Source organism: Ipomoea nil, unplaced genomic scaffold, assembly GCF_001879475.1.
Source record: "Ipomoea nil cultivar Tokyo-kokei standard unplaced genomic scaffold, Asagao_1.1 scaffold1936, whole genome shotgun sequence".
NCBI classification, from domain to species: domain Eukaryota; kingdom Viridiplantae; phylum Streptophyta; class Magnoliopsida; order Solanales; family Convolvulaceae; genus Ipomoea; species Ipomoea nil.
The window spans coordinates 2,497,103-2,785,460 of NW_017618364.1; the positions used below are offsets into that span (position 1 = coordinate 2,497,103).

A 288,358-nucleotide genomic window follows, 5' to 3' on the forward strand; every position below is an offset into this window, starting at 1 on the left:
AAAAAAAAAACCTCAAAATTTTTCTTTTATATCGAAGTATGTCAAAGAAGTCATTATTATTATTTTTTGGTTAGAAACTTCATTACCAACGTGCCAAGGATATAATGACCCTGTTTGGTAAAATGGCTGTTCTGTTAGCTGATTGGGTTAATTAGAGGGTATAATTAGTTGATCACATTAATTAGCTGATTGTAGAAATGTGTTTGGTAAATTAGCTGTTAGCTGATAGCTGTTTGGTATCATTTCTTTTCTCAAAAAGCTAATTGAAAAAGTTGCTTTGAGCAGTTTTTTGAATTTTAGCATTTTGGAGTTACAAAAAGCTAATTAACCAAACACTTCAATTGATTTTTTTAACCAAATCAAACAATTAATAGTGGTCAAAAAGTCAAAATTGACCTATAGGCTGATTATTTTACCAAACCATGGCCAATATAATGTCGCATAAGTTTTTTAATTTCAATTCTGTTAGTAATTTTTGACATAACAGTGTATATCAGAAAATGATGTTGAAAAAATCATCACCATGTAAGAATTTAAATGATATCTTTTGTTTATTCAATTTTTAAAATCATTTACAACATATTAAGTTTTTTTTTTTATTTTTTATGAGTACTATTGACTCTAAAAATTATGATGGCTTTGAAGATCCAAAAAAAATGTGCTTGTAAGTTCTAAGAAATAAGATTTTATCCTTTGGATTCAACTCTATTTCTAAGAAAAAAAATTCCATTGAAATTGTTATAAATTGTGCACAACCAAGTAGTGACTGCTTGCACTATTTGAATCAACTTGTGGGAATAGTTGATTTTGATTTTTCATTAGAAAGAACTCTGCGTTGTTCTATCATCCTAAGTTAAGTACGTGGTTTAATGTCGTGTCGCTGTCAATAATTTGATCCCACAATCTATAAATCTAGATCTTGACCTCCTAATGCTGTATCAGTTTTGGTGGAAAAAAATGATGCATTATTATTATAGAATAATATAAGATCATTTTCTATAATATGTTAACCGACTGTGAAATATTATCTCAAAATGCAAGCCAAATGACAGCAGTTAGTGACTAAAACTTGTCAACTTCTTCAAATTGGGCGATTCATATGCCTTATTACAAACAAAATGATGGATAGCAACCAACTCCAATCAGCTATTATTTACTCCCAAATCCATTATTCTTGCATTAAAAAAAAATGGCCTGGCATAGATGTTTGTTTGAATGCTTGTACTCCTCTAACTATATTTAAATAACAAATTTGTAAAAAATCATCTAGGCGCACCTAGATTGAAAAGAAGAAGGAGAAATAAGCCTTCTATGCAGTAAGTTGACTAGGCAGCTAACTCGGTTGTTATTTATTTTAATTTTGATTGCTTTGTTTATATGTGTTATGGTTAAAGTATTATATATTTTTATATGTGTTTAGAATACTATGTGCTATTGGACATCTATATTTAATTTTACGGGAGGAATACTTGTTACAATAGTTATGCTGTGCAACCGAATGCACCATGCGCATGGTGCATACGATGTAAAACGACGTCGTTTTGACTAAAAATGCGCGTTCCACTTAAAAAAAAATTCAGGTTCGATTCTCGGCAATAGTATTATTGTGGATATATAGTTATGAATTTCTGGATATATAGTTATGAATTTGTGGATATATAGTTATGAATTTATGGATATTTAGTTCATTCATTGTGGCTATTTAGTTCATTCATTGTAGATATTTACTTCATTCATTCACTGTGGATATTTAGTTCATTCATTGTGGATTTTTACTTCATTCATTCACTGTGGATATATAGTTATGAATTTATGGAGATAAAAATATGCTATTGCCGAAAATCGAACCTGATTTCTTCTTTAAGTGGGACGCGCGTTTTTTAACCAAAACGACTTCATTTTGAATCGAATGCACCATGCGCATGGTGCATTCGGTTGCACAACATAATTTGCGTACTTGTTATACCAAAAAAAAAGTTCTTTTTAGTTGTGCACCTAGGCCCATCTAGGTGGCTTAGTGCAAATTATACCGTGGATGAGGAATAAATGTTCATTTTTAATATACTGAAAATACATTATTTGTATATTGAAAATTCATTATTTAAAGTAGTATACTAAATAATGTACTTTCAGTACTCAAATAATGTACATTCAAAAAGTAAATCTTTAATGTATTAAATGTACTTTTAATATATATTTAAAATGTATCTTATGTTAGTGATCCACCTTACAAGTTGGATCATGAGCCATAGTGTGTGTATATATATATATATATATATATATATATATATATATATATATATATATTATCGTACATACTAAGCATTTGATCCTCAACTATAGCTTCTCTAATATTTCTTTTTTTTTTTGCGATTGTTTACGGTATTTTTTAATAAAAAAGTACTATCTACGTATAATTTCTTAAACTGAAATTTACTTTGATTGAAGTATATACACTGAAAAACTTTCACAAAAATACATACATATTACATTACATGCATAATATAACTATAATTTCAATTAAAAAAATTACACGTATAGAAATTAATTTGCATTGAAAATATAAGAAATCAATTTAATTTGCATAATATAACTATAATTTGCATTGCGTGTGATTTCTTAATATACTACATAATATAACTATAATTTGCATTGCTAAGCATAAATTAATATATTGCGTGTAATTTCTTAAATTGAAATTATAGTTATATTATGCGTGCAATATGTATGTATTTTTGTGAAAGTTTTTCAGTGTATAAACTTTGATAAAGGAAAACTCCAGTTTAGGAAATTACACGCAAATATTTTTTTTTTATTATTTAAAAATACAACAAACAACCACCAAAGAGATAAAAAGCGCAAAATAGAGAAGCTATAGTTAAAGATCAAATGCTTAGTAGGATAATAATAATAATAATAATAATAATAATAATAATAATAATAATAATAATAATAATAATAATAATAATAATAATAATAAAAAATAAATAAATAAAAAAATAGTAATAGTAATAGCAATAGCAATAACAATAGCAATAGTAATGAATTTGGAACTTATTCGAGTTCGATTACTTAATTACTATGTCTAAAATAGTTCAATGACCTATTTGTACATTTTTTTTCTTATTTTAATAGTGATTAATTTAAAGGGTATCACAGTAAATTTATACGTGAATTAATTATCTACGATAGTTCGTTAGGGAAATAATGCATGATTTTATGGAGAAGTATTTATGATAGTCTAGGATTCTTCTAACCTTAGTCTCCCAAGCTAGCTAGTCTTCTTCTTGGATAGTCTCCCAATGCTAGCTAGTCTCCTTCTTGGTTAGTCTCCCAATGCGATTTAGCTAGTCTCCCATATGGCTTCCATAGTCTCTTAAGCAAGTTAAAAATGCTTCACTTGAGATTCAAACTTAAGATTATTTGGCATAACTCACACACGTATCTTCCAACTCCTCTAACATGGCTCTTGGTAACTTATCCGCATCATAATTGTGTTAAGCTATAATCCCGCTTAACTTCTTCAAATAAATTATGATCTTCCAGACTTGTACATGGGTTGCATGATATGGGTGCACCATACTCTGTAGACTCAAACTGACTCAAATAGAATAAAATTGGGGACTACTTGATTTTTCAAAAATACATTCGGCTCATCAAAATTTACAATTTATTCCTAACAATTTCCCCCTTTTTGATGATGCCGAAACTTATACCCAAGTCATTTTGGCTTTGTCAATTTTGAAAAATAATTTCTTTTAATTGCTTTTATTTCGACTAGCCAATTGACGGGTTTAACAAAAATTGAGACTTAGAGATTTTTAATTGGACAGTCCTAAACGTGTACATGAGACTTTGATCGTGGGGTTTGCATTATTCTTTTTAGCTTGAATTTTTCTTCCCCCAAAATTTTATATATTCTCATTTTATACGTGTTACAAATTAACTCTAGGTCCAAATTAAAATCTTGTGACATACTAAGCACAAAATAATAAAATAAATAAGGCACACTAGATAATTTTGGTACCAATTTTTGTCATGTATTTTCAACCCATTTTAGCTTAGCATAGATAACGTATCAAAAGATATACACCAAAAAATTTGTCAAACAAATTTTACCTCCCTCTTAACTTGGCATTGATGTGAGCCCTTAATTTCTTGAAGTCCTTCTCGAGGCCCTTGTGTTGAAATGGTGCTGCAACTTGTCCGGTTACGTAGTTACCGTAAGCTTCTCTTATGTTATCTCCCTTCAACACGCCTGCTTCATGCCAAAATATGCACTCATCGAATGTACGGCCATCGCTCATTTGCTCACTCCGATGTCCGAACTCGGTTTAAAGCTCTTGCAATTTTTGTATCCTTGTGGCAATCGGCTTCGGCGTTGGTGCATTTGGTGTGGGTGGCAACACATCATGAGGGGTTGAGCTTGAGCTAGGGCAAGTACCTCTAAGATAATCAATCATGCTCCCACTTCGACTTCTTGGAGTATGTCGAATAAGTTCCACCAAAGGTCCTCTTGGTTGTGGAGCTCTTGGTTGTGTTGCATATGCATATGCTTGTGGTACAAAATGACTTGCCAATCCTTCCCCCTTTTCGGCAGCATTAACAAACTTTTGAAAGCTTTCCGAGGAAGAATTTTGTTTATCCCGAACACCTTCGAGAAGATCCATATTCATGTGAGTTTGTTGTAGGAGTCCCTTCATTTGTTGCTCCAATAGCTTGAGCCTTGAGATAGTTTCGGACCCCAACTTTCCCATTTCAACAAACAATTTCATTACTTCATTCTTCAACTCCTCCTTTGCCATATCAATCTCATTTTTCAATAGGCCTTGCCTATTGAACAATTGCAAAGCGCGGTCAACCATGTCTTTATTATAGCCATCAAGCTTGTTGTCCATGGCATCCATCTTGGTGTTTAACCCTCATGTGGACTCTTGAAGAATTACCTTGACATCTCCAACAATCTCATCCCGTAAGGATTGAACATTGAACAATGTTTCGGCTTGCATTGGGGGTGTTGGATTCGGCAATGTGTGAGTAAAATCATCTTGAGGAGTAGTAAGCATTGTCTCGGCAAGATTTGGTTCGGTCTCCTCGTTGTTGTAACAAAGCATCAAGGTGGTACGATTCCTTGGGTGATCTTGATCATAAAACTCACAAGTAGTTGGCAAGCTAGGCAAATTACGTGCTTCATCCAAATTTAAAGAAATTTAATGGCTTGGTGCACTCACATTGTCTTGAATTGATCCCGTAATCTCCGTTGCGGGATGAGGAAAGCAAAATTCACCGATTATGGTGATACGCTAGGCGGCCGGCCAGCGCCTAGCGCCTAGGCGGGGATTAATCGGTGGCTAGGCGGGATTTTTGCAACATTGCTTGGGTATGGTGGGTACGGTGAGATTTTTGGGTTCGGTTGTATTTGGTCGAAAGAGATAGTTGTGGTTAGTGACAAGTTTGGCTTTGGATAGAGTCACATTTTTGGTTCTCAAAATTTCTCCAATTGCAAAACCATAACCAACTTCTTGTTGGAACCAACCATCAATCAACGGTTTTGCCTTCTTCAAAGATTCACACAATCTCCCAAATACAAATGCACCCCAATCAACACAAACATTATTCAAGATAATATCCATTATCAACAATTTCTCCCCCGACAACTTGTCACGGCAATGGTACCTAGACTCAACACACTTGTGTACAATATCCAATAGGAGTCCTTAGTCCTTTTTGAGGTCCTTTTTGCTGCCGTTTATCATAGGAGCTAGCGGTGCGTTTGCATCGCGTACCTCGGCCCAAGTAGCGTTGATATCAGAAACATGATTTTCTACCTGAAAATTTGTTTCAACAAGATTAAATACCCTCCGAAAATCATCGATTTTTATTTCTATTTCAACTCCTTTGACCATAGAAATAATTGAATTATTTTCGACTCTAGCATGCTCATATAACTCGATCACCTCATCCCTATAGAAACCAACATATCTAAAGGTGCAAAAATTTAACAACCCACAAGATTCAAGAGAGTTGATAATTTTTACCTCTAAAGTTTTGTCCTCCACTTGTTTGTTGAAATCGGTGATGTCGAGTATCATCCCGCTAAGCACACGGTTAGATCTCCTTGTCCCTCCAGTGGTGATTGTCTCCACCTCCATTTGATCAACATCCATTGAGTAGAACTTGGGTTGAGAAATTTTGGTGAGAATTTGGGTTTTTCGGCGGTGAAGTCCGAAATGGGTGAGGGGTTTGGGTATTTGGGTTTAGAGAGTGTTTGGGTGTGATTTTAGGTTTGGGTGATGGATTTTTATGTGTAGAAGAATTTCGTGTAGATGACTTTGGATGGGTGTAGAAGCATTGGAAGATTGTAGCTTCTCTTAGTTCGAAATTTCCGGCCGTCGAGAGGAAGAAGAAGAAGAAGAATTTTGTTCTTTTTGTGTCTCCTCTTCTACCCGTTAGAATTGAGGAAAAAAGGTGTGAAATTACTTCTTTGCCCTCTAGTGGATGGAGTGAGAGTATTGATCTCTTTGAGGATAAATTCGACCTTCCACATGATTTAAATTTGCCAGCTCAGATTTAAATACTCCATTTGTGAGTACATGGCGCCAAAAATTGTGCTTCAAATAACCGCCAACCTAGAGCAAATCAGATAAAAAAAAATCTCGAAAATAATCTGTTAGAGCAATAAATATATTCCAGATAAATATTATCATCTCGATTTCATATTTCAATAAAGCTGATATATTTTCTGAAAAGTCTGATAAATTTTTTTTACTGACAGATGTATACCTAATATTCTGAAAATGCTTCAAGTTCCAAACAAAATTAAAACAATTGACTTTCTACAACTTTGGGTCTGACCTTTTTGACATTTGAGTCTCTTAAATTAGGTAAGCAATCAACAGAACATATAACTTTATATATTGAAACCCATATATAGGGATGACAACGGGGCGGGGCGGGGGCGGGGAGTACACTCCCCGTCCCCGTCCCCGAAACCCCGTACTCCCCGCCCCCGCCCCCGAAACCCCAACCCCGTCCCCGTCCCCGTCCCCATCCCCGGCGGGGAATTGAAAGTACTCCCCATCCCTGTCCCCGCGGGGAATTAGGCGGGGGCGGGGATTCCCCATCCCCGTTCAACTCTTAGTAAAAAATTTAAATTATTATAATTTTTAATTTTAAAAACTAAACCTAAGTATTAATTTTAAAAATAATATATATATATATATATATAATATAATATAATATAATATAATGACACTGTAGTACTATACATTACTGCCGTTATACATTACTGCCGTATATATATATATATATATATATATATATGTAATGTATAAAATGTAATGACACTGTTGTTATACATTACTGCCGTATTTATATATATATATATATATATATATATATATATATATATATATATATATATATTATTTATTTATTTATAAAAATTATTCAGGGACGGGGCGGGGCGGGGAGGGGTATCCCCGTCCCCGGCGGGAAATTGCATGCAATCCCCGTCCCCGTCCTCGTTCCCCGAAAATTTTCACAATCCCCGTCCCCGTCGGGGACGGGGCAAATTGCCATCCCTATCCATATATTATGTAAATTTCTAAATTCCCCCTAAATAGATGCTTTAACTACAAAATTAACCCAAAAGAGATTTGTTCCCCCTTAATTGTATACTAAGTTCGAGTTAAATTAATTGAACATACTTAGTAGATAAATCACATAAATTAATTATTCTAAAACGTGACAAATAAATAGATACACATTTCACATAATTAAATTACAAAACACATGTACCCAAATTTCGTAAGATAAAATTTTAACACATTTAGGCACATATAAATTTTACGAAAACATGTACACAACTAAACACATATCACACGTACTCAAATATAACATATGTTTAAAACACGTAGGTCACATAAGTAACACATTACATGCATAGTGCGAACACATTTCTAAATTAAGAGTTTAGAAAAGCTTAGCTCATTTCGATCATTCCCATTTCATGCCTTAGAGTTGCAAAACGAGATTCACACAACGGCTTTGTGAGAATGTCGGCAATTTGATTCTCCGTGGGAATATGATCAATTTTCAAATCTTTCTTTTCGACGTGGTCTCGGATAAAATGGTGTCGAACGTCGATATGCTTGGTTCGCGAATGAAGCACCGGATTTTGGGTTATGGCAATTGCACTAGTGTTATCGCTTAAAATGCTAACGTTTTCGCACTTAATCCCATAGTCCAATAATTGTTGCTTCATCCACAACAACTCCCAGCTGCAATATATTCGGCTTCGGCAGTGCTCGTAGCTATAGAGTTTTGCTTTTTGCTGAACCAAGAGACCAATCTTCCCCCTAAGAACTGGCATGTCCCTGAGGTACTTTTTCGGTCTATTTTACAACCTGCAAAATCTGCATCTGAGAAACCAGTTAGTGTAAAATCTCCTTCTTTGGGATACCATAATCCCACATTGATTGTTCCTTTGAGATATCAAATTATCTTCTTGGTTGCAATCAGATGACTTTCTTTGGGCTTTGATTGGAATCTTGCGCATACGCCAACCGAGTAGGATGTGTCCGGTCTGCTTGCGGTTAAGTATAGCAATGATCCAATCATCCCTCGATACATCGTTTGGTCGACATCTTTTCCTTCATCATCTTTATCCAATTTTTGAGATGTACTCATGGGAATTTTGACTGAAGATTTTCCATCTACGCCAAATTTCTTGATAAGATCTCTTGTGTACTTGGCTTGATTTATGAAAATTCATTTTTCAAGTTGCTTGACTTGCAGTCCCAAAAAGTAATTTAATTCTCCCATCATACTCATCTCGAACCTGTTCTGCATGAGCTTAGAAAATTTCTCACATAAAGATTTATCAGTACTTCCAAAAATTATATCGTCAACATAAATTTGTACTAATAAAATGTGATTATTTTCTTGAATTCTAAAGTGGGTTTTATCGACTAAACCTTTGGTGAATCCACAACTAATTAAGAACATTGACAGGGTGACGTACCAAGCTCGCGGAGCTTGTTTTAACCCATACAATGCCTTCTTTAATTTGTAGACTTGATCACCAATGTCTTTTACCTCAAAACCAGGTGGTTGTTCGACGTAAACTTCTTCTTCAAGTAAGCCATTAAGAAATGCGCTATTTACGTCCATTTGATATACAATGAAATTTTTGTGCGCTACATATGCTAGGAATATTCAGATTGCTTCGAGTCGTGCGACGGGGGCGAATGTCTCATCAAAATCAATGCCTTCTTCTTGTGAGTACCCATTCACAACTAATCTTGCTTTATTCCTAACAATGACGCCGTCTTCATTTGCTTTGTTCCTAAAGACCCAGTTAGTGCCAATTACATTTTGGTGCGTTGGTCTTGGAACAAGTTTCTATACGTCGTTGCGCTTGAATTGATCTAGTTCCTCTTGCATGGCATCTGATAGGCATATTTTACACTCATATTTTAGGTACATCTTTATAATAATTTTGCATTAATTATTTACTATTATATATTAATTATTCCATTTTAGTATTTATTTAATTAATTAGGTTTTATAATAGTATTTAATTAATAATTTAAATTTAGAGTCCATTTAGTTTATAATCCAATTCTAGGGTAATTATTTAAGTATTATTTTTGTTTAGCCCAATCATTTAACATAAAGACAAAACAAAATAATAAAACATAAAAACTTCTTTTCTTTCTTTCGTACAGAGCTTGGGATAAAGCAACAAATTGACCTCCTCAAAATGCAGCGCAACTTGGATGGCAAATCAGCGGATGACTCGGGCGTGATGCGCAAAAGGAGGAAATGAGTGGCAGAGATTCATTTGAATTTATTTTAAGAATAGTATAAATAGTAGAAGTTTTTCTATTGTAAAATGTTCATTCTTCCCCTCTCGAATATTCTTTAAGGTTGTTATCAATGTCCATTCGTGGCTAATTTCTAGTTGGTTTAGTGAATTGAAGCCCCGGAGTTCATTACGCTGTAAGGTTATTTATTTAATTTTATTATATAATTTTTATGCATTTGGGTATTAAATGTTCTTCTAAGTTATTTGAATAGTTGTATCATTGAATTGCTAGGGAGGCCTACTAGTTATTTACTTGATATAATTATTTGCTATATTAGATAATGTTGTGCTACAAACTATTCTAATATTTAGTAGCAACTGGGTTAATTATTGACGGCTTAGTGATAATTGGACTCAGGAAGAATATTTTCCTAAATTAAATGCAACCGCTTGTGCTTGTGTTATTTAGTTTGTCGGTTTTCCTAGTTCCTATTGCTGCTATTAAATTAAATCTATAGCGCTTGTCTTAGGTTATTTAGTAGTTAGGGGTAATTAAACCGCTTGTGCTTTATTTACCTACAACTAAGGAAAAACAGAAATGAAATAATTTCACGACAAATATTCAATTGCATATTAATTACTTTATTAATCAATGATCAGTGTTGAATTCCGGTGGTGGATCTTTACTAACCAAGGTTTCTTATTATAAGTGTTTTCGATATATCATTTTCATTGCTTTATTCGTTCAATTAAATTTCTTGTTTATTTAAATTCTCTTTTATTTTATCTTTATTCTCGATATATTCCAAACCCCCTACCTTTAATTTGAGCACAAAAGTTAAACTAGTTACTCCTCGTGGGATCGATCCTTACTCCCGCTACTACGTTTGTAAGGTTTTAATTTGGGAGCCTACGACAGCTCGCCAAATTTTGGCGCCGTTGCCGGGGAGATTTTCTAGCTTATTTTGTGTTTGTTTATTTATTTAATTATTTATTTTGTTATTTGTTTATTTGTTTTTCAATTTGTCCCAAACGAAAATAAAAATAATAATTTTCTTTTCTTTCATTACTTTTACATAATTGCAAATCAAAATATATTTTCTTTTTGTTTATGCCTATAACTCGATCTGCTAATCAAGAACTCTTGCCGTACTATCCGGAAATTGAAAGAACTATACGCAGGTGGAAGAAACAAGCTTTGAGAAAATTGGAGTTTAGTGATCTGGCTACCGATTCTACCGATTCTACCAATTCTGATTTAGAAGAGGAGCCCATGGCTCAAAATCGGACTTTAAAAGAGCTTGGAGCTCCAAATTTGGATCAGCAACCTTTATGCATTACTTTTCCCGCTCTGGATGCTAATATACAATTTGAACTAAAATCTGGGTTAATTCATCTTTTGCCTTCTTTTCATAGACTTGCACGTGAAGATCCGCACAAACACTTAAAGGAATTTCATGTGGTGTGTTCGAGTATGAAACCCACAGGGGTTACTGAAGAACAAATCAAGTTGAGAGCCTTTCCCTTTTCGTTGAAAGATTCAGCGAAGGATTGGCTATACTATCTACCTTCTGGGAGCATCACCACATGGAATAACTTAAAGACATCATTCCTTGAAAAATATTTCCCAGCTTCAAGGGCGGCCAACATTAGGAAAGAAATCTGTGGTATAAGGCAAAACAATGGAGAGTCCCTGTATGAATATTGGGAGCGTTTCAAGAAACTATGTGCAAGCTGCCCACACCATCAAATTAGTGATCAATTACTCATTCAATACTTTTATGAAGGACTTTTTCCAATGGATAGAAGCATGATTGATGTCGCAAGCGGTGGTGCTTTAGTTGACAAGACACCGGACGCTGCAAGAACTCTAATTGCAAACATGGCTGCAAATTCTCAACAGTTTGGCAATAGACTTGTCCAACCGTCTAAGCAAGTGAGTGAGGTAAATATTTCTGCTCTTGAACAACAAATTACTGGTTTAACTACTCTTGTTCGTCAATTAGCAGTAGGCAATATGCAAACTGTAAAAGCATGTGGAATTTGCTCGGTAGTTGGGCACCAAACTGATGCCTGCCCAACTCTTCAAGAAGAACCTATTGAACAAGTCAACATGGCTGGAGGTTTTCCTGGACAACCTCAAGGTAAGTATGATCCATTTTCTAATAAATATAATCCTAGATGGAGGGATCACCCGAACCTTAACTATGGGAACTCACAAGGGAACCAGTTTGTTCCGAATCGTTCTAACTTTCAAACGTATAGACAACAATTTCCTTCCAGCCACCAACCAGCCCAAAGCTCTAGCTCAGGTATGAATCTAGAATATATTGTTAAATCTCTTGCTACTAACACTTTGCAGTTTCAACAAGAAACACAACTATTCCAACAAGAGACAAGGGCTAGTATTCAAGAAACAAAGGCTAGTATTCAAAACTTAGAAAGGCAAGTGGGCCAACTAGCAACTACGGTAAGTCGGTTGGAAGCACAGAGTTCTGGCAAATTACCCTCTCAAACGATCGTTAATCCTAAAGAGAATGTAAGTGCAATTACTGTGAGAAGTATGTCGCTGGAAAAGAACGTCGATATAAACAAGGGAGTATGTGCAGGTATCATTGTCAATAATAAAGAGACGTCCCAAGGTATGCTTTCTTATTTTTCTGATTATGAACCAGTACCCCCATTCCCTCAAGCTCTTTTAGAACCAATAAGAGGAAACTCAAATAATGATTTATATGAGACATTTCGTGAATGTGAGGCTAATAAACCATTTTTAGATTCTATGAAAAAGGTACCTCGCTATGCAAACTTTCTTAAAGAGTTATGCACTTTGAAAAAGAAACCAAATAAAGGAGTTGAAGAAGTGAAAGTGCAAGAGAATGTCTCTATGGCTAGTCAAGGCAATCTTCCTGAAAAGTGCAAAGACCCAGGTATGTTTACTATTCCGTGCATGATAAGTGGTGTTAAACTTGAAAATGCTATGTTAGATTTAGGAGCTTCTATTAATGTTATGCCATATCCTGTGTATGCTTCTTTAAATTTTGGACCCCTGAATAAATCTAGTATAGTAATTCAATTGGCTGATGGATCTACTACATATCCTAGGGGTGTGGTTGAGGATTTGCTTGTTAAAGTTAATAACTTGGTTTTTCCTTCTGATTTTTATGTCCTTGATATGGAAAATAATAATCAAATTTCTCATATTTTGTTAGGAAGACCATTTTTAAAAACCGCAAAAACGAAAATTGATATTCATAGTGGCATGCTTACAATGGAGTCTAATGGTAAATTTGTGAACTTTAATATTTATGATACCATGAAATCTCCTAGTGATGATAATTTTGCAATTTTTGTTGATTCCTTGAAACTTGTTAAATTTAATGCAATTGCTTCTATTGAAAATAAAGAAGAACCAAATAATAAATCATCTTTGAGTCCTAATCTGCATGAAGGGGCTGTTTCTTTGAATACTCATAATCATCGAAGGTACTCAAAAAGACGATGGAAATTTAAAGATATATCATAAGTCGAGCCAACGACGATAAACAAAGGCGCTGCTTGGGAGGCAACCTAAGGTGTGTTTGTTCCATTTTTATTTTATTTTATTTTATTTTATTCCCTATTCTCATTCAATAACCATTTTTCTGCATGTTTTTATTCAACATTGGGGACAATGTTGATAATAAGTGTGGGGGAGGAGATTTAGTTTTATTATTTGTTTACTTAATTTAGTTTTATTGTTTGTTTGCTTATGTCAAACAAATTTTTATTATTATTTGTTTTCTTATTTCATAATTTTTAAAAAATATTTTATTAATATTTTATGCAAAATAAGTATTATTTTGAAAAATAATATTTTTTTTCTTTCTTGGAATGCATAACATGATTGAATAAATAGTTTGGCAAGTTGTGATTAGTTTGTTAGCATCTCTTGTTTGATATGTAGTGGCTATATTAAGTAAGCAATAAACCTGTGAGTGTTTTGAGCCACTGACTGACACTTCGGTCTTATTTTCTTTCTTTTGTGTGATTTCTTCCATAATTTTGTTTCTCTAGAACTTGCCTTGATTCTCTTTTAAAGCTAATTAGACCATGCATGATTCAAATGTGATTAAGGCCATTATTTGACTTTGAGCCTCACTAGCCAAATAACCGGTTTGTCCTATGATTTATTTCCCTTTGTTAACCACTTTGAGCTTTATGGCCATTCCTTTCTTTATTTTGGACCACATTACAAGCCTTTTATATCTAAAATAATGCCTTCACCCAGCTGAATAACTAGTGGAGCAAATTTTGGATTATTTTTGTAATCTACGTGAGGTTGGGAAGGATAAGTGTGGGGGAGATCACTTACTCTTATTAATATGATTGAGAGTGAGGTGAGTTGTATCTTCGTTGCCAATATGTCGTTGGTCTTCTATGAAAAAAGAAAAGAGGAAGCAGTTCACGATTCAAAAAAAAAAAAGCATGAAAAATTGAAAAAAATGAAATGGAAAAATGAAGAATATACGTTTGAAAAAGAAGAATATTGCTGAAAATTTATGAGAAAATGAAAAAGAATCAGCAATTGATTTTGAGTTGAAGTTACTTCTAAATAAATGAAGTAAGGGGAAATTCTGGTAATACTGAGGAAGCATTCTGTACCTCAATGGGATGTGTTTTTTTGATTGGAAATTGAGGGTGTTGGATTACTTGTATTTATTTGTTCCTTTAGTTTGAAGCTTTTGTTTAAGCTAATTTCCTAAAAATTCCCTACCTTAACCCTAGCCCCATTACAACGTGTGAAAAGTCCTTATGATTTGTGTCATGCATGACTCTTGTAGTGGTGATTGAGAAGATATGCAAGCCTATGGTAAATCAATTTTATAGGAATGAACTTGAGTGAAATTTATACCCATCAAACACTTGAGTGATGAGTGATATTCCTGTGAGGGCTTACTTACTTAGTTTTCTCCATTTTCAAACAGGGTGCTAACTTATTAATTGCAGGGTGCTTCAGATTGTTGTTCATGATATGTTATGAGTTTTGGGAATTTCATTTCTATTTACTTCGCAAATAATATTTTTGCTTGGGGACAAGCAAACGTTTTAGTGTGGGGGAATTTGATAGGCATATTTTACACTCATATTTTAGGTACATCTTTATAATAATTTTGCATTAATTATTTACTATTATATATTAATTATTCCATTTTAGTATTTATTTAATTAATTAGGTTTTATAATAGTATTTAATTAATAATTTAAATTTAGAGTCCATTTAGTTTATAATCCAATTCTAGGGTAATTATTTAAGTATTATTTTTGTTTAGCCCAATCATTTAACATAAAGACAAAAAATAATAATAAAACATAAAAACTTCTTTTCTTTCTTTCGTACAGAGCTTGGGATAAAGCAACAAATTGACCTCCTCAAAATGCAGCGCAACTTGGATGGCAAATCAGCGGATGACTCGGGCGTGATGCGCAAAAGGAGGAAATGGGTGGCAGAGATTCATTTGAATTTATTTTAAGAATAGTATAAATAGTAGAAGTTTTTCTATTGTAAAATGTTCATTCTTCCCCTCTCGAATATTCTTTAAGGTTGTTATCAATGTCCATTCGTGGCTAATTTCTAGTTGGTTTAGTGAATTGAAGCCCCGGAGTTCATTACGCTGTAAGGTTATTTATTTAATTTTATTATATAATTTTTATGCATTTGGGTATTAAATGTTCTTCTAAGTTATTTGAATAGTTGTATCATTGAATTGCTAGGGAGGCCTACTAGTTATTTACTTGATATAATTATTTGCTATATTAGATAATGTTGTGCTACAAATTATTCTAATATTTAGTAGCAACTGGGTTAATTATTGACGGCTTAGTGATAATTGGACTCAGGAAGAATATTTTCCTAAATTAAATGCAACCGCTTGTGCTTGTGTTATTTAGTTTGTCGGTTTTCCTAGTTCCTATTGCTGCTATTAAATTAAATCTATAGCGCTTGTCTTAGGTTATTTAGTAGTTAGGGGTAATTAAACCGCTTGTGCTTTATTTACCTACAACTAAGGAAAAACAGAAATGAAATAATTTCACGACAAATATTCAATTGCATATTAATTACTTTATTAATCAATGATCAGTGTTGAATTCCGGTGGTGGATCTTTACTAACCAAGGTTTCTTATTATAAGTGTTTTCGATATATCATTTTCATTGCTTTATTCGTTCAATTAAATTTCTTGTTTATTTAAATTCTCTTTTATTTTATCTTTATTCTCGATATATTCCAAACCCCCTACCTTTAATTTGAGCACAAAAGTTAAACTAGTTACTCCTCGTGGGATCGATCCTTACTCCCGCTACTACGTTTGTAAGGTTTTAATTTGGGAGCCTACGACAGCTCGCCAGCATCTATCCAACTTGGATCGGCTAAGGCTTCGTCAATTTCTTTTGGCTCCAGTTGTGATAGAAAGCATGAGAACATTGCATCCCTTGTTGATACATCTTGTTGTTGGTTCCTAGTAGATGATCGTGTCTTTACTCCGTCCCTCGGATTTCCAATGACTAAGTCATGTGTGTGACTTCTTAGCCATTTTCGATTCGGTTGGAAACTTGTTGGATTCTCAGAGTTTCCTTCTTGTTGGAATATCACTTGATGTGATTCCATTTGTTGCGAATTGTTGACGGGTGCTTCTTCGGGTTCATCTACTGGGATTTCTTCCACTTGAATTCCGGGTGCAATTTCGGTTGTAGGTGTGAGTGATATTTCGGGTGTCACATTGGATATTGTCTCAATTTGGTGAGTGCCCATATCACTTGATTCTTCTACATCCTGCAACACATTATCTTCGAAAATGTCATTAGAATTATTTAAATCACGATTACCTCCATTTTCTTTGCCATTTTTGTCGTGATTTTCGTCGAACACAACGTGAATGGATTCTTCTACAACCATGGTTGATTTGTTGAAGATTCTATACGCCTTGCTGGTAGACGAATATCCCAAGAATGTTCCTTCGTCCGCTCACTCGTCAAAAGTCTTTAATTGAGACTTTCCATTAACAAGTACAAAACATTTACAACCAAATGTATGAAAATAGGTGAGATTGGGTTTTCTCCCTTTCCATAATTCATATGGTGTTTTGTTATAAGACTTGTGGATTAGACTGCGATTTTGAGTATAGCACGCCGTGTTGATTGCTTCTGCTCAAAATCTTTTTGGTAGTCCGGCGGCTGATATCATGACTCGTGCGGCTTCCTTAAGTGTTCGATTTCTTCTTTCAGCTACGCCATTTTGTTGCGGCGTTCGTGCAGCAGATAATTGATGTAATATTCCTTGTGAGTTGCAGTACGATTGAATCACTCTGTTCACGAACTCTGTTCCTCGATCGGTTCGTATTGTTGCAATCTTCATGTCTTTTTCGACTTGTAGTAGCTTCAATAGCTCTGGCAACTTTGATAGAACTTCATCCTTTTTCTTGATGAATATTGTCCATATGTACCTGGAAAAATCATCGACAATAACCAAAGTATATTTCTTACTACTTATAGTTACTGGGTCTACTGGACCAAATAAATCCATGTGCAGACTGCAGTAGACTTAAGGGTCTTGATGTTGACTCTTGAGCTTTGGCTTTGAATGATGTTTTGATTTGTTTTCCTTTCTGGCATGCGTCACATATTTGATCTTTCTTGAACACAATATTGGGTAGTCCTTCGACTAGCTTATTTCTGGCAAGCTTGTTGATGATTTTGAAATTCAAATAATTTAGCCTTCTGTGTCATTCCCAACTAGCTTCATTCGAATTGTTTGCCATCAAGCATACAGAATCTTTTGTTGTACTCCAATCTACAACGTACATATTTTTCTTTCTTGATCCGGCGAGTACGACTTCATTCGTAGATTCGTCCTTGACTTGACATTTGCCTTTGTAAAATTCTACGAGATATCCTTTGTCGCAAAATTGACTTGTACTAAACAAGTTGAATTTTAATCCTTCGACATAAGATACGTCATCAATTCGTAGACCATTTTTCACAATTGCGCCGGTTCCTTTTGTCATTCCATATTGATCGTTTCCACCGAAAACTACTTTTGGTTCTTCGATACTTTTGAACTCAACTAGACTAGCTTTATTGCCGGTCATATCTCGAGAGCATCCGCTATCGAAATACCAAACTTCCTGCAAGAAAGATTAATTACTTTTAGGTACCCATACTTGTTTGGGTCCTTTAGTGTTAGTAATTTTTGGCATCCAAATCCACCTAGATCCCACTGATCCAAGAGTAGGTGATTTGAAGCCATTAAAGACTCTATAATCATAACGCACTTGCGAATAATGCTTTGGTGCGAGTTGGGAAGCAGATAGTTGCTTGATCCTATGAAAAAGAGCAAATCTGGACTTGGTCCATGGTTTGTCTTCAAGCGACCAATCTTGTTCTGAGGGATATAATCTCCTAGCCCCAATTCTCGGAATTCTTCCCATATTCCTATGAGGTTTTATTGCACTAGACTCATTGGCTCTCTTTTGAGATACAAATTTTTGCCTTTTAAAATTTTGTTGCCTATCCGAGATATTAATTTTTGGATTCGGCCTTGCAACATTTTTCTGGGCATTTATTTGATTACCAACTCCTTGTCTCATTGTGCTATACTGACTTTTCACAAATTTTACCACTGGAACTTTATTAATTAAAGTAGTAGTAGAATTAGTTAGTTTCTCAGGGGTTTGAGAACATGATGGATCGTAGCCTAGTCCGGCTTTATCTCCAGCGGGTTTCTGCATGTTTACCATTTTATCCATTATTTTGGATGAATTTGCAAATGATGTGATTACTTCCCGAAGGTTATGTTCTCGAACCTCTCTAGCTTTACACTCTTCTTGAAGTCGAACATTTTCGGCTTTCAAGTTACTCATTTCGTTTAGAGCATTTTGCAATTTTTGTGTCATTTCTTTTTTTTCAAGGATTAACGTATTATTGCGCTCTTTGATTTGAGTATGAGTGGCCATGACCTTTTGACAATCTTCTATAAGACTTTGAAATGATTCTTGAGTCTGGAAAGAAGTGTCAACTGAACTAAAGGAACTAAAAGAGCTAGAAGATACCTCTTCGTCAGTTTCACGCGCCATTAAGCATTCCTCATGTTCGGATGTTTTGCCTACTAGGCATAGTAGCGCCGTATCTTCTTGTGATGAATCACTCTCGTCGCTAGATGATTCTTCGGATTCACTTGCTTCTAGCGGATCGCTTATTAGTGCCTTCCGTTTGCCCTTTTTGAATTTCTTCTCTTTGGATTTGTATTCCACATGTGGAGAAGTATTCGAATTTTTGTCCGCCTTGGGGTGTGGACATTCGGCCATAAAATGTCCAGGCTTTCTACAATTGTAACACACATTTGTGTTATCTTCGACCGGTTCCCTTCTTGATCTTCTATTCTCTCGAAAAGAATTTCCTTGTGGTGATCCTTTGTTCTTTCGCATGAACTTCTTGAATTTCCTAACAAATAAGAAAAACTGTTCGTCAGATAAAAAATCATTATTTACTACTGACCTTGATGAGGATGGTTATTCGGCCATTAGTGCGGATGTTCGTTCATCACGTTCTTCTTCGACTCGTGTCTTCATTTCGAACTCATACGCCTTAAGATCACTAAAGAGTTTATCCGTAGATAATGTCCTTAGATCTCTATGATCGCGCATTGCGGTCACCTTCATATCCCAATTTGTAGGTAGTCCGCGTAACACTTTGAGCGATATTTCTTTCTGGGTAATTGTCTTTCCTAGATCCGTGATTTCTCCAACGATTTTGATCAATCGAGCTTCCATGTCGGTGATGCTTTCGTTCGGTAGCATTTTGAAATCTTCGAACCTCTTCATGGCGGTTAGTTTGTTATCCTTTTCTTGTTCATCGCCTTCACCGATACCGATAAGTGTATCCCATATTTCTTTTGCTGTTGTGCACTTTCGAATCTTTGGGAATATGGTGTCATCTACGGCCTTGAACAAAATATCTTTGGCAATGTTGTCCAAATTATTTCGTCCTCTATCTTCACTGGTCCACTCCATTTTTGGCTTTGGAACATATTTTGGAGCATTTGGAGTTAGTGCGGTGACAGTGTTAACTTCCATGATTTGGATAGGACCATTTGTGATGACTTCCCACATTTCGTCATTTCAAGCAGATAAGTGCACCTGCATTCGAATTTTCCAATCATCAAATTTGTTAAGTGAGAAAAGCAGATTTTGAGCGAGAACCATATCTCTCTTCATCTTGAAGATCTTGAGATCTATCTAGCAGTCAGAATCGACTCAAATAGACAACCGCTCCGATACCACTTGTTGGTCCCGAAAGGGTGGTGAGAAGTCTAGAGGGTGGTGAATAGACTTCTCTAACTTTTCAAACTTTATTCGAAAACACACAAGACAAATAACACTTTGGTAATTTCAACTCTAAGTAACAAGCATCAACAAGATAAACAACTTAGAGTGTGCAGCGGAATAGGTAGCGGTAAAGTGTTATGCTTATAAGTGTGGTGCTCAAAGAGAGATTCTAAACATGCAACACGTTAGAAACACTTGATATGGTTCAAGGATGATGTACGTAAAGTTTGGCTTGCATGCAAACGTGGGAACTATTAAACACAGACAGATAAAGATATGCGATAAATCATAATCGGGTTAGTTCACAGTTATAATAAGCATGCACGAAATATATGAGCAGTAAGTAAAGAGAGAGAGAGAGATTTATAGTGGTTCAGAGGTGGTGTAATCCTCCTAGTCCACTCTTCTCCTTTCACTCCAAGGAGGAAATTCACTATTCTTTGATCACCCAGATACAATAGTGAATAAGTGTCCACCGACACTTCTCCGAGTGCTTCGCACAAAGCTACACTCCACCAAGGTTTTTCGCAAGCTCATCTTGTTACTCGACCTTCCCGAGTACTTCGCACCAAGCTGTACTCCTACACCACGAGAACTACGCACAAAGCTACGCTCTCACAGGGTTTTCACAAGCTCCCCTTGTTACTCTGCCCTTTATACCGAGTGCTACGCACAAAGCTACACTCAACCAGGGTTTTTCACTCTCTCTAGTTACTCCGCCCTCTTTCTACACTCTGTAGAGAATATTACAAAGAGATAAAATTTTTCTCACTTAGACTTGAATTCTATCTTATATAACTCAATATATTGCTTCTTGGCTGATTTGAATATTGCTTGCTTTTCTCTTGCTTGTATATCTTTTAATCGATCAGCCGTATTCAAATCGTAGAATTCGTGTTTGTCTTCAAGTCTGCTTGGGCAATTTATAGCCAATGAAAGCTATTTGCCCGTTGATCAACTTTCGATCTCGATCGTCCATTTTGAATTGTAGTTGACCAAATAGTATTGTCAACTTGATCTGAAATATTAGGTAGAAGTCTTTTCGCCTTTTGTCAGATGATTTGAATAATTTGCCCGTTGCCGTGTCTTGAATTTTGTAGCCTCCAAGATATGAATAAGTTCGGAGCGGCAAGCTTGATTTTTCTTGTCCTTCATAAATGCTCTGACATGTCAAGTTGATCAAATAATTTATCTGCTGATTCTTGATTGAGTATGAAACAATTTCTCCGTGAATCAGCCTCCTTCGAGCGTCTCTGGTTCCACCGTAAAAAGTTGATGTTCAGATGAAAATATATCAGTTATTTTCTCCTTCATGATCTCTGTAGAATGATATATTGGAACCTCTGTAAAAACTTCATTGTTGTTCATGGTGAGATGCTCTGTTTCGATTTTGCACTTGGTCCACCATACTTGGTGTGTTTCTTCATCAGTGCATGACTTTTGTGAGACTTGTGCATTTGACTTGGTTAGTCTCCATTTTACTTAGTCTCCAACTTAGCTAGTCTCCCAAGCTAGCTAGTCTCCGTCTCCCAAGCTAGCTAGTTTCCTTCTTGGTTAGTCTCCCAATGCTAGATAGTCTCCTTCTTGGTTAGTCTCCCAATGCGATTTAGCTAGTCTCCTATACGGTGGTAGTCTCCTTCTTGGTTAGTCTCCCAATGCGATTTAGCTAGTCTCCTATACGGTCCTTCTTGGTTAGTCTCCCAATGCGATTTAGCTAGTCTCCTATACGGTACTGGTTAGTCTCCCTCCCGTACGGTACTGGTTAGTCTCCCATACGGCTTCCATAGTCTCTCAAGCAAGTTAAAAATACTTCACTTTAGATTCAAACTTAGGATCATTTGGCATAGCTCACACGTGTATCTTCCAACTCCTCTAGCATAGCTCTTGGTGACTTATTCGCATCATAATTGTGTTAAGCTATAATCCCGCTTAACTTCTTCAAATAAATTATGATCTTCCAGACTTGTACATGGGTTGCATGATATGGATGCACCATACTCTGTAGACTCAAACTGACTCAAATAGAATAAAATTGGGGACTACTTGATTTTTCAAAAATACATTCGGCTCATCAAAATTTACAATTTATTCCTAACAAGTACATTATTTTATATAATGTACATTCGATACAAAAATAATGTACTTTTAATATATTAAAAATGTACATTCTTTTATGGTCCATACAACACTATGTGGAACATGGTCATCACAATAATTTACCATTTTCTTGCATTATAGACATGAATTCTATGTATTGGACCAGGGCTCACAGTGCACTGTGAACCCTAGTCCACGATATAACGATTGGAAAATTCTTAGATAGAGCAATTGGACTTTATTAAAAATCTTAATTTTATGAAAACAAAGTATTTAGTAGTTTATAAGAAATGCAAAATTATATATTGATTTTTAATTATTTTAAAATTAAAATAATAACAATGGTTAACAAATAAAAAATTTGTTACATTTTATAATTTTGAAACTTAAAATTAAATTTATGATCAAAATTAAATAACATAAGCATCTGCATTCAAAAAAAAATAACATAAGCATCTAAAGTAGTATAAGCAAAAATGATATATTTAAATAACATAAAAAAAAAATGTACCGTTCGTGATTTGATTAGTTGGCGTATTAAATGGTATATCCTCGATGCGAATTATTCGATTTTGAATGTTGTTATCAATAACGGTGTCAACCTCCTTAGACAAAATAGTTGTTTTGGTTGTAAATTTTCATTTTCTGAAATGAGTATTTAAAAATGTGTAAGAAATAGAAAGGTAGATAATGATAACAAAAGTGTATCAATCTTAAACAACAATCGGTAAAAAAAAAAAAAAAAAAAAAAACAGTTAAGAAATTTGAACTTGTTATTTCTAAATTATAACACAAAAAAAAAAAAGAAAGAAAAGAACTATACTATTTATTTAATACAAATATATAGTATGCTACATAATTTAATTGGTATTTAATTATAAAATTGTATTAAGAATACCAAATAAAAAAAACATTAGGTGAATTATTTGTTTACAATTCATTGCAAAATTGGATGTAATAAAAAAAATACACATACACACACACCTCTCTCTCTCTCTCTCCCTATATATATATCTATATATCTATATATATATATATATATATATATATATATATATATATATATATATATATATATGAGCTGCAAAAAACTAATAATAATTGAAAGCCCAACATTTTTGAACAAAATATATTAATAATTAAGAGCCCAAAGTTAATAATAGTTGAGACCCCAAATGCCTGAAAGTCCAAGTATATATTTTTCGAAAATCAACAAACCAAAGTATATTAAATTTCCAGAATGTCCAAACGGGCAGTACAAGAAATAGAACGAGGAATACAATCAACATAATCATTCTCCCTTCCCCTAAATCATCAGCAATTATACTGTGGACCGCGTTGCACATGCACCACGGTAAAAAATAACATCATTTTTTTGAGTAAAGAAATAGCGCGCCGTTACAGTTAATGGAGCGCGCATACTGGTGTCTTAATTACCAACAAAAACTACAGTACTGTATCTAAATTGACACTGTCTCACGTATTATTTTTGTATTATCAAGTGAAACTACAATTGAAATGAAATGAAACTGTAGTTGTGTTGAAATGAAATGCAGCGTATACAAAATGAAACTGAACAACAATTTCATATATTTGAGTGTATATTACCCAGCGAAATTGTAGTTATATTGAAATGAAATTGCAGGGTATATAAAATGAAATTGAATAACATTTCACAATTTTGAGTGTATATTATGCAATGAAGCTATAGTTATATCGAAATGATCATGTAGTTGTGTTTTAATGAAACTATAGTGTATACAAAATAAAATTAAATAACATTTTCACATATTTGAGTGTATAAATATCGAATGAAACTGTAGTTATATCGAAATAAAACTGTAGTTGTGTTGAACCGAAACTGCAGTGTATACAAAATGAAATTGAATAACATAGTTACTTTTTGCGGAACGGCGCGGAACAATGTGAAACGAGTACTGTTTCTTTTCATTAAACAAAACAACTTCGTTTTGAAGTTCGCTGCATAATCAATTATGTACCGCGGTGCACAATATAATTTGCCGTGAATCATCTAAAGACTTCTTAGCAATTACGTGGGCTAACATATTTGCATCCCGTTTAACAAAATTTAAGGAAACCCAAATCAATTGTTCTAACAAAAAACGAATGTCCTAAATAAGTAAACTAAAAGGCGTATTATCCGACCTCCACAAACCGCGATTGTTACTAGTTGCGCGTTTCGACCACCACACGACAATGACGTCGTTTTTTTAAAAACGCGCATCCCACTTTAAAAAAAAAATTCAGTTTCGATTCCCCTCAACAGCATTATGTTGTTCATTCATTCTGGAATTTTAGTTCATAGATTCTGGATTTTTAGTTCATCGATTCTGGATTTTTAGTTCATCGATTCTTGAATTTTAGTTCATCGATTTTGAAATTTTAATTCATCGATTCTTGAATTTTAGTTCATTCATTTTGAAATTTTAGTTCATAGATTCTGGATATATAATTTAAATTATGCACAATATAATGTTGTTGCTGGAATCGAAACTGATTTTTTTTTTTTTTTTTTTTTGAAATGAGATCCGTATGCACCATACATAATACATACGGATGCACATCATAATTTGCCCGACTCCACCCCTTTCGCTTTAACCAACTCAATGCCTCTCGAACCCTACGACTTTTGCTTCACGAACGGAAAATAAACCATAAACTGTGTGCATACCAACCCCCATCACGATACCACCATCATCCCGCACAACGACCCACACTAATTAACCCCATTCGTTTGTTTACAAAATCCATAGCAGTATCCATGGATGGGGCCAAAGGGGGGCAGGGGTCAGCTGACCCCCTCACCCCACCCCCATCTCATATATAATTCTTGTATGTATATATGTATATATAGTATATGTTTGAGTATTAATATAAAAAAACCATTGAATGTTAATAAGAAATGAGTTAGATTTGTTGGTAGAGCATGTGTTTGGTTATAATAATAAAGTTTAGGGGTTCAAATCCTTTGGTGTTAATATAGTTTTACAGTTTTTTTGGCTCTTTCCATATGGCTTCAACATAGTCATGTTTTATTTATTTTTTTTTTTGAATGCTACTGACTCTATTACAATGTAGTATCTGTTCATATAGTCACGTTTTAATAGTTTTTTTTTTTAATATTTAACACACACACATATGTATATATATAACATTATTTTATATTAATAATGAGATGTTTAATTTAATTATAATGAGTTTTTTAATCAAATTATTTTATCAAATTAATTATGTTTCATATTTTGTTATGAACATTTTTATAAAGTTTCGATGTGTTTTATTTTTCGCCCATATCCAATAATATTTAGACCTATATTTCTGAGGTAATTTATTATTTTTAAATATCTCCGTCCCTTGCAGCATCCACATTAATTTTCCAGTAGCCATGCATGGGAGGACTCCACCGAATATTAGGGACAACAAGGGCGGGCAGCCGGGCACGTGACGTACCATTTCAGCTTGGGCAGCACACGAGTTCCGAACATATTGCAAAGATTGAGCCCAATGGTTATATTGTGCACCAAGGTCCAAAGTGCACTGTGGACCCTGGTGTCAATCGACTCCACATAATCCAAAAGTCCAAGTATATATATATATATATATATATATATATATATAAATTTGACATTGAAGATCAGGCGAGAAGAATAAGAGGCTGCAAGATAGCAAGAAGACGAGTACCGGTGAAAGTTGATCGGAATTAAGGGAGCAATGAAGTTGAGAAATTGGGATTGAAGGAAGAAGAGAGCAATGAAGTTGAGAAATTAAGATTGAAGACTTCAGAAGGCATCCAAAAAATTCATAGAAAAATCTATGATCAACTTGATGGTAATACTCAGAGCATCTTTATTGACATTGCTTGTTTCTTTATTTGACTGAACAAAAATGATATTGTTCAAGATTTTGGTGTTCAATTTGAAACTGGAATAAGAACTTTGATAGAGAGATGCTTGTTAACAATACATAGAAGTGAAGCTCCAGATGCACCCTTCAGTGTGGGAGATGGCAATAGAAATTATTCGAAATGAATCCCCTCATGATCACTACAACTCTTATGCACACTACAACTCACTTTCCTCTTCTCTGATCGTTGCTCCATCATGGTATCAGAGCCACGGGCCAGTTATGCTGCTGTGGTAACCGGAGCTGGAGAGTCCAGTGAAGGAACGCCTGTCGCTCAACCTCCCGGCAACGGTTCTCCGGCGATTGATCCTCGGCGAAGTCAGAGCAACAGAGAAGACATAGACAACCCTCTGTACTTGAATAGCAACGAGAGTTCTAATGCCGTCCTTGTTAGCCCACCCCTTTCCGGCAGCGCAAACTACGTGACCTGGAGCATCTCAATGCGAGTCGCACTTGAGGTGAAGAATAAATGGGGAATCGTAGACGGAAGCATCCTAGCCCCAGACAGATCGCACAGCCAGTACGCAGCATGGAGGCGCTGCAATCTGATGATCTGTTCGTGGATTTGCAGATCAGTCCATCCATCCATGGTGCAGAGCATCGTCTACATGGATGACGCCAAAGAGGTGTGGAACGATCTGAGGAAGAGATTCGCTCAGCGAGATGCTCTCCGTATCTCCATTTTGCAAGGCGAGATTTATGCTTTGAAACAGGGAAGTTTCACAGTGAATGAGTATTACACCAAATGCAGAGCGCTTTGGGAGCAGATGAATGAGCTGAGACCTATCCCGATATGCAAATGTCTTCCACGAGGCTCCTGTGATCTCCTTGCCGAGATCAAAAGTGAACGGGAAGTTGATCGCATCATCAGATTCCTCCAAGGTCTGAATGACGAATTTAACTCTCTTAAATCTAACGTGTTAGTCCTTGATCCTTTGCCAGATATTCATAGAGTGTTTGTGATGGCCGAGAAATCTGAGAGGCAAATGAACCTTGTTCACATGACTGGCCTAGAGGTCAGCCATGCCAATGCAACGCAATCTGATCCGGTTCCTAGTGAAGAAACCATTGCTGCCGTTAACTACTCCAATGGCAGGAAGTACATGAACAACAATACACACACCAGGTCGAAATGTACGTATTGTGGTATGAATGGCCATATGGTTGAAAAGTGCTATAAGAAGCACGGCTATCCCCCGGTTGGGTGCCCGGTTTCAAGTCAAAAGCCAGGCAACAAATGGCAGCAGCTTCCACAAGCAACGATGGTAACTTCTCCCCTGAGCAAATCCAAAAACTAATTCCTATGTTGCAGAATCAAGCTGGACAGAGCCTTCCTTCTACCACTGCTGCCATAACACTCACACCTACCTTCAAGGAGGATTCTCACAATGAACGTAACTACTCAATTAATACTCATATTAATTCTGTTAGTTTGGAATCTTCTGCCTGGCTACTGGATTCGGGAGCTACTGACCACATAGCATGCTCCATAAATATGTTCAATGATTATCACTCAGTAAAAGGGGCAGTAGTAAATCTGCCAAATGGAAAGCATATTCCAGTACAACACATTGGGAATATAAGATTGAATGATGACTTATGGCTGAGAAATGTTTTGCATATTCCAGAATTTCAGTTCAATATTCTATCTGTTGCTAAGTTGCTTCGAGATTCATCTTATACTCTAGTCTTTACTGCTGATCAGTGCTCTGATACCATGATGGAGCAACGATCAGAGAAGAGGAAAGTGAGTTGTAGTGCGCATAAGGAAGAATGTGGAAAACTGTTATTGAAAAGCTTATCTCTGGAAAGGAAAGATACAGAATATAAGCAAAGGGAAAAAGGCGCCAAGGCCGTTACAATCGTTACAACAGAAAACGAAGGAGAAAAAGACTTGGCTACCCCTGTTGAATATCTATTAAAACAAAGTAGATTTATGAACCCAGATGATGTCTATGACGTGATAAAAGGCAAAAAGGTAAAATATTTCTTTTCTAATTAATTATTCATGTCAATTCATTTGTTTACTCAGTTTTGTATTTAAAAAATTATGATGTCTTATTTTTCTATAAAATGGTTATTTATTTATTTATTCAAAATTAGGATACAGGAGCAATTGAAGGGATGTATGTAGATTCTAATATGTTAAAGAATAAGTCTTTCAGTACTAAAGTACTCTCAAGAATGAAAAATTTACGAATCCTCAAATTGGATGATGTGCATCTCAAAGGATCTTTTAAGCATTTACCCAAGGAGCTTAGATGGTTTTGGTGGCAGAATTGTCCTTTGCAAAAGATACCTTCTGATTTTCACCATGAAAAACTTAAAGTGTTTCACTTGCAAGGTAGCAATATCAGAAGTGTTCAACTCAAAATGCAGGTTTGGATGTCAAATGCTTCTTTTAAAATTACATATTCCCTAGGAACTTAGACTATAACATTATAAAATTAAATGATTAAAACCCTTTTGTCTTGATTTCAACAGCATTTCAAAAGCTTGAGGATCTTAAACCTTGGTGATTGTGAACGACTTAAAGAAACACCGAATTTTACTGGGGCAGAAAATCTTGAGATACTGTCGTTTAAGTACTGTAAAAATTTGGTCGAGTTGCCCTCATCAATTGGATGCTTGGAGAGTCTTACTGAGTTAGATTTATCATTCTGCCAGAAGCTAAAGATGCTTCCGAATAGCATTTGCCAGTTGAAATCACTTAAATTTTTATATCTAAATGATTGCTCAAGCCTTGAAAAAATTCCTTGGGAGTTGGGAAAATTAGGGCAACTAAGGAAATTACTTGTTCACAATACTAGCATCTCACATTTACCAATTTCTTTGGGACATTTGAGGAATCTCAAGATCCTATATGTGGGACCACCAAAATCAAATCCTCAATATTTTGACAATATTTCTCATATTGATAGCTTTTTTCCACATACGGTTAGAGATTTACGTTCCTTGGAAGCTTTTTATATAACTTACCTCCAGAGCATTCCCTTCAGCCGCCTTTGCAGTTTTTCCAGATTGGAAATCCTTGAATTGGAGGAATGCCCTAATCTTAATGAACTTGTACAACTTCCTCCTAGTTTGCTCAAACTCTCTGCAAAAAACTTGTCCCTCATTGAGAAAAATAGATATATCAACTTTGAAAAGACTCAAGGAGCTGTATATTCCCAATTGCAAGAGTTTGATTGAGCTTCCAGGCCTGGAGAGTCTTAATTCCATACATAGACTTGACATAACAAATTGCAGTGCTTTGACTATTCCTTTGACTGAAAGCTGCTACCAGGTTAGTTCTTTCCTTCTGATCCATCTTGATTTCGATCTCTCTCAAATTTGGTGTTATTAGATGGTCATCATGCTCTTTATATTGTTTTATTTATTACATTATAATGCATGTAGGCATATTCAAAAGATGGTGATGTCGAGATTTGGCTTCAAATGGTCGGATCTTTTTTGTATTGCACTATACCATCACTATTGAGGCGTAAGTTCTTTGATATCATCCATGGGGGATTTGATCCTAATTACACTTGTGAAGCTCATATCATTGTCAGAAGCAGAACAACTGGTGCTTTGATTGTAAAGAAAGCCAAGCATGTAGATTGTAGGTGTTTAGAGCATCGCCACCCGTTAACACTTCACTTTAGATTGGAGGATGATATTGTGATCAACACGTCTGAAAGATTTCATTTTAGGGTCCGAATAAAGGTTGGGGAAGAAGTGGAGGTGTATGCAGTGTTCCAACCTTTGAAGATATTTAGCTTGTGTGTATTACATAGAAACATAGATGGTGAAGTGCGCTTCTTTCCATGCCCAAAGGGGTTCGTGGAATTTGTTGAACTAGCAATAGATGATGCCACAGAGAGAGACCATCCCTTGGCCTCTAAGGAAGAGGTTGGAAGTTCCAGGGAGAAAGGCCTCTAAGGTACGCTAACTGTTAGAAACATTTTAAGTGGTTATTTGTGGTCCAAATTAAATATTAGTAAGTCGATCTACTTCTAGATTTGAGTTCTTCAAAGTGAAACCAAGAAATCGATATATTATATGCTCAAAACATATAATGGGTAGATATTAAAGCATCAAAAGGTGCTTTGGGTTTAAGCACTTCTCGGCCATGAACTTCTAAGTGTATATCATCTAAGTGTCACCTTTGGACTTACTATTTTGGAATATGTAATGCTTGTCTTTGTCATTATAGGGGTACACGACTCCCCTAGAGATGACTCAAATTTTGCTGGGGGCTTTCAAGAAATACGAGGTGGAACGGCTCTATCAAAATGATACAACAGGTGTTATTGAGATGGAGGAGTCAGATCCAGTCTCTACTATAGTCGAAGAAGATATGGTTCACCCCCTTCAAAGTGATAGCACTGTTGGAGTTAGGAATTTAATGCGTAAACTAACTATAAAGGAGGTTGATGTTTCTTCTGACGACGATTCTGAGCCTCATTTACCTGCAAAGGTAATGATCTAAAGTATCTTTTATTTCAAGAATAAAACGCTATGTATGGTAGTATATTTATGTTAGTTCCATTTCTTATTTGAGGATTATATTGATAACTTGTATGGTACAAACTTTTTCATTTAAATTTGATAATTATTTCAACAGAAATCTTATAACAATGAGGGTAGGTTGCCGGAAAAGCCAGAAAGAATTGATAATCATGAAGTTCTGGAGTTATTTTTTACTCCAAAGAAATTTGAAGGGCTAATCGTGGTTAAGCTTGGAGAAGGCATTGAGGTTACAGGTACTGGGATGTACTCACTCAATCCGGGAGAAATGATACAAGATGATGTAAGTGTTTTTTTTCTTTGTTTTAATTTTTATTTAACCAGTTTTGTGTTAGACTGACTTAAGTGCATTGAGATGTATAAAACTGTGTTGTGTTGTTCTACCAATATGAAGCCAATTTTGAGGATTGGAAATTTGAGACAGTTAGCTGGGTACCTCAACAGGGTAACGGGGTTGATTGTGGAGCTTTTGTTATGCTCTTCATGGAAATGGCTGATCAACTAACAAAGCATACTGAATTCAACATTGATATGGAGAGGAGACGAATAGCGCTGGAACTTTTATATCATCCTAGGAATGCTAGACTGTCTTTGGTGTTGGAAAATTTATAAAGAGATTAATAATGTTCATGAATTCTATCCTTAAGTGGTTGTACTTCCTAACCACCATTTTGAACATCTTTAACTAGGTGATCCGGCTGCATGCATTAGCATAGCAAGTGGCAAAGCATTACGGCTACCTGTAAGAAAATAGTAAAGGGAATTGAACATACATTTTCTCATCTCTTAGCGTTTGCCTTAGCTTTTGGCAAGTTTTCTCATGTTATAAGTCTATTGCACTATAAACCCTGATCCAATACACAAAATTTAACTTTATAATATACAGAATTCATGTTTAAAATGTACAAAATTTATGTTCATAAATTCTGTACATTATAAAGCAGAAAATGATAAACATACCATCATTCAAAATGCAGAATGGTGTGCTCAACAAACTACTAAACACTCCAACTATAGAGCGATTTCCCAAGTTACAACAATTAATACCTTCTACTACTGGCCAAACACCTTATACTCAGATGACATGTAATGACTTCTTTTATGTGGGAGGTCATGAAATCAAACCTCAATGAAAGCGTTATGCTTCATTAGATTGAGGAAATATGTTTAAACATATACTAAATAGAGTCAGTAGCATTCAAAAAAAAATATCATCTACTACTAAATGACTTTTATCATTTACTGATAGGGCAGAATTTTCTACATGAAAAAATGTAAAGAAATCATCTATATAATTCTCATGGCAATGTATAACACCTAATATTTAGACAAAGGAGAAAATTAAGATTTGCATACTATAAAATGAAAATCTAATACTACTATTAGACTCATAATCTACATAAATATTTGATTATGATATATTAAAATGTATTAAAATTGGAATACAACACATCATTCATAAAATCAATTTTCATATATAAAACTAATCTCATTCTCCAATATTTAAAATTGCTATTTAAACACAAAATATTATTTAAAAAACTCGTAACATCAATAACTAATATATTATGTACAATTGAAATTTATACAAATACATATATACACACACACACACACACAAATAAATAAATAAATAAATAAATAAATAAATAAATATATATATATATATATATATATATATATATATATATATATATATATATATATATATATATATATATATATATAGATTTTGGATCCAGTGAGATCACCCCAATCAGTGAGATCATGAGAGCCTATCTCATTCATTGATAAAATTTCAATGGATGGATAGGATTAAAAGTAAACAACAATTAAATAAGGATAGATTTGAAAGACAAAGGATGAAAGAACAATTGTATTTTGGTTTTTAATTTTGGTTATATTTAAAATTGAATCTTTACCATAATATTAGGGACCCTATCAATGGTAATAACTAATTATATTTTGTACCTTTGTAATTTTAAATTATGGAGAATTTTACGGTGGTGTGTGTGGGGGTGTGGAATGGTGTGTGCGTTTTACTGGACTAAGAGTTGTTCACCATGGCGTGATGGTTTTTTTCAAGAAATTATGCGTTTGGTGTGTGTGTTTCGTGTTACGGGCGTGTGCATAACCTATACAAAAGAAAATAACTATACGATTATAATTTGGATTTCGACGTTTGAATTTCAAGTAAATAATCAGTGCATGGTAGCTATAGTATTGTGCTTGTTTTTTGTTTTTTGTTTTTTTTTAAATGTGGGGAATTTTATGGTGGTGTGTGCGTGGGTGTGGTATGGCGTGTGGGTTTTTCTGGACTAGGAGCTATTCCCCATGGCGTGCTAGTTATTTCCCCAATATTATGCGTTTGGTGTGTGCGTTATTTGTTACGGGCGTGTGCGTAATGTATCCAAAAGAAAACAACTATACGAATATAATTTGGGTTTCGCCATTTGAATTTCAAGTAGATAATCAATGCATAGTAGCTTTAGTATTGTGCTTGTCTTTTTTTTTTTTTTTTTTTTTTTTTAATTGTGGGGAAGTTTACGGTGGTGTGTGCGTGGGTGTGGAATGACGTATGCGTTTTTCTATAATAGGAGCTGTAACCATGGCGTGCTGTTTTTTTTTTTTTCATAAAATTATGCGTTTTGGCATGTGCGTTACGTGATACGGGCGTGTGCGTTTTGGTTTGTGCGTTACTGGTTTTGGGCGCGTGCGAAACGTATCTAAAAGAAAACAAAAATATTCGAATCTAAGTTGGGTATCGGCGTTTGAATTTCGAGTAGATAATTAGTGCGTAATAAATATAGTATTGTGCCTGTTGTGTGTGTGTGTTTTTTTTTTTTTTTTTTTTTTTTATATTGTGGAGAATTTTACGGTGGTGTGTGCGTGACTGTGGAATGGTGTGTGCAATTTTCTGCAACAGGAGGTGTACACCATGGCAAAATATAAAACGCACACACCATTCCACACCCACGCATACACCACCATAAAATTCACCATAATTTATATATATATATATATATATATATATATATATATATATATATATATATATATATATATATATATATATATATATATATATATATAGGTTCTGGTGCGGTTGGCAGCCACATGTGTGGTTGTGGGGTTAAATCTGAGCCATTGATTTTGCTTAAATCAAAGTCCAGGATTTCCAAAATAAAAAAAAAATGCGGTGACAATTTAGTAATTTTTGTATCTAAGTCAAATTTAAGGTGCATGAGTTTTGTGCTTAAGGTGCGTGGGTTTTGTGCTTAATGTGCGTGCATTTGTGCTTAAGGTGCGTGAGTTTTTGTGCTTAATATGAGTAGTTGTTAAAACATAAAGTGCGTGGATTTTGTGCTTAAGGTGCGTGATATTTGTGCTTAAAGTGCGTGAGTTTTGTGCTTAATGTGAGTAGTTGGTAAAACTTAAAGTGCGTGGATTTTGTGCTTATGGTGCGTAAGATTTGTGCTGAAGGTGTTTGAGTTTTGTGCTTGCGTGAGTTTGTGCTTAATGTGAGCCATTTTAAAATCTTAGGTGCGTGGATTTTGTGCTTAATGTGCTTTGTTCTGTGCTTAAGGTGCGTGGTTTATGGACTTAAGGTGAGTGATTTGTGTTCTTAAGGTGCGTGGTGATTTGTGTATTTAAAGTGTGATATTTTAATGCTTAAAGTGCGTCCAAACGCATAACCGCACGGGAAACCATTCCCGCACCTGAACCCTTCCATATATATAATGCATGCGGTTCAAATGCAGATGATGTGCTCAGGCATGAACGTGGAGTTAGATGAGAGCCATTAATCTTGCTAAGATCAAGGTCCAGGATTAACAAAGATTAAAGAAAACGCGATAGCAATATGACCTTTTTGCATCTAACTCAAATTTAAGATGTGTGGTTTTCCTTACATTTATATAAATTACTAGTATTTTTTATGCGCGATGCACAAAAAATAGGTGCCCAATATTAATACATTATATTAAAATTTTAAATTTATTTAGATTTTAGATATTTAAATTATTCTAAATAATAATAATAATGTAAATCATTTTTATAAATTTGATATTTATATTTTAGGTAATAATTAACATATAACTCAAATATATAATGTGTATATATTATTATTAATGAAGAAGATAAGAAAATATATGGTGGATGCATGTGCATGGTAACAATAGTGGAAAAGATAATGGAAGTTATAACGGTAGGGGTATGTTTGTCCAAAATATTTTAAAGTACAACCTTTTATAGCATAATGTACAAAAAAACTTAACGGAAAAAACGGACATAATTGAGGGGTATAACTTTCATTCATACTTATTATGATTTTAGATTAGATTAGATATGGTTCTGATCATTTTAAAAAAAAAAGGGTAGCATTTTCGTAATTATCATTAACTTTACTATGCAAAGTTGAACACTTAAATATGTAATCTTTAACAACTTGGTAAATTTTATAAAATCAATGAAAAAGCTAAATTTTAAATCTAAATTGTAAATGCTAGATGCTAAGCAGTAAAAAGTGAAACACTAAACAAAATAAAACAAAAAACGCAGTCATAAACTCAAAAATCGAAACCCTAAGTGCAATGTACTTTCGCATTTTTGCAAGTGCAATCTTTTATTACTAAATGTGTAAAATGTTAATACTAAATGTGTAAAATATTAGTACTAAATGTACAAACGTGGAAATTAAAATTATGAAAATTGCATATTTGGTGTTCAAGAATCAAGTTTGCATAGTAAAATTGATGATAATAACGAAAATACCACCACATATTTTTTAAAAAAATCAGATATGGTTCATCCAATTTTTCTAGATGTAAGGTTAAGATTTGTTTTTAGTTTTCTCTTAAAGACGTACTTGTTCTCATATGATCTAAATCTGGGCCGTTGATCTAATCTAGATCAACGGCTCAAATCAAGTAAATTTTTTTTTTTTAAATGCGCTTCCTGTCAACATGCATGCAAATGATCAACTGTCTCTGTCTCAAACTGATGCACCTTAAGATATAAAACTACGCACCTTAAGTTATAAAACAACGCAACGTAAGATATAAAACAACGCACCTTAAGTTTAAACTGATGCACCTAAACACTTAGGTTAGCACGCTTAAAACCTCAAGGCCCTAGCTACTGATAAAATGTGTCCATGTTTCCTTTCCAACATACTATTCTGGTATGGAGTATGGACACAAGAAGTTTGGTGTATTATTCCATTTTCTTGAAAGAATTCTGTCATAGCAAACTCTCCCCCAATATTTGTTTGGGTGCATTTTACCACCCTTTCAAATTTAGTAACAACCAAAGCACAGAAAGTCTGCACTAATTGTCTCACTTTATCATTACTTTTCATTACGCAACATAATGGCATGGCCTTCACCATCAGTGAATACTGTTCGGCAACAGGGAGCTTCGACGTCGATCCCGCAACTAGTCACCGACGATAGCAATCCGACTACCTCTATTACGATCACTCTGGCAACTTTCAATCATCTTGATCAAACCAGTCCATATTTCTTACATCCCAATAAAAATCCTGCAACAGAGCTTGTTTCCACCTTGCTTGATAATTCCAATTATCATCCCTGGGCGAGAGCCATGGAGATGGAACTACGGTAAAAAAAAAAACTTAGTTTTGTAAAAGGATCAATCTCTATGCCTAGTAAAGATGATCCTGGTATGTTCTATGGAAGCGATACAATGATATAATGCTTTCTTGGATCATTCGTTTAGTTTCTCCGGTTATTGGACGCAGTATTCTCTGGATAAACACCGCATGAGGAATTTGGCTGGATTTGAAGAAAATGTTTAGTAACAAGATGTTTTCAAAATTGCTGAAATTTAGGGGGAGATATATCAGACTAAACAAGATAACAGCTCTGATACCACATCAAGAAACTATATAGTTGCAAACAAAGATGAATGCATACATCAAAGAATGAAGAGAAATACTATTTTGTATTCAACGAGTGAAAAAAAATCCAAAAAACAACTTTGTTGCAGAAAGAGGAAATATATGCAGAGAAGAGAGGGGAGAATAGAAGTGCGCGTGAATCAACTATAATTTGTTACAAGCAGTTGAATTAATAGTAGTTAGATAGCCGAGTTGGCCTGGGCTGGCTTACACTGCCTCCTTCTTCTTCTGACAATATAGATGTCAATCCATGGCATTGGCTTACTGAAGCTGTTTTTATTGCACCTAATGGAATCCATAGGCCTATCATCATAGTAGTCCATTTTTTTAAAAAAATTAAGTTCAACTTGTTTTTCTAACAAGTATACATGGGTTGGGTTCTCGCTTGTTTCAACCTAGACCAACAAGAGCAGTGTAATTATATATAGACCTTAGAACTCTCATGTACTCATCATTATATTATACAACTGGCCATGAAACTTTCAAAAACACAGAAAAATCTCAATCATTACAACCAACTAACGAATTGAAACCAAAATAAATTAAAGCTTACAATTTTTAGCTGGAAGGGTGGCCTCAATTAAGAGTCAAGAATGAGCTTCAACTCTCATAGCCAAAAACTCGAAAATAAAAATGTTTTTAGCTAGAATGCCCCTGCAACCAGAAATGGAGACCAATGAGAAATCTAGTTGGTTATGTGATCATCCCCCAATTAAGCTATGACACCACAGTGAAAACCAAGTAAGCTGCAGTTAAGGTTAATTAGAAATATCGAGTGACAAGTATAACTAACAGGATAGGGGTGACGATATGATGAAGAAGAAAATCTAAAGAGTTTTATTACATGTACACTCAAATTCTACTCCTTAACTTTTATTCAAATGATAGATTATTTTCATCATATGTCTACCTAAAAAATTTGAGTATGAAAGTAGAATTTGAAAGTAAAACTTTAGAGTCCGTATAAAACCCTAGTGAAAGACCAGAACAGTGGTCAACAGCCAAGGAGTGATTGAGGTTCGGAAGGAAGAAAAGTCGGTCAGACCAAACAAGGTAACAGCTCTGATACCAATAAAGAAACTAAACAGTTGCAAACAAAGATGAATGTAGAAATCAAAGAATGAAGATAAATAATATTTTGTATTCAATGATTGAAAAAATCCAAAAAAACAACTTTGCTATACAAAGAGGAAATATATGCAAAAAAGATAGGGGAGAAAAGAGGTGCGCGGTAATCAACTATAATTTGTTACAAGCAGTTGAATTAACATAGTAGTTAGCTATCTGAGTTGGCTTGGGCTGGCTTGTATTGCCTTCTTCTTCTGACAGTATAGATGTCAATCCATGGCATTAGCTTACTGAAGTTGTCTTTGTTGCACCTAATGGAATCCACAAGCCTATCATCACAGTAGCCCTATTTTTTAAAGATTTTTATTTTGATTGAGGAAAAAATGTTGATCATCAGCTAGGACTTTATTTTGATTTACACAGCATTATATTGCACCAAACACGTAAATTCATTTATAAATTAAAGAAAATATTGAAGCAGGTAAATATGTAGTTTGCACTTAAGAGATAAATTATATTAAAAATATTTTATTATGCGACAAGTTAAACCGGCAAAATATTATATTATTAATAATTAAACTCGTAATTTATTAGTACAAAAATCATACTTCACATAATTTGTCACTTTTTCAAGGCAGCGTAACTTTACTTTTTGTACACATACATTAATGTTACATACTAAATTACCAATAAAATAGTGCACATTTAGCAATCTTACGTTGAAATGTTGGAGCAAATTCCTATGAATTTGGCCGTGTTTGGAAGGAACTTTCCTATGTTGACTTTAAAATGCCAAAGTAACCACTAAGGCACTAACTTGATTAGTCTTTTCCTTTATGCGTTTTTGTTCTTGGGTAGAGATTGTTTTCTCCTACTAACGATTTTTTACAGCATGGATAAGGGTCAAATATATCAATCAACTTTTATGAAAAAAACACAATTAAGCCATCAAACTTTTAAAAGCTACAAATAAACAATTGAACTAGAAAAAATGAATTAATCCTTTTTTATACACTATAACAGGTTAACAACAGATTATAGTTGATCGGAATGCCCACCAAATTTTTGAATGCTAACTCATCTATTTATTGCTATTTTGGATTATTATTGTTGTTATTGTTGCAGTGCTGTAATACGGTTCCCTAGATGAAGAAGAGCAAGGAAGACTAGAAATTCATGAAAGAAGTTTGATGTATTATTCCCTTTTACTAAAACAATTTCGTCATAGAAAACTCTCTCCCATTATTTGCTCTGATGCATTTTACAGCTTTATCAAATTGAGTAACAACCAAAGCACAGAAAGCATGCACTAACTGTCTCACTGCATCTTTAATTTTCATATGGTATCAGAGCTTCATTGCGCAACATAATGGCATGGCCTTCACCATTCGTTAACACTGTCTGGCAGCAGGGAGCTTTGACGTCGATCTGGCAACTAATCGTTAGCGATAGCAATCCGACTATCACCACTACAATCGCTCCGGTAGCTTTCAATCCTCTTGATCAAACCAGTCCATATTTCTTACATCCCAATGAAAGTATTGCAACAGAGCTTGTTTCCACCTTGCTTGATGATTCCAATTATCATCCCTAGACAAGAGCCATGGAGATGACACTACGGTAAAAAAAAAACTGAGTTTTGTAAATGGATCAATCTCTATGCCTAGTAAATATGATCTTAGGTATCTTCTATGGGAGCGATGCAATGATATGGTGCTTTCTTGGATCATTCGTTTAGTTTCTCCGACTATTGGACACAGTATTTTCTGGATAAACCCCACAGAAAGAGTTTGGCTGGATTTGAAGAAAAGGTTTAGTAAGCAAGATGTCTTCAGAATTGCTGAAATTCAAAAGGAGATATATCAGACCAAACAAGGTAACACCTCTGATACCATATCAAGAAAATGAGGGTCATAATAACATCTTTATTGTTCATATCCCCTAAAGAAGGCATGAAATTAGCCATCAATATTGCCATAAAAGTGACACTACCATGCTTCGAAAACTAGTCAAATGAACCTGACATAGGATTGTTCAAATCCAATGCCATTTTTATAGCAACTCCCAATACCATCCATGAAGCAGCATTAAGAGCGAAAAACTTGGATGTCAACTATAACTTTCTTCTACGGAATCCTCGGACTGTAACAATAGCCATTGCTAACGAGCATAATAAAGAAGTTGCTATATATATCAAGAAACTAAACAGTTGCAAACAAAGATGAATGCCGACATCAAAGAAGTAAGAGAAATAGTATTTTGTATTCAATGAGTGAAAAATCCAAAAAACAACTTTGCTGTACAAAGAGGAAATATATGCAGAGAAGAGAGATGACAAAAGAAGCGCGTGGGAAGCAACCATAGTTTATTACAAGAAGTTGAATTAACAGAGTAGTTAGCTAGCTGAGTTGGCTTTGGGCTGGCTTGTACTGCCTTCTTTTTTTAACACCCCCTCACAAGCCGGAGTGTACATGCAATTTTAACCCAACTTGGAGACAAAGCTATTGAAGGACTGAGGAGCATGAGGCTTAGTAAACACATCTATAAGTTGGTTGTCAGTGGTGACATGTAGAAGCCTTAACACTTTGTTCTGCAACTTCCCCCCCTCACATGATGGCAGTCGATTTCTATATGTTTGGTTCTCTCAAGAAATATTGGGTTTTTTGTTATTGCTATCGCACACTTGCTATAAGAAAACAACATAGCTGGAATGTCTACACCAACCTCTAAGACATTGAGTAGGTAGACTAACCATTGTATCTCACAGGCAGCAGTTGCAAGAGCTTTGTACTTAGCTTCAGAAGATGACCTTGAGACAGTTGCTTGCTTTTTAGACTTCCAGGAGATCACGGCCGTGTCTAGGAATATGCAAAACTTGTTATAGATTTCCTAGAGTATGGACATGCAGCCCAATCAGAATAAGTGAATCCTTTAAGTTGGAGATAAGACTTAGCTGAGAAAAATAGTCTTTGGCCTGGAGTTTCCTTAATATACCTTAACACTCTGTGAGAAGCTTGTAGATGTAAATCTGTAGGATTGTCAAGGTACTATGACAATTGTTGAGTGGCATAGTTGATGTTTGTCCTTGTAATAGTTAGATATAATAATTTGCCAATTAGCCTTCTGTATTGGATAACATCTTTCAGTGTAGTGCCATGTTCTTTGTTGAGTATGACAGATGGAACCATTGGTATTTTGGTAGGTTTACACTGCAAAAAACCTACACTATCAAGAAATTCCAAGGTATATTTTCTTTGATTCGTGTGAATTCCTTTAGAGTTTCTAGCAATCTCTAGCCCTAAGAAAAATTTAAGAGGACCCAAGTCTTTAATCTTGAAGAGAATGTGTAGATGAGTTTTAATATGTTGTATCTGTGTTTCATCAGGACTAGCCAATACAATGTCATCAACGTATACTAAGAGAGCAATGAATTGATTCCCTGTACCCCTAGTAAACAAGGAAGTGTCAAGACGTGCTTGTTTAAATCTCATGTTCAGTAGTTCTTCTGTGAACTTGGAATTCCATTGCCTACTAGCTTGCTTCAATCTATATAAGGATTTAATAAGCCTGCAAACTTGTCTAGTTTTTTGTGGAACGAAGCCCAGTGGTAATGTCATATAAACTTCCTCATGTAAATCCCCATATAGAAAAGCATTATTCACATCTAGCTGATGGAGATGCCACCCTTTAGCTGTTGCAACATCAAGTAACACTCGAATGGTAGTCATTTTAGCCATTGGACTAAAAGTATCCAAATAGTCCAACCCAGGAGTTTGAGTACACCCTTTTGCCACTAACCTGACTTTGTACATCTCAATCGAATCACCTACCTAGTATTTTATCTTGTATACCCACTTACAACCAATATGATATTTTAAGGATGGTAATTCAGTGAGCCCCCAAGTCTGATTTGCCTACAAAGCATCAATCTCAGCTGCTATAGCTTGTTTCCAACAATCATGTTGAATAGCCTCATTGTAAGATTTAGGCTCTTGGGGTTGCCATGATATTTACAACAAAAGCTAGATAACTAGATGATAATTTGTCATAGGACAAAACTGCAAATAGGCTATGAGGTGAAGTGTTAGGAATAAAGTGTAATAGTTTTGATGAGCCAAATTTGTATTTTTAGAACTCCCCTATTTTATTTTGAGTCTAGTTGTCTATTAGTCTAAGTCCCAAGTCAAGCCATAAGACCTACGTTATTCTTAGCAAAATATACTTATCCAGAATGTTACTATTTGAGAATTATTTACCTTGGAAAACACCAAGGGAACAAACGGTGAAGTGGATAAGGGACAAGGTTGCTAAAGTTAGAGGGTTTATAAGTTCAAAACTTAATCTCTATATTTTTTAGAAGGAGACAAAGCTAAGGTATGAAGGGGATGACGAAGGGACTGATAGAGGAAGCCCAAGAAGCAGACTCAGATTAATTTATGAATCAATCTAAAATGCTATTAAAGTCATTCTGGGAATAAAGATTAAATCCAGAAATATTAACCAATGAGTTAATATGGTGTAGTCATAAAAGTATGGGAGACATATGTCATGGGGCTTGTGTTTGAATTTCATTGGAAGCATATTTTTTGAAAGATGACACTTGTTGAGTGAGTGCATGCTACAATGTGGACACATATCTTGCTAAGTTGACTACAAGTTTGGAAGTTTGTGGACATGATAAGGAAGTTGCACGTGAATTCTTCTACGCATCGCATCTTCTTTCTCATTTAAATACTTTGCCATGTATCTCAAATCATTCTTAGCAGAAGAAAATTTCGGAGATACATTATTTCACTCAAGCAAGAATCAGCAGCAAATCTTTTAGAAGATTTCATCATTTTGAATATGTCAAGATAAGGAAATTATTTTTTGGAGAAGATTCAGCTGATGAGCCGACATATACGACTTTTGAAGATTTGTCAGGTGAGGATTTTCAAACTCACTGTAAGAAGCCCATCTCTTGCATTAAATCACCACAATGCAAGTTGGCAATAATGTGTAGCTGATCAAGATGAACGATCAAGATCAACTGATGCTACAACGATAATATAGCTTCTTCAGCTATATATACCAAGAAGACTTGAAGATACAAGCAGAGAGGACGAGGAAAATACATACAAAGAAAAAGAGCAAAGAGGCAATACACAAAGAGCAAAATTTCGAAAATATCTAGTCTGAGCTTTCACGAGATATTCTTCAAGTCATTAGAAGAGAAATTTGTTTTCTCTATTTCTTTTCTCTACTGTGTGTAGAAAGAGGGTTGAGTGTAGCTTTGTGCAAGACACTACCTTGTTGAGTGTAGCTTTGTGCGAGACACTCGTGGTTGCTGAGTGTAGCTGTGTGCGAGACGCTCGGTGGTGCTAAGTGTAGCTGGGTGCAAGACACTTAGTTGGTGTAGGAGTATAGCTTTGTGCAAGATACTCGGGAGTATAGCTTTGTGCGAGATACTCGGGATTGAGTGTAGCTGTGTGCAAAACACTCGGATCGGGAAGTGCTTGTGTAGCACTTGATTCACTATTTGTATCTGGGTGAACGCGATAGTGAATTTCCTCCTTGGAGTGAAAGGAGAAGAGTGGACTAGGAGGATTACACCACCTCTGAACCACTATAAATCGCCTCTCTCATTTACATACTGCTCTTATTTATCTTTGCATGCATACTAACCCATTTACTATTCATCTTATTTATTTATCTTATTGTTTGGGTTATGTGACCTTACAAGTACATGCAGACACTATTCCATTTGGATTCATTCATTGATTCACACGTGATATCACACACATATTGAGTGAACCATCTCTTTAAATATTCATTTGTTGTCTTGCATGTTGAATATTTGACTGAGCCATCTTATATTGTACGAAATTATTCATCTGGGTCTAGTAGCTTTCACGAATGCATGTGAGCATAAATTTGCATACTTATTATTTGAGCCATTACCAGCATATCCATCATATTGCATGTGATATATCTCTTTGATTTTACGTAACACTTGGTTGATATATTATTCCGCTGCACATCTAAATTACATATCTTGTTATTTAGAGTTGAAATTACCAAAGTGTGATTTAGTTGTGAAAAAGTTTAAAAAGTCTATTCACCCCCCCCCCCCACTCTAGACTTTTTACCACCCTATCGGGACCAACATGAAGTTCTTCTAGCAAGTCGTGATATGCTACTACATTCATAATCTTTTAAGTATGTAGGTGTAACCTTTTGTCTAACTGACCTCCTCACATGTTGGTGAGGTGACTACAATATTGTACTGGAGTCAGTTTGTTCCTGAGGCACCACAATGTGAGGGGGCTCCTCTTCCAACGTAGTCGTATATCCAGTAGGTAAAACAAGCTGAGAATCCTTTGATTTGTCAATTTCAACTTCATTATGCATAAATGGAAACAAATGCTCATAAAATACATCTCTAGACACAAGGAATTCTTTAGTGTGCATATCATAGAGTTTATAACCTTTTGTACCACTCGGATATCCAATGAAAATGCATTTCCTAGCTCTGGGAGAAAACTTGGTCTTATGCCCTCCATGCACTACGACATAGGCCAAACAACAAAAAAAAAAAAACATTAAGATGTTGGTACTGAGGAACCTTTCCAAATATGACTTGGTATGGTATTCTACTTTGGATGGCTGTAGAGGGGAGCCTGTTGATGAGATATACATCATGCAAGATACAATCACCCCAAAAACACCCAGGTAAGCAAGCTTGAAACCTCAAGGCCCTAGCTACTGATAGAATGTGTCCATGTTTCCTTTTCACCACACTATTCTGCTGTGGAGTATGGACACAAGAAGTTTGGTGTATTATTCCTTAGACTATTATCAACAGATACTTGCGCTTGGTAGCCACATGATCCAAAGAGTGTTGAGTTTCTAAGTTTGAATGAGCTAAGCAGTGCCTGGAAAAGCTCTTGACAGATGTTGAATTTAAGATTGTGCTTGAGGGGGGTTTGTAACACCCCCAAAATTTTGGCATAATTTAAGGCATTTTAAACTTAAGGAATACGATAAAGTCTAACATTAATATAAGAATAAAGCGGAAGCTAAACATAATAGTGGGGATGTTATGCCACATCTAAGCTAAGAACTTAGATGCACAGGCTACCAATCAACTAGTCATAATCCATAAATCACAACTGTATAACATAATGGCTGACATGCCGTCAAGCTAAAGTCTAATACTAACTAAAACTAAGAATCACAACTCCGTCTAGCGCGCTCTTGTATCTACAAGTCTGTACCTGAAAAACATATGGTGTAGCAACCGTTAGCGAAAATTGCTAAGTATCCCACTCAAACGCGTTGAGTACAATATATATAGATATAAGAAAATCATTTTGAGACTGGGAATACATAGATATAGTCTTAACAACTCTAGCTTTAAAATCAGGACATTGACTCATTGGAGGATACACTCACCAACGTAATCAAACTCATAACATACCATTAGAATTGACAGGATAAGACAACATTAAGACACAAGGACACAAACCATGACCACATTACACATTCCATGTTCCAACCTTATGCCAAGTTCCAACCTTATAACACCGCTCCATCCTTATATCAGTTCTAATCTGTACCTTCGAGACCACCCTATACACCAGTCTAACCTTATCCCTCCGGAGCCATGCTCGCCGCCTGCTTTTCCGCATGCTTTTCATAATCATAATCATAATTGCACCGCAGCGCAATAACATAAGCACACGCATTGCATCATCATGGGCACCGCAGTGCCATAACATAAGTACCGCAGTACATCATCATAAGCACCGCAGTGCATCATCCGCCAATCATTATGAGCACGCAGCTTAGTACCACCAATCTCATCACATTCATCACACATGGACATGAATCATAACATTTAAAGCTCAACAATGATATATTCAATGGATAAACAAGGAAAAGTACTCATACGTACAAGCTCACGACGACAAGTGACATCAAGATCATCATAAGACTCATAAGAAACATCATAGACTTTACTTTAATCCAACGAATGACAAAGTTGGACCACATACATGATTCAAGACTCGCAAATCCTATTACGGTACTTAGGACATCGTTCTAGACTTACAAAACATCAAAGAAGACACTTCGGTACTCGGGGATCGACCAAACGGACGCCACCGAACCACCGCGCACCACGTACCAGCGGGTGGTGCGGCGGGTGGACGACCACCCGCCAGAACAGTACCCCCGTACCAACGGGTGGTCAGGTGGGGGTTCGACCCCCCTACCGGCTACTCGCTGGTACATACACAATTGGCGAAATTTCCCCTTCGGGAATTAATCCAAAACACCCAAATTCAAGTCCAAACACCTCAAAACTCACATCAACAATAATAGGGACTTGAATACATGGAATAACTCATAGCATAACATTATTGAACCCTAAATACAAGCTTTAAACATGCATAAACACAAGAATATGCATATAATCACTAAAGAACATCAAGAACATCCAGAAATCACATTATAGCAAAGAAAATAGGTTTTGTAAGACATGGGTTACCTTTTAGCCTAATTAAACTTCCCACAACTCCTAAGATCCTTCTTCAAGGTCCTCCTCCACGTGATCTTTCCTAAGCTTGGTGATGGGGGAAAAGATCAAAACTCGGTAGCCTTCAGTGGTGGAAAAGATGAAGAACTCTCTTGGCTAGGTTTGAGGGGGAGAATTTCAAGTATGAGGGACTGAGAGATAGTGATAGCGTTCTAATGCTTTCCAATTTCTTTTAAATAGGTTTAGGATTCCTAATGCAAATCTGAAAAGTAAGCGGGCTCTCCTTATTTTATTTAAAAAGCCCAAGGTTGTATTTTAGATTAAAGGTCCACGGTCCAACATCATTAAGTCAAGGTCCAGCCCATGGATTATATCAATAAATTAAGGGATTTTGGCCAAATTAAATCCATTTAACTACTTTTAACGGGAATCATTAAACATAATGATGAGACAAATAAGAATTAATTAAACGATTGATTCGAGTTTGAGGATTAAATTTAGGGGGTGTTACAGGGTTTCTGTGGACGTTAATCGCTATATTTTGGCTTCCAAAGTTGGTTTTTCCACGAGAAGTTTAAGATTTTGGCTACCGGAGTTGGTTTTTCCACGAGAAGTTTAAGATAGAAAGGGTAAATGTAGATTCTAGGAAGGAAGCTGGAAAACTGAATATTTTAATGACTGAATTGGTAGCTTGTGGTAAGGTAGGTTATGAAGGTATGAAGGTTTTTTGATGGTCTTGAATTACTTGTATACTGGAAAGCTCAAAACTTGTGTCCCAAAAGTTTTGTTAAACAGTGAATAGGTTTGAAGACTATATACACGTTCATGTATTTACTGTGTTGAATGTACAGGAGAAAGGAGCTACTTATACAATACAAGCTAAGGTAGGAATTTAGCCACATAATTCAAACATTTAAATCTAAGGGCCTAGAGTGATTCTCTCACCCGCCACCTATTTCCTCTAATACTCCTCTCAAGCTGGAGCATAGATATCCAACATGTCCAACTTGTTACATATATATATATGAAAGCTGACTCCCACTTAGCCCTTTTGTGAAAACGTCAGCTAGCAGATCACCACTATGAATGTGCACAACATATATCAACCCTTGTTGTACTTTCTCTCAAATAAAATGACAATCAACCTCAATATGTTTGTTTGTGATATGTATAGTCGCATGATTGTCACACCATAACCTAATAGGTAACTTCACCACCACACGTACCTATTTTATAATATTATGCACCCAAATTATTTCACTAGTCACATGAGGCATAGCTCTATACTCGGGTTCTGAACTTGACCGAGCCACAACGTCTGCTTCTTACTCTTCTACGAGACTAAATTGCCTCCCACAATATCCTGTCATCGACCTCATGTTGCTAGGCGACCCAACCCAATTTGCATCGGAGAACGCCTCAACACTTGTGTGTCCATGATCAGCATAGAGGACTCCTTTCTCAGCGGTGGTTGAGGTAGAGGAAGTAGGTAGCTATGTAGGCAGCCACGATTTTGGTTATGTGGGTGGAGCTAACAGTGGATAATGCGGTGGAACCAGGTATGGTAGTGATGGTGTTGGAGGCTATGCTGTTGAGGGAGACCATGGTGCTGGGTACAAAAGTGGAGGCGATGAAAGAGGGTGAGTTGGTGGCCTAGTAGATATGGCCCGGGAGGAGAACATGGTGGTGGATATGGTGGTGGTGCTTTTGGTTGAGCACATGGTGGCGAATATGATGGAGGTGAAGGAGCAAGGGGAATATGACGCTCTTGATCTGGACAATGAGCTTCAGTTAGACCGAGGATTTTTTTTTTAATATTTTAATTAAATTATTTAAATTAAAAAATAGATTTTCTAAAGTTTAATTAATTTTTAAATTACAAAATATAAATTTTTATCAATTATCTAAGGTAACCTGTTAATTAATTTTATTGCATTAAAATGTGGAGTTAACACGTCTAATTTAAGTTTTTCTTAATTTAGGTGCTTAATTGCGTTTTGGGATTGACGGGTTCACACTAGGGGTGTATACGAATCGAATCGAGTCAAATATCTCATTATTCGATTCGAATTTGACTATATATTCGAATATTCGTATTCGTATTTGTTTAATATTCGAATCTCAAATTTGATTCGTATTCAATTCGACCAGTTTATTCGAATATATTCGATTCGACTCGAATATTCGAATTCGAATTCGAAATGGCTAACTTAATTTTTTACAAAATTTTCCAATAAATTAAGAAAAAATGTAATAAAAATTTATATTTAAATAGCGTAAAATATTATATTAATACACTAATCAAGAATCACATTAAAATAACAACAAAAAGTCAATCATCAAAGTCATGTATACCATTATCATTAACCTCCACATTAGCATCCAAGTCATATACATTATCCCCTTCAAGGCCTCCATCATTAACTTCATTAAAATCAACATAATTTATTTCATCATATTCTCTAACATAATCTCCTTGTTTTTGCTCATTTGAATTTGAAGATTGAATAACCAAGGAAGAATCTACTGCCCACAAATTCAATAATTTCTTTTTGAGTACTATAATAATATAAAATAAAAAATTTTCAAATTCAATTCACATAATCACAACTAGTAATTAGTTAAATAATAACAAAACATACTGTAACAATTACTAATTACTATCATATATATATATATATATATATATATATATATATATATATATATATATAACAAAACATACTGTAATTCCGTAATAGAGAAATAACAAATTAGATTTATATTTTTACAAATAATAATGTAGAGTGTTGTACTATTGTTACCATTGTTATCGGTCGTCGTCGTGCCCTTGCCGTCCATTACTGCCGGAACCGTCACAGATCTAGAATGTTGGCGTTGGAGCTTCTCTGGCGTTCCCTTCAACCAAACGCCCTGTTAGGGTTCATTTTTAGTTTTTTAATACAAAAATATAATATACTATAATATTATATTTATATATATATATATATATATATATATATATATATATATATATATATATTCCGATTCGTATTCGGATTCGAATAAATTTCGAATCAAAATAGGTATTCGGATTCGAATCAACATATTCGAATTCGAATCACGAATCGAATTAAAATTATTTGATTTGTATACACCCCAAGTTCACACAATGCAATTATAATAAAATTTTGAGGTGTACATTTGAAATAGTGAGTATCTAACCATCCCTAGCCCTAATAGGTTAGATTTTTGTTTTGTTTTTTTTTTTTTGATATACCCAGAATTTTCATCGTCGGACACAATGACTAATCCCCTATTTTTCTCTTTTATGTAAGGATCGAACCCTTTACTTTTGGTTAAGGCTGGATGAGTCCTTTCCACTCAGCCCTAATAGGTTATAAGTACGTATGGAGTAATAATTTAACGTAGAGGTCATTATCTAAAAAAAATTCATTGGTGTTTTGCCATCATATTCCTAGGTAGGAATTTTCGTATATGAAATTTGAAAAGTTTAAATCATCCATCACCTTTAACTTACTTTTTAAATCTTTAATTACTTTTAGTACACTAGACAACTTGGGCACCACTCGTTATGCCGTGGAACCGTGTCCACCTTGCAAGGTGGACATGATTCTATGTTCATAATTATTCACACGATTCTATGTTCATAATTATTGTATTATATGTTCTTAATTATAAAAGCTATATATTCATGATTTTTGAACTTTATATTCATAATTATTGAACTCTATATTCTCAATTACAGAACTCTATGTTCATAATTACTGAACTATATGTTTATAATTATAAAGCTATATATTCATAATTTTTGAATTTCATATTCACAATTATTGAATCTCTATATTCATAATTACAGAACTATATATTCATAATTATGTTCACAACTCTATATTCATAAATATAGAGCTATATGTTCATAATTTTTGAACTATATATTCATAATTATGAATAGTTTTGGAACCGGCATCACCCCCACTAATCTATTAACTAAGAAATTTCCTTTTGAGTTTGGCCATCTTTGACAGAAACATTCCTACCTTGACTTTAAAAAGATATAATTGGCTGATAAGTCGTATTCTAAACACCCCCAGGTAAAAAATTCTGCTGCACTATTGCAATTTCTGCTGCAAATTTCTTGTTCAAATTGCTGCTGTTGTCCTGTTCATATTGCTGCTCCACATTGACTTTATTATTCACAGATCTAAGAAAAAGTCAAAAGTCATAACATACTCAAAGCGGACGCTCAGAGTACGCATAATTTAAGAGTGAGATAATGTCCTCCTTTGAGGGCTTTAAATGTACCAAAAAAAAGTAGATTTTAAAATAAAAGTTGTATATTTTCAATTGCATAAGTTTGGTTGACCTTATTATTATTATTATTATTATTAAAAGTTACTTTGAGAAAAAAAAAATACCCACCACCCGTCCTTTGTAAGATTGCACAAGATATTTTAAGATTCGCAACCTAAATAGAGGGAATAAAAAAAGGTGTAGTTGGAATTTTAAAAGAAAAGAAAAGAAAAAAAATTCTGACACCGAGAGAACGAACCCGAGCCCGATGGATTCGCTCTCTGTCTCTTCTTCCCTGGCGACCGATGGAGGACCAGGATCTTCTCGAAAGAAGCACCAAGAAGACCAAACGAAACCGTGATTCGACCGGAATATCCATGCCACCGCCAACAGATGAATTCGTGCAAGAAACCCCAAACGCAGTAGGCGTCTCTACCCCAGATTCCTCTCAATGGAGAACTCCTGATGCAACTCCAAGTCAAGCTTGGGCAAGAAGAAATTCTGCAAGTCTCCCTGATAAAGAAGCCGTTTCCGATGACGACTCCATGGAAGCCGACGGAACATCCATCTTTCCGGTGATTAAAGTAACAAAGGAGGAAAAAGAGAGATTAAGACGCCCTTGGCGCCGCTCACTCATCATCAAAGTTCTTGGAAGAACGGTAGGGTACTCTTATCTACTGCAAAGGTTACAGCGTATGTGGAAGCCGGAATCTACTTTCGACCTAATTGCTCTGTCGCATGATTTTTACATAGCGAAATTCGAATCCCTAAGGGATTACGAAATAGCTAAGTATGAAGGTCCATGGGTAATTTTGGATCACTATCTGGTGGTTCAAGAATGGGAGCCTAATTTCATCCCGTCGCGGTGCGTCACCAAGAAACTCCTCGTGTGGATACGATTCCCGGATTTACCAATAGAATACTTCAAAGATGAGTTTCTTAGGAAGATCGGAAAAACAATAGGTCGTCCAGTCACTACCAGCCTGGCATCAAAAGGAAAATATGCGAGAGTATGCGTAGAAATTGACATTTCAAAACCCCTCCTGTCCAAGTTTGTTTTACATTTTGAAGAATGGCCCATAAAATATGAGGGAATACATCAAATCTGCTTCAAATGTGGGTTGTATGGTCACCGGCAGGAATTCTGTGGGGAGCAAGCATCCGAAGGTGGCAGCACTTCCGGGCAAAACGGAGCCCCTGCGGAGGTTGCCAAACCAGTAAGCAAGTCCACCGAGAAGTTCGGTTCTTGGATGTTAGTCACTCGCAAGGAACGCAGGGGTCGCTCCAGAAACAATCCACAAAATGCCACACATCCAGTAGGTGATAGACACCAAGCTGCCATTTCTGTCAACCAACCGAACGAAGGATTAGAGGACCAATCTCGCTTTGCCACCTTACAGAACCTGGGTGAAGACGAGCAAGCCAATAATGAACAGGACGGGGTTGCGGACCAGCATCAAACACCAGCAAATTTAGCAAGAATTAGAACTAATTACCGCAGCGGTCGGAGGCAATCAACTCACGGCACTTCGGATCCATTACAAACACAAAAGGGATCAAACAGATACCCAAATTATACCGCAGTTTTTCCCCCTAGAGAACAGGTTTTCCTCCACAATTCCCCATCAGCAATACCACGAGGAGGTCATAGAGGTGGAGCTAGAAGTCAGGGGGAAGGGGTGGCACTCCCAACCGCGCAGCTGCTGAAGATGAACACACAGTTGTAAGAGGTTCTAACTTCGGAAGGAACATCGTTGTGTCAATAGTTTACCATACCGACAATCCTGAAGCTCCATCTATGATGGAAACTGGTAATGTATTTAAGGATAAACCACCTGATTCCCAACCAGCTTTGGGAAACAATGCTGAACCACCTGACAAGCCTATGATGGCTACTGAGTGCCCTGCAGCCCCCAATGGGCTTGCCGAGAATGACCAAATGCGCGATTAAGCGCCTCACCCCCCTATTTTTATCCTTTTTTAATGAGTTGCTTAATTTGGAATTGTCATGGCGCGGCCTCTAAATCATTTAGGCGTACCCTTCTTCAATTTTGCTGTTTTTATAAACCTCCTATTGTTTGTTTGTTAGAACCGAAAGTTTCAGGAACCCATGCCACCACAATCAGCCCTAAACTCGGCTTTGACGATTGGATTAGAGTAGAAGCGGTAGGCTTCTCAGGTGGAATTTGGGTGTTTTGGAAAAGCCCTCTGCATATTAATATTGTTCGTACACACCCCCAGTACATCTCAATGCAGGTGAACGACACTCAGTCAGAGATGTGGCTCCTAACGGTAGTCTATGGCAGCCCTAGCCACTATCTGCGTAGAAGACTATTTGCTGAACTAACCCATAATTCTTTTAGCCCCCAAACCCCCTGGCTAATTGCAGGTGATTTCAACTCAGTAACCTGCCAACAGGAGGTTAGTAATGCAGGTAATTTTGCTTTATCAAGATGTGTGGATTTTAACAACTGGATATCAAGCGAGGGACTTGTCGATCTTGGCTACTCTGGCAGCATTTATACCTGGACGAGAGGCCTAAACACATCATCATTCAAAGGTGCCCGTCTTGATCGTGCTTTAGGTAACTTGAATTGGAAATTCAGCTTCCCCAATACCACCGTAGAACACTTACCCATGATAAATTTTGATCACTCACCTCTACTCATTCGCCTCCACAACCAAGCCCAAGAGGTAAGACTGTTCCACTTTAAATTCAATTTAGCCTGGACTTCTCACCCTTCCTTTTTATCCATTGTACAACAATTCTGGAAAGAGGACCGCGACGTGGCATCCAATAATCAGGAACTGGCCACAGCACTCACGATCTGGAACAAAAGAACCTTCGGCAACATATTTCAAAGGAAAAAGCACTTGTTGACTAGGTTGGGAGGAATCCAGAAACGCTTATGTTTCAATGCTCGCGCTGATTTTCTAAGACTCGAAAGGAAACTAAGGTGGGAGCTGGAGAAGACCCTGTACCAGGATGAATTAGTCTGGTTCCAACGATCTAGGGAGAGTTGGATTACTTCGGGAGATCGCAATACCCGCTTTTACCATGCCTCTACCGCAATCAAAAAGAAAAACACGAGGATTGCAGCTTTGAAGGATAGTCAGGGACTGTGGATAACGAACGAAAAAGAAGTCGTTTGCCATGTTAGAAACTACTATGTGAACCTCTACACCGAAGAGCTTAATCATAGTCATCATGCTCCACTGTATGGTCACTTCCCAAAGGTAACTGAAACAGAGTGGCAGAATATCAATGCTCAGTTCGGGATTGAAGAAATAAGAGAAGCACTCTTTGACATGGAACCTTGTAAAACCCCAGGACCCCGACGGTTTCTCAGCTAGTTTCTATCAAAAGGCATGGACTATTGTAAAAGAAAGCCGGGTGAAGTTAGTTCAAAACTTCTTTGAGAATGGCAGTTTACCGCCCGGGACCAATGACACGCTCATCTCACTAATCCCGAAAGTCCCAAATCCAGAAAGCATAAAACAATTTAGGCCTATTGGCCTCTGCAATGTTCACTACAAGTTGATCACCAAATGTCTCGTAGCTAGGCTTCGAAGCATTTTGATTAAACTAATTGGGCAGCATCAAACAAGCTTCGTCCCAGGGAGGTCTATAGCAGGAAATATCCTAGTTTACCAAGAAGTATTGCATTCGATGAGGAATAAGAAATGAAGATCAGGTTGGTTTATTATGAAAATCGATTTAGAAAAAGCTTACGACAGGATCTCTTGGAGGTTCATAGACGATACTCTTAAGGACATCGGTTTCAATCAAGCCTGGAGGAGGAGTATTTGGGAATGCATATCAACTTCGAAGCTATCAGTCTTGTGGAATAACCAACAAACAGAATGGTTCAAACCCGAGAAAGGAGTTAAACAAGGGGACCCACTATCTTCCATCCTCTTCGTCTTATGCATGGAAAGACTAAGCCACATCATAGAGGACTCGGTCAGGACCGGCAAATGGAAAGGCATTAAAATTGTAAGAAACGCCCCACTTATTTCTCACCTCTTTTTTGCAGATGATCTAGTATTGTTCGGAGAAGCTTCAACAGCACAAGCAACGGAGATGAAGAAATGTTTGGATCACTTTTGTGCAATTTCTGGACAGAAGATGAACCTTCAGAAATCCAGTGTGTTCTTCTCAGGCAATACACCGCTAGATATACAATATGCAATTACCCAAGCTGTGAATGTTCCCAAGGTGACCGATCTCGGCAAATATCTTGGCCTCCCATCTCTACACGGGAGACTAAAGAGCGAAACTTTCGCAAGTTTAATCGAAAAGATGCAATCAAGGCTAACCGGATGGAAATCAAAAACTTTGTCCTTTGCGGGTCGACAAGTCCTCGCGCAGTCAGTGCTCTCATCCATACCATTTTATGCAATGCAGTCCACACTGCTCCCAGCAGGTCTTATCGGCAGCATGGAGAAGCTAACCAGAAACTTCCTATGGGGAAATAAAGAGGGCGAAAGAAGGTGCATCAAATGGGATACAGTCACAAAATCCAAATCCCTCGGCGGCCTAGGCATACGCAAATTGGAACCTATGAACCTAGCTTTCTTAGCGAAGTTAGGCTGGAAGATTTTACAGGACGACAACGAACTATGGATTAGGATTTTCAGAGCCAAGTATTCAGTAACAACCCTGGACTGCTCCTCTTGGCATCTCAAAGCCAACAGCTCTAATGCATGGAGAGGAATTATCAAAGCTACACCCATCTTACAAGCAGGCATTAAAAAGAATGTGAGAAATGGAGTGGGAACCTTATTTTGGCAGGATAAATGGATCAGTGACACACCATTGAAAGAGTTAACCATAGAAGATCTAACAGAAAGGGATTTAGAAAGAACAGTAGCAAGCTATTGGGAAACAAACTCCGGCTGGCTATGGAGCAGTCTGAACCATCTCCTACCCGAAGAAATCATAAACAAGTTAGCAGCATTCATATTAATTGACGACCCGGAAGCGAAAGACACCATAGCCTGGGCCAAAGAAGCATCTGGTGAATTCTCAGTGTCCTCAGCTTATGATATAGCAAACGGTGACTCAAACACAGCCGAAGCATCCATGTGGAGCAATATATGGAAACTAAAGGTTCCAAATCGCATCCGCTCCTTTATATGGTTAGCAGCTCATGAAAGAATCATGGCTAACAGCTTTAGGGAAAAAAGGGGTCTCACCGACAACAACAAGTGCCGGAGCTGCAGTGATTCAGTAGAAGATGTAGACCACGTCCTTCGTTCCTGCCCGGAGGCAGAATCTATTTGGAAAGCAATCTTCCCCGAATCATTCATTAAAATGAGAATGCTACCTTTCTCCATATGGCTGGAAACAGGTATAACAGGCAAAGCGAATGGAAGAGAACCCCTCAATGTGAACTCGCTATTTTCTATAACCATATGGTGGATTTGGAAGTGGCGAAACGAAGCAGTATTCAACAATATAGTCAAACCACTTGGCCTCAAAATCTCATGGATCACAGCTCAGACCACGGAAACAGACAAGGCGTTCACCAAATTCTCAGGAAGTTTAACATCACAAACAGCAGCATCGTGGAAACAACTAAATTGGGAGAAACCACAGGATAACCACTTCAAACTAAATGTGGATGGATCAGTTCTGGACAACTCATGCAAAGCTAGCTGTGGGGTGGCCTAATCAGGGATAGCTCAGGCAAGTGGTGCAGTGGTTTTGCATATAATATAGGTAATTGTACACCCCTTGAAGCCGAAGCATGGGCCATGCTAAAAGGAATCCAATTAGCTGTAGCCAAGAAACACAACAATTTGATCATAGAAAGTGATTCCTCGAACGTTATCAGCTACATAAAAGGGAGCAGCCCCCCTCGTATCCCAGCGCACAACATCCTCGAAGCCTGTAAAAAAGAGCTCCGTCACATTGAAACTTGGCAAGCAGTACAAGTAGCAAGAGAGCAGAATATCACAGCACATCGCATCGCATTCTACTCTAGAAATTTCCCCCCTGGAGTGCACATTCTGAACTCACCTCCAGATGACATATTAAGCTTTTTAGAAGATGATATAGCTGGCTTCCCTTCGTGGAGATTTATGTACAGTACTCTTTGATGTTGTCTCATATTCTTTGGGTCTCCCCCTTCCTAATAAATAAAAAAAAAAAAAGAAAAAAATTATGCGTCCTTAGCAATCTTACGTGGATCCTAGAATAATTGGGTAGATGATGAGTTAAGAAAGACCAAGTCAAGGGACCAACATTAAAAAAAAAAAAAAAAATTTACTCTTTTTTTTTTTTCACCAATGAATTTTTTAGTTCTTGACTTCTTGCCCCACTGGTGCAACTTCATAACACTAAAATACAATTTAAATATCTAATTTCCACATTCAAGTACATAAAATCAATCATCATCATTCTCTATATAAATCTCCAATAAAATTACAAGCATTTATTGGCGTTGATGGTATAAAAAGTTTCTAAAAAAAAATATTATTATGAAAAAAACCAAGTCAATACTCAATACTCATTGGAAAATTCTATTTACATCACCATCTATTTTGCTATTTGCACCACCTATTTAATAGGTAAAATAGCTTTATAGGAGGTGTAAATGCAAATTTGTTATTTACACCACCAGCATTAAATATGGTTAAAGATTATTATTTGTTTTTCATTTTTTTAAATTAAAAATATTAAAATTAAAAAAAAAAAAAAGCTTACGTCACCTTCTCCGGTGAGAAGGCAATCCCTGCCTTCTCACCGGAGAAGGCAACCCAGTGGGTTGTTTAAAAAAAAAAAAAAAGCTTACTTCCCGTCACCTTCTCCGGTGAGAAGGCACCAGTGGGTTGCCGAAGAAGGCAACTCAGTGGGTTGTTTGAAAAAAAAAAAGGAAACCATCGCCTTCTCCGGTGAGAAGGCAACCCATGGGTCGCCTTCTCACCGGAGAAGGCGACCCATGTAGGCTTCTCCGGTGAGAAGGCAGCCCAGTAGGTTGCCTTCTCACCGGAGAAGGCGAGATTTTTTTTTTTTTTTTAATTTTGAATTAATTAATTATTATTAAATTCTAATAAATGTGATTTAATTAAGGTAGTGCAAATAGCATTTTGACCACTCATTAGGCTATTCGGAGAAGGCAACCTACTGGGCTGCCTTCTCACCGGAGAAGGTGACAGATCTCCTTTTTCTTTTTCTTTTTTTTTTTTTTTTTTTTTTTTTTTTTTTTTTTTAATTTTAATGTTGATTTTTTTTAAAAATAATAAATATTACTTTTTGACCACATTTATTAATGGTGGTCAAATAGCAGATAAAGTTATTTGACCTATTATATAGGTGGTGCAAATAGTAAAATATGTGGTGTGAATAGAATTTCCCGATTTATAAGTTTCAAAAAAAAAAAAAAAAAAGAATTGTAATTGAAGTCAATGGCTCCATGGGACAACATGTATTTGATTATTGCATTTTCAAAGCTCTAGGCAAGCTGCCTTCTTCTTCATCCTTTGCTAGTCTGCTACACGGCCTTTTAATTTGTAGCTCTTTAAATCTTTAGTTATAGCTCAAAGGCATTCTGCTTCAAAATCTAGATAGATAGTATACTCAATTTCAAGTATGGCATCATCATCTTCTTCTTCTTCTTCATCATATGCTCGCACATATGATGTTTTCTTGAGTTTTAGAGGTGAGACACGAGGATCCTTTTCTGATCATCTCTATGCATATTTGAGGCGAGCTGGGATTAACACTTTTCGAGATGATGAATCGATTCGGAGAGGCGAGGATATTTCCGTTGAGCTGTCTAAGGCCATAGAGGAGTCAAGGATATCCATCATCGTATTCTCCAAAGACTATGCCGGATCTAGATGGTGCCTAGATGAGCTTGTGAAGATCATGGAATGTAAACAGACGTTGAACCAGATTGTTTTTCCTATATTTTATGATGTTGATCCTTCAGAGGTTCGGAAACAGACTGGCATGTTTGGTGATGCATTGACCCGACATAGAGAACGGTTTGAAGATCAAAAAGTTAATGAGTGGAAAGTTGCACTCACTGCAGCTGCTAAGCTGCTAATTTGTCTGGATGGGATTTACAAACCATGAAAAATGGGTAATCCTAACTCTTTTAAATTTTCTTTTATTTTTGGATATTTGTCACAATCTAACACACTTACTCATATAGTAAATTCATATTTATGGTAATTTTTAAAATAAAAAATTTAAAAATAATTTGAGAAGAATCTGCATCTGCTTTTAAATAATTTTTGCTTATAGGTTCTGAACATAAATCTGTATTTGAAAATCGAATTTCTGTGGAATTTTAATTTGTACCCATGGATCAGTAATGAGCTGTTTTCTTGTATTGATAGTGGTCTATTTTTTAAAGATGGAAATTTCTTTCATACTTTTAGCCTAAGTATGCATGAATTATACTCACATAAATTTAAAATTTGACCAGGTATGAGTCAAAGTTCATTGAGGCAATTACTAAAGATGTGCTAGGGGTGCTGAATTTTATGCCCATGAATGTTGCAAAGCATCCTGTTGGAATTAATTCTCGTGTTCAAGATATACTCGATTTATTACAAGCTCAAACAAATGATAGTGTTCGAATGATTGGAATTTTTGGCATGGGTGGTGCGGAAAAATCAACCCTTGCTAAAGCCATATACAATCACTTGATCATGAGTTGTCACGGGTTTGAAGGTAGTTGCTTTGTTGCAAATATTAGACAAGAAGTTTCTAATAAGGGACACAATGGACTAGTTGGTTTACAAGAAATGCTTCTTCGCAAAACACTCAAGAGGAAGAGTTTTGAAATTGATAACATTGATGAAGGAATAAGTTTGATCAAAACAAGATTGCAATAAAAAAAGGTTCTTATTGTTCTTGATGACATAAACCACATAAGTCAACTAGAATCATTAGCAGGACAACGAAATTGGTTTGGTTCAGGTAGTACAATTATACTAACAACCAGAGATGTTCATTTGTTGAGTGACCTTGGAACACAAGAGAAGTATATGGTTAAAACCTTAAGCGTTGATGATTCGTTGCAACTCTTAAGTTTGCATGCTTTTGGAGTTCCTGTACCACTAGAGGAGTATAATGAACTATCCAAAAGGATAGCAAGTTATACTGGCGGACTTCCATTAGCACTTACAATTATAGGTTCTCATTTGCGTGGAAGATCCATGCAAAGAGTGGTTCGAAGATGCTGAGAAATTAAAAAGCAATCCTCATGAAGATGTTCAAAAAAATGCTTAAAATAAGTTATGATGCACTTGATGATGATACTAAGAACATCTTTCTTGATATTGCTTGTTTTTTTTATTGGGCATAACAAAAATGCCACTTCTATGATATTGGAAGCTTGTGGTTTTTATGCTAAAAGTGGAATAAGAATTTTGATTGAAAGATGCTTGTTGACAACAAATGGAGGTGGAAAGTTTGAAAGGCTTCAGATGCATGATTTAGTACGAGATATGGGAAGAGAAATTGTTCAAAAGGAATCTCCACGAGAGCCAGGCAAACAAAGTAGATTGATTGACCCAAAGGATGTCTTTGATGTTCTTCACGGGAACAAGGTAAAATATTTCCTTTGTATTTGAGTTATTCTAGTTAATTCATTTGCTTTCTATACTTAACTTTATTAAAATCAAAGATTTCAAAATATTTAAAATCTAAAATATTGTTATATAAATTTTTTTTTTATAGGGCACAAAAGCAATTGAAGGGATGATGGTTAATTCTAACATGTTAAAGAATGTGCCTTTGAATACTCAAGTATTCAAAAGGATGGTAAAGTTACGAATACTCATATTGAATGGTGTCTCAGCGGATCTTTTAAATATTTATCCAATAAGCTTAGGTTGTTTAGATTACACAATTGTCATTTGAGTTGCATACCATCTAATTTTCGATGTGAGAAACTTGTTGAGTTAGACATGGAAAGTAGCAATATCAAAGAATTCCAATGCAATATGAAGGTTAGTATGTCTAATACAATGTTTCTTTCAACATTGCATATTTCTTAGTTAAGAACTTTGATTAGAAAAATAGAAATTGATTAAACCTTTTTCTACTTTTTTCAACAGAATTTTATATGCTTAAGGATCTTAAAGCTTAAACGTTGTGAACAACTTAAGAAAACACCAAACTTCACTGGGGCACATACTCTTCAAAAAGTATCGTTTTTCTGTTGTTCAAATTTGGTCAATGTACACCCATCAATTGGAAGTTTGGAGAAACTTGTTGAGTTAAATTTTGGAAGTTGCAAGAAACTCGAGGTTTTTCCAAACAGCATTTGTAAGTTAAAATCACTTGAAGTTTTAGATATAGATCATTGCGTAAAACTGAGGGAGCTTCCAATTGACTTCGGAAAATTAGAGCAACTAAGAGATTTACTTGGTCGTGGAACTACCTTATCACATTTACCATTTTCTTTGGGATGTTTGAGAAATCTGAGGAAACTAGATCTCGAGTTGTACAACAAATCTGTACTATCAAAATTGCCTCTTTTGTGTTCAAGAAGTGTACTATCAAAATTGCTTCTTTTGTGTTCAAGAAGAAGTGGTGATGGTGTTGGTTTTTTTCCTCCTTCAGTTGCAAATGTGTGCTCCTTGGAAGTTATTGAGAATTTGACCTCATTGGTATGTTTAAATTTATCAGGAAGATGTTGTTATCGTCTTCAAAGCTTACCCTTCCACCTTTGTCATCTTTCAAACTTGAAATTTCTCTACTTGGAGGATTTACAAAATCTTAGAGTACTTGTAGAACTTCCTCCTAGTTTGGTGTGTTTCAATGGAAAAAATAGCTGCTGTATCAAACTTGAAGAGACTTAGACTCTTGCGGCTTCGAAACTGCAAAAGTTTGATTGAGCTTCCAAACATGGAGAGTCTTTCATCCTTAGAACAACTTGACATAAGGAATTGCAATGCTCTAACTATTCCAGCTGACAAGTATTTGCATGAAACCTCGATGAAAGAAACATATTTAATGGAAAGATATTATCTTCAAAGTTTACCATTAAATCAATATTCCAATTTGCGGATTCTATGCTTGGATGATTGGCAGAATCTTAGATCACTTCCACAACTTCCTCCTAATTTGGAGATACTCTCTGCAAAGAATTGTGTCTCATTGGAAAGAATAGCAGATCTTTCAAACATGAAAAGACTCAGTAGGCTAAATATTCAGAACTGCAAAAGTTTGGTTGAGCTTTTAGGCTTGGAGAGTCTTGAATCCTTAAACTATCTTGGGATAGATAATTGCAGTTGTTTGAGGATTCCTTCGATGGAAAATTGGTTCAAGGTTAGTTATATCTATTCCCTTCATCTCTGATATTATATTAGATTAGATGGATGGTAATAGTTATATTGTATTATGTATTCCATAATATAGGCACGTTCTGAAGGTGACATTGTCCACATTGTGGTTGGAGCGTCCAACGGGGGCGAGGGGTTCTGCAGATTTCCTATGCCTTGGGGGGATGTAACGTTTGAAATCCCCCACGATGTGATTGATCCCTGCAATAAAATTGAAGGAATTGATTTGAGTGTGAGAAGCAAAAGCAGTGGTGCTTGGATTCTTCGAATGGAATCCCCCAGAATCTCTTATTATCCTGCGTATTTTGATGTTCCAACAATGATGGGAGAAGTATTGGAGGTGTACGCAGAATTGTATCCTTCGCAGGTGATATTTTTTGCATTTGAAATACATAGAAACAGAGAAGGAGAAGTGCGTTTCTTTCCATCCACAAAGGCGATGTATTCTTTCCCGCCGGCAATTTCATCAACCATAAATTAGAGGTGTCAGAGGAGAGTTACGTTGTGCTTATTGTAAGTATATCCTTCACACTTGACAGACACCTCTTTAACATCGAACTATATATATCTTTTAATTTGTTTTTTATTTAATGGCCCATTTTAATATTATATATATATATGTATATATATATATATATATATATATATATATATATATATATATATATATATATGTGTGTGTGTGTGTGTGTGTTATTTTGATTAAAGTCATCATATTTGATTTTATTTTATCTCATAGTTAACCTTGTTTTTATGCTTTAAATATAGTGATTGTGTTCAAAAGAGCTTTTATTTGCTATGTTTGTGTGGATATGTAGGTACAATTTAACTTGACCAAAGCAATTGTATATGAGTGGTTTTCATACCATTTTGATGGAAATTAAACAAAAGGGATAGGAGATCAAGAATTGGATCAAAAAGCCTCAGGTCGGACATGTACACACGGGATGTGAAGAGTCGCACATAAGAAGTACATGAGTCATCCAGTGTGGTGAAAGTAAGGAACAAAGCAAGGTGGACCCCTCTATACAAGGTAAAAGAATTGATTTTGAGGTCTCAACAATGATGGGAGGTGTACAACAGGTGGACCCCTCTATACAAGGTAAAAGAATTGATTTTGAGGTCTCAACAATGATGGGAGGTGTACAACAAGTACTACGTGTGTATAAGAGCATGCATGATGGCTGGAGTAAGAGAAGACACAGAACATGTTGCATTTGCGAGTTACGTTTTTCCTAAAGTAATTTTATTAAGCTATGATGTGTAGCTAATACTATAGCTTAATGTTATGAAATTGGAGGGTTTAATTTAGCAATGCTGTGAATACATGCAGGAAGAATGAACAATTAAGAAGAAGAATAAGAAGATGGTGAGAGTGGATGCAATTAAATTGCAGTGGTTTGAGGTTAAGTGAGTTTAAAAGAATTCACTTTGATCTGTGGTCCCAAGAATAATTGGAGAAGTATTAGAGATGCATGTATGCTGAATTCAATCCTATGAACCAACATCACATAGATTGAAGTGTGCTACGAGGTTTCAAAACTGGCAAGCAAGAAACATGAATGATATTTAGGGTCGTGGAGTTGTAAATATATTTTTTTGAAAAAAAGTTTGGTAAGAATTGAATGTTGTTAATTTATTGATCATGCAGATATTTTCTAATAATGTATCTTTTGATTGAGTGTGATTTTTCTCTTGTTATTGACCTCTTCGATCTAGTTAATCACAAGAGTTGCTATTTTTTGGATAAATCACACTAGGAAGACTGTGTGATGGGCTGGCTCAAGCATGAAATTAAAATCAAAAGGTTGGCTGAGCTTACAAATTGCAGTGCTTTGAGGATTCCTTTGATTGAAGGTGACACTACTGTCAAGATTTTAATTTGCTTTAAGTATGTAAAACATTTGTCTGTTGCATTATTCCAACGTTTTCGAGGCATGGATTCGTTTATATGTTTTCAATGGACTTTGATTTTAATTTGGTCAGTGCAGGCAATGGATCATATCGGAGTTACATTGATTGGTATCACTACCAGAAAGCAAAATAAAGCCAGTGGTGCCTCAGCTTGGTGGGTTGGAGATATATGAATAATGCAGTGTGGATCGGAGAAGAAGAAGAAGAAGAAGCTAAGTATGGAAGATCAGATCAGTATTGATTTTGAGGTCTATGGAGGGACAAGTAGTGTTGGAGGTGTATGCACAATTCCATCCTTAATTTGCATACACTTTATATATTTGAAATGCACAGAAACAGAGAAGCCAAGGACAACTGCACTTCTGTCCATCCACAAGGCCTTCCCTACAATTTAATTTCATCACAAATTATATATATCATGAATCAAGGGGTCTACTTTGCATTGTAGATTAAAATTTCAAAAAGTGAAAAAATTCAGACATAAAAGATGTCATTTTTCATTATTATTATTATTATTATTATTATTATTATTATTATTATTCCTTGAAACAATAAGAATATATATATATATATATATATATATATATATATATATATATATATATATATATATATATATATATTAAGAGCCAAAGAGAATTAGACCTATAATGGGTAGAAAAAATGACGGTCAAATTTTTTAATCAAACGAATAACTCAGATTAATCAGATTTTAATTTTTCCTTGAGATTTCTTAATTTATCCTTAATTATATGATTATCCTTTAACTTTTCCATTAAATATTATCTTCTCCGATTTCTGGTAGTTCATCGTTAACTTACTCATTGATTTCAATAAGAAAGGTCTTAGGTTCGAACCTCATCCCAATAAAAGTTTGCAAAATTAGTACTCTATTTTACGCTTATTAAATTAAAAAATAATTTAGTAGCTACAACAAAAAATAATAAATATGCATTTCTTTAATTTATAATTATGTCTCTACAATTTCTTTATTCAAAAAATAAATTATTCATTATCAATAAATTAAATAAGAGAAATAATTTTCATTAGTTATATTGTCTTTATTTTTATCCAATATAACTACAGTTTCATTTGATATTATACACTCAAATATGTGAAAATGTTATTTAGTTTAATTTTATATACACTATAGTTTCATTAAAACACAACTACATTATCATTTCAATATAACTACACGTTCATTGCACAATATACACTCAAATATGTGAAATGTTATTCAGTTTCATTTTATATACACTGTAATTTCATTTCAATACAACTACAGTATCATTCTGATATAACTACAGTTTCGCTGGACAATATTCACTCAAATATGTGAAATTGTTATTCAGTTTCATTTTGTATACATTACAGATTCATTTCAACACAACTACAGTTTCATTTCAATTCAATTGCAGTTTCATTTGATAATATAAAAATAATACGTGAGGCAGTGTCAATTTAGATATATACACTCTAGTTTCAGTTGATTATTAACATAGCAAAAAATGCGTGCTCCGTTAAATGTAACGTCGCGTCGTTCTTTACTTAAAGAAACGGCGCCGTTTTTGGACTGCGGTCCACAAAGCTTTCTGGACCTCGGTCCGGCCACAGTATAATTGCTGAGGGCTGAGAAGGATAAGGGAGCAAAGGAAGAGTGTTTTTGGCTAAGTGTTTGAGAAGAGAGTTAATTATTTTTTCTTTTATTTTTTTAAGAAAGAATAACATATCTAATTAAGCAAATTAAAGTAAGTTTTTTTTTAAGTCTTCATTTTTTTTTCTAATTTAAGTAAATATCTAGAATATAATCTTCTAAATATATCTACTATACTAATAAGAGCCAAAGAGAGTTATGCCTACAATGAGTAGAAAAAATGACGGTCAAATTTTTTAATCAAATGAATGACTCGGATGGATAAGATTTTAATTTTTCCTTGTGATTTCCTAATTTATCCTTAATTATATGATTATCCGTTAACTTTAACGCTAAATATTATCTTTTCCGTTAATTTCTGTTAGTTTCATCGTTAACTTACTCATTGATTTCAATAAGAAAGGTCATAAGTTCGAACCCCATTCCAATCAAAGTTGGCATAATTAGTACCATATTTTAATTTTATTAAATTAAATAATAATTTAGTACCTACAACAAAAAATAATACATATGCATTTCTTTAATTTAGAATTATGTGGGTCCACAATGCCTCTATTCAAAAAATAAATTATTCATTATCAATAAATTAAATAAGAGAAATAATTTCATTAGTTATATTGTCTTTATTTTTCTCCAATATAAAAATTCTTTACATTCAAATTCATCAATTAATTATATTCGCTACATTGTCCCTACAATGTCTTTATTCAAAAACCAATTATTCATAATCAATAAATTAATTAAGACTCTTAATTAATTTATTGATTATGAATAATTGGTTTTAGGCTAAAGTGTCATCTAGCACCATGAACCATATTCGATTGTTCATCCCACACCCTGAACTTTCATATCATATATATCAATCCACAAACCAAAAAATAAAATTCACCTACAACTTTTAGCAGGTTTCCCTTCTTCCTGCTGACATGGCACCTGATGTGGCATTTCTCTTAACCTTATGTTGTCCATGTAAGCATTTACATATTTAAAATTTAAAAAACCAAAATTATTATATAAAAAAACCATAATTTTCTTCTCTTTATTTTCATAATTTATACTTTTTCAATTTTTCAATTCTAATGTTTCAATTTTTTTTTTCAGAATTTTTATTTTTTGCATAATTTTTTGTTTAATATTTTTCCAGGTTTCCTAATTTATAGAAATGCTAATTTTTTTTTTGTTTAGCATTTTCGCACATAAATATATCCACCAAGTGAAATTAAAAATGAAATCAAGTTACTAATATAAATTGTAAAAAGAAAAACCAATATATATTATTGCTAATAACAAAACAAAATAAATTCTCAATTCATAATCCACTAGCTACTTAAAAGACAAAATCGTACATACAAAGTAGCCATAAACACCAGCTAGTTAATAATAAAAATAAATAAAAATAATGAGAAAAAAAAAAGTGACTTCATCCATCTTCATCTGCCTTCATGGTCCCATTGAGCTTCACTCTATGGCTACACAAAAGAAGAAAGCATTGTCAATTAATCATAAACTGCTAACAACCATCTACATGAATTATTTAAATCTGCATTATGTTCAATTTATTTACCTGACATTCCAACAAAGCTTTCCTGAGACAAGTTTGTCCCTCTTCCACTTCCCCTCCCTCTTCCTCTTCCTCTCCCTTTCCCTCTAACAGTAGTCGATGGTCTTCCTCTTCCTCTAACAGTAGAAGAATCGGCAGATTCTACTTGTTGGCTTGACAATGTAGGACAAAATCGTTTGTTATGTCCATTTCCCTTGCATAATTGACATGTCATAATTCTTCCTTTTCTAGACAACTTTCTAACCTCTTCACTCATTTTTCGTTTGTTTTTTTCATTTTCTTCAAGCTTTCTTTTCTTCTTTGGCCTACCAGTCATCTTCCTTGGAACAGGAGCAAGTATTTCATCACCTTCAGTCCTTGGCCAAAAGATTTCCCCATTCAATGGTTGGATTACATGCTCATATGTCTTCAAGTATAGCTCCTTACTATAGCATTCATGTATGTACTCTTCAGGCTGATGTCCTTTGTGAAATATTGCACAAATACCATGACGACATGGGATACCAGTCAACTGCCAAAGCCTACAAGAACAGGTCATCAATTGTAAATTTACATTGCATTGAAATCTGCCTTTTTTAATCTCATACCCCTCAACTCCATTGAATGCCACTTCCCAACCTGCACTCCCAAGTATGCTTTCATTCAGTTTCTTCATGACCAATGACCCACAATTCCCTCTCCAATTTTGAGCCCATGCTTTTTTCTTTGCAACCCTCTTCATTGTTGCTACTCGTATATCCTCAAGCATTGGAATTATGAATTTTGACCTTGCATTCAACAAAATTTTGTTGAATGCCTCACTCAAGTTGTTATCTACCATGTCACACTTCACATCTTCCTTGAAGTAAGCCTTGCACCAAAATTGCATAGGATATTTGTCAAGAGCAACGCGAGCAGCAACATCTATCTTCTCTAAAGCCTTCAAATTTTCAGCAAGTTGTGCTTCATTTGGGGTCTTTGCAATCTGCCAGAAATGAGTCTTTAGTACCTTCCCTCGGTGGCTCTTACTCCAATTGGCATGCACATGCCTAGCACAGTTTCTATGTTGAATTCCCGGGAATAGATCTTTAATGACATTGGATAATCCCTACAAAAGATATGCCACAAAACAAAGCAAACTAAATTTAAATACATACAAACAAATTCAGAAAGTACAAAGAAATAGATTGAGAAAATGAAATTAGATTATTTACCTTTTGTTGATCACTCATTAGAGTCCATTCACTGATGTCCGTAATGTCCAAGTCTGTCTTTAGAAGCCCCAAAAACCATCCCATTGAAGAGTTATTTTCAATCTCAACTACAGCCCAAGCAATTGGGTACATTTGATTATTCCCATCCCTACCAATAGCTGTGAGGATTTCACCTTTCAATTTGCCCTTCAAGAAGCATCCATCAAGTCCAATAAACTTCCTACATCCCGCTAAGAATCCCTTCTTCATGGCATTAAAGCATACATAAATCCTCTCAAACACCAAGGGTGAAGTAGGAGTAGTTGTTGTAGTTGTTATCTTCACAGTAGAACCTGGATTTGAATTTAGACACTCTTGAGCATAGTCTCTAAGCCTCTTGAACTGACTCTCATACCCTATATCCAACTTCTTTAGAATCCTCATCATTGCCCTTCTACACATACTCACCGTAATATTGATGTTCAACTCAGCTTTAATGACCTTACTCAACTCTGCATAACCAATAGTAGGATTTTGCCTTCTTTTTCTCTTATCCCTACCTTGATTTGGAATAGTGTTCTGATCCCTCTCTTGGTCACTATCACTCTTCGTACCCTGCTTACTGTTATTATCACTTTCACTTTCAGTTTCACTCTCGTCTTCACTCCCAATTTCAGCATTTGCCTCAACTTCACTACCCTCATGCTCGCCCTCTAAATCTGACTCAACCACATCCTCAGCTTCAACTTCATCCCCTTTAGGCCCCGGTAAGCGTAAACCCACCACTTCAGGCTCATCTACTCCATGTTCAACATAAATCTCACACTTTTTATTTTGACGAGCAATCTGAGCTAAGTGTAGACTACTAGTATCATTGTGTAATACTTTTAAAGCTTGAAAGGGTTCAGAGGTCAACTTGTAAGTAATTGAGGCTATTTTCCCATATCTTTGATCTGATATATATTTCAGTAAATGGGGATAACATATTAAGTCAGGGTCCATACGTACTACCTCAGTCTCCCCATCCACATATTGTACCTTAGGGTTATGCACAAAATGACCCCCATGATGAATTATTAATTCCACATATTCATTCATCCTGATAAAAAGACACATATTCAATACAAATTTGAAAAATACAAACCAAGGATCACACTTTCAAAAAATAATAGTAAAACTTAGAAGAAAACATTATATTTCAATTTTGTATTCATTCTAGACCCTTCTTAGTTTTATATTAATTAATACACTAATGGTCTAATAACTAATTTCATATGAATGCAGAACTGTAAACATTTTTTATTCCTAACTATTTGCAGCTAATTTCATATATGAATGTACACTTTCAAAGAATACTAATTTCCTAGCTATTTGCCGTAAACATTCTTTTATTCATTATTAACTATGTCCTTATCTTTTCAGATCAAAGAAATTTAATAAGACCCATTATATCAAAAGCATACATATATGAATTTGCATCAACATATCATCAACACAGTACATCAACATTACATATATATATATATATATATATATGAATGATGTTGATGTACTGTACTGTTAATGCATAATATATACTGTACTGTTAACGCATAATATATATGATGTGTATACACTTTTCTTTTTTCTGTGAATAATATATATATATATATATATATATATATATATATATATTATTCACAGAAAAAAGAAAAGTGTATACACATCATATATATTATGCACAGCAACAGTACATCAACATCATATATATTATTCACACAAAGATATAAAAATAGTATATGATAGAACAATATAGAAACATACATGTTAACCCACCTTCCGTCACCTTCAACCTTCCGTCGTCGTCGCCTTCAGCCTTCCGTCGTCGTCGCCTTCGCCTTCAGTCTTCCGTCGTCGCATGAGTCATTGGAGTTTTAATGTTATGTCTTTGGACGAAATAAGGAATATAATTGGGGGGAATTAGGGTTGGACGAAATAAAGAATATAATTTTGGTATCCGGTTTTTTTTTTTTTTTTTAAATATGTAAATGCTTACATGGACAACATAAAGTTAAAAAATGCCACATCAATGGAAAACCGGCTCCATGTCAGCACGAAGATAGGAAAACCTGCTAAAAGTTGTAGGTGAATTTTATTTTTTGGTTTGTGGATTGATATATATGATATGAAAGTTCAGGGTGTGGGATGAACAATCGAATATGGTTCATGGTGCTAGATGACACTTTAGCCTTGGTTTTATTAGTTATTAATCAATATCAATATTCAATTATCAAAATATGCCAATTATCAATATCACCCATGAATAATTGGTTACATTGTCCCTACAATGTCTTTATTCAAAAACCATTGGTTTTATTAATCAATAAATTATTTAAGAGAATAATTTTATTAGTTATATTTTCTTTATTTTTCTCCAATTAAAAATTCTTTACATTCAAATTCAGCAATTGATTATATTCACTACATTGTCTATTATCTTTTTTGTGCACTATTTTTTATTTAAATATCAAAGTTATAATACAAAATAATGTTATATATTTATTTACCAAGTATTTTATTAATATCATGAAAAAATTAAAAAATATATAATTAATAAAGTCAATCATATTAATTAATTGATGGATTTTTGACAGAGTATTCAAATCACATAACAAATTGAAGTGGGAAACTACATCACAATGTCCTTGTTTGACAATTAGCAGTTTGCGATTAGCGTTAGCAAATTATATTTGCGGATATGTACTGTACGGGAGGGCAATATATCTACCGTTTTGAAAATTGAAGGGCAACATTTACACTACGGGAGGACACTATATATACCGCTTTGAAAATTGAAGGGCAACATTTACACCACTAATAATTCATGGGTGATATTGATAATTGACATATTATAGAGAGGCATAAATTACAATTTTTCCATTTAATTATAAACATTGGGCATTAATTACAAAATATACATTTTTACCAATTACCTAAAGTAACCTATTAATCAATTTTATTGCATATAAATGAGGACATAACACGTCTAATTGAAGCTTTTCTTAGTTTAGGTGTCACTAGTACAAAAATGAACAAATAACATTGACTTAAAAAAAAAAAAAATTGTACATATGACATTAAATCTTGTCTGTTAAATTGGATTGTTGTGCCGAAAGGTCTAACAACCCTTTGTGGTTGAAATTCTTTTAGTTCCAGCACTATCCACTACTTCACAGTAAGTTTTGTCGGAGGTGATAATGCCAATTATAGTATATTTTCCCAGTGTAATTTAATTTTAATTTAATTTATTATTAAAGATAAAATACATGCTAGATTGATTGTAGGAATGTTTGATGTCACGTAAATGGTAATTAATATGTGGGGTCTAGTATAGGAAAAAGTTGCAATGTCATAAATGGGATGGTCCCGTTATGTAGAATTATTAGTGGGAAATTATTAAGAAGACAAGTCAATCAAATATATTGTAGTGCACATTAGCAATCTTATGTTGGATTGTCTAAGAAATTTCCATTGAGTTTCCGGTGGCCGGAAGGAAATTTCTATTACGTTAAAGTCTGTGTACACACGCGTTTTCCAAGCTCTTTAAATCTTTAGAAACTAGCTACCTAAGTACCTAGCTAGCAAATAAAGACAGAAGATAGTGTTCTCAATTTCAAATATGGCTTCTTCTCCATCTTCATCTTCATCTACTACTGCTTGGTTGTATGATGTTTTCTTGAGTTTTAGAGGAGAGACACGAAGATCTTTTACTGATCATCTCTATGAGAATTTGTGTCAGGCTGGAATTAACACCTTTCGGGATAATGAAGAAATCCGGAAAGGTGAGAACATCTCCGTTGAGCTATTGAAGGCCATTGAGGGGTCCAAGATATCTATCGTCGTATTTTCCAAAACTTATGCCCAATCCAGATGGTGTCTTGATGAACTGGTGAAGATTCTTGACTGTCAGAAAAATTTGCAACAGATGGTTCTGCCTATATTCTATAACGTTGATCCTTCAGAGGTTCGTAAACAAACAGGCGAATTTGGTAAGGCGTTGGCTCAACATCGACAACGATTTGATGATCAAAGAGTTGATGAGTGGAAAGTTGCACTCACTACTATTGCTGATTTGTCCGGATGTGATTTGCAAACCATGACAAATGGGTAATCCTCTTTTCAATTTTGTTTTATTTTTTTGGTGTGATAGTATGATATATTTGTCACAATTTGGCTCACTAACTCATATTGGCAATAATATTAATAATGTTGGAAGAATAATGTTAATAATGTTAGTAATGTTTTTTTTTTTGAAAACAATAATGTTATTAATGTTAGTTTTGCTAATTAATAATTGCGTTCTAGCATCTTTATGGGTGGATTATTATTTTTGGTAAAACAAGAAGAATCTGCACTGCACATTTCAATTTATTTGTCGACAGAAATATTAATTCCTTTTAGAAATTATAATTATGGTTGATTTTATCCGTTGATAAAAATATTATAAGAGTTAATAACTCAAAAGTAACATGTGCTCAATTTTATTTTATGTTTTCCACCTATATTTTCTTTAATGATTTAGATTGACATTTGTTGGGCGTCGGCCGAGTTCAACCTCTGCTCTATTCGAGACGTGGCGCTGTGGCTTACTATGGAGAGATGTGGTTAAATGGTTAATGTCCACCTACTTATCACTAATTGGTTTTAAGTAGGATATGACAACCAGGTACCATAGAACTCTGTGGTTAAGCGTGCTTGACTTCCGGCAATCCCGGGATGGGTGGCCCCCTGGGAAATAAGCATAGTGCAGCGTAGGTCGGGCCAAGTCCAATCCCAGGAGGGGATGGTCACGGGTTCGGATCGATGGCGAGGCGAAAGCCGAGTCCAGTCCCTGGTGGGATGTCACCGGATTAGCACACAGATAAGTAGCTCCCAGATTGTCGCACTAGAGTTTGGGCACAGAAGGTGGCGCAAACCCGATTTCCTTCATCAGAGAGATGAGCCAAGTAACATCTGTAGAGACATCAGCCAGTCCTTTGTATTCAGCCACAGTACGCTGTTTTCGACAAACCCATGAGACAAGATTGGTCCTCCAAAACACAGCAACGCTGTTTTCGACAAACCCATGAGACAAGATTGGTCCTCCAAAACACAGCAAAACCACTAGTAGATTTGCGATCAATCTGAATATGCATGAATATACAGAGAAGAAGAAGCAATCTTAAGACCAAGATGTAGTGTCCCATTTACATACCGTAACACCCTCTTGAGAGCCACCCAATCCGCAGTAGAGGGAGAGTGCATGTGCTGACACAAACGATTGACTACATAGGAAAGATCAGGCTGAGTTACCGTAAGATATTGCAGAGCACCTGCAAAGTTGCGATACTGAGTGGGATCAACGTATGGTACCACGACATCAGTCTCGGCCTTCGTGGTTAAAACCGGAGTGGCCACGGGCTTGCAATCAACTATACCTGCTCATTTTAGAATATCCTTCATGTACCGTTGTTGAGACAGAAGCATGCCATCAGACAACGGAATGGTCTCAATACCCAGAAAAAACAAGGGCACACCCATATCACGAACTTTAAACTCAAGAGCGAACTTGTCAATAAGAGCAGTCACATGAGCCGAATCAGAACCCATAACCAAAATATCATCCACATAAACCATATAGGCGAGTATTGTCATGTGAATATATAAATAAAGAGACATCCGTCTTGGAAGGTGAGAAACCAACAGAAACCAGAAAATCATGAAAACGAGTGAACCAAGCAGATAAAGAACGTTGAAGGAGAAAAACGTGCCCGGGCATCGTTTTGTCTTCATAGCCAGGGGACTGGCACATATAAACCGTCTCAGCGAGATTGCCATTTAGGAAAGCATTGTGTATGCCCAACTGTCGAATAGTCCATCCACGAGAAATAGCTAAGGATAAAAGAATATGTACCGTAGTCAGTTTAACCACGGGACTAAAGGTCTCAACGAAATCCTCACCAGCAACCTGATTGAATCCCTTGGCAACCAAATGAGCCTTGTAACGCTCAATCGAACCATCAGCTTTCCTCTTGGTTCTAAACACCCACTTACAGCCAACCACATTCATACCTGATTTAAAAGGAACAAGCCGCCATGTATTGTTGTGCACTAAGGCATTAAATTCCAAATCCATTGCATCCCGCCATTCGGGAAATTTGACCACTTGAGTAAAACATGTAGGCTCAAACGTCAGCAGATAGAGCAACATGGTCATGCGGTCCCGAGCTTCGCGTGTTCATCGTATGAGACCGAATGGGCGAGGGCGCGAGACGGGACTGGCCACGGGGTCGTCCCCTCGGCCGAGCAGGTGGTTGGTCCATGACTGTCCGCTCGGACACGGTCACGGACGGCTCGGCAGAAACGGGCTGCTGGCGGTGTGGCTCAGGTCTGGTTATGGGCACGGCAGGAGGATCAAAGGCTGAGACAGCACTCGGCTCACCAGGAGGCACAACCGGCGCAACACCCCATGGCTCCGAGCATGGTGCGGGTACCTGTGAATCAACAGAAGCAACAAAAGGAAAGACAGTCTCATTGAATCGCACATGGCGACAGATAAAAACCTTGTTAGTGTTAGTGTCTAAACAACGATAGCCGCGATACAACTTGCCTAATTGACAAGAGGAATAAATATTGGGTAGATCACTGGAATTAAACGAACTAAGACTAGAAGAGGCTAACACTTGAAGCAGGACCCGAGAGTGTGGATGCCCAAGCGGCATATGCCAAACGAAAGAGGATCGTGTAGCAACAAAAGCAGCGGGAGCCGGACGCAAGGTAGGCCAGGCATATAAACCCCCCAGACGCATGCCCCTTAAAAAGAGTATTCTTGGTTTGAATGTCCTTCACAAAGAAACACGAAGGGTGAAACTCAAAAAAGGCAATATTTTCTTTAGCAAAACGCTGAACAGATAATAATGAAGAAGATAAACCAGGAACATGCAAAACATCAGACATACGAAACGACCTAGAATTAGTGGCTAACGAAGTAGAACCAACAGTAACAATAGGCAAACCTATACCATTGCCGACCCGATGTGTCTCCGGACCATCATATGTAGTAGAGGACGTCAATAAGGTGGGATCAGGGGTAGCATGATTTGTGGCACCAGTGTCGGGGAACCACTGATGAGAGTCATCCACAGGACCATCCACACCATAAACGACAACATTCGCCTGAGGATCTGGATCAGGAGTGAAACGACACCAACACGCCGTAGCTATATGCCCTTTCTTGTTGCAAATCTGACACCGAGGGCTTGAGTTGGACCGCCCCCGGCCACGGCCACCGCGCCCCCTGCCACGGCCGCCACCACCTCGGTTTTGCGGACTGCCACCGCGGCCGCCGTGAACATCCACGGCTTACGGCCAAGGCCGCCGGTGCGCCGAGAGACGCACCGTCGTCCGATCAGATCCACTCCTGTGAAACAAGAAAATCCGCAACCTCTGGGAGGGAAACATGCGCACCACGAGCTAGGGTTGCCACCAACGGTCGGAACTCCGGGCGTAAACCGCGAAACACATATAAATTCTAATCATCCAACTCAACATGACGACCGACGAGAGCCAATTCATCAATCAACATCTGGGCACGACAAAGGTAATCAAATATTGAGGAATCACCTTGACGGAGCCCGTGAAGTTCGCCGAGTAGTCAAAGTGCATGACAGCGAGTAGACGAACCTAGGGTTTGTTTGATTACCTGCCAAAGCTGCCGAGAGGTGCCCTTGCCGACGGAGAAACGAAGATTCTCCTCGGACAAAGAGGAGATGAGCATGGAGAGGATGGCCTTGTCTTGCCGACGCCAAGCGAGCTGCCGGGCGGGGAGATCGGAAACCGCCGCTAGGGCGCTGTCCGCGGTCGACGTTAGGGCCGGCGATGCCGTCGGAAAGGGTGTTGTACCATCAACAAACCCTAGATGCCCTTGGCCTTCAAGAAACGGATGCATCTGAGTTCGCCAGAATAGATAATTTCAGGAGGTCAACTTTAAAGAAACGAAGTGATGAGCCGATGACAGACTACCACTCGCAAGCATCGTAGGAATCTCGGTAACAGTCCGTTCAGAAGAACCAACAACAGAGCCGTCATTAACACCGACGTTTTCCATCAGAGAAAACCTAGCTGATACTAGATGAGAATATATTTTCTGTGTATTGATCAAAAGCAGTGAATACAAAGTATATAAAGATACGAAATAGAGATATAGTCTAATACTACTACTATAATAGAGATCTAGTCTAATACTACTAGTAGAGTCCTAATAGTGATAAGTATAAATCAAAGTTCATAAAAAAACAATTACTGAAGAGGTACTGCGGGAAGTGAATCGTACATAATATTAATTATGTTAGTTTTGCTAATTAAAAATTGCATTCTAGCATCTATACATGTATCTTAAGGATGGATTAATTAATATTTTTGGTAAAACAAGAAGAATCTGCCCCATAATTTTCAATTTATTTGTCATAAATATTAATTCCTTTTAGAAATTATAATTATGGATTGACGGATTGATTATTATATCCGTGGATGAAAATATTATTAAGAGTTGTTTACCTCAAGCAATGGATCATGAGCAACTAAATACAGCGGTAGTGTGGAAGTAACCTATCAAAGTGAGGGGGGCTTCTTGTGCGCAGTAAGTAAAGGTCTAGCCTCTATAGTTCAGTTGAGTTACCATGATTTACATCCTCCCAAATGCTCTGCCCGGCCGGAGTGTGGGAGGCCCTTGGGGTTGAGGATTCAACCTTTTTGGGAAGAATGAGCAACTAAATATACATATTTATGGCGTGTTTTTTAACGGGTTTGCATACCAGGAATGAGAATCAAAATTATAGTTTTTTGTTTTGTTGACAACATTTTGAAACACACTTATGTGATTTGATTACCCCTTTAGTTAAAAACCACATTTTCTAATTAAAAACGGGTATCATTCCATCTTATCCCTCCTCATCTGTCACCTCCGGATATGTTGCTTCCTAACTACATCCTTTAGATTTTTGTTTTAATTTTTTGTTCATATTGGTGCTTTGGATGTGATTATATGATGATTAATTGTACGTCTTGATATTTGTTTTTGTATTTTTAAAACCTTTATTTCCATTATAAGCTCGTACATAACAAAACATCAATATCGGTAACCATTCAAATTCCACCCTACTACCAAACATGCAAAATACTTTCCCAAAACCAATTACCATTACAAAGTATTTGGTTCTCATTCCGATTTCGATTTCCATGTTTGAACCAAACACACCTTCAGTTTTCTATTTTCCACCTATATTTTCTTTAATGATTTAGATTGACATTCATTGGAAAACTATGATAGGTATGAATCAAAGTTCATCAAAAAAATTACTGAAGAGGTATTGCGTGAAGTGAATCGTACATCTATGAATGTTGCAAAGTATCCTGTTGGAATTGAATCTCGTGTCAGAGATATACTTCATTTATTGCAAACTCAAAAACATGATGATATCAAGATGTTTGGAATTTTTGGCATGGATGGTGTAGGAAAAACAACCCTTGCTAAAGCCATTTACAACTTGAGTTTTCAAAGATTTGAAGGTTGCTGCTTTATTGCAAACATTAGATCACAAGTTTCCGAGGGGCACAATGGTTTAGTTCGTTTGCAAGAGAGACTTCTTTCCAAAACACTCAATACAGAGAAAATTAAAATTGATAATGTTGATGAAGGAATAAATTTGATCAAAGAAAGACTGCGATCAAAAAGGGTTCTAGTTATTCTTGATGACATAGACCATACTAGTCAACTAGAATCATTAGCAGGACAACGAAATTGGTTTGGTTTAGGTAGCATAATTATAATTACAACTAGAGATGCTCATTTGCTTAGTGATCTTGGAGCACAAGAGAAATACATGGTCAAAACGTTAAGCTATGATGAATCTTTGCAACTCTTGAGTTGGCATGCTTTTGGTGTTTCTATACCATTAGTGGAGTATATTGAACTATCGGAAAGGATAGCAAATTATACTGGTGGACTTCCACTAGCACTTACAATTATAGGTTCTCATTTGCGTGGCAAATCAGTGCAAGAATGGAGTGATGATGTTGAGAAATTAAGAGCGGTACCTCATGATGACGTTCAAAAAATTCTTAAAAAAAGTTATGATTCACTTGATAATGATACTCAAAATATCTTTCTTGATATTGCTTATTTTTTTATTGGGAATAAGAAAAATGACACTTCCATGATATTGGAAGCTTGTGGTTTTTATGCTAAAAGTGGAATAAGAGTTTTGATTGAAAGATGTTTGTTGACAACAAATGGAGGTGGAAAGTTTGAAAGGATTCAAATGCATGATTTAGTGCGAGATATGGGAATAGAAATTGTTCGAAAGGAATCTCCACGAGAGCCGGGCAAACAAAGTAGATTGGTTGACCCAAAGGATGTCTTTGATGTTCTTCACGGGAACAAGGTAAAGCATTTCCTTTGTATTTGAGTTATTCTAGTTAATTCATTTGTTTTCTATATTTAAATTTATTAAAATCAAAGATTTCAAAATATCTAAAATCTAAAATATTGTTATATATATAAATGTTTTTTTATAGGGCACCGAAGCAATTGAAGGGATGATTGTAGATTCTAACATGTTAAAGGATGTGCCTTTGAATACTCAAGTATTCAAAAGGATGGTAAGGTTACGAATACTCATATTGAATGGTATATGTCTCAACGGATCTTTTAAATATTTATCAAATGAGCTTAGGTTTTTTAGATTACACAATTGCCATTTGAGTTGCATACCATCTAATTTTCGCTGTGAGAAACTTGTTAAGTTAGACATGGAAGGTAGCAATATTGAAGAATTCCAATGCAATATGGAGGTTAGTATGTTTAATGTTTCTTTCATCATTGCATATTTCTTAATTAAGAATTTTGACTAGAAAAATATAAATTGATTAAACATTTTTCTACTTTTTTTCAACAGCATTTTGGATGCTTGATGATCTTAAAGTTTGATTCTTGTAAACAACTTAAGAAAACGCCAGACTTCACTGGAGCACATAGCCTTCAAAAAGTATCGTTTCACGGGTGTTCAAATTTGGTCAAGGTACACCCATCAATTGGAAGTTTGGAGAGCCTTGTTATGTTAAATTTTATGTATTGCAAGAAACTCAAGGTTCTTCCGAGTAGCATTTGCAACTTAAAATCACTTGAAGTTTTATGTTTATATGAATGCGAAAAACTGGGGGAGCTTCCAACTGACTTGGGAAAAATAGAGCAATTAAGAGAGTTATCTGTTGATGGAACTGCCATCTCACATATATCATTTTCTTTTGGATGTTTGAGCAATCTAAAGACACTGAGTCTGGGGAAAATCAAGAGTTTGGCTATGCTTACAAACATGGAGAGTCTTTCATCCTTAGAAATACTTGACATAAGCAATTGCAAAAGTTTGGTTGAGCTTCCAAACATGGAGAGTCTTTCATCCTTAGTAGAGCTTGACATAAGCAATTGCGAAAGTTTGGTTGTGCTTCCAAACATGGAGAGTCTTTCATCCTTAGTAAAGCTTAACATAAGCAATTGCAAAAGTTTGGTTGTGCTTCCAAACATAGAGAATCTTTCATCCTTAGTAAAGCTTGACATAAGCAATTGCAAAAGTTTGGTTGTGCTTCCAAACATGGAGAGTCTTTCTTCCTTAGTAGAGCTTGACATAAGCAATTGCATAAGTTTGGTTGTACTTCCAAACATGGAGAGTCTTTCATCCTTAGTAAAGCTTGACATAAGCAATTGCATAGGTTTGGCTGAGCTTCCAAACATGGAGCGTCTTTCATCCTTAGTAGAGCTTGACATAAGCAACTGCATAAGTTTGGTTATGCTTCCAAACATGGAGAGTCTTTCAACCTTAATAAAGCTTGACATAAGCAATTGCAAAAGTTTGGTTGTGCTTCCAAACATGGAGAGTTTTTCATCCTTAGTAGAGCTTGACATAAGCAATTGCATAAGTTTGGTTGTGCTTCCAAACATGGACAGTCTATCATCCTTAGTAAAGCTTGACATAAGCAATTGCATAAGTTTGGCTAAGCTTCCAAATATGGAGAGTCTTTCATCCTTAGTAGAGCTTGACATAAGCAATTGCATAAGTTTGGTTGTGCTTCCAAACATGGAGGGTCTTTCATCCTTAGTAAAGCTTGACATAAGCAATTGCAAAAGATTGGTTGTGCTTCCAAACATGGAGAATCTTTTATCCTTAGTAAAGCTTGACATAAGCCATTGCACAAGTTTGGTTGAGCTTCCGAACATGGAGAGTCTTTCATCCTTAGTAGAGCTTGACATAAGCAATTGCATAAGTTTGGTTGTGCTTCCAAACATGGACAGTCTATCATCCTTAATAAAGCTTGACATAAGCAATTGCATAAGTTTGGCTAAGCTTCCAAATATGGAGAGTCTTTCATCCTTAGTAGAGCTTGACATAAGCAATTGCATAAGTTTAGTTGTGCATCCAAACATGGAGGGTCTTTCATCCTTAGTAAAGCTTGACATAAGCAATTGCAAAAGTTTGGTTGTGCTTCCAAACATGGAGAGTCTTTCATCCTTAGTAAAGCTTGACATAAGCCATTGCACAAGTTTGGTTGAGCTTCCGAACATGGAGAGTCTTTCATCCTTAGTAGAGCTTGACATAAGCAATTGCAATGCCTTGAGTATACCTGACAACTATTTGCATGAAGATCTTCCAATTGCTCCTAGGAGTTTGTCCTCCTCGTTGAAAGAAATAGATTTAATGGGAAGATATTACCTTCAAAGTTTGCCATTAAGCCTTTGCCATCATTCCAATTTGAAGATTCTCTGCTTGGATGATCTGCAGAATCTTAGATCACTTCCACACCTTCCTCCTAATTTGGAGATACTCTCTGCAAAGAATTGTATCTCATTAGAAAAAATCGAAAATCTATCAAACTTGAAAAGACTCTATCGGCTAGATATTCAGAACTGTAAAAGTTTGGTTGAGCTTTCAGACTTGCAGAGTCTAGAATACTTAAATTGTCTTGGGATAGCAAATTGCATTGGTTTGAGGATTCCTTCAATTGAAAAGTGGTTCAAGGTTAGTTATATATGTTCCCCTCATCTCGATCTAATAATTTGGTATTTTTATATTATAGTAGGTAGGTAGTAATAACTAATTGTTTTATTGTATGTATGTATTCCATAATATGTAGGCACGTTCTAAAGGTGACCGTGTCGAAATTTGGTTTCATGTGGGCATGGGGTCTGTAGTCTGCTGTTTTCCTATACCTTTGGGGAATGAAAAGTTTGAAATCCTGCACAGTGTGATTGATCCCTGTAGTGAAATTGATGATTGCAATGGAATTCGTTTTAGTGCAAGAATCAAAAGCAGTGGTGCTTGGACTATAAAGGAACACAAATACATTAACATCGAACCCAAATTCAGTTTGATTATTTTTGAGGTTCCCACAGTGATGGGAGAAGTATTGGAGGTGTGTGCAGAACTCCAGGCTCATGTGAACATCATATTTTGTCTATTTGAAATACATAGAAATAGAGAAGGCGAAGTGCGTTTCTTTCCATCCACAAGGGGATCCATTCCTGCCTGATTTTATAAAGGATGCATGTTAGAGTAGCAGCAGATCAGAGTTACGTTGTACGTGTTTAGCGGCAACCATCTTCAGCTTTTGCTGCAAATGAAAACAAAAAAGGATTGTAAGTACATCCTTCCTTCACACTTGACACCTTGCTAGCTCTTTGACATCTGATCTATATCTTTTAATTTGTTGTTTATTTAATGGCATTTTAATATTTATTATTATTTATAATTTATATATAATTATATATAATTGAACCCACTGTAGTATTTGGATTATCACATTTTTATATTTTATTTATTTTCATTAAATTGTCATTAACTGATTAAAAATATGATTTAACCTTATTTTTATGCTTAAAGTGTAGTGATCAATCATTTATTTGCTTTATTTGTGTGGATATATAAGTACCATTTAACTTGCTCAACACAATTAGGAGTGATTTTTATACCATTTGGATGGTACATTTATGGAGTCAATTGGAGGATGGAAACAAATTAAAAGGGAGATCAAGAATTGAACCAAAAAGCCTCAAGTAAGACCTGTACGTACGGAATGTGAAGAGTCGCACATAAGAAGTACATGAGTCATCCAGTTTGGTGAAAGTCAAGGAACAAATTAAAGCAAGGTGGACCTCTCTGTACAGGGTAAAAGGATTGATTTTTGAGGTCTCAACAATGATCGGAGGTGTCCGTATAGTATGCCACACAGAACATGTTGCATTTGCGAGTTAAGTTTTTCCTTTAAGTATTTTAATTGGGTTATGATGTGTAGCTAGTATAGCTTAATGTTATGAAATTGGAGGGTACAAAACGATTTAATTTAGCAATGTTGTGAATACATGCAGGAAGAATCAACAATTAAGTGAGTTTTAAAGAATTCACTTTGATTTGAGGTCCCAAGAATAATTGGAGAAGTATTAAAGATGCATGTATGCAGAATTCAATCCTACAGATCAGAGTTATATAGATACACAGAAACAAAGATGGGGAAGTGCGTTTGTTTCCATCTACAGTGGAAGCTAAGTATGGAAGATCAGATCACGAACAGTGTAGGTAAACACATGCGTAAAAAGTGTAGATAAACACACCACAATGAAATAAAAATAAACACCAAAAAATACACAACATATTCAAAAAAATATAACTCACCACACCCTAATGGTGTATTTCTGAACACTGTATGATGTTTTTACTCACACATAATGGTGTGTTTTTTGTGATGCGTACCTAATTTGTGTGTGTTTTTGTGGTGCATTTTCCTAACATTGATGGTATATATTTATTGAACTATTGGTGACGCCGCACCGCTACACCTAAGGACATCGCCGCATTTGAACCTTACTCTATATATATATATATACATACATATATATATATATATATATATATATATATATATATATATATATATATATATATATATATATATATGTTAGATATACAATAGTCTAACTATAATAAACATAGTATACGAGAAACCTGACCTCGTATGATAGCGGAAGCGTAGTCGTGTTGATCTCCGGCCATAGTTGATGTTCCTGTTATGTTGCCTCTTAACGATAGACCGTTAGCCATGTATTGCCTCAGACCTCACTCAGAACCCTAGATGGTGTATTGGTATCTACTGAGCAGTCTGAGTACCGTAACTGAATGTGCTATCTAATCCATAATCCTGTATCCCATCAATCCAGGTTATATTAGGCACAGAGTTTGGTTGACTAACAACTACTAGTTATTAAGTCCAACCAGACCACTTAATAAGCCTAGTCAACTTGCACCACTTAATTAAGGCCCTAATATATAATATATAATATATATTATTAGGGAAAATCTTACATTCTCCCACTTGGTGCAAGTACTAGCACAACCTTCATCAAAGAACAAAACACAAGAATTATAGTGACATGTCCTCTATTTAATCAGAGTAATATCCACTATGGTCACATGCATTTTAATTCTCCAACTTAGGTCCTTTATGAACAAACCCTATGTTTATTCTCGGTACCTTAAGGGATGTTTCTCAAAATACATTATGTGCACAACTGAAGGAGAAAACACATCCAAATTGTACAAAAGAGTACACTGTATGATCTCTAAAAGTTTATAAGCATGCCTTAAGTAGAGATCTCTTAATGTTAGCATAATGCTAACTGTATTCCATGACTTCTTTATAAGTTAACTTTAAGTACTATCTCTAACAGCTAAGAGCTTGGAGTTGACACGTCTGTCACTCACACTCATCAAAAATAGCCAAAAGATAGTCAAGTCACAGAAGCATTCCAATAACTTAGACAATAAACAAAGGTCTAAGCCCATAAATTTAGAATCTTAATCATACACCATAACTTCCCAAATAACTTCAATGTCCATTTTAAATGAACTGAACATAATCAGTCTTACTTTTATGTCCCACAAAATTGTTTTGAGCCTTACAACCGAAATGACCCAGGATCAATTTTGAAGAAACTAAAGACTCTATTAATCACCGAAGAATTTATTAAATTACAGTGCACCACAAGTTAAATGCTTTTGTTCTAATAAATTCCTTAATATTGTTGCAACATTTTCATAAATATGTTGTACAACCAAATGTTCAATAATTTGAACTTATGAATTTATATGAACAAATACAAGATTAATACTTGTAGAATATTTTGGACTTATTGTTTGACATACAATCAAATTTAGGATGTATGAAGCCAATTAAATCCATAAACTCTAGTGGAGCATCTTAATGATCTTTTTTCTAAATGATCACTCCCACTGATTAAAATAATTTTCAGCGAAATTAATAAAGTGAACTTAATAATATACATTCATAATTGATTTATTGACCACCAACTAACAAATGAAGACATAATTCCCCACCATTAGTTGGACATACTAAATAATCAATTTTTGGTTCCAATTAAAGTCCAACTAAATAATGAAGATATAATTCCCCACCATAGTTGGACATACTAAAATAAAAATACACCTTCCAAAACCAAGTTAGAATTTGGCTCAAAAGATACATTTTATTAGTAATGGAATCCAAAAGATGTATGTCAAATCACGTAACTTACTACAGTTAGTCCGAAGAACCGAGCAAGATTCGTGGATTAATTAATAGAAGTGACTAAATTTTGGGAAGTGACTGAATACATGTTTTGCCTATGCAAATCATGAAACTTAGAATTATAATTGAACTGGATTTATAACTCTAAGAAATTGTGATAAAATTATCATCTAATGGGTGGTGGGATTTATTGACATAAAATTTGCCTTTGGGCTAAAGTTTTAATTCTATTAAATCCAATTAAGAAACCCTTATGATAATATTTTTCACAATTACTAAAGAGCCAGAAGAATCTAGTGACATAAAACTTGCCTGTGGGCTAAAGTTTTACTCAATTAGATCCAATTGAAAAATGTTATTTATGATGAAAGCATTATCAAATGAGTTGAAGAATCAAATGACATAAAACTTGCCTGTAGGCTAAAGTTTTAGTCAATAAGATTCATTGCTATCATTATGATAAAAAACTTAAGAGATCATGTTCCTTTTCTTAATCCCTGTGGGCAAATTAAGAAATATGATCTAAAGTTTACATCATAAAATTAAACTTCATGATAGAATTGGAAATTATTTACAAATAACCATAAAGTAAATAAATCAATTTATTTCTATCATCACTGATAAAACTACTAAACTACATTCCGATACATAATTGCCTGTGGGCTAAATTATGACCGTAGTCCAGTATTTCATCTTGATTAATTATACAAATATAACGAAATTGCCTGTGGGCTAAATTTCATTATATCACATACAATTAATCACAAATGATATGTCCAAAACTTTATGTGATCAAAATAAACCGCTTAATATATAATTTTAACAGATTAAGGATGCTGTGGCTACTTCCAAACCAAATTAAAATTATAAGATCACTAGACAATTATCAAATTCTTGCCTAAACTTTATGTGATTAAAACTTAATAATCTTAGGTAGCTGAATATGCTGTAGCATTTCCTTAATTAACCAAGATTGAAAACTCAAGATATTTCAGTAAATTAAAGATGCTTTGGCTATTCTTTAATAAACCGAAATAAAATCACATTGGCAATGAATACTTAAAAATTTGACAAACAGATTATACCAAATTGTGATGGGAAAATCTGAATATACTCCGAGGAAATGTGGTTAGAGACTAAGTCTCACTGAAAACCAATTCCTTAAATAGAGTATCAATTTAAGGAGACTAGTGGCACACGATGTTCTTAAGTCATGGCCATTAAAACTAGTATGTCTCCCCGATTCATATATACTTAATGTATAACTGTTTAGGAGTATGAACCTAAAACTGTAGGGTATACACCAGAAAACTGTAAGGTTCACCTATGATTAAAGCTTAAATGGTGAACTAAAAGTAGCGGACTAAACGTGCTTAAATTCAGGCACTATCGCGACTAAAGTTTATGCGTAAGTCCAACTTAAATAGGAACTAATATAATTCCATCTCAAAGTATGCATTGCTAAAGGCATAATAAAATTGCATAATTTAAAAACATAATATTATGCGGTGGACAAATATGCATAAAATTAAGCATTAAACTCATATATTCCAAATAAATTGCATAACTTAAAGCAATTTACAATATGAGATTTCAAAGTATAAACTCAATATTCAAACACCGATGAGTCCAAACCAAAAGAGAACCAACATTTTGAATAATAATGTACTGAATATATACTTTAATTTTTTTTTAAACTGTATACCCATGGTAAAATGTTTTAATGCATGAAGATCAAATTTATGAGAAATAACTGAATTTACAAATTCAAACAATATCAAACCAAAAGGATATGCTATCATTTGTAAAGCAAAATCTCACAAACCCTAATTGCATAATTAAACTTAATATTATGCACTTAATGTGATCGAATGCATAAAACAATCTAAGGAGTATGAACCAACTAAAGAATATGAATTTAAACAAAATATTCATTTATTCATACTTAACCAAATATGGACAGTCATAATTCAAAGAACTAAATGAATTATGGAATTAATGGCAAAAGTCAAATGCCTAGAAAATATGTTTTTCCAACATTACTAAATTGATTCAAAATCACTCTCCATAACTCAGTTAATAATAATATTATTATTATTAATGGCAAAATTGCAAATAACCAAAATAGCAATAAATAGCCATAATAATATTATCACATTAAGTAGGAGACTAAATATGAAAAAACAATGGTTAAAACCGCTAACATTTATAAACATTTTCGGATAAAATTTTAAAAACTTGATAAAATTTGAAATCCGAAAAACATTAATGTCAAGAAAATTATTTTATGTACTGGAATATTGTCACATAAATTTATTTGGAAACAGTTCAAAGTGCATAACTGAATACCATAACAATATTAATGTCATCATTAATTAATTATTAATAGCAATAAGTAACATTATAATCACTATTAACATTAATAATAATGACAAATCAAAGTATGGTAATGCACCTTTTAATGTTTCCATTTTCCTAAAGATAAAATATGCGACTAGTCTAAATTAGCGGTTAACTGTAACTGTAGCACTAATTATCAATAATAACTGTAAAAGATAATTAATGGCTAACCTTAATGATGCAAACCGCATCTCTCCATTGCGCTAACAACGATGATGATCCACAAGACTCCATAATTCTCCCAATCTTCACTATCGGTGTCAATAAACTCGATGCAGCGTCCAATGGTACGTTAAAAAATTTATTGGTAGGACTTAATTACCAACATTAATAGTCATGTAAAAATGGAGTGGTAATCATGCCAATGTACCAAATATAGCAGATTACCATGAAATGATAATTATTATGAAAAGTAATAAAATGAGATTAGCCCTTAAACTTAATAACAGTAATTAATAATGCCAATTAATAATAACTATAATAAAGGCAAAACTGTAATTAAGGGATGCCAAATACAAATCTCAATTCATCACATAATAATTAACCATGACTATTATGATACTTAGGGAGACTGAAGTTAAGGTAATAACCAAATTACCATGTATTACCAAATTACCATGATACACAATATACCAACTATATTGCTTTTGCCATAAAATTAAAGACTTAATATTATTATTAAAGCCCTGAAAAACTATTGATAGATTAAAAATTTAATCAACTTAAACAATAGTTATAGTTTTAATGGCCAAAATAACAATTAAATCTTTAAATCCTTAATGTCTCAAAACAGGTCAAGACAATAATTATAGCACTTAATCACTCAAATTAGGCACATAAACCTCAATGACCCAAGTGAATTATAACATGAATAAAAATGGTCTAAATACTGAAATAGACCCAAAACTTAATATTATTACCAACGATGAATACCAAAATATGGTAGTTAGTAATAATTAAAACTTAATAAACATGTTATAATCAAAAGGAGCTATAATTATTATTTAAATATCAATCGATGGGATCCATACTTTAATGACCCAAGATAGGTCCCAAATCGCTTGTTCAAAATAGGTTCTAAAGTCCCTGAGACACATAAAACAAAATGTTCTCAAAATTAAGGGGAAACCAAACAAGCTACTTAACAGGCCATAATGCTTAAAATTGGCCAAAGGATCTAAAATTGAATGATATTTAATAATGAATTTATGAGTTAATAATATGTTAAACCCAACCTTAATGCATGCTATTATGAATGTATAATTATAACAATAATTTATGAATATACATAGCATGCTTGGATTTGCATATTAATATATTATTAACCCATATATCTTAAATAAATTGCAATACTTGAGGCAATTTAATATGCACATTAACATTAAATTAAAATTCAAACAGCAAATAAAAGCTTAATATTTGCTCAAATTGAATAATAATTTAACAATGAATTCAATGTCAAAATAAGAGAAAACTAAAAGGCATTATCCAAAAACAAACAATTACCATATATTTACCATTTGCCAAAATAATATACATTATTAAATTAGGTAATATAAATATGATAATAATAAACTAAATAATTACCATTTACCAAATTAATATGTAATTATTAATAAGACAAATATTTATATGGTAAATAAATATAAATGATAATTGTAATTACCTTAATCACACAAACATATCTTAATGTTGCGTGTATTACCATTCCTCCTTTTTTTTGTTTAACTGTAACCATCCATTCGCCAAAAAAATCTTCAATAATTTTCCGTGAATCCCAAACAAAATCACAACAAATAATTCCAAAAACCAAAAGGAATTAAAATTGTGCTTAATGCCAAAAATTAATCAAGTGTAATTAATTCACCCAACACATACACAGTAAATTGCTTAATTATATCTTCACTAAATAGATATATATGTTGTATGTATATTTCAAAGAATTAATATACAAGACATGAATATGAAAACTGAATATTGTTTTAGGCAAAACAATCAACTAGGCAAAGATTATAAATGGCTCTGATACCAAATGTTAGATATACAATAGTCTAACTATAATAAACATAGTATACGAGAAACCTGACCTCGTATGATAGCGGAAGCGTAGCCGTGTTGATCTCCGGCCATAGTTGATGTTCCTGTTATGTTGCTTCTTAACGGTAGACCGTTAGCCATGTATTGCCTCAGACCTGACTCAGAACCCTAGATGGTGTATTGGTATCTACTGAGCAGTCTGAGTACCGTAACTGAATGTGCATCTAATCCATAATCCTGTATCCCACTTAATAAGCCTAGTCAACTTGCACCACTTAATTAAGGCCCTAATATATAATATATAATATATATTATTAGGGAAAATCTTAAATAAATAAATATATATATATATATATATATATATATATATATATATATATATATATATATATATATATATATATATATATTTGCATATTTTTTCATGTTTTGTTTCATAGGTGTTTTCGTCATTCTTGTTTTCCTTGTTGGGCTACATAGGTTGCATCAAATGAGTTGTTCTACAAGAAGGGCGGCCATAATTATTCTCAAACACTACATTACATATAAATACAAAATTTGACAGCCTAGGCATCGTTCTGCTCACCCGTTCCCCTAACTCTTTATATATAATTTATGTTACCAGGCAAGCTGCTAGCAAATCAAGACAGAATATAGTGTACTCAATTTCAGGTATGGCTTTTTCATCGACGGCTCATGGGAGGTATGATGCTTTCTTGAGTTTTAGAGGGGAGACACGAAAATCTTTTGTTGATCATCTCTATACAAATTTGTGTCAAGTCGGAGTTAACACATTTCTGGTTGACGAAGGAATCTCGAAAGGTGAAAACATTTCTGTTGAGTTGTTGAAAGCCATCGAAGGATCAAAAATATCCATCATTGTATTCTCCAAAAATTATGCCCAATCTAGATGGTGTCTTGATGAATTGGTGAAGATCTTAGAATGTAAACAAAATTTGCACCAAATGGTTATTCCTATATTCTACGACATTGATGCTTCTGAGGTTCGCAATCAAACAGGAAAGTTTGGTGATGCTTTGAATCAACATAGAAAACGATTTGGGGATCAAAAAGTAAATGAGTGGAAAGTTGCACTCAATGAGGCTGCTAATTTGTCTGGATGGGATTTGCAAACCACGGCAAATGGGTAATCCTATCTCATTTCAATTTCCTTTATTTTTATATATTTGTCATTGGCACACTCGCTCATATTTTCAATTTCATATATTTTGCTAATTATATTTTTCATTCTAAAATCTATAAATTTCTTCCCATGGATTCAAATTTATTTATCGAAAATCATAGTTGTAATAAAATTTCTATCGAATTAAAAATAATTTTTTTACTCTAAACACCAAAGTGTTATTTAATTTTTTTATACTTATGTTTGAAACTTTAAGTATCCATTACTATAATACTATATAAATCTCCAACTGACCAAAAATCTTAACTTGGAGTATTGGTTTGAAGGATTACAATCATTGAGTGAGAGAGAATTTTATATTAGTTTGGGACAAGAATTTATATTAGTTCAAAGTTGATAGTAATTTCTCTGAGAGTAAAAGACATTTTTAGTCATAAATTTATAGTGGCTTGGACAATTTTAGTCCTTTATAAAAAAAATTGTCATTTTATGGACAGAGTTATTGTGGCGAGGACATTTTTGGTCCTCCGTCTATATTTCTGTTAGATAATCGTCTGAGAGAGGGGTAATTACGTCAATTTAGGCTATCTCCTTCTATCTATTATATCTATGTGTGTTTTGTTTTCTTCTCGGTCATAATTCGAAGGAGTCAGAGAGTCCAAGTTGCAGTTGTACGAAGAAATTGCCGGAGAATCGAAGCCGCCAAACAGGTTACTAATCAAGTAGATAGAAGGAGAATCGAAGCCGCCAAACACACATAGATATAATTGATAGAAGGAGATAGCTTAAATTGACGTAATTGCCCCTCTCTCATACGGTTATCTAACAGAAATATAGACGGAGGACCAAAAATGTCCTCGCCACAATAACTCTGTCCATAAAATGACAAATTTTTTTATAAAGGACTAAAATTGTCCAAGACACTATAAGTCTAGGACCAAAAATGTCTTTTACTCTTTCTCTGATTCACTCTTTTCAGTTTTACTAAGAAGAAATTCAATAAGTTTTCTCTGTACCATATAGAGTGAACCATTCCCACACTTTGATCACCAATCTAGTTTTAGGATTGTTAATTAGTTTTTTACAAGAAATACGCTTTTTGTTACTTTAAAGAAGGTTGAATTTTGTGAAGAATAATGATATTCATTGTATTCTCTGAAAAGATATAAGATTACCACTAATGAACACACAATAACTCTAAGTAGAGCGTCTGTCAAATGGACATTCGGTCCAATCTGCATCAGAATACCCAACAATCTGAGCATGCCTTCTATCTTCATATAGTAAACCTTGCCCTGGTGCTCTCTTCATATACCTTACACTATATGGTCGTGTAATTGTGAGATAATCAATTTTTCAATTACTTTCCTGTATCGTTCTTGCACTATTGGAAATTATGGAATTTTCGACCACCTGAAAGTGATCTTAAATCAAGTCGAAAGTCTTGTTCCGATCACTTTTGGTATCCGGAAAAACCTTTGTTGCTATTTCCAACCACTTTTTGGTATCAACTTCATTTAAGATCACTTTCAGGTGATCGGAAATTCTATAATTGCTAGTAGTGTCGGTTAGGCAATGGCTCCCCCTGTCCTGGCAGGAGTTTAACATTCGAATCCATTGGATTATCTACAAGTCTACAATCCAACATGCCCATTTCTTCTAAAATATTCAAGGCATATTTTCTTTGAGAAATGACTATATCACTGCTAGACTGGGCCACTTCAATTCCAAGAAAATACTTTAGGTTTTCCAAATCCTTTGTCTGGAATCGACTGGAGAGATACTATTTCAGTTGAGATATGCCCTTTTGATCACTCCTTGTAATAACAATATCATCCACATACAGTACATGGTATATGCATTTCCCATTAGAATGACGATAGAAAACAGAATGATCAACTTCACTTATGGTTATAACAAACTCACTCACCACAGAGCTAAATCTCCCAAACCATTCCCGTGGAGACTACTTTAATTAAACCATATAAAGAGCAATGAAGTTTACATACCAAACTAGACTCCCCCCTGGGCAACAAACCTAGGTGGTTGCTCCATATAAACTTCCTCTTGAAGATCGCCACAAAGAAAAACATTCTTGATATCCAACTGACGTAAATCCTAATGATTTATAGCTGCTAAAGAAAAAAGTAATCAAACTGATGCAATTTTAGCTACAAGAGAAAAAGTATCAATGTAATCCAAACCAAAAATTTGAGTGTAGCCTTTTGCCACCAGTCGTGCCTTAAGGAGATCAATCTTGTCATCAGGGCCCACCATCACAGTATAAATCCGCCTGCAACCAACAACAGTTTTACCAGGAGGGAGGGGGACCAACTCCATGCGCCACTAGACTATAGGGCTTCCACCTTTGTTAACATGGCTTGGCGCCAACCTGGATCCGAGAGGGCCTCAAGAGTGGATTTAGTTATAGACACAGAAGAAAGGAAGGCAAAGTAAAGGGGAAGATACACGATGATAACTCAAAAAGTTATATATAGGATGAGGGTTACGAGTAGAACGTGTACCTTTCCAGATAGCAATGAGTGTCTCAATGGGATTAATGTCAGATTGTAGTTGAAGCGGTGGAACTGTAGTCGGAGGATCAGGTGGCATAGGTGAGTCAATAGGAACTTCAATAGACATAGGGCATGGATGACGTTGGTAAACTTGAATGGGGTGGTCATGAGCAGTTAGGGGAATAGGATCTTGGGCAAGAGGAAGTTGACCAAGATAAGCAAGAGGGAGAACCTCTGAAAAAGATACTATGTCACCTAGTGAAGGCTGAAAAAAGGAGTAGACTCAATAAAAGTGACATCCTGAGACACAAAACGACGCTTATTAAGTTCTAGAGAATAACACCGATAACCCTTTTGGAGGCGGGAATAACCCAAGAAAACACACTTGACAGCTTTAGGGGCCAATTTCGAACGCCTAGGAGTCATTTCATGAACAAAACAAACATACCCAAAAGCTCGAGGTGGAAGAGGGAAAAGATCAACCGAAGGATACACAACGGAATATGGGGTATCGTTGTTTAGTACTGAGGATGACATGCGATTTATCAAGTAACCCGCAATAAGGATAACATCAACCCAAAAATGATGAGGAATATGACAGTGTACTATCATACTGCGAGCAATTTCAACTAAATGTCTATTTTTACGCTCAACCACTCCATTCTACTTAGGTGTGTAAACACATGACCGTTGGTGTAACATACACTGAGAGGTCATATAGGACTGATAGGGATTAGAGAGATATTCCTTAGCATCATCACTACGCAGAACACAAATGGGTTTACCAAATTGAGTTTGTATTTCAGCACAAAAATTTTGGAAAATCTAGAATAACTCAGAACGATCTTTCATAAGGAACACCCAAGTACACCTAGAATAATATTTCGTAAAAGTGACAAAGTAACGAAACCCCAAAGTAACATTTACACAGTATGGACCCCAAACATTAATATGAACTAAATAAAAAAGAGACACAACCCGATTATTGACTCTCCGTGGAAAAGACATACATGATTGCTTTCCAAGGTGACACAACTCACTGTCTAATGACTCTATAGACAGACCTCGAACCATCCGTCGAAGTTTGGAGAGACTAGGGTGGCCCAAATGACTATGGAGAAGCATGTGAGAATCTATGGAAACACAGGCAGCAAGATCACAACCACAAAGGTAATAGAGGCCTTGTGACTCAATCCCAGTGCCAATCTCCTTCCCCGTACTACGATGCTGCACAACAACCGAATCAGCACAAAAGGTTATGGAACAATTAAGGGTACGAGTTATTTTACTCACGGAGATAACGTTGAAATGACTATTAAGAACATATAAAATTGACTCTAAAGGGAAAGATGATATAGGAGAAGCCTAACCAACACCGACAGCTAGTGTTTGATGACCAATAGCTAGGGAAACCATAGGCAAAGCCTTAGACTTTGTGACATTAGTCATAAGGGATAAATTACTAGAAATATGATATGAGGCACATGTGTCTAGAACCCAAGTACTTATGGTACTAGCTTGAGAGAGACACAACAGAGAGGAGATACCAATAGTGAGAGATGAAGCCATAATATTATTCAAAAGGACAAGAAAATCTGCCTCAAGGGATGGTTGATTGATGTTGACCGTTGACCGGTGAAGTTACTGGGGTTGACCGTTGACCGATAGAGATGAGGGAACTGAAAAACACTACCAGATACCATGTCTTGATAGAAAAAGACACCACATATTGAAATCAGACTGCAGCAGCTCAGGATAATAATTATCAATCACTAGAGTAAATTTCTTAACCGGTCTAGCACGGTAAAGGAATATTAATTATTTATTATGTCAATGAGAGTTCTACCTTCATCATCGTGACCCTGTTCGACACTATTTGAGAAGTTCCAATCGAACGCAAGTCTCCCATGCTGCAACCAAACATCATTCCATTGGGTTGAGAGTAAAGCAGTTCTGGCAGCTTCTCAGGTGGACAAACACTCCAAATTATGTGCTTTACCTCTACCAGCAGAGGACTTATAAAATCCCTACTTGCATCCGCTACAGTGGTTTTTATTAGCCGCCGTCGACTCATTAAATTGATGCGTCACTCGAAATCAAAAGCTAAAATCCTTCTATTCTTCAACTGTAAATTTAGTATTTCGTAAATAAAACGAAATTAGGAAGCTAAGAGTTGGGGAAAAAATAGAGATGATGGAACTGAAAAACACAACCAGATGCGTATCTTCAAGATGAAACCAGTGGTGGTATCGGCGCCTTGATCGGAGACCGGAGAAGAGAGATATGGCCGGGAACATATGGGATCTCCGGCGATGGTGGGTGGTGTGTAGGGGTGTAAACGAGCCGAGCCGAGCTCGAGCCTGGGTAGGCTTGAGCTCGAGCTCGTTAATGGAAGCTCGGCTCGAGCTCGAGCTCAAGTTCGATCGAGCTCAAGAACTGATGCTCGAGCTCGAGCTCGGCAATTTTTGAGCTGCTCGAGCTCGAACTCCATCTTGAACTTGAGTTCGAGCTTAATCTTGAATTTTTTAATTGTTATTTTTATATATTATAATTATATTATGTTATATTATATATTATAAATATTATATATTTTACGGCTCGCGAGCGGCTCGACGAGCCACGAGCCACGAGCCTAGAATATCTAGGCTCGGCTCGAGCTCGATTATCAAACGAGCTGCTCGAGCTCGATTTTGACCGAGCTCGAGTCGAGATTTGACCGAGCCGCTCGCTCATTTACACCCCTAGTGGTGCGTGACGGCGCGTGCGGCAGCGGACGGCAACGAGACTTCAACCCTAGGCTCGCGAAGAGGTTCCAAGAAGGTCTGGGTAGTGTTAGTTTGGGAGAAAAACCACTAGGCACGCGTCGGAACGAAAAAAACAGTCGAGGCACTTCCGGTGGTGGCAACGGAAAGATAGGGTTTAGGCTCTGATACCATGTGAAGAATAAAGGGATTCATTGTATTCTCTGAAAAGAGTTGTACATATATCTACTATTTATGTAGGAATATACTATTAACCTATTGGGCCCATTCCTAAAAGGGCCTAGAGTTTCAAACAAATATTCTTCAACTTGGTAAACTCGAGTGTTTTAATGTCTTGTATCAATTGTTATGCCATGGACCCGTGTCCACCTTGCAAGGTGGATACGGGTCAAATACGACGCCGTTATGCAATTCGGGAGTAACAGTGCCGTTAGTGATACCGTTTTCCCTCCACCAATCATAATTTTATTAAAAAAAAATTGTCAAAAGAATTCAACGACATAAAAAATTGTGAATATAGAGTTCTGCGGTTGCGAATATAGAGTTCAAGAATTAAGAATATAAAATTCTATAATTGTGAATATAGAGTTTAATAATTGTGAATATGGAGTTCTAAAATTATGAACATAGAGTTCTATAATTATGAACATAGAGTTCAGTAATTATGAACATAGACAAACGCCATTAACGGCGAAAGAAAGCAATTTTATTTAATTGACATGTCATCGTGATACTGCTAATTATACGTAAGCAATATAAAATAAACCCGAGACCAATCAAAGCGAATAAATGTCTTTATTGATCACGGTAAAGGCCCTAAGTACAATCTACTTGGTTGCTCTGAGTGCCGACTGACTGCGGTCGGGATTCTCTAACAACAACCTATCGATCGTCCAAAAGTCCTCTACACTGTAGCTACTGTGGGTATTTATAGCCGCTGTGCCTGGAGACATGACTCCGGTCGTTCGGCATGTTCTCCACGTAGCCACCACGTGTCATCCTCCCAGGTGCCCTGCCTGTCGTCGTAGAGAGCCGCCACGTGTCCTGTACCAGCTCTCCTGCCAAAGGGCTACCGCTCGGTGGTTGACACCATCACTCGGGCAACTCCCGGTCGGACCCCGACCGGGTTCTTCGCATGAAGCCCGACCTGTCACCTGCAAAGACAAAGAAGAAAAGAATAAAGACAGCTCGGTCGGGGTAGAGCTTATGTCGGTCGGGATATTTCCTACCACATCGTTTTCCACCAAAACGATGCCGTTTTGAAACCGTGTCCACCTTGCACGGTGGACACGGTTTCACAGCATACTTTGCGGTCTTGTATCATGCCTTCAATTTCATTTCTTAGTTTTGTGTTTTTGCCTTTATTTTCTTTAACATTATAGATTGACATTTTATTCAATAAATTTATTTATTTATTTATTTTTTGATTAGATATGAATCAAAGTTTATCAAGAAAATTACTGAAGAGATACTAAGGGAAGTAAATCGTACTCACATGAATGTTGCAAAGCACCCTATCGGAATTGATTCTCGTGTTAGTGATATACATCATTTATTGCAGAATCGAACAAATGATATAGTTCAGATTTTTTTTTTTTTTTTTTTTTTTTAATCATGGATGATGTTTGGAGAGTGAAGATTCTCAAGATGCATGATTTAAGATGGGAAAAGAAATTGTTCGAAAGGTCCGAGGGGAGGCAAATCATTGTAACACCACCACCTCACTTCTGGTTCCGACCTGGTGGTTTATTACCAAGGCCACCTTCAGTGGGGAATATATGTTCCTTGGAAACTTTCTTTCAGTTCCGCAAACTTCAAAGGATTCCTGTGACATGATGAGGCATATTCCTTCCTTTATTGCATTGAATTCAACTCCCAATCGAGGGTGCAGTGTGTGAGGCATGCAGTTGCTTTTATTCGTTTGCAGATTTCGCCTTGGGGCTAGCTCCTCTTTAGTGCATATCTATCTCGAGTTGCAGATGCTCTTGCTTCAGAAGGTCTTTGTCTCTTCGATATGATGTAATTCGGCTTCTTTTTTTTTTTTTTTTTTTTTTTTTTTTTTTTTTTTTTTTTTTTTTTTTTAATTCCTTCGAATTATATTATTGCCCCTTAATGTCAAGTTGGCTTGTCTTTATGATCTCCGAGGCTTTGCTTCTCCGAGACTTATTACTATCAATAAATTGAGTTTGCTTTAATTTTTTTAAAAAAGTGTCACAATAGTTTTTATATATATTAATCTTCTGTGGTTTTAATTGGTATTAACATATTTTGAGATTTAAATAGCAGATCTATCAAACATGAAAAGACTCAGAAGGTTAAATATTCAGAACTGCAAAAGTTTAGTTGAGCTTTCAGGCTTGGAGAGTCTTGAATCCTTAAACTATCTTGGGATAATTGCAATGGTTTGAGGATTCCTTCGATTGAAAAGTGGTTCAAAGTTAGTTATATCTGTTCCCTTCATCTCTGACATTATATTAGAATAGATCGATGATAATATTATTATTTGTTAGTTGTATTTTAATTTCCCAGCTGCAAAAGGTTGGGTGAGCTTACAAATTGCATGCAGTGCTTTAATTTGAGGATTCCTTTGATTGAGAAGTGGTTTGTTATGTTCCACTGATCTCTATCACTCTCTATCTGTCTCTGATGATTTGGTGTTCAGATTAATTAGATGGTAATAATGCTTTTGGTATTTAATTAACTCTTATATGGAAATATGACATAATATATATAATGCAGGTATGCATGCATGTTGTGAGTGAAGGTGACACTGCATGTCAAGTATGTAAAACATTTGTCTGTTGCATTATTCCAATACTCTAGCGGTCTAGCCTAACTCCCTTAAAGAGTCAAACTTAAAAATTATAATTATCAAATTACTTTGCCCGATGACTCGTCTAATGCTGTCCTGGTTCAAACTTCAAATGCTTTTGATGGGGTAATAATAATATAATATTCACCGAAAAAGTGTTCATCAAAGAATTGAATGGTAGCCATATTCAAATAGATGGAATTGAGGCGTAAGAACCGGAGTATGATCTTTAGGATTAAAAATAACAGTTCATGATATGTTCTCTTTTTAGCTTTAATTATTATTATGTTGAACCAATCCATTATGGATGGCCCTTTCCCTTTCCTGTCCCTTTTTAAATACGACTCTTTAGTGGCGATTAACTTTAAGTTGAATGGTTGAAAGACACTCACACCATTCAACTAGGAGAGTGCAGCGGACGGATCATGTTCATGTTTTTTTTTTTTTTTTTTTTTTTCAACTTTAACTAGTAAATTATCCGTGCGATACATGAATAAAATTTTTTTATTATATATTTAGATAATAAAATTAAACATAAATTTAAACAATTTTAATCTTTGTGTTAATAAAATGATTATTTGTGAAAAGATGTTACAAAGCAATTATATTCTTTTTACTCCTGGCCTCTATGTTGTTAAATTTTTATGAATGTTTAGAAGTAGGTGATCCTATGGACCCATACTATGTTAATATTAATTCTGTACAAAATGAAACAACAAATTTATTTCATAGTTAGTGTGAAGAGTATTTACAGACTTATGGTTCTTCCATGAATATTAGTATGTCTTCCTGATGTAGTTCGCAGAGCTCGCAATCCTCTCAACGAAGTCGTGGCTTTAACCTCTTAGCTAGAGCGGGTAAAAGTTGTTGGACAAGCACGACAGGTTCATTGTCATGTCCAACATTATCTGGGACAAAAATTTATTTAAAATTTGCCTTTGTATTTTTGGATAATGATGTTGATCTTGGTGTTTTGCAGTGGTAGAAAGACCATGAAAAAAAATTCCTATTTTATCTATTATTGCAAAACAAAATTTTGAAACTCCTGCTTGCTTCTACTCTGGGAATAGAACATGAATTTAGTGCTGGTGGAAACATTTTAGACGATACTCTCTCAAGAATGACATCGCAATCAATCGAAATTTAAGTTTTCACAGCCAATTGGGGATTGACAAAACTTAGACAACAGGAAAATGATAAATCTACTATCATCAACAATTTCTTTTTGGATGATACAAACACTGCAACCGAAGGGGAATAAACTGAGTCTTATAAAAAACAACAAAAAATAGGTAAGACAACTATGTGCCCTTTTATTCTTATTGAAATTTCAATAAGATACGTAGGCAACTTAATCTCGGTAAAATTAAGTGCAAGTCATAAATTATTTTTATTTATTTTTAGTTAATATTAAAGTTTAAATATTTGATATAATTATTTTTCAAAAAATTATAGATGATGTTGAAATTTTTTTTAAAAAAAGATAATTATGTTTTTTTTTTTAAATCTCGATTTGAACCAGCGGTTCAAACCAAAACCTCTGGTTCATCTATTTTCGGAATCCTAATCACCGGTTCCGAATCAGAACCGGAATCTTAGGCACAGTCGTACAATGTAGTGGGAAATTATTAAGAACGACCAAGTCAATGGACAAAGATTCACAAATCTTTACTTTTAAGACTTTTACTCTTGAAAACTTAGCACCAGTCCCACTGTAAAGTGGAAAAATAGTGAATTTTGTCTGTGGTAACAATTCCAGTTATATTTATTTTTATTATTTATTAGAAATTTAGTTTTAAACTAATGAGATATATAGATTGAAAGGAAATTGATATTTTTCTTTTTGAATTATACGTTTATACAGTTATAGTACTTTTTGTTTTCTCTGGATTATTTAGTATCCATATTAGTTCTCTCAATTATTTTAAAAGTAGCGATTTCTTGTATTTTCTATTAAAAAGACATTTTTACTCTTAAAAATAAATATTTCATTTGTTTTTCTTCTCTCACAAATTATTGCTTATATTTGAGAAGAGTTTATTACCGAAATGGTCCCTCGACTATTACAAAATTATCAATTTGGTCCTCGACAATTTTTTCTTACCCAATTAAGTCCTCGACTTTGAAAATATTAACCATTTTGGTCCTCCGTGAGATCGGGCGTTAGAAGTCCCATAAATTGGAGGGCATGGATGGTATTTCACATGAGAAGACTCATTTCCAATTAATTAATTAATTATTTTTTTTGAAAACCCAATTAATTAACTTAAATGATTAACGAATGGAAAATATTACCCAAAATCAAGCAAAAAGAAAAAGAGATCGGCTCAGTCTCAACTCAGACGGCGGCGGCGTCGATGACACACGGAGGGGGCCGGAAGGAGAAGCTGCAAGAGTAGAGAGAGATGAACGGAGCCTCAGACGGGGTGACACTGGAAGAGTTGCAGAAGAAAATGGCGGATTTCACGAGGGAAAGAGATTGGGCCCAGTTCCATAGCTTAAGAAATCTCCTTCTTGCGTGAAGAGTTCTCAGACGTATTGCTCTATCTTGCCAGGCTTTCTGACATTTATAGCATTGATCTTGGTAAGGCTGCCCTTAGAAAGCTAGAACTCAATGCTAAGAAATACCCAGTTAACCTTTGCAACGCCTCATCCAAAAAGCTCAACCTGCAGACCAAAACTACAACCACCTCCACCAAGAACAAAAATATCAGCAATGACACAGAAAATGGGGTTGCTGATGAATTGGTTTGACTTTTTCTAAGAATCTCTCCTAGTTTTAGGCCCCTTACCTTTAATTTGTTAGCTTCCTTGCTGTGTTTCAATGGCCTCTCTCTAGTCTCTATCTCTTCCTTGTCTGAATCTTTCCATCCAGACCTCATCTGAAAACCTAAGCCTCTGCTCCGATCAGGTTTTCGCCGGAGAGAGTAAAGATGCATCTGAATCTGCCTATTCCCGGCAACAAGCAGTCAATGGGGCAGAGACTCAGGCCGCTTCAGCTCAAATACACGTCGCAACGGAGCAGAGAACCAGTGTGTTTTCCTTCTCGTCACCATCTTTCTCAAAATCCGGGTTCTCCTCTCCCTCATCCATTCATCTCCCGCCAAGTCCGCCTTCGAAAGGTGGATCCTTGGAAGGCAACCGGATGCAAGGTGGTCACTAATGGCGGATTTAGGCTGCCGGCGAAAGGGCTAGAGAGCGTGGTTCCCGAGAATCTCCTCCTGGCTTGGTACTGGACGAATATGTACCACACGGAGCTGATTTACCACAAGCGAATGTTGAATCACCAGTGTAGAACCATGGATCCGGAGGAGGCCACGGGATTCTTCATCCCCTTTTATGCCGGGGAGTTCACCGGATTCTTCATCCCCTTTTCTTCATCACCAGTGTCGGCAAGTTTTTGTTCATGGAGTTCAACTATACGTACCAAGATCGAGACCTTTACTGCAACATGTTCCATTTCAATGACCACTGCGAAGGATTTCCAGGAGATTTACGTTAAAGAAGTGGAAAGACGAAGAAGAAAGGGTTTAATAAATAAAATGTGTGAAATTACCTCTTTATCCTTAAATTTAACAGCTTATAGATGAAATTTTAACGGAAGATCAAAATGGTTAACATTTTCAAAGTTGAGAACTTAATTGAGTAAAAAAAAATGTTGAGGATCAAATTGGTAATTTCGTAATAGTCGAGGGACCATTTCGATAATAAACTCATTTGAGAATCATAATAAATGCGAAAAAAGAGTAAACACCATTTGTAAATCATCATTTTTAATCCAAACATCCAAAAAGGCAAAGTGTTTACGGATAGGTTAAGTTATTTGGGTTCGGATTAATGAAAGTTTAGGTATCACAATTTTATTAGTCAGTAATATATTTTACCAATTATCTAACGTATAAATTTGAAAGTGTATACAATAGCAAATAACAATGATTTTGTATGTTCATGGCGAGGTTTCAACGGTAAAATTTAATTAGGCATGAACCAAAGTACCAAAACATGAGCACTTCATATGGAGTAATAATTTAAAGTATATGGTAGAATTGCGGGTGGAATCTAGGAAAAAAACAAAAATCATAACATATCAGATTATCAGGTAAATGTTCCTAATTCCCATACCATGATTGATGGTAAATAGGTGGGGTCTAGGAAAAGGGTACAATATCATAACATATAATGTGAAGGAAATTTCCATTACGGTATCGTCTGCGTACACAAGCACTTATCAAGCTCTTTAAATCTTTAGAAATTAGCAAATCAAGATAGAAGATAGTGTTCTCAATTTCAAATATGGCTTCTTCTTCATCATCATCTTCTTCATCTTCATCTTCATCTACTACTGCTTGGGTGTATGATGTTTTCTTGAGTTTTAGAGGAGAGATACGAAAATCTTTTACTGATCATCTTTATGAAGATCTGCGTCAATCTGGAGTTAACACCTTTCGAGACGATGAAGAAATTCGAAAAGGTGAGAACATCTCGGATGAGCTACTGAAGGCCATCGAAGGATCCAAGATATCCATCATCGTATTTTCCAAAACTTATGCCCAATCAAGATGGTGTCTTGATGAACTGGTGAAGATTCTAGATTGTAAGAAAAATTTTCAACAGATGGTTTTGCCTATATTCTACAACGTTGATCCTTCAGAAGTTCGTAAACAAACAGGCGAATTTGGTAAGGCAATGGCTCAACATCGACAACGATTTGATGATCAAAAAGTTGATGAATGGAAAATTGCACTCACTACTATTGCTGATTTGTCCGGATGGGATTTGCGAACCATGACAAACGGGTAAATCCTCTTCTCAATTTTGTTTTTTTTTTTGTTTTTTGTTTTTTATTTATTTATTTATTTATTTATTTTTTTTTTTTTTGTGTGTGATAGTATGATATATTTGTCACAATCTGGCTCACTAACTCATATTGTCAATAATTTTAATTATGTTAGTTGTGCTAATTAAGAATGGAGTTCTAGCATCTATACATGCATCTTTAAGGATGGATTAATATTTTTAGTAAAACATGAAGAATCTACCCCGTGCATTTCAATGTATTTGTCAAAAATATTAATTCCTTTTAGAAATTATAATTATGGATGATTATTATATCCATTGATAAAAATATTATTAAGAGTTGTTTACCTCAAGCAATGGAATCATGAACGACTAAATATGCCCACATGGACAGCTCAATTGGTCATAGAGGTGAAGTTTGGGAAGAATGATCCGGGATCGAGTTTCACCAGCGGCAGTATAGGAGCAACCTCTCAAAGTGAGGGGCTTCTTGTGCGCAGCCTCTGTGGTTCAGTTGATATTGTTGATCCTCCCAGATGCTCCTTTTGGGGCAGTGTGGGAGCAACCTCTCACAGTGAGGGGGGCTTCTTGTGCGCAGTAAGCAAAGGTCTAGCTAACCTCTGTTGCTCATGATTTTTGGAGCAGTGTGAGAGCAACCTCTCAAAGTGAGGGGGGCTTCTTGTGCGCAGTAAAGGTCTAGCTAGCCTCTGTTGTTCTATCATGATTTACATCCTCCCAGATGTTCTGTCGGGCCGGGGTTGAGGATTGCACACCAGTAATTTTCCTATGTGAAATTTTAAAAAGTATAAATCATCCATCACTGTTAACCTACTCTTTAAATCTTTACTTCTAGACTTTTAGTACACTAGACAACTTGGTAACCACCCCCACTAATCTATATTTATTATTAATTGAGAAATTTTGCTAAATAATAGTTGCGTTCTAGGACTTCTAGCATCTTTTCTTTTTTTTTTTTTTTTTTTTTTTTTTTTTTTTTTGAGATAAAAGGCTTAATTCATTAAATCAGAAGAAAGAGAATCCACAAGACACAGGGGTGGTACATCAAACCATTCCCCGCAACCTGACTCAGAAACGGCTTCCCTCGCAATAGTGTGGGCTGCACGATTCGCAGATCGCTTTACGCAGGAGAAATTAACACCATGAATACTAGATGCTAATTCCTTTACATCATCTATAATCAAACCAAAAGCAGAAAAATAAGAGTCTGAATTTAAAGCATAATAAACTAAGTGAGAATCAGTCTCAACATCTACATCTCCCATTCCTGTTCCCTTCATCCATGTTGGAGCTTCATGGATACAAATGGCCTCAGCTTCTCTCACCGTGTACTTCCCCATTAGGCGGACCGCTTTCGCACCTAAAAAGACCCCCATCATCAATCAAAACCCACCCCAAGTCCCATTGAATTACTTGCATCATTAAAAGCCGCATCGGTATTCAACTTCAACCTTCCTTGCCGTGGCTTCCTCCAACTTTCCCCGTCCGTTTCCATGCCGGCAGTCTCTCTATCTAGCTCATTTGCACTCCGCCACGAATGCAGCAAAGAAACAGCTCTTTGGACCATATTAACTCGCACATACGGGATGTTGCTCCACACTTTCTCATTCCTACTCAACCATAATCCCCAACATAGCATGACAAAATAGCTACGCTTAGACTCATCCAAAATAGCTAGGTAATGAAAGAACCACTCTACCACATTACCTTGGAGTACACTGTTCGCCGACAAACAAAAATTATCCCAAACCCCCGCACTGCCTCCCTGCACGATACAAACAAATGATAGGCAGACTCCTCCTCCTGGGCACACATATGGCATGAAAAGCTACAATGAACCCTTCGCCTGTTCAGCGCATCACACGTGGGCAGAAAAGATGACGCTAACTGCCAGCTAAACAACTTCACCTTCGGGGGAACTTGTAAGCTCCAAATCCTACTCCACGGGCGGTCATCATGAACATCCCCGGCCAGCATTCTGTAACATGATTTCACGGTATAATTACCCTTTGAATCCCAGTGCCAAAACCATGAATCTGGAGGCTTACGCATACTTAAAGGAATATTAAGAATGTACCTTGCATCACGATCATTAAAAATGTCCCGAACACAACCCTCATCCCAACCAGTTTGCTGCATATTAAAAAGAGATGAGACAGGTGACTCTTTTATATTTTCTGGCAAGACGGTAGAAATATATGGCTCCTCATCAGCCGGCAGCCACGGATCGTAGCCTATAGTTGTACTGCGCCCATCCCCAATGCACCGCCTCATACCCTCCTTCACCACATTTTGCACCTCCAACAAACCTTGCCAAACAAAAGATGCATTACTGCAAGTAGTAGCTTCTAAAAAAGAGCACTTGGGAAAATACCTACTTTTATAGACCCGAGCTAACAGTGAATCTGGCCTGGTGAGCAGCCGCCATGCTTGCTTCCCCAACAAAGCCAAAGTCATCTCCCTCAACCTTCGGAAACCTAGTCCTCCACTACTCTTCGGAGCACACAAACCATTCTACGCCCGCCATCGCATCCCCTTCCCATTCCCGATTGCACCAGTCCACCAATACTCATTTAGGGCAGTCTCAATATCCTTGCAAACACCAACTGGCAGTAAGAAAACCATCATTGCATAGCATGGGAGAGCTTGTAACACATTCTTTAACAATACCTCACGGCCAGCTCGAGAGAAGAACTTGGAATTCCAACTCCTCACACGACTCAATATCTTATCCATCAGGAAACCAAACACAGCCTTCTTATTCCGACCCACTAGCGAGGGGAGCCCCAAATACTTGCCATGTGTTTCCCCTTGACTCACCCCCAGAATATGAACAACTTCATTACGGGTTTGCTGTAGCACATTTGCACTGAAACACACCAAAGACTTATCAAAATTGATTTTTTGCCCCGAAGCGGTAGCATACACATCGAGGACCCCCTTCATCTGCTCACTCTCCTCCTTGTTTGCACGCATAAAAAAGAAACAATCATCCGCGAATAGAAGGTGAGATATCGGCGGTGCCCCTCGTGCAACGGTGATACCATGCATGTCCCCTCGTCTCATCTTATGCTCAATTAGTGCACTTAACCCTTCTGCCACTAATAGAAACAGGTACGGTGACAGCGGATCCCCCTGCCGTAGATCCCTACTAGGGCAGATAGGCCCTAACTTGCGATGCTCATATAAAATATGATAATTCACCGAGCTTACAGTTTCCATCAAGATATTAACCCATTTCAAGTCAAACCCCACTTTAAGCATAATTGCTCTAAGAAATCGCCACTCGACCCGATCATATGCTTTACTCATGTCCACCTTCAACGCAGCAACCCCTACTTTCCCCTAAGTTTTCCGTTTCAAATAATGATGTGCCTCGTAAGCAAGCATAACATTATCCGAGATTAACCTTCCCGGCACAAAAGCACTCTGAGCGTCGCATATAATCCCATTCAACAGGGGCTTCATTCGGTTCGCACACACCTTAGCTGCTATTTTATACAACACATTGCAGAGCGCAATGGGGGCGTAAATCCTTCATTGTTTCCGGGTTCCCCTTCTTGGGTATCAACACAATCAAACTCTCATTAGCACGAGGTGGTAACTGACCGGTATCAATGAAACTCCTGCAAAACTGCGTCACATCAGCCCCAACTATCTCCCAGAAATACTGATAAAACCCCGAGCCAAACCCATCTGGCCCCGGCGACTTATCAGGATGCATTTGAAAGGCCGCGACACGCACCACTGTAGCACTAACCGGGCGTACTAGCCTCGCATTTTCCTCCGCCTTCACATACTGTCGCATACAGGCAATTACTTCATCCATCTCCCCGTCCTCCGCGGTAAACATCTCCTTGAAATAATTTACCATTACCCCGCCAATCTCCTCTTCCCCCTCAACCCAATCACCATGCTCATTCCTTAGCTTTCTCACCGTATTCCGCCTCCGACGTGCCTTCACACTATTATGAAAGAACTTTGTATTTTGATTTCCCCCCCCCCCCCCCCCCGCCACCAGTGCTCCTTGGCCCTTTGTTTCCAATACAAATGTTGTTGCTCCAACAAGATTAAGAGCTCCTTCTCAATAGATTCATATGCCGCACATCCATCACTATCCGTTCTTGCACGTAGGGTCTCCAGCCTTAACTTACAAGCCTCGATTCGCCTCAAAAAGTTCTTATTATAATTCCGGCCCCATGCCCAAATATCTTGGCTACACACAACAATTCGATCCAAGACATCTAGTCCCATAGTTTTGTCCCAACTCTGTTGTACGATTTCCTTGCAAACATCCTCCCGCAACCACATATTATCAAAACAAAATCTTCGTCGCCTCGGCGCTTGTTGAACTACCACAGGAGTAACCACCAGAGGGAGATGGTCACTATACGGGACAGTTACAGAATGTGCCACAGCCCCTTCTTACAGCAATTGCCAAGACTCGATTGCGAGTATACGGTCTAACTTTTCTTCCAACATATTAGGAGTGCCACGAGACTTCACCCACGTAAACTGGTTTCCTGCAAAAGGAAAGTCCTGCAATCCACAATCCTCCACCACCGTCCGAAAGCCCCGAAGAAGCCACTCTGGATGACCCCTCCTCCCCCTTTTCTCCGCTTGGTGCATTAAATCATTGAAGTCCCCCATTATCAGCCAAGGCAGCGTACTCAAACCAGATAGGGCCCGGAGCATGTTCCACGACTCTCTGCGCCTGTTCCCCTCTGGGTATCCATAGAACCCCGTAAACTTCCACTGCGGGCTACCAACATCCAAAGTTACAAGCGCATCTATATGGTTGTTGGAATACCCCGTTACCTCCACCTCCACATGATCAGCCCATAGAAGAGCCAACCCTCCACGATGCCCCTGCGAATCAACCACCAACATATTCTGAAAACCCAGTCTAACACGTATAGGTTCCAACTTCTGCTTAGTAACAAACGTCTCCATCAAAAACACCACACACGGCCTCTTCGTGCGGACCAAATCCGCCAAAACTTGAACTGCCGTCTGGTTGCCAAGCCCATGGCAATTCCATGACATAAGACTCATATCTCTTGGCGGGTTTGCTGAGCCAAACCCGCCGTACTCAAGTTTTTTGGATCTGCATGTTCATATTCCATCGGGGCAACCACAGTGCTAGGTGTAGCCTCCTGGGTCTCCACATGTCGTTTCTTCTGCTCCACAAAAACAGCCCCCACATGCACCTTCTCCTGACTACCCACCCCTGTATTATCCAATCCAGAGGCCTCCGTCTTAGGCGCCCTCCAATTCTGCCTCTCGGAGTTAGACGCCAGAGCTACCCATCTCTGCCCAGCAGCCACCCGACGCGAGGCAGCACGCAGCCCAGGGCCATACGGTTTCTCCTCCCCCTCCGGCATCCCTCGTGCAGAAATATGGCAAAACCTCTCCCCATACCCAATCACCCCACACCGGAAACAAAATGTAGGGAGACGCTCATACCTGAATTGTATTACTGCCCACGCTCCATCACCCTTCTTGATCTTCATATGCTTCTTGAGAGTCTTCGTTACATCAATAGACACCCTCACCCGGTAGAAAACATTCATATGTCCATCAAAATTTCGGTCATCCGTCTTCACTACCGTTCCCACAAACGAACCAATGGCCGATACGACCGCATCAGTTCGAAAACCTACCGGCAGATTGTGTATTTGAATCCAAAACTCCGCACGATGCAACACTACCTCCTCTGGATCCTCGTTCGGCAGCAGCTTATGGAGCAACAGCAAGTTCTGTTCGAACGCCCACGGACCATCAGCTAGCACCCGGTCATAGTCTTCTTCATCATAGAACCGTATCAAGAACCGGTGGGGTTGCAACTGGCTCATCGTCACCCCCATACCCGGCCTCCACACCCCAGCCATGGTCTCCTGGAAGTAGAGAAACTTCACCGGCTTATCAGTAACTAACCGGCCAACCGCATAGAATTCCCTCCCCAGCGACTGGGCGTTCCACCGGCACATTACGCAACTGCATGGAGCACTCCTCATCGTCCACATCTGCTAGGGTTAGATTCGCACATACCTCAGCAATATCCACTGGCGTACCCATCCTTCACAATCGAACACAGTCGTCCCAACTCAACGTATGAACAAACACAACTTGATTCAATTCGCAAAATCTGCGCATATGGCAAGAAGACGAACTTGCGAAAAAAGGCGAGAGAGAATTAGGGTTTCTAGCATCTATACATGCATCTTTACGGATGGATTAGTATTTTTGGTAAACCTAGAAAAATCTGCACTGTACATTTCAATTTACTTGTGTAAATATTAATTCCTTTCAGAAATTATAATTATGGATTGAATATATTCGTTCATAAAAATATTATAAGACTTGTTTAATTTACCTCAAACAATGGAATTATGAGAGACTAAATATACATATTTCGTGTTCTGTAACATGTGCTCTATTTAATTTCGTAGTTTTATTTTTTCCACTTTAATGATTTAGATTGACATTCAATGAAAAAATGTGATAGGTATGAATCAAAGTTCATCAAAAAAATTACAGAAGAGGTATTGCGGGGAGTGAATCGTCGTACATACATGAATGTCGCAAAGTATCCAGTTGGAATTGAATCTCGTGTCAGAGATATACTTCATTTATTGCAAACTCAAAGAAATGATGACACCAAGATGTTTGGAATATTTGGTATGGGTGGTGTCGGAAAAACAACCCTTGCTAAAGCCATTTACAATTTGAGTTTTCAAAAATTTGAAGGTTGTTGCTTTATTGCAAACATTAGATCACAAGTTTCCGAAGGGCATCATGGTTTAGTTCGTTTACAAGAGAAACTTCTTTGCAAAACACTCAACAGAAAGAAACTTGAAATAGATAATGTTGATGAAGGAATAAGTTTGATTAAAGAAAGACTGCGGTCAAAAACTGTTCTTATTGTTCTTGATGACATAGACGATACTAGTCAACTTGAATCATTAGCAGGACAGCGTAATTGGTTTGGTTCAGGGAGCACACTTATAATAACAACTAGAGATGTTCAGTTGTTGAGTAACCTGGGAGCACACGAGAAGTACATGGTAGAAACGTTAAGCCCTGATGAATCCTTGCAACTGTTGAGTTGGCATGCTTTTGGTGTTTCTATACCATTAGAGGAGTATATTGAACTATCTGAAAGGATAGCAAGTTATACTGATGGACTTCCACTAGCACTTACAATTATAGGTTCTTATTTGCGTGGCAAATCAATACAAGAATGGAGTGATGATGCTGAGAAATTAAGTGGGATACCTCATGATGATGTTCAAAAAATTCTTAAAATAAGTTATGATTCACTTGATGATGATACTCAGAATATCTTTCTTGATATTGCTTGTTTTTTTATTGGGCATAACAAAAATGACACTTCTATGATATTGGAAGCTTGTGGTTTTTATGCTAAAAGTGGAATAAGAATTTTGATTGAAAGATGCTTGTTGACAACAAATGGAGGTGGAAAGTTTGAAACTCTTCATATGCATGATTTAGTACGAGATATGGGAAGAGAAATTGTTCGAAAGGAATCTCCACGAGAGCCGGGCAAACAAACTAGATTGATTGATCCAAAAGATGTCTTTGATGTTCTTCTCGGGAACAAGGTAAAACATTTCCTTTGTATTTGAGTTATTCTAGCTAGTTAATTCATTTGTTTTCTATACTTAAATTTATTAAAATCAAAGATTTCAAAATATCTAAAATCTAAAATACTGTTATATAAATGTTTTTTATAGGATACAGAAGCAATTGAAGGGATGATTGTAAATTCTGACATGTTAAAGAATGTGCCTTTGAATACTCAAGTATTCAAGAGGATGTTAAAGTTACGAATACTCATATTGAATGATATGTTTCTCAGCGGATCTTTTAAATATTTATCCAATGAGCTTAGGTTGTTTAGATTACACAATTGTCATTTGAGTTACATACCATCTAATTTTCGTTGTGAGAAACTTGTTGAGTTAGACATGGAGGGTAGCAATATCAAAGAATTCTCATGCTATATGCAGGTTAGTATGTCTAATGCTTCTTTCAATATTGCATATTTCTTAATTAAGAACTTTGACTAGAAAAATAGAAATTGATTAAACCTTTTTCTACTTTTTTTCAACAGCATTTTAGATGGTTGAAGATCTTAAAGTTTGATTTTTGTAAACAACTTAAGAAAACGCCAGACTTCACCGGAGCACATAGCCTTCAGAAAGTATCCTTTCACGGGTGTTTAAATTTGGTCAAGGTACACCCATCAATTGGAAGTTTGAAGAGTCTTGTTGAGTTGTATTTCTTCAATTGCAAGAAACTCAAGGTGCTTCCGAGTAGCATTTGCAACTTAAAATCACATGAAGTTTTATGTTTACAAAAATGCAAAAAACTGGGTGAGCTTCCAATTGAGTTGGGAAAATTAGAGCAACTAAGAGATTTATTTGCTTGTGAAACTGCCATCTCACATACACCATTTTCTTTGGGATGTTTGAGAAATCTAAAGAAACTGAGTCTGGGGAAAATCAAGAGTTGTGTACCATCAAAATCAAAATCTCAACTTCTTGACATTTTATCATCACCTCTTATTTTGTCAAGAAGAAGTCGTGATGGTGTTGGTTTTTTTCCACCTTCAGTTGCAAATTTGTGCTCCTTGGAAGATCTATATCTGAGTTACATCGATCTACATGAAGTAGATCTTAGGATCATTTTTGAGAATTTCACCTCATTGGTAACTTTAAATTTATCTGGGAGTTGTTATCATCAGAGCTTACCCTTTGGCATTTGTCATCTTTCAAACTTGAAATTTCTAGACTTGGACAATTTGCAAAATCTTAGAGTACTTGTAGAAGTTCCTCCTAGTTTGGAGAAACTCTCTGCAGAAAATTGTGTTTCATTGGAAAATATAGCAGTTGTATCAAACTTGAAGAGACTTGAAGTGTTGAGTATTGGGAATTGCATACGTTTGGTTGAGCTTCCAAACATGAAGAGTCTTTCATCCTTAAAAAGACTTGACATAAGCAATTGCAAAAGTTTGGTTGAGCTTCCAAACATGGAGAGTCTTTCATCCTTACAAAGACTTGACATAAGCAATTGCATAAGTTTGGTTGAGCTTCCGAACATGGAGAGTCTTTCATCCTTAAAAGAGCTTAACATAAGCAATTGCAATGCCTTGAGTATACCTGACAACTATTTGCATGAAGATCTTCCAATTGCTCTAAGGAGTTTGTCCTCCTCGTTGAAAGAAATAGATTTAATGGGAAGATATTATCTTCAAAGTTCACCATTAAGCCTTTGCCATCAATATTCCAATTTGGAGGATCTCTACTTGGACGATCTGCAGAATCTTAGATCACTTCCACAACTTCCTTCTAATTTGGAGGTACTCTCTGCAAAGAATTGCGTCTCATTAGAAAAAATAGAAAATTTATCAAACTTGAAAAGACTCTATCGGCTAGATATTCAGAACTGTAAAAGTTTGGTTGAGCTTTCAGGCTTGGAGAGTCTTGAATCCTTAGGTAGTCTTGGGATAGCAAATTGCATTGGTTTGAGGATTCCTTCAATTGAAAAGTGGTTCAAGGTTAGTTATATATGTTCCCCTCATCTAGATCTGATAATTTGGTGTTTTTATATTATAGTAGGTAGGTAGTAATAACTAATTGTTTCATTGTATGTATGTATTCCATAATATGTAGGCATGTTCTAAAGGTGACTGTGTCGAAATTGGGCTTATTGTGTTCAAGGGGTATGTATGCTGCCGTTTTCCTATACGTTTGGGGGAGTTATCGTTTGAAATCATCACGCAAGGTGTGATTGATCCCTATAATGAAATTGATGATTGCAATGGAATTCGTTTGAGTGCAAAAATCAAAAGCAGTGGTATTTGGATTGTAAAGCAACCGAACTATATTAACTTCAACCGCGAATTACTTTTTGCTATTTATGTGGTTCCCACAGTGATGGGAGAAGTATTGGAGGTGTATGCAGAATTCAAGTCTCATTTGCAGATGATATTTTTTCTATTTGAAATACATAGAAACAGAGAAGGGGAAGTGCGTTTCTTTCCATCCACAAGAGGATGCATTCCTTCCTATAAGGAAGATGGACAGAAGAAGAGGAAAAGGAAGGTGCAGATAGGTAGAGGCGGCAGAAGTATTGGGCAGAGGCCTTTTTTTCCAATCACAAGGGGATTGATTCCTTCTGTTATGACCCTGGGAGATGATGGACAAAGGAAGAGGAAGAAAAGGAAGGTGTAGATAGGTAGAGGCGGCACAACTATCCAGCAGAGGCGGTTATAATCTTCAGCTTTTAATTTGCTGCAAAAGGATTGTTATTATTGTAACTTGTAAGTATATCCGCCCTTCACACCTCTTTAACATCTATATCTTTTGTTGTCTATTGAATGCCATTTTAATATTTATAATTTATTAATGAATTGACTGTAGTATTTGAATTATCACATTTTTTTTATATTTTATTTATTTTGATTAAAGCGTAATTAACTGATTCAAAAGATGACTTAACTTCCATATTTGATCCTATTTTACCTCATATTTTTATTGTTAAAATTTAGTGATTAGGTTCAAAGAGCTTTTATTTACTTTTTTTTTTTTTTTTTGTGTGTGTGTGTGGACAGGTACAATTTAATTTTATCAAAGCAATTAGAAATGATTTTTACACCATTTGGATGGAGATGAAGTGAATTGGAGGATGGAAACAAAAGGGAGATCAAGAATTGAATCATGTACAAGATCAGAGTCAATTGGAGTGTGATTTATCTCTTGTTATTGACCTCTTCTAGTTAATCACAAGAGTTGCTCTCTTTTGGATAAACAATCACACTAGGAAGACTGTGTGACGGCTGGCTCAAGCTTGAAAAGACTGTAGTGCTTTAATTTGAGGATTCATTTGATTGAAAAGTGGTTAGTTATGTTCCACTCATCTCTACCACTTTCTATCTCTCTCTCTCTGATAATTTGGTGTTCAGATTAGATGGTAATAATGCTTTTGCAGGTATTAATTAACTCTTATACGGAATATATGCAATAATATAATATAATGTCAAGATTTTGCTTTAAGTATGTAAAACATTTGCCTGTTGCATTCTTCCAACGTTTTCGAGGCATGGATTCGTTTATATGTTTCTGATGGACTTTTGTTTTGGTGATTGCAATATAATGGAGTTCGTATGGCTAAGCTACTAGAAGCAAAACCAGTGACGCATCAGCTTGGGTTGGAGATATATAAATGCAGTGTGGAGAAGAAGAAGAAGAAGTATGGAAGATCAGAGTTGATTTTGAGGTGGCAGTAATGGTGGGGGAAGTAGTGGAGGTGTTTGCATAATTCCATCCTTTGCATACACTTTTTGTATTTGAAATGCACAGAAACTAACAGTGATGGACAACTGTGCTTCTTTCCATCCACAAGGCCTTCCCTGCAGTTTGATCAACCTCAACTACAACTGGTAGAGTAGCATCATGTTTGGGCTTAGCAACAACTAACTATCAACTCTGGGACGACGAGAAAAACTCACAGATACAATTTGTCTATTTGATGGTATCCTAAATTCTGTAGAATGGGTTCAAAAAAAGGATATCTGTAATAATCAAATTCATAGTATCTTTTTGTACATGAATCATGTTATTGCTTCATCCCACTCAACTATCTTTTGGGACTTTTTTTTTTTTTTTTTTTTTTTTTTTTTTTTTTTTTTTTTTTCTAATGGATGACAAAATTTGACATCATCCACCTTGTTGAGTAAATGTTTTTTATAATAAAGGTAAATGTTAATTTATTATTATATTATATTTTGAGAGTGAATTAGAATTATAGTGATGATGAAGAGAAATTATTAGTGAAATGAAAATATGATGATATGATAATGTGATTCACTTTTAAAAATAAGAGAGAATTTTAAGGATGCAAATGACCTAACTATTTAAAACTTTTGGTGCAAATAAGGTCATCTCTAATTCAAAGCACTAAAATTTATACCAAAAAAAATATTTTCAGTATATTCTTATACTAAATTTATACCAAAAGGGTATTTGTAATAATCAAACTCATGGTGTCTTTTCGTACAAGCAGCATCCCACTCAACTATCTTTTGGGACTTTTTTTTTTTTTTTTTTTTTTTTTTTTTTTTTTTTTTTTTTGTTACTTTTCAATCCACGTGTATTGCAAGGATGACAAACTCATGTTGCTTTTTGTTACCTCTATCTTGAGAATTGATAGAGGTACATAATATATTGTTTATGATGATTTTCTAAAGAAAAAGGGTATCCAACACCAGATGAAAGCTAGATACACTCCACAACAAAACAGAGTGGCTGAGAGGAATAATAAGTCTATCATGGATATGGTAAGGTGCATGTTGAAATCCAATAATCTGCCTAAGCCTTTTTGGGCAGAATCTGTTACTTGTGCTGCCTATGTGTTCAATAAGTGTCCAACTAAGAGTGTCCGTGATAAGACACCCGAAGAAGCTTGGAGTGGAAAAAACCCTCTATCAGATATCTCAAGATTTTTGGATGTTTGGCATATGCATATGTGCTAGATCCATTGAGAAAGAAGTTGGATGATAAAGGTGAGAAGTGCGTATTCATTGGTTATAGCGACGCTTCCAAGGCTTATAAACTGTACAATTCTGACACTAAAAAGGTTGTTATAAGCCATGATGTCACTTTTGATGAATATGGTGCTTGGGATTGGTCAGCTAAAGATGAAAGTTCAGTTGTTATTCCTGTTGTTGAAAATATTGTTGATGAGTAACCAATTCCAGAAAATGTCTAGTCTCCTTCACAGCCAGAGTCGTCAGTTCGACGATCTCAGCGCGAGCGCCACTTACCAGCTCGCTTGTAGGATTATGTTTTGGGTCATGATAATGACCTATCTGATGAAGAGATTATTCAATTTGCTCTTTTTGCAGATTGTGATCCTTTATATTTTGAGGAGGCTGCTATAAAAACTCATTAGCTTAAGGCGATGGATGAGGAGATATGTGCCATTGAGAAGAATGGTACCTAAGAATTAACATGATTACCTCTTGGAAAGAAGCCAATTGGAGTAAAGTGGGTTTACAGAACGAAGTACAAGTCAAGTGGAGAAATTGGCCGTTTTAAGGCATGGTTGGTAGCAAAAGGTTACAAGAAAAAACCAGGTATTGATTATTTTGAGGTTTTTGCTCCTGTAAGTAGACTTGATACAGTTCGAATGGTTATTCCTCTTGCTGCTCAAAATGATTGGAAATTGCATCAAATGGATGTCAAGTCTGCTTTTTTGAATGGTTTTCTTGAAGAAGAAATATATGTTGAGCAACTTGCAGGGTTTGAGAAGAAAGGGGATGAAAATAAAGTGTACAGGTTGAGAAAAGCCTTATATGGCTTAAAACAAGCGCCTAGGGCGTTGTATGGTTGCATCGACTCATATTTTGTTGAAAGTGGTTTTATGAGATGTCCTCATGAGCACACTTTGTATGTCAAATGCACGGATTTTGGTGATGTTGTTATAATCTATCTGTATGTTGATGATTTGGTTTTTACTGGAAATAACTTGAAGCTAATCTCAGAAGTCAAGGAGGCACTCATTAAAAGATTTGAAATGACTGATATGAGCCTTATGTCTTACTTTCTTGGCCTTGAGGTTGTTCAGATGGATGGTGGAATTTTTTATTTCACAAAATAAGTATGTTGCTGATATTTTGAAAAAGTTCAAAATGGAAAACTCCAAACCAGCTTCAACTCCGGTAGCTGAAAAGTTAAAGGTATTAAAAGATGAGTGTGGTAAGAATGTGAATGTTACAGCTTATAAAAGCTTAATTGGAAGTTTGAGGTATCTGGTGGCAACAAGGCTAGATATTTCTTTTGGAGTTGGAATACTTAGCAGATTCATGGAGGAACCAAAAGAATCACATTGGGCTGCGGCAAAGCGAATTCTGAGATATGTCAAAGGTACGAGTAATGATGAAATTTTTTACTCTACTAATGAAACTGTGAAACTTGTTGGGTACACAGACAGTGATTGGGCTGGAGATATCGAGGCCAGAAAAAGCACATCAGGATATGCCTTCTATCTTGGTTCAACTATATTTTCTTGGTCTTCAAAGAAGCAGCAGATCGTAGCACTTTCAACAGCAGAAACAGAATATATTGCAGCAGCAAATTGTGCTACTCAAACAATTTGGATGAGAAGAATTCTGGAGTTTTTACAACACGGGCAAGAAGTACCTACAACTATTTGTTGTGACAACAAGTCAGCAATTTCGTTGTCCAAGAATCCTGTCTTTCATGGTTGCACCAAACATATTGATATCAAGTATCACAAAATCAGAGAGTTAGTTGTTGAAAAATAAATTAACATTGAGTATTGTTCAAGTGAATGTCAAGTTGCAGATATTTTTACGAAGCCGTTGAAGACGGAGCTATTTCTTAAATTGAAGAAGAATATTGGGATGACCAATATATCAAACTTGGTTTAAAGGAGGCAATATTATAATAATAATAATAATAATAATAATAATAATAATAATAATAATATTATTATTATTATTATTATTATTATTATTATTATTATTATTATTATTATTATTATTAATTAAACCAAGTCAAAATTAAAATGAAATGTGAGGTGTGTGGTAGCAGTAAGGGCGTGGGTATTGCAACATGGAAATGGATTTGCAGTACATGGAATCATGGGAGCTTTACTTTCTAAATTCATGCTTTGTTAGTTTTTGTTATTTACTATAAATAGGATGTATTCAAGCATTTTAATCATCAAGTGAATCTATTCAATTTCTCTCTCTCTCTCTCTCTCTCTATATATATATATATATATATATATATATATATATATATTATATTTAATATATCTAACAGGCATCATCAACCTTGTGTAGTAATTTTTTTTTAAACAAAGTTAAATGCTACGGAGTAATTTAGTATCTATATATCTATATCTATATCTATATCTATATGTAATAATAGAAGTGGCTAGTGAGTTTTCCTCCAAAAACTTAGGAACATTTTTGTAAAACCAAACTCATAATTATTTTAGTAAAAATTATTGATTTTATTAACTAACTATATATATTTTCATAATATGATAAAATAGTAAATAAAAATAAAAATAACTTCTAATAAAAATAAATCATATGATTAATATATATAAAATAATGAACATGCTTTTGGTGCCAACATGTTAAGCTTTTGATGAATCTTTGCAACTCTTGAGTTGGCATGCTTTTGGTATCATTGTACCATTAGAGGAGTATAATGAATTATCCAAAACGATAACAAGTTATACTTACTAATGAGCTTGCATTAGCCCTTGAAGTCATAGGTTCTCATTTATAGGGAAAATCAATGCAAGAATGGAGGAATGACGCAAAATCATCTACCAATTTTGATATCAACTCCTTCAAAAGCTCATTTTCAATAGAGATTAAAGCTATTGATATCAACTTTTGATATACATACAATTTTATTTATTTTTTAAATATGAGGCCCCCAAAAATTAAGGCCCCTGTGCGGTCGCACATGTTAGACATGCTCAGAACTGGCCCTGCATGATTGCCATTTGAGTTGCATACCATCTGAATTTTTCTTTGATAAACTTGTTAAGTTAGACATGTCTTATGACAATATCAAAGAATTTCAGCCCAATATGCAGATTAGTATGTCTAAATGTGTAATGCTCAATTATTTAATTTTTAACATGACATATTTTCTTAGAGCTTTCATTTTCTTTTTTAAAGAAAGAAATTGATTAAAACTTTCTCCTTTATTTTAACAGCATTTGACATGCTGCTTGATGGTTGTGAACTGAAGAAAACACCAGACTTCACCGGAGCACATACTCTTCAAAAAGTATCCTTTAAGTGGTATTTAAATTTGGTCAAGGTACACCCATCAATTGGAAGTTTGGAGAACCTTCTTAAGTTAAATTTTCTATTTTGCAAGAAACTTAAGGTGCTTCCGAGTAGCATTTGCAACTTAAAATCACTTGTAGTTTTAAATTTAGATTCTTGCAAAAAACTGAGGGAGCTTCCAATTGATTTGGGAAAATTAGAGCAACTAAGATATTTATCTGCTGGTGGAACTGTGGCCATCTCACATATACCATTTTCTTTGGGATGTTTGAGAAATCTAAAGAGACTGGATCTAGGGAAGTACATGAGTTGTGATGGTGTTGGTTTTTTTCCACCTTTAGTTGCAAATTTGGTTGAGCTTCCAAACATGGAGAGTCTTTCATCATTAGTAAAGCTTGACATAAGGAATTGCAATGAAGTAGATCATAAAATTTGGTTCTTCGGCCTTTGTCATCTATCAAACTTGAAAAGTCTCTACTTGGACAATTTGCATAATCTTAGAGTACTTGTAGAACTTCCTCCTAGTTTGGAGAGACTCTATGCAAAAAATTGTGTTTTATTGGAAAAAATAGCAGCTATATCAAACTTGAAGAAACTTAAAGTGTTGGGTCTTGAAAACTGTGAAAGTTTAGTTGAGCTTCCAAACATGGAGAGTCTTTCATCCTTATTAGAGCTTAACATAAGGAATTGCAATGCTTTGACTATTCCTGACAACTATTTGCATGAAGAAGATCTTCCAATTGCTCTTACGAGTTTTTCCACCTCGTTGAAAGAAATAGATTTAATTAATGGGAAGATATTATCTTCAAAGTTTACCATTAAGCCTTTGCGATCAATATTCCAATTTGAAGAGTCTCGACTTGGACGATTGGCAGAATCTTAGATCACTTCCACAACTTCCCCCTAATTTGGAGATACTATCTGCAATGAATTGTGTCTCATTAGAAACGATAGCAGATCTATCCAACTTGAAAAGACTCAGAAGGCTAAATATTCAGAACTGCAAAAGATTGGTTGAACTTTCAGGCTTGGAGAGTCTTGAATCCTTGCGTGGTCTTGGGGTAGCAAATTGCAGTGGTTTGAGTATTCCTCCGACTGAAAAGTGGTTTAAGGTTAGTTTTATATATATATATATATATATATATATATATATATATATATATATATATATATATATATTCCCTTCATCTATGATAGATATTATATTAGAATATATTGTAATAGTTATTATATTATTAATTGTTATATTGTATGCATATATTCCATAATGTAGGCACGTTCTAACGGTGATTGTATCAAGATTGTGGTTCTAGTGAGCGTTAGGGGGATATCCTGCTACTTTCCTTTAACGAATGTATGCTTTCAAAGCAAGCACAATGTGATTGATTCCAGTGGAATTGATTATGGTCGTTATAGAATTGGTTTGAGTGTGAGAAGTAAAAGCAGTGGTGTTTGGATTCTAAAGGAGCACGGATATAGATCCTATGTGGTTCCAACAATGATGGAAGAAGAATTGGAGGTGTATGTAGAAGTCCATCCTTTGCCGAAGATATTTTGTGTATTTGAAATACATAGAAACAGAGAAGGGGAAGTGCGTTTCTTTCCATCCACAAGGGGATGCATTCCTTCCTATAATCTCATCAACCATAATAAGGATAGTTAGAGTAGCATCATTGTGCTTAGCAAAACCGTCTTCAACTTCAGCTTTTAATTTGCTGCAAAAAGGATTATTGTAAGTATGTATATCCTTCACTCTTGACACCTCTTTAACGTACATCATATCGGACTACATCTTTTGTTAGTTTATATATTTAATAACATTTTTATATTTATTATTATATATACTTTATTTGTTTTGATTAAAGTGCCTCTAAATGATTAAAAAGATGACTTCAAGTTCATATTTGATCTTATTTGATCTCAGCTCATGTTTAACCTTGTTCAAAAGAACTTTTATTTACTTTGTTTGTGTGGATAGGTACAATTAAACTCCATCAAAGCAATTATATATGAGTGGTTTTTATACCATTTGAATTGGATGGAGATGGAGTCAATTGGATGATGGAAACAAAAGCAATCGAAGATCAATAATTGGACCAAAAAGCTTCAAGTCAATCATGTACATACTGGTTGTGAATGTATGGTCACACATAAGAAGTATGAGTCATCCAGTGTGCTAAAAGTCAAGGAATAAAGCAAGGTGGACCCTCTATACAGGGTAAAATAATTGATTTTAAGGTCTTAACAATGATCGGAGAAGTATTGGAGGTGTACGTACTGTTGGAAATTAAGCAATTTCTGACAATCTAAAAGTGATCTTAAATCAAGTCGGAAGTCCTTGTTCCGATCACTTTTAGTATCTGGAAAACCTTTGTTGCTATTTTCGACCACCAGAAGGTGGTCGGAAATAGCATCCAATTTTGTAAAATGGTCGAAAAAATAAACTACTAGAAAGATTGGTGAAAATTCCCAACTCAGTTTATTTTTTTTGAAATACCGACCACAAAGTAAAGGTGGTCGGAAATTCCGACCTATTTCCCCACCATAATCTTTCGATAAAAAATATAAAAATGTCACTTTTCGACCATTTTTTAAAGTGGTTAGAAAATCAAAAATTTCCAATAGTGACGTATGAACAAAAGTGTATAATTAAGAGTAGGACGATTGGAGTAGGAGAAGACACAGTACATGCATGTTGTATTTGTGAATTACGTTTTTTCTTGAGTATTTTTGTTGGGCTATGATGTGCAGCTAGTATAGCTTAATGTTATGAAATATATTGGAGGGTACAAAATGATTTCATTTAGCAATATTGTGACTGCAGGAATTGAAGAATCAACAATTAAGAAGAATAAGAAGATGGTGAGAGCGGATACACATTTCCATCCTCTACACTTTCTTGTCTATTTCAAATACTTAGAAGTTAGAACAAAGATGTGGTTGATGGCAGACAACTAGACATGCAGGTTGATAAGTGCTTAATTGTTAATATTTTAACCTTGCATTTAACACTACTGGAAATTCTGAAATTTCCGACCACCTGAAAGTGATCTTAAATCAAGTTGAAAGTCTTGTTCCGACCACTTTTGGTATCCGGAAAAACCTTTGTTGCTATTTCCGACCACTTTTTGAATTTTTTGGTATCAACTTAATTTAAGATCATTTTCAGGTGGTCGGAAATTTCAGAATTTCTAGTAGTGTAAGCTTAATTATTTTGCTTGCCATTTGTTATGATTTTGCCCAAACTGTTACTCATTTGATTCATTTGTGTGTTTAGGTGTAATTCTTGATGATTTAGATAAATTGAATGATTTTTGAAGAATTTAGTATGCATGTAGCTAGAGTTAATAGAAGGGAATGAGTAATTATGGAGATGGGGAAACAGTACACCTCTTGAAGAGCCAAAGAGTGTGTTTTCAAAGAACTTTAATCATATCGTTTGTGTGTCATTGGGAGACAATAGCAGCTATACCAAATTTGAAAATACTGAAAGAATTATATATTCCCAATTGCAAGAGTTTGGTTGAGGTTGAGCTTCCTGGATTGGAGAGTCTTGAATGTGTTGAGATAAGAAATTGCAGTGGTTTGAGGTTCCTTGAATTGAAAATTGGTTCCAGGTTAGGTAAGTCCCCCTCCTTAATTTTTCTCTGATTTCGTAAAATATATAGATAGTAATGGTTATGATATTTCTATACAAGTAAAAAACGGTTAATTACATGTACAAAATGTGAACTGTAGACACACATACAGTATTTAAATATTATTTTTGGACTAGAATTCATAATAATATATAAACCCAATCTTTGATATAATTTGCCTAATTTTTCAAAGTTTGATCTGACCTAGCCTATTTCCATCCTTAATTTTGTCTAAGCCGGTTTGTGGAGGCCAGGAGAGAAAACAAGTTCTAAAAAAGTCAAAGTTGACGACGACTGAACAAGCCTGACCTAGGAAAAAGAGAAGCCAACAATTCTATTAAAAAAATTATTTTAATATTTGTTTTGAAAAAATAAATTTCCAGTTATTAGTTTCAATTTTACCAACCAATTGAACTAAATGCATCAGTTTAACAAGTTATCAATCAATTGAACCAAATTGAGGAATTGATATGTTCAATTAACTTTTGGCCTTATTATTATTGTTGTTGTTGTTATCGTTATTGTTTTTATTATTATTATTATTATTATTGGTATATAGTTAAAGGGTATATTTGACATTTTAAAATTTTTTTAAATATGTATATTATTTTATAAACTTTGAAATAAAATAATTCATAACATGTCCTTTCAAAAAAAAATTTAATTCATACCATGCAAAGATTCAAAAAAATTTAAACATTTGAAAAAAAAAATCATATCACATAACAATTTCAATTAAGTAAAATGCCGATCAGTGAAAGGGGGACAAGCTGCTCGGAAAAATGCTCCTGAGAACATGGTCTCCCCTTCTATTTTGAATCATCCAAGTGTGGTTGGGATCATTGAACAAAATGATGTAAGAAGGGGACCCAAAGATTTGGGGTCAGCCACCAAAAATGCCATGGCTCAGTCTTTTGTAGTAAACAAGGAGGTATGGGATGAGACTAGGGAGCAGATTCATGCCTATATGGCAAAAATAAAGGAAGAATTAGGGCCACAAGAATTTGAGAGTAAAAAAGGGGAGCTTGTGCAAAAGACTAGGGAGCTTTATCTGGATAAGCTAAGGGGCTGTATAAAAAACAAATGTTGACTGAAGTTGTGTATGAGGAAAATTAAAAACCAGTTTTTAGAATTCTGGTCTGGAGTTCTGAAACTGGGGAAAAAAGAGAGGTGAGTTGCAGGTAAGAGATAATATTGCTGTCGCTTTGCTAAGATAGCTGGAAATGCATCAGATTGAACTACTCTTGGTAGCATTCTGATCTGAAACAAAGAAGAATGAGGCAGATTTGATTGTTGATTTGCCTTGGAGAGTTCTTAGTTTTGAATGCTAAACCAAGCTAGTTGTTTGTAAATGGTATTCGGGTGGTCTTAGTAAGAGGGATCTTTGTAAGGAGGAATAAGGAGGGCTCATTGAAAAAAACACGTGAGTCTTGAATGCAAGATATAGCCTTTAATACCTTTAATTTATTTCAATTATAAAGCTGGACTAGATAAAAACATATTCCAGATATAATAAAGAACATAAAATAAATAGCAGTAAAAGAAAGCATGCACCAGGATATGTTCACGCAGTTCAGAGCCTCACTCCTACGTCTGCGGGGCCACTCACATCAACCCAAATCCACTAAGATGAAAAACGGAGTACAAGAGGATAGTTAATTACACTCTAAAGTATAACCTATAACTACTCCAGAACCTACTCCAGTGGATCCGATGTGCAGGCGTTCTTCATTGCTTCATGATCTGATTGCAAGATCTTCTTCACACACAACAGTACAGGATATATTTGGTATAGATGCACCAAGATTTCAGTGTAAGACTTTGTGAAAGAGTGCGCAAATTGAATGCTAATTAAGGTAGCATTATATAGGTTTGTAAAAGATGTTTTGATCCTCAAAACATGCACTCTTCCATTCCTAGAATTCGGCTGCTCCATTAGATTTAGATCTCCCTATTTATAGGGTCTTGAATAAGTCCTTGAATAAGCTTTATATCTCCTGGAATACTTCTGTGCGCTGATCCAGTCAACTGCTCCAGACGCCGTGACTAATCCAGGACTACTTTGACAACTAATCTAAGCCAATAAAACAGAGGTTTAAATGTGCAATATATTTACACTTACAATCTCCCCCTTTGGCTATTAGTTGACAAAACTACTAAAAGATATCATCGGTTTTAAAATGAATTGCCAAATGAATAATCTATACAAAAGGGATCGGATTAGTCACTAGTCAAGAGTAGCTAGACACACACCCTCCTTTAAACTTAACCAATGTTGTGCCAGAGAATTCAAAACACAATTAAGGCATACAAACACATAGAAATTTAAAAGCACAAAAAGACACATAACACATATATGTCACATAATATAGCTGCATAGCATTTATCACATAGTCAAGGCAAAAACACACAGCACCTTAACACATTTAAAAGCAAAAAACAACCAACGGTAGAGCACACCACATTATTCACTGGCACTTATGGCTAAGTTCAAAAAAAACAAAAGTACTCCCCTTACTACGTGCACTCCCCCTTTTTGTCAATCTAATGGACAAAGAGCAGCATTAGGACTGGGTGGAGGAGGAGGAGGTCTCCAAGTCTTCGTCATCACCAGCAGGAGCTTCAGTAGGAGCAGCTTCAATAGCGGCAATCTGGCGAGTCACACGAAGCAGCTGAGCTTCGGCAGTAGAGATTGAAGATTGAATGGCAAGAGAGGCATCTTTCATCGTGGCAATGTGTGAAGCGAGAAATGTAACTTGCTGTCTGAGAACAGCCAGAGTCGAAACAGAGTCAGCAGCAGAAGAAGTCGATGCAGAGGCCATGCCAGTTGCTGGAGTATCCGCTGGAGCAGGGGCAGGTGGAACTGAGGAGAGAGTGGCCCGATCATCAAAGTGGGATTTTTGGAAGATGCGAGAGTCCATAGAGGTCTTGTGAGTAACATGACAGAGTTCTTCATTGGAATAGAGTTGAAGCCCTTGTTGTTGCAAAATACCCGTGATAAGGCATGGAAATGGTAGATGAATCTTGGCTTCTCTCTTCTTAGAAAAACCCATGATGTGATGATAGATGAGATGACCAAGATCAATAGGCAGCTGATGTCGAACCTTGTATAACAGAGAGGCCATCTTCTTATTCACAGTGTGCACAGAAACATTCGGGATCCAATTGCTAGAAGCTAGGCGAAAGAGAACCGAATAGACTGCAGTAAGTACATTCGAAGGCAGGCCATCCTTTGGCCAGACGTTGATCTCATTGTGTGTAAGATGGGATGCAAGAAAGTCCCCAGCAGGATCAAACAGATCATCACACGCATCACGCTGAAAATAAGTGTTAATAATAGAGGGGCTAAAATCATACCAAGTATCCCGGAGAAAAACTTGATGATAATGTGGAGAGGCCGGTCGAAGAGAATCAGACGTGAGATTGGCGTAGAATTCTGGGATAAGCCAGGCAGAGTAAGCTCCCACATTCTGGATGGTTTGAAGAAGATTCTAAGCTCTAAGCAAAGGAATGATATTGCACACGCGAATGAGGTATTCAATACTAAAATTTTTCTCAACCAAGATATCTCTATTGGAATGCTGCTGCCATACTATTTCCAATGAAGGTGAGAGCAGGATTGGTCTGAACATCGTGTCATTGGATACCTTCACTGTCCTGGATCTGGTTGATGCAGCTGGTTTTGGAGCAGGAGCTGAGGCCGGAGCAGAAGCCGGTGGAGGTGCTGGAGTAGACACACCTGTTCTTGATCGTGTACGCGGAGCAAGACCCGTTGGCCTGTGTTCAGAAAGCTTGCTAGGACGAGATTCAGAGACAAATTCAACATCATCAGACATGTGAAGCTTTCTCTTAGCCACAGGCGCTGCAGCAGCAATTTCTTCATCGGGATCAGTGACCTTGGCTTTCCCTTTGGCCTTTAAAAAAGGTACTCTGATAATGGGGACAGCCGTTGCAGCACGGGCAGAGTTTGGCATATTTGCAATAGTGTCGGAGATGATGGCTACTTGAACGGATGGATCTTCAGGTTCAGAGATGATGTCCCGAATCGATACTTTAACCTGCTCTGGAACAGAGCCTGGAACAGGGACGGATTCATTAGTGACTGGATCTGAGGCTGGAGCAGGGGCTGGATCAAGTGAACGCTCAGCCTTTTTGGAAGTGGCCTTGTCCGTGTTTTGAGGATGGGAACCTGTGAAGGGAATCGTAGACAGAGGCACAATAGACAAACCAGCAGAGGGACGCTAATTCCACAAGATAATAACACAATCTCAAAACAAGCATACCATAAATTGAGGCAAAAAGCATATTTTAGGCATAAAAACAACAATCATAGATAATAAGGGTATAATAACCGAATTACAACAAAAAAAATGCGATGCATGCCTAAATTAACAAGCAATAAGACATTGCTCCCTAAGAGATTAGAGAAATCAAACCGTAGTTCGAGCCCGCAATTGCCGAGCCTGAAGATCTCCCTGAAGAAGTTCCTCATCCAAAATTTCATCAAGTGGCCATGGGTCATCCGTGATCCCTGATGCTCTAGAGAAGATCTCCTTTGAGTCCTTCACAGATAACTCCTCCATCAAAGCTGGGTGTCGAAGAAGTGTTGCAAGAACCCGGCGAGCAGAGATGTCCGAAATCGGAGCTGTTCCTCGAAGAATCTGACGATAGAGATCAAGGCACTCATCTTCCGTGAGATAAAAAAGGAATGGATTAAGGTCAGAATGGCTTTCCATATTTGCGATAGGCAAAATCGATTCGGAGGAAGAAATTTGCTATGATTCGAAAAGCTATGGAAGGTGAGAGATTTTTAAAGAAGGTGGGAGTGATTTTAGGGATTTTGATTCGATTAAATTGGGGAAGATGCGGAAGTGTATAACAGCTAAGTGAGAGAAAGAATTAATAAAAAATTTTGATTATTTAGTGCGGTCAAAGAGGCTTATTTTCCGGTCTGGTGAGTGTACTGGAGCAGAGATCATATCTGGAGGATTGTCTGGAGTAAAACTGGGAAAAAATAACACAAGAAAACAAAACAAGCAACAAGAAAAAAAAAAGTATTAGAGTCCCAAAACAAACTTAAATTGAAAACCTGCACACCCCGAGAGCAGCTCGAAGTAGCTCAAATCGTGTGTTATCAAGAGGCTTTGTAAATAGATCCGCTAGATTTTTCTCTGTGGAAATATACTCCAGATTGATTTCCTTGTCTTCTACCAATTTTCTTATGAAATGATGCCTTATTTCAATATGTTTAGTTCGGGAATGTTGAACTGGATTTTTGGAGATGTTGATCGCACTAGTGTTGTCACAATAGAGTGTCATGTACTCTTGATGTAGACCATAATCTTGGAGCATCTGTTTCATCTATAGGAGTTGAGTACAACAACTACCAGCTGCGATGTATTCAGCTTCAGCTGTGCTGAGAGATATTGAGTTTTGCTTCTTACTTAGCCAGGCAACTAAGTTCTTTCCCAAAAAGAAACAACCACCAGATGTACTTTTGCGATCATCTGCATTTCCAGCCCAGTCGGCATCACTGTATCCTACAAGATTCAGATTAGTATCATTTGAAACCCAAATGCCATAATTGAGAGTACCTTTGACATATTTTATTATCCTTTTTACGGCTTTAAGATGTGATTCTTTAGGAGCTGCTTGAAACCTGGCACATATTCCAACACTGAGCATAATTTCTGGACGACTGGCTCTCAGATACAATAGACTCCCGATCATGCTCCTATATAGAGTAGGATCAATTGGCTTCCCTGATTCATCTTTGCTTAATTTTGTAGTTGTAGATATTGGCGTTCTTGCTTCTTTGGCTGACTCAAGTACAAACTTTGTTAGCAGGCCTTTTGCATATTTTTCTTGAGATATAAAAATACCTTCATTGGTTTGTTGGACTTGTAGTCCTAGAAAATAGGTTAGTTTGCCAATCATACTCATTTCGAATTCCTGTTGCATGACTTGAACCAGCTGATCTGTAGCACCTGTTTGAGTGGAACCAAAGATAATATCGTCAACATAAACCTGAGCAATTGTAATATGCTTACCTGACCTTTTGATAAATAAGGTTTTGTCGACTCCCCCTCGGTTGTAGCCGTGCTGGAGAAGATACTGGGATAGTCTTTCATACCAGGCCCTCGGAGCTTGTTTTAGACCATATAGAGCCTTGTCCAGTTTGTAGACATAGTCAGGATGATGAGGATCTTCAAACCCTTTAGGTTGAGCAACATATATATCTTCGGAGAGATATCCGTTTAGAAAAACCGTTTTGACATCCATCTGGAACAACTTTATTCCCAGAGCACACGCTATACATAGAAGAAGGCGAATAGACTCTAGTCGTGCTACTGGTGCAAATGTCTCTTCATAATCGATACCTTCAATTTGAGAGTAGCCTTGTGCAACTAGTCTTGCTTTGTTGCGAGCAATGTTTCCAGCTGAATCGGTCTTGTTGCGAAAGATCCACTTTGTTCCTACAACGTTTACACCGTCAGGTTTAGGGACTAGATTCTATACCTTGTTACGTTCAAATTGTCCGAGTTCTTCCTGCATGGCTTTAATCCAGTGTTCATCAGATAGGGCTTCTTTTACCGTCTTGGGTTCGATCTTTGATGTGTACACGTATACCCTGCAAGCTCGAGGTAATTCCGTTTAATCCCTCTAGTCCTTACCCCAGAGGATGGATCTCCTATGATATTCTGAGTAGGGTGATCTTTGTGAAGACGAATAGCCCCTTCGAGCGCTCCAGCATCTGGGTCTGGACTAGGTTCTGGAGCAGTTTCCAGAGAAGATTGAGTAGAATCTGATGCTGTAGTTTCAGGGGTTTCTGGATTATCTGTGGCAGATTCTGGAGTAACTTCTGGGTTAGAGACACTTATAACCTCAGTTATTTCCTCAGGTTGATCATCAACCACCACGTTTGCCGATTCCATGATAGATTTTGTAACTTTGTTATAAACACGATAGGCACGACTATTCGTTGAATACCCAAGAAAGTACCCTTCATCACTTTTAGGCTCGAATATTCCGGTTGGGTTTCGATCCTTCAAGATAAAACACCGTGAGCCGAAAATATGAAAGTAATTGATATTAGGCTTCTTACCTTTCCATATTTCATATGGAGTATGATGCGTTCCGGGTCGTAGATATACTCGATTTATCGTGTGACAAGCAGTACTTACTGCTTCAGCCCAAAATCTCTGAGGCAAGTCTTTTGCATTGAGTAGAACCCGAGCCATCTCTTGAATCGTCCGATTCTTTCTTTCAACCACACCATTTTGTTGTGGTATTTTGGGTGCTGAATACTCATGGAAAATACCGACTGATGCACACCAATCATCAAATACTTGATTGTCGAATTCACGTCCATGATCACTTCTAATGCGTATGATTGGCTCAGTTTTCTCTTTCTGGAGTTTTAGGGCCAGGGCTTTGAAGGCTTCGAAAGTTTCTGACTTTTCCCTGAGAAAACTGACCCACGAAAACCTAGAAAAATCGTCAACACAAACTAAAATGTACCTTTTACCTCTAATGCTTTCTGTTCTGGTAGGTCCAATGAGGTCCATGTGAATGAGTTCCAGGCAGTGTGTGGTATTGATCATATTTTGAGAGGTATGCGCTTCTCTAGTTTGTTTTCCAGCTTGACAGGCGCTGCATACTCCAGCTTTTTCTACCTTGATACTCGGTAGACCCCGAACACCCTCAATTTTTATCAATTTTTCAAGAGAGCGATAATTCAAGTGACCTAACTTTTGATGCCACAGTTTTGATTCTTTTATGCTGGACCTATAACAATAAGAATCGTTAGTAAGTATATAACAATTATCAGAAGAGCGTTTACCTTCCATGACATAGTTCTTTTTGTAGTCTGTAACGTTGCAGCTGTCTTTTGTAAAGCAGACTTTCCACTCTTGATCACATAATTGGCTGATACTAATCAGATTTGCATGCAGACCTTCCACCAATAGAACTTGTTGGAGTTTGGGTAGACCTGTGACATTTAGAGTTCCAATTCCAGTGATCTTTCCCTTAACACCGTCGCCAAAAGTTACTTCTCCTGTACTTCCCTTTATGTTGTTTAGGTATTTAGCATCACCCGTCATATGCCGCGAGCATCCACTGTCAAAGTACCATCTCTCTTTTCTGTTAGTACTCGTAGAGTGGAAAGAGACATGACATACAAAGTCACTTTTCTTCACCCAAATTTGCTTGACAAACGGGGTGATAGATTTGTTTGTGAATTTCTCACAACGTTGGTCTTTGTAGAAGTAGAAGCACTCTGGTTTTGTATGTCCGCGTACCCTGCAGTAATGACATATAGGATTATACACTCTAACCTTGATTGATGTTTTCCTTGGAGTAAAGTTAACTGGACGCCGAGCTGTACTAGTTTCTGGACGATCTTGAACTGTTCCAGAGACTGAGTCAGAGCCTGAGGCTTTGACGAAAATTGTAGTAGCTTTGTCCTTTCCTCCAGAGTAGCCTAACCCATATTTTGTAGACGTCTTTCGACCAGAATCTAAAATTTTGTCTAAGGTGGATGTGTTGTCCATCATTTTTATCTTGCGTTTGAGTTGCTCCAGTTCCTTTTTGAGATCTTCTAGCTCATGTTTGAGATTTTCTTCTTTCTTGTGACTGTCTTCAATGATGCTGTCCCTGTCAGATATTTTAGATAGATACACTTTTTTGGCATTTTCTAGAATGCTAACCTGACTAGACAGAGACCTATTGACTTTTACAAGAATTTCCCATTTAGCATACAATTTTTTATATTCTACTTCAAATGAAGGTGCAGGTAAGTCTTGGTCTTCTGATGACACATACTCTTCAATTTCTGATTCTTCGCCAGTTGTAGAAGCAGATACGGTAGTTGTAAGAGCTGTAAAGGCAACAAAGTTTCCAGAGATCTCATCTGGATCAGAACCTGGATCAGTTTCTGGTTCATCATCATCACTCCAGGTAAGGGCAACTTTCATTGACTTCTTCCTTCTCAAATAGGTTGGACATTCAGCCTGCACATGGCCATACCCTTCACATTCATAACACTTGATCCCTTTGCCTCCGGTTTTGTCTTTAGATTGAGAGTTTCGAGAAGCACTTGGTCGTTGGCTGGATGAGTTTGATCTTTGATTGTTTCGATTTGCACTTGATCCTGATCCTTTTTGGCCTTGAAACTTGCCAAGCTTTCCAGTTTGTCTTTGTTTTACCTGTTGCAACAATTTAGAAAAACCTTTAGTTAAAAAGACTACTGGATCATCACTTACCTCATCTGGATCAGAGACAGCTCCAGCATCTTCTATAGTGAATGATACGGTTTTTCCTTTTGTTTCAGGTCCGCCTAAGATTTCCATCTCATAAGTTTGTAGGCTTCCCATCAATTGTTGTACCGTTTTCTTTTCCCATCCATCGTGTTCCTGAATGGCTGTAACTTTCATTCGAAACCTTGGAGGGAGTGAGCGAAGGATCTTTTTGACGAGTCGTTCTTGAGTGATTGGTTCGCCTAGAATGCTTGCCCTATTGGCTAGTTCTTGTACCCGAGCATGAAAATCCACTATGGTTTCATCATCTTTCATCTTTAGATCTTCAAAGTCGGTTTGAACCATTTGGAGTTTGGATTGTTTAACTGATGCAGTTCCTTCATAGGTAGTTTCTAGGGCATCCCAAGCGTCTTTGGCCGAATCACATCCTGCAACAATGGTAAATTGACTCTCATGCATTAAAGAAAATATAGTATCTAACGCTTTATGATTGAAGCTTGCGGTAGTCATCTCAGTCTCTGTCCATTCCGCTTCTGGTTTGAGGACTGGAGGATCTCCTGTATTGTCTCCATCTTTGGTGGGATGAGACCAACCAGTGAGAACAGCCCTCCAGACCCTCTCCCCTTGAGCTCGTAGATGCATTTTGGTGCGGGCCTTCCAGTACGCATAGTTGTCACCTGTTAGCTCAGGAGGTGCTCTATGTCGTTCCATTCTGTAAGACTCAATGCACAGTGAGCAACAAGTAAACCAGATAAACAAAATAAGAGTCAGATGCTGAGATCTTGAGTTCAAAAAACACGTGATAGCCAGATCGGTTAGACTAGTAATTTAAGTCCCCTTGCTCTGATACCAATTGAAAAAAACACGTGAGTCTTGAATGCAAGATATAGCCTTTAATACCTTTAATTTATTTCAATTATAAAGCTGGACTAGATAAAAACATATTCCAGATATAATAAAGAACATAAAATAAATAGCAGTAAAAGAAAGCATGCACCAGGATATGTTCACGCAGTTCGGAGCCTCACTCCTACGTCTGCGGGGCCACTCACATCAACCCAAATCCACTAAGATGAAAAACGGAGTACAAGAGGATAGTTAATTACACTCTAAAGTATAACCTATAACTACTCCAGAACCTACTCCAGTGGATCCGATGTGCAGGCGTTCTTCATTGCTTCATGATCTGATTGCAAGATCTTCTTCACACACAACAGTACAGGATATATTTGGTATAGATGCACCAAGATTTCAGTGTAAGACTTTGTGAAAGAGTGCGCAAATTGAATGCTAATTAAGGTAGCATTATATAGGTTTGTAAAAGATGTTTTGATCCTCAAAACATGCACTCTTCCATTCCTAGAATTCGGCTGCTCCATTAGATTTAGATCTCCCTATTTATAGGGTCTTGAATAAGTCCTTGAATAAGCTTTATATCTCCTGGAATACTTCTGTGCGTTGATCCAGTCAACTGCTCCAGACGCCGTGACTAATCTAGGACTACTTTGACAACTAATCTAAGCCAATAAAACAGAGGTTTAAATGTGCAATATATTTACACTTACACTCATCTTGATGGGTGGACCCTTGTGCTTGGTTATGACAAAAAGGCCGAATGGCCTTGTTGTGTTTATAATTGTGAAGCCTTTTAAAGGCCTTGTAATTTCAAGCCATAGGTCACTTTTGGACCTATGGCGTCGCTTGTAAAGCTTTATGGCCTTTTTGGTGTGGAATGTAGTTCTTGATTCTTAAAAAAAAAAAAAAAAAAAAAAATTAATATTATGAAATATAAAATTAATTAAAATTTAAGTCCATTGCTGAAATCATTAAAATTACTGAAATTAAAAAATCAAATACATAATATCATAAACATTTAAGTATATATAATCATTTATTTCCTCTTCACCAAACCGGTTTCATATATATATCTCTTTGATCTAATTTTCTTATTTTTGAACAATTACGTTCACATAATATATATATATATATATATATATATATATATATATATAGTTTGGCTTTCATGAGAACTAGATTTATCATGAAAATGTGCAGATAATTTCATTCCTTCATATAAGATTATCAAGAGTGAATTTTTTTTATATAAAAAAAATGCAATGATATTTTTATAATTATAATTGTGCATTTCGAAACACAATGAATTTGAAAACTCATTTCCATGGGTATTAAAAAGTGAACTTAATAGAAAATAAACGTATTCCATGAAAATTTTATTTATTATATATTTTTGAACAATGGAATTAAAAGTGAAGGCCATTATCAATGCATTCAATTTGAAACTATATATAAATATGTGTGTGTGTTATATTTTTAACATTGCATATTCCTAAGAACTTTGATTTGAAAAATAGAAATTGATTAACATCCTCTATTTTATTTTAACAGCATTTTATATGCTTGAGAATTTTAAAGTTTGCATTTTTTGAACAACTTCACTAGGGCACAAAGTCTTGAGACGTATCCTTTGAATTTTGTTCAAATTGGAAGTTTGGAAAGCCTTGTTTGGCTAAATTTCAACGAGTGCAAGAAACTCATTAAGGTGCTAGCTTCCAAGTAGCATTTGTATGTTAAAATTAATTGAGTATTTTAAATTGATATAATTGTCATGATCTCATATATAGAATTTTCAATTGACGGTTACTTATAACTTCTAAGTATTTACATGAAGTAGATCATATCATCCAATCGCTCTTTGGAAGTTTGACATCTTTGAAATCTTTAGATTTATTGGGATGCTGCTATCTTCAAAGGTTTACCCTTCAGGCTTTTTCATCTTTCTAATTTGAAAATTATCAAATTGGATAATTGGCAAAATCACTATCTCAACTTCCTCATAGTTTGGAGGAACTCCCCACAAAATATTTTCTGTCATTAGAAAAAATAGTAGATATACCAAGCTTATTAGTTCAAAGAGAGGAGACAGTTGTGGCCTTGGTGAAAGATTGCCTCGACCACATCAGATGTTTCCATAGGTTTCAGGTTTCCCACATCATATCGTAAAAGAGGGTAATCAGTGTGCAGACTGGCTCGCGAATTTTGGTCAAAGTATTGATTGGGGAATGCTCATTCTGGATTCAGCTCCGGTGGGCTTAATTAGTCTTCTCGAAGCGGACGCTCAGAGTACGCATACTTTAAGAGTGAGATAATGTCCTCCTTTGAAGGCTTCAAATGTACCCAAAAAAAAAAAATTGATTTTAAAATAAAAGTTGTATATTTCCAATTGCATAAGTTTGGTTGACCTTATTATTATTATTATTAAAAGTTACTTTGAGAAAAAAAAAATACCCACCACCCGTCCTTTGTAAGATTGCACAGGATATTGTAAGATTCGCAATCTAAATAGAGGGAATAAAAAAAGGGAAAATACTTGGTGTACTCCTATTTTAAACTCTCAACTTGTACTCTCTCTCACATGTTTTTGATGTAGATATTTTTTGTGGACCCACATGATTAAAATAACCAATCCTGGATTACCACCTCAGGGAGTATAGATGAGGGAGTAGAATTTTGGGAGTCTATGTAGTAGAACTCTAAAAAAAAGGTATAGAAATCTAAAAAAAAGGTATAGTTGGAATTTAAAAAGAAAATAAAAGAAAAAAATTATGCGTCCTTAGCAATCTTACGTGGATCCTAGAATAATTAGGTAGATGATGAGTTAAGAAAGACCAAGTCAAGGGACCAACATAAGAAAAAATTAAAAAAAAAATTACTCTTTTTTCTTTTTTCACTATTGAATTTTTTAGTTCTAGCCCCACTTCATAACACTAAAATACAACTTAAATATCTAATTTCCACATTCAAGTACATAAAATCAATCATCATCATTCTCTATATAAATCTCCAATAAAATTTCAAGCATTTATTGGCGTTGATGGTATATAAAGTTTCTGAAAAAAAATAATATTATGAAAAAGACCAAGTCAATACTCAATACTCATTAAAGGACCAAATATTTAGTTTCTGAAAAAAAAAAAAAAAAAAAAAAGAAGAAGAAAGAATTGTAATAGAAGTCAATGGCTCCATGTGACAACATGTATTTGATTATTGCATTTTCAAAGCTCTAGGCAAGCTGCCTTCTTCTTCATCCTTTGCTAGTCTGCTATACGGCCTTTTAATTTGTAGCTCTTTAAATCTTTAGTTATAGCTCAAAGGCATTCTGCTTGAAAATCTAGATAGATAGTATACTCAATTTCAAGTATGGCATCATCATCTTCTTCTTCTTCTTCATCATATGCTCGCACATATGATGTTTTCTTGAGTTTTAGAGGTGAGACACGAGGATCCTTTTCTGATCATCTCTATGCATATTTGAGGCGAGCTGGGATTAACACTTTTCGAGATGATGAATCGATTCGGAGAGGCGAGGATATTTCCGTTGAGCTGTCTAAGGCCATAGAGGAGTCAAGGATATCCATCATCGTATTCTCCAAAGACTATGCCGGATCTAGATGGTGCCTAGATGAGCTTGTGAAGATCATGGAATGTAAACAGAAGTTGAACCAGATTGTTTTTCCTATATTTTACGATGTTGATCCTTCAGAGGTTCGGAAACAGACTGACATGTTTGGTTTTGCATTGACCCAACATAGAGAACGATTTGAAGATCAAAAAGTTAATGAGTGGAAAGTTGCACTCACTGCAGCTGCTAATTTGTCTGGATGGAATTTACAAACCATGAAAATTCGGTAATCCTAACTCTTTTAAATTTTCTTTTATTTTTGGATTTTTGTCACAATCTAACACACTTACTCATATAGTAAATTCATGTTTATGGTAATTTTTTAAATAATTTTTTTTAAAAATAATTGGAGAAGAATCTGCACCTGCTTTTAATTAATTTTTGGTTGTAGGTTCTGAACATAAATCTGTATTTGAAAATCGAATTTTTTGTGGAATTTTAATTAGTACCAATGGATCAGTAATGAGCTGTTTTCTTGTATTGATAGTGTTCTATATTTTAAAGATTGGAAATTTCTTTCATACTTCTAGCCTATAAGTATGCATGAATTATACTCACATCTAAAATTTGTGCTTTTTTCCTTTTTTTTTTTTTTTTTTTTTTTTTTTGTTTTTTTAATATATGCCATAAATTTAAAATGTGACCAGGTATGAGTCAAAGTTCATTGAGGCAATTACTAAAGATGTGTTAGGGGTGCTGAATTTTATGCCCATGAATGTTGCAAAGCATCCTGTTGGAATTAATTCTCGTGTTCAAGATATACTTGATTTATTACAAGCTCAAACAAATAATAGTGTTCGAATGATTGGAATTTTTGGCATGGGTGGTGCGGGAAAATCAACCCTTGCTAAAGCCATATACAATCACTTGATCATGAGTTGTCACGGGTTTGAAGGTAGTTGCTTTGTTGCAAATATTAGACAAGAAGTTTCTAATAAGGGACACAATGGACTAGTTGGTTTACAAGAAATGCTTCTTCGCAAAACACTCAAGATGAAGAGATTTGAAATTGATAACGTTGATGAAGGAATAAGTTTGATCAAAACAAGATTGCAATCAAAAAAGGTTCTTATTGTTCTTGATGACATAGACCACATAAGTCAACTAGAATCATTAGCAGGACAACGAAATTGGTTTGGTTCAGGTAGTACAATTATACTAACAACTAGAGATGTTCATCTGTTGAGTGACCTTGGAACACAAGAGAAGTATATGGTTAAAACATTAAGCGTTGATGATTCGTTGCAACTCTTAAGTTTGCATGCTTTTGGAGTTCCTGTACCACTAGAGGAGTATAATGAACTATCCAAAAGGATAGCAAGTTATACTGGCGGACTTCCATTAGCACTTACAATTATAGGTTCTCATTTGCGTGGAAGATCCATGCAAGAGTGGTTCGAAGATGCTGAGAAATTAAGAAGCAATCCTCATGAAGATGTTCAAAAAATGCTTAAAATAAGTTATAATGCACTTGATGATGATACTAAGAACATCTTTCTTGATATTGCTTGTTTTTTTATTGGGCATAACAAAAATGACACTTCTATGATATTGGAAGCTTGTGGTTTTTATGCTAAAAGTGGAATAAGAATTTTGATTGAAAGATGCTTGGATTAGAGAATTCAAAAAATGATTCAGTTGCGATTGAATTGAGATTACAAAGTATATCTGTAATCCATCTAAAACTACTCCTGACAACTAGGCTATACTAAGTCAAACATAACTAACATTATATAATTACAATCATATTATAAAATAATAATAATGCTAATACTAACACACCCCCTCAAGCTCAAGGTTGGTGAAGCACAATGTTGAGCTTGTCCCGTAGAGTAGCAAAGCGTGGAGCTGGAAGAGGTTTGGTGAAAATGTCAGCTAGTTGATCAGTAGTTGAGATGTAGTTAACCACAAATTCCCCGGACGCCACCTTGTCTCGAACAAAATGATAGTCAATTTCAACGTGCTTGGTGCGTGCATGAAAGACCGGGTTGGCACAAAGATACGTTGCACCTAGATTGTCGCACCATAAAGAAGCGGATTCGCCGGAGTGTAGCCCCAATTCTCGGAGTAAGGAAATAACCCAAGTAACTTCAGCGGATACATCGGCTAGGGCTTCGTATTCAGCCTCTGTGGAGGACCGGGCCAGGTGCGTTGTTTCTTGGATAACCAGGAGATGAGATTAGAGCCTAGATATACCGCAAAACCACTTGTACTCTTGCGATCAATAGGACACCCTGACCAGTCGGAGTCCGAGTAGGCCTGTATGTGAGTAGTAGATGAGGGCGCAAACCGTAGCCCTAGCGAGATGGTCCCCTTTATGTAACGCAGGACACGTTTGACGAGCCCCCAGTGTTCAGTTGTAGGTGAGTGCATGAACTGACATAGCCGGTTGACTGAGTATGAAAGATTGGGCCGTGTGATGGTTAGGTATTGTAGAGCACCAACCACACGCCGATATTGAGTCGGATTGTCAAACAGTTCCTCAGATGGTGTGACTGACTTTGTAACGGCTGCTGGTGTGGCAAGTGACTTGCAGTCTACCATTCCAGCTCGACTTAGGAGATCAGTCATGTATCGACGTTGAGAGAGGATAATACAATCACCATCGGAAATAGTTTCTATGCCCAAGAAGAAATGAGGAGTACCGAGATCCCTAATTTTGAAAGCAGAAGCAAGCCGTTGGAGTAATGAGGCAACCAGCGCAGCATCATTTCCCATCATGATTATGTCGTCGACATAGACAAGTAAGAAAACCCGGGAATCTCCGGCCGTGTAGAAGAACAGGGAGACATCGGTTTTGGAGGATTTAAAACCTGCAGATAATAGAAAATCATGAAGGCGCTTGAACCAGGCGCGTGGGGCCTGTTTCAAGCCATAAAGCGACCGCTGTAAGAGGCACACATGCCCGGGATTGGTGGGATCCTCATATCCCCGAGGTTGCTTCATGTATACGGTTTCTGCTAAGTGACCGTTCAAGAAAGCATTGTGAACATCAAGTTGACGTAGCGTCCACTGATTCGATACTGCAAGTGAGAACAGCATTCGGACAGTGGTGGGTTTAACCACTGGGCTGAAGGTGTCGAAGAAATCCTCTCCTGCCACTTGATTAAACCCTTTTGCCACGAGGCGCGCTTTGTAGCGTTCCACCGTGCCATCGGACTTGCGTTTGGTGCGAAACACCCACTTGCACCCAATGATATTCATATGGGACTCGGGAGCAACAAGTCGCCACGTCTGATTATGGAGTAGAGCGTTAAACTCTTGATCCATTGCCTCCCGCCAATGTGAATGACCTACGGCTTGAGAATAGCACGTTGGGTCAGTGCTGACAGTTAAGGCCTGGAATGTCTCATCTGTGCCCTTAGTCATATGACGCAGGCGCATGACATGATCCCTACTCTGTGGAGCAACCCTTTTTCTGCGGGTTCTAACCGGTGCTGTGTGGGTGATAGCCAGTGCAGGTGGCTCCCGTGCAAGTGGTACGGGCTCCGGTTCGGCATAACACGGTGTGCTATTGGGTGCCACTGGTTGAGGAGCAAGGGATGAGACTATTGGTGCCGCAGCCCATGGTAAAGCGGGCGTTGTCGTCTCAGCAGGTGTATGCCCTGTAGAAAAAGGAAAAATAGTCTCGTCGAATCGGACGTGACGGCAGATGTAGGTTTTCCCACTTGTTAGATCAATGCATCTGTATCCCCTATAGGTTGGTGGGTAACCTAGGAAGACACACGGAGTGGAGCGGTATTCTATCTTATGCCTGTTATAGGGGCGTAGATAGGGAAAACACCGACATCCAAAGACTCTAAGAAAGGCATATGGTGGTGGTGTTTTAAAGAGACGGGTGTGGGGAATTTCAAAGTTTATAGCTGCTGAGGGTAAGTAGTTAATTAAACAGGTTGCTGTTTCGAAAGCGTAGTCCCAGTAATGTTGGGGAACTTTGCCTTCGGCTAACAGTGTAAGACCTATTTCAACAACGTGTCTGTTTTTACGTTCTACCCTCCCGTTTTGTTCATGTGTATAGGCACAAGATTGACGGTGATTTATTCCCAGATTTTGGAACGTAGTGTGTAACTTTCGGTACTCACCCCCTAGATCGGACTGAATGGACTTGATAGAGCGCGAGAATTGTCGCTCTACCAACACACGAAACAACTCGAAAATTTTATATATGTCAGATTTCATCCTTAAAGGATAAAACCAACAGAAACGCGAAAAATCGTCTACAAATAGTACAAAGTAGCGAAAACCATTTGTAGACATTACATGTGACGGTCCCCATATATCTGTATAGACCAAATCTAATACATTTTCACTAATATTGGGAACTTTATCTAATTTAAAATGTGTAGACTTGCCAAGGTGACACGCTACACATGACTCCACGGATTCACTTTTATTTGGAATGACCGGGCAATTTGACAAGACTTTATTGAGCAGCTGTTTATGCGGGTGACCGAGGCGACGATGCCACACCGTGGGAGTAGCCCGGGAACTGACGAACGCTAGATGACACCGGGAGTTTATATAATCCGCCAGTGGTGGGACCCCTAAGAAGAATTGCCTTGGTGGTTGAATCCTTCACAAAAAAAACAATTAGCATGAAATTCAACAAAGACATTATTTTCAGATGTGAATTTCTGCACAGACAATAACGGAACTGACAAAGATGGTACGTGTAATATATTAGATAAAGACAATGGTTTAGAATTAGATGGGAGAGATGCATGTCCAACGCGTGAGATCGCCAGACCTGCGCACGCAAGACATCAGCGCCGGTATACTCATCCGAATGGCTCATCATGCCCGCATCCGGAGTCGCATGGGCAGTCGCTCCCGTATCCGGATACCAGGCTTCGGATGGTGCAGCTGTAGACGGCATGGACGGTGCATCATTTGAGATCGCGACGTTGGCTTGCGGCGGTTGTGTATTGTACCGTTTGTAGCAGTACACCGCCGTGTGACCGTGGGACCTGCATATCTGGCACCTCGGAGTTCCATGGCCACCTCGTCCACCCCTATTCTGGCCGCCACCACGGTTGTTCCGGCCACCACGCCCTTGCGGATTTCCTGACTGCCTGCCGCCACCTTGCTGCGTACTGCCACGACCCGAGCTGGCGTACATGGCCGTGAGGCTGCCAGGTGAGTCGCCACCGACCGGATAATCGTCCACGAGTATAAACTCGTGGGCCTGGAGATGATCGGAGAGATGCGCTAAGGTGACCGGAGATCCCGTTGCCGTCAAGGAAGTCGCCATGGCCTTCAGTTCCGGACGTAATCCCCGAAAGACATAGAGATTCTGCTCCATGAGGGATAATGGTCGGTCGGCCTGAGCTAAGGCTTCCACGAGCAATTGCGCACGCCCGAGGTACTCGGCGGTGGTGGAGTGGCCTTGCCGGAGAACCTGGAACTGCCCCAACAGACTGAGGCATCTGGCTTGGCTCGACGATCCGAGGGCGGATGTAATGGATGACCACACCGCAGCGGACGTTTCTTTTCCGATGGCGAGATGGAGAACTTCATCCGCCATGGAGGACACCAACAATGACAATATGGACTGGTCCTGCTTCTCCCAGGCTTTGAACGCCGGATTGGGAATGGTGGAGGCAGTCGCGTCGTCGGAGGTCCCGGTCGAAGGAGCGGCAATCGTGGCCGGAGGGCATGGATAACTCCCGTCCACATAACCAAGCAATTCTTGGCCGCGAAGGAATGGGATGATTTGGGTGCGCCAAAACAGAAAGTTTCTGTTCGTCAGTTTCATGCTCACGAAGTGATGAGCGCCGGAAAGACCGTTCGCACCTGCCGGAGTTGGATTGCCGGAGGCGGAAGCAGTTCGGTCGGAGGAACTGGACGACATGGCTAGCGGTGAGAGGAGGAGAGAATTTTGGCCAGTGAGGTTTTACGGGAAGGGGGGGGGGGGGGGGGAAATTGCGTTTGCGGAGGAGAGAGAATCGTATCCTGACTGATACCAGATTAGAGAATTCAAAAAATGATTCAGTTGCGATTGAATTGAGATTACAAAGTATATCTGTAATCCATCTAAAACTACTCCTGACAACTAGGCTATACTAAGTCAAACATAACTAACATTATATAATTACAATCATATTATAAAATAATAATAATGCTAATACTAACAGCTTGTTGACAACAAATGGAGGTGGAAAGTTTGAAAGGCTTCAGATGCATGATTTAGTACGAGATATGGGAAGAGAAATTGTTCAAAAGGAATCTTCACGAGAACCGGGCAAACAAAGTAGATTGATTGACCCAAAGGATGTTTTTGATGTTCTTCACGGGAACAAGGTAAAACATTTCCTTTGTATTTGAGTTATTCTAGTTAATTCATTTGCTTTCTATACTTAACTTTATTAAAATCAATGATTTCAAAATATTTAAAATCTAAAATATTGTTATATAAATGTTTTTTTATAGGGCACAGAAGAAATTGAAGGGATGATGGTTAATTCTAACATGTTAAATAATGTGCATTTGAATACTCAAGTATTCAAAAGGATGGTAAAGTTACGAATACTCATATTGAATGGAATGTGTCTCAACGGATCTTTTAAATATTTATCCAATGAGCTTAGGTTGTTTAGATTACACAATTGTCATTTGAGTCGCATACCATCTAATTTTCGATGTGAGAAACTTGTTGAGTTAGACATGGAACGTAGCAATATCAAAGAATTCCAATGCAATATGAAGGTTAGTATGTCTAATATTTCTTTCAACATTGCATATTTCTTAGTTAAGAACTTTGACTAGAAAAATCGAAATTGATTAAACCTTTTTCTACTATTTTTCAACAGCATTTTAGATTCTTGAGGATCTTAAAGCTTAAACGTTGTGAAAAACTTAAGAAAACACCAAACTTCACTGGGGCACATACTCTTCAAAAAGTATCCTTTTTCTGTTGTTCAAATTTGGTCAAGATACACCCATCAATTGGAAGTTTGGAGAAACTTGTTGAGTTAGATTTCGGAGGTTGCAAGAAACTCAAGGTTCTTCCAAATAGCATTTGCAAGTTAAAATCACTTGAAGTTTTAGATATAGATCATTGCGTAAAACTGAGGGAGCTTCCAATTGACTTCGGAAAATTAGAGCAACTAAGAGATTTACTTGGTTGTGGAACTACCTTCTCACATTTACCATTTTCTTTGGGATGTTTGAGAAATCTGAGGACACTAGATCTCGAGTTGTACAACACATCTGTACTATCAAAATTGCCTCTTTTGTGTTCAAGAAGAAGTGGTGATGGTGTTGGTTTTTTTCCTCCTTCAGTTGCAAATGTGTGTTCCTTGGAAGTTATTGAGAATTTGACCTCATTGGTATGTTTAAATTTATCAGGAAGATGTTGTTATCTTCAAAGCTTACCCTTTCGCCTTTGTCATCTTTCAAACTTGAAATTTCTCTACTTGGAGGATTTGCAAAATCTTAGAGTACTTGTAGAACTTCCTCCTAGTTTGGTGGACCTCACTGCAAATAATTGTGTCTCATTGGAAAAAATAGTAGCTGTATCAAACTTGAAGAGACTTAGACTCCTGCGGCTTCGAAACTGCAAAAGTTTGATTGAGCTTCCAAACATGGAGAGTCTTTCATCCTTAGAAAAGCTTGACATAAGGAATTGCAATGCTCTGACTATTCCAGCTGACAACTATTTGCATGAAGAAGATGTTCCAATTGCTCTTAGGAGTTTGAAAGAAATGGATTTAATGGGAAGATATTATCTTCAAAGTTTACCATTAAATCAATATCCCAATTTGAAGAGTGTCTGCTTGGACGATTGGCAGAATCTTAGATCACTTCCACAACTTCCTCCTAATTTGGAGATACTCTCCACAAAGAATTGTGTGTCATTAGAAAAAATAGCAGATCTATCAAGCATGAAAAGACTCAGTAGGCTAAATATTCAAAACTGCAAAAGCTTGGTTGAGCTTTCAGGCTTGGAGAGTCTTGAATCCTTAAACTATCTTGGGATAGATAATTGCAATGGTTTGAGGATTCCTTTGATTGAAAAGTGGTTCAAGGTTAGTTATATCTATTCCCTTCATCAATGATATTATATTAGAATAGATCGATAGTAATAATTATGATATTATTAATTTTTATATTGTATTCCATAATGTAGGCACGCTCTAAAGGTGATATTGTCCAAATTGTGGTTGGAGCGTCCAGCCGGGGCGAGGGGTTCTGCAGATTTCCTACGCCTTGGGGGGATGTAACGTTTGAAATCCCCCACGATGTGATTGATCCCTGCAGTAAAATTGAAGGAATTGATTTGAGTGTGAGAAGGAAAAGCAGTGGTGCTTGGATTCTTCGAATGGAATCCCCCAGAATCTTTTATTATCCTGCGTATTTTGAGGTTCCAACAATGATGGGAGAAGTATTGGAGGTGTACGCAGAATTGTATCCTTCGCAGATGATATTTTTTGCATTTGAGATACATAGAAACATAGAAGGAGAAGTGCGTTTCTTTCCATCCACAAAGCAAATTTCATCAACCATAAATTAGAGTTACTTTGTGCTTAGCAACAATCATTTTCAGCTTCTAATTTTCTGCAAAAAGGATTTTGTAAGTATATCCTTCACACTTGATCGATAAACATCTCTTTAACATCGGACTATATCTTTTGTTGTTTATTTTATTTAATTTAATGGCATTTTAATATTTTTTATTTATAAATCAATCCACAACTGTAGTATTTGGATTATCTCTCTCCCTCCCTCTCTCTCTCTCTCACTCTCTCTCTCTCTCTCACACACACACACACACACACACACACACACACACACACACACACACATATATATATATATATATATATATATATATATATATATATATATATATATATTATAAAGTGCCACAGAAAGATTAAAAAGATGACTTCAAAATTCATATTTGGTCTTATTTTATCTCATATATAACCTTGTTTTTATACTTAAAATATAGTGATCGTGTTCAAATGAGCTTTTATTTGCTATGTTTGTGTGGATAGGTACAATGTAACTTGATCAAAGCAATTATATATGAGTGGTTTTCATACCATTTGGATGGAGATGGAGTCAATTGGATGATGGAAACAAAAGGGATCGGAGCTCAAGAATTGGACCAAAAAGCCTCAAGTCAAACCTATACATACGGAATGTGAAGGGTCGCACATAAGAAGTACATAAGTCATCCAGTGTGCTGAAAGTCAAGGAAAACAGGATGGCTGGAGTAGGAGAAGACACAGAACATGTTGCATTTGCGAGTTACGTTTTTCCTTAAATATTTTTATTGGTTTATGATGTGGAGCTAGTATAGCTTAATGTTATGAAATTGGAGGGTACAAAATGATTTAATTTAGCAATGTTGTGAATACATGCAGGAAGAATCAACAATTAAGAAGAATAAGAAGATGGTTGGTGAGAGTGGATGCAAATTGCAGTGGTTTGAGGTTAAGTGAGTTCAAAAGAATTCACTTTGATCTGAGGTCCGAAGAATAATTGGAGAAGTATTAGAGATGCATGTATGCAGAAATCAATCCTACATACAAATCAGAGATACTTTGTCCATTTGACATACACAGAAACAAGGATGGGGAAGTGCGTTTCTTTCCATCCACAAGGGGGTTTCAGCAAGATGAACCAACATCACATAGGCTGAAACGTCGTAAATTACTGCCTACTCAAGATTTACCTATTAGTGTGCTGCAAGGTTTCAAAAGTGGCAAGCAAGAATCGTGAATAATATTTGGTGTCGTGGAGTTGTAATGTATGTATCTTTTAATTGAGTGGCAAGCAAGAATTGTGAATGATATGTTCCACTGACGTCTACCACTCTCTGTCTGTCTCTGATGATTTGGTGTTCAGATTAGATGGTAATGCTTTTGGTATTAATTAACTCTTATATGGAATATATGCCATAATATAATATGATATAGTATAATGCATGCATGCATGTTATGAGTGAAGGTGACACTGCATGTCAAGATTTTAATTTGCTTTATGTAAAACATTTGTCTGTTGCATTATTCCAACGTTTCCAAGGCATGGATTCGTTTATATGTTTTCGATGGACTGTCATTTTAATTTGGTCAGTGTAGGCAATGGTACTATATGAACAATAATTTTCCTTTGAGTTTAGTGTTCTTTGGAAGGAAATTTCCTATATTGACTTTAAAATTTCGGAGTCACCGGTCTTCTACTACACCCAAACTTTTCAAATATATAAAAACTATCAACTACAGATATAAAATGTGTTTATTATAGACATAAAATCAAAAAATTATTTTTGAATCAGAATTTACAAGATAAAGTAGCCTTCCGTATAATTTGCCGTAAATTATTAAAAAAGACCACGTCAATGTACGAAGATTCACAAATCTTTACTTTTAGACTTTTATACACTCTGTCGGCCATTAAAACTTAATTAAAAGGAGCGCAAGAATGATCTTTTATAGGGCCACTTAATCGTCTACTATACGCATTTTCCAAGCTCTTTTAATCTATTGAGTGAAAGTTTTTTTTTTTTTTTTTTTTTTCTTTTTTTAGTAAATATCCAAAATAATCCCTCGACTATAGTTAAATTTACAAATTGGTCATTGACTTTCAATTTTAACCAATTAAGTTCTTAATTATGCAATTTTAACACGATTTGGTTCTTCGTCTATTTGACCGTTTGTTGATTGTAATTTTTGAAGATATATATGTAATTTCATGGTCCATCGTCGATTTTTTAAGGTTCCGATTGCATTTCCAGACCGCACTGTTACATTTGAATCCACTACCAATATATGCCAAATCCTATCGCATTTCTTCATCCTCCCTTTGGATTTAATGTAGTTGAGTTCGTACCAGAGCGAAGAAGAAGACGTGTTTCCGAACTGGTGCAGCGTCATCCTGGAGGCCTCCACGTGCTCCGACGAGAGCTGCAGGTTCTTCTGGAGATCGTCGATGACGGAGCGGCCACCGGCGTTGATGCAGAAGTGTTTGAAGGCCTGTTTGAAGTCGGGAATGTAGGGTTTCCATTTGGGATTGAAGATTTTCCGGTCGATTAGGGTGAAGAGAAAGAAGAGCTGCTCCGACGGTGGGAGAACGAGCAGGCTGATTGTGGTTATGTTGGATTTGAGGGTTTCGCCAGCGATCACCATTAAGTCTTTTGAGAGGTTGATTCTTCATCCTTTGCTAGTCTGCTACACGACCCTTTAATTTGTAGCTCTTTAAATCTTTAGTTATAGCTCAAAGGCATTCTGCTTCAAAATCTAGAGAGATAGTATACTCAATTTCAAGTATGGCATCATCATCATCTTCTTCTTCATCATATGCTCGCACATATGATGTTTTCTTGAGTTTTAGAGGTGAGACACGAGGATCCTTTTTTGATCAACTACAAATATAAAATGTGTTTACTATAGACACAAAATCAAAAAATTATTTTTGAATCAGAATTTACAAGATAAAGTAGCCTTTCATATAATTTGCGGTAAATTATTAAAAAAGACCACGTCAATGTACGAAGATTCACAAATCTTTACTTTGTAGACATTTATACACTCTGTCGGCCATTAAAACTTAAAAGGAGTCTTTTATAGGGCGGGCCACTTTAATCGTCTACTATACGCATTTTCCAAGCTCTTTTAATCTATTGAGTGAAAGTTGAAACCATATATCTAGCTAGCTGCTAGCAAAAGCAAAATTAACAGAAGCAAAGAGAGTGTTGTGATCTCAATTTCAATTCAAGCTACTATGGCTTCTTCTTCTTCTTCATCGCGTTCTCATTCGAAGTATTCTGTCTTCTTGAGCTTTAAGGGCGAGACACGGAGATCATTCACCGATCATCTCTACACAAGCTTGTGGGAAGCTGGGGTTCTAACCTTTCGAGATGAAGAAGAGATCCGGAAAGGCAACGACATTTCTGATGAGTTGAAGCAGGCCATTGAGGGGTCTGAGATATCCATTGTTGTATTCTCCAAAAATTATGCCCAATCCAGATGGTGCCTTGACGAGCTGGTGAAAATGGTGGAGTGTAAACAGAAATTGGGACAAAAGATTCTTCCCATATTCTATCATGTTACTCCTTCAGAGGTTCGCAAACAGACAGGCGAGTTTGGTATCGCACTGAATCAACATAAAGAGCAATTTGGAGAAGAAAGAGTTAATGGGTGGAAAGCTGCACTCACTGCCGTTGCTGATTTGTCTGGATGGGATTTAGAAATCATGAAAGACGGGTAATTTTTTATTGTTTTAATTGAATTGAATTTAATTTTTATGTGATATATAGTATGTTAATTATATAGGCAATACTATTATATTTGCTAATTAAATTTTGCCTTCTAAGTTCTAGCTAGCATCTATCTATATATACATACCTCATGAATTCATATTTGTAGATGGTTAAACCAAGAAGAATCTACCTCATGTGTTCAATTTGGTTTCTTAATCTTGTGTTTTTTTTTCTTAACTTTTCGATTTTAGATTGAGTGAATGACATTTATTTAATAAATTTAAATGTAATCAGGTATGAGTCAGGGTTCATCAAAAAAATTACTGAATGTGTGCTAAGGGAATTGAATCATACATACATGAATGTTGCAAGGTATCAGGTTGGAATTGATTCTCGTGTGAAATATATGGAGAATTTTTTGCAAAGTCAAACAAATGATGGTGTGAAGATGATTGGAATTTTTGGCACGGGTGGTGTTGGGAAAACAACCCTTGCTAAAGCTATATACAACAGGAATTTTCTAAGGTTTGAAGGTAGTTGTTTTATCGCAAACATTAGATCTGAAGTTTCTGGGGGACGACATGATGATTTAGCTCGTTTACAAGAGAAACTTGTTCGCGATACGCTCAAGAGAAAAATACATGAAATAGATAATGTTGATAGAGGGATACTTTTAATTAAAAGAATACTGCCATCAAAAAAGGTTCTTATTGTTCTTGATGACATAGACCATAGAGATCAACTAAACTCGTTAGCAGGAGAACGAGATTGGTTTGGTTCAGGCAGCATAATTATCATAACAACTAGAGATGTTCAGTTGTTGAGTAACCTTAGAGCACACGAAAAGTACGAGGTCAACATGTTAAGCTTGGATGAATCTTTGCAACTCTTGAGTTGGCATGCTTTTGGTGCCCCTGTACCATTAGAGGAGTATAGTGAACTATCCAAAACGATGGCAAGTTATACGAAAGGGCTTCCATTAGCCCTTGAAGTCATAGGTTCTCGTTTACATGGTAAATCAGTGCAAGAATGGAGGGACGATGCTGAGAAATTAAAAAAGATACCTAATGGCGAAGTTCAAAAGATTCTTAAAATAAGCTATGATGCACTTGATGATGATGATACTCAGAACATCTTCCTTGATATTGCTTGTTTTTTCATTGGGGATGACAAAGACAACACTGTTAAGATATTGGAAGCTTGTAATTTTTTTCCTGGAAGTGGAATCAAAACTTTGACAGATAGATGCTTGTTAACAATAAATGAATATGGAAAATTTGAAATGCATGATTTAGTTCGTGATATGGGTAGAGAAATTGTTAGAATGGAATCCTCACAAGAGCCTGGCAAACGCAGTAGATTGGTGGATCCAAAGGATGTCATTGATGTTCTTCAAGGAAAGAAGGTAAAACATTTCCTTTCTACTTAATTGAGTTATATATTCTAGTTTATCCATTTGCTTGTACTAGTATTTAATTAGTTTTATTAAACTTTGAAGATTTTATAATCTCTAAAATATTTCTATATAATGTCTTTTTTTTTTCTTAATCAGGGCACAGATGCAATTCAAGGGATGATTGTAAATTCCAATATGTTAAGGGATGTGCCTTTCAATACCAAAGCATTCAAAAGGATGAAAAATTTACGGATACTCATATTGGATGGTGTGTGTCTTAGTGGATCTTTTAAATATTTGTCCAATGAACTTAGACTGCTTAGGTTACATGATTGCCATTTGAGTTGCACACCATCTGAATTTTTCTTTGGGAAACTTGTTGAGTTAAACATGTCTCGTAGCAATATCAATGAATTTCAGCCCAATATGCAGGTTAGTATGTCTAATGCTTAATTATTTAATTTTTAACATGACATATTTTCTTAGAGCTTTCAATTAAAAAAGAAAAAAAAAGAAGAAAGAAATTGATTAAAATTCTCTCCTTTATTTCAACAGCATTTGATATGCTTGAAGATTTTAAAGCTTGATGGTTGTAAACTTAAGAAAACGCCAGACTTCACCGGAGCACATAGCCTTGAGAAAGTATCCTTTCATGGTTGTTCAAAATTGGTCAAGGTGCACAAGTCAATTGGAAGTTTGAAGGAACTTGTTGAGTTAGATTTCAACTCTTGCAGTGCACTAAAGGTGCTTCCAAGTAGCATTTGTGAGTTAAGATCAGTTAAGGTTTTAAATTTAGGGTCTTGCCGAAAACTGAAGGAGCTTCCAACTAACTTGGGAGACTTAGAGCAACTAAAAGAGTTACAAGCTAGGGGAACTGCCATCTCAAATATACCATTTTCTTTGGGACGTTTGAGAAATCTAGAGATCCTGGAGCTGGGAATAGGTTTCGTACCATCAACAAGAACTCGTGGCCCTGCTCGCTTTCTTCCACCTTCAGTTGGGGATTTATGCTCATTGCAAAGACTGAGTACGCGTTACATCAACCTGGATGAAATAGATCTTCCAAATGATCTAGGGAGATTGACCTCATTGTCAGCTTTAGATTTATCAGGATGTCTCTATCTTCGAAAATTACCATTCAGCCTTGGTCATCTTTTTAACTTGAAGGATCTCTGCTTGGGTGACTGTACATATCTTAGAGTACTTGAAGAACTTCCTCCTAATTTGGTGAAACTCTCTGCAGGAAATTGTGTCTCATTAGAAAAAATAGCAGATATATCAACCTTGAAAAGACTTGAAAGCTTGTATATTCCCAGCTGCAAAAACTTGGCTGAGCTTCCAGGCCTAGAGACTCTTGGATCCTTAGAAACACTTGAGATAAGAAATTGCAGTGGTTTGAATCCTCCGATTGAAAACTGGTTCCTGGTTAGTTATATATGTTGTTTCCCTGATACATACATACATACATACATACATACATATATATATATATATATATATATATATATATATATATATATATATATATATATATATATATATATATATATATATATATCAGTTTTGTGTTTCTGTAGCAGCTAGTAATAATTAGCTAGTTAGATGGTAATGTTTTGGTATTAATTGTATCCAATAATATTAATGTAGGCACGTTGTGAAGGTGATAGTTTCAAGATTTGTCTTCAAGGACGGGGAGTCAATGCTATAAAGTATATTGTTCCAACACTTTTGGGGCATATAAGAACCTCTACCCCTAGAATTTGCAGTCGTGCTTATGGAGTTCGAGTCTCTGTCAGGAGCAGAACCACTGGTGCTTGGATTGTAGAGGGCGGTGAATATATTAGGTTTAGGTTTAATCAGTTCAAAAGAATTCACTTTGAGGTGCCAAGAATAATTGGAGAAGTATTAGAGGTGTATGCAGAATTCAATCCTACAGAGATACTTAGTATATTTGACGTATACAGAAACGCAGATGGGGTAGTGCGTTTCTTTCCATCCACAAGGGGGTTTCAGCAAGATGAACCAACATCGCATAGGATGAAACGCCGTAAATTACTGCCTACTCAAGATTTAACAAGTAGTGTTCTGCGAGGTTTCAAAAGTGGCAAGCAAGAAACATGAATGATATTGGAGTTGTAAATATTTTTTTTTTTTTGAAAAAAAGTTTGGTAAGAATTGAATATTGTTAATTTATTGATCATGCAGATATTTTCTAATGTTTTCTTTTGATTGAGTGTGATTTTTATATTGTTATTGACCTCTTCTAGTTAATCACAAGAGTTGCTCTTTTTTGGATGAACACTAGGAGACGGGCTGGCTCAACCGCTCAAGCTTGAAAAGACTGGGAAAGTTGTATTTTCTCACCTGCAAAAGGTTGGGTGAGCTTACAAATTGCAGTGCTTTAATTTGAGGATTCCTTTGATTGAAAAGTGGTTGCAGGTTAGTTATGTTCCACTGATCTCTACCACTTTGGAATATAGTTTATTAGAATGTCACTCTGAGTATATCCATTTTCTTGTAGTATTTAATGTTTAATTAGTTTCACTCTGGATATTTGTCCCATGAACTTAGACTGCTTAGGTTATGTGATTGTCATTTCAGTTCCTCACAATGGCCATCTGATTCTCTCTTTGGGAAACTTTTTGAGTTAAACATGTCTCGTAGCAATATCAAAGAATTTCAGCCGGATATGAAGGTTAGTATGTATAATGCTTATTTAATTTTAACATTACATATTTTCTTAGAGCTTTGAATAAAAAAAAATAGAAATTGATTAAAACTCTCCTTTATTTCAACAGCATTTGACATGCTTGAAGATCTTAAAGCTTGATGGTTGTGAAGTTGAGAAAACGCCAGACTTCACTGGAGCACATAGGCTTGAGAAAGTATCCTTTCATAGTTGTTCAAAATTGGTCGAGGTGCACCAGTCAATTGGAAGTTTGAAGGGACTTCTTGAGTTAAATGTTAGGCTAACTGCCATCACAATATGCCCTTTTCTTTGGGATGTTTGAGTAAGCTAAAGAACCTGGACTTGGGTTTACTACGATCAAGAAGAACTACTCGTCATTGTGCTGGTCGTGCTGCTTTACTTCCACCCTCGGTTGCTCAATTATGCTCGTTGGAAAGACATTGTTCTCATAGCAACAACCTGTATGAAATAGATCTTCCAATAGGTCTTGGGAGTTTGACCTCATTGACAGATTTACGTTTATCAGGATGTTTCTATATTCAAAACTTACCATTCAGCCTTCGTGATCTTCGTTTCTTGCAAAACCTCAACTTGGATGACTGTCAAAGTCTAAGAGTACTTAAAGATCTTCCTCCTACTTTGGAGTCGCTCTTTGCAGGAAATTGTGTGTCATTAGAAAAAATAGAAGATATATCAACCTTGCAAAGACTCTGACAATTGTATATTCCCAACTGCAAGAACTTGGCTCCGCTTCCAGGCCTAGAGACTCTTGAAAACTTACATTTGCTCGAGATAAGAAATTGCTGTCGTTTGACTCCTCCTTCAGTTGAAAACTGGTTTCCAGGTTAGTTAGTTAGTATGACTTTTGGCATGGTGGTAAGCGACTTAATTGATCCTAAAAATTGTGGAGTTGTAAGTACATATATACATATGTTTTTAAAGTTTGGTAAGAATATTGTTAATTTATTGATCAGATATTTTCTAATATATGTATCTTTTGATTTTCATGTATTTTCTAATATTCCAGAAGAGAGGAAAAATCAAAAGGGGTGGGAGTATGCTTTTTCTCTTGTTATATATTGACCTCTTCTAGTTAATCACAAGATTTGCTCTTTTCTGGATAAATCATGCTAGGAAAACCATGTGTGACGGGCTGGCTCAAGCTTGAAAAGACGGTAAAAGGTTGTATTTTCCCAACTGCAAAAGGTTGGCTGAGCTTCCAGGTCTAGAGAGAGTCTGGAATCCTTACAAATTGCAGTGCTTTGGGGATGGATTCCTCTGATCAGATTGAAAAGTGGTTGCAGGTTAGTTATGTTCCACTGATCACTTTCTGTCTCTCTCTAATGATTTGGTGCATGTATTGATGAGAAGGTGACAGTGTGAAGATTTCGCTTCAAGTATGTAAAACATTTGCCTGTTGCATTATTCCAACGTTTTCGAGGCATGGATTCGTTTATATGTTTCTGATGGACTTTTGTTTTGGTGATTGCAATATAATGGAGTTCTTATCGCTACGCTACCAGAAGCAAAACCAGTGGCGCCTCAGCTTGGGTTGGAGATATATGAATAATGCAGTGTGGAGAAGAAGAAGAAGAAGAAGCTAAGTATGGAAGATCAGAGTTGATTTTGAGGTGGCAGTAATGGTGGGGGAGGTAGTGGAGGTGTTTGCATAATTCCATCCTTTGCATACACTTTTTTATTTGAAATGCACAGGAACACTGATAGACAACTGCGCTTCTTTCCTTTCCATCCAGATGGCCATTCCTGCAATTTGATCAACCTCAACTACATTTGGTAGAGTAGCATCATGTTTGGGCTTAGCAACAACTAACCATCAACTTTGGGGCGACAAGAAAAACTCACAGATACTATTTGTCTATTTGATGGTATCCTAAATTCTGTAGGATGGGTTCAAAAAAAGGATATTTGTAATAATCAAATTCATAGTGTAGTTTTCTACGGGAATCATGTTATTGCTTCATCCCACTCAACTATCTTTTTGGGACATTTTTTTTTTCCTTTTTTAATCCATGGGTATTGCAAGGATGACAAAATTTGACACCATTCATCTTGTTGAGTAAATGTTTTTTAAAATAAAGTTTAATGTTAATTTAGTATTATATTATATTTTGAGAGTGAATTAGAATTACAGTGATGATGAAGAGAAATTATTAGTGAAATGAAAATATGACTCACTTTTAAAAATAAGAGAGTATTTTAAGGATGCAAATGACTTAATTATTTAAAATTTTTGGTGCAAATAAGGTCATCTCAAATTCAAAGCACTCAAATTTATATCAAAAGAAATATTTTCAATATTTTCTTATACAAAATTTATACCAAACGGTATTTGTAATAATCAAACTCATGGTGTCTTTTTGTACAAGAATCATGCTGCTTCATCCCACTCAACTATCTTTAGGAAACTTTTTTTTTTTTTTTTTTTGTTGGTTACTTTTTAATCCATGTGTATTGCAAGGATGACAAAATTTGGCATCTATCAACCTTGTGGAGTCCATTTTTTTTAAATAAAGTTAAATGCTACGGAGTAATTTAGTATCTATATATCTCTATATCTATATCTATATATAATAATAAAAGTGCCTAGCCAAATTTTCTCCCAAAAACTTAGGAACATTTTTGTAAAGCCAAACTTATAATTATTTTAGTAAAAATTCTTGATTTTATTAACTAACCATATATATTTTCATAATATGATAAAATAGTAAATAAAAATAAAAATAACTTCTAATAAAAATAAATCATATGATTAATATACATAAAATAATGAACATGCTTTTGGTGTCAAACATGTTAAGCTTTAATGAATCTTTGCAACTCTTGAGTTGGCATACTTTTGGTATCATTGTACCATTGGAGGAGTATAATGAATTATTCAAAACGATAGCAAGTTATACTAATGGGCTTGCATTAGCCCTTGAAGTCATAGATTCTCATTTACAGGGAAAATCAATGCAAGAATGGAGGGATGATGCTGAGAAATTTAAAAAGATGCCTCATGGCGAAATTCACAAGATTCTTAAAATAAGATACGATACACTTGATGATGGTACTAAGTACATCTTTCTTGATTTTCCAAAAAAAAAAAAAGTACATATTTCTTGATATTGCTTGTTTTTTCATTGGGGATGACAAAAATAACATTGTTGAGATATTGAAAGCTAATAATTCTTTTCCTGGAAGTGGAATCAAAACTTTGACAAATAGATGCTTGTTAACAATAAATTACTATGGAAAATTTTCTTGTTAACAATAAATTACTATGGAAAATTTGAAATAATGCATGATTTAGTTCATGATATGGGTAGAGAAATTGTTCGAATGGAATCCCCATGAGAGCCTGGCAAATGCAGTAGATTGGTGGATCTAAAGGATCACTACTGGAAATTATGGAATTTCTGACCACCTGAAAGTGATCTTAAATCAAGTTAATACCAAAAAGTGGTCGGAAATAGCAACAAAGGGTTTTCCGGATACCAAAAGTGGTCGGAACAAGGCTTTCGACTTGATTTAAGATCACTTTTAGGTGGTCGGAAATTCCATAATTTCCAGTAGTGGATAACATTGATGTTCTTCAGGGAAAGAAGGTAAAACATTTCCTTTCTACTTAATTGAGTTATATATTCTAGTTTATCCATTTTCTTGTAGTATTTAATTAGTTTCATTAAAATATGAAGATTTTATAATGTCTAACATATTTCTATATAAAATGTATTTTTTCTTAATTAGGGGACGGATGCAATTCAAGGGATGATTGTAAATTCTAAGATGTTAAAGATGAGCCTTTCAATACCGAAGCATTCGAAGGGATGAAAATTTTATGGATACTCATATTGGATGGTGTGTGTCTTAGTGGATCTTTTAAATATTTGTCCAATGAACTCAGACTACTTAGGTTACATGATTGTCATTTAAGTTGCATACCATCTGAATTTTTCTTTGGGAAACTTGTTAAGCTAGACATGTTTTATAGCAATATCAAAGAATTTCAGCCCAATATGCTGGTTAGTATGTCTACATATCTTGTAACACCCCCGATTTTCATGCCATTTTAAACTTAAACGTGCAAGATATTCTAACCATAAACATATGCTAAACACAGCGGGAGTCTATATATAAAACTGGAAAACGGAGAGTGTTATGACACGTCCACACTAAGTGAACGCACATGCAACAACATCATCAACAACTGCCTAAAAGTCTAGCATAAGGGGCACACAGGCCCAAAACATAACTAAAAGAGTCTGGTGGAACTACACTAGCCACCTCTATCTCGCGCTCGTCACTACTCGGGACCTGAAAAGCACATAAATAAAAGGGACGACGCCGGTCAGCGAATAATGCTGGTAACCCATCAATACGCGTCAATAGCATATATATATATATATATATATATATATATATATATATATATATATATATATATATATATATATATATATATATATAGTTTATACAAAATCGTTTTCGAAACGGAATACAGTATATAACAGTTCAAAATCATAAAGAGAGAAGTCAACTGTAAAGACTCTATTTCACTCTCAAAAGAACGGGGAATCACATCCCAAGGCAACATCAAGACAAGAACGACAACAGAACAACTCAACACCGCACGAGATATAATCTACTGATCACAAAGTAGAAAACATCAAGACAAGACAACAACAACAAGTACAACTCGAGGCGTATTCTACTGATCACAAAGTAGATTACCACTCGACATGCTCAACAGAAAGATAGACAATCACACATTGGCAAAACATGCCACCGTGACACTACATGTCACCTTTACCACAATCCATCCTTATGACCGGTTCCAACCTTATGACTACCCCCAACCTTATAGCTAGTTCCAACCATTACCCCCAGACCCCTGTACATACAAGTCCAACCTTATGCCTCCGGGAATCGTCGTTCCCCACCTATACCCACCAAATCAACAACCACCGATTTCATAGTACACGAGGGTACCGTTCAATTCACACAGCCTGAAGCCCACTCCGACACATATGAGCCTATAGCCCAGTTCATAACTACATAATCACGTCATGGCCACCACGAGGACCACTGTCGTACCTTGGTGACTAATGTCCCATTCCATTAATCTTGCAATCCAGGTACAGCCACCACACACAACACCATCATAGGAATCAATCAATGGATCACAACAAAGATATGAAACCATACTCAATCAAGGAAGGATCACAATCCGACAACAACGATGATCAACACAAGTCATCATCCACAATAGGAAAGGACAAACAACACACGCTAGCATTTCAAAACCGAACTAGCATGCTTATCAAACGGGTAAACAAAACATAGTTCCGAAGAACACACAAGACTCATCATGGTTCAACGAATCACAAGGTTGAACACTTAGCACGATTCAAGACATCAAAACCTACATGGAATCCTACCACATAGTTCTAGACATACGAAACATCAAGAAAACACTCAAAAGCCCAACAAAAGAACATCGGGAAGTCAAAACATCAATTACCGAGTCAAAAGAATCACGGGGAACAAATCCCCAACAACCACCAACGTACCCGCGGGAACCACATCCCCACAAGCTACATACCCCGCAGGTGGGGCGGCGGGTGGACCCCTACCCGCCGTTCCGCCCGCGGGTACACAACCCTCTACCAAAATATCCCTTCGGGGATTTTCAACACCAAACTCAAATTCAAGTCCAAAACACCCAAAATCTCACCAAATACAACAATATGACTTGAATCAAAGGAATAGTCAAGCAATGACGTATAAGAACCCTAATAACAAGCTCTAGATATGCATTCTCACAAGACAATGCATCAAAACCCACATTTCATAGCAAAATCACAAGTAGAATCCACGAAATCATCATATAGGTAAGTAAAATATATTTTGTAAAGCATAGGTTACCTCTTGAAGACTAAACCTTCACTTATAACACTTCTCAAAGCTCCTAACAAGGTTCACTTTCAACACCCACTTCAAGAACACACCAAAAGACCATAAAGATTTCATCTTTAGAAAAGGATACCTTAGAAAGCACTAAAAACACAAAAGGAACATAGATCTTACCCTCTTAGATGCTCAAGAGTAGGAAATGTGGAATCTTGGGGACCTTTGAAGATCTTGGAAAGTCCCAACTTAGCTTGGAGGAAAAGCTAGCTAAATTCTAGAGAGAAGGAAGAGCTTTTGTTTTGAGTGTGTTAGGAGAAGAATGAGAAATGTCTTCTAGGTTAGCTTGGGATACAATCATAAGGGAAAAGTTGTAACACCCCATGTTACGGCCTTCAATCCCGGATTAATTATTTAATTAATCCCGTTAATAATAATTAAATATGATTTAATTATGTTAGGTTTACCTTTAATTAATTAATAAGGTCCACCATGAATCATGGACCCTTGCCCGAATAAGAATCTTAAGCCTGTTAGGAATAAAGGAAGTAGGCCTTTTACTATTCAGATTATGATTAGGATCCTCTTTAATTAATATGGTCCACTATGGACCATGGACCCTTATCCCTAAAACAAGCCCTAGCCCTATAAGGAATAGAATTAGTAAACCCATACCATTCAGGCCCTAACTAGGAGTCTTAAATATATAAATAGGGAACTTAGGAGGCACCTAGAATCCCCACCACAATAATCTCTCACCACCCAAAGAGTTCCAAGAATCCCCTTAGGAGAAATCAAGAAATCAAGAAAGCTTAAAGAAAGATCCTTCATAGCCAAGGAATTAATTAAGGCTAAGAGGTAACCCATGTCTCAACAAAACCTATTTTCATAGCTATGATTTCCCCCGTAGGATTTCCCCATAGTATTGTGTATTGGCGAGTTATGATGATTATTATTGATAATTGATGTGATGATCCCATGGGGGATCTTGATAATCTTGATATTAGAAGATTCTTGATAATTATGGTGTTCTTGATGATTATGTGGAGTTCTTGATGATTATTTGTCACTCTTGATAATTGTATGGCGTCCTTGATGCTTATGTGTTATTTGTACCGAATCTTGCAATTAAAAGACGAACTGTATTCTTGTTGGTATAAAAGTGATTAGAACCCTAGGTTGTATCGTATGATATTATTCTTGGATTATCGGGTGGGGAAATCGCATGTTTGGGTGTTGATTATATTTAGAAAAGCATGATAGGTTATGTGCCGTTCGTTTCTCGTATTTGATCCGTTAATTGTCTACGTGTTGTCGTAATTGCGTTGTAAAGTGTCTAAGCATGGTTTCGGGTTCCACAACGGTTCCCGGGACGTATTGTGTGATAAGAGCCAGTGGGGGGTAGGTGGGGGGTAGGGGACCCGCCACCTACCCACGGCCGAGAATCACTTTTCCGGCAGCGGGCAGCCGGCGGGCGGGCAGCTGCCCGCCGGCGACCCGCTGCCCGGAACAGTATTATCCGGCGGGCAGCCGGCGGGTGGCCCCCCACCCACCGGCTACCCGCTGGAATTTTCCCCATCTTGGGTTCCCAGCTTCCCCGTTTGATGTCCCCCCGTTCCCCGTGGTGTCCCAACGGACTCCGTTTATCGTGCCTATGTCTAGTTTGATGTTTCGGGTACCGTTCGTAGGTTTATGAGTCTATTATATTGCATGCTAGTTGAATTGGTATCCCGTTGACCTAGGTGGAAGGAGTATGAACCCCTTAGGACTATTCTTAGTATGTGATGGATCACGCATAGGTTTTGTTATGCGCTTTCTCCCCCTTCCCAATGTGTAATATGGGTTGCATGTGCTTGCTATGTGTTATGTGTGGGTGTTACCCCAATCAGGTTGCGATCGGATTGGTTATCCTGAGCTGCGGTTCAGAAGCTGGCTGCGGTCAGATTGATACTCTTGGGCTGCGGTCCACCGTTTGGTTGCGATCAAATGTTTCTATACGAGCTGCGGTTCGTCCTCTTTCCTGGCTGCGGTCAGATGACATTCTCTTGGGCTGCGGTCCACTGTTTGGTTGTGATCAAACACTATGATGAGCTGCGGTTCATCGGTCGGTTGCGATCGACCCCTCCGTGTTGCGATGCGGGACAGGGTGCTGCGGGGCCGTGTCAGAGCTATATGCGCTGACCCTCATGTATGGGCATGCGATTGGTCCTGTGGCGCCAACAAAGTGTGCTATGTGTTGTGATATGGATGAGTCGTGATTATGAGTGTCTTGGGGGATGTGACTATGGGATTTATGTTGGGGATCGTTTATGTTGGGATCATGATTATTGTTTATGCCTTGCCTTATCTGCCTTGCCTGTTATGAACTGCATATGCTTGTTGCTTGTGTCTAGCCTTATCTGTCGAGTCATCCCCGGTTTTAAAGCTAGAGTTCGTAGGATATATCTTCCTGCTCAAAATGGTTTTCGTATATCTATATATATCTCTATAAGTATTGTATTTTAACGCGTTGGAGTGGGTTACCAGCATCTCTCGCTGAACAGATATATTTGGCTTTCAGGCACAGAAGATTAAGTCACTGGAGTGCGCTAGAACTTAGAAGTAGATAGTTTCCCTTTTGGCCTGCGTGCCACATTTACGTATTTACGCTTTGAGGATATTAGTTAGTTAGCCTGTGCACTTGGGTTCTCTAGCCCAGGTGTGGCATAGCACCCCGAACGCTTGTATTTATATCTTGGGATTTAATAAGATTCTACCTTTATTATAAGTTTTAAATGTCTTGAAAATCTGGGGTGTTACAGTTGGTATTAGAGCTTAAGTTTGACCCTAGGATAAGACTCTTAAGACCGGACTTTAGGACACTAGGCTTGAACTCTAGGTACTTAGGAACATAGGATCCAGGAATCTTAGGACGCGCAGTGAGATTGTGAAACCTACACATAACCTCCCCTCGCTTCATCCCTCTCTAACTTAAGGGAACCTCCCCCTACGCTTACCACACCAGGTAAGGGTGCGAATAGATAAGTTTACTTCCACAACTGGGTAACGTACACTTACCCGATAAATCGCCTCGTCCTAACTCCCGTCAAAAGACTTGACAAGGACCCTGACCAAAGAAAAGGAAGATTTGGATGACTACTAAGAAGAGGCGTTACAGTCAGGACTGCTAAAAGGGACGGACTGCAATACGCACCAACCCAGGGTAACCACGATAACCCCCGAGTCAGACAAATGACATGCACCTTCCGACAAGTTGCCTTATCTCGGCAAACCCGGGTTGCTGCTACAACAAACAGGAAGGAGAACTAGGACACCTATTAAAGTAGCGAAGGAACGACACCATTAGTCGAATCCTTAGGTGCAAGGTAAGTATATCGCGACACCTTGCGACCCCACCACCCCAATTTAAAATATCATCCGCCCTGAAACCCCAGCATCTTGATACCCCTATTTGTTGAAAACTCCCACCCCGAATCCTTAATTACCTTAAGAGCAAATTCGCAACCGTCATGACCTTGCTCACCCTTTGTTGCGCTTAACCCAAACCCTCGGAAACCCTAAATTGTTATTGCCCTTACTCTAAGTTCATATCCCCACTCCGTTTGGAAACCCTGTTAAAAACCGTAGAGCAGCATAAGGCCCTTACCCTGCCCAGGGGCGTGAAGAACCGACATTCATTGATTCAATATTAAAATAAGTTGTTAGATAGGAACCGGCGAAGTAGGTGGAGGTTACGAATACGTATCACCCCACCCTTACACGAAAACCGTGAAGGCTTCACGAGAAACCATAGCCTGTACGTACGCCACCGAAGAACGCCATGCGTTGACAAGAGCGGGCAAACAAATACGTTCAATGTGTCAGGGGCCCTCGCTACAGAAAACATCGTCAAATAGGTGCAACAGGCCGAACCTCAAGGAGGACATAAAGCCTTGCTAAGAATTTCATCCACCAAGGAAGGGATGAAACCCAATAGAACAAGAAAGACTAACCCGAAACCCCCCTTACCCTTAAGAACCCTTGGCAAGGATTAGGAGTCAAGACCTAGGGGTTTGACCCACTAAACCGACTGGGTCCAGACTTCTGGACATCCGAGGGGAACGTGCACGGAAACCATCACGAGAATTCCCCTGGAAGCCATAGAGACGAAGGGGACTTCGACACGGGAAGAGAAGATCAAACGAAAATCTTAGAATCAAACAAAGCTAAGGAAAAGGGATCACTAGTTCGACTGCACGCCACAACCAAGCCCCAAACAGGCATAATCACTCGAAGCCAAGAGTCCTTAGCCCCTTTCCCTCCCCTTGCCAATCAAGTACCATTTCTTTAAAGAATCCGTCCTATCACTCCAAACCTCGCTCTTGATCCCTCATTACAGACAAACCCGTACAAGGTGGCAACCTTCCTTCCTGTATTACGACCTTGAGACATCGACCCTATCCGCCCCTCGACTTTGAAACCTAGCCCTTGCACTTCTTACACCCCTTTAAACCCAGACCAAGAAAACATAGATATATATATGTATGTATATCTACCTCTAGAACTCGTGCTTAAGGATCAATGAACATTGTACAATGGGTCATCCTATGTATCCAAGTCCCTTTTATTGTGCACAAGGGCATGGGACTTGTCAGGACATGAATCTAGGCATTTTTGGGGTCTTTCCCGAAGGAATTGACTATTCCTAGTCACTTTCCCGCGGGTCCCCAACGGGTCCTTGACGGGACCTTGGCGGGTCCTTGGCAGGAGCTTGGCAGGCGGACGACCGCCCACCTCGCGCCCACTGGTACAATGTGCTGATTTCTTAACCCCTCATTTTATTGATTTGTGGCGCACTTGTGTGCCTCGATTGAGGAATGTGAGTCTTGGGTAAGGAACCATGGACCACCCAAACATAGTGTCCTACGTAAAAGACCTTGACACACGAGACACCATCGGGAAATCACAATCAATTACATTGCACGAGTAATTGAAATCGGATCCTACGATACAACCGACTAGGGATGTTTGGCGTAAAGGATTGCGCAAACCAAGGAGGCGAGTTGGGAACTCGTACTAAGAACCCACGAAAACCTTAAAAGTCAAAATGCTAAGGAGGCACCGGGACTCCTCCAAACCATGGACATCGTTCGAGCAAATCAGAGGACTCCTTACAAGTTGTATGGAATCAAGAACTACGTAGCCCATGGTGCTAAGAAAAAGGGTGAAGAACACATTCGCGCCAAGACTTCAAGGGTCATTAAGGACCCACAAGGAAATGAGGTGACTCGTAAAGTCGCCGAGTCATCCCACAACGAGATTTGGTAACCGACTGCGCTTTAAAAGAAAAAGGGCACGCAAGGACACCTTCATCATTAAAAATAACACAAACAGGGCACAACAATGCTGAACCTCGGGTAAGACATGAAGTCTTGCTAAGAATTTCATCCACTAAAGAGGAGATGAAATTCAATAAGAAGAGAAATTCAACCCAAAGTCCATCGACTCCCAAGAGACTTTGGGAAGAATTTGGGAAGTGCGCCCTAAGAGATTGGCTTGGTTGACCCAACTCGGTCAAGACCTTGGGCGCATTAAAGAAGTAAGTGTTGAATCACCACGGGAAATTCCCTCAAGAAAGAAGAGAAGGATGAAACCTTAGCCTGGGAAGCAAGGTCTAACAAGGATCTTAAAGTCAAGCAAGCACCAACACCAAGGAAGGAGGATCATCAGCTCGTCGGCGCATCGTGATCAAAGCATCTAACCAGATTATTCACTTGGGATCGAGAAACCTTAACCCATCCTAGCCGAATTCCTTTCCCTCCCTCGGAAAATCGGCCCCTTCCTTATTTCAAAAATCCTTTCTACCCTTCAGACCCCATTCTCAATCCCATGTTTTAACGATTCCATACAAGTGGCAACCTCACAACCTAAGTTGCAACCTCGAAAACTTGATCCTAATTCCTGATTTCACCATGTCCTCAAGTTTGAAACCCACTCTCTTAGCCCTGTAAACCTAATCGTTCCCAAAAACCCAACACACATAGGCGTGCAAGTATACAATTTCCCCGTGGAATACCTTCTCTATAGGACCACGGTTCTCCTCTTGACTCGTTAACCCTGCAATGATTTCCAAGCTTCGGGGACGAAGCTTCTCGTAAGGGGGGGAGAGTGTAACACCCCATGTTACGGCCTTCAATCCCGGATTAATTATTTAATTAATCCCGTTAATAATAATTAAATATGATTTAATTATGTTAGGTTTACCTTTAATTAATTAATAAGGTCCACCATGAATCGTGGACCCTTGCCCGAATAAGAATCTTAAGCCTGTTAGGAATAAAGGAAGTAGGCCTTTTACTATTCAGATTATGATTAGGATCCTCTTTAATTAATATGGTCCACTATGGACAATGGACCCTTATCCCTAAAACAAGCCCTAGCCCTATAAGGAATAGAATTAGTAAACCCATACCATTCAGGCCCTAACTAGGAGTCTTAAATATATAAATAAGGAACTTAGGAGGCACCTAGAATCCCCACCACAATAATCTCTCACCACCCAAAGAGTTCCAAGAATCCCCTGAGGAGAAATCAAGAAATCAAGAAAGCTTAAAGAAAGATCCTTCATAGCCAACGAATTAATTAAGGCTAAGAGGTAACCCATGTCTCAACAAAACCTATTTTCATAGCTATGATTTCCCCCGTAGGATTTCCCCATAGTATTGTGTATTGGCGAGTTATGATGATTATTATTGATAATTGATGTGATGATCCCATGGGGGATCTTGATAATCTTGATATTGGGAGATTCTTGATAATTATGGTGTTCTTGATGATTATGTGGAGTTCTTAATGATTATTTGTCACTCTTGATAATTGTATGGCGTCCTTGATGCTTATGTGTTATTTGTACCGAATCTTGCAATTAAAAGACGAACCGTATTCTTGTTGGTATAAAAGTGATTAGAACCCTAGGTTGTATCGTATGATATTATTCTTGGATTATCGGGTGGGGAAATCGCATGTTTGGGTGTTGATTATATTTAGAAAAGCATGATAGGTTATGTGCCGTTCGTTTCTCGTATTTGATCCGTTAATTGTCTACGTGTTGTCGTAATTGCGTTGTAAAGTGTCTAAGCATGGTTTCGGGTTCCACAACGGTTCCCGGGGCGTATTGTGTGATAAGAGCCAGTGGGGGGTAGGGGACCCGCCACCTACCCACGGCCGAGAATCACTTTTCCGGCAGGTGGCAGCCGGCGGGCGGGCAGCTGCCCGCCGGCGACCCGCTGCCCGGAACAGTATTATCTGGCGGGCAGCCGGCGGGTGGCCCCCCACCCACCGGCTACCCGCTGGAATTTTCCCCATCTTGGGTTCCCAGCTTCCCCGTTTGATGTCCCCCCGTTCCCCGTGGTGTCCCAACGGACTCCGTTTATCGTGCCTATGTCTAGTTTGATGTTTCGGGTACCGTTCGTAGGTTTATGAGTCTATTATATTGCATGCTAGTTGAATTGGTATCCCGTTGACCTAGGTGGAAGGAGTATGAACCCCTTAGGACTATTCTTAGTATGTGATGGATCACGCATAGGTTTTGTTATGCGCTTTCTCCCCCTTCCCAATGTGTAATATGGGTTGCATGTGCTTGCTATGTGTTATGTGTGGGTGTTACCCCAATCCTGTTGCGATCGGATTGGTTATCCTGAGTTGCGGTTCAGAAGCTGGCTGCGGTCAGATTGATACTCTTGGGCTGCGGTCCACCGTTTGGTTGCGATCAAACGTTTCTATATGAGCTGCGGTTCGTCCTCTTTCCTGGCTGCGGTCAGATGACATTCTCTTGGGCTGCGGTCCACTGTTTGGTTGTGATCAAACACTATGATGAGCTGCGGTTCATCGGTCGGTTGCGATCGACCCCTCCGTGTTGCGATGCGGGGCAGGGTGCTGTGGGGCCGTGTCAGAGCTATATGCGCTGACCCTCATGTATGGGCATGCGATTGGTCTTGTGGCGCCAACAATGTGTGCTATGTGTTGTGATATGGATGAGTCGTGATTATGAGTGTCTTGGGGGATGTGACTATGGGATTTATGTTGGGGATCGTTTATGTTGGGATCATGATTATTGTTTATGCCTTGCCTTATCTGCCTTGCCTGTTATGAACTGCATATGCTTGTTGCTTGTGTCTAGCCTTATCTGTCGAGTCATCCCCGGTTTTAAAGCTAGAGTTCGTAGGATATATCTTCCTGCTCAAAATGGTTTTCATATATCTATATATATCTCTATATGTATTGTATTTCAACGCGTTGGAGTGGGTTACCAGCATCTCTCGCTGAACAGATATATTTGGATTTCAGGCACAGAAGATTAAGTCACTGGAGTGCGCTAGAACTTAGAAGTAGATAGTTTTCCTTTTGGCCTACGTGCCACGTTTACGTATTTACGCTTTGAGGATATTAGTTAGTTAGCCTGTGCACTTGGGTTCTCTAGCCCAGGTGTGGCATAGCACCCCGAACGCTTGTATTTATATCTTGGGATTTAATAAGATTCTACCTTTATTATAAGTTTTAAATGTCTTGAAAATCTGGGGTGTTACAAAAGTCCTCTTTACTCTTACTATGATGAAAAAGTGTAAGGAGACAAGGGAACTATTCTCAAAGCTTTAGGTACAACACCTTGACTTGGATTGACTAGTCCATTACTAGTCCTCGACTATTGAATTTTCAGGAATTTAAAGAATAAATCACCAGTTAGATTATGATTAATTACTTAATTAATCCCTAAATAGAATTTGGATTTACGGGGTGTCACATGTCTAATGCATAATTATTTAATTTTTAACATGAGATATTTTCTTAGAGCTTTCATTTTGTTTTTTTGGTTGGGAAAATGGTCAAATACATCCCTAAACTTTAGGCTAGAAGTCAATTAGGCCCCTGAACTTTAAAAAGTTGCAATTAAGTCTATTAACTTGTTATTTTTGTGCAAATAGACCCAACAATATGTTAATTACCTATTGATGGTTTTCGGGTTTTCAGGCCTAAGGAGGTCCAACACAACCTTTAGCTGGAGGATACACCTTTCAATAAAATGTGTGTCTTAAAAGAAAGAAAGTTCTTTGTTTAGAATCTCTTCTATTCCCTCTCCGGGTCCTCTTTTCGTGTCCCCCTTCTACAAGAGTGGAGGAGCCTTTATATAGCGGCTCCTCCCCCACTGACTTGAAGGCCCTTAATAGCCGACTTCAAGACTAATTAAAGTATCGAGCCGTTGGTCGCCTTTACTGAGTCGGCCAACAGCTCTCTTAAGCTCGTAACAGCCGGACCAAGTCCGACCTTTTAATGCTCTAACGGTTCCCTGTTTAAGAGTCTCTTTGATGATCTCAACGGCTCCTTGAGCCGAGTCTTTCTCTGGGCTTGGGGCCTGGCCAACTCCTCGCCCTCGGCCCAAGCTCCTGCTGGGCTCTTCTTAGCAATCCTGAGCTAGGTCCCCGTACTTGGGCTTGGGCCGATTCCTGGACTCGGCCCAAGCACCCTCCGGGCTTCTCCTGATGCTAGCCCACCTTTCCTGTCTTGGGCTCTCTTCTTTGGGCCAATCTTTCTTGGGCCGGGGTCCTCACCCCATCACCTATAATAGCAGGTGTAACACCCCGTGTTACGGCCTTTAATCCCGAATTAATTATTTAATTAATTTCATTAATAATAATTAAAAAGGATTTAATTTGATTAGAAATTCCTTTAATTAATGTGGTCCACCACGGATCGTGGACCCTTGCCTAAACTCGAGTCATAAGCCTATTAGAAATAAAGAAAGTCAACATTTTACTAACCAGATCCTAATTAGGAATCCTAGGCCTACACATCTATTAGGAATAAAGAAAGTATACATTTACTATTCAAATTATGATTAGGATTCTCTTTAATTAATTAATATGGTCCACCATGGACCATGGACCCTTATCCCTAAAAGAAGCCCTTAATCCTATAAGGAATAGAATTAGTAAACCCATACCATTCAGACCCTAATTAAGACTCCTAAATATATATATAAGGACATAGGATGAACCTAGAAGTCACACCACAATAATTATCACCACACAAGAATTCCCAAGGGACTCCCCACCACCAAGCCTAGGGAGATCAAAACGGATGGAAATCTTAGGGAAGAACCTTAATAGCCAAGGGATAATTAAGGCTAAGAGGTAACCCATGTCTCAACAAAACCTATTTTCATCGCTATAATCTCTTTCCTTGGCCTCCCTCTATATTCTTGTGTCTTGATTGAATTCTTCTATGATAATTATGTTATGTTCTTGATGATTGATAAGATGACTTATATGCTTTCTTGAGAATCTTGATGACCTTGATGTTAAAAAGAAGTTCTTGATTATGATATGATGATTCTTGACGAATCTTGATATTTTCTTGATGTTAAGAATAAAATATGTTCTTGATGATTTAGGTGGGATTAGAGCCCTAGGTTGGATTGGGAATTTGTATTGAAGATGTTCTTGATTTATATTTGGGGGGGAATTCGCATGTTCGGGTGTTGTTTATATTTAGAGGCTGTAATAGGTTAAGTCCTACATGATTCTTGCTTTTGATCCGTTAATTGCTTATGTGATGTCGTTATTTGCGTTTAAAAGTGTCTAAGCATGGTTCCGGGTTCCACAAAGGATCCCGGGACGAATTTATGATGAATGATTCAATGGGGGTAGGTGGGGGTGGGGGAACCCACCACCTACCCGCTGCCCAAAAGGGCACTGCCCGGCAGCGGGCAGCCACCGGGCAGCCGGCTGCCCGCCGGCTACCCGCTGCCCGGAACAGTGCCCACCGGCGGGCAGCCGGCGGGTGACCCCCACCCACCGGCTACCCGCTGGTCCATGCCCCACCCCGGGTCCCCGGCCTCCCTGTTTGATGTTCCCCGTTCCCCATGGTGTCCCAACGAACCCCGTTTGTCGTGCTTGAGTCTAGTTTGGAATTTCGGGTACCATTCGTAGGTTAAACGAGTCTTAGGAATTGCATGCTAGTTGAATTGGTAACCCGTGGACCTAGGTGGAAGTTATATGAGCCCTTAGGAACTATTCTTAGTGTGTGAATGATCACATGTAAGCTTAATTATATGTCTCCCCCTTCCCTATGTGAATTATGTGTTATTATGTGCTATTATGTGTTACGTGATGCATGACCCCAACTTGGTTAAGACCAATTGGGCTATACGGACAGTTGAATGGGCTGAGAACCATCCCAACTGTTAACCAGGCCGGTTAAGATCGGTCATGGATATTGATATGATATAGGACTGAGGTCCACTATACGGGCAGTTGAATGGGTTGAGAACCATCCCAACTGTTAACCAGGCTGGTAGAGACCGGTCAGGTATATAAAGATTATGTATAGGACTGAAGGTCCACATGGGCCTCGGTGATATGACCCACCGACCGGGATGCGCCAGGCGGTATGGGGCCAACAAGCCGAGGAAGGTTGTAGTCCACCGACCTGAGTAATCAGGCGGTTTGTAGGGCTACGACTGGCTGCGACCCACCGAGTGGTGGGACATCGGTATGTAGGACCGTAGTCTCCGAGGATCTTTGCCCACCGACTGAGTTTAGCTCAGCGGTGTGTCGGGCTTGATCCGCTACGGCTCGCCGATTGTGCGCATCAATGGTATGTAGGGGCGTAAGTCCCCCCTTGTAAAGGGGATCACGGTCCACCGACTGGGCGCGTCAGCGGTGTGTCGGATCGTGGTCCGACGTTGAGTTCGTCAGCGGTTCTCAAAGGGTTGGTTGCGATCAACTCCCCTCGTACCGCGGTACTGAGGTAGGGTGCTGCGGGGCCGTGTTAATGCTATAGGCATTAACCCTCATGTTCGGGGCATGCGATTGGTCCCGTGGCGCCATCAATGATTATGTGATATGAATGATACTTGAATGATGATGTGTTTGAATTGAATCTGTGACCTTAGATGCGTATTCCTTATGATGTTATCTCTACTTAACTGTTTATCATTGATTAATGTGCTTGTCCCTATTTGCTGAGTCTATCCCTGATTTTAAAGCTAGAGTCTCCTAAGTATATATCTTCCTGCTTCAAAATGGTTTTCCTATATCTATATCTATATATATACCTATATTGTATTTCAACGCGTTGGAGTGGGTTACCAGCATCTCTCGCTGAATAGATATATTTGGCTTTCAGGCACAGATGAGTAGATCCCAGAGCGCGCTAGAGATCCGAGGCGTAGAGTAGCTAGTTTCCCTTTCGGCCTACGTGTCATGCTTATGTATTGACATTATTTGAGGATTTTAGTTAGTTAGCCTGTGCACCTGAGTTCTCTAGCTCAGGTGTGGCATAGCACCCCATACTCTTATGTTTGATTTCGGGATTTAATGAGGATTTACCTTTATTATATAAGTTTTAAAAGTTTCAAAATTTCGGGGTGTTACAGTTGGTATCAGAGCCTAAGTTTGACCCTAGGATAAAACTCTTAAGACCATACTTTAGGACATTAGGCTTGAACTCTAGGTATTTAGGAACATAGGATTCAGGAATCTTAGGACGCGCAGTGAGATTGTGAACCTACCTATCATCACATAACCGCCCCACACTTTACCCCACATTAATTTAAAGAATTTCCCCCTTCGCTTATCACATCAAGGTAAGGGTACAACACACTGACTCTTCATTCCACATACTAGCCCTAGGAATTTGTTATGTCTTTGCATGCTTTTACCTGCTTTGTTGCTTATCACTCTTTGATTATCATACTTGTTTATTTGCTTAAGCATATATGTTCCTAATTGATTTTAGACCATGTTAGGAACTGCATATTATTACTTAACTATTTGATCAAACATGCGTTATTCGGATATCTGTTACTTGATAAAGTATTTTGGAACTTGCAATTAGTAATTTTATTCAACTTATAAGGGCTCACTTGTCCTAATCATAATTGACCAATATAGTTAACTCACTAAATAGCCCGATAAGTACATACATAGGGAAATTTTGGGGAACATAGCTTTAATTAAGAAGGGAAAGAATGGGGCACTGGATCCTTATGATATTTAATTGAAGTCTCCCATATTCCTTATTAATAACGTGATCCCTTGAGTTTTTCCATGTATTCAAAACCCCTTTCGTTGTTCACATAAGTATGGAATTCCTTGAACTTAAAATTGTGCATTCTCGGGGCTTTTCCAGAAGTGATTCCTCCTTCACAGTCACGTTCCAGTGGGGCCTTGGCAGGAGGTCGACCACCCACCACGTGCCCACTGCCACATCCCAGTGGGGACTTGACAGGCGGTCGACCGGCCACCTCGCGCCCACTGGTCCGGTATGTTTTCACGACTTCTCGTTTTTATTGATCCATTATGCCTTTGTGTGTCTCCCTTGATACTTCCTATGTGTTTAACATATAGATAACAACCTAATGCTTGAACATGAAAGTCGAATTACCTTCCTAATTAATTTGTTTATATGTTACATAGAAATTATAGGGACCAATTCTATTTCTAGAAATCTAAAACCTCGGACACCTTTGCGTATTAAGTTTCGACCCGAAAGTCAATATGAGTGAGACCGGTAGAAACCTAAAACAAGTGGTCATCTAGAAATCATCATTGGAAAAATATATTTCGTCCCCAAACTATCTTAAAACTATCCATCTAGACTTTGGTCCATGTTGCATAATAGACCACAAGCTTCCAATACTTTGTTTAGAACCCTTTTACCACTAAGATAAGGACCCCCTACACAAACATTTATACATAAATAGGCATACCACTACTATTCTAAATATATTCCCCTAAAACTTCTATTATATATATACATATATATACATTCCTAAAAATATGTAGTAAATCCCCATTTACATTCATATGCTACACTTACACCAAAATTATTATTATTATTATTATTATTATTATTATTATTATTATTATTATTATGATTATTATTATTATTATTATTATTATTATTATTATTATTATTATTACACCTTAAACCTAATCACCTTGCTTAAACTTAAACCTTTCATAGCTGCGCCATATACGGTACGTCCCTACATGCTTATATATAGTAAACTTATGAGCCTATAGAATATCCTCCCTTAGTCATACGTATCCATATAAATTGTTACAGTCATATTACATACAACAATATCCCTAGCCCAAACCACACACATGTACCCTAGCTACGATAATCTTATATACATCTATGGGTTTGCCCGTAGCGTATCCTAACCCTGAAATATCATTCCGTACAAATTACATCACTCTTATATATATACATACACATGTCCTGAGATAACCATAAATTATACTTTTCCCCCTGGCATGACCTCCCTGTTACCACTCCTACCTTCCCTAAATAATTAAAAAAAAACTTTAGCCTCATCATCAGGTCATTAATTAATTTATGAATTAGCAATCAAGGGTCTTCAACTCTAAAGTTGTTCAGATATTCTAGGCTTCTAGAGGTAAAAAGTATGCCTACCTAAAACCTAATTACCACCGAGAGAAAACTAATTTTCCTAAGTGCTTGTGTGATTACATTCTGTCAAGATTTCTCAAGATAAAACCTTTAGTACTCGTGAACCTAGGCTATCTTACTCGTACTTATTAAAGAATATTTGTAGGCAAATTATAGGTGGAAACTTATATTTTTCATACGTGTTGCATGACAAATCACACAGCTCGCATGTTTATGTCAAAACACACACTTACACACACTCATGTACATATACACGCATGCTAGACAAAAACGGTATTTTATAAGGCATCCCACTATGCATATATACAATATTATTAATTATAAGCAATCTGCATATAAGTGCCAATACTTGTTATGTGATCACCCGCCGTTATCCATGGAATACAAAATAAAGATTCTAATTCTATTGTCTCCCCAGAATTTATTTACCCCATAAGAAGCAAGAGCCTTTCCTCCTAATTACTTACAATCTTTTCCTCTGAATCTAATTTTCGCTATTTGACCAATTATTATATGATTTATGACCTTCCTGAATTTTCATGACAAAAGTTTGGTTATGCCACGATATTAAGTACGTGAATTTAATTGTTAATCATGCACTAGACTAACATGTGAAATAATACATATGTGTGCTTTATGATTTCCATAGGACTAGTGATTATTTACGACTTAAAATAGGGCCACATGCCTTCACACTCTATGCCCATAGACTTAAGAAATTGCATGTTAGCATAATTACGATTGAACACATATAGGCATGCCAACTTGCAGGTTTCGCATATAACATAAATAGTTAATTATCATACATGTTAGGCTTGATGTTTCGTAACTGTGAATATTTGGTATAATCTGCTAAGCACAAAGATTAGACATAGATCCTACATATATGGCATCTAGGCTCACAACATACCACACTACATAATTAAACGTCTGCATCCACTAATAAATGAGGTTCGCCTGTGTTGATATATGTGCATATATACTTTATAATAATTATGTGGCTATCCGAATATGCACAAGCATGGTATTTGCCTCTCATTTAGGTACATAAATAATTATACGATTGGTACAACTTGTGCTATATGTTAAATCATTATAAAATAATTAAATAAAAATCATGACCATGTGTAAAACTTCTATGTTATGTATTAGTCACCCATAAAACTTACATATTGTGTGTTCATATTCGTGACCTTGTTATTTGGTGCATTTTGTCAGCACAATAGTCAGGCACAAACCAAGTGAATCTATATGTGTATATACTTCCCATATAATACTTTCCTTATAAACTACTATACTAATTCGGGCTCTTTACCCCAAAATGATTACCAAGCTTCGGGGACGAAGCTTCTTGTAAGGGGGGGAGAGTGTAACACCCCGTGTTACGGCCTTTAATCCCGAATTAATTATTTAATTAATTTCATTAATAATAATTAAAAAGGATTTAATTTGATTAGAAATTCCTTTAATTAATGTGGTCCACCACGGATCGTGGACCCTTGCCTAAACTAGAGTCATAAGCCTATTAGAAATAAAGAAAGTCAACATTTTACTAACCAGATCCTAATTAGGAATCCTAGGCCTACACATCTATTAGGAATAAAGAAAGTATACATTTACTATTCAGATTATGATTAGGATTCTCTTTAATTAATTAATATGGTCCACCATGGACCATGGACCCTTATCCCTAAAAGAAGCCCTTAATCCTATAAGGAATAGAATTAGTAAACCCATACCATTCAGACCCTAATTAGGACTCCTAAATATATATATAAGGACATAGGATGAACCTAGAAGTCACACCACAATAATTATCACCACACAAGAATTCCCAAGGGACTCCCCACCACCAAGCCTAGGGAGATCAAAACGGATGGAAATCTTAGGGAAGAACCTTAATAGCCAAGGGATAATTAAGGCTAAGAGGTAACCCATGTCTCAACAAAACCTATTTTCATCGCTATAATCTCTTTCCTTGGCCTCCCTCTATATTCTTGTGTCTTGATTGAATTCTTCTATGATAATTATGTTATGTTCTTGATGATTGATAAGATGACTTATATGCTTTCTTGAGAATCTTGATGACCTTGATGTTAAAAAGAAGTTCTTGATTATGATATGATGATTCTTGACGAATCTTGATATTTTCTTGATGTTAAGAATAAAATATGTTCTTGATGATTTAGGTGGGATTAGAGCCCTAGGTTGGATTGGGAATTTGTATTGAAGATGTTCTTGATTTATATTTGGGGGGGAATTCGCATGTTCGGGTGTTGTTTATATTTAGAGGCTGTAATAGGTTAAGTCCTACATGATTCTTGCTTTTGATCCGTTAATTGCTTATGTGATGTCGTTATTTGCGTTTAAAAGTGTCTAAGCATGGTTCCGGGTTCCACAAAGGATCCCGGGACGAATTTATGATGAATGATTCAATGGGGGTAGGTGGGGGTGGGGGAACCCACCACCTACCCGCTGCCCAAAAGGGCACTGCCCGGCAGCAGGCAGCCACCGGGCAGCCGGCTGCCCGCCGGCTACCCGCTGCCCGGAACAGTGCCCACCGGCGGGCAGCCGGCGGGTAACCCCCACCCACCGGCTACCCGCTGGTCCATGCCCCACCCCGGGTCCCCGGCCTCCCCGTTTGATGTTCCCCGTTCCCCATGGTGTCCCAACGGACCCCGTTTGTCGTGCCTGAGTCTAGTTTGGAATTTCGGGTACCATTCGTAGGTTAAACGAGTCTTAGGAATTGCATGCTAGTTGAATTGGTAACCCGTGGACCTAGGTGGAAGTTATATGAGCCCTTAGGAACTATTCTTAGTGTGTGAATGATCACATGTAAGCTTAATTATATGTCTCCCCCTTCCCTATGTGAATTATGTGTTATTATGTGCTATTATGTGTTACGTGATGCATGACCCCAACTTGGTTAAGACCAATTGGGCTATACGGGCAGTTGAATGGGCTGAGAACCATCCCAACTGTTAACCAGGCCGGTTAAGATCGGTCATGGATATTGATATGATATAGGACTGAGGTCTACTATACGGGCAGTTGAATGGGTTGAGAACCATCCCAACTGTTAACCAGGCTGGTAGAGACCGGTCAGGTATATAAAGATTATGTATAGGACTGAAGGTCCACATGGGCCTCGGTGATATGACCCACCGACCGGGATGCGCCAGGCGGTATGGGGCCAACAAGCCGAGGAAGGTTGTAGTCCACCGACCTGAGTAATCAGGCGGTGTGTAGGGCTACGACTGGCTGCGACCCACCGAGTGGTGGGACATCGGTATGTAGGACCGTAGTCTCCGAGGATCTTTGCCCACCGACTGAGTTTAGCTCAGCGGTGTGTCGGGCTTGATCTGCTACGGCCCGCCGATTGTGCGCATCAACGGTGTGTAGGGTCGTAAGTCTCCCCTTGTAAAGGGGATCACGGTCCACCGACTGGGCGCGTCAGCGGTGTGTCGGATCGTGGTCCGACGTTGAGTTCGTCAGCGGTTCTCAAAGGGTTGGTTGCGATCAACTCCCCTCGTACCGCGGTACTGAGGTAGGGTGCTGCGGGGCCGTGTTAATGCTATAGGCATTAACCCTCATGTTCGGGGCATGCGATTGGTCCCGTGGCGCCATCAATGATTATGTGATATGAATGATACTTGAATGATGATGTGTTTGAATTGAATCTGTGACCTTAGATGCGTATTCCTTATGATGTTATCTCTACTTAACTGTTTATCATTGATTAATGTGCTTGTCCCTATTTGCTGAGTCTATCCCTGATTTTAAAGCTAGAGTCTCCTAAGTATATATCTTCCTGCTTCAAAATGGTTTTCCTATATCTATATCTATATATATACCTATATTGTATTTCAACGCGTTGGAGTGGGTTACCAGCATCTCTCGCTGAACAGATATATTTGGCTTTCAGGCACAGATGAGTAGATCCCAGAGCGCGCTAGAGATCCGAGGCGTAGAGTAGCTAGTTTCCCTTTCGGCCTGCGTGCCATGCTTATGTATTGACATTATTTGAGGATTTTAGTTAGTTAGCCTGTGCACCTGAGTTTTCTAGCTCAGGTGTGGGATAGCACCTCATACTCTTATGTTTGATTTCGGGATTTAATGAGGATTTACCTTTATTATATAAGTTTTAAAAGTTTCAAAATTTCGGGGTGTTACAGCAGGTAAATTGCTTATGTGACATTTTTCAATTAAAAATAATAAATAATTAATATAAAATTTTTTAAAAAAATAAATATAAAATTGCAGCCATGGCTGCCATTTTTTTTTTCTTTTTTTATTACTTTTATTTTTTAATCGCTGTCCTCTTTTGTATTTTTAAATTTTTTTGAAAAAAAAATAGTTCCCTCTTCTTCGGGCAAAGAAGACGGCAAGAAGAGGATGGCAGCCATGGCTGCCATCTCCTCTTTTAAAAAAAAAAAAAATCCTCCTAAGGGACAAGAAGAAGCCTCTGTATTTGTTTTGTTTTTTTTTTTTTTTAAATTAATTCCCCTGAGGCAAGAATAAGATGGCAACCATAGTCGTCATCTTATTCTTGCCTCCTAGTGGGAATAATTTTTTTATTTTTATTTTTTTAAGAAAGAGAAGATGGCTGCCATCTTCTTCTTGCTTGGAGAAACTATTTAAAAATAAATAAATACAGAGGATGGCAGCCATGGCAGATGGTCGGTCATGGCTGCCATCCTCTTGCCTCCTCCTTCGTATCCAGCAGAGACGAAGAAGGGGGGACTATTTTTAAAAAAAAATAAAAAATAAAAAATATAGAAGATGGCTGCAATCAATTTATTTTTAGTTTTTTTTTTTAAAAAAATTTTATATTAATTATTTATTATTTTTAATTGAAAAATGCCACATCAGCAACTTACCTGCTATTACAGGTAATTAATATGTTGTTGGGTATATTTGCACAAAAATAACAAGTTGATAAACTTAATTGCAACTTTTTAAAGTTCAAGGGCTTAATTGACTTCTAGCATATATAAAGTTCAGGGGTGTATTTGACCCTTTTTCCTTCGAGTTTCTCCTTTATTTTAAAGGTATTTGACATGCTTGAAGATTTTAAATCTTGATGGTTGTGAACTTACGAAAACACCAGACTTCACTGGAGCACATACTCTTCAGAAAGTATCCTTTAAGTGGTGTTCAAATTTGGTTAAGGTACACCCATCAATTGGAAGTTTGGAGAACCTTGTTAAGTTAAATTTTCTATTTTACAAGAAACTTAAGGTGCTTCCGAGTAGCATTTGCAACTTAAAATCACTTGTAGTTTTAACTTTAGATTCTTGCCAAAAACTGAGGGAGCTTCCAATTGAGTTCGGAAAATTAGAGCAACTAAGAGATTTATCTGCTGGTGGAACAACCATCTCATATATACCATTTTCTTTGGGATATTTGAGAAATCTAAAGAGACTGGATCTGGGAAAGTACACGAGTTGTGATGGTGTTGGTTTTTTTTCCACCTTTAGTTGCAAATTTGACCTCATTGGTATTTTTAGATTTATCAAGGGGAAGAAGTTATTGAAAAAGTGCCGTGAATCTTGAATTCAAATTACAACTTAAAATTATACTTGATTTTAGAATAGATATTACCGGACCAATTAATTAAGTTATTTAACGAAATAAATGGCATAAAAAATAAATCAAGTAAACCAGAATTATATTGATCATGCAATTCGGAGCACTTCTCCTACATCTGCGGGACAACTCACGTCTGCCCAATCCACTAGATGTTCACCAAGGTGTTTACAAGGAGTTTGTACATAACATCACAACCACTAAAACCTTCCTAACATCCAACAGAATTGGTACGTGCATACCATTGAAAACTTCACGTGATCTACGCTGAAGCAGCTGCTGAGCCTGATACAGTATTAATATTGTAGCACCTTCTCAACACAATATAGATAATAACAAAGTGGAAAGTTTCCTTAATCAATTTAGCATATAGACTGTGCAAAGCTTCTGTGAATGTAAGCTTTCCTTTTATAGCAAATGTCTTCAACTACTTTCCATTTTGAATGCCATACGCACAGTCAGTTAACCACACTTTGCTTTGATTGATTCTTCACCACTCATTCTTTTCAAACTCAAGTAATCTCACTCTACACATAATAATTCATCCTTTGAAAAAATAGACTCCCATAAAAATTCTTTTGGTCACCACTTTTGGCCTTGATAGGAGTTGGTGCGTACTAGACACAAAATAAAAAACAAATAATCTAATTCATTTGTCAAATAAATTAAGCCAATCGTTATAAGGTTTAATGTGTATTAAATTATATACTTACAATCTCCCCCTTTGATAATTTATTTGAAAAAATACTACAACATATATACTTTGGGCAAAAAGAATTAATCAAATAATATATTATAGCAGCTCTTGGTATATATGCTTTACAAAAAGTCCTGGGAACATATCAATAATTACCTAGACACTTTGGACCTTGTTCCATCCATAAGGCTTCATACTCAACAAGCAAGCTGTATAGAGATATCTTCCAACAAAATTCCAATGTTTGACAGTCGATCAATAATCAGAGAAGCCCAAAAAATCAATAAGCCATAAGAAATGGATTAGCTAAATAAGAGCTAATATCAAACCCAACAATACGTGAGAAAAACTGGTCCTGAATAGCTAGAAAGCCAAAAGATTACCTTGATCGATTAACATACCAAAATAGTTCAACATACCAAAAAACAACATACCAACACAGGGCATACTTCAACCAAACGATCATAATTCAATTCTCTCCCTTAATCCAACCATACTCCCCCTTTTTACCAATAAATTGACAAATGTGAACATCAATAGTGGATTAAGTCTAACGGAGTGTCCGATTGGACTGAACCTGCACAAGAAAATTAAAAACGAGAAACACAGAACTTGATAATAGTCAAGTAAGTAACACATAAGCACATATAGACACAAAAATCAAGTTGGAGCAGATAAAGTAAATTAAGCATATCAAGTAGTAAAAACATTTAAACACAAATTTTTAGCAAATAGCACAAAAATCACATAAATAATACAATATTTAAATTGGGTCACTCAAAATAACAGATTGATAAATAAGACATTAAGGACATTCAAGTAATGCATATTCAGACCTGTATGGGCAGCTCAACTGGTCACAGAGGTGAAACTTTGGAAGAATGACCAGGGATCTCACCAGCGGCAGTGTGGGAGCAACCTCTCAAACAAATAACACAGAGGAATATCAAAAGAAACTAATAAGTCCTGAACACTTGGCTTTTAAAATGTGAATTCAAGATGGCTTTTATGACTGCTTAGCCTTAAGACTTAATCTGCACACGAGAAAAAAAATATATGTAACACTAAGTAATATTTATTTGTGAATTAGTGTACCTGAAATTTTATTAACTTGGGAAAAAAGAAATTTAATTAGCTGGATTGCATACGCCCTAATTTTTGATGCCACAACTCAGACTCATTTATGCTGGACCTGCAACAAAGAATATTGTTTGTTAGAATATAGCAGTTGTCTGTTGATCGCTTACCTTCCATAACACATTGCTTTTCATTATCCATAACGCTGCAGTTGTCTTTGGCGAAGCTGACATTCCAGTTTTGGTCGCAAAGCTGGCTGATACTTATTAGGTTCGCATGAAGACCGTTCACTAGCAACACTTTTTCTAGCTTGGGTGCCACGTTTAGAGTACCTCCTACTCCAGTGACTTGACCTTTAATATCATCACCAAAGGTGACTTCACCTTTGCTAGCATTCACGTTACTTAGGAATTTTGCATTTCTTGTCATGTGATTGAACACCCGCTGTCGAAATATCACTTTTCTTCTCTTCCTACATTTTTATAGTGAAACAAGACAAATGAAATACAATCACTTTTCTTAACCCAAATTTGTTTTGTAATTAAAAGGCTTGATGTTCATGTGTCTGAATTTTTCAGCCCTTTGATCCTTGTAAAAATAGTAACATTCGGGCTTGATATGGCCACGCAACCTGCAATAATGACAAACGAGGTTATAGAGTTTACAAAATTGTTTATTTGACCGTACTATACCATTATTTTGTCTCGCTGAGCTGGATTCAGGAATGTCTTCTGGATCTGGTACTGATGTTTTGTGTAACACCCCCGATTTTACCATATTTTTAAAACTTAAATGCAAGAGATAAACAATCTAACCATCCATAAACATTAAGCGAAAGCAAGTCTATACGGGGGCATTATGCCACATCTTAAATACTAAAAGATGCACATGCGGGAAAACTAAACCATTCATCAAAGTATAAAGAGTCAAGGCACACAGCCCGCTCAAAAGGCTCACAGGCCATCAAAACACAACGTCTAGACAAAGGACAAAACTATCTAACGCTCCAAGTCTAGTGCTCTCGGGTCTCTACTCAAAACCTGTAGAACAAGGAAAACATAACATGGGGATGACACCCGGTCAGCGAATATTACTGGTAACCCATCAATACGCGTTAAATAACATATTTATATAAGTATAAGACAAAACCATTTTCGAAACGGAATACAATATATATCATTTCAAACGCCAAGAGAGAAGTCAACTTCAAGGACTCATTCACACTCTCAAAAGGAAAGGAAATCAACATCCTTACGACAACAACAAGACAAGAAACATGAAAGACAATACAACTCGAGATGCATTCTACTAATCACAATGTAGAATACATCAAGACATGCTCATTAGCAAAGAATTCACATTCACACATTGGCAACTACATGCCACAGTGACAACTACATGTCACAAGTATCATAGTTCCAAGTTCCAACCTTATGCCCTGTTCCAACCTTATGGTTACCCCCGGCCTTATTTCAGTTCCAACCATTACCTCCTAGTGCCACCCTGTACTTCTGAGTCCAACCTTATACCGCCAGGGACCGTCGTCCCCCCTCCAACATATCCTCCAAAATACCACCTACATTTCAGTACACGAGGGTACTATTCATTTCATTCACACAACCACCTACATGTGAGCAAAGCTCAAGTAACAACCACCCACATTCAATCATAGTCACACAAGTCATCATCATTACCAAGAAGACTAAGGTTCCACAATGACCTTAATCAAGTAAGGGTACAACGATTACATACGTTCACATCATAGGAATCAATCAATGGATCACAACAAAGATATGAAACCATACTCAAAAACGAAGGATCACATTCCCACACCAAACAATGGTCAACACAAGTTGCCAATCTCAGTAGGACAGAACAAACCGCACACACTAGCATTTCAACATCAAACTAGCATGCTTATCAACGGGTAAACCAAAAGTAGTTCCATAGAACATTCAAGACTCACAATAGTCGAACGAATCACAAGGTTGGACCCTTAGCACGACTCAAGACACCAAATCCTACATGGATTCCTAACATACCATTCTAGACATACGAAACATCAAGAAGACGCACAAATAGCTCAATAAAACAACATCGGGAGGTCAAAACATCAATACCAAGTCAAAAGAATCACGGGGAACAAATCCCCGCACATCGCCAACGATGTTCCCAGCGGGTGGGGCCACGGGTGGAGGGTACACAACCCACGAGAACCACGTTCCCCGCGGGTGGGGCGGCGGGTAGGCCTCTGCCCGCTGTTCCGCTCGCGGGTACACCCTGTACTCCAAAATAATCCCTTCGGGGATTTTCAACAAGTCCAAATTCAAGTCCAAAACACCCAAAATCTCACACAAAACAACAATATGACTTGAACCCAAGAAATAGCCAAGCAATGACATTCAAGAACCCTAAGAACAAGCTCTAAACATGCAATACCACAAGACAATGCATCAAATCTCACATTTCAACACAAGAATCACAAGTAGAAGTCAAGAAATCATCATATAAGTAAGAAAATAGGTTTTGTAAAGCATGGGTTACCTTTGTAGCCTAAAACTTCTCTTGCTCACCCTTAGAAAGCCTCTCCTAAAGCTCTTCTTCCACACCAACTTCATAAACAAACCAAAAGACAACAAAAATTCTATTTTTAGAAAAAGACATCTAAAATGAGGTTAAAAACACCAAAAGATCAAGGATCTTACCCTCCCATATGCTCAAGATAAGGAAAGTAGGAATCTTGGAAGACAACTTGCAAGATTTAGGATACTCAAATTCTATCTTGGAGAAGAAGCTACCACTTCTTAGAGAGAAGTTAGAGATTTTGTGTTTAGATTGTTGGTGAATGAAATGAAGAGATGTTGCTAGGTTAGCTTGAACCACAAACCTTAGGTAGAAAGACATCACTAAAGTTGAAAGAATAAGGAAACAAGGGAACAAACCAATAAGCATAAAGTACAACCCTTTGACCTTGAATGACTAGTCGAATTCTAGTCCTTCGACTATTGAATTTTCAGGATTTTTAGAAATAAATTAACAATGAGACTAGGATTAATTCTCTAATTAATCCTTGATTAGAGTTTGGATTTACGGGGTGTCACACTTTGACAAATACAGTTTTATCTTTTTAAGTAGCCCCAGTGAAGCCCAGACCAAATTTTGCAACAGACTTTCTTCCTGAATCAAGTATTTGGTCAAGTGTAGAGGTTGTACCCATCATTTGGATTTGTCTTTTGAAGGTGCTCAGCTCCTACTTCAGGGTCTGTACCTCCTGTTTCGGGGTCTGTACATCCTGTTTCAGTCTCTCTTTTCGATCAGACGCCTCTTTAAGCGGTAAATCCCTATCAGCTACTTGATTTTGGTACACTTTTACTAGCATTGGTTAAGATTCCTATCTCAGTAGTCAATTGACGATTAGCTTTTCGTAGGGCTTCCCACTTGGGATGCAATTTATTAAACTTTACTTCATAAGACAAAACAGGTAAATCTAAATCTTCCGCTGAGCCATATTCGACTCCTTCTGAATCTGCTATGTTTCCAAGTTCTGAACATGCTGAAACACGAGCAGTGAATGCTACAAAGTTACTGGAAATTTCTTCTGCATCAGTCTCAGGTTCGTCGTCACTCCAGGTAATGGCCAACAGAGATTTCTTACGTCTTAGATAGGTGGGACATTTCGCTTGGACGTGACCGAAGCCTTCACGCTCATAGCATTTAATCCCTTTATTGCTAGATTTGTCTTTAGACTGCCCTGGACGTGAGGCGGAAGGCTTGAAATTTGACGAGTTCATCCTGGGGCTAGCTTGTGTTGTATTTGACGTTGATCCTTTTTGTGGTTTGTTGTTACAGGAATTCTTTGACACATGTTTCAAGATTTTAGAAAATTGATTAGTTAAAAAAAAACAATAGTGCAAGATATATAAGTAAGCGATCTCATGTTGCTACTCATGTAATCTAGTGCAAGATATATATATATATATATATATATATATATATATATATATATATATATATATATATATATATATATATATATATATATATAAGCAATCTCATGCTACTACTCACTTTCTTTCTCTTGAGTCTCTTGACTCGCTTTCTTTCTCTTTACTCGTGGGCGGGGCCGGGCTTCACCATAGTGTGAAATAACCCATTGGGTACGGCGTATAGCCGGCCAATCTCTCGTCTCGCCCACAGAACCAATCATGTGGTTCCAAAAATCATACTCTGTGGAATCAGGTATCGAACTATTAGTGTGCACACCCCCTGACCAGGATTCCAAGCCTGGCGGGTAGTTTCCAACCTCGTAACGTGGGAATACGCCGTGTTACATGATATCGGATCGCAATGTTCGTTGCTTTCTCTTTTACTCCGAAAGGACATAGTCTAAACGGGTCCTCCAAAAATACTGTTTTCCTCACGATAGATATATATAGATATATCACTCATGTAACTCAAATCATGCAATACTTTTCTTATGCGAATATGTACCTACTCCTTAAGTCAATCTCAAAATGACAAGATAATGGCTTTCTACATGAAAATGAGATTTTAGAAAATAATACTTAGGCTCACAATGGCCACTTATGCACCTTTAAAACATGGAATGCTCAACAAAGACATTTATTGCGAAATAATGCTTCTAACTTCTATTCACTGTGAAACTCAACAACTTCATATATCATGCTTGCTACTCAAAACTTAACAATTTTTCTCAATAAACACTTAGCAAGTATTTAACTTGCTATTGGAACTCAAAAATACACTCAAGATTGGCATGCTTGATAATAGCAACTAGGCAGTGAACTTTCTCAACTCATAGTACACAATTTAGGCATGCTTTGATAGCTAAACTCAACTAATTAAGCTCATGCTTCTCTATTTAACAATTAAACAATAGCATGCTTAACAAGTAAAATACTCAAGTCTCATAAACTTAAACACATTCACTGTGAGTCTGTGACTTACTCAAACCAACCTCTGCAACAATTAGGCTTACAAATCTTAGCATAAAATGCTCAATTCTTCTCTAAACTCAACGAAATCAAAGCCAAAACGTGCGCTGAGACGGACCCGAGGTACTGAGCTACAAGGGCCCTTGACACCCCGTTCGAAACGACACGTAGCTGAGCCGCAAGGGCCCGGCCACTGCACAGAGAACAACCAACGGACCTAGGGGAGGGGCTCAACTAGGCCCGCCTCTCCGACTATTCACTGACTGGCCCTAGGCAACGGCCCTTTCCTAGGGTCGTTCCCTAGCAGGCCCGGTGGCCAACGGCCTTAGCCAACGGTCCCCTTGTTGGGCTGTTGGCTGGGACCGGTTGGCTTTCTAGTGTACACTGCTTGTGCACCAGATGCCTCATGCTCACCTATAAACACTTCTAAGGCAAAATAACTCACCCCAAAACATCAACAACACATCATAGACAAGTATTAGATCATCTAATAACTCAAAAACAACATATATTTAGCATTTCTACTCATTTATACTCACTAAAGACTTCACAGAGTCTTGTAAAAAGATTGGGAGTCCATGGGTTATACCTTTGGAGCTTTCTTCTTCTTCTAGCTTGGTTTCCACCTCCCTCCTTATTTAGCTATAACCCCCTTCACCTCCTAAGCATCTCAAACAAACCACACAACCAAGCTTAACCTATAAACTCAGAGAAGGATGGAAGCTAAGATGAAATGGAACGCTAGGATTGAAAGGGAAGATGATGAGAACTTACTGTCTTTCTTGGTGTTCTTGCAGTGGGAGCTCAAGGATGGAAACAAGGAGGCAAAGCTGCTAAGTGTCCAATTTATAGGAGCACAAAACCCTAGGGTGATTCCATATGATTGGTTTATGGAAAAAGTGTAATTTCTTTGGCTAAAAGATGAATCAGGAAAGGCTTTGGATGTCTAGTGGTCCACCATACTACATGAACCAAGGGCTAGAATTGCTATTTCAAAATACTTTGGGGTTGAAAATGGAATTTTCCAAAAATTTTTGCTAGATGATCACTTGGTTTATGCTTCTTAGAATTCTCCCGGTTTCACTCAGATAGATTTCTCAGTAATGTGGCACGCAATGTACCCGGAAAATTAGGATATTGGAATTAAATCCATTCTTGGTGTCGAATTAAATTTTAACATGGCTCAAAATATTTTATTCAACACCGCTTTCTTTGTAAAAATTTTTATGGAGTGAAAATTGGCTATTTGGATTTTCTTAAAACCGGATTTAAAAAATAAATTTTTGGGTCGTCACAGGTCCGTACTAGACACAAAATAAAAAACAAATAATCTAATTCATTTGTCAAATAAATTAAGCCAATCATTATAGGGTTTAATGTGTATTAAATTATGCACTTACCCTTCAGCCTTTGTCATCTTTCAAACTTGAAATGTCTCTACTTGGATAATTTGCAAAATCTTAGAGTACTTGTAGAACTTCCTCCTAGTTCAAACTCTCTACAAATAATTGTGTCTCATTGGAAAAAATAACAGCTGTATCAAACTTAAAGAGACTTAAATGGTTGGATCTTCGCAACTGCAAAAGTTTGGTGGAGCTTCCAAACATGGAGATTCTTTCATCCTTATTAGAGCTTTACATAATGAATTGCAATGCTTTGACTATTCCTGACAACTATTTGCATGAAGAAGATGTTTGAATTGCTCTTTGGAGTTTGTCCTCCCCATTGAAAGAAATAGATTTAATGGGAAGATATTATACTAGAATAGATGGTAATAGTTATGGTATTATTAATTGTATGTATGTATTCCATAATGTAGGCATGTTCTAAAGGTAATAGTGTCGAGATTGCGATTCAAGTGAGCAGTGGGGGGATATTATGCTATTTTCTTAAGACGTGTCAATTCCGTCTAATATTCATGCACAATCTGATTGATCCCAGTGGAATTGATGATGGTCTTAATAGAATTGGTTTGAGTGTGAGAAGTAAAAGCAATAGTGCTTGGATTCTAAAGGAACGTAAATATATTAACATTATTGGAGCCAATGGGTATGTTTCTATTCCTTCAAACAATGAAGTATTTGAGGTGTATGTAGAACTCCATCCTTTGCGGAAGATAATTTGTAGAAGTCCACAAGGGGATGCATTCCTTCCTATTAATTTCATCAACAACCATAATAAGGAAGATGGACAGAGGAAGAGGAAAAGGAAGGTCGAGAATTGCAGATAGGTAGGTGCGTTTTTTTTTTTTTTTTTTTTTTTTGGACAGGTACAATTTAATTTAATCAAAGCAGTTAAGTGTGATTTTTATTATTTTTTTTTAAATAATTCGTATAGTTCACTTCTTGTCATTTTGACTGGATTGTTGTGTCCGAAGTGTTGAGCATATAATCATTAATGTGCAATCCAACTATTAGATTAAGTTTTTAATTGAGATGGAGCACATACTTCAATTTGGTATCAGAGCCAGATTAAAGGTCATGGGAACGAATCTCTACATCACCCCATAAGCGAATAGGTCCATGTGCGTTCCGATGGAGCACATGCTTCAATTCGAAGGTTCTTCTTCCTTGTTTTAGAGACTAGTGGATGAGATAAATTAAATCACGAAATGTGTCTTAATTGATCCATGTACCATGTTGAGTAAAATAGTGCTTATCAACTTATTTTTTAGTTAATTGACTAGTTGAGCTATGTATCAGGACAATCTCTTATTACTTAAATTGTTGTGCCTGAAGGCTGAAGGTTGGCTAGAATTTTCCCCATTTTGACGCTGAAATTTGTTGTCGGGAAAGTGATTAGTGGAGGAGATAATGTTAATTATTGTATTGTTTATCATAGAGGATTTTTCATATATAGTGTTGTTGATATTAAATATAAATTATATCATTGTCTCATAATAAATAAAAAAAAAAAAAATATATATATATATATATATAGAATAAAGTTCAAATGCGGCGGGGTCTTCCTGTGCGGCGGTGTGGCGAAATTTCAGAATACACCAACAGTGTTAACTGTTGGAAAAAAAATAGCTTAAAATGGCATATTAAGTGGCTATTTTGTGGTACAATTATCAGTGGGGTCCACTTCCGATTTGGGTCGGGTTAATGTGGATTCGGGTTCTTCGTAGTAAGACGAAGAGATTGATATATTGTACGCTCAAAACGGATAATGGGTGAATGAGATATTGATTCTCGAAGTATACCCATTTGAGTTGGAAAATGAAGGGAAAAAGTGAGTTTTTGTCCCACATTGATTTGGGAAGAGGATTTGTCCCACTATTTATACAAGAGCTCTTTTTAAGCTTATTGAATTGTATAGCATAGAGGCTCTCTCTCGCGCGTAGGGGGAGGGTGCAAATCAAATCCCAGAATGAGATCGCAAAAGGCTTGGGTCACGGTATTCATTTTCCGACACAGCCACTGGGGAACACGAAACTTTGTGATGTTTTCGTGGAGGTTGCAATTGCAAAGCTTTCGGCCATTTTGCAAAGTTTCGGCCAAAAGCCAGTTTCGGCTTTGGCCGAAATTGTGCTGGCCAGCACAGTTTTCTGCAGCTCTTGTTTTGTGACTGTTGGGATTTAATTCCAGTTGTTATGGGATTAATTTCAATTTTAATTTTTTGAATTAACACCCATGTTAATGGTTGCCGTTACAGGAGTTGTAGGGGTGTCCCTAAATGCCATAATAAAGGCTATTCACTCCTCAATCCCTATATAAGAAGGAGTTGAGTAGTAGCATTTTTAATAACACAAGGAAAAATAATTTTTCAGCCTCAAAATACTTTTGCTTCTACTCCATTCTTGAAGCTGTGTTTTGCCCGTGCTCTTGTTCGCCGGGTTCGTTCGTTTGGGTGCTCAAACGTCGAACCGTTGTACGTTTTATCCTGGGAGACCTAGGCCACAACGCTCCTAGCACTTTTGGGAGGTGGCAAATAAGGTTTTAAGGAAAGAAAGGCACCTTGCCTAACTCGTACATTTCTTTCTTCCTTCTCCTTCTTTCTTGTTTGGGATTATGCTTTTAAGCAAAAATCCGTTCTCCCTCTTTGATATATTAGTTGGATTGGACTCATAATCTGAGGATTATTAGTTTCAATTTTGGTTAATATATATTGGTATATCTTTTTCGTAGATATACATGTATATATAACCTTTGGATCTGTTTTATATATATTTGTGTATATATATATATTTCGGATAAATATCCAATAATATTTTATATACTTGTGTGTGTATATATAAATATTATTTTCGTGATATTAAATCGATTGTGGTTCATTATCACCAACATTAACAATATGCACCAACAATGTATGAAAAACACACCATAATGAAATGCAATGAAACATCACAAAATACACAACAGACTCAAAAAAATACACCATATAACTCACCTCCCCCAATGGTGTAATTCCGAATAGTGTATGGTGTTTTTACTCACACCTAATGGTGTGTGTTTGGTGATGCAGGGCTCTGTTTACTCTGTTTTGTGTGGTGTGTTTTCCTAACGTTGATGGTGCATATTTGTTGAACTATTGGTGTTGCCGCACCGTAAGAAATCGCCGCACCGTAAGACACTGCCGCACCTGAACTCGCCTATATATATATATATATATATATATATATATATATATATGTGTGTGTGTGTGTGTGTGTGTGTGTGTGTGTGTGTCTGTGTGTATAAAGTAAGAATGTGTGTGTAAATTTGAAATGTTTAAGATATTACATTTGTTTAATTAATTTGATGTTAGAGAGTGGATTAGTTGGAGACCAGGAGAAGATAATATTAATTAATCATGGAGCTATTAAATATAAATTATATCATTATCTTGAAAGAAAAATATAATATTTTTTGGTGGACCCTGAATAAATGTTCTTTTTTAATATACTAAAGATAGATTATTGATTATGTGATTCGGTCTTGTTCACGTTTAGTTAGCTCTATTTCAGGTTGTTTTGTGAGTTTCATTAGTAGGGAAGCCAATCGGGCTGCCCATGTTTTAGCAAAAGCTGAGAGTGCTATGGCATACCGCTCTATTTGGAGAGGTGTTCCTCCATTGTACCTGGTCCCTATTCTGATTTAATCTACTATCTTCGTTGGTTTTCAAAAAAAAAAAAAAATAGATAGATTATTTATATAGTAAAAGTTCATTATTTAAAGTATACCAAATAATGTTCAGTATTCAAATAATGTACCTTCAAAAAGTAAACGTTTAATAATATACTAAAAATATACTTTTAATACATTAAAAATGTATCTTATGTTAGTGATTTATCTTACAAGTTGGACCTTGGTCTATACTCTATAGTATTGGGTGGCTTTAATTTACTAGCTTAGGTGCCATCAAAAGCCTGATTGGCTTCAAGCAATTTTTACAACATTGTTAAATAAAGACTCACATAAAATAAAAAAAATAATGCATATTAATTAGTAGGGGTTCAAATTGTACATACATATGACATTCTTGTCTGTTCAATTGGATTGTTGTGCCAAAAGGTCTAACAACCTTCATCATCATTGCAGTTTATTAATTGATTTGTGGTTGAAATTATTTTAGTACCATACCCACTACTTCACATACAGTGAGTTTTGTTGGAGGTGATAATGCCAATTATATACTCCCTCCGTCCCGAATTGGATGTCTCATTTACTTTTTGCACGCTTTTTAATGAATTAAAGTAAATGTTATGCACTTTCCAATTATGCCCCTCACTTTTTCACTTTTGGAAATAAAAACAATAAAGAAAGCAAAAGCTAGAAGGGTAATTTGAAAAAAGTATAATGATGGTGATGTTCAATTTTGGAAAGTGGACAACATTTTGGGACAAACTAAAAAGGAAAGTAAGACACATAAAATGGGACAGAGGGAGTAGCATATTATAGTATATTTTTAATTTCCAGTGTAATTTAATTTTAATTTGTTAATACAGATAAGTTATATGCTATATTAAAATGACCAAGCCAATGAACGAAGATCTGGTTGCAACATTATAAGGACGTTTTTCTTTTTGGAAACTTTTATTTTTTAAGAAAAATAGAAAATAATAACATAAAAATTTTATATTTAAAGTATAAGTGGGGTCTAGGAAAAGGATACAATATCATAACATATTATGCGGATGGTTCCATTACATGAGAATTATTGGCTTGGTACGATGTAGAGGAAAATTATTTAGAAGACCAAGTCAATCAAATATTTGTATACATACAGAAATCTTACGTTGGATTGTCTAAGAAATTTCCATTACCGTATCGTCTGTCTACAGACGCATTTATCAAGCTCTTTAAATCTTTAGAAACTAGCAAATCAAGATAGAAGATAGTGTTCTCAATTTCAAATATGGTTTCTTCATCTTCATCTTCATCTACTACTGCTTGGGTGTATGATGTTTTCTTGAGTTTTAGAGGAGAGACACGAAAATCTTTTACTGATCATCTTTATGAAGATTTGCGTCAAGCTGGAGTTAACATCTTTCGGGATGATGAAGAAATCCAAAAAGGTGAGAACATCTCTGATGAGCTATTGAAGGCCATCGAGGGGTCCAAGATATCCATCATTGTTTTTTCCAAAACTTATGCTCAATCCAGATGGTGCCTTGATGAACTGGTGAAGATTCTAGACTGTAAGAAAAATTTTCAACAGATAGTTCTGCCTATATTCTACAACGTTGATCCTTCAGAGGTTCGTAAACAAACAGGCGAATTTGGTAAGGCATTGGCTCAACATCGACAACGATTTGATGATCAAAAAGTTGATGAGTGGAAAATTGCACTCACTATTGTTGCTGATTTGTCCGGATGGGATTTGCAAACCATGACAAACGGGTAAATCGTCTTTTCAATTTTGTTTTATATTTTATTTTTGTGTGATAGTATGATATATCTGTCACAATTTGACTCACTAACTCATTGTCAACAATATTAATTATGAGCAAAAATTTGTGTGAGACCGTCTCACAGTTTGTCCGTGAAACGGATCAGGTCAAGATGAATGTAATATTCACGGTCTCACACTCACACGAGTGTGACCCCTTTTTTTTGAAGTACTCCTGACTCTATTACAATGTAATATCTGTTCATAATTACTTTCTCAACCTACTAAAACACAATACTCCTCACGATCCACGTATTGCTTGGAAGTGCAACCCTAGTGCCATTAGACCACAAGGTCTTGGCTGACCCTTAATTATGTTAGTTTTACTAATTAAAAATTGCAAATTGCGTTCTAGCATATATACATGCATCTTTAAGGATGGATTAATATTTTTGGTAAACAAGAAGAATCTGCCCCGTTCATTTCAATGTATTTGTCATAAATATTAATTCCTTTTAGATATTATAATTATGGTATTATATGCAAAGCATGTTAGAAGATGGTTTTACCCCTCCATTTAACATCTACTTAACCAACTTGTGACGGAAGGACTAACATTGGAAACATTTTAATAGTCAAGTGTCTAAATTGTCCAAATTAAAAGTCGAGGACCAATTGTGGAAAATCACGATAGTCGGAGGACCAATGCTGGAATTAACTCATTTTTTAAAACACAATTATGGGATTTGATTTCCCTTCAATTAAACATCACATCACATCCCAGGAATAAAAACAACAAGTATCATTCCATCTTATCACTTATCATCTATCACCTCCCATTCTATCCTATCTCAACTAAAAGACTGATAGTTGGACGACACGTTTATGTTTATATATATCATATGCTCAACACGCCTCCTAACGTGTGCGGGCCGTTTGCCTTTTATGTGCTCCAAGCAATACGTGGACCGTGGCAAATTATACCGTGCACCAGGGCGCACAATGCATTGTGCGTCCTGACACAAAAACAATGTTGTTTTGACATTTTCGCGTGTTTGTTGTTATTTCCTTAAAAATCTATGTTTCGAATGTACAGAATTGTATAATAGAAAATACATAATTTTATACCTGAAAACACATAATTTTATACATGAAAACACAAAATTTTTATAATTGAAAATCCCCATGTTTCGAATGTACAGAATTGTATAATAGAAAACACATAATTTTATACCTAAAAATGCATAATTTTATACCTGAAAACACATAATTTTATACATGAAAACACAAAATTTTTATAATTGAAAATTCCCATGTTTCGAATGTACTAAATTATATTATACAAAACACATAATTTTATACATGAAAACACAGAATTTTATACCTGAAAATCCCATGTTTCGAATGTACATAATTATATAGTAGAAAACACAGAATTTTATACCTGAAAACACATAATCTTTTTTAAAAGAATAAAAATCCCCTGTTTCGAATATACATAATTTTATACCTGAAAACACATAATTTTATAACAGAATACAAAACGACGTCGTTTTGGGAAGGCGCGAGGTGCACATTGCTATGTGCACCCTGGTGCGCGGTATAACGATTGCGTGGACCGTAGTCTCTTTTTTTACACGCCCCCTAACGTGTGCATGCGGACCGATTACCTTTGATGGGCTCCACGTAGTCTCTTTTTTTAGAGGGTGACGTGGAAATTCAAACACATGACCTTTGGCATGGCTTTGATACCAAATTAAATCATGTACTCCATCTCAACTAAAAGTCTAAGCTGATAGTTAGACGGCACATTTATGTTTACATATATCATATGCTCAACAACCATATCTTTCCAATTTTTAGCCTCATATTGGTTCTTTAGATGTCATTATTTTATGATCAATTGTTTGATTTTTTATTTTTTTTTTTGTATTTTTAAAACCTTTATTCCCATTATAGAGTCGTACATAATCAAACATCAATATTTGTAATGATTTCAATCCACCCTACCACCAACCATGCAAAATACTTTCTCTAAAACCAATTATCATTATCAAGTATTTGATAATCATTCCGATTCCGATTTCCATGTTTGGACCAAACACACCCATAGTTTTTTGTTTTCCGCATATATTTTCTTTAACGATTTAGATTGACATTCATTGGAAAAATGTGATAGGTATGAATCAAAGCTCATCAAAAAAATTACTGAAGAGGTTCTGCATGAAGTGAATCGTACATACATGAATGTTGCAAAGTATCCCGTTGGAATTGAATCTCGTGTCAGAGATATCCTTCATTTATTGCAAACTCAGAGACATGATGATATCAAGATGTTTGGAATTTTTGGCATGGGTGGTGTGGGAAAAACAACCCTTGCTAAAGCCATTTACAACTTGAGTTTTCAAAAGTTTGAAGGTTGTTGCTTTATTGCAAACATTAGATCACAAGTTTCTGAAGGGCATCATGGTTTAGTTCGTTTACAAGAGAAACTTCTTTGCAAAACGCTCAACAGAAAGAAACTTAAAATAGATAATGTTGATGAAGGAATAAATTTGATCAAAGAAAGACTTCGATCAAAAAGGGTTCTGATCATCCTTGATGACATAGACCATACTAGTCAACTGGAATCATTAGCAGGACAACGAAATTGGTTTGGTTTAGGCAGCATAATTATAATCACAACTAGAGATGTTCATTTGTTGAGTGAGCTTGGAGCACAAGAGAAATATATGGTCACAACGTTAAGAGATTATGAATCTTTGCAACTGTTGAGTTGGCATGCTTTTGGTGTTTCTAGACCATTAGAGGAGTATATCGAACTATCCAAAAGGATAGCAAGTTATACGGGTGGACTTCCACTAGCACTTACAATTATAGGTTCTCATTTGCGTGGTAAATCAGTGCAAGAATGGAGGGATGATGCTGAAAAATTAAGACGAATACCTCATGATGATGTTCAACAAATTCTTAAAATAAGTTATGATTCACTTGATGATGATACTCAGAATATCTTTCTTGATATTGCTTGTTTTTTTATTCATCATAACAAAAATGACACTTCTATGATATTGGAAGCTTGTGGTTTTTATGCTAAAAGTGGAATAAGAATTTTGATTGAAAGATGCTTGTTGACAACAAATGGAGGTGGAAAGTTTGAAACGCTTGAGATGCATGATTTAGTACGAGATATGGGAAGAGAAATTGTTCGAAAGGAATCTCCACGAGAGCCAGGCAAACAAAGTAGATTGATTGACCCAAAGGATGTCTTTGATGTTCTTCACGGGAACAAGGTAAAACATTTCCGTTGCATTTGAGTTATTCTAGTTAATTCATTTGCTTTCTATACATAACATTATTAAAATCAAAGATTTCAAAATATCTAAAATCTAAAATATTGTTATATAAATGTTTTTTTTTATAGGGCACAGACTCAATTGAAGGGATGATTGTAAATTCTAACATGTTAAAGAGTGTGCCTGTGAATACTCAAGTATTCAAAAGGATGGTAAAGTTACGAATACTCATATTGAATGGCATGTGTCTCAACGGATCTTTTAAATATTTATCCAATGAGCTTAGGTTGTTCAGATTACATAATTGCCATTTGAGTTGCATACCATCTAATTTTCGTTGTGAGAAACTTGTTGAGTTAGACATGAAAGGTAGCAATATCAAAGAATTCAAATGCAATATGCAGGTTAGTATGTCTAATGTTTGTTTCAACATTGCATATTTCTTAATACTAAGAACTTTGACTAGAAAAATAGAAATTGATTAAACCTTTTTCTACTTTTTTTCAACAGCATTTTAGATGCTTGAGGATCTTAAAGCTTGATTATTGTGAACAACTTAAGAAAACACCAAACTTGAGTGGGGCACATACTCTTCAAGAAGTATCATTTTCGGGTTGTTGTAATTTGGTCAAGATACACCCATCAATTGGAAATTTGGAGAAACTTGTTGAGTTATATTTCGTAAGTTGCAATAAACTCAAGGTTCTTCCAAGTAGCATTTGCAAGTTAAAATCACTTGAAGTTTTGGATTTAAGTTTTTGCGAAAAACTGGGGGAGCTTCCAATTGACTTGGAAAAATTAGAGCAACTAAGAGATTTACTTGCTGGTGGAACTGCCATCTCACATATACCATTTTCTTTGGGATGTGTAAGAAATCTAAGGACACTGTATCTAGGGGACTACAGAATACCAAAATTAGATCTTTTTTTGGAAAGACGAAGACGTGATGGTGTTGTTTTTTTTCCACCTTCTGTTGTGAATTTGTGCTCCTTTGAAGTTATTGAGAATTTGACCTCATTGGAAGATTTAGATTTATCAGGAAGATGTTGTTATCTTCAAAGTTTACCCTTCCGCCTTTGTCATCTTTCAAACTTGAAAAGGCTCTACTTGGATAATTTGCAAAATCTTAGAGTACTTGTAGAACTTCCTCCAAGTTTGGTGGAACTCTCTGCAATTAATTGTGTCTCATTGGAAAAAATAGCAGCTGTACCAAACATGAAGAAACTTAGATTGTTGGATCTTGGAAACTGTAAAAGTTTGGTTGAGCTTCCAAACATGGAGAGTCTTTCATCCTTAGCAAAGCTTGACATAAGGAAGTGCAATGCTTTGACTATTCCTGACAACTATTTACATGAAGAAGATGTTCCAATTGCTCTTAGGAGTTTGAAAGAAATAGATTTACTAGGAAGATATTATCTTCAAAGTTTACCATTAAGATTTTGCCATCAATATTCCAATTTGGAGCAACTCTACTTGGACGATTGGCTGAACCTTAGATCACTTCCACACCTTCCTCCTAATTTAGAGGTACTCTCTGCAAGGAATTGTGTCTCATTAGAAAAGATAGCAGATTTATCCAACATGAAAAGACTCGCAAGGCTAAATATTGAGAACTGCAAAAGTTTGGTTGAGCTTTCAGGCCTGGAGAATCTTGAATTCTTACCTTTTTTTGGGTTAGCAAATTGCAGTGGTTTGAGGATTCCATCGATTGAAAAGTGGTTCAATATATATAAATATGTATGTTCTCTTCATCTCTGATATTATATTTGAATAGATGGTAATTGTTATGGAATTATTAATTGTTATATTGTATGTATGTATGTATGTATGTATTCAATAATGCAGGCATATTCTAAAGGTGATATTGTCCAGATGATGGTTCATTCGTTCGATAAGGAGATATACTGCCGTTTTTCTTTAATGAATAGGACATCCTTTGGTGTATTCATTCACAATGTGATTGATGACAGTGAAATTGATTGTGCTGTTTATGGTCGTCATAAAGGAATTATTAGTTTGAATGTGAGAAGCAAAAGTAGTGGTGCTTGGATTCTAAAGGAGCACAGATATAGTTACGATGGTGGCCTCTTTGAGGTTCCAACAATGATAGGAGAAGTAGTGGAGGTGCATGTAGAATTTCATCATTTGCAGAAAATATTTTGTGTAGCTGAAATACATAGAAACAGAGAAGGGGAAGTGCGTTTGTTTCCATCCACAAGGGGATTCATTCCTTCTGTCATGTCAGACCCTGGAAGATGGACAGAGGAAGAGGAAAAGGGAGGTGCAGATAGGTAGATTGAGGCAGCAGAACTATCGGGCAGAGGCGGCAATAACCATATCAAATGTTCCTGTTTCATTGAGAGTCTTTCATCATTAGTAAGGCTTAACATAAGGAATTGCAATGCTTTGACTATTCCTGACAACTATTTGCATGAAGAAAATCTTCCAATCGCTCTTAGGAGTTTGTCCTCTTCGTTGAAAGAAATAGATTTAATGGGAAGATATTATCTTCAAAGTTTGCCATTAAGCCTTTGCCATCAATATTCCAATTTGACAGAATCTTAGATCACTTCCACAACTTCCTCCTAATTTGTTGATACTCTCTGCAATCAACTGTGTCTCATTAGAAAAGATAAAAGATCTATCCAACTTGAAAAGTCTCAGAAGGCTAAATATTCAGAACTGCAAAAGTTTGGTTGAGCTTTCAGGCTTGGAGAGTCTTTCATCCTTAAATTGTCTTGGGATAGCAAATTGCAATGGTTTAAGGATTCCTTCGATCAAAAAGTGGTTCAAGGTTAGTTATATATGTTCCCTTCATCTCTGATATTATATTAGAATAGATCAAGGGTAGTAGTTATGATATTATTAACTGTTATATTGTATGTATGTATTCCATAATGTAGGCAGGTTCTAAAGGTGATAGTGTCGAGATTGTGGTTCGAGTGCTCGATGGGGAGATATCTTGCTATTTTCATGCACAATGTGATCGATCCCAGTGAAATTGATTATGCTGATCGTGGTCGTAATATAATTGGTTTGAGTGTGAGAAGTAAAAGCAGATGTGCTTGGATTCTAAAGGAACCCAAATATATTGACATTGAAACCAATATAATGGGTATGATTTGATTCCTTTTGAGGTGCCAACGACAATGATGGGAGAAGTATTGGAGGTATTTGTAGAAGTCCATCGTTTGGAGAAGATAATTTGTGTAGCTGAAATACATAGAAACAAAGAAGGGGAAGTGCGTTTCTTTCCATCCACAAGGGGATGGATTCCTGCTTTCGTTCACACCCTGGAAGATAGACAGAGGAAGAGGAAAAGGAAGGTGCAGATAGGTAGAGACGACAGAAGTATTCGACAGAGGCATTTTTTTCCAATCACAAGGGGATTGATTCCTTCTGTTATGACCCTGGGAGATGATGCACAAAGGAAGAGGAAGAAAAGGAAGCTGCAAATAGGTAGAGGCGGCGCAACTATTCGGCAGAGGCCGTAATAACCAGAACGAACCTCCCTGTTTCACTCCTTTTAATAACTAGAAGTATCTTAATACTTTTTTGTAGAACACACTTTGACAAATATCCTCTTGTATTTATCCTTGTGATTGAATTTGTCATGCAATCAAATATAATTGTTGCACCTTCATTGTATCTCAAAAGTTCTTATCTGTTTATCTCATTAATTTAGTAAAAGATTGATAAAAAAATCTTTTAGAAAAATAAACCTAGTTCATGCCTTGAAAGTGCTATCAAGTTTTTATTTGCTTAATCCTTTGTTTTTGCCAGAGCAAAATATCCAACAAAAATAACAAGCGTTTAATGTGTTGATTGTATGTAGGTGGGGTCTATGAAAAAGTTGTAGCTGGTTGGGAAAAGAAAGACCAAGTCAATATTCCATAAACACGGATCAAGTTGCAATGTTGCATCATTAAAAATACCACATATTCTGACATAGAAATTTCTTATCTTGACTTTGAAATGTCTAAACCGTTCCTCTACTTTCTCTGTTACAATGTAATATCTGTTATTTTTTCTATACTATATAAATTTTAAAAATAATAATATTATTAAATATATGTTAATATGTGTGCACTGCATGAGTTGCATATTAGTAAGGGAAAAACACTACATGTACTCCCAAAAGCTTACTCCAAATTTTTACTCCTACTCGTGTTCAAATTTGATTAGAAGAAGAAAAGAAGAAATAGATAAACATCATGGCCCTCTATAAAATTGAGCAATCAAAACATGCCAAATCGTAAGGAGTAGAAAATGGGAGTATGAAATGGGAGTACATGTAGAACTACTCATCTTCAAAACCAATACTGTAATAATAATAATAATAATAATAATAATGATGATAATAATAATAATAATAATAATAATAATAATAATAATAATAATAATAATAATAATAATAATAATAATAATAATAAGGTGGTAAAATGTTGGTGTGTACAAAGAGAAAGATAAAAGACATATTATCAGGGACGGAGCCAGAATTACTTGGGGACGAAGTTTAAACGACGTTAGAAATGCTAATTACAAAATATCAAACAAACATAATAAGGTTAAAATACAAAATACATTATAAATTACAATAGAACGTTTTTCATAGATTACACGACAGTTAGAGTCAAAATTAAAAATATACTTGAGTGGGATGAAAATGTGAAAATATTTATGACAAAATATGAAACATGATCAATTAGATAAAATAATTTGATTAACACTATATTCATAAACACTTTTAGTTTAAATTTTTTAGTTAGAAAGAAAGAACTTTATTCCTAGAATTAAAAATGAGGCTGATGTGTGGGTGGATGGGGAAAATATGAAGAAGGTTATTTTGGATTACTGTGCAGCTATTTTTACCTCTTCTAATTCTGTATGTGAGGATCCCATGTTTGATAATTTTACCCCCTGTGTAACTCATGATCAAAATGTTGCTTTGTTACGCCCCTTTGAGTCTGAGGAGGTTATGAGTGTTTTATTTGCAATGTTTCCTGACAAAGCACCAGGACCGCATGGTATGAATCCTGGTTTCTACCAGTAGTTTTGGGATATAGTCGGTGGGGATGTGTCTGCTTTTATTTTGGATTGCTTGAATTCTGGTGCATTCCCTGAGGGTTTAAATGATAGAAATGTGATTTTAATTCCAAAGAAGAATGTTCCTGAGAGAGTGGCAGATATGAGGCCAATTGTCCTGAGTAACGTGTTATATAGAATTATGGCTAAGGTAATAGCCAATAGGATGAAACCATTTATGGGAGATCTAATCTCGGAATCCCAGAGTGCTTTTATTCCTGGAAGGCTCATTACTGATAATATTCTTATAGCTGCGGAGGTGGGCCATTATTTAAATAGAAAGCAGTGTGGTTTGACAAGTTGGGGAGCCTTGAAATTAGATATGGCCAAGGCTTATGATAGAATGGAATGGCAATTCATGTGAAGAATGCTTGAGGTTATGGGGTTTGATGATCGTTGGATTAATCTGATAATGCAATGTGTTACTACAGTTCAGTATAATATTTTGATCAATGGTGTTGATAGTGGCAGGGTGACTCCATCTCAGGGTCTGAAGCAGGGCGACCCACTCTCCCCATATTTGTTTATTATCTGTGCAGAGGGTTTGTCTATGTTACTGCAGAGGGCTCAAATGACTGGTTCTATACATGAGTGTAGGGTGGCTAGAGGGGCCCCCCTATAACGCATCTGTTTTTTGAGGATGATAGCCTGTTATTCTTTAAGGCAAATACTCAGGAGGCAAATGTAATAAAACAGTGCTTGGGACGTTATGAGAGTTTGTCTAGACAGAAAGTGAATTATCATAAATCCAATATTTGTTTCAGTAAGAACACCAGGGAAGAGGACAAGGAAATTGTGGCGACATGTTTACAGGTTGGCCAGGCACCCAACTTTGGGAAATACCTGGGGCTACCATCTTTTATTGGAAGGAATATGAGAACGGTGTTTTCTTATATTGAGGATAAAATCAGGCAGAGGATTGGTTCGTGGAACAAGAAATTGCTCTCACAAGCGGGTAAAGAAATCTTATTAAAAAGTGTGGCTCAATCCATGCCTACCTTTTCAATGAGTGTTTTCTTACTTCCTGACACAGTTTGCTTATCAATCCAAAGGACTATGAACAGACTTTGGTGGGGTACTGGTATGGAAAAGGGAATTCACTGGAAAGCATGGGATAAATTATGTATCCCTAAGAAGTTTGGTGGTTTAGGCTTTAAAGATCTCAGGGGTTCAATTTGGCTATGTTAGGAAAACAAGCATGGCGTTTTCTTACAAATCCTAGCTCCCTTGTTGCAAAAATCTATAAGGCACGTTATTTTCCTAATACCTCTTTTATTGATGCTAAAGTAGGAACTTGCCCAAGTTACTCCTGGGGAAGTATTATGGCAGCACATGATATGGTGATAGCAGGTGTATGAAGAAGAATTGGTAATGGAAAGACAATGTTGATCTGGGGTCATCCATGGTTGCCAGATGTAGGGGTGTGCAGCGGACGGATCGGTTCGGATCGGATGGCGGATGGGCAAATCCGAACGGATATCGGATTGATGTTTTGAATAACCTACCCGTTGTATTAATGATATTTATCCATTCGGTTATTACGCTAATCGGATCGGTTCTGATCGGTCGAGTATCGGGTGATAAGTCGGTTTAAAAAAAACGAAAAAAAAAAAAAACCTAAAAAGTTCATTACTTGGAAAAATAAAAGTAAAATAGCAATTAATAAGTAATAACTGATAGTCTAAACTCTAAAGCTCTAAGCCTCTAAATCTCTAATAGACTAAGCTTGTAATACTAACTTAGTAATTAGTATTACTAAGTAGTCTATCAGCAAAAGGATGGATTACACAAAAATGCAAAATATAGATTAGTCAATAGTCATTAGTCTATTACAAAATACACAACACTACAACAGTGAAGTAGTGAAGTGTCAAGCAGACAAGCAGTCACTCAGATCAGCATTCAGCAAGAATCAAGATAGAGTTAAGTCAGTCAGCTACTCTTCTTCCTGTGAATTGTGACAAGTAACAAGTTAGTGAATGGATTAGAATTGTAAATTAAACACAGAAAATGGATTTATATATATATATATATATATATATATATATATATATATATATATATATATATATATATATATATATATATATATATATATATATAGTTGGCTCAGTAAGCATTTTTCCATATCAATTTTGGATTAAGGGCAAATTGCTACAATAAACAATAAGTTTAGAGTAACTTATCAACTTAATCCTTTTCAGATTAAAGGTGGAAGCTTCATCATTGCCATGGAAAAGGGACAGATGGACACACATAGTAAAATATAAAGAGTAAATACCCAAAATGGTCCCTCGACTATAGCTAAATTCACAAATTAGTCCTTGACTTTCAATTTCAACCAATTAAGTCCTTAACTTTGTAATTTTAACACAATTTGGTCCTCTGTCTATTTGACCATTTGTTGACGGTGATTTTTGAGGATATATATGTAATTTCATGGTCCATAGTCGGTTTTTTAAGGTTCTGGTTGCATTTCCATATCGCACTATTACATTTGAATCCACTGCCGAAAGTAATCTACCAAATCCAGTCGCCTTTCTTCATCCTCCATTTGGATTCAATGTAGTTGAGTTCGTACCTGTAACACCCCAGATTTTCAAGATATTTAAAACTTATAAAATAAAGGTGAAATCTCATTAAATCCCAAACAGAGTACGAGCGTACGGGGTGCTATGCCACACCTGAGCTAGAGAACTCAGGTGCACAGGCTAACTAACTAATGTCTCAATGATACGAATGTATAAACATGACACGCAGGCCGAAAGGGAAACTAACTACTTCTATGTTCCAAGCTCTAGCGCACTCCAGTGACTTAATCTTCTGTGCCTGAAAGCCAAATATATTTGTTCAGCGAGAGATGCTGGTAACCCACTCCAAAGCATTGAAATACAATACGTATAGAGATATATATAGATATACGAAAACCATTTTAAGGCATGAAGACATATCCTATGAGACTCTAGCTTTTAAAACCGGGAATTACTCGACAGATAAGGCTAGACACAAGCAACAATTATAACAGGCGTATACAATCCACAACAGGCAAGACAGATAAAGCTGAGCATAATTAATAATCATAACCCAACATAAACAATCCCCAGCATAAATCCCTTAGTCACATCCCCCAATATACTCATAAACACAACTCCTCCATATCTCATCATATAGCATACTTTGTTGGCGCCACAGGACCAATCGCATGCCCATACATGAGGGTCAGCGCATATAGCTCTGACACGGCCCCGCAGCACCCTGCCCCGTCTCACATTACGGAGGAGCCGATCGCAACCGACTGATGGACCTTTGTCCTACATAATATTTATATACCTGACCGGTCTTTACCAGCCTGGTTAACAGTTGGGATGGTTCTCAGCCCATTCAATTGCCCGTATAGTGGACCTCTGTCCTATATAATATTTATATACCTGACCGGTCTCTACCAGCCTGGATAACAGCCGGTATGGTTCTCAGCCCATCCGACTGCCCGTATAGTGGAACTTAGTCCTATATAATATTTATATACCTGACCGGTCTCTACCAGCCTGGTTAACAGCCGGTATGGTTCTCAGCCCACCCGACTGCCCGTATAGCCCGATTGATCTTAACCAACTCGGGGTTACATGCACACATAACACATAGCAAGTACATGCAACCCACATTAACACATTGGGAAGGGGGAGAAAACGTATAACAAAACCTATGCGTGATCCATCACATACTAAGAATAGTCCTAAGGGGTTCATACTTCTTCCACCTAGGTCAACGGGATACCAATTCAACTAGCATGCAATATAATAGACTCATAAACCTACGAACGGTACCCGAAATATCAAACTAGACATAGGCACGATAAACGGAGTCCGTTGGGACACCACGGGGGACGGGGAAACATCAAACGGGGAAGCCGGGAACACAAGATGGGGAAAATTCCAGCGGGTAGCCGGTGGGTGGGGGCCACCCGCCGGCTGCCCGCCGGATTCACTATTCCGGGCAGCGGGTCGCCGGCGGGCAGCTGCCCGCCCGCCGGCTGCCCGCTGTCGGGATCACCATTCCGGCCGTGGGTAGGTGGCTGGTCCCCTACCCCCACCTACCCCCCACTGACTCTTATCACACAATTTCGCCCCGGGAACCATTGTGGAACCCGAAACCATGCTTAGACACTTTACAACGCAATCAACGACAACACGTAGAAATTAACGGATCAAATACGAGAAACGAACGGCACATAACCTATCATGCTTTTCTAAACATAATCAACACCCAAACATGCGATTACCCCACCCGATAATCCAAGAATAATATCATACGATACAACCTAGGGTTCTAATCACTTTTATATCAACAAGAATACGATTCGCCTTCTAATTGCAAGATTCGGTAAGAATAACACATAAGCATCAAGGGCATCACACAATTATCAAGAAAAACACATAATCATCAAGAACTCCATATAATCATCAAGAACATCATAATTATCAAGAATCTCCCAATATCAAGATTATCAAGATCCCCCATGGGATCATCATATCAATCATCAATAATAATCATCACAAGTCATTAATACACAATAATATGGGGAAACCCTAAGGGGGAATCATAACTATGAATATAGGTTTTGTTGAGACATGGGTTACCTCTTAGCCTTAATTAATTCCTTGGCTATGAAGGGTCTGTCTTTAGGCTTTCTTGCTCTCTTGATTTCTTCTAGGGAAATTCTTGGAGCTCTTTGGGGAGGTGGGGCGTTATTCTTGTGGGGGGTTTCTAGGTGCCTCTTAAGTCCCCTATTTATATATTTAGGAGTCCGAGTTGGGAACTAATATTATGAGCTTGCTAATTCTATTTCTTTTGGGACTAAGGGTTGGGTTTAGGGATAAGGGCCCGTGGACTATGGTGGGCCTTTCCTAATTAATTATTGTGTTTTAATTCTTTCTTTTGGGTAATTGATTAAATGATTTAATTGATCTTAGGGGTCGTAACACGGGGTGTTACACTCTCCCCCCCCTTATGGGGGGCTTCGTCCCCGAAGCCCTGTGTGTTAATCCACTCTTTCACCCTAGGCATCCCGCAGCTTGGCCTCCTGGTTAGGAATGTTGCCCCACGTTTTTGCCTTAGTTGGGGTAGACTGGATTTCTGGTGGTTTGTGATAGAAGGGTTTTAGGTCTACCTTGGTTTCCTACTCCCGAGCTGGATGCCCCGCGAGTGCCCAAGGTGGCCTCGATCGCTGCCACCCTCTGATCTAGTGCGCGTGTCGTACGGATCAGGGATGAGAATCCTTCCTCCATGATTTGGTTTTGTCGGTTGAGCTGTGCGAGTATGCGTTCATTGATTGAGCCCTCGTTTTGTTCCCTTGGATTTCCTCCCGGTCGTGGTTGCACTGTTGGGTTAGGCTCGTCCTCCTCCTCCTGGTCCTCATTTCCCTCCAGAATTCCGCAATCTTGCATTGCCCGTTTGAGCTTCTTGTTGGAGATGTCTAGTTGGTCGACCAATTCTCTTCGCTCATCCTCGGGTTTTTGGCAGACTTCTTCGAGGGTGAGGTAATGTCCTCCCCCGGTGTAGTAAATGTCATTGCGGCGTAGGTTTTGGGCGTTAAAGACCATGCCATTTGCGGTCTTGACCTCGGTGTGGCTTAGGTCCACCCCCTTTTTCTCCATGATCCAACTTAGGATCATCCCGTAGGGTAGGCTAAGCCGGTTGCTTGATTTGCAAAACTCCATGTGTTTTAGCATGAGGGTCGGCAGGTTGAACTTGATTTTGTGTTTCAAGAAGTAGGCAAAGGTGCACTCTAAACTCCCCACGTCCTTGCTTTTATTGTTCGTGGGCAGGAGGCTATCGGTTACAATCATAACCAATATCTTTTGTTCTGCCGATAGCCACTTTCTATTCGGTCGTGTGGCCGAGGTGAATTCTTCCTCTTTTCCGGGTAGGTACCCGAGGTAGTTGTTGTACCCCGTGTTTTGGGTATCAATCCACCCCTTTCGGTCATAGTTTGACACACCTGTGGTGGTCAATTTCAAAAGCTTGGCCAAACGGCCTTCGGAGAGCACAATTTCTTTGCCGCGGACCTTGGTGGTGATTTCTAGTTTGTCACCCCGTTTGGTGGCTACAAGATGTTGATAGAATTCTTTCACCAATTCGGGGTATGTATCCCCCTTGATGGTGAGATATATTTCTAAAAGCCCTTGGTGCTTAAGCATATCAACCAACTCCGGAGAGAATTGGTCGGGATCAAGGGCTTTACCTCCGATCACGGTGTAATCGGCGTTGCTCCATTCCGGGGTGCGGGTTCCGAGGGGTTTCTTCGGCATTTTCTTTTCCTTTCAAGTGGCGTTTTCCGGCGAGTGCTCCGGTGGTGTGGCTTTTCCGGCGACTTTTCCGGTGGGGTTCCGGTGGTGCGTTTTTCCGTGCGGCAAGGTGGGTGGCGGTGAGCTGTGCTCCGGTGGTGGCCTGGCAAGGGGAGGAGGTGGCCCGGCGAGGGTGGTGACGGGTGCTTGGGCGAAGAGTGGCAGCGGGCGGCGGCTGGGTGTTCGCCGGGCGAAGGTGGCGGGGTGCTGGTGCGGCGGCGTGGGACCGGCGGGGAGAGGTTGACCGGCGGCGGCGTTAGGTTTGGTGGGGATGTCGAGCGGTTGGGGGGGGGGGGGTTCCTCCGGTGGGTGCGGCGAGGGGCGTGAGGGAGAGTGGGGAAGGGAGTGGAGAAGGAGAAGGAGAAAGAGAAAGGGAAGAAGAACAAGGGTTTTTGATTTGGGGATTTTGTGGGGTTTTAGGGATTGTAGGGGCTTTAACAAGGGAGTGTTCCCTTGAGGTTTCAAGAAACACCTTTAGTTTAGTGGTCAAGACCTTGATTTTGTATGTGGGAGGTCAAGAGTTCAATTCTCATTAGTAACACTAGGTTCTTTGATGATGGGGCCCTTGTTTTTTTCCTTATTTCGGCTTCTAGTGGTGAGGTTTGGCTAGTTTGCAAATAGAGCCGAATTATGAACCAATCTTTTATTTATAATATTCCCAAGTAATTAGGCTAAGTAAGAAATTCTACCACGAAGGTGATTACAAGAAATTGCCAACCTAACCTAGGCAGAATTCGTCTTATTGGCTTTCTCCCACGGGGTTTGCGTGGTCCTCGTCTTCTGGGCTTAGGTTCCCTTCCTCGAGATTGCCCTCGTTCCCGAGGTCGGCTTGAGTGCGGCTCATGACGAATATTTTTCCGGGAGTGCCGTAGTTTCCTTGATGAGTGGTGCTCCCATGTTGTCCCATGGTGGTAGTGCGTGGCCTTTGGGGTTGGGTGCAAAGGAAGGCCTTGTGTCCTTCTTCTCCGCAGTTGAAGCATCGCAAGGGTTTACCCATGCAATCCTTGCCTCTATGGTTCTTGTTGCATTTTGGGCAAGGAAAGCCCCTGGCGCTAGCGTCGTTGTTTTCCCGAGGTGGCCTTTGGTTGGTCGGGTTGCCGGGTCTCGTGTTGGTGTCGTTTCTTGTTCTTTTTACTGGCGGCGCCCCTCCTCCGGGGTTCCTCTTCCGCATTTGCTCCTGAACCCCGCGTTGGAGTAGTTGGATTCGGTAGAGATTAGCGGCACTGGAGTAAGCCTCGTTGAGAGTCCGAGGTCTGCTTACCACTAGTGCTTTTCGGGCTTCAAAGTTGAGGCCCGATACGAATCTCTCTATTTTGGTTACCTCGGTGGGGACAAGTTCGGGTGCGAAGCGTGCTAGTTCAAGGAATCGTTTGTGGTATTCCATAACGGTAGCTGTCCCTTTTTTCAGATGGAGAAACTCCTCGTACATGGACGCCCTCACGTGTGTTGGGTAGAACCTCTCTCGTAGTCGTGTTTTGAGTTGTTCCCAGTTGAACCCTGGTTCTTGTTGGTAAGTGGGACCCTCGTGGATCCACCAGAGATCGGCCTCGTGTCCGAAGTAGAACGAGGTTATTTCCACGCGGCGTTCTTCTGGGCATTCCACTAACCGAGGATTTTGTCAAGGGTTCGGATCCATTCTTCCAGAATTACGGGATACTCCTCTCCTGAGAATGTGGGTGGTCAGTGGTTAGAGACTTGTCGGGCGAAGTCGGTGTTCGCGTTCGACGGAGGTGGTGGGGGCCTGTCGCTGCGGAGAGCTACGTTGCTTAGTGCTTGGGCGACTTGTGTTAGTTGTTGTAGTGTTTGGGTTAGGGGGTCGTGCGCGGTGGGTTCTGGAGTCCTTGATTGTCTTCTGTTGGTTGCCATGATGCCGTCTTCCTGGGTCAAAGTTTATAAGAACGTTAAATTGGGGCTTGGTGTCCTTCTTTGTGATAATGGGGGAAAGTTTTCTCCAGGTAAGGGAGGTTTATGTGTAGGTTTCACAATCTCACCGCGTGTCCTAAGTTTCCTGAATCTTATGTTCCTAGATACTTAGAGTTCGAGCCTATTGTCCTAAAGTTCGGTCTTAAGAGTCTTGTCCTAGGGTCAAACTTAGGCTCTGATACCAACTGTAACACACCAGATTTTCAAGATATTTAAAACTTATAAAATAAAGGTGAAATCTCATTAAATCCCAAACAGAGTACGAGCGTACGGGGTGCTATGCCACACCTGAGCTAGAGAACTCAGGTGCACATGCTAACTAACTAATGTCTCAATGATACGAATGTATAAACATGGCACGCAGGCCGAAAGGGAAACTAACTACTTCTATGTTCCAAGCTCTAGCGCACTCCAGTGACTTAATCTTCTGTGCCTGAAAGCCAAATATATCTGTTCAGCGAGAGATGCTGGTAACCCACTCCAATGCGTTGAAATACAATACGTATAGAGATATATATAGATATACGAAAACCATTTTAAGGCATGAAGACATATCCTATGAGACTCTAGCTTTTAAAACCGGGAATGACTCGACAGATAAGGCTAGACACAAGCAACAATTATAACAGGCGTATACAATCCACAACAGGCAAGACAGATAAAGCTGAGCATAATTAATAATCATAACCCAACATAAACAATCCCCAGCATAAATCCCTTAGTCACATCCCCCAATATACTCATAAACACAACTCCTCCATATCTCATCATATAGCATACTTTGTTGGCGCCACAGGTCCAATCGCATGCCCATACATGAGGGTCAGCGCATATAGCTCTGACACGGCCCCGCAGCACCCTGCCCCGTCTCACATTACGGAGGAGCCGACCGCAACCGACTGATGGACCTTTGTCCTACATAATATTTATATACCTGACCGGTCTTTACCAGCCTGGTTAACAGTTGGGATGGTTCTCAGCCCATTCAACTGCCCGTATAGTGGACCTCTGTCCTATATAATATTTATATACCTGACCGGTCTCTACCAGCCTGGTTAACAGCCGGTATGGTTCTCAGCCCATTCGACTGCCCGTATAGTGGAACTTAGTCCTATAAAATATTTATATACCTGACCGGTCTCTACCCGCCTGGTTAACAGCCGGTATGGTTCTCAGCCCACCCGACTGCCCGTATAGCCCGATTGATCTTAACCAACTCGGGGTTACATGCACACATAACACATAGCAAGTACATGCAACCCACATTAACACATTGGGAAAGGAGAGAAAACGTATAACAAAACCTATGCGTGATCCATCACATACTAAGAATAGTCCTAAGGGGTTCATACTTCTTCCACCTAGGTCAACGGGATACCAATTCAACTAGCATGCAATATAATAGACTCATAAACCTACGAACGGTACCCGAAATATCAAACTAGACATAGGCACGATAAACGGAGTCCGTTGGGACACCACGGGGGACGGGGAAACATCAAACGGGGAAGCCGGGAACCCAAGATGGGGAAAATTCCAGCGGGTAGCCGGTGGGTGGGGGGCCACCCGCCGGCTGCCCGCCGGATTCACTATTCCGGGCAGCGGGTCGCCGGCGGGCAGCTGCCCGCCCGCCGGCTGCCCGCTGCCGGGATCACCATTCCGGCCGTGGGTAGGTGGCGGGTCCCCTACCCCCCACTGACTCTTATCACACATTTTCGCCCCGGGAACCATTGTGGAACCCGAAACCATGCTTAGACACTTTACAACGCAATCAACGACAACTCGTAGACAATTAACGGATCAAATACGAGAAACGAACGACACATAACCTATCATGCTTTTCTAAACATAATCAACACCCAGACATGCGATTACCCCACCCGATAATCCAAGAATAATATCATACGATACAACCTAGGGTTCTAATCACTTTTATATCAACAAGAATACGACGCCTTCTAATTGCAAGATTCGGTAAGAATAACACATAAGCATCAAGGGCATCACACAATTATCAAGAACAACACATAATCATCAAGAACTCCATATAATCATCAAGAACATCATAATTATCAAGAATCTCCCAATATCAAGATTATCAAGATCCCCCATGGGATCATCACATCAATCATCAATAATAATCATCACAAGTCATTAATACACAATAATATGGGGAAACCCTAAGGGGGAATCATAACTATGAAAATAGGTTTTGTTGAGACATGGGTTACCTCTTAGCCTTAATTAATTCCTTGGCTATGAAGGGTCTTTCTTTAGGCTTTCTTGCTCTCTTGATTTCTTCTAGGGGAATTCTTGGAGCTCTTTGGGGAGGTGGGGCGTTATTCTTTTGGGGGGTTTCTAGGTGCCTCTTAAGTCCCCTATTTATATATTTAGGAGTCCTAGTTGGGAACTAATATTATGAGCTTGCTAATTCTATTTCTTTTGGGACTAAGGGTTGGGTTTAGGGATAAGGGCCCGTGGACTATGGTGGGCCTTTCCTAATTAATTATTGTGTTTTAATTCTTTCTTTTGGGTAATTGATTAAATGATTTAATTGATCTTAGGGGTCGTAACACGGGGTGTTACAGTACCAGAGCGAAGAAGACGACGTGTTTCCGAACCAGTGCAACGTCATCCTTGAGGCCTCCACGTGCTCCGGCGAGAGCTGAAGGTTCTTCTGGAGATCGTCGATAACGGTCAACAAACGGTCAAATAGATGGAGGATCAAATCGTGTCAAAATTACAATGTTAAGGACTTAATTGGTTGAAATTGAAAGTTGAGGGCCAATTTGTTAATTTAGCTATAGTCGAGGGACCATTTTGGGTATTTACTCAAATATAAACATTGCCAACCAGATTACCATTTACCAGAATAGCAGATGCACAAGGGATTTGAGGCTGCAACTTAGAAAAAGTTACCAAGCCTTCACAAGCCAGTAAATTTATGCCAAAGGGTGAAGGATAAGTTAACCACGGCACCCATACTCACCATCCCCTCCGGGGAGGAAGGATTCGAGGTCTTCAGTGACACATCCAAGAAGGGGTTGGGGTGCGTGCTAATGCAAAAAGACCGAGTAATAGCCTACGCATCCAGGCAGCTCAAAACCCACGAAGAAAACTACCCCACCCACGACCTCGAGCTAGCCGCCATAGTGTTCGCACTAAAAATTTGGAGGCATTACATATATGGGGTGCAATGCAAGATTTACACGGACCATAAGAGCCTAAAGTACATCTTCACCCAGAAAGACCTAAACATGAGGCAACGGAGGTGGTTAGAACTCATAAAGGACTACGACCTGGACATCCAATACCATGAGGGAAAAGCTAACGTGGTGGCGGATGCCCTAAGCAGGAAGGCTAACCACTCCCTCAACACCACTTGGATCTTACCGGACCAACTGTACAGGGACTTCTAAAGACTGAATTTGGAAATAATAAAGCAAGATCAAAACCACCCCGACATCCACTTGTTCAACACACGAGTCGTACCTACGCTCTTCGAGGAAATCAAAATAGGGCAACAGCAGGATCCGGAACTAGATAAAATCCGCCTCGACCTAACCCAGGGGAAGGAAGGACCCTTCAAAATACACGAAGATGGCAGTCTCCGTTACCAAGGTAGGTGGTGCGTGCCCTCAACGCACTCCCACTTGAAACAACAAATCTTGGAGGAAGGACACAACTCCCCATACTTAGTTCACCCAGGGGGTGACAAGCTATACCAAGATGTAAAAAGGTTGTTTTGGTGGCCCAACATGAAAAAGGAAATCGCGGATTTCGTGGCCAAGTATCTGAATTGCCAAAGGGTGAAGGCCGAACGATGCAAACCCAAGGGACTCGTACAACCCCTTGAGATACCACAAGGAAAGTGGGATTCCATATCCATGGATTTCGTCGGAGGACTACCCCCAACGAAGACCGGCAAAGATAAAATTTGGGTCATAGTGGACCGACTAACCAAAACGGCGCGATTCATCGCCATGAAGGAAACGTGGACAATGACACAACTAGCCCAAGCCTACTTGAGCCAAGTAGTGAAGTATCACGGAGTTCCCCGAAACATCGTATCCGATAGAGACTCCAGGTTCCTCTCACAATTCTGGAAATCACTGCAATTAGCCTTGGGGACACAACTAAAACTAAGCACTGCTTTCCACCCCACCAAGGATGGCCAAACCGAGAGGACCATTCAGACTCTCGAAGACATGCTAAGAGCCTGCGTGTTAGACTTTCAAGGGACATGGGAGGAACACCTAGACCTTATTGAATTCTCATACAACAACAGCTACCACGCGAGCATTCGTATGGCACCCTACGAAGCTCTATACGGACAAAAATGCAGAACCCCCTTATGTTGGGAAGACATGGTCGACCCAATAACACTAGGGCCCCAACACCTACAAGATACAATCACCAAGGTCAAGCACATCCGGGAAAGGATGAAGGCTGCCCAGGACCGCCAGAAGTCCTATGCCGACCTAAAGAGGAAACAAGCCGAGTTCAACACCGGGGACAAGGTCTGGTTGAGAATCTCGCCCACACGAGGGGTGATGAGATTCGGAAGGAAAGGAAAGCTCAGCCCTCGATTTATCGGCCCCTATGAAATCATAGAAAAAGTTGGGAACCTAGCCTATCGCCTCGCCCTACCCGTTGAACTAGAACGAGTACACAACGTATTCCACATATCCCAGCTAAAGAAATACATACACGACCCAAGCCACGTGCTTCAACCCGAGGTCGTGAACCTCAACGAGTCACTAGTATACAAAGAAAGACCCGTGATGATCCTGGACACCAAGACAAGAAACACCCGTCGCCAAGCCATAGAAATGGTGAAAGTCCTCTGGACCAACCATGGGACTGAGGAAGCAACGTGGGAGCTCAAAGACACGATGAGGGAACGCTACCCCGAACTTTTCACACCAGGTAACTAAGAGAAAGTCACTCGGCAAGGACCAAGCTTCGGGGACGAAGCTTCCCGTTAAGGGGGGGGGGGGGGAGAGTGTAACACCTCGTGTTACGGCCACTAAAACCAATTAATCATTTAATCAATTACGCAAAAGAAAGAATTAAATTACAGAAATTAATTAGGAAAAAGCCCACCATGGTCCGTGGGCTCGCATCTCTAAACCCAACCCCTAGTCCTAAAAGGATTAGAACCTAAATGAGACTCTTAGATATATAAATAGGGAACCTAGAGGGCACCTAGAACCCCCCCCCCCCCCACAAGAATAACGCCCACCACCCCCAAAGAGCTCCAAGAATCCCCCTAGAAGAAATCAAGAAAGCAAGAAAGCTTAAAGAAAGACCCTTCATAGCCAAGGAATTAATTAAGGCTAAGAGGTAACCCATGTCTCAACAAAACCTATTTTCATAGTTATGATTCCCCCTTAGGATCCCCCATATTATTGTATGATTCGTTATATTGATAATTGGTGTTATGATTCCATTGATATTCTTGATGATCTTGACGATGATGGGTTCTTGATAATTATGGCGTTCTTGATGATTAAATGACGTTCTTGATAATTACATGGTGCTCTTGATGTTCCTAATGATTATATGAGGTTCTTGATAGTTATATGATATTCCTACCGAACCTTGATTTTGGAAGATGAGTTGTGTTCTTTTTGGTTTAAAAATAATTAGAACCCTAGGTTATATCGTGGAATTCGTATGGTGTTATTCTTGGTATATTGGGAGGGATTTCGCATGATTGGGTGTTTATTATGATTAGAAAAGCATGTTAGGTTATGTGCCGTTTGTTTCTTAATTTTGATCCGTTAATTGTCTACGTGTGTTATCAATAGCCTTTGAAAGTGTCTGAGCATGGTCTCGGGTTCCACGAAGGTTCCCGGGGCGTTTTTGGTGCTAATGAGTCAGTGGGGGGTAGGTGGGGGGTAGGGGACCCGCCACCTACCCGCGGTAAAAAAGGGGCAGTTCCGGCAGCGGGCAGCCGGCGGGCGGGCAGCTGCCCGCCGGGCACCCGCTGCCCGGAACAGTAACGCCGGCGGGTGAACCCCCACCCACCGGCTACCCGCTGGAAATTCCCACACTCGGGACCCCGGCTTCCCCGTTTGATGTTTCCCCGACCCCCGTGGTGTCCCAACGGACTCCGTCTATCGTGCCTATGTCTAGTTTGATATTTCGGGTACCGTTCGTAGGTTGAATGAGTCTTATATATTGCATGCTAGTTGAATTGGTATCCCGTTGACCTAGGTATAAGAAGTATGAACCCCTTAGGAGTATTCTTAGTTGTGGATGACCACGCATAGGTTTCGTTATACGTTTTCCCCCTTCCCAATGTGTTAATATGGGTTGCATGTGCTTGCTATGTGTTATGTGTGCATGTTACCCCGATTGGTTGAGATCAATCGGGCTATACGGGCAGTCGGATGGGCTGAGAACCATACCGGCTGTTAACCAGGCTGGTAAAGACCGGTCATGTATATAAATATTATATAGGACTAAGTTCCACTATACGGGCAGTCGGATGGGCTCAGAACCATACCGGTTGTTAACCAGGCTGGTAAAGACCGGTCAGGTATATAAATATTATATAGGACAAAGGTCCACTATACGGGCAGTTGAATGGGCTGAGAACCATCCCAACTGTTATCCAGGCTGGTAAAGACCGGTCATGTATATAAATATTATATAGAACTGCGGTTCATTAGTCGGTTGCGATCGGCTCCTCCGTAATGTGAGACGGGGCAGGGTGCTGTGGGGCCGTGTCAGAGCTATATGCGCTGACCCTCATGTATGGGCATGCGATTGGTCCTGTGGCGCCAACAAAGTGTGCTATGTGATGTGATGAGAAGAATTAATGATGTGACTGTCATGGAAACGTGACCATAGGACTCTTACTAGTAATGCTTATTTGTGATCATTGGTTTTGCTTATCTATGACTGTTCCCTATGTGAGAATTGTTTATACTTGATTATGACTACTGATTGTGTGTACCCCTATCTGTCGAGTCGGTTCCCTGATTTGAAAACTAGAGTCTCGTAGGATATATCTTCATGTTTCGAAATGACTTTTCGTATATCTATGTATATATGTATATATGTATTGTATTTCAACGCGTTTGAGTGGGTTACCAACATCTCTCGCTGAACAGATATATTTGGCTTTCAGGCACAGAAGAATAAGTCACTGGAGTGCGTTAGAGCTCGGAACGTAGAAGTAGTTAGTTTCCCTTTCGGCCTGCGTGCCATGTTTATGCATTTATATTATTGAGACATTAGTTAGTTAGCCTGTGCACCTGAGTTCTCTAGCTCAGGTGTGGCATAGCACCCCGTACTCTCGTACTCTTTTTGGGATATAATGAGATTTCACCTTTATTTTATAAGTTTTAAATATCTTGAAAATCTGGGGTGTTACATCCACGGTCCACGTCCACCACAGCACCACTACACCAGTCAAGGCCTTAGGGCTTCTACCAGTGAGTCAGTGACCACCGTCGTCTAGAACTCTAGAAGACTATAACAGAACCAACCGGACAAGGAGAGTAGAGACTACAAAGAAGTAGTCTCTGTCTAGTGTCTACTGTCTAGTAGAGAAGAGAGAAGAGAGAACTGAGGAGTGAGGACTAAAATCGCAAGGTGCGACTGCGCAGAGAGCCAGAGAGAACTCAGAGAATGAGAGAAGAGAAGGTCTCGTTTGGAAACCCTAAGAGAAGAGACTGACTGCGCAAATGAGAAGTTCTCCGTAGCAACATATATATATATATATATATATATATATATATATATATATATATATATATATATATATATACACTAAGCCTAAACAACGTCGTATTGCACTCTACATACGTAACCCTAGTTTTAATCGGATATTCGGACGGATCGGGTTGATTTTTTAACCCCCATACCCGAAGGCCGTAAACCGACGTCGTTTTAAATGACGGTTCGGTTTTACGAATCGGGTAGCGGTTCGGTTCGGTTTAGCTTGGTCGGGTAGCGGTTCGGTCAGTTTTTTCGGGTTCTTCGGATTTTGCTCAGCCCTAGCCAGATGATCCCAGCCCTCTGGTTCAAACGGACATGCCTGAGGAATTAAGAAATGCCAAGGTGGCAGGATTAATTGATGAGCAAACTTCTAATTGGGATCCTCATATTCTAGCTGATTTGTTCATTAATGTGGATGTGAGTCATATACTAAAAATTCCTATAAGCCCGGGATATGAGGACTCATGGTATTGGCTGGGTGGCCCCAATGGTATTTATACAGTGAAGAATGCCTACAGAAATATTATGGAAATTTATGAGCATACACCTGGGGAATTTGATAGGTGGACCATTATTTGGAAGATGAAGGTACCCCAAAATGGAAAACTTTTCTCTGGAGCAATATACGATTTGAAAAAAAAAATTGTCCAAAACGGACAACCAAGTCAAAAGTTATGCCTTCCCGAATTTTTCCCACTTTACAACGCCAAAAAATAAAATAAAATAAAATAAAATTGAACGTCGGTTCAGCTGGCTAGGCGGTCTAGGCGGCCGCCTAGCCGGCCGGCCGGCCACAAAGGAGGCCGATTCCAGCCTTCCTCGCGACTGCTGCCGGGTGCCTAGCGCCTAGGCGCGATTTTTGCAACCCTGCTGTGGAGAGCAATTTGTGATATTCTGCCTATAACAGCTAATTTGATTATAAAGAGGGTGGAGGTGGATCCTACATGCCAAATGTGTGGGTTGGCTCATGAAAATGTTATGCATACATTAGTTACATGTGATTATTCTAGACTTGTTTGGAATATTTCATGGCTACCTATCACAAATATTATTACGAACTCTTTCCCTGCATGGCTAACGGCTGCACTTGCAATATTGACAGAGGAGCAGAGTGGAGTCATGGTGGCAGTACTGTACCTGTTATGGCGAAGTCACAATTCTGCCGTTTGGGATGGTTCACTGCCCCGTCCCGCCGGTGTATGGAGAAAGGCGACAGAAGCCTTAGACTCGTTCCGGCAAGCCAACATCCGACGTACACAGCCCGTAACAAGTGCTCCGGCGATCGGCGGTCATGGCAGACCGAAATGCTACATAGATGCTGGTTTCCGACAAGCTACGGGAGAGGCCACTTTTGGCATGGTGCTATTCTCACCGGACGGATCCTTCTTAGCGTCTCGGAATGGAAAGCTACCGTATTGTTTTTCGCCATTCATGGCGGATGCCCTAGCTTGTAAGGAGGCCCTATCCTGGCTACTGGAGAAATTTACAACTACGGTGGATCTCCTTACAGATTGCACGCAACTTCGAAATGCTATGTGTCAGGAATCAACAGTTGTGATGTCCTATGTTGGGGTCGTAGTGGACCAATGTAGATCTCTGATGGCGTCTTTTACTTATTGTTCATTAAATTATGTTACTAGGCATGTTAATTCGCATGCACATGCTCTAGCTTCGTTAGCTTTCTCTCAGGACCAGATTATGTATTGGGATTCTATCCCTCCTAACTCGATTGCAGCTTTGATTCATTAATACAATCATTTATTGGTTGGCTTTCAAAAAAATAATATAAACGTGTATACTACATTAATTAAATGATTCATAAAAAGTAGACTAAAAAAGCATTTAATTTGTTAATTAAATGATTCATAAAAGTAGACTAAAAAATATTTAATTTATCTTCAGAACGAATGAAAGAGCTAAAATAAATAAGTGAAGATAAGAAAAACGTTATTAATGAAATTTGAACATGTGACCAGGGACGGACCCAGAAATTCGGTTGAGGGGGGGGGGGGGTGAGGGGCGAAGAAGTAGGGACAGATTTAGAAATTTTTTTCAGTAAAGGCGAAACATATAATTTTAAAAAAAAAAATAAACACATATCATTATTAATATAAAAAATGTTATATATATAGGGTGAGGGTAGAGGTGGGGTGGGGTGGGGTGAGGGGGGCAGCTGCCCCCTGCCCACCCTTTGGTTCCGTCCCTGCATGTGACCATATAGTTTCTAATCGAAAATTTGAAATTCAATCAACTAAACTACTCAAACTATTAGGAATTTAAACATAATTATAAATTTTATATAACATTTAATGTTATATATGCATATATACATACATATATATAAATGGGTGTGGTGGGGAAAGTAGGTGTACTAGCTCCGTCCTTGCATATTATGAAATAAATTACACTTATAACAACAATAATAATAATAAGAAGGTGACAAAATGCTGCTGGGCACAAAGCTGGAGGAGCAAGCAAAATGTGAACCTCCAATACTCTGCCCATAGTCTGCCATACTCTGTCTTTTTGAATTACATAGTAACAGAGATGGGGAAGTGCAATTCGATCTTTCCCTCCACAAAGCTATTTGCTCTTAGAACTTGTGCTTGTAAACATGTAAAGATTGGAAAAAGTGCCAAAATATTTTATATCTAATAATTATCTCTGATTTTATTTGTATTAACATATTTTGAGATTTAATTTGAGACTCAATCTAGGGGTGTTTTGTTCAAATTATATAAGATCACCAATATTATATTTGTTTGGAAATATAATATTCTCATATTTGGTTCAAGTTATGTAATTTTTCCAAAGAATTTAACATAACCTCCACATTACTACGTAAGGTTTTAGCTATTTGAAAAGAATGTGAGATAACATCCTTTTTCTTAGGTATTCTCACATTCCATTGTCTTATTATTAACATTTATAAAATTATCAATGCCCCATTAATGATAAAATTACAAGAATCTAACATTCCGACTAATCTAATATTTTCTAAAGTAATATCGAGAACCAAATGCCCCATTAATGATAAGTTTAAAAAAATTATTCAGAAAGAGGTGGTCAAGTGGGTGGAACATGATATTTGTGACTTTTATCTTGTCAATACCCTCTTGGTTCAACTCATCACATAAGGCTTTCTTAATATAATTTAACTCTCTAACTACTACATACTTTTAGTGGGCTGTGAGTTCCATCGCAAAAAATTTTTGTTTATGGTAATAGTTATGATATTATTAATTGTTATATTGTATGTATGTATTTATGTATTCAATAATGTAGGCGCGTTCTAAAGGTGATAGTTTCGAGATTGAGGTTCAAGTGTTCAATGGGGGGATATTCTGCTATTTTCCTTCAACGTATCTATGCAAATTTCTGCTGTTATCTTCTCCCCTTCTCTGCATACCTTAAAATTCTCTTTAATATCTTTCTCTTCTTCTTCTTAAAATTCTCAGTCCATTACACCTAACCATCTAATCTTCAGCTTTTAATTAATTTGCTGCAAAAAAGGATTATTATTGTAACTTGTAAGTATATCCGCCCTTCACACTTGACGAAAACCTCTTTAATATCTACGTCTTTTGTTGTTTAATTTATTGAATGACATTTTAATATTTATTTGAATAATTGAATAACAAAGCCACAAGTCAGACCTGTACGCACGGATGTGAACAACCACAAGTATGAATCCTCTAGTGTCCTAAAACTCGAGGAACAAAGCAAGGTGGACCTATCCAGGGAAAAAGAAATGATTTTGAAGTCTCAACAATGATTGGAGAGTAGTACAGTGGAGGTGTATGCACAATGGTGTATTCAATCATGACTTTTGTATACTTTTAAAGACTTTTAAAATAATAAATTTTAATAAACTTTGATTGACTTTCGTAAAGTCGTTCAAAACTTTTTAAAATTTCGTAAGACTCTATAAAAGTCTGTATAAAGAACAGTCATAAACTTGTATCAACTTTTTTATTTTAAAAAGACTACAAAAGTTATTAAATTCTAAATTGAATATATCCTTACAAACTTTCAATGATTTAGATTCTTATCATTTATAATTTTCTTATAAAACATGTTATAATATATCATAAAATTCTTCTTATTTATAGTTCTTAAATAGTAACTACTATCAGTTTTATTAAAACAAAGGGAAACAATTATGCAATTAGCAAGAAACAAGCGATGAGCTGAGATTATGTTCTATTACCTACTTTGCAGTAAAATAGGCATTTCCTTCAAGCGTCCTTCTCCCTCACAACAAATCATGCCAACAACAAATAAACTTCTCTGAAACCACAACACCAGATAGAAAAACATATAATTTCCTTTTATACAACAAGCAATTCATAAATCAGTTATAAACTGCAGAAACGAAGCAAACGAATTTTAATCCTTGATTTACAAGAGCATGGGAAATACAAAATTAACTGGGAGGCAACAATGGGATCTCTAGGTTGCTCAAAACTAATGTTATTTCAAATTTGTGGGGGAAGATTGTAAAGTTTAGGAGAGAGAAAAAATTGGTAGATAATGAAGAAATTTTTTTATTGTATTTAGGTATAAGGTTGAGAGAGAGAGAGAGAGATGCATTTCAACTGTTTATATTTGAGAAGAAAAAAAAAATCTACAAAAAGTCCTAAAATTAAAATGTATACAAAAGTTCATAACTCTTTGAATACCGCATGACTTTTAAAGCCTCAAAAGTCTTAATCGAATACCACCTGACTTTTAAAGACTGTTTAAAAATCTTGATTGAAGAGTTTTTTGCATTTTTGGTCTCACGACTATAGTGGCACTATCAGGATTGATCCGCGACTTTCAAACATTGCAATCTCGGTCCACGACTATAGTTTTTGTTGCAAAAATAATCTTTTCGGCCAAATTTCCGTCAATTTCTCACCGGAGAAAAAAAAAATTCCCCATTTCAAGCAGTGATAAAATAGACATTTACATTGATCTTGCAATCTCAGACCGATGTTGACCTCTTATTCTGATCAAAGTGCGAAAAAATCAAACAAAAAAAAAAAAACCCAATTGATGAGATGAGAGCATATTAGGGTTCGTGTCTGGAATTGGGTTTTTTTTTTTTTTTTTTTTTTTTTTTTTTTGCACTTTGGTCAGAATAAGAGGTCAACAACGGTCCGAGATTGCAAGGTCAATGTAAATGTCTATTTTATTCCTGTTTGAAATGAGAATTTTTTTCTCCGGTGAGAAATTGACAAAAAATTGGCCGGAAGGATCATTTTTAATTTGCAACAAAAACAGTAGTCATGGACCGAGATTGCAAGATTTAAAAATCGCGAATCAATCCTGATAGTGTCACTATAGTCGTGAGACCAAAAGTGCAAAAAACTCATTGATTGAATAAGGCCTGACTTTTAAAGACTCCTTAAAAGTTTGAATTGAATACCTCCAAACTTTTAAAGTTTATAAAAGTCCTTAAAAGTCCGTCTATGAAAGTCATGATTGAATACACCCCTTTTAGTTTTACATTTTTACTAATAACAAACTAATAACAAATTAAATTAAATTAACTCATTATAGTGACATTAAAGTTGAGAGTTGGCATCTTAAGAGATATACAGTAACATTTTTAATAATGTCTAACATGCATGCTTCATTCCCACTCTTTTGCCACCAATGAAGACAACATATGGCTGCATTAGATGATGATATACCATCTCTTGTGAAGGATAAATATGTTCTTCACTTCTTCTTGTATGCTTAGTTCTATAATACTTACAAATTTTGTAGATGAGAGACATGACCATCACATAATAGCCATGTCATTTATAATACTTAAATATATCTAATCTAATAAAAATATAATAAGTCACAATCCAGGTTATATCTCCGATTTATATATGTCTATTTTTCTGTTAATTTTTTTTATACATTATAATATAAGAGTTATACGATACAATTTTTTGGACAAAATATCACTACAGTTATAACTTCTGTTATCTTTTTCCATTATTATTACCATAAACCTGCATACACAATATCTTTTAACATTGAGTATTAATATTGAACATATATTTTTGCACATCACGTGTATAAAATACTACTTTAATATACAAGTAGGAACAATAACATTTTCCATTCATAAACTATAATGCAATAGTACTTTTTGTCTCTAAATTATATTGTATTCACTTTTTATCATTCAATTGTTTAAGATTTTTTTAACATAATCCTAACAAAATTTAGGAACAAAACATGCCATTTCATAAACAATTGGCAGATGAAAAGTGGCGACATGTATAAATGATGAGGGATAGAAAGTGAGATTTTCCTATACTTTCAGAGATATAAGAAGTGTAATTTTCCCTTACATAGTATTATTATCTTTGAAAATATAATTATAATAAGGGAAAATAACACTTTACGTCCCTGAAATATAAAGAAATAACACTTTTTTTTTCCTTAGTTATATTGTCACCACCTTCGTTCTTCAATTGTTTGCAAACTGACTTTTTAGCCCAACTCTAATAATAGGACTCAATAGAAAAAGTCACTTTGGGTCTACTATTTTGGGTCTAGCGTCCCGGATAAAAAAGTTACTATTTTCCTACTCTGGTTCTGTATCTCTATACCCGGTTTATGGTGGATCCGATTCCAACAAAACCATCAATATCTATATAATAATTTAATAATTTTCATTTAGTTACATAAACAACAGCAACAACAACAATTCTTAAAAATAAATTAAAGGATGCAATATCATAAGTGGGATGATCCCGTTACGTAGAATTATTAGTGGGAAATTATTAAGAAGACCAAGTCAATCAAATATATTGTAGTGAACATATAGACCGGCAAATTATACCTTGGACCCTAGGGTGGCAGGGTCTACCTTGTATTGTAGACCATGATTCAAAAATAACTTTTAGATTTTGTATCTGACACATTTTGTATTATCTGCCGTTGATAGTTTCTGTACCTTTATCTATATTATGTGTTAACATTCTGTAGTTGCAGTTGATAGTTTTATACCTGTAGCTATCATATTATGTGTCAGCAATTATCAAATTATTTGTTTACATGTACAGAAATTGTTAACTGTAGGTACATAATGTGTTAACTGAAGATACATAATTTTTGTATTAGGGTTCACAATGAAATAATATGAACCCTGATCCATGGTATAACAATTGAACAATCTAACGTTGGGTTGTCTAAGAAATTTCCATTAATTAAGAAGACCAATTCAATCAAATATATTGTAGTGAACATGTAGCAATCGAACGTTGGGTACTTGGGTTGTCTACGAAATTTCCATTAAGAAGACGAATTCAATCAAATATATTGTAGTGAACATGTAGCAATCTAACGTTGGGTTGTCTAAGAAATTTCCATTAAGAAGACCAATTCAATCAAATATATTGTAGTGAACATGTAGCGATCTTAGGCAAATTATGCTGTGCATCCGTATGCACAATGCATAGTGCATACGGATGCAAAAACGACGTTGTTTTATTAAAAACGCGCGTCTCACTTAAAAAAAAATGAATTTCGATTCCCAGCAATAACATCATATTGTGCATAATTTGAACTATATATCCAGAATCAATGAACTAAAATTCCAGAATCTATGAACTAAAATTCCAGAATCTATCAACTAAAATTCCAGAATGAATGAAGTAAAAATCCATAATGAATGAACTAAATATCCATAATGAATGAACTAAATATCCAGCATGAATGAAAAAAAAATCAGTTTCGATTCACATCTAAATATCCATAATCAATGAACTAAAATTCCAGAATCTATGAACTAAAATTTCAGAATGAATGAACAACATAATGTTGTTGAGGGGAATCGAAATTGAATTTTTTTTAAGTGGGGTGCGCGTTTTTAATAAAATGACGTCGTTTTTGCATCCGTATGCACCATGCATGGTGCATATTGTTAGCATGACTATTATTTCATATTTATTATTTGTATAATATATAGTCTTAGACTAGTGGTGGTAGTTATGTTTTGACTTAGCTCTTTGTTAGTTAGATTAGTTAGAGATTATTTCTAAGATATACTCTGTAACTCTATCTTCTGTCTAATCTATCTGAGGTGAATTTGTTAATCTGGTATCAGACGCAGGTTATTCGATCCTCTCCAACCTCCACCACAAAATCTTCTCCGCCCCTCTCACCCTTTTTCGCCGCCTATGTCGACCTCCTCCGAGCGAACAGCTTCTGCCGCCGGGAATCCGACTCCGGTCACCGGAAACGCCATGTCGGGGGCACATCATTACATTACAATGAAACTAAACCTCAAGAACTTTTTATTCTGGAGGATGCAGCTCCTCTCCTTCCTCCGCGGCCAGGACCTCCTAGGCTTCGTGGATGGCAGCTTTCCATGCCCGCCGGCGACAGTCCAAGGCACTCCGACGACCGGCGACTCGGCAACCACCTCGGCCGCGGGAGCAGCGGTCGCGAATCCGGCGTATCACGCCTGGGTCAAGCAGGATCAGACGATCGTTTCTCTCCTCGTTTCTTCCATGGCGGATGAAGTCCTTCATCTCGCGCTAGGCAGGGAGACGTCGGCAGCCATATGGGCCTCCATCACCGGCGCCCTTGGATCCTCGAGTCAAGCTCGGTGTCTCACTTTATTGAGCCAATTCCAGATGCTACGTCAAGGCAATGCCACAACCGCCGATTATCTTGGACGAGCCGGTGTTCTCGTTGAAGCACTCATCCAAGCCGGACGCCCTCTCACGCTACAGGAACAGACGCTGTATGTCATTCGAGGTCTCCGCCCGGAACTGAAGGCCCTCGCGACATCCCTCACGACGACTGGAGCGGCAGTGACGCTGACGCACTTGTCTGATTTTTTACAGGCCCACGAGTTTATTCTCGTGGACGATTACCCGTCTCTTGATGCCGCAGGTTCTCACACTGCCATGTACGCCGGCACGGGTCGGGGATCTCATGGCGGAGGCAGACAGCAGCAGCAGAACAATCCGCAGCAGCGTGGTGGGCGGTCAGGGCGTGGTGGCCAGAACCGCGGTGGCCGTGGCGGTCGCGGTGCGCCCAGGTGTCAAATATGCCGATCGCACGGGCATTCGGCGATCTATTGTTACAAGCGATACACAACTCATCCGCCGCAGCCTCAGGCACATGTTGCCGTGTCCGGTGATGCTCCGGCCGCTTCAACCGCCGCACCGGGTGATGGATGGTACCCGGATACAGGCGCCACCGCTCACGCAACCCCGGACCCGAGCATGATGGGTCAATCGGATGAGTATAACGGTTCAGACGTCCTCAGAGTGGGTAATGGGGCAGGTTTGTCTATTTCGCGAATTGGTCGTGCAACTATCCCGTCTTTGTCTAAACCACTATGTCTAAATAATATTCTACATGTACCCAATCTTTCTGTTCCATTACTTTCTGTCAATAAGTTTGCTATTGACAACAATGTCTTTTTTGAATTTCATGGACATTATTTTACTGTGAAGGACTCCATAACCAACACAATTCTGCTTAAAGGGCCAACATCGGGCGGGCTCTATAAACTCCCAGTGTCAAGACAAAATGTCGCGTTCGTCAGTTCCCGGGTTACTCCCACCACTTGGCACCGCAGGCTTGGACACCCGCACGAGCAAGTTCTCAATAAAGTACTCCAACAATGCCCTGTTACATCCAATAAAGCTGCTTCAATCGAGTCGTGTACCTCGTGTCATCTTGGAAAGTCGTCTAGATTTAAGCTAGAAAATGTTTCAAATTCCGCTCAAAATGTATTAGATTTAATTTGGACCGATATTTGGGGACCTTCCCCGGTAGTGTCTATTAGTGGTTTCCGTTATTTTTGTCTCTTTGTAGATGACTACTCCAGATTTTGCTGGTTTTACCCATTACGGGTAAAATCAGACATATATAAAGCTTTTGAGTCGTTCCGTGTCTTGGTAGAGCGGCAGTTCTCGCGCTCTATCAAATCGATTCAATCCGACTTAGGGGGTGAATACAGAAAATTACATAAAATATTCCAATCCTTGGGAATAAATCACCGTCAATCCTGCGCATATACACATGAACAAAACGGTAGAGTAGAACGCCGCAACCGACACATTGTCGAAACTGGCTTAACTCTACTCGCCGAAGGCAAAGTGCCCCGTGAATATTGGGACTTTGCGTTTGAAACAGCAAACACCCTAATCAATTATCTACCATCATCGGCCATCAATTTTGAAAGCCCATACACTCGCCTTTTCAATACATCACCCCCTTACACCTTCCTACGTGTCTTCGGGTGTCGATGTTACCCACATCTAAGGCCATATAACCGGCACAAGATTGAGTATCGCTCCACCCCGTGTGTCTTCTTAGGTTACCCACCGTCCTTTAGGGGATATAGGTGCACTGATCTAATAAGCGGAAAGACTTATATCTGTCGTCATGTCCGCTTTGACGAATCTACCTTTCCTTTTGACACAGATTATGCAGCACAAGTACCTACCACACCAGCCTTACCGTGGGCATCTGCACCAGTTGTCTCAGACTCTGCACCAGCTGATCCACCAGCCTATTCCGGGCCTGAGCCAATACCCTTGGCTCGTGAGTCACCACGGCTAGCTATAACACACACTGCTCCGGTAAGACCGAGGAAACGACGTGCCCAGCCACAAAGCCGTGATCATGTCATGCGGCTACGGCACATGACAAGGGGCACAGATGAGCCATTCCAGGCTTTAACTGCAGTAGCCGATCCCACGTGCTACTCGCAAGCTGTAGGTCATGAACATTGGCGTGAGGCTATGGACCAAGAGTTCAACGCCTTACTGCATAACAACACCTGGCAGCTCGTCCCACCAAAGCCGCACATGAACATCATAGGGTGCAAGTGGGTCTTTCGCACCAAACGCACTGCTGATGGTTCTGTTGAGCGGTACAAAGCCCGGCTAGTAGCAAAAGGGTTCAATCAGGTAGCAGGAGAAGACTTTTTTGACACATTCAGTCCAGTAGTCAAACCGACTACAGTTCGAATGTTGTTTTCTCTGGCTGTTTCCAACAGGTGGACGTTACGGCAGCTAGATGTACATAATGCCTTTCTGAATGGGCATCTCGCTGAAACCGTGTACATGAAACAACCCCCAGGGTACGAGGATCCTACCACACCGGGACATGTGTGTCATCTACAGCGGTCTCTTTACGGCTTGAAACAAGCGCCTCGGGCTTGGTTCAAGCGTCTTCATGATTTTCTCTTATTTGCAGGGTTTAAATCCTCTAAAACAGACGTATCCTTGTTTTACTATACAAGTGGGGACTCCCGTGTGTTTTTACTCGTATACGTCGACGACATAATAATGATGGGCAATGATGCCGACCTGGTCGCTACTCTACTCCGACACCTATCCACTACGTTCAAAATTCGGGATCTGGGATCTCCTGGCTTCTTTTTGGGCATTGAGACAATCAAGTCCGGTGACGGGTTTATTCTCTCTCAGCGTCGTTATATGACGGATCTCCTAGGGCGCTCAGGGATGATTGACTGCAAACCCTTGACTACACCGGCTGCTGTCACTAAACTAGTTTCTCCGGCGCAGGAAGTGTTCGATAATCCGACCCAGTATCGTCGCATCGTTGGAGCCTTACAATACTTGACGATTACTAGGCCCGATTTGGCGTATGCAGTTAATCGATTGTGCCAATTCATGCACTCACCGACAGTAGAACATTGGGCTCTCATGAAACGAGTTCTCCGTTACATCAAGGGAACCCTCGACTTCGGCCTACGTCTTGCTCCGTCTTTCTCGACCTGTTTACATGCTTTTTCCGACTCAGACTGGGCTGGCTGTCCGGTAGATAGAAAGAGCACCAGCGGCTTTGCGGTTTATCTCGGGACCAACCTAATCTCCTGGCTTTCGAAGAAGCAACGGACTGTTGCTAGGTCTTCCACTGAAGCTGAGTACAAAGCTCTGGCAGATGTCTCCGCAGAGGTTACCTGGGTTGTGTCACTACTACGGGAACTTGGGATGCATTCCGGCCACCCTGCGACGCTTTGGTGCGACAACCTAGGGGCTACATATCTTTGTGCCAATCCGGTGTTTCACGCCCGCACAAAACATGTAGAGATTGACTATCATTTCGTCCGGGACAAAGTCGCTTCAGGGGATTTCATTGTCAATTATGTGTCTACCACGGATCAGCTAGCAGATATCTTCAACAAACCTCTTTCAGCATCACGGTTCGCAACCTTACGAGGCAAGCTCAATGTTGTCTCTCTACAACCTTGTGCTTGAGGGGGTGTGTTAGCATGACTATTATTTCTTTTTTTTTGAATGTGCATGACTATTATTTCATATTTATTATTTGTATAATATATAGTCTTAGACTAGTGGTGGCAGTTATGTTTTGACTTAGCTCTTTGTTAGTTAGATTAGTTAGAGATTATTTCTAAGATATACTCTGTAACTCTATCTTCTGTCTAATCTATCTGAGGTGAATTTGTTAATCCATATGGATGCACAGCATAATTTGCCTAAGATCGCTTCATGTTCACTACAATATATTTGATTGAATTGGTCTTCTTAATGGAAATTTCTTAGACAACCCAACGTTAAGATCGCGGATCGTTATGATGTGCATTCGTATGCTGTGTATATATAAATATTATTTTGCGATATTAAATCGATTTTGGTTCATTATCACCAACATAAATCATTTACTCCATGACGTGCAAGTCAAGTTAGGCAGACCTGCAACAACCTTTTGTGATAACAAATCGGCCATCTCCATTGTGGAGAACCACGTGTTTCACGAGCGAACTAAGCACATCGAGATCGATTTCCACATTTGTTAGGAATATATTGTAAATTTTGATGAGCCGAATGTATTTTTGAAAAATTAAGTAGTTCCCAATTTTATTCTATTTGAGTCAGTCCTAGTCTACGGAGTATGGTGCACCTATATCATGCAACCCATGTACAAGTCTGGAAAATCATATTTTGATTTTCGATGTTAAGCGGGATTATAGCTTAACATAATTATGTTGCGGAGAAGTCACCAAGAACCATGCTAAAGGAGTTGGAAGAAACGCGTTTGAGCTAAGCCAAGTGATCCTTAGTTCGAATCTCAAGTGAAGCAATTTTTAAGCTTGCTTTGGAGACTAGCTTGGACCGTATGAGAGACTAACTCAACCGTATGAGAGACTAGCTCAATGTATACGAGGACCATATAATCGTATGGGAGACTAGCTTGGAGAAGTATGGGAGACTAGCTTGGAGAAGTATGAGAGACTAGCTCAAAGTATACAAAACCGTATGGAGACTCTCTAAAAGAGAGACTAGCTAAGGAGAGACTAGCTACAAGGAGAGACTAGCCAAAGAGAGACTAGCTAAGGAGAGACTAGCTAAGGAAAATGCACAATTCTCACAGAAGCCATGCACCATATGGAGAAACATACCAAGTATGGTGGACTAAGCTTGAAATTCGAAACAGAGCATCTCACCATGAACAACAATGGAGTTTTTACAGAAGTTCCAGTATAATATTTTACAAGGAACATGAAGGAGAAAATATCTGATATATATTTTCATCTGAACATCAAGTTTTTACGGTGGAACCGGAGACGCTCGAAGAAGGCTGATTTGCGGAGAAATAATTTTATACTCAAGCAAGAATCAGCAATTAAATTATTTGATCAACTTGACATGTCAGAGCATTTATGAAGGAGAAGAAAATCAAGCACGCCGCGCCGAACTTATTCAAATTTTGGAGGCTACAAAATTCAAGACACGGCAACGGGCAATTTATTCAAATCATCTGACAAAAAGGAGAAATGACATCTACCTACAATTGCAGATCAAGTTGACAAAATTATCAGATCAACTACAATTCAAAATGGACGATCAAGATCGAAAGTTGATCAACGGGCAAATAGCTTTCTTTGGCTATGAAATGCCCAAGCAGACTTGAAGACAAACATGACTTGAACACGGCTGAAAATTGAGATATACAAGCAAGAGAAAAGCAAGCAATATTTATATCAGCCAAGAAGCAATATATTGAGCTATACACGATAGAATTCAAGTCTGAGTGAGAGAAAATTTTTTATCTCTTTGTAGATTTCTCTACTGAGTGTAGAAAGAGGGCGGAGTAACTAGAGAGAGTGAAAAACCCTGGTTGAGTGTAGCTTTGTGCGTAGGACTCGTGGTGAAGGGCAGAGTAACAAGAGGAGCTTGTGAAAACCCTTGGAGGACGTAGCTTTGTGCGTAGTTCTCGTGGTGTAGGAGTACAGCTTGGTGCGAAGTACTCGGGAAGGCGGAGTAACAAGAGGAGCTTGCGAAAAACCTTGGAGGAGTGTAGCTTTGTGCGAAGCACTCGGAGAAGTGTCGGTGGACACTTATTCACTATTGTATCTGGGTGATCGAAGAATAGTGAATTTCCTCCTTGAAGTGAAAGGAGAAGAGTGGACTAGGAGGATTACACCACCTCTGAACCACTATAAATCTCTCTCTCTATTTACTTACTGCTCATATATTTTGTGCATGCTTTTTCTAACTGCGAACTAACCCGATTACGATTTATCGCTTATCTTTATCTGTCTGGGTTTGATAGTTCCCACGTTTGCATACAAGCCAAACTTTACGTACATCATCCTTGAACCATATCAAGTGTTTCTAACGTGTTGCATGTTTAGAATATCTCTTTGAGCACCGCACTAATTAAGCATAACACTTTACCGTTACTTATTCCGCTGCACACTCTAAGTTGTTTATCTTGTTAATGCTTGTTACTTAGAGTTGAAATTACCAAAGTGTTATTTGCCTTGTGTGTTTTCGAAGAAAGTTTAAAAAGTTAGAGAAGTCTATTCACCCCCCCCCCCCCTCTAGACTTCTCGCCACCCTTTCGGGACCAACAAGTGGTATCAGAGCGGTTGTCTATTTGAGTCAAGTTTGACTGCTAGATAGATCTCAAAATCTTCAAGATGAAAAGAGATATGACTCTTGCTCAAAATTTGCTTTTCTCACTTGATAAATTTGATGATTGGAAAATACGTATGCAGGTGCACTTATCTGCTTTAAATGACGAAATGTGGGAAGTCATCGCAAATGGTCCTATCCAAATTATGGAAGTTAACACTGCCGCCACACTAACTCCAAATGCTCCACGATATATTCCAAAGCCAAAAATGGAGTGGACAAAGGAAGATAGAGGGCGAAATAATTTGGACAACATTGCCAAAGATATTTTGTTCAAAGCGGTCGATGACACCATATTCCCAAAGATTCGAAAGTGCACCACAGCAAAAGAAATATGGGATACTCTCATTAGTATCGGTGAAGGCGATGAACAAGAAAAAGACAACAAACTAACCATTGCCATGAAGAGGTTCGAAGATTTCAAAATGCTACCGAACGAAAGCATCACCGACATGGAAGCTCGATTGATCAAAATTCTTGGAGAAATCACAGATCTGGGAAAGACCATTACCCAGAAAGAAATATCGCTCAAAGTGTTATGCGGACTACCTACAAATTGGGATATGAAGGTGACCGCAATGCGCGATCATAGAGATCTAAGGACATTATCTACGGATAAACTCTTTAGTGATCTTAAGGCGTATGAGTTCGAAATGAAGACACGAGTCGAGGAAGAACGTGATGAACGAACATCTGCATTGATGGCCGAACAACCCTCAACATCAAGGTCAGTAGGAAATAATGATTTTTTATATGACGAACAATTTTCTCTATTTGTTAGGAAATTCAAGAAGTTCATGCGAAAGAACAAAGGATCACCACAAGGAAATTTCTTTCGAGAAAATAGAAGATCAAGAAGGGAACCGGTCGAAGATAACACAAACGTGTGTTACAATTGTAGAAAGCCTGGACATTTTATGGCCGAATGTCCACACCCCAAGGCGGACAAAAATTCGAATACTTCTCCACAAGTGGAATACAAATCCAAAGAGAAGAAATTCAAAAAGGGCAAACGGAAGGCACTAATAAGCGATCCGTTAGAAGCAAGTGAATCCGAAGAATCATCTAGTGACGAGAGTGATTCATCACAAGAAGATACGGCGCTACTATGTCTAGTGGGCAAGACATCCGAACATGAGGAATGCTATATGGCGCGTGAAATCGACGAAGAGGAAATTTGGTATTTCGATAGCGGTTGCTCTCGACATATGACCGGCAATAAAGCTAGTCTAGTTGAGTTCAAAAGTATCGAAGGACCAAAAGTAGTGTTCGGTGGAAACGATCGATATGGAATGACAAAAGGAACCGGCGCAATTGTGAAAAATGGTCTACGAATTGATGACGTATCTTATGTCGAAGGATTAAAATTTAACTTGTTTAGTACAAGTCAATTTTGCGACAAAGGATATCTCGTAGAATTTTACAAAGGCAAATGTCAAGTCAAGGACGAATCTACGAATGAAGTCGTACTAGCCGGATCAAGAAAGAAAAACATGTATGTTGTAGATTGGAGTACAACGAAGGAATCCGTATGCTTGATGACAAATAATTCGAATGAAGCTTGTTGGGAATGGCACAGAAGGCTAAATCATTTGAATTTCAAAACCATCAACAAGCTTGCAAGAAATAATATAGTCGAAGGACTACCCAACATTGTGTTCAAGAAAAATCAAATTTGTGATGCATGCCAGAAAGGAAAACAAATTAAAGCATCATTCAAAGTCAAAGCTCAAGAGTCAACATCAAGACCCTTAAGTCTACTGCACATGGATTTATTTGGTCCAGTAGACCCAGTAAGTATAAGTGGTAAGAAATATACTTTGGTTGTTGTTGATGATTTTTCTAGGTACACATGGACAATATTCATCAAGAAAAAGGATGAAGTCTTATCAAAGTTGCCAGAGCTATTGAAGCTACTGCAAGTCGAAAAAGACATGAAGATTGCAACAATACGAACCGATCGAGGAGTAGAGTTCATGAACAGAGTGATTCAATCTTACTGCAATTCACAAGGAATTTTACATCAATTATCTGCCGCACGAACGCCGCAACAAAATGGTGTAGCCGAAAGAAGAAATCGAACACTCAAAGAAGCCGCACAAGTCATGATAACGGCCGCCGGACTACCAAAGAGATTTTGGGCAGAAGCGATTAACACGGCGTGCTATACTCAAAATCGCAGTCTAATCCACAAGTCTTATAACAAAACACCTTATGAATTATGGAAAGGGAGAAAACCCAATCTCACCTATTTTCATACATTTGGTTGTAACTGTTTTGTACTTGTTAATGGAAAGTCTCAATTAAAGACTTTTGACGAACGTGCGAACGAAGGAATATTTTTGGGATATTCATCCACCAGCAAAGCGTACAGAATATTCAACAAATCAACAATGGTGGTAGAAGAATCAATTCATGTTGTGTTCGACGAGAATCACGACAAAAATGGCAAAAATGGTGAAGGTAATTGTGATTTGAATAATTCTAATGAGTTGTTCGAAGATGATGTGTTGCAGGAAGTAGAAGAATCAAGTGACATGGGTATTCACCAATTTGAGGCAATATGCAATGAGGAACCCGAAATGTCACGCATGCCTGTTGCACCCGAAATTGCACAAGAAGAAATTCCAGTAGTTGAAACCGAAGAAGCATCCGTCAATAATACACAACAAGTGGAATCACATCAAGAAGGAAACTCTGAGAATCCAACAAATTTCCAACCAAATCGAAAATGGCTAAGAAGTCACACACATGACTTAGTCATTGGAAATCCAAGTGACGGAGTGAAAACGCGATCATCTACTAGGAACCAACAACAAGATGCAATGTTCTCATGCTTTCTATCACAACTGGAACCAAAAGAGATTGATGAAGCTTTAGCCGATCCAAGTTGGATAGATGCCATGCAAGAGGAATTAGATCAATTCAAGCGCAACGACGTATGGAAACTTGTTCCAAGACCAACGCACCAAAATGTAATTGGCATTAAATGGGTCTTTAGGAACAAAGCAAACGAAGACGGCGTCATTGTTAGGAATAAAGCAAGATTAGTTGCGAAGGGGTATTCACAAGAAGAAGGCATTGATTTTGATGAGACATTCGCCCCCGTCGCACGACTCGAAGTAATTCGGATATTCCTAGCATACGCAGCGCACAAGAATTTCGTGGTATATCAAATGGACGTAAAGAGCGCATTTCTTAATGGCTTACTTGAAGAAGAAGTTTACGTCGAACAACCACCCGGTTTTGAGGTAAAAGACGTTGGTGATCAAGTCTACAAATTAAAGAAGGCATTGTATGGGTTAAAACAAGCTCCGCGAGCTTGGTACGACACCTTGTCGATGTTCTTAATTAGTTGTGGATTCACCAAAGGTCTAGTCGATAAAACCCTCTTTAGAATTCAAGAAAATAATCACATTCTATTAGTACAAATTTATGTTGATGATATTATCTTTGGAAGTACTGATAAATCTTTATGTGAGAAATTTTCTAAGCTCATGCAGAACAGGTTCGAGATGAGTATGATGGGAGAATTAAATTACTTTTTGGGACTGCAAGTCAAGCAACTTGAAGAAGGAATTTTCATAAATCAAGCCAAGTACACAAGAGATCTTATCAAGAAATTTGGCATAGATGGAAAATCCTCAGTCAAAATTCCCATGAGTACATCTCAAAAATTGGATAAAGATGATGAAGGAAAAGACGTCGATCAAAATGATGTATCGAGGGATGATTGGATCGTTACTATACTTAACCGCAAGCAGACCGGACATATCCTACTCGGTTGGCGTATGTGCAAGATTCCAATCAAAGCCCAAAGAGAGTCATCTGATTGCAACCAAGAGGATAATCCGATATCTCAAAGGAACAATCAATGTGGGATTATGGTATCCCAAAGAAGGAGATTTTACACTAACGGGTTATTCAGATGCAGATTTTGCAGGTTGTAAAATAGACCGAAAAAGTACCTCAGGGACATGCCAGTTCTTAGGGGGAAGATTGGTCTCTTGGTTCAGCAAAAAGCAAAACTCCATAGCTACGAGCACTGCAGAAGCCGAATATATTGCAGCTGGGAGTTGCTGTGCACAAATCTTGTGGATGAAGCAACAATTATTGGACTATGGGATTAAGTGCGAAAATGTTAGCATTTTATGCGATAATACAAGTGCAATCGCCATAACCCAAAATCCAGTGCTTCATTCGCGAACCAAGCATATTGATGTTCGACACCATTTTATCCGCGATCACGTCGAAAAGAAAGACTTGAAAATCGATCATGTTCCCACGGAGAATCAAATTGCCGACATTCTCACAAAGCCATTGTGTGAATCTCGTTTTGCAACTCTAAGGCATGAAATGGGAATGATCGAAATGAGCTAAGCAATTCCTTAACTCTCAATTGTTGTTAATTTTTGATACGTACTGTGTGTATTGCATGTAATCTATGTGACCTATGTGTTTTAATTTGAATTGGTATGTACGTATGATATATGTTTAATTGTGTACATGTTTTCGTAAAATTTGTATGTATCTAAATGTGTTATAATTTTACCTTACGAAAACTGCGTACCTAAATTTGCGATTTATTTATGTGATACGTATGTCTATTTAATTTGTCACGTTTTAGCATTATTGATTTGTGTAATTTGTTTGCTAAATATGTTTAAATAGATTAATTTGAGATGAGTATGCAACTTAGGGGGAACAATTTTTTAATTGGGATGAAATTGCATGTATTTAGGGGGAATATGTCTATTTGGGTTTGCATGATAAAGGAAGATGTTTTTCTGATGAATGCTTGCAAATTTCGAAAATCAAAAGTCAAACAAGTTACGCCCAATTTTAGAAAGTCAAAAATTTAATTGTTTTGGGAACTTGAAATTTCTTTTCAGATATTAGGTATCAGTCTGATCAATTTATTTTTATCAGGTTTCTTTTCAGAAAATCAGCTTTATTGAAATATGAAATTGAAATAATAATATTTATCTGGAGTGTATTTATTGGTCTAACAGATTATTTTCGAGATTTTTTTTTATCTGATTTGCTCCAGGTTGGCGGTTATCTGAAGCACAATCTTTGGCGCCATGTACTCACAAATGAAGTATAAAAATCTGAGCTGGCAAATTTAAATCATGTGGAAGGTCGAATTTATCCTCAAGGAGATCAAGACTCTCTCTCTACCCACTAGAGGGCAAAAGAGTATTTTCACACCCTTTCACCCTCATTCCTAACGGGTAGAAAGAGAAAATCAAGAAGAACTCAAATTCTTCTCGCCGGCCGGAATTCAAGCACAAGGAGAAGCCAAAATTTCACCATTGCTCAAATACCCACTCTAATTTCTCTACTCTAAAATCTTCTACACACAAAAACCCATCAACCAAACCCAAAATCCTACCCAAATAACCTCTCTACACAAAAACCCATCCCTCCTTACCTTATTTTCGGACCTCACTGCCGAAATACCCAAAATTGCACCCAAAAATTTCCTAAAAATTCTTTTCTACTCAAATGGATGCTCATCAAGTGGAGATGGAGTCTTTCACAACCGGAGGATCAAGAAGGTCGAGCCGTGTGCTAAGCGGGATGATTCTTGATGTCAATGACTTCAACAAGCATGTGGAGAACAAATTTATTGGGGTAAAAATTATCAACTCTCTCGAATCTAGTGGGTTGTTAAATTTTTGCACTTTTAGATATGTTGGTTTCTATAAGGATGAAGTGACCGAACTATATATGAATGCTAGAATAGAGAATGGCTCTATTATTTCTATGATCAAAGGTGTTGATGTAGAAATTAATCTCGATGATTTTCGGAGGATGTTTAATCTTGTTGAATCAAATTTGATAGTTGAAAATTATGTGCATGATGTCAATGCCATATGGGCCGAGGTACGCGATGCAAACGCACCGCTATCTCTGAAGGTTAATGGTGTTAAAAGAGACTTGAAGAAGGATTATGGATTATTGTTGGATATTATTCATAAATGTGTAGAATCACGTTATCATTGCCGTGATAGATTGTCTAAGGAGAAATTGATGATTATGGATATTATCTTGAACAATGTTTGTGTGGATTGGGGAGCTTTTATGTTTGGGAGGTTGTGTGAATCTATAAGGAAGGCCAAACCTTTAGTTGATGGATGGTTCCAACAAGAGATTGGTTACGGGTTTGCCGTTGGTGAGATTTTGAGAACCAAGAATGTAACCCTTACAAAAGCCAAACACATTACCAACCATAGCTACTTGTTTCGGCCACCCAACTCAAATGAGCCTAAAAATCCCTACTTACCCTCAAGCCTACCTAAACCCACCCGAAAGAGAAAAACACCCAACCCTTTCCTAAATCTAAGACAATTTATCCGTGAGCCGAGTAATGAAGGTTCGAATTCTCCCGCCATGAGATCCAATGAGGAACAACATAGCCACCCAAGCTCTACACCCTTACCCACCCAAAACCCGAACCACCCGAACCACCCCATTCTTGAATGTCTAGGTTTTGTTGAAGAAAATAGAGTTGAGGAGAATGTTGTTGTGAATGATGTTGTTGAAGTTGGAAGTGATGATGAGACATCTACAATTGGAGCGGATAGTGTACTCTTGGAGGAGTTTAAAAGAGCACTAGATTGGAGATCATGGAGATTGGGAACCCATAGTGTGTTGGCCGAAACAATAGGGTCAAATACTTTGGAAAATGAAGAATTTGTGTTGAGTTGGTTGGGCACAAGAGATCTTGCAAAGGCTACCCGGCTTTCGGTGATTAAATCTTGTTTTTCTACCAAGCTTGCCAAAAAGAAAAGAACCGAAAAAGGTGTGATGATTGAAGCCACAACCGAAGAACCTTTAGGAGAATTTGATCCGAATCATATTCGCCGTGCCACCGCCATGTCTTTAGAAGATACACGAAGAGGACCCAGAGAGGGATCTTTGGTGAGAAGTGATGATGTACGGCCCTTAGGATTTGATCCATATCCTGCGAATTTTGGAGATGCAAATATGAATGAAGATTTAAGCTTTGAGTCCTATTTTCCACATCCCGAAACGGAGGTTACGGGATCCATTCTTGAGGAAGGGAATGCACCAAGTCAAGGGATCTCTTTGAACTTGGATGAAACAAGGAATTTGCCAACTTTGCCTCCTTCCTATGAGTTTTATGATCAAGCAAATCCAAGACATCAACCTACTTTACTTCTTTGCTACAACACCGAAGAGGCCGAACCAAGCTTTGTTGATGTAATGATTACAACTCCACAAGATGATATTGCACATCCCTTGCCAAATTCGAGTTCACCCGTACAACATGAGCCATTGATAAATATTCAAGCCTTAAGAGAAGAAATTGTTGGAGATGTTAAGGCAATTGTACAAGAGTCTTCGGGTGGATTGAGAACAAAGATGGACACAATGGATACAAAGCTTGATGACCACCACAAGAAGATGGTGGATCGTGCTCAACAATTGTTTAATAGGCAAGGCCTATTCAAAACCGAAATTGACACGGCCAAAGATGAATTGAAGAAAGATGTGATGAAGTTGTTCAATGAAATGGCAAAGCATGGGTCCGATACTACGTCGAGGCTCAAACTTTTGGAACAACAAGTGCAAGGTTTACTAACTCAATCGCGTATTCACATGGATCTTCTAGAGGGAGTGCGTGACAAGCAAGATTCTTCCACCAAGAGCTTTCAACGATTCATAGATGCTGCCGAAAAGGGGGAAGGATTGGCACGTCATTTTGTGCCACAAGCTTATGCGTACACACAACCAAGAGCTCCAAGAGGACCAATAGTTCAACTAATTCGACCAACACCACCAAGAGCTCCAAGCCGTGTAAGTATGATTGATTACCTTAGAGGAACTTGTCCTAGCTCGAGTTCTACTTCTCATGATGTGTTGCCACCAAGGCCGATTGCTCCAACGCCTTCAATGCCGAAGCCAATTGCAACAAGGATACAAAAATTGCAAGAGCTTCAAACGGAGTTCGGACACCGAAGTGACCAAATGAGTGATGGCCGAACACTTGACGAATGTATCTTTTGGCATGAAGCCGGAGTGTTGAAAGGAGAGAACATAAGAGAAGCTTATGGCAACTACATCACCGGGCAAGTGACCGCACCCTATCAACACAAAGAGCTAGAAAAGGATTTCAAGAAGTTGAGAGAGTTCATCAATGCGAAGTTGAAAGGGAGGTAACAAAGTTGTTTGTCAAATTCAATTTTTGGTGTATAATTTATTTTAGCTAGCACTTTTGTTTTGACATCCTATATATGCTAAGCTAAAATGGGTTGAAATTGCATGATGAAAATATTTTCGTACCATACGAAGTAAGTCCTAGTTAATTTATTTATTTTGTGTTTTTATGTCACAAGATTTTAAATTGGACTTAGTAATTGAATGTGATGCGTATAGTTGAGAAAATAAAATTGAAAGGGGGAAGAAAAATTAAAAGATAAAAATCAATACGCAACCCCGCGTTATAGTCTCAATATACGTTTAGGACCGTCCAAAATTAAAATCTCTAGGTCTTAAATTTGTTAAACCCGTCAATTGGCTAGTCGAAATAAAATCGAATAAAAGAAATTATTTTTCAAAATTGACAAAGCCAAAATGACTTGGGTATAAGTTTCGGCATCATCAAAAAGGGGGAAATTGTTAGGAATATATTGTAAATTTTGATGAGCCGAATGTATTTTTGAAAAATCAAGTAGTCCCCAATTTTATTCTATTTGAGTCAGTCCTAGTCTACGGAGTATGGTGCACCTATATCATGCAACCCATGTACAAGTCTGGAAAATCATATTTTGATTTTCGATGTTAAGCGGGATTATAGCTTAACATAATTATGTTGCGAAGAAGTCACCAAGAACCATGTTAGAGGAGTTAGAAGAAACGCGTTTGAGCTAAGCCAAGTGATCCTTAGTTTGAATCTCAAGTGAAGCAATTTTTAAGCTTGCTTTGGAGACTAGCTTGGACCGTATGAGAGAATAACTCAACCGTATGAGAGACTAGCTCAATGTATACGAGGACCGTATAATCGTATGGGAGACTAGCTACTAGCTAAGGATGGAGACTAGCTAAGGAAAATACACAATTCTCACAGAAGCCATGCACCATATGGAGAAACATACCAAGTATGGTGGACTAAGCTTGAAATTCGAAACAGAGCATCTCACCATGAACAACAATGGAGTTTTTACAGAAGTTCCAGTATAATATTTTACAAGGAACATGAAGGAGAAAATATCTTATATATATTTTCATCTGAACATCAAGTTTTTACGGTGGAACCGGAGACGCTCGAAGAAGGCTGATTTGCGGAGAAATAATTTTATACTCAAGCAAGAATCAGCAGTTAAATTATTTGATCAACTTGACATGTCAGAGCATTTATGAAGGAGAAGAAAATCAAGCACGCCGCGCCGAACTTATTCAAATTTTGGAGGCTACAAAATTCAAGACACGGCAACGGGCAATTTATTCAAATCATCTGACAAAAAGGAGAAATGACATCTACCTACAATTGCAGATCAAGTTGACAAAATTATCAGATCAACTACAATTCAAAATGGACGATCAAGATCGAAAGTTGATCAACGGGCAAATAGCTTTCTTTGGCTATGAAATGCCCAAGCAGACTTGAAGACAAACATGACTTGAACACGGCTGAAAATTGAGATATACAAGCAAGAGAAAAGCAAGCAATATTTATATCAGCCAAGAAGCAATATATTGAGCTATACACGATAGAATTCAAGTCTGAGTGAGAGAAAATTTTTTATCTCTTTGTAGATTTCTCTACTGAGTGTAGAAAGAGGGCGGAGTAACTAGAGAGAGTGAAAAACCCTGGTTGAGTGTAGCTTTGTGCGTAGGACTCGTGGTGAAGGGCAGAGTAACAAGAGGAGCTTGTGAAAACCCTTGGAGGACGTAGCTTTGTGCGTAGTTCTCGTGGTGTAGGAGTACAGCTTGGTGCGAAGTACTCGGGAAGGCGGAGTAACAAGAGGAGCTTGCGAAAAACCTTGGAGGAGTGTAGCTTTGTGCGAAGCACTCGGAGAAGTGTCGGTGGACACTTATTCACTATTGTATCTGGGTGATCGAAGAATAGTGAATTTCCTCCTTGAAGTGAAAGGAGAAGAGTGGACTAGGAGGATTACACCACCTCTGAACCACTATAAATCTCTCTCTCTATTTACTTACTGCTCATATATTTTGTGCATGCTTTTTCTAACTGCGAACTAACCCGATTACGATTTATCGCTTATCTTTATCTGTCTGGGTTTGATAGTTCCCACGTTTGCATGCAAGCCAAACTTTACGTACATCATCCTTGAACCATATCAAGTGTTTCTAACGTGTTGCATGTTTAGAATATCTCTTTGAGCACCGCACTAATTAAGCATAACACTTTACCGTTACTTATTCCGCTGCACACTCTAAGTTGTTTATCTTGTTAATGCTTGTTACTTAGAGTTGAAATTACCAAAGTGTTATTTGCCTTGTGTGTTTTCGAAGAAAGTTTAAAAAGTTAGAGAAGTCTATTCACCCCCCCCCCCCCTCTAGACTTCTCGCCACCCTTTCGGGACCAACAACATTGTTCGCGAAAAAGTCAGCCAAGGGCTTGTTAAGCTGCTCTCTGTTTCGTCGGATAGATAGCCGATGGTTTCACCAAGGCTTTGCCTGTCTCCCTGCTCCAAACGTTCATAGATAAGCTAGGCACTTGATAAGTGTCAAAGACACCTAGTTTTATGGTCTCATTAGGGTGTATTTTGAGCTAATTATGATCTTTTGTAACAATTTGTAGGCCATTCAAGCTAAGATTGTGCATTGTGCTATAAAATATCACCACAGTTTGTATTTTATGATTTTGTAGGACAATTTTGCGAAAAAAGAGGCAAAGTGGCATAGGACGGAACAAAGCGGGAAAAGGAGACAAGCCAAGGTTAAGACAGGAGGCACAACACACGTTGTGACATCCTTTGTGGAGAAACAGAAAGATCCACAAATGGCAGAACGCATGTTGTGACGTGCATTGTGGAGAAACAGAGAGTTCCACGAACGGCACAACGCACGTCGCAGGATTCGTAGATCAACAACTTAATCGCACAACACACGTTTTCCAGTGCGTTGTTGCCTTGTGCGGAATTAATGAAGGGAAATGTTATTTAAGACATTTTTAGATTCATTTTCAAGAGAAGAGTTAGAGAGAGATAGATTTTAGAGAGATAGACATTTTAGATTTGCAATTTAGAGAGAGAAACACCAAAAAGTCTAGATTTTAGATAGCTCTTTAGATTTCCATTGAAGATCAATTGAAGAAGGAGATTGACAACCTCCTAATTAAGAGATCTTAACCAAGCTTGTAATCTACATTGGTATATTTCTATTTCTATTTTTCTATTGCTTTCATATGCTTGATTTTATGTTTTCAATGTTGATTGCTATGTTTTGCTAGATTAGTTAGAGATTGATCGAATTGTGAAGTGATTGATTATGATGCCTATGTGACTTAATTCTTGAATTGGGGATTGAATATAAGACTGTCAGTTTTCTTCTTCTCTGTCATCTTGTAATCTTACACACTGATATGAAATGAATCTTCTCTTACGATCACTCTGCGTTCTTCTTCTAAACTAATCCGACACTTAAATGTTGTTTATCCAATAATGCTATTTTTCGTTAACGGACTGAATAAGTCATCAAATTTGATAAAATTGTTCATAATTTTAAGGGTTTAACTTTGAGTTTTTTTTTATTACTTTTTAAAATAATTCGTATAGTCCGCTTCTTGACACTTTGATTGGATTGTTGTGCCGGAAGGCCAGCTTGTCAAGATTTTTTTTTTCTCTTTTCTCTTGTTTTAGACACTAGTGGATGGGATAAATTACGAAATGTGTCTTAACTGGTCTATGCACTCAGTTAAGTAAAATAAAGTTTCTCAATTTATTTTTAAGTTAGCACACTTGCTACCCCACGGAAGAAGGGGGCTTGGGAATCAGATCTCTTGAATTTATCCAACAGACGCTTTCGGCAAAGCTTTATTTCGGTTGGCTGCGGGGAGGCTCCTTATGGAGTGATTTTATGTATGCCCGTTACCAGGATGATCTTAATCGGGTAACGAACTCAATCACTTGGAGATGAATGTATCAGGTGAAGGACTTTGTTATTGAAAATTCTTTAACTACTTCTACTTCCCTAGTCTGGTCATTATCTTCCTATGGTGATTTTTCGTTCACTTTGGCCTACAATGCTCTCCGGCAGACAGCTGGACGATCTATCTCTTTTGAATGAATTTGGAGTAAATATATCCCGTATAAGATATCTATTTTCATGTGGAAGTTGCTTCGGGGGCTGTTGCCGTTTCCAGATATTATTCAGAATTTCAGATTTAATTTGCCCTCAATCTGTCCTTTATGCCTTCAAAATAGTGCCTCTCTTGTTCACTGTCTCTTGATTGCGGTATTTTGGGGCAAACAAATAATACCCGGAGTATTCGGGTTGTCGAACCACAGAGAGATGGGGTACTAATCACTAGATACTAGGTTACTCATATGGAACTAGTCTGAACGAAATTTGAAGGTTGGGTAATTGCAGAAAATAACAAGCAGAATAAAATAAATAACAGGGTTTTGTAAACAATAGAGCAAAACATGATTCTTGGGATCATAATGTCTAATCACCTAGTGCCAATTAATCGTTTGTAATATTTAGTTTGGAATTAAGACTTGTATGGGAATGCAAAGTGGAATCAAATTACTCCCGTAATCTCTATTCCTAGTAAATTTCCACTCCCGTGGCTTAAACACCCGATAAGATCGAAGATCAGCATTCAATTATTCTCAATTACTACCATCTCCCGATTGGCAACAATCTAGAATAAGATTCCCCCAATAAGTTCCCCTTTCCCAAGGTCCAACCATTAGGTGCAATCGTGTGTACCCTAATTTATGCCTCAATTCCCATTGGTGACACAAACATGGCTATGAAGCTAGTAATTTAGGCCTTTAATTACCAACAACAACATATTAAAACAAGATTGCAACACAAGTCATAAAACCAAACATAAATATATTAAGAAATTAACGAACTAGGCACATAGGTTCATAAACAAATTCACCCAAAAATCTCTAAGGGTTTTAGCCACTCATGGCCATAATAGCAATCAATACAACGTTTAAAGATAAACAAATAACAAAGGGAACAAGAGAAATAGTGAAAGAGTTCTCCCGAATCTTTCTAGCCAGTTGTAAATCTTCCAAAGCTAGTTGTAAATCTTCAAACTGGTCCTCTTTGTGCTTTGCTCTTGATTGCTTTCTAAAACACCAAAATTTGGGAAAAGAAGAGTCCTAGGGTTGATGGAAGATGATCTTTTTATAGTAGCAACCCAATGGCATCAATTTAGGAAGGTTCCAAAAAACAGCTCTCCGCGATCTCGACGCGTCGAGAATATGCTCGACGCGTTGAGCCTCTAATCTGGGCATTCTTTGAAGCTACTGGAAATTTTCGACGCGTCAAGCAAAGGGCTCGACGCGTCGAATTCTTGATACTTTGACTTCTTCCTCTTTTGATCATTCCGTGCTTGAAATTCTTCCATTGCTCTTACACTTAGCCTGTAATGGTGAAAAAACACTACTGAACACCGTAAGGCATCCAAAACAAGTGTAAAACCATATTGTAACGAGAAAGCAAGGAAAACAAGTATTAAATGAGCACGATTTAATAACTTTGTTACTAAAATGAATCAGAAAAGCTATAAAAACATGCACAGATGTGATAACATCACTACACTTGTGATCGGGTTCAACTAGTGTGGAGGCACTTCAGAGGACTCTTTGGATCGCAATCTCCAGTTGCCTCATCAATCCGGTCCAAATGCCATGCTTGGTGGCTACATGCCAATCCCGGATCGGCTTTTCACGACATTGCTTGTCTTATGCCTTCACTATAACACCCCTCTAAAACAAGCTAAAACAACAGCCTTAACACATGCAGATAACACAACAAAACACTAGCACAGCGGAAGATAAAAAGGTAACTGGATAAAAGGAAATCCAAACAGGGGTGTTATGCCACGTTTACCAACAATGATAAACTCTACGGCGGTCAAATCTGCATTGTGTACACAACTATCCCAAAATCCATAAGTCTATCACTACATCGGCTCACAGGCCAAAAACAAGGGAAAGGCACTAAACTACCAGGCACTAGACATCGCGCTCGTCTAAACATCACCTGAAAGATCACAAAGATAAACATGGGACGACGCCCGGTCAGCGAATAATGCTGGTAACCCACCAATACATGTGAAATATCATACAGAGATAGATATAAGTTGTAAAGCCATTTTCGAAACGGAATACATAAGTATATAAGTGTAAAACCAAGAGTAAACACCAACTCAAGACTCATCACTCTCAAAGATAACACGGGAACACATCCCAAGACCACAAAGGATAAAGACAAGACCGATGGCAACACATGCCCTTGTGACTACACACGTCACAAGAAAGAGAACTCACAACAACGGCTACACAAGCCCTCGTGACATCACCCATCACGAGTTGATATGCATTCCTTATGCCCTGTTCCAACATTATGGCTACCCCCAACCTTAAATCTTCTTCCAACCATTACCTCCAGGACCCCTATACAACCAAGTCCAACCTTATTCCCCCGGGACGTACCGTCGTCCCCCACCAACGACCACCAACGAGACCACCAATTCATAGTACACAAGGTACCGTACACACATGGCACACATGCCCGGATAACACATGTTATCCCCCATAAAACGTGAACCTTACACAAAGGCCACAACTCCATAATCACGTCACGGCCACCACGAGGACCGCTGCAATACCTTGGTGACTAGTGTCCCATACCACTAATCGTGCAATCCAGGTAAAGCCACACACGCATCACACCACAACAGGAATCAATCAATGGATCACAACGAAGATATGAAACCATACTCAATCAAGGAATGAGTCACAGCCCCAACAACAACGATGAATAACACAAGTTATCATCAACCAAACGGAAGGTACAAACAACACACACACTAGCATTTAAACAACAAACTAGCGTGCTTATCAAACGGGTAAAACAAACGTAGTTCCGAAGAACACACAAGACTCACCACGGTTCAACGAAACACAATGTTGAACACTTAGCACGATACAAGACACCAAAGCCTACATGGAATCCTACCATATAGTTCTAGACATACGAAACATCAAGAAGACACTCAAATAGTTCCACAAAAGAACAGCAGGAAGTCAAAAGATCAAATACCAAGTCAAACGGATCACGGGGAACAAATCCCATCACAACACCAACCATGTACCCGCGGGTGGACCCACGGGTAGTGCCTCACCCGTGCTTCCGCCCGCGGGAACACCTTCCCACAAGGCCATGTACCCGCGGGTAGGTCGGCAGGTGGTGCCCCGCCCGCCATTCCGCCCGCGGGTACACACTTGTACCACAACAAATCCCTTCGGGGATTTTCTTCTCCAAACACAAATTCAAGTCCAACACATGCCAAATCTCACCCAATACAACAAAATGACTTGAACCATGGAAAATGCCAAGCAATGGCACAAAGGAACCCTAAACACAAGCTCTAGATATGCAATATCACAAGACAAATGCATAAACCCTCACATTTCATAGCAAAGCACAAGTAGAATCCAAGAAATCACATATAGGTAAGCAAAATAGGTTTTGTAGAGCATGGGTTACCTCTTGTAGACCAAAAGACTTCACTTTACACCACAAAAAGCTCCCCACAAGGCTTACTTTCCAAACCCACTTCAAGATTAAACTAAAAGATCATAAAGATCCTACCTTTAAGAAAAAGACAACTAAGATGAAACCAAACACACAAGATGGACTTAGATCTTACCCTCCTAGATGACCAAATAGGTGAAAGGTTGAATCTTGGTAGCAAATCTTGGAATCTTGACAAGGGTCTCAACTTAGCTTGGAGAATAAGCTACTCACCTTTCTAGAGAGAAGGTAGAGCTAATTTCTAGGAAATGTAAGGAATGAAATGAAGAAGTCTTCTAGGTTAGGTTACAATACTAACTCTTGGTGAAAAGTCAAGGATACCCTTACTAACCTTTAGAAAGTGTAAGGAACAAGGGAACTCCCCTCAAAGCTCAAGGTACAACATAGCTTTGAAGTTGACTAGTCAAATGCTAGTCCTCGAGTATTAAAAATCAGGATTTTAGGAATTAATTCTTCAAATAAAATAGGATTAATTACTCAATTAATCCATGGATTGAATGTGGATTTTTGGGGTGTCACATTCACTCATTCTCTGGTTTTTGTGGGTGTCCTGCAATGAATGCCTCTACGACGGTTGTTCCTTTGCAGCGGGAGGCGTGATTCGGAGAATCAAACGAGAGTCTTGTCGAGTTTATACGAAGGTGTGTTTAGCATATAACCATTAATGTGCAATCCAACTATCAACTTAGGCTTTTAGTTGAGATGGAGCACATGCCTCAATTTGGTATCAGAGCCAGACCAAAGGTCATGGGTTCGAGTATCTACGTCACCCGATAAGCGACTACGATCCACGTGTTGCTTGGAACCTCCACCTCCCATGGCCACCCATTAGATCTTTTTGCAGCAAAAATGTAAAATCGGAAGTGAGGTGTGGAAGTGAGGTGTGGCGGAGCGAAGCGTGAAGCAGAGGAACAAAGATGGAGAGGGTGATGGTGTTGTTCCTGAGATCCTCTTCTCTGCCTCATCCCAAACATGTTAGGTAGAAGCCGATGACTGTGGGTGCGGAGGAGAAAGTCGTGTTTCTCCTCTGACAACGGCAGACATGTGAAGGCGTTTCTCCTCTGACAACGGCAGACATGTGAAGGCGGTGCACCGACGGGTTGACAACGTGCTCTTAGACCTTGCTGACGCCATTGTAGGATTTTGACAAACGACTTTGGTATGTTGAAAGAAGAAGTGCAAATTATAGTCAAATTACTTCATTACCCTTACACTTGCTGGAAGTCTGATGTCTAAAGTCACCCGGAAGACTAAAACGGTTAAACTTTTGATAGTCGAAGGATGCAATTAGTGAAGTCAAAATGAGTAGGACAAAATTAATTGGTGAAATCGACATAGTGTTCCTAGCTTCTATCTTTACTGCTTGATCGGATCCTATGAATGAAATGCCTATATATCTTTTGGAGGCTTGGATTAGTGTTCCTAGCTTCTATCTTTCACAATAAAATTATGAACAGACTTAATGCTGTCATTTGACTTTTGCATAAAATATTAAAAATAACTAATGGAATATATAACTACTCTAATTCTTTAATGCTTTTATATAATATAATAGGAATTTGATACGAAAGGTGCCACACCGTACCCACCCTCAACGTGAATGCAAACTCCAAAACCCAAGAGAGCTTTAAGGTGGAAGAGGAAGCAAGCAAAGAAAAGGGTGTTGAGAAGTATAATTTTAATTAGAGTAAATACTCAAAATGGTCCATCGACTATAGCTAAATTCACAAATTGGTCTTCGACTTTCAATTTCAACCAATTAAGTCCTTAATTTTGCAATTTTAACACAATTTGGTCGCCTGTATATTTGACCGTTTGTTGACTACGATTTTTGAGGATATATATGTAATTTCATGGTCCATCGTCGATTTTTTAAGGTTCCGGTTGCATTTCCAGACCGCACTGTTACATTTGAATCCACTGTCGAAAGCAATCTACCAAATCCGGTCGCTTCTCTTCATCCCCCCTTTGGAATCAATGTAGTTGAGTTCGTACCAGAGCAAAGAAGACGACGTGTTTCCGAACCGGTGCAACGTCATCCTAGAGGCCTCCACGTGCTCCGACGAGAGCTGCAGGTTCTTCTGGAGATCGTCGTTGATGGCGCGGCCGCCGGCGTTGATGCAGAAGTGTTCAAAGGCCTGTTTGAAGTTGGGAATGTAGGGTTTCCGTATGGGATTGAAGATTTTCCGGTCGATTAGGGTGAAGAGGAAGAGGAGCTGCTCCAACACCGGCCCGCTTTTAATTAGAACTAGAACTCTCGTCTTCATCCCCGGCCCGCTTCGCCTCCATGGTATAACTCCGGCCATGGAGACGAAGTCGGCCGGCATTTCTAATTTTTTTTTAATAATAAAAAAAAATATTACCCATTTTTTTATAATTACTGATTTTTTTATAATTAATTATTTTATTTAAAATTATTTTTTAAAAAATATTTTTTTTTTTGAAAACGTAAACAAATATTTTTTAAATCGATAACTGCCACGTAAATATACTTTCAGATAAATAAGTCATTTTGGGTCTAATTGCATGAGTTTGTGATTTTCAAAGACCCGATTATTATTATTATTATTATTATTATTATTATTATTATTATTATTATTATTATTATTATTATTATTATTATTATTATTTTTTAGTTCGATGACCTAATTGCAGTTTGGTGTGCAGTTAAGTAACCTATTTGAACCAAGGACCTTGTGGTCTAATGGCACCAAGTTGCTCCCTCACAGGAGAGGTTGTGGGTATAGCCTTTAGTATTAAAAAAAAAAAAAAAAAAAAAAAGTGACATATTTGACATTTATTCCTTTAATTTTTTTTTTTTTGGGTCCATTTAAGCATATAACTAAGCAAGTATTACGGAAACTTATTGGTAACTTGCAACTGTTTTTAGTTCAGGCTCAAATCAATTGCATAAACTCAAGAAGTTCAAGGGAATTAACACTTTTCTTAAATTGTAATCTATATAGCAATAAGTGCAGGGGATAAGAGATGAAGGTAAATCGGCAACAGGAAATAAACTAAAACATATATATTCAAACAACAGTTGGAAGATGATTAAGGAACTTGCATAGTAGAGGATTCAGGTGGCAGGATTTTGATGACATACATACAACAATTAAGAAATCATTTACCTTGCAAGTTGCAAGGTTGTAGCTGCAGTGGACAAATTAAATACCATTCTGCGGGCCACTATAATATATATATCAATCGTTATATCGTGGACCAGGGTCCACAATGCACTATGGACCTTGGTTCAATACACAGAATTCATGTTCATAATACATATAAACATAAATATGGCATAATAAACATGAATTCTGTGTATTGAAACAGGGTTCACAGTGTGCTGTGGATCCTGGTCCAAATATAAATTGCCATATATATATATAGTCCGTCAAGACTAACTATCTGTAAATGTTGGCAACGCAACAGACCAAGCAGAAGCAGAAGCAGAAGCAGAAGCAGATGTGTTACTCCTCGACAAGCTACTGGAAACCGAAAGACTCATGCCCATCAGTGAACGGCGCCACTCATCAATATCAATCCTCTTCTTGGATTCCAAATTGACGGGAGGCGGATGATTTTGAAGCAGCTTCAGAATCTCTTCCGTTTCGCCTATGATATGAGCCATCTCTTGGACAGTCTCCTCCCTCTTCTCAATGCTGACAGATGAGCATTTTCTTGTGACAGCCTCAGGAAGGTTGGTTAAGCAAGCGCCCAATATATCACCAATCATTACATATATATGCTCTAAAAGTTTCTCATTCTCCACTTTTTCTGCCCATACAGAATTGCTTATTCGTTGCATTGAATAAGCGGCTATAACCTTCTTAGGCCAACGAGAGCAGTCTTTGTCCAGTTCCACATTTTTGCCAATATAAGCTCTTGCAATCTCATATAGTTCTATTAGAACATCATTGGGAGTATTTCCTTTTTTACAGCCCATTTGACTAAGGTCCTTGTTTAAAAACTTACCATACAAATGCAGATCGGACCATGCTTCATCTGCTGCATCCCTTACTCTCTTGAATAGCCCTCCCCCGGTGTCTAAGATTTCATCCACAATGCTCACATACTTGAGACCTTGACTTACACTGCTAAGCAAATTTTCTACTTCTTTGACACCACTGTCCAAGAGTGCAATCACAATGCTTGTTAGCGTAATAACAGGCAGTTTCCAACAATTAGGCAGCACTTGAGGATACCGAGAAATATCATTGTTGCTATCAAATTTCGTCACTCCATTGAAATTGGCAGTCATTTTCTCTAAAAGCTTTAACAGCTGTTTTGGTTGTTGGTCAATACCTTTCTGAAAGAATTTGCCGAGAACATTCTTGTTTTCTGCCATCACCTCAGGTAGCAGATCCTCACCTTCAAGATGCAAAACATAGCGACTAACATCATGGACTTCACTATCACCTAGTTTGGGTTGAAGAAAGCAGGGTAGAAGTAGCCTAATGAAGGCAAGGAAAAATATTAGCACCAATTTGCAAAAAACAACAGTCAGAACCTGAAGTTTTATACAAAAGCACAATACCATATCTTCAAATTTTTTGATTGCCTTCATGAAACAACGCCCTCCTATTTGAAAAGGCAAATGACTCTCTTTCCATTTTTTCAGTCTTTCAGTCCAGTATATCTCAGGGCTAAAAGTACAACTACATTCTCTACCCCCGCTTGAAGATTTGATTTTTAGTACAATAAAGCATCTAAATAGTGGAGCCAATGTGCCTATAACCACACCCAAACACTGAATCCAAACAATTACATATGTCAACACCTGGTAATCCGAGGAATAATGTCCTCCATCCTCGGATTGAACTCTAAGCAAATATAATCTAATGAATGCTTGACATAGTACAACAGCACTGAGACAACTAATGACAGATGATGCAAAGCAAGCGGGTGAGCGTACCATCACATATTGAGGATTACTACTCTCCGCCATCAACCAATATTTGATCACTGCTTCCCTCAATTTCACCCCCCCACCCTCTAAATTCTCATATGCAATCATTTCACTGATTTCAAGATACTTCCTTTCAAGAATCATTTTGGTGGTTGGAACCACCAAAGCAGAGCAACTCATCATCCAAAACAAAAGAAATGCGAAACAAACAGCTAAAACAAGTTCAACCCTAAACAAAAAGATCAAACCAGTGCCTAGTTGGATAGAAACATTGACAAGGAGGGTGATAAGAAGAATAACCAAAGCAGTCATGTTCAAAAGAACATCTTTGTTGTTCATAGCCCCTAAAGAAGGCGTGAAATTAGCCATTGATGTTGCCATAAAAATGACACTGCTAAGCTTCGAGAACTGGTCGAATGAACCCGGCATAGGATTGTTCAGATCCAATGCCAGTTTTGTAGCAACTCCCAACACTGTCAATGAAGCAGCATTAAGTGCAAAAAACTTGGATGGGAACCAAAACTTTCTTCTGCAGAATCCTTGGACTGTATTAGCAGCCATTGCGAACAAGCATATAAAAGAAGTTGCTGCTATATAGATGCCAATCCATGGCATTGGCTTACTGAAGCTGTCTCTGTTGCACTTAATGGAATCCATCGGACTTTCATCACAGTAGCCCATTTTCTTTTTAGAGTTTCTCTCTCAAGTATACCTGGATTTGGTTCCCGTTTGTTTCAACCTAGACGACCAACAAGAGGAGTATAATTATACATAGACCTCGGAGCTCTCATATACCCATGATTATATTATACAACTGGCCAGAAAACTTTCAAAAACATAGAAAAATCTCATTACAACTAACGAATTGAAACCAAAATAAATTAAAGCTTACAGTTTTTAGCTGGAATGGTGGTCTCAGTTTTTAGAATGCCCCGCAACCAGAAGTCCAGAAATGTAGACCCAAGGAGAAATCTAGTAACTTAGTAAGTGATGTGATAAATTTGGCAGTGTTTAGAAGGAACTTTCCTATATTGACTTTAAAATGACAAAGTCATCACTAAGAGCATCCTCAATAGTGGTCAAGGAGTTTTTGCCATGATTAAGAAAAAGAAAATGAGAAGAGGGAAAAAAAGAAAAAACCAAAAAAAAAAAAAAAAACAAAACAAAAAACTGAAAAAAAAAATTGTACACATGAGGCACTCAAATTGTCAATAACCAGCACCATGTTGGGGAACAGTCACCACGGGTTCTGAAGCCCTCCCATGAGTGAATTCACGCATGGGACGGAGGGATTAACTTTCAATACATTAAAAATGAATCTTCAGACAAGAACATTCATCAATGGTCTACCATAGTTCACAATGCAATATGGACCATGGTCTATAGTATAATTCACAATAATATTATAGTTGCTAATTTGGCAATGCTAATTTAAATATGATAACTACAATTGATTATTCCACCAATCAAGGGTCTGTTTGGTTTACACATGGGAATCAGAATGAGAATTAAATACTTGGTAATGGTAATGGATTTTGGTGAAAGTATTTTACATGTTTGGTAGTAGGATGGAATTTGAATGATTACAAATATTTATGTTTCGTTGTGTATGACATTATAATTGGATTAAATGTTTTAATTTAAAAATACAAAAACAAAAAAATCAAGGCGATTGATCCTAATATAATGGCATCCAAAGCATCAATTTGAACAATAAAATCAAAACGAAAATCTAAAAGTACTATTCGAAACTTAAAAATTAGATTACCAATAAGATAGAATAGTACCCCTTTTTAATTAGAGAATGAGATTTTTAATTGAATAGGTAATCAAATCTCACAATTCTGTTTTAAAAAGTTGTCAACCAAGCACTAATTATGATTTTGATTCACATTCATAGTGCGTTAACCCATGAACCAAACACACACAGAATTGTCCTATACAACAATTTATGTTTGGTATTTACCATTAGGTAATTCTAGGGATATATTTTGGTTCTCACATGGGAATTTGAATGGGAATCAAATACTTGGTAATGGTAATGATTTTGGTGAAAGTATTTGGCATATTTTGGTAGTAGGGTGGAATTGGAATGATTACCAATATTGATATTTGGTTATGTATGACCTTATAATGGGAATAAAGATTTTAAAAATACAAAAACAAAAAATTAAGGCAAATCGTTCTAATATAATGACATTCAAAGCACTAATATGAACCAAAAAAAAAACAAAAAAAAAAAAAATTAAAAGCATTAATCTAAACTTGAAAAATAGATTACCAATATGATGGGATGATACCAGTTTTTAATTAGAAAATGTGATTTTAATTGAATGGGTAATCAAATCTCATAATTTTGTTATTTCTAAAAAGTTGTAACTAAACAATAATTATGATTTTGATTCTCATTTCTGATGTATAAATCCATAAACTAAAACACCTAATGATACCAAATTTAGTATATATAATGTGCGAAGTACTATTTGGTATACCCTCTCTAAGAATAGGTTGAAGAGGCGGCTCTGTTTGACAACGCTAAGCTAGGAGCTTATAGCTTATTTTAAGCTACTAATAAGCTATAAGCTCTGTTTGGTAATGTTCTCAAAATAAGCTCCTAGCTTAAAATAAGAGCTTATTTTAGAACGCTACTTTAGGTAGCGTTTCAAAATAAGCTACTAGCTTCCTAACTTTTTTTCCATCTTTACCCTTATTATTTTAAAGTAATGACATATTTTAACCTTATGAATTAAAACCATTTCTCTTCCCCTATCCCAACTTTCACATCAACCCCTTCATCTTTAGCTTCTTATTATTATTATTGTTATTATTATTGTTATTGTTATTATTATTATTATTATTATTATTATTATTATTATTATTATTATTATTATTATTAAATTAGCAATATGGCTTCAACCAATGACAATATTGCTACTTCGTTATGGGATGCTAGATCATGATCATGCTAATAGTTTTATTTTAAAAAAATGTTTACTTTTTTTTGGAAGACGAAATGTTAAATTTTAATATGTAAACAAACTAATTTAAATTTTATGAAGATGTCCTTTTTAGTCTTTTTACATTTATCAGCTTATCAAAAAGCTAATTTTACCAAACACTTTCAATCATAACAGCTAGCTTAACAGCTCTTCAATTTTCAGCTCCGAGCTTATAGCTTTTCAGCTTTCAGCTCCTTTTCAGCTATCAGCTCCTAGCTTATAGCTTTTCAGCTAGGTTTGCCAAACAGAGCCGGAGAGGATGCATGTCTAATCATCCGCAACCCCTTGCATCTAATATGATTTTATTTATTTAATTACTTTTTAACTATGATTCTGTCCGACCTTCCGGTACAACAACCCAATTGAAGCCACGAGAAGCCAGTTATAAGAATTATTTTTTAAAAAATCAAAATTATAATCTTAAACTATGAGTAAGGCAAATTATATTGTAGACGGCGGTCCATAATGCATTGTGGTCCAGTTTTTAAAACGGTGCCGTTTCTTTTAATGGAAAAAAAAAATAAACAGCTCATGTTCCACGCCGTTTCACATAATGTAGCCTTTGTTTTATAACATATTCAGTTTCGTTTTATATACACTGCAGTTTCATTTCGATATAACTACAGTTTCATTCGACATTATACACTCAAATATGTGAAACTGTTATTCAATTTCATTTTATATATACTACAGTTTCATTACAACACAAGTATAGTATCATTTCGATATAACTACAGTTTCAATGGACAATATACACTCAAATATGTGAAATTGTTATGCAGTTTCATTTCAACACAATTGCAATTTCATTTGAACACAACTACATTTTCATTTCGATATAACTACAGTTTCATTCGACATTATACACTAAAATATGTGAAACTGTTATTCAGTTTCATTTTATATATACTATAGTTTCATTACAACACAACTACAGTATCATTTCGATAAAAATATAGTTTCATTGGACTATACACCCAAATATGTGAAACTGTTATTCAATTTCATTTTATATACACTGCAGTTCATTTCAACACAACTACAATTTTATTTCAATTCAATTACAATTTCATTTGATAATATAAAAACAATACGTAAGACAGTTTCATTTGAAATAAACTGTAATTTTATTTTGTAATTAACACACTAAAAATACGTGCTCTATTAAGATGTAACGGTAGCCGTTTTATTACTTAAAACCATGGTTCACGATATAATTGATAAACGAATAATTTTATCAAATTTGTTGACATAGTCAGTCCATTAACAAAAATTACATAATTATATTGGATAAACTTACGTAATAGTGAGAAAAATTCTAGTCAACTTTTTAGCACAACAATCCAATTAAAGCGACAAGACACCTGCCTGCTATACGAAATATTAAAAAAAAAAATCAAAATTAAACCTTATCACTATGAATATTATATAAATATTATTGGCTTATTCAATCCATTACCAAAAAGTTAGGTAACTGAATCCAATAAACAAGTTTAAGAGCATGTTTGGTTCACGAAATTAATTTTGAGAGAATAAGAATATTATTTAATAGGGAATAGAATAAGTAAAGAATATAGCATAAATTGTACCCTATTATTTGATCTGTTGAAGGAATCGACTTTAAGAATTTACTAGTACAAAAATAATTATAGAACACTGACTTTTAGCGACTATTCTAAAAAGAACAATGGCATATTCTTTAAAAAAAAGTCACAATGACAATTTCGTAAATATTTGAATACAAATCTACAACCGTTTATCCGTTTCTAATTAAAAAGGACGCAGTTTAAAAAAAACGTGTTGACTTTCCGTGATTGTTCCTTCTAGAGACAGTCGCGGAAAGTAAATATTAAAAAAAGAATAGGCTTTTCGCAACTGTTCCTCTCAAAAACCGTTACGAAAAGTTGAAATTAATATATATATATATATATATATATATATATATATATATATATATATACACACACACACACACACACACACACACACACACCATCCGCCACCGTATCTATCTATTAGACACAGTGGCAGAAAAATTATTAAACAAAACAAGATTTGGAACACTACATACTCTTGATCACTCACTCTCACACCATTCACACCGCCAGCCACCACAGATCACCACCGCCTCCACCACCACAACCTCATACGCCACAGTCGCCCAGCCACTGACGCCACAATGTTAGTAATGTTATTATTAGTATTTGTTATTATTGTTGTAACACTTATTATTTATATGGTAGTGGCTTAGTCTTGTATGATTTGCCTATTAGTCAGGAGTAGTTTACGTTAGCTATCTTTATTTTGTATTGTTCTTTCAGTTAGATTGTAACAGTCTTGATTATCCTAATCTCATCTGGTATCAGCAACCCTATCGGTCCTCTCCTAAAATCTCTCTCCTACCCGTCGACTTCTTCTCCGATTAACAATGTCGACGAATTCCTCCGAGCGCACGGTCATCGCTGCCACCGTTGCTGCTCCGGCCACCACCCAAAATTCCCTCTCCTCAGCCCACCATTTCGTTTCCATAAAACTAACCTCCCGGAACTTCTTGTTTTGGCGCACCCAACTAGTTCCGTTCCTCCGTGGCCAAGGTCTCCTAGGCTACGTAGATGGCGACATGCCCTGTTCCACCACCGACGGTCGAGGTTGTTCCCACCGGCGACTCTGCTTCTGGAACAACGACGGCTGTCTCCACCGCCAACCCCGCCCACGCTGCCTGGGTGCAGCAGGATTAAAGTATCCTATCACTATTGATTTCGTCACTCTCAGACGAAGTCATGTACTTAGCGGTCGGAAGGCACACCTCGCGTGAAGTATGGCTGTTGATCACGGCCGCCCTTGGCTCGTCCTCCCGAGCCCGCTGTCTGAGTCTTCTCGGACAATTCCAGAGTCTCCGCTAAGGCAACCTCACTCCGGCAGATTTTCTTGGACGTGCGCAACTGCTTGTTGAAGCTCTGGCTCAGGCTGGACGCCCCATCTCACTGGACGAACAGAACATGTGGGTTTTTAGGGGTCTCCGTCCAGAATTCTGGGCACTTGCTGCATCGCTCACGGTCACCGGCACTCCGGTAACAATCCCGCAACTTTCAGATTATTTGCAGGCGCAAGAATTCATTCTTGCAGATGATTATCCGGCGTCAGGCGATGGGATCATCGCGGGTTTTCCGGCTGCTCTTTACGCTGGACGTGGGCAGTCCGGCGGAGGCAGCTCTGGCAACTCCCGCGGCGGTAATGGACGAGGCAGAAACGGCCGAGGTCGCAGAGGCAATGCCGGTCGTGGCCGGAATGGTGCGCCGCGCTGTCAGATTCGCCGGTCGCACGGGCACATCGCCGTCTACTGCTTCAAACGATACACTACCCAGCCTCTGGCGCAGGCCAACCTCGTTGTTGCTGGTGATGAGACGTCGGCAGTTCCGGCAGCGCAGTCCTGGTTCCCGGACACGGGCGCTACTGCTCACGCTACTCCGGATCCGAACATGGTGAATCAAGCCGACGAGTACTCCGGTGGAGATGTCCTGAGAGTTAGTAATGGCACAGGTTTGACGATTTCTAAAGTTGGACATGCATCTTTATCTATTCCTTCCCACTCTAAACAGTTATCTCTATCCAATGTTTTAATTGTGCCAGATTTGTCAGTTCCGTTGTTATTGAAATGTACATCGTTTTACAAATGAAAATGATGTATATTTCGAATTTCACAAAAATTACTTTGTTGTGAAGGATTCCGTCACCAAGGCGATATTGCTTAAAGGTCCTGCTTCGGGTGGTCTATATAAACTCCCGGTGTCTCACAATCATGTTGCGTTCATAAGCTCCCGGGCCACTCCCGGGGTGTGGCATCGTCGGTTGGGTCACCCACACGCGCAAGTCCAAAGTCGTGTCCTAAAATCATGTACTGTCATTGCAAATAAAACAGAAGGGAACCGGTCATGCACAGCGTGTCATCTAGAGCCGTCAAAAATGGGTTTTACCCGTCGGGTCGACCCGTCCTGTACCGCCGTAGGTAGGGGACGGGTTCTTCAAATTTTGATCCGCCAGGAGGCGGGCTTTTTAGCCCGTCCCGCCTGGGTCACGGGTCCAGGCGGGGCGGGTCAGGCGGGTCACGGGTTTAGCCCGCGACCTGCTAATACATATATATTTTGTATATATATTTAATATTTAATACATGTTATTTTGGTTTGTGTAATTGTGTTAGTGTGTTATAACTTATAGGATTATAGATTTATAGGAATATAATACTAGGTAGTGTTACTGTACGTCTATACAGTGATTTTTTATTTTTTAAGGATATTGTACAGTGATTTTTTTTTTATTAAAAAGAATTAACACAGTGAAAAAATTAATTGGCGGGCTAGTCCGCCCCGCCAGCGGGCTTTGGCATGGCGGGGCGGGCCGACCACATTCAAAGCCCGCTAAGAGGCGGGCTTTTTTGTCCGTCCCGCTACGAGGATGGACTTTGATGTGTTTTGGCCCGTCCCGTCCCGCGAGACCGTTTCGACGGCTCTAGTGTCATCTTGGCAAATCTACGCGATTTTCGTTAGATAGGGTGGCATTCTCCAGTCAAAATGTCTTAGATCTTTTGTATACGGATATTTGGGGCCCCGCGCCCGTTATTTTTGTTTCTGGTTATAGATATTTTCTTCAATTTGTAGATGATCATTCCCGGTTCTGCTGGTTTTATCCATTAAGGGTAAAATCTGACATCTATAAAATTTTTGATTCTTTTCGCGTTATGGTAGAACGCCAATTTTCGCGTTCTATCAAATGTATACAGTCGGATCTAGGGGGTGAGTACCAAAAATTGCAAAAAACATTCCAAATACTCGTATTGTGCACAGACAGTCATGTGCTTACACACACGAGCAGAACGGCAGGGTTGAGCGCCGAAATCGGCATATTGTTGAGACAGGGTTAACTCTTCTTACCGAAGGCTCAGTACCCTTGGAATACTGGGACTATGCCTTCGAAACAGCAACCTATCTAATTAACTACTTAGCCTCGTCTGTGTTACAGTTTGAGAGCCCATACACTCGTCTCCACAAAACAGCACCCCCATACACCTTTTTACGGGTCTTTGGGTGTCGATGTTACCCCTATCTCAGGCCTTATAACCGGCACAAGATAGAATTTCGGTCGGCACCCTGCGTCTTCCTAGGTTACCCCCATCTTTTAGGGGATATAGATGCATGGATCTAACAACGGGAAAAGTCTTTATCTATCGCCATGTCCGATTTGATGAGACGTCTTTTCCTTTTTCAGACTCGTCTTTGCAGGGTACAGAACAGTCCAACGTACCATCCACTTCGTGGGGCGCTGGACCCATCATACCACACATGCAATCAACACCGTTGGCAACTAGCCCTCCTTCGCCTCCACCTGATGTGGGCCCTGCGCCCATCGCACAAGACCTGGCACCCTTGGCTATAGAAGGGCCCAGGGTGGCTCGGAAACGCGGTCGGCCTCGGAGTCATCCCCAGGAATGGGATCATGGTATGCGTCTTCGACACATGACTCGTGGCACTGGTGAACCGTTTCAAGCTTTGATTGTTACCGCCGATCCGACGTGTTATTCTCAGGCAGTAGGTCATCCGGAGTGGCGGGATGCCATGGACCAGGAGTTCAATGCTTTGCTACACAACAACACCTGGAGGTTAGTTCCGGCCGAGCCTCACATGAATGTGATTGGGTGCAAGTGGGTTTTCCGAACCAAACCCACCGCCGATGGTAGAGTTGAGTCCTACAAAGCACGGCTGGTCGCCAAAGGGTTTAATCAGGTAGCAGGTGAAGATTTCTTTGATACATTCAGCCCGGTGGTGAAACCCACAACAGTCTGTTTGCTATTTTCTATAGCTGTTTCCAAAAATTGAACTCTGCGTCAACTGGATGTTCACAACGCCTTCCTCAACGGACACTTAGCTGAAGCCGTGTATATGAAGCAATCGCCCGGGTATGAAGATCCTTCGCATCCCGACCATGTCTGTCACCTCCAGCACTCTCTCTATCGCCTCAAACAAGCACCACAGGCCTGGTTCAAAAGATTTCATGACTACTTAATCTCTGCAGGTTTTTTGTCCTCGAAGACCGATGTTTCCCTTTTTCACTACTCTACTGACGTGTCACGTGTGTTCTTGCTAGTGTATGTCGACGACATAATAATGATGAGGGATGATGCAGGTCTAATTGATAGCCTTCTCAGCCGTTTGTCCACGGTGTTTAAAATTCGGGATCTTGGAACTCCGAGTTTCTTTATTGGCATCGAGACACTAGATTGATGCTCTCACAGCGCCGATATATGGGTGATCTCTTGACTAGGGCTGGAATGTCTGATTGCAAGCCTTTGTCCACACCAGCTGCTCTCAGTCAACCAGTTATAGCGTCCGCAGAACCGCATGACAATCCGACGCAATATCGACGACTAGTAGGGGCCCTACAGTACCTCACCATTACACGGCCGGATTTATCTTATGCTGTGAACCGGTTGTGTCAGTTTATGCATTCTCCGACTACTGATCACTAGGCTCTACTTAAAAGGGTCTTGCGGTATATCAAGGGCACACTTGACTACGGTTTACGCCTTCAGGCATCTCCTTCTACCGAGATACATGCTTTTTCAGACTCTGATTGGGCCGGGTGCCAAGTCGACAGGAAGAGTACTAGTGGGTATGCCGTCTACCTAGGGTCTAATCTCATTTCGTGGCTTTCCAGGAAGCAACGCACTGTGGTCCACTCCTCTACCGAGGCCGAGTACAAGGCGTTAGCCCGATGTCTGAGCAGAAGTCACGTGGATTGTCTCTTTGCTACAGGAACTCCGGCTTCATTCTGGGCAACCAGCCACTCTCTGGTGTGATAACTTGGGTGCTACCTATCTCTGTGCTAATCCAGTTTTTCAAGCCAGGACCAAACACATAGTGATTGATTTCCACTTTGTTCGGGACAAGGTGGCCTCCGGGGAGTTTTCAGTGAATTTCGTGTCAACCAAAGATCAGATTGCAGACATCTTCACCAAACCCCTACCTGGACCACATTTTGCCACGCTACGAGACAAGCTCAATGTTGTCTCACACCACCCTTGAGCTTGAGGGGGTGTGTTAGTAATGTTATTATTAGTATTTGTTATTATTGTTGTAACACTTATTATTTATGTGGTAGTGGCTTAGTCTTGTATGACTTGCCTATTAGTCAGGAGTAGTTTACGTTAGCTATCTCTCTTTTGTGTTGTTCTTTCAGTTAGATTGTAACAGTCTTGATTATCCTAATCTCATCCACAAACGCCGCCGATCTAATACAACATCGTTGATCTGCAGCCGGGACCAACGTGATGAAGTGCATAATACAGTGTGAACCAATGCCAAAGCCATTATTGTATTTTCCTTCTATTATAACCGCTCGGTCTTGAATAGTCTTGAGTATATAAGCACTGTTTCATTTCTTTTCTGTTGTAATTTCGGTTGCAAGAACAATATGGTGATCAATGTCAGTTGCTATCTTCCCACTTTCTATCTTAGCTTTGACTAGCGTTTACGGAGATTCAACTCTTCCAACATGGTATCAGAGCTGCTCCGACACAGCAATGCCGCCGCCGTCATAGGGAACGCCGGAGCTCGTGAAGGAACCTCAACGGAAAACGAGACATTTTCTCCAATGGATCAAGCCGCCCCAAATCAGAATGCAGTTCATCCAGCTAATGATTTCGATGATCCTTTTTATCTCCATGTTACGGAGAATCCAAATTTGGTGCTCGTTTCGCCTCTCCTCTCCGAAAACAATTACGCCTCCTGGAGTAGATCCATGAAGATCGCCCTAAGACTGAAAAACAAATTAGGTTTTGTGAATGGAGCGATTGTAAATCCAGGTGTGCGAGATCCGAAGTACTCTGTCTGGAAAAGATGCAACGACATAGTATGCTCATGGATCTTGAAATCTCTCAACTCAACCATAGCAGAGAGTGTCCTGTATTTTGAGATAGCAGAGGATATCTGGAAGACTCTCCAAGCAAGATACTCACAAGCCGATCCACACAAGATTGCAGAAGTCCAGAACGAAATCTACAAGAATAAGCAAGGTACTCTGACTATCAATGAATACTTTACAAAATGTAATGCTCTGTGGGAACAGTTAAATGCAATGAGTCTTATACCGATATGTGAATGCACTCCTAGATGTTCTTGTAGTTTGATGAATAAGATACAAAAGGATAGGCATGATGATCAGATAATTAGATTCTTGGAAGGCCTGAATGATGAATTTGAGACTATAAAGTCTGGAGTATTAGTCATGGACCCTATTCCAACACTGGAAAAGGTTCTAAATATGGCCTTGAAATTGGAGAGGAAGCTTAATGGATCAGTTAGTCACAAGAACAATGAGATCCTACAGTCCAATGCCATTCAAGATAATTCCAGTCAGAACATAGATGATCAGAATTTTGTGGCAGTCTTAAACTCACATAACAAGAAGAAGTTTAATGCTAATGGAGGAAAGAATGTACCAAAGTGCACATACTGTAACATGCTTGGGCACACAATAGAGAAATGCTATAAAAAGCATGGATACCCTCCTGGTTGGGTGGCTGGCTACAAGTCCAGAAATAAGCAAGGTCAAGACAATCAACAAGCAACAAATGTGTCAGTATTGGTGATATAGGGTTGTCTAATGATCAGTTCCAGAGGTTGATATCTCTATTACAGATTCAGAATCAAGGCAATCAAGCATCTACCATTGCAGCTGTCACAGTAAACAAATATGGTTTGAGGCCAGAATTCATGAATGTGTCACAAGAATCCAAAGAAGGCAGGTCCATCCTTAACCCTTCTATTAATTCCATTTTAAACTGTTCTACTATGTGGATTCTAGACTCAGGGGCAACAGATCACATTACTTGCTCCCTAGAGTATTTTGAAAGATACTACAAAGCCTATAACATATCTGTTAAGTTGCCAAATGGAGAAACAGTAGAAGTTACCCATATATGAGAAATCAAACTCCACCCAAATCTACTGTTAGAGAATGTGTTATATATTCCCTCATTCACATTCAATATTGTGTCCACTAGCAAGTTAACAAAGCAAGGCAGCTGTAAAATTGTCATGAGTGCTAAATTCTGTAATATTCAGGGTCCCTATGGGATAATGGATGGTTTTGCTGAAGAAAAAGGGGGGTTGTACCTACTCAGAGATCTTCCCACAAGAAGGAAAGCTCAGTCTGATGAGAAATCTAGTAGCCAATGTAACAGTGTTTCTTTACAATTGTGGCACAATAGGTTAGGGCACTATCCTATAGATAAGATACATTGTCTGAATGGTATTAAGCCTAAGCCTACTCAGTTGAATAAAACACATGGTTTTGCTTGTGATATATGCCATTTTGCCAAGCATAAAAGGTCTTCCTTTCCTATCAGTGTGACTAGAGCTGAGAATTGTTTTGATTTAATTCATATGGATGTATGGGGACCATTTGCTGCTGCCCGCCTATAAGGGGAACACTATTTTTTAACTTTTGTTGATGACCATAGCCGGTTCACTTGGTTACACTTAACGAAACACAAGTCTGAAGTTAAAACATTGTTTCAGAACTTCTATTACTATATTGAGGCTCAGTTTTCAGCAAAAATAAAAGTAATAAGAACAGACAATGGGAGTGAGTTTTTTATGAGCACCTTCTTAAATGAAAAGGGGATTGTACATCAAAAATCCTGTGTAGATACCCCTCAACAAAATGGTATTGCAGAGAGAAAATATTAGCATGTATTGAATGTGGCAAGGGCACTAAGATTTCAGGCTGGTTTACCAATAGAATTCTGGAGTTAGTGTGTTCTACATGCATCATACCTTATCAACAGATTGCCCACTCCTACAAATAAAGGAAGTTCTCCTTATGAGGTCCTGTTTGGAAAAATGGTGAATTATGATCAATTAAGAACCTTTGGTTGTCTTTGTTTTGCTGCTACTACCTCACAAGGAAGAAACAAGATGATGCCAAGGGCCAGAAAGTGTATATTCTTGGGGTTCCCTGCAAATGTAAAAGGATATATACTTTATGATATCACTGACAAATATATTTTCATTTCCAGGGATGTTCACTTTTATGAAGAAATTTATCCTTTCAATGAAGCTAATGCAGGAATCAGACCTGATTTTGTGCTACCTCAGAATGAAGTATTTAATCCCTCTTTGCCTCTGATCCCTATCTCCATTGAAGAAGAGTTTGTGCCACCAGCAGTCACATAAAGGACTACTGTCAATGAGAATGATCAGACAATTCCTGATGCTACACCACCACATACAGCAAATGATCAGACAACTATCAATGAGAATGATCTGATCACTGACAATAATAGTGAACTAGACATGGGGGAAATTCCACAAGAAGAAGATACCAGCTGTTTACAACTTAGAAGATCTGAAAGAACCAGGCACATTCCCACCAGGCTACAGGACTACTACTGTCAGTTGATGATGAGAGACAGTACAGATGGCAGAACTTCTCCACACTCACTGAATAAGGTCATTTCCTTGGAATCTCTTAATCCCAATCATAAGATATGTGCATCATCCATCTCATCTACATGTGAACCACAATCATATAATGAAGCTGTTCAACATGAATCATGGGGAAGGGAAATGCAGAATGAGATAGAAGCTCTAGTTGCTAATAACACATGGACATTGACAGATTTACCACCAGGAAAATGCCCAATTGGCTGCAAGTGGGTGTATAAGTTCAAACACAAAGCATATGGTTCCATAGAAAGATATAAGGCAAGGCTGGTTGCAAAAGGGTATACTCAACAACTAGGGGTTGACTATACTGAAACATTCTCACCAGTTGCTAGAATGACAACAATTAGGACCTTTCTGGCTGTGGCAGTTGCAAAGAGATGGGATATTCAGTAGCTAGACATTAACAATGCCTTCCTACATGGAGATTTAGAGGAGGAAGTTTACATGGTCTTGCCTCCTGGTTTTCATAGTGACAGTCCCAAGCAAGTTTGCAGGTTACTAAGGTCCTTATATGGCCTAAAACAAGCCAGCAGGCAGTGGAATGCCAAGCTCACAAAAGCCCTCAAAACCACTGGTTTCCAGCAATCCACAGCAGATCCTTCATTATTCACCAAAACTTCAGAAAAATCATTCACTGCCTTGCTCATATATGTGGATGATATACTAGTAGCTGGAACAGATTCATCACAAATCAGTGAACTCAAGTCATTCCTAGACAAATTATTCAAAATCAAGGATATTGGCCACTTGAACTATTTCCTAGGAATTGAAGCTTTCAGAACATCTGATGGGATTAATATTTGCCAAAGAAAATACACCATGGAGATACTGAAGGAGAATGGGTTCCTAGAAGCCAAACCTGCTAACCAGCTATTTCAGGTCAGAAACTCAACAGCCTGGAAGGTACCTTCATTGATAACCCTGAAGTGTATAGGAAGATGATTGGCAAACTCCTATACCTAACAAACACAAGGCCAGAGATCTCCCATGCTGTTCAACAATTGCGCCAGTTTGTTGACAAGCCCACAAACATTCACCTCACAGCTGCTCAAAGGGTACTTAAGGTACCTCAAAGGATCTCCAGGAAAAAGGTTTATTCTATCCCACAAACACTCAGATCAGACTACAAGGGTTCTCAGACTCTGACTGGGCAAACTGCACAGAAACTAGAAAATTTGTAACTGGTTACTGCATCTACTTTGAAGATGCTTTGATCTCATGGAGGACCAAGAAACAACCCACAGTGTCAAGGTCTTCCTCTAAGGCAGAATACAGGGCTCTAGCCTCCACTGTTTGTGAAATTCAATGGCTGCACTACTTACTAGCAGATCTGAATGTGATTTTTGATAGGCTAACAAGTCTATTCTATGACAATCAATCTGCAATTGCCATTGGAGAGAACAATGTCTTCCATGAGCGTACCAAACACATTGAGATAGATTGTCATGTTGTCAAACAAAAGGTGCAAGAAAGGCTGATCAGACTGTTGCCAATCCCTTCTTCACAACAAACTGCAGATTGCTTCACAAAAGCCTTGCCAATGCCAGTTTTTGACACTTTACACTCTAAGCTGGGCCTTCAAGATGTTCATGCTCCAGCTTAGGGGGGGGGGGGGGTGATGAAATGCATAATACAGTGTGAACCAATGCCAAGGCCATTCTTGTATTTTCCTTCTGTTATAACCGCTAGGTCTTGAATAGTCTTGAGTATATAAGCACTGTTTCATTTCATTTCTGTTGTAATTTCGGTTGCAAGAACAATATGGTGATCAATGTCAGTTGCTATCTTCCCACTTTCTATCTTAGATTTGACTAGCGTTTACAGAGTTTAAACTCTTCCAACACAGCGCCGCCTCCCCTGCCGATCTGACGAATCGTTGTTCCATCGACACCCTCCCCTGCGACACCGCTCCTCCTCCCTAGACGACACACCACCGGCGCCATCTCCTCCGCCCCAGCCACTACCCGATCTGCAGGTTCATTGTTGTTGTTGTTGGTTTTTTTTTTTTTTTTTTTTTTTTTTTTTTTTTTTTTATGGTTAATAATATATGCGTTTTATTATTATTTTGATAAATGTGATATTTTATTATTTTTAGAAATTTTATTTCAAATTTATATTAGTTTGTGATTGGTTTTTATTTTTATATATTGTTATGTTAAATAATATGAATTTTAATGAATATATGTATAAATTTATTATTATTTGTATGATGTGTTTATATATTAATGTCTGTATGTTGATTTTTTATTGTTTTCGAAATTTGATAATTTTTATGGAGAATTATTGTGTTTAAATATTAAAGTATGCATACCTTTGGGGCAAGAATTACGTACTATTATTATTCTATTTTTAATTTTGTCTTTTTAAATGTTAAATTTTGAATTTTAATAATATTTTATTTGTGAAATAGGCATTTTGATGAATTAGTTAGTTTGATTAATTACGTACTTGATTAGTTAAGTATATATATTGAATATGAATTATGTAGTTTCATGAATATTAAATTTGATGAGTTATATATATTTTGATTATACATTTGATATTTTGATGAATTAAGTGGTTTGATTAAGATTAGGTTCTTCGATGAATTAGATAATTTGACGAATTAGGTATTTAATTGATTAGTTAGGTATATATATACATATACATACATATATATATATATATATATATATATATATATATATATATATATATTGAATATAAATTATTTAGTTTGATGAATTATATTGAATTTGACCATGAGTTAGGTATAAAATTTGATGAGTTAGGTATACTTTGATTATACATTTGGTATTTGATTACAAATTAGGTAATTTGTTTTCATTTAAAATTATCTAATATCGTTTATAAATACGTCCATCATTGCGTATCCATATCTCCGATCCATAGTATTTAGAGTAGCATTTTATGAAATGACATATATGGCTCGGAGTTGAATGTATAAAAAACACACAACATTTAAATATATGTAAGGGGTTCAAGAGTTTATACAATATGCTGAAGAAAATAAGAGTAAAAAGGCGGAAGACTTTATTGTGTGCCCGTGTTGCGATTGTAAGAATTTGAGACGATATCGTAGTTATGATAAAGTGAAGAGTCATTTGATACGCCGTGATTTTAAGGAAGGGTACGATCGAAGGATATGACATGGTGATAGCTTACTTTCTAACACAAGTGCAAGTAAGGAAACTCATATAGATAGTGAAACTCATGCATAGAGTAAAACTCAAGCAAATAGTCAAACCCATGAAGATAATGAGGAGAATAATGCATCTCATGCTAGCAATGATAAAGATGTTGAATCATTCATACTTGCATCTCAGGCAAAACAAGGTTATATGTTTCTGACCCAATTGATAATAAGTGGTCAATTATATTGTTTTACAAGGTAAACGATGTATTGTTGGTGTTGGTGATGTTGTGAATGGAGAAGAATATATTCATTTTGATGAAACTCTTCCATTTTCTATTTGTTCAGTCTTTACCTTTAGAAGAAGATAACTTTGAAATAAGTTACATGCGTAGCGATCATGAAAATGAATTGTGGGTTGACAATCGAATATCATAATATTTTCTTGTAAGCTTTATAAATTGTTTGATAAATTTTTTTAGGATTATTTTATTCAAGTTGAAATTTATAATTTTTGAGATAATATTACCACTTGTATGATATATAATAATTTATTTATATTTTTATTTCAAGAAATGATGATATAATTTATATTTAAGAGCTCCATGATAAACAATACAATAGTTAACATTATCTTGTCCTAGTCGCCAACTAATTCACTAGACACAAATTTTAACATCAAATTAATTAAACAGATGCAATTAAGAAAATTCTGTCCGACCTTCCGGTACAACAACTCAACCGAAACCACGAGACGCCAGTTATAAGAATTATTGTTTATAAATCAAAATTAATACCTAAAGCTATGAGTAATTTTATCGAATTTGTTGACAGAGTCAAATAGACCCATCTACTACTGCGAAGTGCTCAATTCCCACCATGAACTAAATTAAGTGTCAAATAGGCCCATCTACCAGCTAAATTTGTTCGATTGACATTTTTTACATGTTGCTAGCAGGTTGCCTATCTAATTATTAAAAATAAATAGAATAAAAAATTAAAAAAAAAAAAAGAAAGAATATCAGTCACCGGCTGTCCGGCGAGGACAGCAGTGGCTGCCCTTTTGCAAACAACCATTTCTATCTGGCAAGGACAGCTGGACAGCTACGGCTGATATTCTTTTTTAATTTTTTTAATTTTTTTAAAAAGCCGGTGGCTGATATTCTTTTTTAATTTTTTTAAATATTTTTTAATTATTTTTATTTTTTAATCTATTTATTTATTTATTTTTAATAATTAAATATGCAACCTGCTAGCAACCTGTAAAAAATGTCAATTGAACAAATTTAGCTGGTAGATGGACCTATTTGACACTTAATTTAGTTCATGGTGGAATTGAGCACTTCGCAGTAGTAGATGTGTCTATTTGACACTTGTGCCTTTTTTTAAATCAAAATTAAAACCTTAAACTATGAGTAATTTTATCAAATGTGTTGACATAGTCAGTCCATTAAAAAAAATTACAAAACTATATTGGATAAACATACGCAATAGTGAGAAAAATTCTAGTCCACTTTTTAGCACAACAATCAAATTAAAGGACAACAATCATTATTGCATGGACCATGGTCCACACAATTCTGTGAACCATAAATAAAAAAAGTATATTTTTAATATACTAAGGATACATTATTTCAATTGTTATACAGTGTACCAGAGCGCACATAGCAATGTGCGCCCCGCGCCTCCCAAAACGACATCATTTTGGTAAGTTTCGTATTTTCAGGTATAAAATTTTGTTCATTTTATTATATAATTCTGTACATTCGAAACATAAGAATTTTCAGGTATAAAATTCTATGTTTTCAGGTATAAAATTCTGAGCATTCTATTATATAATTTTGTACATTCAAAACATGGGAATTTTCAGTTATAAAGTTCTGTGTTTTCAGGTATAAAATTCTGTGTTTTCAGGTATATAATTCTGTACATTCGAAACATGGGAATTTTTAGTTATAAAATTCTGTGTTTTCAGGTATAAAATTCAAACAGGGTCTATCATTCCAGGAAGGGGTTTAAGACAAGGTGATCCATTATCCCCTTATCTTTTTATGCTGGTGATTGAAGGTTTGAGCGCTTTAATTGATAATAAAATGGGCAGAGGCTTATTGCATGGAGAGATTTATGAAAGTATTATAGTTGTCAACAACACAATTGCCTTTACAAATTGCTCTGTTATATGATAATTTGAATCCAGAGTTAGGCATCTGAAGTGCCTCGACTATTTAACGTATAAAGAAGTAATTAAGGATTTAAGGCATAGCTCTACTCACTAATATATATATATATATATATATATATATATATATATATATATATATATATGTATATATATATATATATATATATATATATATATATATATATATATATATATATATATATATATATATTCTCGTTATAACAATACACCGCTGAGTGTTAGTTAACCTTGAAGGTTAAAAAGGGTGTGTGCACGAAAGAGAAATAAGAATAACGAGTTGATATGATATGAAGCGGGTTTGTAGCCTATGGGTTCACACAAAGACCTTTGATTGATGCTAATCAAATATACTCTCACACGGTAAATGACATTAAGTTCCACTACATAGTATCATTGGCAGAATAATAAATTTAGATATGCAACTAATATTAACTTCAAAAGTCCCCAAAGGATTTTAAGTTCTCAAAAATAAGAAAAATGAAAATAGAATTAAATTATAAATTAAAGGTCTTTATATGACCTGAAATGTAAATAATTAACTGAGTGTTTTTCGATCTTCTTGAAGAAGGAATATATATAGATACTATGTGTCATTATGTGCTCATTAAGGAGTTGTTAATGGAGTTATTTATCTATTATCTTAATCAATATAAATTAAATGGTATAAAGATGATCGAAATACATAAAGAGCTTAATGATATTAGCTCATGCCTAGCGGCGGAGTTTGAGATGAAAAGCTTGGAAAACTCAAGTATGATCTTGACCTGCAGATCGAGTATTTTCTTGAATGAATTTTATACACAAGTTAGCCTACATGAAAAATGTCTTGAAGATGTTTATGTGGATAAATGTCATTTACTTGTCACATTAACGGTTGTCCAGTCTCTTGAAGTAGATAATGAACCGTTTAGACTTGAAAAGTATAATAAAGATATTTTGGGACCAAAGTCCATTACTTCTTTGTCGTCGGAGCACCAATTTAGGACCAGAAGTTCTATAATCGCATTAGGCCTGATATTGTGTTTGCAACGAAATTACTAACAACATTTAGTGCTCCCCCTACAATGAAATATTGGGATAGTGTTTACCTCATCTTCGAGTTACATTTCGAGTTTTACACGAGAAATCAATATATATTTTTAGTGGGCTACTTGGGTACTGACTATTCTATTTGATCCCCATGATGCCAAGTCCCAACTGGTTATGTTTTATTTTATACTTTACGGTTCTATATGAGAATAATAAAGCGTGTGTTGCACAAATAATAAATGTGTATTTTTATGAATATTTGACAAAGTATATATAGTGTCAAAATGCAACTCACCTGAGTTCTAGAAGAGTCACGAGGATACTTTTCAGAATGTTCACTCTAGTGACAATCTTGAAGATTGTACCATATTCATTTTCTACACTTATTTTTGGAAAAATGTTTCCTTTATGTTAGAACGTGTAGACTTTGAAGATTGTTATCTTCAAGGGGATTGTCATTCATTTGAATCAATCCTGAAGATTAGATTTGAATCAATCTTGAAGATTGGACTTTAATAATCGTGAAGATTCGTTCTTGAAGACCAACAGCTGTTGTAACACCTCGTGTTACGGCCTCTAAACCAATTAATTATTTAATCATTTACCCAAAAGAAAGAATTAAATTTCATTAATTAATTAGGAAGAGTCCACCATAGCCCATGGACCCTTATCCCTAAAACCAATCCCTTAGTCCTATAAGGAATAGAATTAGCAAACCCATACCATTTAGACCCTAATTGGGACTCTTAGATATATAAATAGGGGCATAAGAGGCACCTAGAATCAACACCACAATAACTTTCACCACACAAGAATTCCCAAGAATTTCCATAGGAGAAATCAAGAAAGAAGAGATCTTAAAGAAAGACCCTTCATAGCCAAGGAATTTAATTAAGGCTAAGAGGTAACCCATGTCTCAACAAAACCTATTTTCTTTGCGATAATCTTCTTCTTTGGCTCCTTCTATATGCTTGTGTCTTGATGAAATCTTCTATGATAATTATGATGTGATCTTGATGATTGATGAGATGATTTTATGTGTGATCTTGATAATCTTGATGATGATAAAAGAATCTTGATAATTGTGTGATGTTCTTGATAAATCTTGATTTTAAAGATAAAGTATGAATTTGTAATTTAAATATGATTAGAGCCCTAGGTTGAATCGTGAATTTCGTATTGTAATATTCTTGGTATATTTGGGTGGGAATTCACATGGTCGGGTGTTGATTATGTTTAGAAGTCATGATAGGATGCGCTCTATGTGATTCTTGCTTTTGATCCGTTAATTGTCTACGTGGTGTCATCAATTTGCGTTTAAAAGTGTCTAAGCATGGTTTCGGGTTCCACGGAGGATCCCGGGGCGTATATTTTGGAAAATAGTCAGTGGGGGGTAGGTGGGGGTAAGGGGACCCGCCACCTACCCGCTGCCCGAAGTAACGCCACCGGCAGCGGGCAGCCGGCGGGCAGACGACTGCCCGCCGGGCACCCGCTGCCCGGAGGTCTATCGCCGATGGGTGGTCCTCCACCCGCCGGCCACCCGCTGAAGTTTTGCCCACTTTGGGACTTCGACTTCCCCGTTTGATGTTCCCCAACCCCCGTGGTGTCCCAACGGACTCCATTTGTCGTGCATAAGTCTAGTTGATGTTTCGGATACCGTTCGTAGGATAACAGAGTCTCGTACATCGCATGCTAGTTGAATCGGTAACCCGTTGGCCTAGGAGGAAGATGTATGAACCCCTTAGGGCTATTCTTAGTATGTGGATAATCACGCATAACTTTATTTATACGCTTTTCCCCTTCCCAATGAGCTAATATGTGTTTGCTATGTGTTATGTGTGCATGATACCCCAATTTGGTTGCGATCAAATTGGTTATACACGAGCTGCGGTTCGTTATCTTGGCTGCGGTCAAACTGGTTACTCATGAGCTGCGGTTCATTCTCCTGGCTGCGGTCAGTGACTCACTTCCAGGGCTGCGGTCCACATGGGCCTCGTGTGCTATGGTCCACTGACTGGACACGCTAGGCGGTGTGTAGGGCCACTAGCCCGAAGAAGGCCATAGTCCACCGAATGGGTTATCAGGCGATGTGTAGGGCTATGTCGGCTGCGATCCACTGAATGTATGTGCCAGCGGTGTGTAGGGTCATAGTCCCCAAAGATCATTGCCACCGAATGAGTCCCTCAGGCGGTGTGTAGGGCTTTGATCAGCTACGACCCACCGACTGAGCTCGTCAAGCGGTGTGTAGGGTCGCAATCCCCAAAAGAGGATCACAGTCCACCGACTGAGCGCGTCAGCGATGTGTAGGGCTGTGATCCGCCGTTGAAACTATCGACAGTCTATACAATTGGCTGCGGTCAATTCCTTCATGCTGCGCTATGAGGTAGGGTGCTGCGGGGCCATGTTAATGCTATATGCACTAACCCTCATGTTTGGGGCATGCGATTGGTCCCGTGGCGCCACCAAAGTGTGCTTGTGTGACAAGGATGTTGATTGAATGATGATGTGAATGATATGAAAGTGAACTGTGACCTTAGATATGTATATTTATGATATTGTCTCTATATAATTGATTATCGTTATTGAATGTGTTTATCCCTATCTGTCGAGTCTTATCCTGGTTTTAAAAGCTAGAGTCTCCTAAGTATATATCTTCCTGCTTCAAAATGGTTTTCCTATATATATATATATATATATATATATATATATATATATATATATATATATATATATATATATATATATATATATATACCTATATTGTATTTCAACGTGTTGGAGTGGGTTACCAACATTATTCGCTGAACAGATATATTTGGCTTTCAGGCACTGATGAGTAGACTCCGGAGCGCGCTAGAGATCCGAAGCGTAGATAGTTAGTTTTCTTTTCGGCCTGCGTGCCATGATGATGTATTGACATTGCTTTAATGATATTTAGTTAGTATAGCCTGTGCATCTGAGTTCTCCAGCTCAGATGTGACATAGCATCCCGAACACTTATGTTTATCAATACTCTGTTTTGGGATTTAATGAGAAATTACCTTTATTATATAAGTTTTAAAAGTTTCAAAAATTTGGGGTGTTACAGATGGTATCAGAGCCTAAGTTTGACCCTAGGACAGGACTCTTAAGACCAGACTTTAGGACATTAGGCTTAAACTCTAGGTGTTCAGGAACATAGGATTTAGGAATCATAGGACGCGTGGTGAGATTGTGAGCCCCCTAATCTTCCCCTCACTCTAATTCACACTTAATTTAAAGAATTTTCCCCTACACTCATAGCATCAAGGTAAGGGTGCAAAATAATATCGGCCTGTAAACCCCCAGGATGGCGCCAACAAGGAAACAGGCAAAATTTCCGGGACTCCCCACACATGAATCCTTAATTCAGAATCTGCAACATCTGGCCCAGTTGCCCAGACATTAAGCAACACAGTCCTCCAACCACCACCACAAAATAGAAACTCGGAAATCCACCACCAAGTCTCAGAACATCAACCGCCTACCTTCTCAGGGGATGAAGACCCCACAATTCTCGAAGAATGGATCAGAACCTTTGACAAGATATTCAGGATAAAAGAATGCCCGGAAAATCACCAAGTAGAAACAACCTCCTTCTACTTCAGACACGAAGCCGACCTCTGGTGGGTCCACGAGAAACCCAGTTGCGAACAAAGTCCGAGATTCAACTGGTAAGCCCTAAAAGCATGATTACGAACGATTCTACCCTAGGCACATAAAAACAGCCATATACAAAGAATTCCTCCATCTAAAACAAGGAGCAACCCCAATCACAGAATATTACCGACAATTCCTCAGATTGGCTCGCCTCACACCCGAACTAGTACCTACAGAGTCAATCAAAATCGAGAAATTTATGACGGGCCTCAACCTCGGAAGCCAGAAGGCCCTAACCATACGCAAACCAAGAACTTTCGAAGAAGCCTATACCAAGGTATCCCAGCTACAACAAATATCGAGCAGGCCACAGGAAACCCACCTGGGACACAAAAGAAAAATCGAAGAAAATCACACAAACCCCCTTCAATGAGAAATTACCTTTATTATATAAGTTTTAAAAGTTTCAAAAAGTTGGGGTGTTATAGATGTACTCTTTTTTCTCTAATTAAGTTTTGATATTATTTTCTTAATTAAAGGTTTTTTTAATGAGGCAGCTAGTACATCACATGAATACACATATCATTTACTCTTTTCCTCAACTAGTTTTTTCCCACTAGGTTTTTCAAGTGAGGTTTTTAACGAGACATGATTTATGGTATAGTAATGTCAAGAAGATTATGCCCACAAGTTTTATGTTTAGTTTATGATTGTACTCTTCTCCTTAGCTTAAGGTTTTTAATGAGGCAATCCGTGCAATATATGTTTTGTCATGCACATGTATTTTTCCCTTGACTAGGTTTTTCCTACATGATTTTTCTAGCAAGATTTTTATGAGGCATGAGTGTTGTAAGATAATGTCCAAGGAGAGTGTTGTAAAATATTAATTGTGGTGACCATTATCCTATTCCTTAGGATCATGATAGTGGGGTCTTACCCGGTTGTATCCGTAACATTATGAGAGTAATGAATGAGAATGATACATGGCGTATCTTTCTGCCTCAATTTTGATATTCTAGCTTTCTCTATGTTTTGATCTTGTAACGAGACTTTCACCGAGGATCAATCGCATGATCTACAACAGAGAGTAAGTTTTTGAGAGTTCATGGAGTATTTTTCAAATTAATTTTTTTAAAAAAAATTAATTTAAAACTTAACATGACCAAATAATATAAGGAAAATGTGTTTAATAGGTAACTAAATTTATAAATTTTGTGTAATTTGCTTGCTGGACTTTAAAATCGACAAATTATTAAACTATTAAACAAGTAAAAATATGTATAATTGAGATATTTTTCAAAACTTTTTTAATAGAATTCAATCACATTACTTACATGATAGATATATACCATGTACACTATTTCGGATAAAAGATTGAAATATTTTTCAATTAAATTGCATTAAAATAAATCATAAAATTCTCTAAATTGTACTATTTTTCTTGTTTGATGGTTCAATTGCATACTTTTTAAGTTCAGTGATCCAATTAAACTATATATATATATATATATATATATATATATATATATATATATATATATATATCTAAAAACATAATAAGTGTCAATACAAGTTATGTCCTTGATTTTTGTCCCTTTTTTATATGCTAATAAATATTTACATTTTACTTTAATTGTTGTACATTCATTTGCATTGGACAAAATCACCCTTACACCGTTATAACACCGTTAATTTTTAATATATCTACCAATCTTACCATACACCTACATCTATCATATCTTTTTCCTATTTTTAATTATCATTTTATTAAAATTATCATATAACAATTAATTTAATTATAAATTATATTTTAATTAAATATTTATATGAATGTTAAATTATATATGTGTATAATATATATATATATATATATATATATATATATATATATATATATATATATATTATACACATATATAATTTAACATTCATATAAATATTTAATTAAAATATAATTTATAATATAATGTATGTATATTATTTGTGTATCCATATCAATATATCATATATGTGAGTGTTAGTTTAGTATTATTTGTAAATTATTATTATATAAAAATATAATTTTTTTTTATTTTGATCACTATATTATTCAAATATATGATAATTCAAAAGTATCATCACTTTAAGAAATTGCAAAACATAATTTTAACTAATTTTTTAAATTTTGTTACTTACAAATATTTTAATATTGGGCATAAGTTTTTGCGCATCGTGCGTACAAAATGCTAGTGTATATATATATATATATATATATATATATATATATATATATATATATATATATATATATATATATATATATATATATATATATATATATATATATATATATATATAGGATCATATGAGATCACCTGTTTAAGTGAGATTGTGAGATCAAATTTTGTGCATCAATCTAATTAATTTTAATGGTCTAGATTAAGTGCGTGTGAACACGATTAAGTGTGTGCGGGCGCGATTGATCTAGATTTGTCTAGGTGAGATTGTGAGATCAAATCTTGTACATCAATCTAATAACTTTAATGGTATAGATTGATCTAGATTAAGTGTGTGTGAATGCTATTAAATGTGTGTGAACGCGATTAAGTATGTGCAAACGCGATTGATCTAAATTGATCTAGACCATTAAAATTTATCAAATTGATGCACAAGATTTGATCTCATTACAATCTCACCTAAATAGGTGATCTCATAACAACCCTATATATATATGTATATATGTATATATATATATATATATATATATATATATATATATATATATATATATATATATATATATATATATATATATATATATATATATATATATATAGGGTCCGGATCAGGTGAGGACCTAATCTTAGGTGAGGACGTGAGGACTAATCTAGAGCATTAAATCAGAATGATGTATGATTGAGATTAAAAGAAACAAATCACACGGATTAAGAAAACAAATCCCTTTAAAATATTAAAATATATAAATTTAGGGTAAATCAGTCTTATTAAAACATGTGCATTCCTATACAAAATGTTGTGTATTCCTATGCTGAGTGTTGTGCATCTATAACTTCATTGTTGTGCATTCAAACCCCGTCAAAAAATCATACAGTGAACATCCAATGTTCTACGATGCATTGAACTATGTGCTATAATGCACAACTCCCTAGCCTATCATGCACAACTTACAACACTAGGTTGCATAATCAGCACACACGAATGCACATTCGTACTACCCAGGCATTTATATATATATACACGACAATCCAAATATAGACAATATTATACTCAAAAGAACAAGCCAAAAAATAAAAAATACTGATTAGTTTGCATGGGCGAACACTTAATCAATGATGAAGAAATCGCGGCTCCAAATTGCAACGGTGATGATCCAAGAAAATAGGAAACCAATTTGGCCAAGGATTATACATGCGTTCCCACTTAAAAAAAATAGAAAAAGACACTATTATCCCACTTTAACAAAAAAGATCAATCCATGTCATCTCAAGAACTCAAATCTGGACCATCCAAATAAAAAAACAAACGCACAAGATTAGTCCTCACGTCCTCACCTAAGATTATGTCCTCACCTGATCCGGATTATATATATATATATATATATATATATATATATATATATATATATATATATATATATATATATATATATTATGGATTAGGTGCGAAGAGGGCCTCCCATGCGAAAATGCGGATAAGTATGATCAATGATTCTTTAAAAACAAATTATATACAACACTGTGCATTTGAAGCAACAAAAATATGCACTTGAGGGCACAAAAATGTGCATTTGAAGGCTAAAACTCTGCACTCTAAGGCATAAATATATGTGATCGAAGCAATTTATGGTACCAAAAAGGAAGTTATTCAATTTAAGTGTTATTGAAGCAATTATCCATACAAATTGTTTGTAAATCTTACAAATTTCATTAGAAATTTAATTATACATTGTTGCAAATAAGACAAAAGACATGATAAACACTGCCATAATAATGCACTTGAAGGAAAAAAAAAAAAAAAGTGCACTTGAAAGGCACAAAAATGTGCACTCGAAGGTTAAAATTCTGTATTTGAATGCACAAATTGTTAAGGATTTGTGTGGTTGATGTTGTTCTCCTTTCGAATATCTATGTTAGATTAACTGTTGTAACTTCCTAGCTATTAACTCTTTCTTGTATACTATTTATACCCAGTAGCTTCACATCAATAATATTGAAGTTCATTCCTTTACATGGTATCAAGACCCTTACTCTCCTAAGAGATTTTTTTTTTCCCTTACGCCATCTTGTAAGTTCATGCCTTCCCAATCAGTTGTGATCACTACTGATGTTATCCAGCTCAATGCCCCCTCCAATTTTCCAATCAAACTCACCCCTGTCAATTTCCCTGTTTGGAGACGCCATGTCCAATCCACATTAATTGGATTCAATCTCCTTGGCTACATCTATGGCTCGGTTAAAGAGCTAGCCACGTTTAGTGACACCGCCCAAACCACCCAAAACCCTGCACACTTAACTTGGTACCAGCAGGATCAGATAATTACTAATGCCTTACTAGGGAGTTATTCAGACACAATCCAACCCCTTATTTCTTCTGCTTCAATAGCGTGTGATGCTTGGCAATGGCTTGTTGCCAACTTTTCTAGTGCTTCTCGAGGACGGATTATTTCCCTCAAGGCCAAGCTCACCAGAAACCCGAAAGGTGATCGGTCGGTTACTGCCTTCCTAAATGACATGCAGTCCATAGCCGACGATCTTGCCTTGGCTCAGTGTCCAGTTTCGGATGAAGACATGGTTGTGTACGTCCTAACACAACTTGGAGACGAATACAGTCCTATTGTTTCTACTATTCGTGTCCGTGACAAGCCCATCTCTTTGGGCGAATTGGCCGACGTTCTCACGGATTATGAACGTCACTTGAGAGAAACGGATGATGTCCGGCAGTCCTTATTGGCCACAGCGAATGCCACCCAACACAGTTTCTCGGCTTCCCGGAACACTCATCGGTCTACAACCCACCGGAGGTTCCGCAACAACAACAACAATTTGAATGGACGTAACAGGCATACCTGGTCGCAAAATGGCACCAATCACTCCAGTGTTGTGTGCCAGTTCTGTTCTTTTGCCGGCCATGAGACTCGTGTCTGTCGCAAATTGGCACGTTTCCTAAAGGACAATAATGTGTTTCCTGTGCAGGCAACGTCGTCCAATCAGTCACCAACAGCTAACTCCGCGGTTGGGTCGACCTCACCGTGGATGTTTGACAGTGGGGCATCGCAACATGCCACTCCAGATATGACTCCTCTACAGACCTTCTCGGAGTACAAAGGTTTCGATGAGGTACGCCTGGGTGACGGTAAGTTCTTAAAAATCTCTCATATTGGCCAGTCTGCTATTCCCACTTCCTCTTCCGCGCTCACACTCCAAAATGTTCTCCGTGTCCCACAATTGCACAATAATTTAGTGTCTGTGTCTCAGTTGTGCAAAACTAATCACGTGTCGGTTGAATTTTTTCACTCATATTTTGTCGTAAAGGATCTTCAAACGGGGATACTGCTTCTGCGGGGAACGAACGTTAATGGTGTCTACTACGGACCCCTCTCGAGTCAGCCCATTGTTAATTCCATGCATCTGTCGCGTATGTCGCAGTGGCACCATCGTCTTGGGCATCTGTCCAGTAAGGTGTTACATCTTGTGTTACAATAGTGCAATGTTACCGTTTCTATGTCATCGTTAAATAAATTTTATTGTCAGTCCTGCAATGTATACAAGAGTCACAAGTTACCTTTTTTTAAGAGCACTCTAGTTAGCAGAAGGCCTCTACAGCTAATCTACACTGATGTATGGGGTATTTCTGACAAGTCGATTGATGGATTTAGTTATTACGTTATGTTCATTGATCGTTTTTCACGATACAATTGGCTATATCCTCTAAAACGCAAATCTGATGTGTTCGTCATATTTCCCCAGTTTAAAAGGGTGGTAGAGAAATTCCTTGGTTTGTCAATTGTCTCAATCTATTCTGATAATGGGGGAGAGTTTGTTAAGTTAATACCAATGTTCAACAGTCATGGTATTTCACATTTTACAACTCCCCCCCCCCCCCATACTCCTGAACACAATGGCATGGCTGAACGACGACACAGGCATATCGTCGAAACAGGCATATTGTCGAAACAGGCATGTCCCTACTTCATAATGCCTCTATGCCAACTTCATATTGGTCTCATGCGTTTCAAATTGTGGCTTATCTAATCAATCGACTCCCCACACCGGTCTTAGGTAATAAATCTCCTTACCATATTTTATTTAAACAGTCACCAAATTATGCTAAATTGCAACCGTTTGGTTGTCTGTGTTTCCCATGGATACGCCCCTATCATACAAAGAAACTCGAACCAAGGTCGTCACCTTGTGTATTTTTGGGATATTCAAACACCCAGTCTGCTTATAAATGCCTTGATTTTGTCTCAAATCGGGTCTACCTATCTAGGCATGTGCGTTTTGTTCCTCACGTGTTTCCTTCCAGGGAGTTGCAGGTTGAGTCAAATAACCCTACTGGGGATCACTCTTCTACTCGCTCACAAATTCTGTTCAAACAGCCAACACCTTCCATTGCACCGACGCCTTCAGGTTTGTCATTCTCTTCGCCAATTGCTTCTATTTCGTCGCCAGCCGTGTCGGTCTCTCCGGAAAATCCTCACCCACAAGCCTCCTCGGCGTCTGGGTAGTTCGACAACCAAAGTACGGTGGCCGACGCCGACTCCGTGTCTACAGCTTCTCAGTCCTCGTCCTCCCCTCCGAGTAGTTCGTCGCCGACTATTTTGGCTAGTATCCGTCTGCCACCACCGACCTCTGAACCTGCGTCTTCTCAGCCACTCACAGCCTCCGAACCTGCGTCTTCCGAACCTGTGTCGTCCTCTGATTGTCAAGCTGGGTTGCGGCGCTCTTCCCGGGCCCTGCCGACCTAATCCCAGGTATTCTGATTACGTTATCAATCTCACCACAGCCCACCCCTTGCCTCCGACTATAGAGCCGTCTACCGTCGCCCAGGCTCTCAAGGATGTAGGTGGAGGAAAGCCATGGACGAAGAATTCGAAGCTTTGCACCGTAAAAACACGTGGAAATTGGTACCGCGTGGAGCTGGGGTTCCGATCGGTTGCAAATGGGTCTACCGTGTCAAGCGCAAATCAGATGGCTCCATTGATCGGTACAAGGCACGTCTTGTGGCCATAGGGTTTCTGTAGACAGCGGGTCGAGACTATTTCGAAACTTACAGTCCGGTTATGAAACCGGTCACTATCCGATTGGTCCTGACTATTGCGTTAAGTCACCACTAGTGTGTGCGCCAGTTAGACATTAATAACGCCTTTTCTGCATGACACGCTTCATGAGGAAGTTTACATGGAGTAGCCACCGTGATATGTTGATCCGCTTTACCCTTCTCATGTTTGCAGGTTAACCAAGGCTTTGTATGGCCTTAAACAAGCCCCGCGGGCCTGGTACCAGGAGCTCTCACTATTTTTGCAGCGCTGTGGGTTCACCAAGTCTCAAGCTGATGCTTCATTGTTCATTTATTCGTCTCATGATGTAATTGTTTATTTCTTAGTCTATGTAGATGACATTTTGCTGACAGACAATAATATCCCATGGCTAGATCGGTTTGTGAAAACTCTGTCAGCCCAGTTTTCTCTAAAGGATCGCGGTACACTTCATCATTTCTTAGGTGTCGAGGTCATCTCTACGGATGGTGGTATGTTCCTTTGATAGGAATATTTTTGTAAGTTTTGATGAGCCAAATGTACTTTAGATCCCCTTAGTTTTTAGGTCTTTTAGTACAGGCATCATAAATAAGAATATCGAGTCAAAAGGAATCTACCATAGGAAGAACAAAATTAATTTGAGAAATTAATTTTGGTCCTACGAGTATTCATCCGAGAAAGAAGCATAAAGGAATGGCGTTGCAAAGAATGACTGGATGAGCCTAACGGCGAAATGGTAGAAGTCCTTACTCAAAACAATCACACCCAAGATTGATTCCCCCCTTGTAATTTTTACAAGTCAAGTTTTCGGACAAGCACAATGTCCAAAAGAGCACAATGTATTAAAAAGAGCACTTAATTTTTACAAGTCAAGTTTTCGGACAAGCACAATGTCCAAAAGAGCACAATGTATTAAAAAGAGCACAATGTGTTAAGGAGCACAATGCTACCAAAAGAGCACGATGCGGACAAGCATAATGTGTGCTAAGGAGCACGATGTGTGCTGACAAGCACAATGTGTGCTAAGGAGCACAATGTATCTAAAGGAGCACAATGTTCTACAGGAGCACAATGTGAACAAGCACGATGTGTCCAAAAGAAGCACAATGTGACCAAATCAGAAAAGCACAATGCTCAAGTCAAGGAGCACGATGTTCAAGTCAAAGGAGCACAATGTGGCAAAGAAGCAAGATGATCAGAAATTGGATTAATTTGAAGGAATTTATTCCAAGTCTACCCACATGCCACAAGAATCCAAAATTGCCTGAAAGACATTTGATCAGAACGGAAAAAATATTTATGAAGACATGAATATAAAATCTTATCCTAGAAATAAATTCTATCAGATGAATTTATTTCAAAGATACGTTGGATATTCAATGTAACAAGAAAAATAATATTTTAAACAACTAGAAAATCAAGTTGTGATAAAATATTATTTGTCAGGCAAGTTGACAATCAAATCAAAATTGAAGACCTACTATTGTCAACAATATCAGGCTATGAAGATTCAAATTTCAAATATCAAATTATCCCACTCCAACGGATATATTTGATTGCCTATAAAAAGCCATGAAGACTTGAAGACAAAAAGGGTGTGTAGCAGAGGTGTACAAGATAGACACAAGATAGAAGAGCAATACACACGAAAATTCAAAACGTGCAAGTGCTCAAATATTCTTAGAGACTTAGTCTGAATAGTCTCAAATCTAGTTGGAGAGAGATACAATTACCTTTGTATTTGTAATTGTAAAAAGAGTATAGCTGTGTGCAAAATACTCTAGTGAGTGTAGCTGTGTGCAAAACACTCGTAGTTGCTAAGTGTAGCTGTGTGCAAGACACTTAGTTGGCGTTGAGTATAGCTGTGTGCGAAATACTCGGAGTTGAGTGTAGCTGTGTGCGAGACACTCGGAGTTGGGTGTAGCTGTGTGCAAGACATCCGGAAGAAGTGCTTGTGTAGCGCTTATTCACTATTGTAACTGTGTGTGAAAAAATAGTGAATTTCTCCTAGACGCGAAAGGAGAAAAGTGGACTAGGAAGATTACGCCACTTCCGAACCACTATAAATTGCCTCTCTCATTTACATACCGCACTTACATAATTTGCTCTATCTATCTATCTTATCCGACTAACCCGTTTACTATTCACAGTTAATCTTATTCATCCGGGTTTAGTGTGTCTTCACGTATGCATGTGACTCAAACTTCTCAAGCTTAAATAGTGATTTATTCTAAGCAAGTTTGACGTGTTGCATGTAACATTCATCACACGCTCGACGTGATACAATATTTATTTATAATCTTGAATATTGCTATTATATATTGAGTGGACCATCTCCTTTATATATTCAAGATATCTCTGTCACTTTAAATATCATCTGTACCTATCTTACATGCGTATTTAAATTATTGATTGGGCATAACTCTTTACATACTACTTATTCCACTGTGCAGTTTAAACTTACTCTATTTACTTGTTACTTAGAGTTGAAGTTACCAAAGAGTTATTTATTTCGAAAAAGCTTGAAAGTCTATTCACCCCCCCCCCCCCTCTAGACTTTCACCACCCTATCGGGACCAACAATTGGTATCAGAGCAGTTGTCTATTTGAGTCAATCTTGACTGCTAGACAGATCTCGAAAAATCAAGATGATGAAAAGAGATATGGCTCTTGCCCAAAACTTATTATTTTCCTTAGAAAAATTTGATGATTGGAAAATTCGCATGCAGGTACATTTATCCGCATTACATGATGAAATGTGGGAAGTGGTTACAAGTGGTCCTATTGAGATTTTGCAAGTCAACACCTCATCCGTACAAACAAGTGACACTCCACAATACATTCCAAAACCGAAAGCAGAATGGTCTCGTGAAGATAGAACAAGAAATAACTTGGACAATATTGCCAAGGATATTTTGTTTAAATCTATCGATGACACGATATTTCCAAAAGTTAGAAAGTGTCAATCCGCGAAGGAAGTTTGGGAAACGCTCATTCAAATTGGTGAAGGAGACGAGCAAGAAAAGGATAATAAGCTCACTATAGCATTAAAGAAATTCGAGGATTTCAAAATGCTAAACGGCGAGAATATTACCGACATGGAAACAAGATTTGCCAAAATCTTAGGAGAGATTAATGATCTTGGAAAAGATATTAATCAAAAAGAAATTTCACTCAAAATTCTACGTGGTCTACCATTTACATGGGACATGAAAGTCACGGCCATGAGAGATCATAGGGATCTAAAAACCCTATCGACCGATAAGCTCTTTAGTGATCTAAAAGCTTATGAATTTGAGATGAAATCAAGATTAGAGGAAGATCATGAAGAAAAGAACAACGCACTCATAATCGAGCAACCATCAACCTCAAGGTCAGTACAAAATGTTGAATTATTACCTAATGATCAATTTGCTCTCTTTGTCAAGAAATTCAGGAAATTCATGAAGAGAAGCAACTACAAGAAAAATCCACAAGGGAAATCGTGGAATGCAACAAAGAATTCGAAGAAAGAAGTTGTTGAAGAAGATTCGAATTTATGCTACAACTGTAGAAAGCCTGGACACTTTGCAGCAAGTTGTCCACACCCCAAGGTAAGTAAAAATCAATATACAAATGTTTCTAACTCTCAACAGGAAGAATTCAAGCCCAAAGATAAAAGGTTCACAAAGGAGAGAAGAAAAGCACTTATTAGTGACCCACTTGAAATAAGTGAGTCAGAAGAATCTTCAAGTGATGAAAGTGACACCTCAAAGGATGACAATGCAATGTTTTGCATGAGCATCTCCAACAACTCACCCTACGAGGACATGTGCCTTATGGCAAATGGAAATGAAGAAAATGAGGTAACATCTCACTCTTATGATTCTGTCAATTCTTCATTTTCTAGAGAGTCCTTCTTTCACTTAATGGAAGAATGTCAAACCGTAATGGACACTCACTCTCAACTCAAAGAGCGCAATTGTCTTTTGATTCTCGAAAAAGATCAAATAAATGAGAAATTGCAAAATGCTCTACTTGAAGTGAAAGACTTGAAAGATAAAATTATTTGTCTTCAAGAAGAGTGTAAATCAAGGGAAGTGAGAGAACACAACCTTAGAGAGGTTATAGCAACATTTACACATTCATCCAAAATAATGGACAAAATGGTAAATATGCAAAAACTCTCAAGTGTTAAAACCGGACTTGGTTATGATCCATCGTGTTCTCAAGCCTCCAAGAACTTGGACAATTCTACTACTACTTTAAGTAATAAAGTCCAAGTAGTAAAATTTGTAAAAGGTCAAGAAAGCACAGTGAGACAAGGAATTAGTTACCAAACAAATGTCAAAATTAATACTGTTAGGCCGAAGCCCCAAAGAAACAATATTTCGCCTAAGAAGTATACAAAAAGGCAAAAGTTTGTTCCTATATGGAAATATACCAATGAGTTTAGTGCACAAAGCCCTCATAGGAAAATGGGAAGGAAACCAAGAATTGAGGCAGGGAGATTTTATCCCTCAAAACAAGATTGGGTTGGTTATATTAAACCATGGACTAAGTCCAGATTTAATGCCTATCATAGGCTCAAACAATCTTCTTCCCACGTGCCAAAAGATCGAGTAAATTTTCAAAAACCGGCACAAAAAATGTTTTCAAAAATGAAATATGATTATAATGTGTTTAATGGTTACCAATCACCTAAACTTAGATCAGTGAGTACAAGTTGGATTTGGGTACCAAAAATGACTAACACCCAAGGACCCAAATCAAGTTGGGTACCTAAAAATGTTTAATTTGTTTGCAGGAAGTTTGGTACTTCGATAGTGGATGTTCTAGACACATGACTGGAAATAAATCTAGTCTTGTGAATCTTAAAAATATCGAAGGACCAAAAGTCGTATTCGGTGGAAATGAACGATACGGCATAACAAAAGGAGTTGGTACAATTTTTCGAAATGGTTTGAAAATCGAAGATGTATCCTTTGTTGAAGGTCTAAAATTCAACTTGTTGAGTACAAGTCAATTTTGTGACAAAGGATATCTAGTAGAGTTCTTCAAAGACAAGTGCCAAGTGAAGAATAATTCCTCGGGAGAAGTTGTGCTCGAAGGAATAAGGAAGAAAAATATGTATGTTGTGGATTGGAACACAACAAAAGAATCAATGTGTCTACTAGCAAACAACTCACACGCAACAAGTTGGGAATGGCACAAGAAGTTGAATCATCTAAACTTCAAGACAATCAACAAGCTAGCAAGAAACAAACTCGTTGAAGGTTTACCCGACATTGTCTACAAGAAAGATCAAATATGTGATGCTTGCCAAAGAGGAAAGCAAATCAAGTCATCTTTCAA

The 288,358-nt window shown here is 37.6% G+C and overlaps 13 protein-coding genes and 2 long non-coding RNA genes across 20 annotated transcripts; 13 read left to right on the forward strand and 2 right to left on the reverse strand.

Moving 5' to 3' along the window:
• Positions 1–26,392: 26,392 nt before the first annotated feature.
• On the forward strand, positions 26,393–28,025 carry LOC109146696. Its single transcript, XM_019294347.1, has 3 exons — positions 26,393–27,460; positions 27,508–27,942; positions 28,008–28,025. The coding sequence occupies exons 1-3, from the start codon at positions 26,393–26,395 to the stop codon at positions 28,023–28,025; spliced, it is 1,521 nt and encodes a 506-aa protein (XP_019149892.1).
• A 1,154-nt stretch (positions 28,026–29,179) lies between these two features.
• On the forward strand, positions 29,180–47,188 carry LOC109146779. The gene is made up of 4 exons (XM_019294430.1): positions 29,180–29,481; positions 29,595–29,784; positions 29,845–30,089; positions 47,075–47,188. The coding sequence occupies exons 1-4, from the start codon at positions 29,254–29,256 to the stop codon at positions 47,099–47,101; spliced, it is 690 nt and encodes a 229-aa protein (XP_019149975.1). The 5' UTR covers positions 29,180–29,253; the 3' UTR covers positions 47,102–47,188.
• A 10,915-nt stretch (positions 47,189–58,103) lies between these two features.
• Positions 58,104–58,555, forward strand: LOC109146697 (TMV resistance protein N-like). Its single transcript, XM_019294348.1, has 2 exons — positions 58,104–58,501; positions 58,549–58,555. The coding sequence occupies exons 1-2, from the start codon at positions 58,104–58,106 to the stop codon at positions 58,553–58,555; spliced, it is 405 nt and encodes a 134-aa protein (XP_019149893.1).
• Positions 58,556–58,557: 2 nt separating this feature from the next.
• LOC109146780 (putative disease resistance protein At4g11170) lies at positions 58,558–59,689 on the forward strand. The gene is made up of 2 exons (XM_019294431.1): positions 58,558–58,599; positions 58,948–59,689. Exons 1-2 carry the CDS (start codon positions 58,589–58,591, stop codon positions 59,357–59,359), a joined length of 423 nt encoding a protein of 140 aa, XP_019149976.1. The 5' UTR covers positions 58,558–58,588; the 3' UTR covers positions 59,360–59,689.
• A 3,647-nt stretch (positions 59,690–63,336) lies between these two features.
• LOC109146782 lies at positions 63,337–64,153 on the forward strand. Its single transcript, XR_002048506.1, has 3 exons — positions 63,337–63,430; positions 63,536–63,673; positions 63,808–64,153. It is a non-coding gene; the product is annotated as an uncharacterized LOC109146782 (long non-coding RNA).
• A 7,559-nt stretch (positions 64,154–71,712) lies between these two features.
• Positions 71,713–198,148, forward strand: LOC109146698 (TMV resistance protein N-like). The gene is made up of 7 exons (XM_019294349.1): positions 71,713–72,263; positions 109,759–110,875; positions 111,008–111,283; positions 111,388–111,904; positions 186,875–186,962; positions 196,738–196,962; positions 198,043–198,148. Exons 1-7 carry the CDS (start codon positions 71,776–71,778, stop codon positions 198,146–198,148), a joined length of 2,817 nt encoding a protein of 938 aa, XP_019149894.1. The 5' UTR covers positions 71,713–71,775.
• Positions 80,362–121,965, forward strand: LOC109146775 (disease resistance protein TAO1-like). The gene is made up of 3 exons (XM_019294422.1): positions 80,362–81,205; positions 81,321–81,822; positions 121,943–121,965. Exons 1-2 carry the CDS (start codon positions 80,405–80,407, stop codon positions 81,714–81,716), a joined length of 1,197 nt encoding a protein of 398 aa, XP_019149967.1. The 5' UTR covers positions 80,362–80,404; the 3' UTR covers positions 81,717–81,822; positions 121,943–121,965.
• LOC109146783 lies at positions 87,423–103,447 on the reverse strand. The gene is made up of 3 exons (XR_002048507.1): positions 103,354–103,447; positions 99,609–99,612; positions 87,423–87,432 (listed from the first exon to the last, which is right to left on the reverse strand). It is a non-coding gene; the product is annotated as an uncharacterized LOC109146783 (long non-coding RNA).
• LOC109146776 lies at positions 112,359–199,067 on the forward strand. 6 transcript variants are annotated; one of them, XM_019294426.1, is made up of 4 exons: positions 112,359–112,833; positions 112,949–113,390; positions 113,514–113,591; positions 113,955–114,148. In XM_019294426.1, the coding sequence occupies exons 1-3, from the start codon at positions 112,375–112,377 to the stop codon at positions 113,549–113,551; spliced, it is 939 nt and encodes a 312-aa protein (XP_019149971.1). In that variant the 5' UTR covers positions 112,359–112,374; the 3' UTR covers positions 113,552–113,591; positions 113,955–114,148. The 6 variants fall into 6 exon arrangements, with proteins under 6 accessions (XP_019149971.1, XP_019149972.1, XP_019149973.1 ...); XM_019294427.1 differs by having other exon boundaries at positions 113,963–114,148; XM_019294428.1 differs by lacking the exon at positions 113,955–114,148 and adding an exon at positions 113,890–113,952.
• Positions 136,126–145,701, forward strand: LOC109146778 (toll/interleukin-1 receptor-like protein). The gene is made up of 3 exons (XM_019294429.1): positions 136,126–136,722; positions 137,144–137,391; positions 145,683–145,701. Exons 1-3 carry the CDS (start codon positions 136,235–136,237, stop codon positions 145,688–145,690), a joined length of 744 nt encoding a protein of 247 aa, XP_019149974.1. The 5' UTR covers positions 136,126–136,234; the 3' UTR covers positions 145,691–145,701.
• Positions 144,210–145,603, forward strand: LOC109146781. Its single transcript, XM_019294433.1, has 3 exons — positions 144,210–144,523; positions 144,625–144,890; positions 145,492–145,603. The coding sequence occupies exons 1-3, from the start codon at positions 144,380–144,382 to the stop codon at positions 145,493–145,495; spliced, it is 414 nt and encodes a 137-aa protein (XP_019149978.1). The 5' UTR covers positions 144,210–144,379; the 3' UTR covers positions 145,496–145,603.
• Positions 148,144–154,909, forward strand: LOC109146774 (TMV resistance protein N-like). Its single transcript, XM_019294421.1, has 9 exons — positions 148,144–148,708; positions 148,999–150,109; positions 150,257–150,532; positions 150,656–150,844; positions 150,917–150,953; positions 153,053–153,633; positions 153,924–154,093; positions 154,161–154,441; positions 154,544–154,909. The coding sequence occupies exons 1-6, from the start codon at positions 148,227–148,229 to the stop codon at positions 153,109–153,111; spliced, it is 2,154 nt and encodes a 717-aa protein (XP_019149966.1). The 5' UTR covers positions 148,144–148,226; the 3' UTR covers positions 153,112–153,633; positions 153,924–154,093; positions 154,161–154,441; positions 154,544–154,909.
• Positions 199,068–250,386: 51,319 nt separating the features above from the next.
• LOC109146636 lies at positions 250,387–253,207 on the reverse strand. The gene is made up of 3 exons (XM_019294291.1): positions 253,175–253,207; positions 250,754–253,021; positions 250,387–250,577 (listed from the first exon to the last, which is right to left on the reverse strand). The coding sequence occupies exon 2, from the start codon at positions 252,961–252,963 to the stop codon at positions 250,774–250,776; it is 2,190 nt and encodes a 729-aa protein (XP_019149836.1). The 5' UTR covers positions 252,964–253,021; positions 253,175–253,207; the 3' UTR covers positions 250,387–250,577; positions 250,754–250,773.
• Positions 253,208–257,893: 4,686 nt separating this feature from the next.
• On the forward strand, positions 257,894–258,958 carry LOC109146699. Its single transcript, XM_019294350.1, has 2 exons — positions 257,894–258,004; positions 258,248–258,958. Exons 1-2 carry the CDS (start codon positions 257,894–257,896, stop codon positions 258,956–258,958), a joined length of 822 nt encoding a protein of 273 aa, XP_019149895.1.
• A 2,618-nt stretch (positions 258,959–261,576) lies between these two features.
• LOC109146700 (uncharacterized mitochondrial protein AtMg00810-like) lies at positions 261,577–262,131 on the forward strand. The gene is made up of 2 exons (XM_019294351.1): positions 261,577–261,753; positions 261,802–262,131. The coding sequence occupies exons 1-2, from the start codon at positions 261,577–261,579 to the stop codon at positions 262,129–262,131; spliced, it is 507 nt and encodes a 168-aa protein (XP_019149896.1).
• Positions 262,132–288,358: the final 26,227 nt, after the last annotated feature.

Excerpts from the sequence above, each read along its gene's own strand:
- LOC109146696 (XM_019294347.1), top strand. The coding sequence starts at position 26,393 with ATGGTATCAGAGCCACGGGCCAGTTATGCTGCTGTGGTAACCGGAGCT. Across the intron at positions 27,461-27,507 it reads AGCTTCCACAAGCAACGATG|AATCAAGCTGGACAGAGCCT; the intron begins GTAACTTCTCCC and ends CCTATGTTGCAG.
- LOC109146779 (XM_019294430.1), top strand. The coding sequence starts at position 29,254 with ATGAACTTGTACAACTTCCTCCTAGTTTGCTCAAACTCTCTGCAAAAA. Across the intron at positions 29,785-29,844 it reads TGCTTTGATTGTAAAGAAAG|TGGAGGATGATATTGTGATC; the intron begins CCAAGCATGTAG and ends TTCACTTTAGAT. Across the intron at positions 30,090-47,074 it reads CCTTGGCCTCTAAGGAAGAG|CTACTTATACAATACAAGCT; the intron begins GTTGGAAGTTCC and ends AGGAGAAAGGAG.
- LOC109146697 (XM_019294348.1), top strand. The coding sequence starts at position 58,104 with ATGGCATCATCATCTTCTTCTTCTTCTTCATCATATGCTCGCACATAT.
- LOC109146698 (XM_019294349.1), top strand. The coding sequence starts at position 71,776 with ATGGCTTCTTCTCCATCTTCATCTTCATCTACTACTGCTTGGTTGTAT. Across the intron at positions 72,264-109,758 it reads TTGCAAACCATGACAAATGG|GTATGAATCAAAGTTCATCA; the intron begins GTAATCCTCTTT and ends AAAATGTGATAG. Across the intron at positions 111,905-186,874 it reads TTCAGTTGCAAATTTGTGCT|CCTTCAGCCTTTGTCATCTT; the intron begins CCTTGGAAGATC and ends TTATGCACTTAC.
- LOC109146775 (XM_019294422.1), top strand. The coding sequence starts at position 80,405 with ATGGAGAGTCTTTCATCCTTAGTAGAGCTTGACATAAGCAATTGCATA. Across the intron at positions 81,206-81,320 it reads CAATTGAAAAGTGGTTCAAG|GCACGTTCTAAAGGTGACCG; the intron begins GTTAGTTATATA and ends CATAATATGTAG.
- LOC109146776 (XM_019294424.1), top strand. The coding sequence starts at position 112,375 with ATGGAGAGTCTTTCATCCTTAAAAGAGCTTAACATAAGCAATTGCAAT. Across the intron at positions 112,834-112,948 it reads CAATTGAAAAGTGGTTCAAG|GCATGTTCTAAAGGTGACTG; the intron begins GTTAGTTATATA and ends CATAATATGTAG.
- LOC109146778 (XM_019294429.1), top strand. The coding sequence starts at position 136,235 with ATGGCATCATCATCTTCTTCTTCTTCTTCATCATATGCTCGCACATAT. Across the intron at positions 136,723-137,143 it reads TTACAAACCATGAAAATTCG|GTATGAGTCAAAGTTCATTG; the intron begins GTAATCCTAACT and ends AAATGTGACCAG.
- LOC109146781 (XM_019294433.1), top strand. The coding sequence starts at position 144,380 with ATGAAAAGACTCAGTAGGCTAAATATTCAAAACTGCAAAAGCTTGGTT. Across the intron at positions 144,524-144,624 it reads TGATTGAAAAGTGGTTCAAG|GCACGCTCTAAAGGTGATAT; the intron begins GTTAGTTATATC and ends TCCATAATGTAG.
- LOC109146774 (XM_019294421.1), top strand. The coding sequence starts at position 148,227 with ATGGCTTCTTCTTCTTCTTCATCGCGTTCTCATTCGAAGTATTCTGTC. Across the intron at positions 150,110-150,256 it reads ATGTTCTTCAAGGAAAGAAG|GGCACAGATGCAATTCAAGG; the intron begins GTAAAACATTTC and ends TTTCTTAATCAG. Across the intron at positions 150,533-150,655 it reads AATTTCAGCCCAATATGCAG|CATTTGATATGCTTGAAGAT; the intron begins GTTAGTATGTCT and ends TTATTTCAACAG.
- LOC109146636 (XM_019294291.1), bottom strand. The coding sequence starts at position 252,963 with ATGGGCTACTGTGATGAAAGTCCGATGGATTCCATTAAGTGCAACAGA.
- LOC109146699 (XM_019294350.1), top strand. The coding sequence starts at position 257,894 with ATGGCGACATGCCCTGTTCCACCACCGACGGTCGAGGTTGTTCCCACC. Across the intron at positions 258,005-258,247 it reads ACCCCGCCCACGCTGCCTGG|GCTGGACGCCCCATCTCACT; the intron begins GTGCAGCAGGAT and ends GCTCTGGCTCAG.
- LOC109146700 (XM_019294351.1), top strand. The coding sequence starts at position 261,577 with ATGGGTGATCTCTTGACTAGGGCTGGAATGTCTGATTGCAAGCCTTTG. Across the intron at positions 261,754-261,801 it reads GGCCGGATTTATCTTATGCT|GCTCTACTTAAAAGGGTCTT; the intron begins GTGAACCGGTTG and ends ACTGATCACTAG.